Source organism: Pelecanus crispus, chromosome 6 (assembly GCF_030463565.1).
Source record: "Pelecanus crispus isolate bPelCri1 chromosome 6, bPelCri1.pri, whole genome shotgun sequence".
NCBI classification, from domain to species: domain Eukaryota; kingdom Metazoa; phylum Chordata; class Aves; order Pelecaniformes; family Pelecanidae; genus Pelecanus; species Pelecanus crispus.
Window position 1 is genome coordinate 30,423,068 of NC_134648.1, and position 288,358 is coordinate 30,711,425.

At 43.3% G+C, this 288,358-nt stretch overlaps 5 protein-coding genes and 1 non-coding gene across 7 annotated transcripts; 3 read left to right on the top strand and 3 right to left on the bottom strand.

The window, feature by feature from the left end:
- Positions 1 to 14,316: 14,316 nt before the first annotated feature.
- CHST1 (carbohydrate sulfotransferase 1) lies at positions 14,317 to 15,576 on the top strand. Its single transcript, XM_009478928.2, has one exon. It carries the CDS (start codon positions 14,317 to 14,319, stop codon positions 15,574 to 15,576), a length of 1,260 nt encoding a protein of 419 aa, XP_009477203.2.
- Positions 15,577 to 23,501: 7,925 nt separating this feature from the next.
- Positions 23,502 to 211,110, bottom strand: LOC142593811 (transmembrane protein 263-like). Its single transcript, XM_075713013.1, has 3 exons — positions 211,087 to 211,110; positions 210,660 to 210,750; positions 23,502 to 23,788 (listed from the first exon to the last, which is right to left on the bottom strand). Exons 1-3 carry the CDS (start codon positions 211,108 to 211,110, stop codon positions 23,502 to 23,504), a joined length of 402 nt encoding a protein of 133 aa, XP_075569128.1.
- On the bottom strand, positions 119,300 to 119,373 carry TRNAI-AAU (transfer RNA isoleucine (anticodon AAU)). The gene has a single exon. It is a non-coding gene; the product is annotated as a tRNA-Ile (tRNA).
- Positions 211,111 to 246,105: 34,995 nt separating the features above from the next.
- Positions 246,106 to 258,066, top strand: LOC104033782 (embryonic protein UVS.2-like). The gene is made up of 11 exons (XM_009486546.2): positions 246,106 to 246,174; positions 246,343 to 246,367; positions 247,293 to 247,430; positions 248,856 to 248,973; positions 249,520 to 249,698; positions 253,537 to 253,618; positions 254,524 to 254,651; positions 255,263 to 255,378; positions 255,814 to 256,039; positions 257,149 to 257,267; positions 257,836 to 258,066. The coding sequence occupies exons 1-11, from the start codon at positions 246,106 to 246,108 to the stop codon at positions 258,064 to 258,066; spliced, it is 1,431 nt and encodes a 476-aa protein (XP_009484821.2).
- Positions 258,067 to 263,618: 5,552 nt separating this feature from the next.
- On the top strand, positions 263,619 to 279,704 carry ZFYVE19 (zinc finger FYVE-type containing 19). 2 transcript variants are annotated; one of them, XR_012831128.1, is made up of 12 exons: positions 263,619 to 263,672; positions 264,227 to 264,348; positions 266,184 to 266,237; positions 266,769 to 266,929; positions 268,168 to 268,313; positions 269,212 to 269,326; positions 269,832 to 270,041; positions 270,472 to 270,551; positions 271,265 to 271,375; positions 272,794 to 272,936; positions 274,362 to 274,529; positions 279,669 to 279,704. XR_012831128.1 is itself a non-coding variant. In XM_075712442.1 (11 exons), the coding sequence occupies exons 1-11, from the start codon at positions 263,619 to 263,621 to the stop codon at positions 274,426 to 274,428; spliced, it is 1,263 nt and encodes a 420-aa protein (XP_075568557.1). In that variant the 3' UTR covers positions 274,429 to 274,893. The 2 variants fall into 2 exon arrangements, 1 of the variants encoding a protein (XP_075568557.1); XM_075712442.1 differs by lacking the exon at positions 279,669 to 279,704 and having other exon boundaries at positions 274,362 to 274,893.
- A 206-nt stretch (positions 279,705 to 279,910) lies between these two features.
- PPP1R14D (protein phosphatase 1 regulatory inhibitor subunit 14D) lies at positions 279,911 to 287,183 on the bottom strand. Its single transcript, XM_075712444.1, has 4 exons — positions 287,001 to 287,183; positions 282,462 to 282,557; positions 282,216 to 282,248; positions 279,911 to 280,085 (listed from the first exon to the last, which is right to left on the bottom strand). The coding sequence occupies exons 1-4, from the start codon at positions 287,181 to 287,183 to the stop codon at positions 280,017 to 280,019; spliced, it is 381 nt and encodes a 126-aa protein (XP_075568559.1). The 3' UTR covers positions 279,911 to 280,016.
- Positions 287,184 to 288,358: the final 1,175 nt, after the last annotated feature.

Here is a 288,358-nt window from a genome sequence, read left to right on the forward strand (position 1 = left end):
CAGTGACCAGCATCCCTTGTCCCCTGGGTCATGGGAGAGAGATCCTGGAGATCCTTGGGGGACACGCATCTTGGTGTTTGCACATATGGGAGCATGAATGGGTAAAACCCACTTGCCTAGAGATTTTATACAATAAAGTCACCTTCCCCTTCCCTAAGATCTCACTTTGCTACACCATGATTTAAAAAAAAAAAAAACCCCACTCTTCAGCCACTTACAAAAGCTTTCAAGACACACAGGTGTATGAGTGCAGAGCACCTTACCCCAGCACGGCACGGCACGGAGGTGGCGCACAAGGCTGGCTCTGACAGCCCTGTCATTCATCATGGGATCAAAGCAACCACGTACCTGATGCCACCAACCAGCCCTGAGAAACAGTTTCCTGAGGGTTTTCCTACTTGCCTGAGCCAGCTGGGGTGGCTGGCTAGGACTGGCAGGGGAGGCAGTGGCACAGGACTTGTCAGGGGGGTTTGCCCTTTAATCTCTCTTTTTTTACTGACATTTTCACAAACCTCCCTTTTTTTCACTCCAGTGAAACATGGAGTCTTTAGTAAATAGCCACCGAACCCCTCTGTACATTCACAGTATGTGAATGATTTTTATTAAAAATACCAGAATCAGTGTTAAAGTTACTACTGCATTTTGAACTTCCAAGGAAATAGGACTGTGAAAGATAAAGGCCACATAAAAATGTTGACTTGGCTGCAGTGTGATTTATGGGGCATGTTTAACACCATGAAGCCTGATGTACACTTTTAGAGAAGAAAACAAAACTACAATGATATGTGAAAATCCAATACGACTTTTGATACTAACTTTGGATCTCCATCAGCAGGTGATTTCCCTGTTGACCTGAAAGGAGGTGGAAATGAGCCTGGGAGGGAAGAATGTGGCTGGGGGCTGAGCAGCAAGGCTGGAGGACAACTGCACTGCGTCTCATTTACGTTGTTTTCCATGCCAGGAGTAACACAGACCCCAGGAGCTTGTAAAGTTTGACCTTTTCCTGGGGGGTTTCTCAGGAGTAAGATGGGGTGCTAAGACAGTCATCAGCCCAGGCTGGTGACAAGGGTGTGGGGATCATGGTGGGCTAATTGCTCGTAGGTGTGCTGAGCCAGGGTACAATCTCCTGTGGGCAGTCCCGGGATGCTCTCTGACTTGTGGGGTCTGGGTTTCCAAACAGACGTTGGGTAGGCTGGAGGACCAGAAAAATGATGTAAGGCCCAGAACCCCCCACTTTGTTGTGAGAGAGAAAGAAGTTTAGTCTATTTAACTTCTCAGAGAGAAGGTTAAGAGGTGCCTTGATCATGATCTATTAATACCTACACTGGAGAAATAGTAGATAGCTCTTTAATCTAATAGGCAAAGGTATAATGCAATCCAGTGGCTGGAAGCCAAAACTCAACACCTCTAGACTAGAAATAAGGGGCAGGGTTCACCATCAGGCACATCAAGCTCTGGAATAACTCAGCCACAGCAGTGATGGCATCTCTCCCAAGATGAAGGTGTGCCAGCGCCCCTCTGACGGCTCTGATGCAGGAATTCTTGGGTACAGGGTGGTAGCCTGTTGCATACAGGGGCAAGGCTGAACAGTCGCAATGGCTATTTGGCCCTTAAAATCTGGGATTTTACAGATGGATAGTTGATTGGGTTTAGTTTTGTATAGAGGAGGACAATCTCCCTTCCTCCCCTCCCCCCCAATTTAAAACTGATCTGTAGCCGCAATGCTGTAAGTATATCAAAGTAACATAACATTGAGATGGTTACTTTTGCCCTCATTTCCTTTACGTTATGTGTTATATTGACTTGTTGTGGCTCTGTGGAAGGAAAACCCAAAGTGAGTGAAAGGCTGGGGTAAATAAACACATCCTTGGTCCTGCACGCAGGGAGTTTATAAGCTCCTCAAGAGAAGGGATTATAGAATGAGCTGTTTATCACTGCTTCTGAACTACAGAAGGATGTCAAGTCTGAAGTCTTTTGTTAAAGCGTCTACATGATGGCCAATGAGAGAGGACATTTTCTGAGAGTCAAGCGTCCCCAAAATATTTCAGACTCTGTCCCTTAAGATCAAGGTATCCAAAAATCACTCTGTGAGAAATCTTGGCTGGCACTCCGGTGGGCCTTAGGAACGATTTCGGTAACCCTGGTGGCCCCGCGCACCAGCCAGCTCCGGCAGACTTTAGACACTCCTCATGGGGAGGCTTGCACCCCACAGCCCTGCAAAGGAAGCCATGGGGCAGGGGAGAGGTGGTGGCAGGCCCCGCTTCGGCACAGCCCTCCGGCTGCTCCCACCCTGCTGCAATGCCCCTACCGCCGCCAAGCTGCTGCCGAGCAGCTGCCAGCGAGCGAAACAGCAGCTCTTTCTCTGCAACATACCTCGAGATCTTCTGTGCATACTTGGCTCGTGGGGCAGCCACAAAGTTTTTATCATCTCGGCCCTGAGCGGCACTTCCTTGCAGCACGGAAATTCTGGGCCGGGCAGGGAGGGGACCTCCATTGCCCCCCGGGAGCCAGCCGGAGCGGCACACCGGCACTGCAGCCCAGGGTGGGCCTCCTCTCCTCTGGCAGAAAAAACATAGCATGCAGGTGGGTTTACAAATGCTACAGTGCAATCTGGCACAGGCTCTCACAATGCTGTGCTTAAGCACACAAATAGTATTTTCTATTAGTCTGCCTTCAAATTTATGTGCTTTAATACATTGCTCTTTATGTTAACGGTGTTTCGCAAGATGTACGGGGCATGTAACGTGGCCAGATTACTGTGAGAATTGTAACTTTGCTCCCAACTGCATTTTGAGTGATTAGAACAGTAACCTTCATATCACCTTAACAGCCACATTGGTATTTTATTACATATATTCCCAAGCAGATTATGTTGTTAAGGTAGATTTTTTGAACCATAACTCAAGAGGAGAAAATACAAAGCCTTTGCAGAAATCTGTTGCTGGAGAGCATGGAAATTGGATGCTTTCAAACTGCATTTGGGCTCAGATGAAAATTTTAAAAGGTGAGCTTTTTTGACTCTCCAAGTCACCAGCAGCCTCTCTGCTCTCCCACCTAGAGCTATGCAGGGGAAAAACGATGCCTTTGAAACAGAGGCAAATTTTCTTGATGAGGGTGAGGTACAGCCACAGCAGTCCTTCCCTCTGAAGGCAAACTGACCACAAACACACACCATGGAGCCTAATTAATGTTTTAATACCCACCAGTCAGAGATACAGAGCTATAATATATAAACTTTCAAACCAACAGCATCTCTCTAGATTAATGTTTAAAATACCAGGGAGCATCAGAAAATGTGATCATGCCCAGCTGAAATTATCAGAAGCACCTCTTTGTCCTTCAACCCTGCTTTTATTCCTCATTTTTTGCATTGTTCTTTCAAATTTCTTTCCTTTGTACGAGACAGCCTCTACGGCCACGTTACCTTGACTGCCCCGGGTTCAATGTCACCATTTTAAGCCCAGGCGTTGTGTAGACACTCAGTGTGCATCGCTGGTGTTTGGAAGTTCTTCAGGCACCCGTGGCCAGTCCCACAGGTGGGGGGACAACCCCCAGCACGAGGAGGTATGTGTCCAAGTAGCTCTGGGATTGCCCCAAGTTGTGGGGCACCCTGGATTTTTGTAGATGGACTTTGGAGATGTCTCAGTGCCCAGACTGTTTCTGGGCTGGTGTCTCAGAGAGAAGCAAATCCTTACTCTTGGGAAAGACTGGGAAGCATGCAGGTGCCCGTCTGCTCTCCTGTTCTTACCGTGAGCCCCTTGATTTCCTCCTCGCACCAGTCCCTGGCCTGGTTTATGCCCCACTTGGCGAAACTCCTTGAAATCCTGTCATTCCTGCACTTCCAGCGCCTTGGCCCCCAGTGGGAGCGGAGCACAGCCGTGGCCGCAGGCCAGCTGGACGCCCGCTCCCAGCTCCTCCCCACTGCTTGCTGGAGGTGCTGAGCAAGTGCGAGCATACATCAGGCACACATCACCGGCACCCAGAGCTGCCAAAAGCCTGTGTGCCGCATGGGGGTGGCGCTCAGGGCTGTTGTGGAGGTACTATGGGTCCATAGGTACAAGGTAGGCTATGCCACGGCAGATGAATCAGCAGCTTGCGTCTGTGGAAGGGGATGGCCTGAGTGGGCGCCTCACTTGAGGAACACCGATGATGGAAAACCCAGGGCCACCGGCACGTTTCCAGCGGCAGCTGGCGGTACGGCTCTTCCCCAGCTCTGGGAAAAGAGTCAGGACAGGCAGGAGCCTCAGCCCTTGTCCTTCGCAAGGTGTAGGAAAACAGGCACCAGAGACAGTGACTTCAGGGCTTTCTCACTCAAAACAGGGATACACCAATGCAATAGCACTGTATAACGAATGCTAGGATGGGGAGCTGTTGCTATGGTGAGGGAAATAATATTTAAGTACCAACTGTTTGTAAATATATAATCCCTACAAAGTTTTCTAAAATTAGATTAAGGGGGCTAGGGCTGTCAGGATATTGTAAAAGACTTGAGAAATACTGGTATTTTTGGACACACAAGATCTGGGTACTCCTAAAGCAGCAAATGCAAGTCCAACATGCTAAACATCAAAAGTGACGACTCTGCTGTTGTGCTTCCCGAGATTTAAAGGCAACCTCATAGCCCTGAGCTCACTGTCGCAGCCTGGCAGGCCTCTGAGAGCGGAGGCGAGAGCAGTGTTCCCAGGGATTTATTTTCCTCTCGACACAATTGCAGCGCAGGGACCTGGGCTCCACTGTTTCTCGTAGCCCGCTCGCTGCGGAGAGAAGTTGTTCCGAGCTGCCGATGAACATGCCGGTACAGTAACCCCACAGTTACACTTTGTGAATCCTCGAGTCGGAGGTGAAGATTTGGAAATCCCTGAGCTGGGGAGGCAGCTCCTTGCAGAGCTCAAGGGGTTGTCAGGAGCTGAGTGTTGCTCACATGAATGTAAGAAGAAAACTGCTGTGATTCCTGATGATGCCCAGGCAGCACCAAACATGCACAAAGTAAAAGGGGGATATAAAAAATTAATATCCATTGTAGCATCTCCAGAATCATAAGCTGCCATTTCAGTGGAGGTGCAGTTAAAGCGCTAATAATGCAGCTTAGTTGGCAAGCGCCGGACAGAAAGGGAAACATTCAAAGTTGCCAAAAGTCAATGTCTGACCCGTTTCGGGGGGGTCGAACAGAAGCAGACCCCGGGAGGAACGCGGCCTTGGGACCGCAGCCGTCTCAACAGCCCTGACACTCTCCCGTGTTTCATTCCCTCTGCCCCATCCCGCCTTCCCAGGCGGTCAGGATGGCACCTTCACGCCTCATCCGTCAGTGTTCCCGCACCACCGAGGGCGGTTTTGGTCCCTGCCCGTGGCCGTGAGCCCTGGCTGTGGCAGCGCAGGGAGGATTCCTGGCGCTGGAGAACCAGTCCCCATGACAAATTTTCTTTTTTTTTTTTTTTTTTTTCTGACGAGCGAAGGCCACCGGAAAGCGAGCGAAGAAATGCACACCGCCATCGCCCCCAAACCCGCCCGGGCCCCGGGGAGGGGGCTGCTTGCGCCCCAGCACTGGGCCGTGGGGAGGGTGGGAGGCAGCCGCCGCCCCGCACCGTCTGCGGCGCGGCCTGAGCCGGTCCCCACGGATCCCCGCGCCCGCTGCCAACACCCAGCGTGGGGGGGACACCTCTCCCGGTCGTGGGGGCGGGGGGGGGGGGGCACCGGGGCCTCCCCCGCGACAGGAGGGGCTCTGCCGGCTCCGGCTGGGCCGCCCCGGGGAGGGAAAGAAAGGAAACGGAGAGTTTCCTGCTCGGCACAGCCGGGGAGCCCGGCGGCCGGGCTGGGGGGAGGCGGGCAGCGCGGGGCGGCGCGGAGGCTCTGCCGCTGCCGCTGCCGGTGCCGGTGCCGCTGCCGGTGCGCTGCGCCGCGCCGCGCCGTGCGTGCTGCCGGGCGGCCCGGAGGAGGGAGGGGAGCGGGCGCAGCCCCCTCCCCTGCCCGCCCGCCCCCCTCCCCTCGCCGGCGCGGCGCGGAGGGGCGTGGAGAGGCGGCCCCGCGCGGGCAGGGCGGGCAGGGCAGGGCAGGGCAGGCAGCGCGGCGGCGGCGGGCAGCGATGAGCCCCCGCGGCGCGGCCCGCTGAGCTCCGCCGCCAGCCGCCCCCGGGCCGGGCTCGGCGCCCCCCGCCCCAGGAGCCGCGGCGGGGCCCGCCGGGGGCGCGGGGGGGAGCCCGCCGGGGCGCTCCGCCAGGTAAGGGGCGCCGGGGTGCGGGGGGCGCGGATCGGCGGGGGTGGCCGGGGGCGGCGGGCCGGGGCTCTCCCGTAACCCTTTCCGCGCCACCAACTTTCCAGGGCAGCGAGGCATCACCCGCGGCGGCGGGAGGGACTTTTCCCCGCTGGCCCCCAGCGCCGGGACCCCGTCCCGGGCTGCGAGCGCCCGGCCAGCCCCGGCCCGGGGCTGCCTGAACGGGGGCGGGGGGGGGGCGGCAGCCCTGGCCCCCGAGACCCGGCGGGGGGTTGGGAACGAGCTGCGGCGAAACTTGGGCTGTTGTTGGGTGAGGAGCTGCCGCCTGGAACAAGTGAGTAGGTCCCCGGTGGCACAGGGGAGGCCAGATGCCCTGCCCGGTGCTGCGAGCTGCGCCAGCCGGCGGAGCAAATGCCCCAGCATTTGCTGTCAGACCTTGAAGTGGTCTGATAAACCCGCCGTGAGGACGCAGGCTGGCGAGGAGACCCCGCGGAGCAGGCTTGAAGCACGCCGTGGCATGGAGCAGTCCTACAGGAAAGCTGCACCGTTCAAGGTTCGGGCTCCGTAACGCGGCCGCGGGCTGGGCACGTTGCAAAGGGAGTCTTTCGAGGTGCTGAATGAGCGCGTTCATCCCAAAAGAGCCTTCCAGCTCCTGCCAGGGGAGCGCTCCAGGAGGGAGCGAGCACGCAAAAACAGCCTGGTGGATGGCTCAGGGTAAGGTGGAGAGCACAAAAAAATTCTACCGGGTTTACCCAGGCGTTCGCATCCTCGGGAAGGGACAGATGCAGTTCAGCAGATGAGGGCTAAACAGGCACAGGTGGATGTTGCTACAAGAAAACTCTGGGACTGGCTGCAGTTGGCATTACTTGATAGTGATTAATTAACTCAAAATGCGTATGCTGAGTTCCAGTAGGGAAAAACCGAAATCCCCGTTGAAAGCCCTGTGATGATTTAAGTGCTGGTCAAAGTGGGCAGTAATCTTCTGGTGGCAAAGGATCTCTGGGTTCCTCTGAAATGGAGAGGGGATGGGCAGAGATAGGGGAGCGGGGGGCATGCCAGGAGTGGCTTTGAGCACGGGAGTCCTGTGCCTTATCATTAGAAAAGTGCCCCAGGAGGCGGTGCACGCGAGAGCAGAGCCAGTCTGGGTCTTTCCGGGCACAGAGCACCTCCACTCGTCGTACCGCGCGGTGCTCACCCGAGGAAGGTGGCGGGCGTGAGTTCCCAGCTGGCATTCGAAGCTGTGACTGTAGGGAAGCTCTAGTGCTGTACGGCTGAAGAGGAGGTGAGGCTGAAGGCTCACTCCTACCCTGTCAGGATCTCATGTTGGTGGGCCTTGCTGGGGCGGAGATTTGGGGACTGAGACCAGCCCTGCTCGCGCGTCGGTTGCGGTACCCAAAATCAGGTAGCGCCTGAGGTGAGGGGGAAGGGGGGCTGCTCGGTGCCGCTTTTCTCAGCGGGCCCCCTTTCCCCTGGGGAGCGGCGAGGTGCTGCCTGCCCCTGCCCCGGGTGGCTGGGCCGCGGGCGTGCTCAGTGCCTGCCTGGATTCGCGGAGCCACCAGCATGACTAAGCCACTGCGACCGAGCGGGATGCTCGTCGTTAAACCCCGTCAGGAGCCCGTCTTCTCCACCTCAGTGGTCACAACATGTTGTTTTACGAGATAAACTCTTCACTCAGTGGGAGGATGCCGGGAAGTGGCAAGGCCCGTGCCAGGGTCCCTGGCCGAGAGTTGTTTTGGAACCCTGCGACTTAATTTCCGTGCCTGGGCGGTGAGGTGGGGGGGAGCGGGGCCGCAGGAGCCAGGCTGGCTGGGCAGGGAGGCACCGCAGGGCGCGGGCTGCAGCTCCCCCCTCCCTGACAGCCCTCCAACAAGCTGCTCTGCCCTGGGCAGGGCACCCAGGGGTGTTGCTTGCCGGGTAGGGGACAGGGGTGCGAGGCTGAGCGGCTGCTGAAGTTGGTGCTGCGAACTCTGTGGGGTGGCTGTGCACGCGTGGGTCTCCCTCCCGGGCGGGATGAAGGGTTGTCTGCGGTGAGGCATGTTTTGGGATGTGTCCCCTGGGAAGCGTGCTGCAGCGATGCCTTCCAAGTGCTGCAGTCGCTGGAGAAGGGTTTTGCCTTACGACTCCAGGCGTGGGCTTCGCCTCGCGCGGGGTGTGCCTGTGTGCCCGAATGCGCAGGCGGGCAGCCCTGCCCGGTCCCTACGCTCGTCCACCCTTCTTCCTTGCACTGAGACCCTGGCACCTTCCCGGGCGCTCACTGTTCACACTTGTGTTTTCCAGCTGGTCCCAAAGTCCTGAGTCACTCTGCCGTTTCCATGGAAACAGCCTTGCTGGCGGGAATCACTTTTGGGGGTAGAGGGTGCTGGTAGCTGGACCTGGACCGGGCAGGCCCCGGAGAGGGCTTGTGGGGCACAGGTGGTCCTCCGGCGCGTCGCCCTGGTGCCGGGGCTTGTGCCAGGGCCAGAGCAGGCACCTGTGTTGCACAGACCCTCGCACCATCTTCCCTTCCTCCCTGCCACGGGGAAATGCAGAAGAATTTCCCTAGCAGTGGTGAGGGAGCCCAGGATGAGCCCAGCCGAGCCAAGGGCACAACTTCTGGGGAGCTGTCGAGAGAGGGGGACAGCCTGGAAGGCAGCTGAAAAGAGCATGGTTTTTTGACTGCCCTGTGAGAGCGCCTTGGAAACACAGCAGTGACAGCAGCAGTTACTGCAAGGTCCCCTGCCTAAAGCTGCCATCACGCCCGAGTTGCCCAAACACGGCTGCCTCCAGGGAGCAGCAAGGGAACCTGCAAGGAAGGCTTGGGGCAGGAGGCAGGGCAGTCGCACTTACTGAAACGCTGTGGGAGCCCGCCACGAGAACAAGCTTTGGCAAGTCCAGGGCACTGCCCTGTGTAGCACCTGGCAGCTTTTGGAGGGGACAAGTGCGAGTCGCATGGATCCCTGCAGCAGCCCCGCCAAGTCCAGCCTGCCTGGTGCCTGAGCTCAGCTGCCAGCGCAGCCTCCGGTGCTGCGGTCCTGCTGCATGGCTCTAAAAGCAGGTCATTCCCATCAAACCTGGGAAGACTGTCCCTGAAGTAGGAGTCCACTGCTCAGCATCTCCTCCCGGGCTTGCGCTGTGCTGCGGCTGGCCGGCCACGCTCGCTGCTCCCCGTGCTGGTGACTCACGGATGCCATTCAGCTTAATTCATCGCCTCCGATCTCCCTGATGCTCCTGGGCTGTCTTGCTGGCTTCTCGCCTGCTCATCCTCCCTGGAGCAGCGCTGGGAGTCAGGGGAGGAAGAGGAAGGCAGGTGATTATGCACCCGCTGCCATTTCCCGGGTGTGTGGGGTGGGGGAGGCTGCACTGCCTGTGCCCATCCTCTCCCTTCCTCTGGGCTCAAGGCTGCGAGAAGCGGGGCAGGGGAGAGGAAAGGCTCGGCACCTTCCTTTTCTCACAGACAATGCTCCTGTCCCTGCGCCAGGCACCAGCCAGCCTCCTGCAGTGCTCGGAGCCGGTTGCCGGATGCCGTGCATCCCTCGTGGACAGCCTGCTCCTGGTGCGACTGCAGGCAGCCGGATGGAGATGCGGGCAAGGCAGTGGAGTGCTGTCTGGCATGCTGCGACCGGAGAGGGGCTAGGGTCAGGGAAGGGGCAGTGGCGATCCCAGCACTGCATGAAAAAGAGCCCACGTGCCTTCTCGCAGGCCCCTCGCAGTGCCAGCAGCGCTGGGGGCTGGATGGTACCAGTGATTTACCCCCACCCCAGCTCTCCATCTTATAGCCCCGGCTGCCTGGAGGGACCTACCAGACTCAGCTCCCGCGCTCGGGCTGCATTTTCTCCTAGTCTTTGGTGGAGCTGAGCCGGAGACAGAGCAGAGGAAGATTTCGGCTGCAAACACTTTATAGCATGGAAACAGCTGTGACGCCAGCATTTCGGATGACTCCCATGGTCACAGCATCCCACGGTCTAGGGCTGAGTGGCCAAAACAGTACATGCCTCACACAGGACTCTCACATACAGCCCCACATGGGCACGGCCCTCACTCCAGCTGCTGGTCTGGGACTGCTGGCCCCGGTATGGGTGCCTGAAGAGGAACAGGTCAATTTAAGAAGGTGCCCCGGGGAAGGGATGGGAGAGCAAGCAGCTATCCTGCTGTGCGTGTGTGTAGGAGGCATCCTCCGGCAGCGTGTCTGCTGCAGCCGCTGCTCAGCCTGCCCGCTCCGAGCCGTGCGGAGCCACGCGCAGCTCCTCCTCGGCAGGTGTTTCACACCAGCCCTGCTGCATCTGATAGATGAGCAAGGGGGAGCGTGAAAGCGATCCTCAGCCTTGCCGGCAAGCTCCCGGGTGCCATGGGCTTGCGCTGCCCCAGGAGCTGCCCAAAAGCACCCAGCTGCCAGTCGCTGCTGCCTCTCGAGCCCAGGGCTGGGCTGAGTGGGAACCGTGTCTCCTGGGGGACAGGCAGCAATGGGAGGAGGTGGGAGAGGCAGCGGGGGCTGAGAGGAGGCTCTGGCTGGCTTTAAAGGCTGCAGATGAGACATCAGGGAGGGAAGCCTTCTCCCAAAACCTGCCCCTCCCTGGCTGCGCCTCAGCAGATGGGCAGGGCACACATGAAGGGTGACGAGGGGCAGCCGAGGCCGAAGCTGGGGGCTGTGGTTTTGCACTTGCTCTGCCGAGGAGGTGAATCAACGCTCTGTTTCTTCCCCTCCGCAGCTTGGTGCATTGCAAAGGGGAGCAGGTCTGGGTGGGTGGAGAACTTGAAACGCTCACAACCAGCGATCCGGCAGGAATTGGGACCAAGGAGGCACCTGGGCTCTGGTTGCCTTTTGCAGGGGAGCTGGCAGCAGGTTTCTGCCACATCCTGGGACAATCCGTGTCACGCCTGCTCCAGCATTCATCAGCAGAGCAGCAAGGAGCAGAAGTTGAGGTTGTGTGTGAAGGATGCAGTGTGGCTGGCTATCACTAGAGAGCAGGAAAGCGTTCCCGCTGCAGCTTCCACCTAGACAGCATACCTGAGCCACCTGGGCCAGCACGTGCCGGCAGGGACCCTCCTGTCCTGCCCTGACTTAGCAGACCTGGAAGAACGCTTTATCCAAGGGGTAGAATATCCCGTGTGGACATGTCTCCCCTCTGCAGGGTAGGTAACCCCAGACCAGGAGCAGCAATAGCCAAGCATCCGCGACTTCTGTCCCCAGCCACATGCCTGGCAGGCAGCAGCCCAGGGAAAGCAACCTTTATTCAAAGCATCATTTTGTGTCTAAAGCACAGCTCTTAGTGCACAGACATGGTGATGGCTGGCGGGGGGTGGCCTGCAGCAGCAGTGCCGGAGCCCCTGTGCTGGGGTCCCGCTCTGAACTGTGGGGGTGCAGAAAACCCCACTCGTGGCAAGAGGTCTCTGGAGTTAGTAGCTCCTGCAGCCTCCTGCCTGCACCGAGCAGCTGGGGCAAGTGGTAAATAATAATAATAATGTTAAAAAGAAAGAAAGGAAGGAGGTTTTCAACTCACTTGCAGGTCTGAGCAGCCCTCCCAGCTCCCAGCATCACTCGCTGGGTGCCAGGGTCTCTCCGGGGAGCGGGGCATGTTGAAGAGATGTGAAGAACATGTTGTGCCAGCTGTCATGGGCTCTGCGGGGAGCGCCCACCAGGAGCATTGCACCATCCCAAGCCCGTCAGGGATTTCAGCAGCCTCTGGGCTTGAACAGGCCTCGCACGCTGACATCCATTGCTGGCCTGTCGGCCTCCCTCGGAGACCTCGGCCAAGCAGCCACAGCAGCGGCTCCGCCAGTCCCACCCACAGTGGCTGGTGTGCCGGGGTCAAGCAGGAGACCAGGAGCTTGCCACCGGCTTGAGGCTGGCTCGGTGCGCTCCCTGGAGACACGCAGGGAGCGCGAGAGGAGTGGGGAAGAGGAAGGAACAGTGGTGATGGTGCTGTGGGAAGGGCTCTGCTGGGTGGGGAGCAGAGATATTTGGGCCTGTCCCCTTGGTTCTGCCTGAGGAGGGTGGGCAGGTGGCTGCAGAGGCACGTGCACAGGTGACCATACCACAGTGGGGCATGGAAGGAAGATGGGCAAGGGAAAGTAGGTGCAGGGGAGCTTCAAAGCTGTTGCTAATACTGGAGTGTCTCCCCTGCACAAGGGTTTTGGCTTGTTTGGGGTTTCTGGGATGAGTCTGCTATCTCCTGCCCGCCCCCCCCCCCCCCCCCCCAGCCCTGCTGGCCTTGGGGAGCAATAGCACGTGGATGTGAAGCCCTGTGCTTTGGAGAGCAGCAGGGCAGTCTGTGTATGTTATTTGGTTACTGAATGGGGGCGGGGGGCAGATGTTGAAGCACCACCGTGGTTACATCCCCTCCCAGCAATGCAGCAGCTCCCCAGGCACAGCAGGGGTGCCTCTTACCTCGCTGTCCCTGAGCACCCCATCCGAGCATTCTGCGCAGCTTCCCCTACCCTCACCCACGTGCGGGCAGCAGAAAGGCAGGGGTTAGCATCACTAGACTAAAGTTGTGCAACTACAGCCCCGCTCTTCCCTGCGCCCATCTCTGCTGCCCAGGGTTCCTGCCACTGCACTGTTGCCAACAGGGGATGGAGGGGATGCAGTTTCTTGTGCCTCCTTCTTTGTAGTATTGCTACTGGTGCTCAGAATAGCAGGGGGGGGGGGGGGGGGGCCTGAATCCCAGAGCTGAGCAGGACCTGGCCAGCACCACAAGCTCAGTGCTGGGGACACACGGGGCTGGCAGCTAGGACACAGCTCTGGCTCCAGCCACAGAGCTCAGGCTGCTGCTCATGCCTGGAGGATGACTGGCTGAGCTGGCCTGGCTGGTGGACCTCTAAGCAAAGAGGTTTGCAGCTCCAGGAGAGCCATCGCTGCTCTCCCAGGCAGGAGGTTGTTGGCCTGGATGGGCCATTCCTTATCATAGAATCGTTTAGGTTGGAAAAGACCTTTAAGATCATCCAGTCCAACCATTAACCTACACTACCAAGTCCACTCTAAAACAATCAAGGGTAGACTAGACTAAACCATGTCCCCAAGTGCCACATCTACCCGTTTTTTGAACACTTCCAGGGATGGTGACTCCACCACCTCTCTGGGCAGCCTGTTCCAATTCTTGACCACCCTTTCCGTAAAGAAATTTTTCCTAATTTCCAACCTAAACCTCCCCTAGCGCAGCTTAAGCCCATTTCCTCTCGTCCTATCACTAACTACATGGGAGAAGAGACCAACACCCACCTCACTACAACCTCCTTTCAGGTAGTGGTAGAGAGCGATAAGGTCTCCCCTCAGCCTCCTCTTCTCTAGGCTAAACAATCCCAGTTCCCTCAGCCGCTCCTCATAAGGCCTGTGCTCCAGACCCTTCACCAGCCTTGTTGCCCTTCTCTGAACACGCTCCAGCACCTCAATGTCCTTCTTGTACTGAGGGTCCCAAAACTGGACACAGTATTCCAGGTGTGGCCTCACCAGCGCCGAGTATAGGGGAACAATCACCTCCCTGCTCCTGCTGGCCACACTATTCCTGATACAAGCCAGGATGCTGTTGGCCTTCTTAGCCACCTGGGCACACTGCTGGCTCATGTTCAGCCGGCTGTCTACCAGCCGGCCAGGAAGGATGGAGATGAGCCTCTCCAGGCAGTGCTTGGCACCAGCTCCTGCCCTTTCCCTGCACTGGGTGTCAAAGGCACTGGCTGATGGGGTGGCAAGTGACTGACAGGGCAGCTGGGGAGGAGGGTTCACAGCAGCTGGTTGGAGGCACATAGACAGTGCGGGCACTGGGCTCTAACACCCCCCTGCCTGGGCTGCAGGGCATGGGGTGAGCTGTGGGGCACAGGATTTGCATACCCCCCCCCCCCCCCCCCCCAGCCTGGAGGGAAGCAGTCCCTGGGGCTGAAGTCCTGGCTGGAAGTGTCTCTCCAGGCTTGCCAGCCTCTGGCTGGTCCTCCTCTCCTCTGAAATGGGGCTCTCCAGTGCATGACTGTGGTCCATGTGATTATGGCTGATGTATGTGCACTGTGGGAGAGCGTTTGCAGGTACACCCAGCAGTGGAATAATTGGGTCCTCCTTGGTAGTCCTTGCTCAACCCATGACTTCTCTGTTGGGTTGCAGACACCAAGACGACCTGTGAAGAAGCTCCATGAAGGTGACCAGCCATGCAATGTTCCTGGAAGGCTGTCCTCCTACTAGCCTTGGCATCCATTGCGATCCAGTACACAGCAATCCGGACCTTCACGGCCAAGTCTTTCCACAGCTGCCCCATTCCCAATCCCGTGAACTGCAGCCTGAGCCAGGACACGGATGCGGCCGACAGGCTGTGTGATGAGAGCCCCACTTTTGCGTACAACCTCTCCAGGAAGACACACGTCCTCATCCTCGCCACCACCCGCAGCGGCTCCTCGTTTGTCGGGCAGCTGTTTAACCAGCACTTCGATGTCTTCTATTTATTTGAGCCCCTCTACCATGTCCAGTACACCCTGATCCCAAAGCTGACCCAGAGCAAGAGTACGACGGACAGGCGGGTCATGCTGGGGGCCAGCCGAGACCTGCTGAGGAGCCTGTATGACTGCGACCTCTACTTCTTGGAGAACTACATCAAACCCCAGCCCATCAATCACACCACCGACCGCCTCTTCCGCAGGGGAGCCAGCAAGGCCCTGTGCTCGCCGCCTGTCTGCGAGTCCCTGGGAGCCGTCGATCTCCACCTGGAGGAGGGAGACTGCGTGAAGAAGTGCGGTACCTTGAACCTGACGCTGGCCACCGAGTCCTGCAGAGACCATGGGCACGTGGCCATCAAAACCGTGCGGGTGCCTGAGGTCAGCGACCTCCGGGCCCTGGTGGAGGACCCGCGGCTGAACTTGAAGGTCATCCAGCTGGTGAGGGACCCCCGGGGGATCCTGGCGTCCCGGAGCGAGACTTTCCGGGACACCTACCGGCTGTGGAGGATTTGGGACGGCACCGGCAGGAAGCCGTACAACCTGGATGTGACCCAGCTCACCACAGTGTGTGAGGACTTCTGGAACTCCGTGTCCACCGGCCTCAACCGGCCGCCGTGGCTCAAGGGCAAGTACATGCTGGTGCGGTACGAAGACCTGGCCAGGAACCCCATGAAAAAGACCGAGGAGATCTATGATTTCCTGGGCATCCCCATGGACAGCAACGTTGAGCGCTGGATACAGAACAACACCCGAGGAGACAGGTCCTCCTCCAAACACAAGTACGGGACGGTGCGCAACTCGGCGGCGACGGCGGAGAAGTGGCGGTTCCGGCTGTCCTACGAGATCGTGGCGTTCACCCAGCACGCCTGCCAGCAGGTGCTGGCGCAGCTCGGCTACAAAACCGCTGGCTCCGAGGAGGAGCTGAAGAACCTCTCCATCAGCTTGGTGGAGGAGAGAGACTTCCTGCCCTTCTCCTAAGGAAGCCCCAGGGGGGCCCGGTTTTGATACAGACTTTCTAACTGTTGCCTTATTTTATTTTCTTTCATTTTGTTTCCCTCCCCGCCCCCCCTTTCTCTCTCTTGTCTTTTTCTCTCCAAAATTTGCACTAAACCTTGAGCGGGAATCTCAACAGAGTCCAGGGGAAGCGATTGCTGCCCCTCAACATGTTTCGGACACGAGGAGTCGGGTCTCTCCAAGCAAGAGCTAGAACTGTGGATGGGTAACAATGTTTACAAAACACACAAAATGTATAAAGCAACCTTCAAGCTTTCCAAACCGAAGGGTACCTGGGGTACTGTACTTTTGCACTGTTTACTTTTACAATGTAAGAGGTAAATATAAATATAATTTATGAATGGTGTTGTCCCCTCCAGAATAACTCCCCTTACCCCGATGAGCAGGTTAGACTGGAAACTGAACGTGGAAGAACCTCCTCGGTTTTGATCTCGGTGCGACATGTCTGTCTGTTTAGGTCCCGTTATTGGGCTGGGTAGTTGGTCAGCTGCTCGTACACGGTTGTTTGGTAACACCTGTGATATTTCTTTGTGCCAAAAACCCACAAAAGAAAAAAAAAAAAAGGGATAAAAAAAAAAAAGTGATTGGGTGGTTTGGTAAAAGCCCAACACATTTAATGCTTTATTTCTGTGTTTTCTGTAAATAAAAGTGCAATAAAACTGACCTGGGGGTGAACTTCAACTGAAAGACCTCAGTGACTGAACTGGGGTGGATGCACCAAGAAGCAAAGAGCAGCGCTCCCGGTCTGCCCGGCTCCCAGGAGGCTGGGAGCGGGTTGGGGCGAGGCTGGGGGGAGCCGCACCACAGCCCCCCCAGGGCAGCAGGGAACTGCCGTCACCTCCTTTGGCATGTGCATGTTTGCAGCTGAAGTGTGTCAAAATGCAAGCAGTTAAGCCAAAAGCGAGAACCTGTGGTTATTTACAGACCTGAGATCTCGTTGGCCTGCATGGGGGCATGGGACTTGCCGAAGTGCCTGGCCGCAGAGCACTCACGGCACCAGCATGGTGACCCCGGCCCCGTCAGGCTGCCCCTCGTTGCCCCCCTACCATGTCCGATGCTGTTGATGCCGGCGTTGGTGTGCCCTGCCCTGGAGGACCAGAGAAAAGTTCTCGAGTTCAGGTCATAAAACTGCCAGAATGAAACCGAGCAGACAAGAAGATGGTCCTGGCAGTGCACGAGTTGTTCTTCACTAGCTGCCCGCTGCCTGCGGAGGCAGGGCCCTCGTGTGCAAGGCTCCGTGCAGGCAGCGAGCGAGCCCCTGCCACGCAGGGCCTGCGGGCTGAGCGGGGCAGCAAGCAGCTGGACGGGCAAGCCAGGCACACAGGGCGGGAGCAATACAGCGCCGCAGCAGAGCACCGAGAGCCCGGCACAAGGCGTTGCCTGTCTTGTTTGAACTCCGCTGGAACAGCCAACCGGCTCTTCCAACCCAGCTGGACAGAGCCCTCCAAACAGCCCAGCCCTCGAGGCACGTCCCACAGACCACAGGCAGCTGCAGATGGGAAGCCACTGGGACCAGTCCCCAGGGGACAGAGGACAGCAACGCCCCTGCAGTTTCCCGTCTCTGTTGCTCAGGATGGGGACCCACAGAGAGGTGTGACCACAGCTGGTCACATCCACCCATGGCTACATGCTCCCAGTGCTGGACCCTCCCCTAGCACAGGCATGCTTGAGCCACCCACAGCCCACCTACCTGGGCAGGCCTCCTTTCCGAATGTGTCTTCCAAGGTCTGCCACCCACCAGCTCCCAGCCCGAGCTCTTACTTGGGAGAGGGTGAGACTGGGTGATGCAGTCACACACAGGGAGCTAGGACATGCTGCTTGCACACCCGCTGCTTGCACACCCACTGCTTGGGTAAGGCAGGGAAAAGCTGTGATTATGTGTGATTTTCCAGCATCCTTTCCCCTCCTTTAAAGACTTCTGGAGGGGCAGCTCGTTAGTGGCATTTTGCAACCTGGCTTAACATGGAAAACCTGCTCCAGCTGAGCTGCAGAAAAGGTGACCAGGGGTGATGTATCTCATGGCCTTTCCTCAGGGCTTGCAGCTGGAGCACCTGCAATCCAGCTGTGCTATCTGCAAGGCGACACGGCCAGCTCCAGCCTCATTCCTTCAAATGGGGCAACAGCGTGCATGTGCTGTGGGGTGGGCACTTCATCTGCCTCCCCACAGCAGGCATGGGGGCAGCTCCTAGGAGAACCCCCTACCCCAGGCGCCTTCACTCAGGGGCAGAAGCAACGAGCATCTTCACCCTGTCCCCTCCACCGCCAAACCTGCTCCTGCCACTGGCTCGGTGCCTTCCAAGTCACGCTGCCCCGGCTGTGCCTGCGGGCAAGGACGGAGGAATGGGGCAGGTGACAAGAGGTGGCCTCAGCCAGCCTCATCAGCGCGCTGCTCGCTGCTCTTACTGAGCAGCTGGCAGCAAAACATCCACCAGATAAATGGCTTGATTGCCCCGTTATTAGTTACTAAATTAATCCTTTTGTCAGCACTTAACAAATGCTGAGCTGTTGGCTCTTGGCCTTGACCCAGTAAAAGGGATGCCCTGTCTGGGGCCTGATCCAGCACAGCCCAGCCATTGGGCTGCAGTCCTCCCTGCACGAGGGCTGTGCGTCCCCGGGAGCATGAGGCAGCTCTGCCCCCGGTAAGTGCCCGTGGAGCAGGTGAGGCGGCCAGGATGGCCAGCTGTGCCCTCCCCAGCACCTGCGCTGCCCGTGAGCTGGCGAGCAAAGGCAGAGGGTCCGGCCGCCCCGCGGGGCTCCCCCGCAGCGCTGGGGAGGGATGTCAAACCGCCTGCTCCTGCAGAAAGGGCAGGCTGCTGTGGGGGGAACGAGGCTTTTCCTCGCTTCCTCAGCTGGGACAAGTGGTTATGCAAACCTGCATGAAGGAACAGTGGTGTAGAGGCAAAATTTCCTGTCTTCGGCTGCCAAGATCCCACTTTTGGGGCTAAGCTAGCTGTCCCTGGCCCAAAAGTCCTCTTATGCACTGGTCTTCAAACCAACACAAGAAATGGAGTTTAGAAGTCTTATCTAAACTATTCTTACCATTCCAATCAGGAAACGTGCCTGCAGCAAAATGGCTTCTGGATTGTGGTTGAAAGCCATGTCCTAGTTTAAGCAGGGAAGGAGGTTCAGCCCTGCTTGGTGCCTCATGCAGAGCCCTTAGGGGAGAGATCTGATTTCCCAAGGAATCTCTAACATCTTCCTTCAACTGTGCTTCCTCTCGTCATTTCCCCCCACTGGAAACAAGAGCCAGCGTAACCAAGGTTTTTATCCTCAAATTTTACTGTAATTAAAATACAGAGATGCAGAATATTCCCAGAAACACACTGCAAAACAAACCAAGCAAACAAATTCAGTAGGAAACCAATTACAGACAATGAAATGATAAAGAACAAAAGTGTTCTCTGGAGCCCAGCACCGTGCACGGGACTGCGTGGCCGCAGTGATGGTTTTAGGTTGCCAAAGGGCTCCTCAGCTCCTAGAGCAGCAGAGTTGGGCCCTGGCATCTGTCCCAGCAGCTCTGCGGCTCTCTCTAGCCATCTCCATGTTCCCACTCACGCTGTTGTTTTTACAAGGATGACTTTGCAATGGAGACACAGAAATGACCCACCCACAGGGATGAGAGCCAATGAGAGAACCCAGAGGAAAGTAAGTGGGTTAAGATTTTCCACACACAAAACACAAGGGGACAGAGAGGGGTGGAAGACATGTACTTCTTTCCCAGCCAGGGGAGCTGTGGGGGCAGAGTCACCCTCTCCGCTCCCCCAGCCAACATGAGTGTGGATGTTTAATGAAGGTCTTGGTGAGAGCTTTGCAGAGCTGTATCCAGGGGCAAGACAAAAAGCTAAGGGAGGGATGCAAAAAAAAGCGAAGGATAATGAGATGAGCAAAGGGAAAAGGTAGGAGACGATATGCCTGTGGGCTCGTCTCGGCTGGGGCACACTCCTTGGGCATGGGGAATGCCCAGCTGTGGTGGGGCACAGGGCTGCGTTGTAGGGCCACATCCCACCTCCATCACGGGGACATCATGGTGAAAGCCTGGGGGAAATCTGGGAAGGCAGGGGGTAAGGAGGGAGCTGATCTGGCACTTGGACCGTCCGTTGGGCACATTGGTCTAGCTAAATGGAAACACCTAGCAATCATCACTACTATGGAAGCAGAACACCAGCCAGGTGTGGACCACCACCACACACCAAAACCCACATTTGCCCACTCCTCTTTCCACGCTTTTCCCTAGGACGAACTCCATCACGTTCATCCTCTGATTCAGAGCCTGTCCTAAGAAACAAATTCCCTTCATGCTTCCCCTCATATTGCTTCCCCACTCTTACTCTCCCCTCACCTCCTCCTGTCACCAGTCCCTCCTCATCTTCTTACTGTCACCTGAAAACCGGTGATTTTCCTTGTACTAGCTCACTTCATCCTTCCCTCGGTGGTGCCCACCCTTTTGTACCGAGCCCCCTGCCTAGTATCAATGGGATTTTTGCACCATGTAGTTTTTGCCCCTCTTACCACGAAGGGGCAGTGGGAGAAGGGCTGCACCAGTGGCCAAGGTGGACTCCGTGGTGGGGGAAGAGGAAAGATGGGGCATCTGTCAGGAGCCAACAGCTTCCCCATCCAATCCAGATCCCACCATTCTGCAACCAAAGCTGTCAGGAGGTGTCTTTGCTCTTAGACTGGGAACACCAACCCTGTTTTCCTTCTGCTCTGGCACTGACAGTGCCCAGTAAAGCAGCCTGGGACTGGGTCACCTGGATGAACCGAGCAGGCCTAGCACACTAACAGAGACATACTTTCCAGAGGCCTTTTGAGTCCTGCATAGTTAGGTATTCCTGAATGCCTGTTAAGTGGTGTGAGGCCCTGGTTTCAGAGTAGATTTAATCTTCTACCCATACCTGCTAGTTTGCACTCTTTTGCTATTTACAGTCCATAAGTTCTCCATTAGCTGGGCTCTAAAAACAGTGATTTAGGCTGTGAGTTCCCCTCACACCTCTTCTCCCCTTCTCCAGGCCATCCTGCAAGGAAATGGCAGTTCCAGACAAATGGAGCTTTAGTCCATTTACTGCAAGGACACCCAGAAGAGCAGAAATAAAAAGACGGGAAACCCTCAGGACCCGTATGGCCTTCCTTAACACACCTTTATCCCATTTTCCATGCCTGCTCTGCACACATGGTGCCTGCAGACAATGGCTTCGAAGGATGTCCTGCTTCCTCCAGCAAGAGCCTGTGTGGGATACTGGTTAGCCAAAAGCATGATGAGTTTCCCATCACTTGCCTGGGGGTGGCTGGTGAAGTAAAGCCCTTTAGACACTATCTTCTCCTGCCCAAGGCCTGGGAGAGGCAGTTAGGAAGAAGACTGTCTTCTGGCCCAGCTGGTAAGAAACTATCTTTCTAAGAGGGCAGGTGACAGCACAGCTAGTTATGCACAGGCAGCTTTTAGCTTTGGGGCTAGAGCTGGCTTCAGGAGCAGTCTGTGATCTAGAGTAAGAAATGAGATGCGCCCAGGGAGAGCGGCGAGCAGAGATCCACGCAGTGCAAACTGCCCTCCTGCTCTGCAGGGCATTTGAGAGGAAGAACAGACAAGATTTCTTCTGGCCTCGCCAACTGCCACGAGCATCCCAGCAAAGTGCAGCCACACATCAAGGCCTGATCTTTCTGTGAAGCCGCTGCCTTCAGAGACAAAACCAACACGTCTGGGTCAACTTGGCCTTCACCAGAACAAAAGAGACAAAGCGAGGAAATGCACACACACACATACCAAATGCTGTTTCCTCTTCAGAAACAAAGACGTAGGTTAAACCACTCTCGTGCTATCCAGACTAACACACCGTGGAGCTCAGCAACTTCTTGCCACTGCAAACAGCAGGGACTACCCAGCGAAGGGTATGGAGAGAGACTAACACCAGCGTGACTAGCACAGGGACACAGCGACTTAAGTCAGGCCCAAAACGTGGATTTAATAAAGGTCTGAATGAAAACTGTTTCAGAAGCCCAAGAACATTCAGCAAAAATGGTGGCGGGGGGGATGACTGTACTTAAATATTCCCTGATGTCTGATTCCTAAGCACAAGAGAGCAGCCAGGAAGCACAACAACCTCCAACGGGAAATGAAGATCAAGGAAGTTGGCTTCAGTGTCCAAAAGACAGGGCAGAAAGTAAACAAACCGCATAGATAGGAGAAAGGGGATTTTTCACATTCCTTTGGTTTCAATAAACAACGCTCTTAGGCAACAGAGGGGAAAACATCGTCTAAAACATTATTTTTATTTTGACCAGGATCCTATATAAAAACTATATGCTGGAAGTGCCGAAGATGACTACGTAAACTCTTCTGCAGCAGTGGCACAGTCTTGTTTACCTGGCTGAAGAGGTGCCTGTGGAGTGATACATACACACACACTAACATAGATGAATATTTATAAAATACAGCACAAGCACTGCTTCACTTGCCTATGCATCCAACACCTAACGACCTAGGCTAATCACCTGCCAAAGCCAGGAGCAGCAAGAGTGGTGCCTGGTAACGGTGGAGCCTGTGGCTTTCCTCATCCCGAGAATTACAGGGGACCTTGGAGTGAGTGAGCGTGCGTGTGTGCGTGCACGCGTGTGTGTGGGTGCGTGCAAGATGCCACACGGCCCCTTGAGCATCACGGGCCAGGCTGAGGATGGCTGTGGCTCCCAGATGAATGCAGGTGCCTGAGTGTGGGTGGGCTATTTAGTGCAACGCGGTCATTTAGAGGAGGCAGGCCGGAGCCCCAAGAGCAGCACGTGGAGGAGGAGTTGCTGGTGCTCCATGCAGGCTGGCTGCCGCTGGAGCACGCTCAGCCCCTCGGGGAAGCGTTCTCCAACACGGCGCAGCCCCCTCACAGCCAGGCCACAGCTCCTGGGGTCACAGGGAGAGCCTCCCCTCCCACCCAAGCAGAACTTGGGTGGCATTTGGGAACACGCTTGCTCATGGTTACTAATGACGTCTGTGGAGTGAGAGTGTAGCCTAGAGTCAAAATGCCCCTATGGAGGATGGGGATACTGCCAGAACTTCAGGGGTCAAACCCAAGGGCCCAGTCTCTGTAAGCATCACTACCTGTGCTTGCAGTATCACAGAGGCCTGGCAGATGCCACTGTCAGCTGGGAATGGGAACATACAGCAGCCTTCCTCCTCCTGCCTCTCACCAAGAAAATTTGTGCAGAAGTTGATGGCCCAGGACATATGATACTCTTGTGCGGCATCATTCCTGGAGCTGCTCTGCTGAGCTTGAGGGCTCCTTCTCTGAAGAGTGTAATTCAGCCAGGGAATAAGTGATTGGGAGCAGCTTATGGGATGGGCCCTGCGAAGAAAAGTTAAGAGGTGCAGGGCAGGAGGGAGGCTTCCCCCTCTTCACAGTATCTCTCCTTTGTGTCAATGGGACTTTCTTCTACGGTTCTCCCCCAGGCAGATCCCCCAAACACACCTCCCAGAGCCAAGGGAAGGGGTGTTTCAGAGGCTGTCTTCCCAGCTGAAGTTGAATTTGACTACATAACCCACACTTCAAGCAAGGCATAGTTCCTTCCCCTCCCCTCTTACACCCCCCACCTCCAGGCAGATGGAGCCTGACACCCTCTCCCACCCCTCTGTGCTTACAAGAACAAGAAGGGAGGAAGGAAACTGCAAGACAGAGACAGTGGCGCATTTAAAGCCCTCGGAGTAGAGATGGTTCCCAGCAGGTGATGGGAGTGAAAGGCATTGACAGAGGCTCTGTGAACTCTGAGCCAGGCAGGCGGTGCTGAGCAGGCTGCAGCCGGAGTCTGCTCGGGTGCTTGACCCTCCCTGAAGCAGCTGGTTCCAACTCAAAGAGGTGCTGTGTAAGGGGAGAGTATGGGCAGGTTGATCTTTTGGAAGGGAGCTGCGATGGGTATTAGTCAGCCTTGTCCTTCTTCTTTGCAGTGAAAGGGACTTTGCTGGCAACCGCACTGCCCACAGCTCCGACGCCGCCGGTCACTGCCGAGACGCTGCCCTTCACCAGTCCGACGCCAGCAGCAGGGACGCTGGTCACAGCTGTTTTGGTGAGCTCCAGGCTCTTGCTGCCCACCCAGGCAACTCCTCCCAACGTGGCCCCCACGGCTCCCCGGGTGATGCTGAACAGGCCGCCCGTCACTCTCCAGATCACCCCGGCCTGCTGCTGCGGATGGTCCTTGCTGGCATCTGTGGGGAGAGAGAGAAAGGGAAAGTCAGAAGTGTCCATGCCAAAGACCTTCTCCCTGGGCACCTCTTCCAGCCCAGGAGGGTTGTCCACCTCCTGGTGCACACTCCTGTACGTGCAGTGCCTTGCAGCCCCAGCCCTCTCATGCCTGAAGAAGGAATCAGGGCGATTCCAGGCCTACAGCATGGCAGGAGAGGACTTTCGGAGGGCAGGGAGTAGGAGCAGAATTGCCCATGTGACAAAGAAGGGAAGAAGGTGGCTCAGTTACAGCCCCAAACTCACAAGCCCCAGCGCTGCAATGCAAAGCAAATCCCACTAGCAAGAGATGTAATTGCCCTCCCCTGCGTGTTGGCTAACGCCAGTAAATCGCAAAGACTAATGCCAGCATAGAAGGCACAAGCTGCAGACAGTGACAGCTGACGTTTGCGTGGCCTGCAGGTCCTCAGAAGCATCTGCGTGGAGGCAGGTCTGCGCTAATGTCAGATGCGGCACTGAGGCACAGCACAGACCTATCTGCGAGAACTGTAATTGAGCTAGCACAGATCGCAAACTGCAGTAAAGATACAGTGACACGGACGTCATCTCAGGTTGTACAAGCCCTCTGGAGATCTCAGCTACGTATTTAATAGTGTTAAGACAGTGCTTAAGTTGCTACACTATGTCACTGCTGGTTTACCTGTGCCAGCTGGATCAAGGCCAGCATGATAATACCCACCCAAGCTGCCATCGCACCTGCCCACAACACCGCAGACGTAATGTTCACAGCTCGCCACTTCTCGGCAAAGGGCTGACTCTGAACTGCTACTCACGGGATTCAAACCTGACAGGTCTCCTGCCAGCCTCCACGCAATCCTCTCCCTTTGCGTCAGCTAACAATGCTGCGCACAGGCAACAAAGGAGGAGCTGCTCTTTTTGTGGGGCGAGGTATTTTGGATACTCTGACTTCTGATTCACTGCCAGTTCCGTACACAAGATGAGTTACTAATAATTGCAAAAATACAATGAAGCAATAAAGCAATCCTGGCAGGAAAAAAAGCAGGTGCCAGCTGGGAATACAGGATCCCTGGAGAAGCGGCAGCCCTTCTAACCCATTACCTACTCAGAAGAGAGGTTGCACAGCGCTGATGCAGCAGGAGGGCTTTAGACCCCTGCTAAATGCTCACCCTGCTTCCCGAGAAGCAGGGAAATGACAGGGATAGAAGTGGCTTTCTGAAAGCCTGCAGAAAAACATGGTACAGTCACGCATCTGCAGAGGGCCCAGGACAGGGGCCGTGTCAGCACCAGCCACCGCCTCAGAGCAGAACACTGCAGAGGCTCCACCAGCACCCCGAGAAAGGAGCCAGTCCGCACTGCACAGCCCTGTGCACACCCGTCCCCCCGGCACGGGTGCAGGGACAGGCCTGGCATCTGTCCCTGGGACCAAAGAGGGAGACACCCCGGCTGCGACATCCCAGCTCAGCTGCCCACCCAGACTGGGCTGCACAAATGCACCCACCGCTAACCTCAGCAGGTGGACAAACTTAATACAGCTAATGGCAGGTAGGCGAGAGCTGCTGGCTGAATGCACTTTCTCTTTTGAGATCCCAGCCCTTCCACCGCACACTCCGACACTCTCAGCTCCCCCCACCCCCTTTCTCTAAAGCTCCCCGCTCCCCAAGAAGAAAGCCCCCTTGTTTATCCAGCCAGGCAGCGGCTTCTTTCCTCGACTGTTAACAATATTCCAGGCAGCAGAAAACTCCACCTGGAAACCCCCCTTTGATGTCTCCACCCACTTTCATTTCCAGGCAGATCAGAGCCAACATTGACGCAGGCAGTGGAATTCCTTTGCCAGCAAGCGAAGACCTTGGGAGTGCCGGGAGGCTGGCCCAACCACTCATCAAGCTGCAGGGCCTTCGCACGCTGCACGCCCTGGTTGATGGAGATGTCAGACCTAGTCAGTCTAAGCAAACATCTTCCCTTTACTGCTACTAACTTGTCTCATGCCGTGTCTTCACCACATCTGCTATTCAGTGTACTTCTGCCAAGCTATCCTGTGAATCCTTCGGAGCAGAGACCATCTTCCAGTTGTCCGTGTGTCACGCAACACAGTAGGGCCTCTACGCGCTGCTTGAAAACAAGCTTTTTTCTTTTCTTTTTTTCTTTTTTTTTAAACAAACCAACCAGAAGTCTGACAGAAAACACTCAGCAGCAGGGCACGGATTTTACCCTTGGAAGCACCAGCTGCCCCGGCGTGCTGGATGCACACAGGTGAAGGGACAACCTGACCTTGCCAAACGGATCAGAGCTGCTGCCTGTGCTACAAGCACTCGGGTGGGCAGGAGGCCACTCAGTCACACTGGGGACTCTCAGATTGCACCATGTCATCTGTGGGCAAGGGGGATTTTCCAGGCTTCTTACAAAACAAGTTAAGATATCTTCAGATTCAAACTGCTAACTTTTAGGCACTTAACATAGGAGTTTAAGTTAGGAGATTTGATTCCTCTGGCTCCATTTCTAGCCAGGGAAGAGGAAGGGGCTTCTTCAGAGGAGGCTGCATACAGAAGCCTAACCTAGACTAGGCACGATTCTGAGTTAGGCAGTATGATGATCCTTTCCTAGTTATTTTTGTGCTGGATTCTTCTAAAATTCTGCAGATTTTGGAGTCTTATTGGAGTTGCAGGTTTTTCCCTGAGCTTGACTCAGGCTGCACAGAGCCCTCCCTTGGGCAGGTCTCAGGACAGTGCCTGTGAGGCGTCTGGTGTTCACCAGCTCTGATGCCTTGGAATAAGCCTTAGGTTACACACCTGTCTGATAATCTGGGCAGCAAAACAGAGTTTGAGAGGGGCCAGTACAGTTTCTGGTGTAGCCTAAGCAGCTACAGTTCTGCCTGGTATATGACATACTGCTTGCCTATTCCACAACAGTTTCTCTATGTGGGGTTCCCCCACCCCCCCACCCCCCGCCTCAATGCTACTGAGACACTTTGGCTCCATTTCCAGTTCAGTTGCCAGCCTCCCAGCTGCTGCACACAGCTTATCCCCTACAGCCATTTGTGTGTTTTGTCTTCAGACGGAGGGTGGGAAGAACAGAGGAATCCAGAAATTCATGAGATTTTAAAGCAGGACTCTACTCAGCAAAAATCAGGTCCTCCAAATGAACACCATCCTCACAGCATGGCAGGTCTTGTGTTCCCACTCCCCTGTCCAGGGAAGCAGGATCCTTTGCGTCCCATCAGAGGACTGCAATGCAGAAGCTCTGGGCATTCAACACCTACCGGCATGCTCAGCTGCAGAACCAAGAGCTGTATCAATGCAGCAATAACCTTCCTGGCTCTCCCCAGGTAAACCTACACCTGAGGCTACCTGGAACCTCTCTGTAGGAAGATTTAGGCCTCTGCCCACATTTCAATTGACCTGAGGCCACTGGAGCTGCCCAGCTAACTGAACAACATTAGTGTGAAAATCTCTTAGATGATAGCTGGATGCAGGTGGATAGCCCAGGGACCAGAGGGAAGGAGGCAACTGCAGATGAGATTGGGAGGGAATGTTACTCTGCCAGCAAAGAGCTAAAATATATTGGAGAAAGTGTCAGGAAATACTAATGAAGAAAGACAAGGACAAAAGTTCTTTCTGATTAAGCTATGCAGAGACAATGAAGCTGCAGCACACCAGAGCACCAGTGCTCGCATGCTGCCTGCACCTGGTCTGCAGCCACTCTCATGGCCCTTAAAACTCCACAGGTAGCATGGAGGAGGGATGGAGGACCTGGCCCCAGGAGGGTGGGAGGCTGTTGCAGAAGCATGCCAACAGCTCCAACACAGAACAGAAGCTGTACCATAAAAAACCCCAAACAAACTCAGGTTTGAATAGATCTGAAAAGAGAAAGAAATCCCTTGTGACCCCAACCACAAGAGGCCACGTCCTAACCTGGCAGCAAGCTGAAATAGGTCATATTCGTTCTATACTCCAGATGATGCGTCGAAAGCTTTCTAGCCATCCTCAGTTAGTTTGTCTTCAGGACTGCAATAAACCCCACAGTAAGCTGTCATGTAAGATAAGCATCAGATTTACAGTGCAAATTAGTCTCTCAGACAATGGAGTGAGCTAAGCATTTTGTTGGCACAGAGGAGCCCAGATTAAGGGCGAGACAGTCAGCAGAGATGAAATACACAAAATAATCAGAGAGACAGACACACAGCCTGAGTAGGGGAACAATTCTGATCCCTGGAGCCCACTGCAGCCCATGCTGCTCATGAAAGCTCTTCACCATCTGCCAAGCCCTTTTTTCCTTTCCGTCAATGACCTGGCCTTTTCAAGGGTCCCTTCAGCTTCGCTTCACCCCACGTCAGCTTAGAACAGAAGAAGAAGGAGAAAAAGAGATGAATAAAACACACTCCTGTATGAACGCCGGCTCTCTGGGCTGGGGTTGGCACCCCAAACAACAGGCTCTCCTCCTCGGCCACAGCCCTCTGCAGTCCCCACTGGCTTCTCTCCAGAGCAGGGGTCCTGCTGCTGGGGCTCCAGACAAAACCAGGTTTTCTCCTCTGATCCTGACAGCATCTATGACTCAGGGCAGAAGTCAGATCAGTTTGTTGGTAATAACAGATACAACTTTCAAAGCTGCCATGACGACTCCTCAGAGCTTTGTATTGCATTTATTTGGTGAGAGAAAATGATAGCCTGTGCTGGTGCCCACTACAAAAGGTGTTATTCTTCCCCTTGGCCCCTGCCGGCAGGTGATACAACAGGCAGGGGAACTAATTTAAGGAGGACTTGTACAAGTTGCTCTTTCCTACTAACTTATAGAAACAGCCCCAAGCCAGGAAAGCTTTGTCAGGGAGTGGCATGTATGGCTTTGCATCTTCAGGACACTTCCATCCCTGCCGGGCCCCAGGTGAAGGAGCTGGGCTGGCTCAGAGACCAAAACATATACAGTCAATGCCATCAGTCTGTCCCTCAGCAGACATGAGAGGAAGGGATGAGGTCACTAGTTCAAGCCTGAATTATGCCTCTGGCAGCTATTAAGTGACCACTGGTGGATTTAGGCAGGCTCCCCTATGTAGAAAAATGTTTGGTCTGGAGGAACAAGCAAGGGGTGGAGGGTCAGCTACTCACAGAGTCTAGTCCCAGCTTTGCCCAGCTGATTTTTAAGCAAGACTGAGCAAATCGCTCTGACCTTTACTGCCTCTGCACCACAGTGATTGAGAATGTGTGATTTTCTAAAAGCCTTGGTTGTTGAGTCACAAAAAAGCGTGTATGGAAGAGAAGTTTCCAGTCCTGATGTTTCTTGGAGAAAAACCTGAAAGTTTGATTCAAGTGCACTCTTAAGGCTCTGAGAACCCCAAATGGATTATTGTTATTTTTAACCCTGTGATTCTTTCAATTTGAAACGCATGGGGCTGGCACTGCTGCTTCTCTTCCCCATCTGTAAAGCAAAGCTGAAGTTAATGATCCCTATTTCCTTGTAGTGTGCAGTCATGAAGGTTAATTAGGTACAGTTGGTGCAGTGCTTTAAATGGGGAAATTGTGTTTGTATCATCATGACTGGTGCTGACAGGTTCCTGTTGACATTCTCAGAGACACCAATGACAACTTCCAATTTATCTCTTGAGAGGTTTCCAGACAAGTCACAAAGGCAAGAGAAAAGCTTGCCCCCTCCCCATGCACACCAGTCTGCTGTTGTGGAGCCACACAAGTTTATCCTGTAGCCGAGACTTTCCGTTTGGGCAATATACTCTTCTAGCACAAGCAGCTGAACCAGGTAGAGACCACTCTGACTGCTGGGCACAAATGACATCTTGCTGTACACCTTCTAGCAGGGCCCTTCTCTAGGGAACGGCCAACACCGCCTTCTTCCAAGCCTCCTGCATGCAGCTGGACAAGGCTTAGCTGACTCTTGTGGGGCACAGCTGTAGCGAGCATTTATGCCTGAGATGAAGGAACTCCCATTCATGTCCTTTCTGTCATTTTAGGATCAAAGATCTAGATCCTGCAGTGTCACAGGCAAAATGTTAAAGGGAGCACTGCAAAGCATTTGATCTTTAAATACTTGTGCTTCACTCCTGCCAGCAGTCCCATGCTGCAGCTGGTTGGAAATGGCTTCCCAGGCTCAGCAGCTGTACTCTCCCCAGCCCTGCTCTGCCCAGGCGCTGAATGCTACAAACCAAGACGGTTGCCACCAGCAAAAAGCCTAGAAATGCCACATTGAGTTTAGCCCTTGAGTTTTGAACTTCAACTCTGCAATCAGCAAGACATACTCGCCTCTCTGCAACAGGGTCGTTTGCGAAGCTGCTGCACACAGCAAAACAAGGGCAGCTGTCTCTACAGCCTGGCTCACCCCAGGGCTCTTCACTGGCACAAGGAGTTTTAATTGTTCCTTGCACATGCCCCAGGAGCAGTATTAACTGCTGAAGCATCTACCTTGAAGCACTGAGAGACAGGGTTCAGGAGGGTAAACGAACAGTGATATGCAGTGGCTTGTTTTCCTTGGCTGAGCCTTCAGGGAGAAGCAGCCGAAGCTCTGACTCTGGAAGTGTGAGGCTTAGAGGTTGTTGGGAGTTTTCTAGCTCTCTTTGTTGGGAAGCATCACATCACTGAAACAGAAATTGTTTGTAAAGACATGGTGGCATCGTTGAAACTTCCACTGAAAAGAGGATTCAGGGAGATCGGCCTCAGAGCAGCTTACAACCCAGTGGCTAAAACATTTGACCAGCCTTGAGTCAGCCCAAGGATGCTCCCCAGCCCCAGCCTCACACACAGCCACTAAATGGCCCAAGCAGCAGCTGAAACCCATTTTCACTCTTTTTGTTGAATTGTTTCACTTTGTATGAGATATTAATAGGAGGAGGAATATAAACTTGTCATTTCAGTTTCCCAAAGGCTTTCAATATGAGAGCCAAGATCTATCCTGAGACGGGTCTCTTATTCTTGAAAAAACTTAGCAGTTTCTGTGCTTTGCTCTCCTGCAGATGACGACTGTTTTCTTGCTCCAGAAATAGCTGTTTTATATACCTGTAATGGCCTGCAAGGCATGGCCAAAGTCCCCTTCAACCAGGATTGCCTGGGATCCTTTTGATTCTTAATTCCTTATTTCCCCTCTAGTTTTACAAGACTTCAGCTACTCTGGTGGCATAGACATGGTCTCTAACGATGCTGAAGACCAGGATGGCCCACAGCCCAGAGGTAATGCTCCTTTTGCTCTAGAAAAATGCAAGTGAGTTGCAGGACAGGCAGCACTGTCTACTAGAAAGGACAAGGATCAGGTAGGAGCCTGGAGACCCAGCTCTGTTCTCAGCATTATTGCTGACCTGTTGGGTAACGACTCCATCTCCTCTGCTTCCCCTCCACCCCAATGGCCTGTTTCGGCCACGGGTGCTGTGACTGCCCAGACAGCATGCTGGGGATCCCGCGCAGCCTGCAGCAGAGCGGGCCGCCGCAGGCTGGGAGGCAGGAGCAAGTCCCAGCTCTGCCGAGCCCAGCAAGCTGATAAGGGCAGGAGTCCACCCTTTGCAGAGGGGAAACTAATGAGCACTAACTGATTGGCATCATGATGCTTCTTAGAGACAATTTCCCAGCTCCCACTGGCATACTTAACCTTTCGTCTCAGGGAGAAAAAAGTGCACACTAGGACAAACCCCTTGAAAGGTTGCCATCCTCTGATATAGATCATAAGTGCTTAAGGATGAGGACTTGCCCTTTTTATAGGCTTGCACAACAGCTGGCTTAAGGAGACCCTTGTCTCATTCAAAGGAAATATCATCTCCCACTGCAGTGTATAGGTTGTAAGAAAGATGAGCCCACAGGAGAGTCCTAGAGCAAAGCTACAAGTGGCATTGCCTGCTTGGGAAGAAAGAAATCTGGGCATACCACTTCTATCTCTGTCACAACATCTCTTTTTCTCAATGGGGAATACATGCAGAAGATCAGGCTTTTGCTACTGGCCAGACAGGTCGCTTAAAGATCTATAGGATGTCTCAAGGCCACTGACAGAGTGCACAGATGATCCCAAAAGGCATGAGATTTCAGCTTGCCCCAGAGAACTGTGTGCAGTGGCTGCTTCCTCTCCACCCTCGCCAACATCTGGGTCCCGCATGAGAAACCGCAATGGTGCATTATGGCAGGTATGAAGAGCAAGGCACAGCTGTAAGCTGGGCTATACCTTCCCTCTCACTTGTGTTAAAAGCATCAAAAGTGGCCATCAGACTTAGTTTGTTCGAACTTTACGTCCCTGTCTGCCTTCAATTTCCACTCTCTGCTCCACCTACAAGCTCTTCAATCAGTCAAGAGGCTTGCTTAAAAGCCTGGCAAGAAAGAACATATAAAGCTGCACCGATGGCTCCTTTTCCTATTGGAGTCTCACCACCGTGACACTGAGATTTTGGATCACAAGGACTGGAATCACCTCTTGCTGCGAATATGGGCTCTTGATCTCACTTGGGGATCTGTGGGTGAAACTGGAATAATCCAGCAGACTCCACGATTTTCAGTAGCCTCAAGCTTTAACGATCTGAGGAGGAGAGCTTTCAGACATAAAATTTTATTCCTTACAAACAACCCTTCCTAGCGTTTGTACCCAAGCTGAAGAGACCATCTTTTTAAGCCTGCTCTTTGACCCATGCTAGCTCAGCTCTTGTCAGGGCACATCACCTACTCTGTCAATTCTGTAACAGTGGCTGCACATCCTTCACTGAGCTGTTTTCAGCTGCTTGTGATAGTACCTGGCACTAAAAGACCCCAAATGAATCAGAGGTTCTTGTTAAACAGCCTTGTTAATTCAGCTCTGATAAAGACACAGGAGAAAAAAAAATAATCAATATTTGTAAAATGAAAAAGGACAAAATCCATAGAGAAATAAAGGTCATTTTCACGGTTCTATGAGGCCCTTACAAACAATGGAGAGTAAATAACATAATCCAAGCTTATGTAAGAAACGACTTTTCTTCCATGCTCTAGTGCTACCCAGTGGATTTTAAACAAAGGCAGACTCAGCTAAGGCTCCTCTGTCCAGTGAGGCTACAAGTCCTTCTCATGACAATATTGCTAACTCACAATTTATCAAAAAGTGCCTGAAGTTTGGCCCCAGCAGCAGTTTGGGAAGGGGCACGGGAGTGAAAGACAGGCATGTCTAACCAGCAGGAAGGTGCTCCAAGCTGCCAAGATCAGACATCAAAAGTCTGCTCTGCTCATTCATCAACTGTCGTGAATATTTTGTGTACTCTGCCACTTTATTATTAAAGGCTTAATCTCTCTACCTTACGGAAACACAATTGTCACTCAAGCATTTTACAGCTGAGATATCTGAGAATTTGTCCAAAAGTACTCCCAGTAAAGTTGGGAACATATCCTGCCTTGCTAATAGGGGAGGACCCAGGTTCAGGCACGTCCTCTTCCCACTCCTGGAGCAGCTGAGCAATGGATGCTGATGCTTCCCAGCAGGATGGCTGGCACCAGTGAGAAACCCAGAAATTCCCCATTTATTCTGATTACGTGCTCCCCACCCCTCTCCAAGGCACATGGAGGAACTGAAGAAAAAAATGCATGGCAGCTCAAAAAGCAAAGCCACAAATTTTAACTGACCTAAGGTCTGAGTGAAGATTTTTTGACTCAAGAGAAATGACCCATTCATCCCAGAGGCTATCCAGGAGTCTTTCTGCCCATCCAAAGGATAACAAGGCGGTTAAGCTAAAAGCTGTGTGCTACAGAAGCAGCTGAGCTGGGGATTTACTGGGGAGGCACGAATATGCTTGCCTGCTCACGCTTCAGCATGCCAGCAACGGGCACGATAGGGGCTTTGTTATTCTGCTGGTGCTAGGTGTTCAACGGCATAGTCTCAAAAACTCGTTTTCCATCTCAGCTGTCAAGTGGAGAGCACTGCAGTCACGAGTGGGCAGGTGTGCTGCCCCTGGGAGCAGATGAACAGGCAGAGCATCCCTCCCCCACAACCAGGCTGACCAGGGGAGGACAGGACCCATTGGTGCCTCAGATGATTAGATCTATTCCAGCATAAAAATCACACCCCAGCTTTACGCCCAAACTTCTTGCATGTCCCCTTGCCTCGGTCACTTTGAAGTGAGCCAGCCAGTCCTACCTGTTGTGTTCCCAGTGAGCCTGCCACCTGGAAATCTCAGCCCTGACTGCATAAATTAGAGGTAGCACTAACACTGCCCAAAGAGACATCAAACCTCCTCCTCTGTGCTGCACAAAGAGCTGCTGCTTAGGAACGAACGTGAAGCTGCGAGTGTGACAGTTCCCTTCACTTCCTTCCATATTCATGTTCTTGCTCTTTCCAGGGCAGATTTCAATACGACACAGCGGGGATCCCAATGCGCACTCGGCTTCTTGGTGGTTACTGAAGAGCTCTGCCTAGTGCTGCAGGTAAATTGGATTTCTTCTTTGACGCTGTGGCAGGACTGCCACGGAGCCAGGGTCTAGTTCGGCTCTCAGAGATGCTGGGATATCTAGGTCTCCCTTTGAGATTAGTGCTTCATATAGTTGGAGGGATATCTTGAATAAGAGAGCCTCCCGCCCACCCCCTCGGCGCAGCCACCAGCTCAGCCCTATACTCTCAGCCTCTCTTGGGAGGTCTGTCTAAGCTTGCTTTCCCCCACTGCCAAGCAGTGATAAACAGGCTCCGCTTTATCTGAAAGGGAAGAGCCCCTGTCACCTCTTGGCTTTCTCCTGAGTCAGTCTTGACTCTAGCTCAGGGTATCCCCTGTTACTGCCTGGAGAAGACCGGTTGACCATCAAGTACCAGAATCATAGTGCGTGCAGGCAGAGAGCCTGATTCCCTCCCTGCTCTGTTTCTAGTTCTCCTGAGGAGTTTCAGCAGGACCTTCCTTAACTCAAAGAACTGGTGAACCCCATTCCCAGCAGGGATTTCATGCGAGACCAGTATCAGAAATATTACCAATACTTCTGCTCTCATTCGTTTTACCAGCTGCTGAAAATCCTCCCATATGCCTGACTGGGACAGCGATGTGCTGGGGAAGGCTGAAAGCCTGGAGAACCTGAGACCCTTCTGGGATCACTGCCCTTCTCTGGTACCTACCCATTTTGAATCAAAGCCAAGCAAAGCCAGACGTTGCTGTCAGAGCAAAGGGCTCAGTGGAAAAATTCAGCTGCACACCTACAGCAGCCTTTCAGGTTTCCACGTTAAGACAACATTTACTGTCTTGATTCTGTAATGTAGCTCAGACCACATGGCAATGTGGTCATGCTTTTGCTATTGCGAAATGAAGGGCAACATTACTCTCCTCCACAGATTCCCCTTAAATTTTCTTCTGCAGTTCCGTACACATGGGAAGCAACAGGGCAGAACGACTGATTCCTTTAAAAATGAGGGAGTACCCAAGGATGCTTTCAAGTACCACAATACAGAGCTGCGGGATCTGTGTGTCAGGTACCTTCCCAGCTTTCACATCAGGGTGCCCAGCTCAGCTTGTGGTCCACATGCATGCATGTGCTACCCTCATTCTCAACAGGATAAAACCTCCAGAAACTCCAGATCCCAACATGCCACACTCCGGCTTGGCTAATGCAATCATTATAGAAACTCATTTGCACCTTTATTTTCCTCTCTGTTTCCAATCAGATGCATACAGGGAATGACTGGAGTGACATGAATCTAATCAGAGGCTGATGCCACATCAGAAATCCCATCAAGCTGTCTTCTAGTCCCAACAGGCCCTCCACTGAAAGAGAACATCTTGTCATGGCCTGGAGAACCCCTGTGCACACTGTGTCCCCAGCAGGGATTCTTAATGGGCTCAGTAGTCAGAAACTGGGTTTTATTTTAGAAAGTACAAACAAAAATCCTTTCTATTTAAATACCCTCCTAGCTCTTAATGGTGCTTTTCTGGACTTTTTCCTAGCAATAAACCAACTCTGTATTAAGGAATTCCAGGGAGAGAAATCTTAATTCTCCAACAACACTATAGCAGAGCCCAAATGGCCTAGGAGACCCCGCACACACATTTCACGCCTGCTGCACACAAGCACACATCTGCTCAAGCAAAAGCTGTGGCAGCAGGACATTTGCAGTCCTGTTCACCATTCAGCCAGAACAACCTAAGGGGGCCACTTCAACCCTCAGATGCCTTCAACTTGGAAAATCCAGCTGACACCACCAACCCTAGCCCAGGCTGCAGAACTTAGCATTCCTAAATGCCGAGCCCTGTTTCTGAAATGGACTAAAAGACACATGGCCTCCGATCCACACCTTCCAGATTTCTGTTTAAGAAGTTTTATCAAGTCTCCTGTGGGCGCATTCAAGCACCCTTCTGACTAGGGGCCATCCTGAGCACAGATAGATGCTGTCTGCTGAGCACTAAAGGCCTCTCTTTCCCTACAGCAACTTGGCTGTCTGAACTCTAGCTGGCTGATGGCAGCACCTGGATGCCATCCAAAGGCAGTAAGTTTCTTGCAGCTGAATATGTTTAGTCCCTCTCCTAAGGCACAGTCTCCATTACACAGCTATTGTTTATGACCCCAATTATCTCCCAGAAACTGGTCCTTGCCTGCAGTTAATAACCAAGGCTAAGTGATCAACCATTAGGACTCCAACAAACTGGTTGTTAACTTCTCTGTCGACCAAGTTCAGAGTCTTTTACTGCTATTAGAAACTCAGATTAATGATGCATAACAGAAATGAACTCTCCTGTGACACAGCCAGGTGAGGGGGAAAAGAATCACTCTTTCTTCCTGGAGGTATCAGCTGAGCAGGGAGGAGATGAGCCTTCCTTTAACTCACTTCTCAGCCTCCCCTGATGTCTGGGAGATGACAAAGAACATCTTTGCAGAGTACTTTAAACTCTTCTTGGGACCTGGATCATGTGGGCAGATCTATATGTAAAATGGGCTTACTCTCTGGAAACTGCTTTCAGGGTTCTTCTCCAAACTGTAATTCCTACCCTAGTATTTCAGATTTCCAGCAGTTAACAAGAGCAGACCAATACTCCAAACCCCTGTGGGGCAGGAAAATGAGACCTCACTTCAGAAAGAAAGGCTATATAGACCCAGCGTGCAGTGTGTTTCAGGTTTCAAGGGGACATTTATGTCCAATAACAGACATATTGTCAGCCTTTCCCAGCCTGCTCCTCACAGGCTCATTTGTAAAGCAGCCCTCTAACAACTCACCAGAAAAGAGTAGTTTCAATTCAGAAAAAGCTAATGCTGCTTCCCTTTCACAGCTCGCTCTTGTCTTCTGAACGCTAATGGGAGACCATCAGTCTTGCGTTCACAGGCTCACAAGGGCCACTAGGTATCTTAGAGGACGGAATTTTCTCAAGAGATTCACCAACCCCCACTCCATAAAGCATGGAAGTCTGATTTTAGGGAATTACCACCATGGTCTTGGGCAGCCAGTCTGTCCCAATCTGTGCAGAGACACTCTGAGAGCACCAGTATAATACACCCAGGCAGTGCAGCTGTGCAACTGTGGGGCTCTGGGACAAACAGACAATGACATGGGAAGGGGAAGAGTGGCTAGAGCAAGCGTTAAGGATTCCTCGTTGGCTATGCACAATGTTAGGCATTAGTGCCTACAAATGACTTTGGGTGCAATGAGCTCACTGCCTGAATCTTGGAGCATGACTGTCTCCTCCTGCCGCCACAGATACGCAGGGAACAGGGGAAGGAACAGGGCACTGCTTGCTGAAAAGGTCTTCTGCAGCCAACCTCTCCTGCTCAGATGCCTGCCCCTCCAGCTCCCTTCTGACATCTGAGGAGCCAGCTGACATTCAGGACCCCCTCCTCAAAATCTGCCATATGCTGTCCAAAAGACATTTATTCTCCTACCACTCCACACATCAGCTAGGAAAAGGCCAACAAGGAAGAAAACCATTGGGAACAAAAGAGGGCACCTTTCCCCACCTGATCAACTGCTGGATGACAGAAGACCGCAAATGTCTTACCATGGGCAAATGTCTTACCATGGGCAAGAGCCGGGTGAGGATGCATGCGTCACTGCTCTCAGTAGATGGTGAAGGAAGAGCCAGTGATAGTCAGAGGATGTAACAGATTTTCTGGTGGTGTGAAGAGGAGGCAACAACCATCCTGCACTGATGAAACAGCACTCAAAGAGGGGAACATTTCCTGCAAGTTTGCTAGTGCTTTTTCTGGCCTGCCCAGTCCATTCCCAGCCACAACCCCCATAACCATGCAAACATGGTGACACTTTCTAATGGAAGTGGAGCGCTAGTTATTGTGTGTGTGGCTGCCATCAACAGAGAGGCTCTATCAGCAGACACCCCAGCACCCAGCTGCCCCACAGAGGCCCCTATAGCACAACTGCAACAAGCACAAACAAATGGTTGTGGTGTGAGGCCATGCCTGTAAGTCAATGGCCACCAGCTAGTGACCACATAGCAACCCACAGGGAGCCAGTGGGCCTGCACGGTCCGGAGCGGAGCTGAGCGGCTGCCAAATCCTCAGCTGCCATCCTCCACCAGGGCTCGGCAAAAGCAACGTGGCCACCACTCCCAGAGACTGCTCAGGCAGCTTTAAAAACACACTCTTTCATCCTTCTGCATGGATTTACTTATTCATGTATTCTCAACAGAAGCACTAACGGCCATAATTGGATCCATTACTGGCCTTATTAGAGCTCTCAGTCACTGCCTCTGCAGCCTCGTGTGGTGCTGGGGAAAGGCACAGGAAGAACAAACAGGGCAGAGGCATGGCCAGCGGCAGGGGCTTTAAAAATTTGTTGTTGCTGTGGCAACTAAAACAAAATTTCTGGCAGGGACTGCAATGTGTGGGGAACTGTAAACTTCTCCATTTCTGGAAAACATTGGTCATGTCTCTGGAAGGGAGGTGGAGGAAAGACAGAAAGAAGGGCTCTTTTCAGAGACTGCTACAGCAAGAGCCAAAAATGGTCTGCTTGCAAATTTATCCTTACGGCAAGCCCTGATGACGGTTGGATTCTGCATACCAGAGCTTCCCAGGAGCCAGTGCACCGAGACAGAGCTGGCGTGTATGGAAGAGCACTTCTAGGTATTCAGTCCAGCTGGTCTTGACTGCCAGGAAAGCAACTGAACTTCTGCACAGACACAGGCATCACCAGAGCCCACTCACTTCTACCTTCACCTGCCTCCTCTGCCCTACAACCTACCGCGGGTCTCCATGGAAAATGAAGCTTGTCTGGGAATTAACTTCCATTGAGATGATAGATTCTGGAACACCAAACTTTCCATCCATAAACAGCAGGAAATGGAAAAGCAGTGGTTAGGTCTGGGAATACTAAAATTTGGCTAGAAAGACTGAACCTGATCTCAGAAAACACCGTAAGTTTTCAAGATACTCGGTTCTCTCTGAGCAGTCAGGATGGCAGTAACCACCTGGATGAAATGTCACATATCCTGACAAACTTCAGAAGGTATCCACTACTTTAACGTCTCAACATGGGTTGCAAACTTTCAGGTTCAGCATCTTAAGTTCATGTTTAATTACAATGCAGGACCTGCAAAAGCAGAATCAGCGTTGATTTAATGTTGATTGATTTAATGTTTATTTAGGCTAAACAAGCTGTGTTGTGCCACCTATTTAATTTTCTGGGAGATCCCCCAGTTCATGTCGGAACCTGCTTAGCTAGCAAAGTCCAACACCTCCTGCCCCCTACCTTTCCTGCTCAAGGATCATGGTTGATCAGTTTGTTACTTATGAAGTAATTAATTTAGTTTGGAAACTCAGAATGACACAGATGCCTGATGCGAGACTCCAAATTCTCTCAAGTTTAGTGTATAGGTTGCAGCTACCAGATGGGCAGTTTGCAAAAAGATTCAAGAGTGACAACGGATGCTGCCAGCAGAAAATGTGCCTACTGAGAGATATCGTATAGGCAAAATGATTGATGAGGATTTCAGTTTTTCTCTGGAGTCAGCAGCTTAACTATGAAGACTTTATTGCAAGTTAGACTCGCTTGGTGGGACTGATTTCCACTGTGAAAGGAGGAGCAGAGGGAAGGGGAGGACAAAGATATGGGACTGGTGTCGGGTCAGCACGGGGGAGCGGCATCCAAGCAGCCCCACTGTAATGCCGCCGGTCTCCTCTCCTCTGTCCCCTGGTGCCATGGAGGCTCACGGCTTCCTGACCCCAGCCCTCATGGCTCACACGACTTCACTGCATTAATGACCTCAGTGAGAATTTTTTAAGCTGACTGACAGCAACCTGGAAAAAAAAAAAACACCCAGGAGCTATGAAATTGCACCACTGCCAAAGGGGAACTTAATGCACGGCAGGAGAAGAGGCACTGGCTAAATGCACAGGAGGTCTTTAAATAGACACCCTGGGTCTGCTCTGCACAGCATTAAGGATTGTGGTGAGTCTCTGAGGTCAAGGTAAGAAATGAGTACTTGCAAAGCTCAGTGAAGCTTATGCTTACAATACAGCTCTAATTATCCTGTTAATCAAAGCAAAAATCCTTCAGTTTTGCAAATCCAGCCAGCAAAAGGCTGCAAATTCATAGCTCAGTCACTTAACCCCCAACTGCCCTACACACTAGAAAGCCAAGGAACAGGAAGTTTTGAAAGGCTTCGAAATTTTATTCCGCTCCACCTCCTTACAACCTTCTACCTTCATTCCTAGCCTACAACACTTGGATAAGGACTTGTTAACAAGGAGTTTTAGAGAAAAATTTAAGGCAATATCTGTCTGCAGCTGTTAAAATCTTAAACCTGTAGTATATGACTGTTGTTTGTGTAGACAAAAATCTTTTGTTGGCATAAACATCATCTCAATCCATACTTCTGTCATCCACTGAAGTGTACGGCATATATCAAAACCTTACGTATTTTATTCTGGTCAACAGAGTTCACGGTGTGGTTAGTTCTAGTGAACAACAGAATTTTCTTCACTGCAAACTACTTCTTTTAAAGTAGCTTGCTGCTTTGAGACACACAGACTTCGGTTTAAATGCTACAGTAAGGGAGAAAAAAAATCAGTCTATCAAACAAGAGAAAGGTAGACCACACACAGATCACTTCTCAATTTCCAGAGTCACTGATGCGGTGAAGATATATGCTGCTTGAGAGCAGGCTTGTCACTGGCTTTGGGTGGTGAAACATCAGCAGCAGTTAAGGTTGGCTGGGAAGTTTTCACCGTGCACACTTGACAATTTTAGTCTTGACGTTATAGCTGTTAACACCTGCATCTGATCATTTCCGAACTTTTAAGCAGTCCTAGGCCTTGAGAAAACAGCCTGCTCTCATAAATTGGGACCCTATCATAGTTGATTAGGTAAATATAAGTTTTACTTTAAGTTCATCATTTTTGAGGGGCTGGCCATTTACTTAGGAACTCTTTTTAATTATGAAGAATTAAGTAGCAGAAATTATTGCAAAGCACACAGGCTACACATATGATGTCTCTGACTCTGGAGATATTAAATATGGAGACTGCTTTTTTTCAGGCTGATCTTCCCCTATATATGAACATAAAACCACAGGATAATCATATTCAGTCCTCCACTGACAGGTAAGGTGGTGCCACAGCTTACCACAGCTAAGCACATTATTTAATTCTCATATAAGTAACCAAATCCCATCTTAGAAACAGTTAGGTTGGATATCTAAAATCTTACTGGTCTTTTGCTTCGAAACTTAATTTGCAGCCTAAATTTATTCATGGGCCATTTATACCCTTTTCCTCTTGTGCCAGTGTTGTCTTTTAGTTTAAATTGCTCTTCTCCCTCCCTGGTGTTTACTCCTCTGATGTATTTATAGAGAGCATTCGTATCTCCACTCAGCTTCTGTTTTGCTAGATTAAACAAGCCACACACTTCTAGTCCTCATCTATACAATGGATTCTCCATTGCCCGCACCATCCCACAAGCCCTTCTCTCTACCTATATGCCAGTCTCATTTCAGGTTTTTTTGCACATGGGTGTTTGGTAGCATGCAGAGAACTGACAAAGCCATGTATACTACCTTCTCCCCAAAGGGACTGCTTGCCTTATACACCCTAGAATTGCATTTGGTTTTCAGTATACTGATAGGGTACAGTAAGTTCTTTCATTAACTAACATAGTCTAACCCTTCTCTTCCCTCAACCCCCTAATGAGCTCAGCTTACACCAGACATTCTGATTACCAGTCCTCCTTAGGTGTATAGTCTTTTTTTTGGTACTGTTGAAAATTGTTACATTTCTATCATTTTGGTCATCGGTCATCAGTTTTTGCTGTACGAAACCCAAGCATTGCTATCAGTAATAGTAATATGCTAACTGCTTTGTATCATGCCTTTTTGCACATCCACACCCAACAGAAAATCTACGCTGGAATCTATAAACTGCTCAAGTCATCCCAGGAAAGTATCTGTTCCAGACTAGGAAGAGGAGTGGTTCCCCTTCAGCTCCAGCCTCCACCAACTGAGAAAACCACCACTTCATCTGCATTTGATCTCCTCCTGGTAGGCGGCACAAATCATGTTCTGCTATTGCCTGAGACTCCAAACCCTCTTGCAAGCATGCTGAATCCTGGCTGCGTGACCGGAGACCTTGGGAAGAAGCCAATTGCCCAGGAGATGCTTTTGTATCGGTTTGGTTGCGAGGACAGAAGAGGGGATTGTCCTGTGCAACAGTGTTTTCTGTGTACCAGCCTACCTTCCTGTTCTAACTCAGGTGGACAGGAGAGAACCACCCAAAGAAGATCAAGCGTAACTTTCTCTGTCCTCAAGGGTCTTGCAGCTTTTCATTTTGTGAACCCATTGAGGACTAGGCTTTTCACAATCTCCTATCACATCTCTTGCACGCTTTTGGATGGTAGGAAGTGAAGGACTACTTTCTTCTCCAGCTACCACAGCTGAGGCATTTGCAGCCTTTCCTCCCCTAATTACCTCTCATTTCTCCACTTCTAATTTACTTGTTTTGTTGAGTCGAAATTCTCGAGGGCAGCATGGCATTGTGACTACAGCACTCATCAGAGACCGCAGAATGCAGCTATAAAATACAACAACATTAGTAATACCTCTCTCAGATCGCTCACTGCCTCGCTACCATGACAAAAGACATTTGGAAATGCTTATCAATAACATTGATTACAGCCCAGATGCTTAGGCTAGGTAAGTATTCTCTAGTGCTCATGAAAGCTGCCTGTAAGTGAGAGTCTTGCTCTAGCAGGACTCAAGTTGTTTTAGATGACTTTGGGCCAAAAGCAAATTGGTTTAATTAACACCCTACCCATATGGGGCTCTAAGCCGAAGAGCAGAACGAAGCTCTTGCAGGAAGGGAAGAGAACAGAAAAGCCTGGTCCTGAGCCGGCTGTTTCCAAACCTGTTTACTTAACTATTAGCGAGGGTGGCTTCTCCTTAATTTATTTACATGGAATGTTTCTGTAACCATCTGCTCTTAAGCTAAACGAAAAATTATCATCTTTCTCCTGCCGCTGCAGAGACTCCCTTGGATGTTCTTAATAATACAAAAAAATCTATCATTTTAATGCAGACAGCTTGGCTAATAAAAATGATCTGTACCATTAGTAATTATGCCACAAATACAATGCAAACAAGCAGCCTTTCCCTGAAGAGGCCAAGCATAAAACACGTCTCTCACCAACCAGGGGCCAGAGACAACAGCACAGCAGTGGGACTTGGCTTCTCTTCTCCACCAAAGAGCAGAAAAACAAAGAGGGGGACAGTTTAATTAAGCTACCATTACTCACTTCTTTAAGAAGCTTTAGGTACTTCAGTCAAACCTGCCCAGGCCCCATTTTCCTAGGGAGCTTTTCTCCAGACTATTAATACAAAGCCACATACATAGCCTGAAGAGGGCTACCTTGGTTTACCAGCTTCTACAGTTCTCACAATGTCAGAACCCTTTAAGGCTCTGATGTATCCCCCTTTGCTGTGAAATGAGCTGATGCGGCTAGCCCAGTTAACAGATGGGAAACTGAGGCAGAAAGCAACTAAAAGTAACAGCAAAGATGACGAAAGAAAGCAGCGAAGCAAGAAAATTAATTCAAGCCATGAGACCATTACCGAGAAATTGAAAACATCACTTTAGGTAGGGCCTACTCAAAAAAAGCTCCACCACAGGCAGTTTGCTAACAAACGGAAGGACAGCACTACTGGCCCATGTGTTGCCTGATACCATTTCATTGTGGCCAGCATCCGACTAACAGGTGTGATACCTCGATGTCATTTCTCATTGACTGCTGCTCCCTTCTATGAATGGCAGCAAATCACTTAACCTCCACAACCCACTTTCCTCCCACAAAAAAAGCAATAAAATGCTTAGAGGTTCAGGGATGAATGAAAGGAAAACAAACCAAAGCAACACCGAAGGAAATGTTGTTTTCTTTAGACAAGTGCTAAGGGAAAAGGAGTAAGATTGCGCCTCCAATTATATCAATAAAATATGAACATACCTCTTTACTAAATAATTCAATTGATAAAGAAATGTGTGTAAAGAAAGATAATCAATGTCTTGGGGATTTTCAAACACTTCTGTAGAGAGATGAGCATTCTAAGAAATGAAATGCGAACAAATTGGAAGGCCAGTACATGCCATGAATTCCTGTAGCCCAGAGGTCTGGCAACTTGCATGCGCTGCATGAAGAAACAGGAGTGCCTGCCCTGGCAGTGGTGTCTGGGCAGGGGGGTGCCGAAGGGCCATTCATGGGAGCACACTTATAGAAGCAGAAGATTTAATCCCAACTTGGCCAACTTGCCTGTTGACGTTAATTTCTTTTGTTTCTGTTTCTCAGTCCATAAAATGGGGCTAAGCACAGGTCTGTTGTGGGATGCTGGGATGGTTCATGTTTGCATATCATTTCAAAAGCTAATGATGCACAAAGGAGGGCAATTCTTTGCTAGGCAGGTATGAAGAGCAAACTACAGTGGATGATAACAAACACGCATGAATTGACTCCTCTGTGAAAGTACCGCAGGAAAGTACCAAGGCGGTGCATCATAGGACACATCGTGCAAAACATGACCAGCAATTTCCTGAGCTACACCAGAGGAAGCGATCCATGAGGAGGGAGCCGGAGCCATGGCCGCGAGCCAGTCCCAGAACCGCAGGGAAATATAGGAGCTTCACCGGCTGATGTTTTATACTGAGGTTAAAGATGAATATAGATCATTGACATGGATGATATCTCACCCATGAAGGGGATTATTAAGGATAAATCAAGCTACTTTTAAAAACAACTCTTTGGATAGTTCGAGAGCTGATCTTGGCTTGCACCTGGGCAGGGCTGCTAGGGAAGACTGACGACTGGTCCACAGGGATCAGATACTTCAGTTACACTTGTACCTACACAGAGGCTGCGAGCTGCAGAGCTGAATTCTGGTTCAGGGAAGCTATCAGATTCCCGAGCTGCATCCCTGAATCTGTCAGGGTTTGCGAGTGACAGGCTGCAGGCAGATGGTGGGGGAAGCAAGGGGAAAGCGAGGCCGTTGTGCTACACCAGATAGCAGTTGCTTACCCCCCACCTCATCGCCATTTTCGCCTTGTATTGTTTCATGGCCTATTAATATTCATAAGAGCCTTTCTATTGTGTTTGCACTTTTCTGTCATGCTCACAGGCTTGATCCCTACTTGCCTTAATAGGATGCAAACCTCATGAAATCAGATCTTATTAGCAAAACTCCATCAGACGCCCTCAGCAATGCAGTACCTCAGTCCCCACTCCTGCTAAAGTGACAGGGAAGCCTTTCACACTGTTGATGTATATAAGGTTCTTAATCTAATAGGACATTTCAATCTTAAGAGCAGAAACGAATAGGAGTAAAACACAGGGCAGGGAACGCCACTGAATGCTGCTGAGTCAAGTCCCACAGCATCACAGCCAAGAGATGCGAAGACTTTGAAAAAAAGTTTCTAATCCCGGCTTGCAATAAACCTGACCGAACAAAGGTGCTGGTTCATTAACACCTCTATCTCACTGATGGAAGACTGCTGACTTACCCCCAAATGAGTTCCTCCAAACTCTCAGTCCTAAAGTACAGATCTCATGGCTTTCTCCCATGTGACAGTGATGCTGTCTTGGCACACAAACTCACCCCTGGGGGCTTTGCACAGACAAAACTGAGCAGAATTAGCAAGAAAAGGCAGTGTTGCGCAGTGGTGACCTTATCTACCATCTCTGCTCCCTGCCCCTCCTCACTTTTTTAGACTACTGACTTGACCAATGTGCATGAATTTTCAAACTCTTGGTCTTGCAGAGCCGAGAGAGAAGAATGAGATGGAGTCTGGAGTGCAGCACAAATGAGGATGCTTTGCACTTCTAGAACACGTGCATTGAGTCCTGCCTTATGTCTGCTCCATGCATCATCACTGTTGATAAAGACGCCATAGATTGATTCTTCCAGATCCCAGGTGAAGTCTGTGCCTCTGGCAGAAAGAAAAATCATTGCTGGAGTTGGAAAGTGAACAGATTTTAGTTTGTAAGTCAGTGAGTGAAAATAAATACAAAATGTACAGTGTCACGTTCCTACTCAGTCATTTTCCTAAGTAGAACAGTACATTAACCATTAACACATTAATTTTAGAAGAATTTCCAGCTGCAATAGCCTACAAGGACATTGATAGCAGGCTCTTACTCACTGAATAAGAGCTGCTCAAGTCTTGACCCTGAACTGCCCAAATCCTTTCTGCTTAATTAATGACCTTCATTCTGTATCAACAATAACTGATAGCAATTTGATGGAAAATTGCTGACCTAATACCCAGGACACTGTGCCAGTCAGGTTTGATACAGAATGGTTCTGTGGTGTATATCTCCTGCTCTCAATACACAGGAGCACGAACTCTTGCCAAAGATCACATCTTATTCTTGGCAGATGGTTGCGAAAATGAGACTAGGCCCATATGGATCCAAATTGCTGAAAGCAGAGTTGGGATTTAATCATAGCCTTTCTCATTGCGGAGAGGTGAAAAGCTCTCTCAAACCACCCACTCTACCAAAAGGTCCTGAGTGCAAGGACTCAGGAGTATCTTAGTTATTTCTAATTACAGGGCTTTAAAACTGTCCCTTTTTTTGTTTTTTTAACTTGTTGTGCAAACATCAAAGGAAAGGAGAAATCTGTTGATATTATCATCTATTCATACTTACAGCAAGGAAATTCAGCCGTATCACAACTACAAGCCGTATCTCTGACTACAAGGATTCTTCCAAGTGCACTTGACAGGATTAAGGGGAACTGGCACTGGGACCAAAGGATAGCTGCAAAGTTTCAAAAGAATACTCACACACTCAGATTTTCAAACTACTGTACAAGGTGCATGCTGTAATTTACAGGCAGTTGAAACTGCTAAAGTTAGCCAGACGAGAGTGGATTATCGTATCGAGTAAGGCTTTGTACAAGGGTAGCACCCCAATTCAGTATCCCAGTTTATAAGGTCAGGAGGGACAATGAATTCTGATGTATAAGAAGGTTTTAGGAATACTGTTCTTCTCTCAGCTTAATTGCCACTTTCTCCGAATCAAGGTATCTCTGATTAATTTGCAGACCTCACAAGAGGTCTCTCCAAAACACGGGAATAGGTTCTCCACCTCTGGAGCAGAATTACAGGATACTGCAGTGGCTGCTACCTCAAGGTTGTATGGGCAGCACACTGGAATCATCATCCCAGCAGAGTATGATAAAGAATGCCCTCTAGATCCCAAATATCTTAAACAAATGCAAGCTTTCCTAAGCCTTTCAATTAGTGTCACAGATACATAAAACCACCCCTTGATACCATGCGGTGGTGATTACTTGTGTAGTGCCTGGAGAAAAAGATGCATTGTGCTTTCCCTACTGCATTCAACTAAAACTTTAAGAAACTTCGTTCCTCAAGCTGTGTCAACATCATTTAGGTTGTTGGCGCGCAAACAAGGAGGTAAACAACAACAACCACAAAAAAATCATGTTAATTTCAAGCTCCATTAGAAATGCAGAGTTTGGCATCAAGAAAAATCAATGTTTGTCCAGCGGAAAAAAATAAACAACCAGCACTGATAGGGACAAAAGGGCTGTTTTCTAGTTTCTAAGAATATGTAAAAATCTTGGTACTCAATATCCTCTGAACTGGGGGAAAATTATTTTCTTATCACAGAGACTATTTGATTCTGACACAGGGAGTATTTTGATGCGAATTATCCAGCCCCAGATACTGTCTGGCAATGCTTTCCTTCTTTGTACATCTGATCAGCTCTGACACTAGGACCAATTGATTTCCTTTTCTCTTTTTTTCCTCCCTAAAGATGTCGTCAATTCTGGTTTGTTCTGATGAACTCCACAAACGCTACACTGGATACATACAGATACATACAGACCTGCCAGGACTGACTTCCAGTTTAGCCGTGCTGGATAACAAGCAGAAAAACCATCATTCTTAGGTGTTACTAGTTGTCTGGGATAAGACTTATTCACTGTGACAAGAAAAAAAAATCTAAAAAAAGGATTGGAGGGCTGACCTTTCAGCAGTGTCTGAATTGAGGCCAGTTTGAGTAAGAAAAATCCTCCCTGGCTTCATTTAGGGAAGCAGCGTTGTGAAATTTCTGAGAAATAGCAGGTCCCCATTAGACCCACAGTTTGTTCATCTTTAGGAAAAATCACAGTCATTTGCTACCATGACTATGTTAATTTGTTTAAATGCAGCAAATCTCTAAAGCTCTAGGCCCTCCCAGAGCACCAGTGCGCATTAGGCTAAACTGCCATCTACCTCATCTACAAATCCACCAAACATCGGGGCTGCTGCCTGACGGGAAAATCCCAAGATCTGCATTCCCCAGCAGCCTGCTTGTATGCTGCAGGCCAAACCCTGCCCCTGGCTATGCAAACTCACGAGGCCCCTCTCCCTGCTAATGGGCTCTGCATGACCAGGAGCCTGCCCCTACGGCAGAATTCAGCTACAAGGGTTGCTTGGAGCATGGTGACGGATCCACCCCCTGCAGCTGCCATCTTGAGCACTTATTTTTCCTTATAGAAACACTAAAATAGTCTCCTGCCTGGGAAAAAAAAAAAAGACAGGCAAGCCAGAAAGCCTAAACTACTCCGTTTAAAATAAAAAAGGTGTCATCATTTTTGTACCCTTTGCTGGACATTATTAGTCCCCTGCTGGCACAGTCCAGCACAGACCAAGAGACAACTATATATTACATGAGGAAGGGAAAATATAGAAGCTGCAGCTAGAGAAGGTCTATGACATTAGCTCCTCTCCTGTCAATGGCTGGACGTTAAACCCTCCTTGCCTGCAAGGTATTGCTACAGGAGTGTGAAGACAGGAGTTCAGCTAGAGATGAAATCTAGCTGTTCTGCACAGCAGTCCTAAACCGAAGAGAGGCCTCCCTTCCAAAAAGTGAGAAATAATTCCCCTTTGTTCCCAACAGATTAAATCTGTTTTCACTGTCAAGAATGAAAAATATCCCAGAGAAGATCAGAGAATCCATTTAGCAGAGACTACACATTAAAGGACTCATACCAGAGAGGGCTAACATCGTCCTCTGGCAAGCACTCCCTAATTTTCTATCACACGAAGTATCACATCGTGTGTCAGCTCTTAAACAACTGAAAGATCTCAAAGTAAAGTGGAACTTTTGGAAATCAGAGAGCCAAGATCAAAATGAAATGCACCAACGCTTGGAGTTAAAGCCCGTCTCTAAGTGCTGGAGGGTTTCTCAGCTTGCATCTCTCAGCTAAGAGGAGGAATGCTGCTGCTACCGAAAAGGGCAACACCTGACAGTGAAATGCGTAAGCCAAGTCAGAATGGCTCACTTCCAGATTTAAGGTACGGCACTGGGATGTGTAAGCTTCCCCCTCCACTTACAAAGCTAACTAGTTGTTTTGCAGCTTGACTCCCTGCACGTTTTCAAATGAGCTATAGCAGAAGTGAAGATGCTCAGTCTCCAACGTAGACAAATCCAACTGGGATATCAAGGAGAAAGCATACGCTAACACGTGCAAGGGAACTGGTGAAGTCTCAGATTATATTGATAGGTAAACAGACAAACAGCTTTGCAAGTCTTACCAGCAGATAAGAATGATGTACACTTCAACAGTGTTGATGATACAGCATCTATCATGCACGATCAATTAAAGAAAAGACCAGGCAGTTCTGATGAGGGAGGGTAAGGTCAGTAGCTGTAGAGATTCAGCAGCTCTTGCTTCAGAGAACAAGCACAGCCATGTGTCAATTCATTCACGAATTCAGACACACCAATTTAGGCTAAGTCTGTCTTTAATTTATAACTTTTTGCATTTTGACAGCCCTCCGGGACTGTTAATTCATTTGTTTCTTCCCTAGATTTCATGGTGTCTGTAGAATATGTATTAAGGATGGAAAAACAGCCCAAATATATTAGCCAGGCAGCAAAGGGGGGAGAAGGTGCCTTTGGTAGGAAGCCTTTTTTTTTCCCCCCCAATGAAAAGACTTATTTTTCTTTAATCTAAAATAGCTAGATGTAAGGTTCAAAGGTGATTTTTCATTATAAAGCTCTATTTCCAGGACCTAACAATTCGTCAAAATATTAACCTCTCATATTCAAATTCCGTAGGCCCGCACTCTCTTCAAAGACACTCGTTTCTTGGGACATTTGATGAAATTGCTTCTGACCTTTTCTAGTATGCTGAGAGACAGTGAGGGAGAAGGATGGTAGGTGAGGGATATGGAGAGCAGGAAAAATTCTCATAGAAGAAGAATTCTTGTGGCCTATTCTTGAACAGCTCCACAGTCAAAAGGTTTTGAAGTCGAAATTGGCACGGAAATATTTCTGCCTGAAGGATTTCAAAGAATAATCCCGGAAGGGTTCCTTGGGCATGGCCTGACTCCAATGGGAATTAGTTTTCATTTGACCCAATTATACATGTTTAAAAAGCACATGCTGAGTATGCCTGTGGGGTTTTCTGGTAAGCTCATTAAGGAGCTGATTTTGTCCTGCACTGAGTGCTCTACCACAGTCCTGAAAAATGCTTCATAAAACCATGAGACTCATAAAAGTCCATGGGACACTGCATATTCCCTAAAATTAAGCAGGTGTCTATGTGCTTTGCTGGATCGGATTTGAGTTGTGGTTTTTGATTAATTTAATCTGTGGTCGCAGAATGGCTTTCTAACAGAGATCCTGATCTCTCAGAAATTTTGCAGATTTAGTATAGTTTTCTTAATCAACTTTGCAGACCCATTCAAAGTAATCTAGAGCCTCCCAACTGTTCTGGCATCACAGACTGAAAAGCACTGGGCCAGGACATGTGATAGAACTGGTCCCAAGCTATTCAATAAAATTATTATTATTATTTAATTATTATAATAATAATAGCACCACCCCAAGTGTGTTGAAATGGATATTTTATGAAAAAATATTAAACTGAGAGAGAGATCTGCTTCAAATCAAGTTCAATTTAAAATTCTTCAGCACAGAAAAGAAGCAACCGGAAACCATTGCTTTGCCTAACAGGAAACATTCTATTTTATCCAGAGTAAGACATGCCCTTTATAGTGCTTGTTAGAAGGAAAAAACAGTTATGAAAATGAATGGTTGGATTCACAAAACTGGTGGTGCATTTAGTTTTTATGTAATAGCTCAGAGGCGAGAGCATTCACCAAGGATAGAAGAAAACTAGGCTTAATAGCCCTAAAGATTCTAATTTTTATCTCCAAATTGCTTGCAGAGTACTATAGACTTAGGCTATTCTGTATTTTGGGATGGACTTCTTTTAGTGTTTCTTTGCAAAAATAATTAACCATGCAGTGGAGCGAGAAGTGGAATTAAAGCACCCTCCCTGCCAGCTCAGCATTCTCACCATCAGGCTCAGGATTTCCATCAGGACCTTCACAAGACTGTGAGAAGCACAACTAAGGACACTGGCCTCAAAACACTCTCTAGCTTGTTGGAAAAGGAGCTTTCTTAAGGGATGGAAAGCCTTCTGACCTGAAAAGATGGACTTGCATTTGTTTCTCCTATTTTCTCCATGAGTGCTTAAGCTAAAGTCTTAGATAGGTAGGATGTGCTCAAGATGATAATTTCTTTTGATATCTTCCCCCCTCGCCTCCCACCCCCACCGCTTCCTCACTGGATGTTACTAGAAAATGTGGGTTTAAATGAGCAAATGGTGAAGTAATTACCTCCCACCCCTCTCCCCAAACATACTTACATTATAAAAAATATTGCCAAGCTCAACTACGTATGAGAAGTAACTGCAGTTAAAGAACATCATTTAAATTTTAGTCTAAGCAGACTGACCTTAACAGACCACAGACTGACTTTATTTCCCTGGAGGAAGAGAGAAAGTTGAATCACACATAGGGTTAATGCAAGATTGCAGATAATTTAGATCCCTATTTATTTACCTTAGTCCCAAAATTACAGCTATGGAGTACTGCATTCGGCCTATGTACAAATGGTCAAATCAGGTTCATCATTAGCTGCCTCAGATTCAGGAAAGAACATGTCTAACAAGGTTACTTGCAAAATTATTGGTGTAAATTATTTACTGAGAATGTCTGTAAGAGGTCTAATTCAGACACACAGTGATAATGACAACACGGAAACCTAGAGCAAGAAAATTAAAATCCTACAAATGTTTCTAAACTTGCATACAAATGATCATATTCCATTACAGTGTATTATTCAAGAACTATTTTCATAGTATTATTACATATAATATTGTAATGCAAATGCAGCAAAAAGCAGAGATAGGATTTCTCTGAGAAAACCGATGATATGCATTTTCTTATTTTTGCACGCTTTCCCTTGCATCCTTAACGTTCTCCTAGAGGATACTTGCTCTTTGACTGTGTGCAGTCCTGTACTCTCTATTGATCCATGGTAGGACACAGCCTGTTAAGTTCAAGTTCAATATAAACTGCTCACACCAGAAGCCTACAACTCTTTGAAAACACAGCAAATAAAGGAACTGGTGCTAGACCCCAGACTGCTGCAATACCAAGAGCTTCCAAGCCAGCTGCTGAGATGGCTATTTTCTTCTTTGGTTGCCCAAAGAAGTTGTGGATGCCCCATCCCTGGAAGTGTTCAAGGCCAGGTTGGATGGGGCTTTGAGCAACCTGGTCTAGTGGAAGGGGTCCCTGCCGATGGCAGGGGGGGTGGAACTAGATGATATTTAAGGTCCCTTCTAACCAAAACCATTCTATGATTCTATGGTTCCTAATGCATTTTGATCCCAGGGGAGGAAAAGCCATGGCTAGATGAATGAAACACTAGTGCCCACGCTCAAACCACTTGTCTGCTGGCAACAACTGTCAATAAAGGAGAAGCTGGAGGAAGAGCAAACCCATTGGGCAAATCCACTTGCTGCAAGCATCAAACGGTCCAAATCCTCTGTGGACCATGAAACAGACAAATGCATATTTGATAGAAATATAATTTGAGAAAATAAAAGCCCCACTCAGCTTAGCAAGGAAATATACTGGTTATTTGACCTGTCAGAGGAATAAATCTGCAGGATGCACCAATTACATCCAGACTGTGATGTGAAAAAACTCCCAAACCAGTTCCTGAGGAAGCAATATAAACCTTTAACGTGAAAAAATTTACTGTACGTCAGGACATTGCATTTCAGGGGCCACTGTTGTAGTTTAATTGCTTGCCCTGTAAGTACTGCCCAGACATTGTGTTACACTGATGTACTGTTCTACTCCATGAGCTGAGGTCCTGCCGGGCTTAGAGCAATCTTTTAGAAGAAGCCAGCCATTAGATTTCGTCCTCAGGATGTCTTTGAAAGGAATGATGTAAGACCAAACACAAAAATTGAGCATTAAGGAGTGGGAGCACTATGAAAAATGCACTACAACATGAAGCAACTCATAGAGGATTTTGCACAGACTTCGGTAAAAAATGGGATTTTGTCTGGTTATTTCTTTGTAAAGGAGTAGCAGAAAGGGCAAGAAACATGAAATGTAAAAGAAAAATGAAGGTTCTTTAATGACATTTGGAAATCAGTGAACAGCAGGCAAACGATTCCACCTCTCCCATCACTTACATGGCCGTCAAGGTCTACAAGGTCCTACCCTTGCTCTCTAGCCACGTGACTTCAGGGAAGCGACAGAGACCTGGTAAGCAAGAGCTAGCTGAACAAACCCATGTGCTGAAGACTTGCTAATGCCATTACTATCCTCAGATTTTTCCAGGGTTTACTCTGAAGATTTTCTCTCCCTTTGCTCTACCTCCTGCTTCATTTCACCTGCCCCCACTCCATGACAGCTCTCCATGAAGACCTGCTCCCACGGGTACTGTGAGCAAATCCTGCCCAATACACCACCATCTAAAAAGAGGCAAACAATGAGCCCTCTAGCCAGTGAAACCATGGAAATCATCACCTTGCACAGCATCTCTCTTCCTCTGGCCTTCTGTAAACTTTCTGGAGCAGAGATCTTCATTTATTTGTTATGTCTAGTATTGAGAGAGAGAAAGAGAAGATCTAAAGAGGCGACTTCCACCTAGTTTCCTGACAGTCGCAGAAATAATGAACAGTACTAAAGCTGATTCATGGCAGGAGATGCAGAGCAGAAGGCTCATACAATTATTGTGTAAGCCCAGGTCTGAAGACAAGAATGCAGAACTGTGTGTGGAAAGCACAGGAGGAGCCCTGAGACGAAACCTGTTCACTGGTTTGAAACATGTCCACAGAGGTATTGTCTTGCTCTCAGAAGTTACAAAGGAGAAGGGAGCAAGGAAGAAACGAAAAAGAAGCCACATAAAGAAAATCCAGAAAGGGGAAAAAATTTCCCCATAGACATTTCCTCAGGATTTATGCAGCTACTGTCTGGTTTGAAATGGAGGGTTTAATTCCATAATTTGACAAGTACGACACATTTTATAAGTAGGAACAGGAAGGGAAGATAGTTTGTCATCATGGGAAGAATTGAGGCGAGTACGCTGTTAGCCTGTGAGCCAGACACAGAATTAACATCTCATGAGTGACTCATGCTGTACAGATTGACAATCTGACAAACCTAACCTGAGCTACACCAAGAAATCAAGTTTTTAGAGCTACCTAGTCCTTCATCTTAATCAGTGCCTGTGTCAGACACCTCTTCTTCCCTGACGCAGTTTGTTTACACAGTTACGGTCTTGGGGCCTGCAATGGCGAAGAACAGGTGATAGTAATTTTGAAACAAGACAAGCAAAAATCCTGCGGCATGGGCTGTCTGAACACATTTGGTTGGTGTCTGTGTCAAAGATCGTTGTGTGACATGTCAATGCAGGCTTCTCAACACTTCTGCATTAGGCTCCATATGTGTTCTGATAGGAAAGATCTAAAAAAGCATGGAGGCAAGGGAAAGAGGAGCATCTGAATAAAGAGACAGACCCAGACAGATGAGCAAAGTCCTTATGTTACCATTTGTCCCCGCATTGGTCTAGCCTGAAAAGAATAGTCGTGTACTAGGGATTAGATCCACTAGAAATAAGAACCATTACAGTTCGTGCATTAAAGGGATCAGGCAGCACCTGCGACCAAAACTCGGAGCATATAAATTCTGCATTTCCACGCTCATGGCCAGAGAAAAAACAACATTATGGCTACAACCGAATCATACTGTTTTGATGATTCACTTGCAACAACCTTAGGGCACAATAAAATATTGTGGCTTCCACGGTCTGTTGTCTCTCATAAGGGCTGAAATTTCAGACAGGCACGACTCAAGAGTTCAGATGCGTCGCTAATGCATCACTTGTGCATTGCTGTCAGCATGGGGAGGGGAAGAGGAAGAAAGTAAGTGCAAAGAGTTACGCATTTAGGCTTTGAGAGGTGAAGAAGGTGGAGATATTCTAACACATGCATCACAGAGCTATACTGTACAACAGCACGTACAGGTCCTTGGGTCAAAACACTTTCCCAAACACCTGGAAAAATGTTGCTCTAAGAACCTCAGCACAGGTGAGAGCTCAGAGGGGAAGAGAAACGATAGTATAACCACAGTATTCAAAGTGACAAAAAGTTCAGGTGTCTCTTTACACAGCCAGCCAGGTTTTCTTTCAAGTGACATTACACCACCAGGGACTAAAAACATCCTGCAGACCCACTGTCATGATCCCTGGCCAAGCATCGTGTCTTTGCACTGGGTGACAGCAAATCTCAAGCAGACCTATGCAAAGAACTTCCTGCCCATAATCTGATACATCTGGTTTTCCTCCTTTTTCGTCCAAGCACAAGTTGTCAGGAGGCTGGCTGCAAAAATCTTGATCTACTTTAAAGTAGTTGTGAATGCTTTCCACAGACTGTTCTTGTTCTACATGTAAGTACTGTGCCAGCGTGGTGGGTTTCCAACTGTATCCCTGCAGAGGGATGGGTCATTTGTCTTGTGACTGCGCATCTCCAGAGTCACTGGCAGCAGAAGGGGAATGCAGTGAAGAGAGGGGGCTGGTTTGGGAACAGGGATGGAGAAACGGAACTGGCACAAAAAGGGCTGTGGGAGGAAGGCAGGTAGCACAGAGAAGAGAAAAAGGAACTTGTGGCTTCCAGGAGTGGCAGAACTGAGCCACAACTTTCTGCAAGAGCTCCAGGACAAGACTCAATCATAGTAATAATTGTCCAAGATACAGCACCTTGCCTTTGCTCTTCTGGGAAGCTTTACTTTCTGTTTTCTGAGTTCACCTTTCTGTTAGCTGGAGTTTTCTCAGACAGCTGCAGCTGTGCGGTCCTTGAGCTGCCCCTGACAGAGCCACCTCCTCCCACGCACATCTCCTGCTGTGCTTCTACAGCAGGTTCCCAACAATGTCTTCTTGAGCAGACATTCCCCAAGATCATGTTTTCCCAAGTTGAGGACAGTGGCACAAGTGATTATCAAACAGTTCAGTAGGACATGGAGTTTGGGGTGGGGGAGGAAGTGACAGATGAAAGAAAAGGTTTTGGATGTGGATGCAATTTCCAATATGAAAACAAGCAACATTCTGAACTTAGCAATTCAACGATTCAAAACTCATGGTCCTTGAACATTCAACTCAAACATTACCTTTTGTGGGTAGGAGGGCTGGCAAAGCTTGAGTGCTCTGAAACCCTCCAAATGCCAATGGGACTGACAAAATCACTCTTGAATTAGAATGTGCACTCATGCAATGTGGCTTATCCCACAAAATAACTCAGGAATATAATTTTTCTCATACTCCCTGTTTGATACTTCTTAAAAAGGGAGGAAAGTGGTCTTTACTCAGGAGATGGGGGTTTCCATAAATTCATATGATAAAGCAAATCCTAGACACTTGGCCTTCTATCTTAGAGCAACTTGGTATTATTAAGCAGTAATTCTTTGAAAGTACAGCATCCTAAGTGAAAACAAACAGCTCAGAAATGCAAGGCATCCAGGAGTTAATTTCTGTAAGTAACGGAGAAGCAGAATCCACCTACATTTCTGACATCTTCCATTAGTAAGTTTTCTAGATGAGCAATTCATGACACTGAAGAAACGAGAGCATTAGAATGTGAAATGAGGGGTGATGGATGGAGACCGTAGCAAAGAAAATGATAAATCATGATTTGAGCTATAGATCTGCAATTCTGGGGAACACGGCTTCTTCTGACTCCACCAGATTGTGTTAGACCACAGCTTTCCAATTACATCCCTCTGTATTCTTCTGCTGTGAAATTAAACCAGGGATGCAGCTATCATGATGGAACTATGATCAAGAAGGAATTAAGAAGTCCTAAATATGCGACTGTATAAATCAATGGAGAATGCACATCTAGAATACTATGCACAATTATGGTTTTTCCACCTTGAAAAGGACATAATAGAACTAGAGAAAACGACAATAATGTTGCAATGCTGTTGGTTGAGAGGTATAAAGCAGCTTCCAACTGAGAAAGAAATAAATAGTTTAGATCTCTGCAGCTTGGAAAAGATATGACTGAGGATGAATATGATAAAAAGCTTTAAAACCATGAATGGCATACAGAATTTGAATAGGGGATGATTATTCATTATTTTTTATACCACACGAATGAGGAGGCAGCCAGTAAAATGATCAAGCAGCAGGTTTAAAACAAATGAAAGAAACGATTTTTCAGACAACACACACTTGAGTTGTGGAATTAAACTGCCATGGATTTCTGTGGAGGTCAAAAGTATAAATGGCTCCAAATGTGATTAGATAAATTCATGGAGGACAGGTCTATCAGTGGCTATCAAACATGATGGTTCAGATGGAGTCTTTGGCTCAGGAAATGCTTAAAATGCAGATTGCTAGAAGCTAGAGAGATATACTGGGGAAGAATCACCCCAAACCTCCTCTAGCAGTGGAGTGGGGAACACACACTAACACTTAAAAGCTTCAAAAATGTCTCACTCCAAAGGCAAGTCTGACCACTACCTCAGGCAGATTCACCGTGGCCTGTGGAATGGTATGCCTAGTATCACAGATCACCTTGAGAGTGCCAACTAAAAGAGATTTAAGGAGAGGATAAATCAATTTTACTGTATTACAGAACAAAGGCAATTATTTGGATTATACAACTGAGAAGAAAAACAGTGCAGTATTTCTGAAGGAGCTCTGCTGTAGACTTTCATTGCCTCCTTGAATCTTGGGAGTGTCTGTTTTGTGTGATGACTCTCAGTCTTTTGGGGAAATGAGGAAAATAACAAAATGAATTAGTATCTTCTTGAAACTTAATTTTGAGTTTCTGTTCTGGATTCCATTCAATGCTTCCTCTCATATTAAGGTATAGAGGACAAGTCTAGTAACACTTCACTATTGAGTATTATTTTGGAGAACTAAGTCGGAGATGCTTCCTAGGCATCGGGGCAGGGGGCTTGAATTCACAATGCAATACGGTGTCCCATGTATTCAAATCATGACTTTAAAGCACAGTCTCACTGAACGCCTAGAATTGGTCTTCTCTCAGGGCAAGAACACCTGATGATATCAAAGACATCTGAGATTGCCTTCCCTATCCCTCACACCCTCTTAAAAACAGGTAAATACACTACCCTGCAGGCAGAGTTAAGTGACATACAGGAGGAAGGCAAAGGAAACAACCCTAAATTCATCTGGGGACAAGTTCACCTTTGGTTGTTGGAGAGTTTTTAGATGCAGTGATTTCTTATGACTTACTACATGCTTGGATTATCACAGATTTGGTTGCTTCCCTAGACAACAAAAGCCTCTTTTTGATTTCATGGCATCGAGAAAGTCACATAGCACAAAACATATACATCCTGTAACAACTTTCTGATAATCTTACGACCTCTAACAAGGTTCAAGATGCAACTAGATGCTAGACATCACATTAATATTGCTGATGACTCACTTGACAACAGAGGGTTTATACACAATCACCTTTTTCCTGCAATACAAGTGAAACATCCCATGCTCATCTGGAAGTTTTTCTCAGCTGTTCAAAGCATTTTGGGGTTGACTATGTTACATTTAAGTGTTTCACCACTACCCTCATAGATTCAGAGAAAAGTTCACATCACATCTTACCACACTTCTGATTTTCAGCTCATCTCTGGCAGCACACAGAGACCAAACATGATACACAGACAAGACAAAAGACAATTTAAGAAATGGGGTGTCTGTCCCATGCAGAACCTGTCTGAGCCCTGCTTGTCCAACGGAGGGGCAACCCCATAAAAAGTCACCGTGTAAAGCATCAGAGTAACAGCTCAATTATTTGAGCAAAGCAAAGAAACTGGGTCTTACCTACTACATTTTTACTTAAGGTACAACATGTGCATCATTTCCTGCCACAACTTGCCATTGAGATATCCTTATTTTTCTCATGTCACTTCCTACATTCAAAATGTCACCAGCTATCACTTCCTGATAGTCATGTCACACTGAAAAAGGCTAATGACTCCCAGACACTATTTTTTTTCCCGGCACATTAGGTACATATAAAATCCTTTCAGACCCAGTGTCTATGAAGACAATGTTGTTCAGGTCTCCATGGCTTCCCTGAAAGGCCCCTAGGACTGTCTGTGCCATGTCATGGTTCTCAGTCTCTGCAAGGCAGGGTCATTGCCGTCTAGAACCTCATCTCCTCCAGGCCAGTGTCTCTTTCCTACACTTCAGTCTTCTGCACTCTGACTTCTTACGGTATTTGTAAATTCTTGATTTTATATCCGCAACCCAAGCTCCAGAGTGACTGGGATCCAGCACAGTCTCACCGGGGGGGCAGGCAGTTCAGCAGCCATAAGCCCGAAGAGCCAGTGCCAGGAAATCTTTGAATATTGATATGGGTCAGAATTTGTTTGGTGCTTTTGTCCACTACTTCACCCTAAACTTGGGTAAACAACGATTAGGATCCCAACCTATGATCTTTATTCTCTCACCCACTATCTTCCTTACCGCATTCTCACTGAATATGTTTCCCTTCTGCTTGGACTGCAAGCTGTACTGGGACAGAAACAACAGCTCTTATATTCTGGGGAAAATCTAATACATTTTGTCAACAACAATAGGTTTCGGTGAAAATTCTGCACATGCAAGAGCTGCAGAATTATGTAAAATCTTACAATATTTGGTGATAAGAGCTGCGGCATCTTTCAGAAAGATCTGGTTTGGAACAGTTACCGGCAAAGCAAAGAGACAGCGCTCACGCAGTGTGAACCCACGGACTCGCATCTGCCTTGGCTCACAAGCTTTTTGCAGTCATCAGGAAAACGTCAAAACAGGTCAGGTGTTTTCACACCAAGATCTCTTGCCAGGGAATCCATACTGTGGGTGGCATGGAGAATGCTGGGTGTAAGACAGCGAGAGAAACAGCTCGAGAGAGACGGGCTGCAGAACAGCGAAAGGGGACACTACCAGAGCAAACACAAATGTGAAGCAAAGGGTCAGCTCCCTTCCTTCCTGAACTGCTCAGCTTTGTGTTTTGCCAGTCAAGAAGTCAAGGTGTACTCTAAAAAGCAAACAGCTAGTGCTTATAAAAAACTGTTACGTTTCAAACATGTTCATTTGCAAGCATCTCCCATGTGAACAATTTCTGCTACTTAAATTTTTCTTTTAAATGTAATGAAAATAAAACTGCTGTGCATTAAAACAAAAGAAGATGCCATGTTCTCTTATTATTTTCTTCATTGTTGTCCCTGGAGTACAAGCCTCACCATAAACAATCCTTTTGTCCTCCAGGTGTACCACAAACACAAATATCCTCAGACAAAACCATTTTCAGTTCCTTTTCAGGAGTGAATGTTCTTTGCACCCTGTAGTGCATTATCTCTAAAACGTCTTCCAAAGATCAAATCCATCCCATGGTTCCTATAAAAGGTCACGTTTTGCAATGTAGCCTACAGAACAATGACATTTCAAGGATCAAAGAAAAGGTTAAAATATTCCTATAAATCTATTCTTGGGACTTTTAAGTATTTTCTACGCAGAGGGAAATGTCATTTTTCTTCAGAAGCAACTGAGGGTTCTGTGATGGGTAATGGGTGTGTTAGGTTTTATACGGTGAAAGAAAGATGCACTTCACTCCCCAACTCATGCAAATGAAACCTAATTTAATTTTAAACCTCATTTATTTATTTAGATTTAATCTAAAACTCCCACATCAAAGCAAACAGAAAAACAACAAATACTATTGGGGCCTTAATAAAAAGAAATTGCGGCAAGCCAAAATAAAACTCGGAGGAGCAGCTTCTGCATAATGTTATAAATTATGGCCTTGTAGAGCACCCCAGCCCGTGAAATCCTTTACTCAGTCAGGCTGACGCCAAGTGAATGCTGAGGATTTAATTCAGCCTCTTAATGCTCCGTAAATCTGAGCTGGCGTGGAATTTTGAGATCTGGAGCTTGGTGGTTAGAATTACAGCAGTGGGGTGGAGAAGCTTTTGTGGCAAGAAAGCAGCCGGTACCCTCTCTGGGCTCCCAGGAGGCCATTTCCAGGTTCTAAATGAAATGAGCTTATGGCTCCCACTCACTTCTTAATTAGCAGTAAATTACGCTCACACAGACGGCAGACACTGTACACAGGGGAAAGAAGGTGGCAGCCTAGAAAAGATTGGGGGAGAATGGGAAGCAACACTTTCGGTTCCCCCTTTTTGAAGCGGCACAGCCGTCTCACCTCTGCAGACCCTTGCTGTGTGGGTCCCTCTGGCTCACTGTACCTTTCTAACTTAACAGGTTCTCTATTTGAAATGATGTGTAAAGGGAAACTGAATGGCTCAGGAAAACAGAAGGAAGATATAAAACTTCACAGCTTTAGCTGGAATTGGCTTTATTCAGACCAGCTCCTAGTTAGGCAAGACTCTCCACAATAAAAATCTAAATACTGCACATGCTAATTGGGTGCCTCGTTCTTGGCAGTCTCACCAGAGACACATGGAGGACAGAATGATCATCTCAGTCTTTGATTCCTGCACAACAAGGATAAAACCCACTGGCAGGAAAAGCACTCTGTGCATTTTAGACTGGTTCGTTTGATGAACAATGCACTTGTTCACAGTTACAAAGCAAAACAGTTACAAAGCAGAACTGTTTAACTTTACAAAGCTGGCATGAAAGTCTTCAGGAGTAAGGTATTGAAAGTCTTCAGGAGTAAGGTATTGAGGGCACGAACCTGATAATGGCCAGAACAGAAGCGTACCTCATACCTGACCGATGGGAATTCTTCAGAAAGGAAAAGAATGTTCCTCCAGTTTCCTTCAGGGGTCTGAAATCCCCATCTTTCATATTTGTGGCTACAGCTTAGGTAACTGGCCTCTGTCCCTTCTGCTCCTTCTTGTAAACGTCAATGTTGGGCTGGCATCGGTGTCAATAGTGGCTTTGTGGGGCATTCTAGCAGAGTCAGGCTAAAAACAGGGCACCAGGAACTAAATTTTACAACATTTGGATCACCCACAGCACTAGGCAGAGCTATTTGGAGGCATCCAGCACACAAGCCACAGGTACTCCTGCTCAGCCCAGATGCAACCTCCACCTCATTCTGCAGATGCTTTTGTGTCACACAGACTGTTTTTGTGAACTCCAGATGCTGCAAAAAGCGAGACTCAGAATAGCTGAGACCTCTATGACCATGTACTAATCTTAGTACACCCCATTTTCAAACTCAGTTTCTGGTTACATCAGAGATTTCATTAAATCCTCATTCTAGATGGAGAATCCTCATCCCAGGCATCCGAGTCTGTCATCATGCTCTTTTGCATGGCCATACAGTTTTCCTAATTTATTTAATTTATTTACTGTTTGTTTGCTGGTTTATTTTTTATTTCCTTTCTTTCTCTGGATCTTCCTTGTTTATTAATCACCAGTCACTGAATCATGCCAGAAGTCTTCCCAGACTGAAATGCTGAAAGGTTTATTTTTGTACTGCTTACTCTTTTCTCGTGTTCATAATTCCCCATTTACCATACTAATTGTGTAAATTCTGGAGATCTTCATTGTTGCACCAGGCTTCCTATTTGTGCCTTTTCCAAATTTTGAAGCATCCAGATTCTGCTCTGTGTTCTCCTTACACCAACAGTTTACATCCACTTTAGAATCCAGACAGAACCCCCTCAATTCTTAAAACTCTTGGTCCCATCTCAGATCTTAGCAATCATATTCTACAAACAGGACTTAACTGAGCTGTGACTGGGAGCCAAATGATTTTTAGCCCTAAAGGCTTCTTTGATATACACAAATAGAGTTGTACAATAGATAATGCACTTCTGCAAAAGAAATCACTGGACCCATAAGGACCTGTTACTTCAAAGCTCACTTGCCTTTTGTGCTGATTAGTGCTTATAAGACATGAGGACACGAACGAAAGATTGCAACCTTCAGCGTAGTCCTAACAAAGACTTCCAGCTATGATGAAGACAAAAAAAGGAAACAGGAAAAAAAAAGTAAAGTTAAAACCAACTGTGTTATTTCAGAATTGCCTTCATTACTTCTGCTAGATGACTTTGCTCTGTAACACACCAATGTATTCTGTCCCACTTTCTTAAAATAAACAACTGGTCTATGGCTTGTCAACAAAGCTCCATTTTCAGTCACTAGGCAAAACACATCTTGCAGTGTCCCTATTGCTATAAGAAGGGTTTGGGGGCACTTCAAGCTGAGAATTTCTTCTGCTTTGCCTTAGAGTGATTTGCTGCCTAAGATATGACAGATTTGCATTGACAGCTGGACCTAAGAGTTTAAGGAAATCCTAAAGCAGGAAGGGGATATTTATTGACAAGCTTGTGTCTTGCTGTGGATTCAAAATTCTCTTTGTTCCAGACAAGAGCAACCATTAAAACAATGAAAACTGAAGATGATAACACAGTAGCTAACAGGAGAGTGGAGGGTGTAAGGGCAGATCATCTTGGACAACTTAATTCAGGATACTACATCTCTGTCACAGAAAGAGTGACACTAGTTTGCTGCTTTCAATAGCACTTGTGGCATTTACTTTTCATATTGAGGGTTATAGCTTTACCTTCTGCAGAGTCAGGCTGAGCAGAGAAAAAAAGCATCAACTAGGATTTCAGCAAAGAAAAAACTACCAGGGATGCAATGAAAAAAAAATCAATCTTTCCCTTCTACTAACGAATAAGCCATAATCCTACCTGTACATAATGTAAAACATCTTCGAACCTTACAGTGCTGCCAGGATTAAAGGAGATTAATTTTTAAGAAATGGGAAAGATATTAAGATTCTTCAACATGTATAAGGCATCAGCAGCAGCTGAGCTATGTAGTTTGAGCTGAGAAGCAATTTGCATTATGTGTGTGAGGGAAGAAGGTGGTTGCTCACCTGGGCTGCCTCACGATCTTTATAATCAACAGACATATAAAAGATACACTGATGAGGGCAAAAATTTGCAGGGGAATTCAGAAGACAGGCTGCCCTGTCCCCTTCTTTTTGAAAAATCCAAGAATAAATCAAAGAAGGGATGAAGAGAGAACAAGTGCACAGAGCTGTCAGCACGCTGTGGTTTTTGGCTGTTCAGCTTCCACACCAGGGAATCAGGGATCGGTTTCATGTGCTGACCTGACCAAGGAAAATGACAGTGAAGGACAAGGACACGTAGGAGGGCTGCTAGCTGCAGAGTTAGTGGTAGCAAAGGTCTCAGAACTGGTCTGAATAAATCAGCACAATTAGACCCCAATTACAGCCTTTATGTGCTACCACAATATAAATATTTAATAAGAAGCATGGTGGCTAGAAGATCATTATTAATCTGCAGTTAAGCAGTATCAGTGAAAGCATAGCTTCTGCAGAAGACGAGCTGTTCCAAGAAACTTCCTAGGAACACAAGATCCTAAATTTAGAACAAAGACACCTGGCAAATTTGGTCCTGTAACTGCACTTGCTTTGGAGGTAGTGATTCCAGCTAAGAGGCAGAAGAAACCCAGACAAGATGAAGAACAAGCCCCCAGCTGCAAGCATCTTCTCCTTTTTGCTCAGACTCCAAAGGGACCAGGGCACAGGGTGTGTGGCAGGAGCTCCCTGGAGAGCCCAGGCAAGAGGGGAGGTCCAGACCTGCGGGTATGAGTAAAGGGGCTGTGAAGGTGCTCAGAAAAGAGACCTAAGTGGAACCTGGAAACCCTGCAAATACTTTTCGTTCAAAGAGTTGTAGGGAAGATGTAGACTTTTGCAGGACTAGTATTTTTGGTTCAAGTGCCAAATACAGCCCTTACAAAGAGCCAGCATAAGCAATACTAGGCTTTAAAAGATTTTTAAAAGGCTTTACAGAGTAAGGTAGATTCTAGCTAAAGCAATGTCCTTAAAGTGGTTAATGAAATTCTTTAAAATTATGAGACATGAGATAAAAGACACAGGAGGACGTTGGAAACCGGAAGTTAAATTACAGAACTTCCTCAAAGCAGAGGGCATCAGAGGAAATTGTCCTCTGTAGAGCAAGAGATAAAAAGCATACAGAGACTAAAATAGAGGCTTAAAAAAGCCTTTTAAGTTCCAGTCAGTATGCTTTCAGCAAGGTACATCTTTCTCACGTTTTTTTACTGTATGTTTGTATATAAATAACATCCCTTAATAAAAAAGGCTCACTAGAAAACATGAACTTAGAGATTAATTTAGTAGCAAAAGAGCTTGTAAGAAATTCTGGGCCTTTAGAAATGTCAATGGCATGGCAAAAGACCAACCCCAACAGCCAGATGAGGGTGGCAATGTTTCCCACATAGCAGATAACGTTCCAGTCTGACAAGAAGAGAGTCAAGACAGAAGGCACCTTGCGTGACGGGACAGCAGGAATTGAACAAACCACCAAGCACAGAAGACAGCACGAGCTGCTGAACACAAGCACAGTGCTGCCTGCCTCCGGGGCACGCAGACGCGAGAGCACCGGCGGACACAGTACACTGGTAGGGTGCACAGATGGTACACACAAAACGTCTGGTAAAGGGATTACAAATATATGGGGGAATGTGAATGAAGGCACCCTTTGCTTTTATTTACAAAACTGGGGAAGCAGGCTGTCAGGTGGTATGTTGTACCTTGGCTGTCATACAGCACCTGCTTTTGTGGGACTGCACCTCAGCCTTGGGCAGGACACCACAGGAAACCTACTGGGCCTTCAGGGAGGCGGGAGAGGAGATAGCTCAGATTCCCAATCTGAACCAGGCTCACCACCTGGCACCCACGAGTTCCTGAAGATGCACAAGTCGTCAAGGAAGGGCACGGTTTGTCTGGAGATTAAAGACAAATCGTCACAAAGCTTTAAGAAGAAAAAGAATCTATTTATTTCCTCACTCACCTCCTCCTTCCCTCCAAATTTTGATACTCTCTCCATTGTGGCAGAGACAACGAGACACCGTGCCTCCCTTTGGGAATTATAACCAGACATGGAGAAGCAAGCATAGCCGCACTGTCCCTCTCACCAGAGCTCTGGCTGCCACATTGATGACCGGGGAGGCCAGACAGACTCAAAACCTGTCCGTGGAGAGAGTGGGCACCTGAAAAGCCACCCTGATTGACATGGCACTGTTGCAGCACCCAGAGCTCTTCTCAGCTGTTGGAAGAGGTCCTTCCTGAAAAGCTTATTTCATAAGGGAAGACATGCAGGCTCTGTTTGTCACAGGAGGACAGAGAAACCAGAAAGGTGAAGAAATGCATTACTGAAAAACAAGCAATTCTGTTATTATGATAACACCTGAACAGAAACACCTCCCTTTGACACTGAGACTGTTGCCAGAACCACAAATTTAAGGGCTTATATTCCCGATTCTGTCACTGCAGCTTAATGAGACACCAATGCCATCCACAGCAGCTTTAACTGCAACAAACACAGAATAACCCATCTTCACCGCGGGCTGAAGTAAGTTGGACCTCTGTGCATGCTACCAACTGAGCTTGAGTTTTGGTGCTTCCACGATACAAGCACTTTTAGAGAAACGCTAACTCTCCTTGGGTCTGTCTCTCATGCAGGCAGGCTGGGCTGTTCTGAAGTACTCTGCAAAACATTTCATATATGTCTCTAGATGTACAAATTTACTAGAAAAGCTGTGACCCAAGACAAATTCAGTCTGAAAAAGGTATTATCTATGACCCCACGGGCACTAATCTCTTTACAGTTGTATTACAGTACTGGGGAGACACCAGGATGTGCCATGAGACCCTGCCCAAGTTGTGTAACCTGCCTCTATAGCTCAAGTTACACAGATGTAGGACTGGATACAAAGCAGAGACCCTATTAAAACCAGATGCTAAAGATGAATGGAACTTTTCCAAAGAAAGATATTATACAAGATGAGGATTTGTTCACTGGGTAAACTTGTCCTGAAGCTAAAAGTAGGGATGCCTGACCCATTATAGGAAGTTAAGGGTCAATAACAAATTAATGGGATCAGTGGCCCCATTAATCTTCCCATAATGAACACCAGCTCAAATAAACCCTTCTTCCCGAAATACCTGAAGACATTTTATATTGGCAACAAATTTACCTTATTGAACCTAAAATCATATAAAAGTGATTTAAATGTACTGAACTCAAGATATTCCTTGAAATGCAGAAGGTATTTTGAAACAGTATCACAGCAGAAGGCAGATTGATACCATTAACTAGTGCACTAACCTTCAACCCCTGGGGAGCTGAGCGAGGTCACCAGGGTAATAAATTTTGGTGTCGCCCACACAGCCTTTGGTAGGTATTTGCCTGTTGCAAAAGTTACACAGTATGGCAACATGCTGCAAATGGCATCATCCGCTCAGAAATAGCACACAGCTGGGACAGATGGGGATATCACAAGCAAAGCTATTCTGAGTTTGCAGCCTTGGAGAAAAGGATGGATAAACAGAAATAGAATATGAAGTTTACAACAATGGAGGACTAAGATGCACTGGCAAATTATGGGACACGACATGCCCATTTCCTGCTCCGACTTCCTTTTCTGGTTCTTAGTTACGATTCCAGCTTTTTTTCTGATCTCTTTTACACAAAAGTCTGTGCAAGCAGTAATGAAACCAGGCTTAGCTGTTAGTATTGCCAAATTGAGATGGTGCTTTCATCAAGTCCAGAGAGCTAAAAAGACTGGCTAACACAAATTACCAGCTGCATTCCTGCCTCTCCTGATTTCAGTGATTTCTGCAGTAAGACATGAAATGAGATGTCTGAACAGCAATCTCGGAAGTATGTTTTGCCTGCTCATCAAGCACAGACTGGAGCCAGATTTTCAAAATATTTTATTTCCCATGGAGGAACTAAAGAGAAATAGCCAGATTCTCAGTGGGAGCTGGACATTGCCCGTGCGTTAACAACTTTTGAAAAAAACACCTGGCCAAAAAGACCAACTTCAGGCCAGATGTGATTTTTCTGGAAGTCAGGTTCTCATTATCAAGAGGTGAACATTGTCCAGGATGACAAAACATCCCAAGCACACTTAAGAGCAATGAGGATATATTCTCAATCTCAGAAAGACTCATCTCTGTGAAGACCTAGGGCTTCCTATGTCTTGGTAAGAAAAGGACGCATGAACTATAGCCAGATTGTTGCTTAGGGACTGCTTTAAACTAAACCTATGTTCTCCAGAAATCAAGCACTGAGGGAATAACAATAAACCCAAGTAGTATTTTCTCACTTATTACTGATTTATTCCCTTGTGCTGCAGGTGGGGAAAGAAACAGAAAGAAGGGAGGGAAAGTAAAAAATCCTGGTAAGCAAATATACCTCCATGGCTCACATGCACTTCTCACATCTGCATCACAGACAATGCTGGCAGCGCAGCATGCTTGCCACAGCTGTGGTCAAGCAGTTTTAAGTACAAAGGGAAAGGATGCAGATTACCTGGAAATTTGAGATCGTGTAAGAAAAGCCTCTTTGTACCACTCAATCTCCTACCAAAGCACATTCCTCCAGTGGGAACATACCGCATTTTATAGCAGAAGAGCCAATTTATTTCATTGCACATGTGCTCACACATATACTGCTGTCAGGTCTTGAAAATGTTTTCCCTGGACAGCACTCGAATTCTGTGCACATCCTGGCCCAGGCAAAGCCACAGAAAGCAATGCAACCAGTCTTCCCCCTCTACCAAAAATGACACCGACTGTGGCACTGTTGTGTTGGATTTCCAGAAAATAACAGATTTTAAACTACCTACAACATAGCACGTTGCTCATTAGCTCTGGCTAACAGGCTAGAGCTCACCTGGCAGCCAGGTTTGCCTTGATGTTCTCAATTCTGAGTATTCACACCATGAATTTACTTCCATTATCAAATCAGGAACTTGGGTGCTGAATGTAAAACTAAACCCAATGTTCTTCCACAGAGCAACTTGAAGGAGACTGTTGAAAGATGCTGCTACAGAAAGGGCTAGGATTATACACAGACTCATGTCCCACAGAGGACTATACACTAACTCAAATGAGATTTTAACAAGTTTTTACTGAGAATTTCCATTTTCCATTTAAACACATTGTGAATCTATGTGCTTTGCCAGTGAAATTGCTTAAAATGGCATGACATTAGATGCCCCCCCCAACCAAATGCCACCTGACAAGACTGATAAAGCAAATGCTGATATTGAGACTAGACAAGATTAAATTCTACTATTTAGAGTGTTACAGTTTGTAATTAGGGCAGCAATGGTCTTTGCTGGAAATGTAAAATGGTTTTGTACCGAATGCATTAGAAGGATCATCAAATTCTATCACGATTTCGTAGCTTCGAATAAAGATTTTATCATATACTAGGGAAGTCTCTTTAATAAACACTTTACCTGATAAAATAAACCTATTAATATTGAATAGCTCCCTACTCATCTGCAGATGCCATACAATAGCAAATCCAAGATGTTGAAAAGGACAAAACTATTCAATGAAAGCTTCTGCTCAAATACAACCATTTGTTGCTAAGAAATTGCATTAAAGACACTGGACACCAGTGGAGCTCTCTAACCGGCTATCAAAGATGCCGCTTGTGCATTTGCTGTGTGTACCACACACAGCACACAAACAAATGACACTATATTGCTATTTGCTTTGTAATTCGCATTTCACAATGGCAACAGGACAGGCCAAACAAAGCATTTCCTGAATAACAATTATTTACTCCCAGACAATTAAATCACTTTGTTTTAGGTCATATTTATATACAGGGTGGGAAGCAATATACTGTAACTGTTCAAGAACACAGCGCCTTACAGGGTTGTTTCTGCTTTACAATAAAATAGAAACCTCTTTAACTAATACCTGTTCAAGTAATTAATCTATTACAAAGAAAAAAAAGGCCAATGCACCAAGGTTACGCATCTAGAAGAACTCTACTGTGTTTCTTTCATTTAAATTTCAAAGTCGATGTCAATGTTGTTTCATATCTACAAAGACAATTATTTCATGCACTGTCAGGTTACTTGCAAATCATCACAAATACACCAGGGTCTACCAGGATACCGATTTCTAAGTGCATTGACATTCCACAGTCTTCTCTCTCTGTAGTAACTGGATGGATTGGATTCCCTAGTCTAGCTCTCCGTTATTAAACTTTTCCTTCTTTCAGATGAAGAGAATGAATACATGATGCAGACATTTTATGTGATCCTTGGCTTTTTAAGGTTTGATCTCTAGAAATGCAAACTGTCTCTAAACTGTGTTGCTCATTTTCATGTGGACTGACTTTTGCAGTCTCACAGCTCTCAATGAAGAGAGAAGCTCCCGCACAGGACTGGCACACTATGGTAATGTGTATGGTCTTAAGAACAGCAAATTTTTATGCACCCTTACTGTTCTCCTCTTTTCATACTGTGTTGCTTCAGGCCACTGTCAGGTAACTGAAGATACACGTTCCCAGGTTCACGTCAACCTTCATGCCACTACAAACAATATTGCTTAAAATTCTGACTTTTTCAAGTTGCGTACTGAGTTTCAGTATGAGTTTGCTGTTTAGCTCCTTCTGATTCTTTTGAAAATAATTAGCCACAATAAGAACCTTGGGGTGCTCAAGAGATGTCCTTTGGCGCTTGGATGTCTGGAAATTGAAGTTGCTTCACAACTCAATTTCAAGAACTATATACATCTTATAAGGGTTAAACACACCTCTTGTGTTATGCAGTGTTGTTCCATACATTGAGACTACTTTCTGTTTTGTACAAAGAAAGTGATAGAGGCTCCTTCTATTCAGAGTGAAGATTTTATATATCCCTATCACAAAGAATTCTGATACTTGATCCTTTCCTTAAACTGAATCCCTGTTAGATCACCCTAATCAATTATCCCTCTTCCTATTACTTTCAAGCTCTAAATACAGTTACAGCATGTCTTACAAATTGCTTTGTAGTCAAGTTACACCTATTTAGCTTTTCAACGTCTATTCTCCTAAGTCACTCCCACACCCTCTTTAATCATCATTGCTGCTTCTCTGCACGGGGTTTTCACTATGAACCCATAAACAGATACAGATACCAAAGACATTTTGTATTGTCTTGTAATGTGCAACAATTGAGCTCACTTACTGGGACCCAATATTGAAAAAGACCCATCCAGATTATTTACAAGCCATGTGACTGGACCACTATGGGTAGCTCTGGTATACAAGAATAAGCATCTGATGCTGGTGAGCGGGAGTGCGCTGACAGCCAAACTCTGAAATAAGGGATTCCAGGAAAGCCATAGGCCTGAATGAACATCATGGTTTTGGTAAAGAGTTATGATTCTGGCCATTTTTCTATTCCCCAGGCAACAGTGCTGTCTTCAACAACTGCTGTCTTCAAAAAGGAATGTACTTATTGCATAAGCAATTGCTGTATTTGTTCCCTACTCTCTTAGTGATCACCTTTAAAGACAAGTTTTCTATCTCAAATACCACAGCAGGCTACTGTTACAGGCAAGAGCTCGACACATGCACATAAAACCGGCTGCAAAACGTTGTGCCATACCTTCCTGAACCAACAACACAGCACACACTTCTCCCCTCTGATGCACATGAGTTTCGTTCACAAAGATACCTCACAGACAGAATGACATTCAGAGACTGACTTGGGCTTACGGTTGCCGCAGATCAGATCCTACTGGGCAACCTTTAGAAATGTGAGCAAAAGGGAGCTCTCCCTGGAGCCTTGCATACAATCCCACACACCAACAGCTGCCCCTTGCTGCAAGCCCATGGAGTGGGAGTGTGCACATCACAAGGGACTGCAAAGCAAAATTCTGGTATCTGATGATCCCTTCCCACGCAACCTTTCTCGCTTCCAGAAAGCCAGAACAAACAGCAAAGAAGCTTCCAGACAGTTCACACTGAGCCCCTCTTCAGTCTAGAGAGAGCCCTTTCTCCAGCGCTGCTTTCTCTTAACAGGTGGACAACTCCCAAAATTTAACAGTAGGAAACACTTTACCTTTAACAAGCTCCAGCCACTCTAACCAGATTGTCAATAAACAGAGCATATTGCACAGATGGACTAATAACGCAACCCTAATTCAATTGCCTACAACCATCTTCTGTGCACACTCTATTAAAAGCAGCCACTCGGCTTGCAGCAGCTTAGAAACGAGGACAGGGTCCCCTTCTGAAGGAGAGAAGGGAAGAGCATTGACTTTGATTAGCTAGCCGCTGTGAGCAAGGTGCCTCAGCAGCACACCTACAAGTTGCCTGCAACCTTATGCCTGTGTGCGGTGGCTTGCAGCCACCTCAGTGGTGAAAGCAGCTTGCTCTTATCCTTGGCTAACCTTTCAGCCACGCGGCTTTTAAGTGACTCACCTACCTGAACCAGAAGTCCGACGGCCTCAGCCGCTGTCCTGCACCAATATTTGTATCTGAAGAGAACAATTCAACAGCAAACACTCAAACCCTGTTAACCTACATTCCTCTCCTTGCCCTGGTGTCCATGTAGCCCATACAGAAGAATAAGGGCTCCCAAAGGAGGGGGAGTCCTGGAATTATGGTCAGGCCATGGTGTGAATGTTTGATTTTAGCTTACGTTCAACTTCTAGATTGATTTCCATATGCTTTGTTTCTCTCAACACTAACTAGGCAGCGGTATGAGCAAGGTTTGGGTATGGGAAAGAGGGATAGGAACAAAAATCCGCTGGTATTATTTTCAAAGTTTGCTCTACCTCTTTTAAAGTCAGACTGCCAGAAGCCATGGGCTGATGCATAGCTAGGGATTATCTTTTGCAGGCAGTACCTTTGAAGTGCACAAGATTCAAATCAGTTGCAAATAGGGGACCTGAGGGCCATGAACAGCCATGCTGCTCGGGGCCAGGAAAGTCCAAAGAGCTGGCTCATGCTTCCATGTGCACTCCAGACCGAAGGGATGTAAAGCAGCCCACGCAGAGCCTGGCTCACTTTCCATATGCCATTTCCCTGTCTGCCCTGGTTTCAAGGTGGGAGCTACACAGTATCTGACACAAAGCACTGGGATCATAGCACATGTGCACCGTGAGGACTGATTAGAAAACAGAATTTTAGAAGAGCTTTTCATGTCATTTGCTGTTCATGTTTCCTGCCTTGCTGTGAGAGCGCCCTGGAGTCTCCACGCTCCTTCATGGAGGAATGTATTTATGCACAACCATGACAATTCCTACTTCTCCCTTAATCTCCTTACACTAACTGTCAAGTAGGCAACCCAGTCTGCCCCCTTTGAGCGTCCTTCCCTCCTCTCTCTGCTCCTGGATGGTATTAGTATGCCTGAGAGAACCCATAGCTGCTTAGAACCCCTTTGAAGTTAATGTGACCGGACGGCCCATTGTGGCCAGCTGTGATCGATTCACTCTCTGCTCATGGCCAAAAGCTCCCTCTAGCCCATGGCTTAGTGGGATTAGCTACCTCTTTGCTACTTTCCCTACCTCATTTTTAGTATATAATTTACTTCAGCATTACCCTGGGGCAAAACTTACGGGACGTTGCCATGGATGTCATCTGGGGTAAGGGCTTGGATTTTTGCCGCAGCTGTCTTCTCCTCTGACATCTCGACAAGCTGCTGGACAGAACTACTTGAGAACTTGCAGCAGTGTCTGCACTTCCAAGAGCTCTTTTACATCAGCCACCCACGGGAGAAAAGGCCAGTGGATGAGTAACTAAGCAAGAAGAGATTTTTATGTTAATACAGCCGTGTCCATGTGCTTCTTAAGCAGTATGTTCAGAAAAAGAGGCTGTGCATTTATAACCAGCTCTTTTGAGAAAGCAGCTGCAATAGCAATGGAAAACTCAATTTAGTCAAAGAACACATTGTGATGAATAATAAAAAATTAGTTGAATCCAGCGCCTGTGATACTGACGAGCTCAACACGCTTAGCCAGAACTAAGCATAACGTACACAGTGAGGCTGCCTTAAGTCCTGCCGGTCCCTTCCGAAGGGGGGACTGAATACTAAATACCTTGTTTTAAAGGATTAGGGCTCTCTAGATACCACCTCACTGCTGACCTGGCCTGAATTCCTGCTCCCCTTTTTAGCATAGAAAACAGGGAAAAGTATAATTTCAAAACAGGTAGCATGCAAGGAGAAAGCATTTAGCATGTTCTAGGCAGAGTTTTCCCAACTCATTTCACCTGTGACCCATGTAAAATCTGAGATCCAGTGCAGTAATTCATTGCAGTACTTATGGACCTCAAACTGGTTAAAAATGAGCCAAGATAAAGATGTCTGATAGACAGGAATTTAGCTGTCTGATCTTGCATGCAGATAATGAGGTAAGAAAAAAAATATTGTTGCAAAAAAGAAAAATGTCTATCAAAGTCCAAGTATGCTAATTATCAAGAATTTAATGGAAACTCACTTCCTGACAAATTGTATGTTAAGAAATGAGACAGACAGCTGAATATTTTAATACCAGATCTCCCTGGGGGGAAAAAAATAAAAGGAAAAAAAAAGGAAAAGATTGTTTTCTTCATCAAAAAATAAAAAGTCTTATTGGAAAAGTTAGCTCCTGTTACATGAGCTCTTGGGAAATAAGGCAATGTAGCTGTTCATCTCGAGAATGGGTGGTGATGCTTCTAACACAGACCTGCAGCCAGGTCCATCCTCCTATAATATCCTAATTAAAGAGTTGTCATTCATGCAAGGGAGACAGAATGGTCGAAGAGACACAACAGATAACATGACAAGCTAGCTAGGCCAGCTGACAAGTACTCCAATGAGTCAAGTCTAAGCAAAAAGTGGAAGCCTGAACACTAGCGAAGTGATTAGAGAGAGCTAACTTCTCCTTGCTCCATGATGTGTGTTGACAGTGCAGGCTACTCTGACTTAACTGAATGCCAGAGAACATGCCGAGACTAGCTTTCCTTTTATTCATTTTTTCTATTGCTATGCAAAGCGCTAAATAAAGGGCATTTGGTTCTGTCCAGACAGCCCTGGATGGGTTCTTCGGAAAGTGTGACTGATCAGGCTTCTGCACTCACAGCTATGGATCACCTTGGAGCTCTGCAAGAAGAGCAAGCAGCCAGATGAAAATCACATTGCTCAGGGAATTAGCTGTCATCATAACAATACTTCTGAGTACAGTAACAGTCGGCTAAGTCTGCAAAGCTTTTCAAAGCTACAGTCAGAAAAGGCTCACTAAGTTTTAAACAGAGGTTAACTTAGGAAAAAATCATCCTAATTTGCTAAATTATCGTTTGATCATTGCAGTTTCAAGATTCGTAAGCATATGGTATTACAGACTCACAGGTTTTTGTGATATTATTTTGTGATATTACAGGTACTGTGGTTTGGGCAGCTATTCAGTTACTATTGAATTCTTCTTTGTGGGTGGTGGTTATCAGTGGGAAAAGCAAAGTAAGGTAACACAAATCCAGTAATCCTCTTTCACTAGAAAGTGAAATTAATCAAATTACCTCATGTTGGATAAGAATACACATACAAGAAGCTATTCCAGTTTGGTGGACACAGACGAACTTGATCATGATCGGTTTGAATCTAATGTTGCTCCCTGGATACTCGCCTTCGCTCACCTGTACCTGGCCTGCAGCTGTGACAAGAAGCAGGAACAATGCTCCAGCAGCAGAAAAAAGCGTAATTTGCATTAAATGAAGAAACCCAAACACTAGTAGCTCTCCCCATCCTACCACTGGCCAAAGGCTTTCCTAAAAGATCGATGAGACTACCAATGCAGGAAAAGGGCAGATCCCAGAACAGCAATTGTATCAGAAGCCTTGTGTGGAACAGCAAGCTTTACAAGAAGCATCAGGCAACATCTAGAAATCTTCAGACTAACAAACAACTCTCATCCCTGTTACACCCCCCCCCCCCCCCCCCAAAACCCCCAATTTGCTAGAAGGAACAGTAACCCTCTAACAACCAGCATTAACTTTCTGTTCAGTTGGGCAGTTTTAAATTAGCTCTTAACTGTTGACTTCCATATTAAGGATGAGACCACGCTGGGCTTGATGATTATTTAGACAACTAAATGGAGTTCGCAGTCTGAGATCAAAGAGAAGGGCTGAACAAGAAGGCCATGAATGTGGGGGCATCAGGAAGTGCTAACATCCTCAAAAGCAGCTGTCCTAGGATATAAGGCACCAGAGAGAGGGAAACACCAACAGCAACTAAGATAGACACATTAAGATGAGTACATCTGAAGTCTTAGTCACAAACATCTCCAGCTGGCTTCCAGAATTAAATGGAGGATTTAATTGGCACTACAGAAGCAACTACATTAATTCTTATTTTCAAGGACAGTGATAAACCTTTGATTGGCCAAATAGTAAGGATATTAAACAGAATATCTCACTGTCTTTAAATGGGAGCCAGGACTGTGACTGCAGAATGACTGAAGTCCCATAGCTGCTAAGAAAACAAGAAAACTCCTGGTTTAGAACTGCTCACTCCTTCCTCCAAGCTCAGGCAGGTTCCATTTTCTCGCTGCTTATCAATTACCTTTAGCCTGTACTCACATAATCCGCTCCTCCTCTTCTAATCCTGCCCTGCTATGCCGGCTGCCAGCAATCCTTTTTGCAGGAGGTCAGTGTTGGGGCTGACCTAGGATCACACTGTGGGGTGCCAACAGTTTGCACTGCAGCTGCACTGCTGAGACACGTATGGTGGGATGGCACAAAACGGGGTTGTTTTTCTCTTCCTAAGGCTGCAGCAAATCTTTAGGACATCAATACTTTCTGTGACTTATGCTAACAGTACTGGAGTAACTAAGAACTTAATATGAAAAAAAAACCCCTCCACAAATGTAATGGCCTTCTAAAGACATTCAAATGACAAAATCTGAACAGTGCTGAATGCAGTCAGTACTTGGAAAAAAAAAGCAATTTACAAGCTCTGAATTCCAGTGGTCTTTGATGTGTGCGGGAACAGACATAACACCATTACACAAACATTTAAGAAAGTAAGCAAAGATGAGAGAATCCAGCTGAAACTGCAGAGAGATGCATGCTGTCAGAACCACATGCGCTGAAATCCAACCAGAGTGCCAGGTTTTGACAGCTCAGCTTTTTTGAAGAGAGACCTGAATGTCTGAGAGGACCTCAGGATCCAACCAGATTTAGGATGGTGGTTTGGATGGAGAGGCACAAGGAATCCCGAATAGTAACACTGGAGTTCTGGCAATATCCTTAAATCTGAAAGCCATGGTTATATATCCCTCTCCAGTACCAAAGCTCCTGGTGGTAAAAAGAATGCTGAAAAGCTAAAACTGTATCTACTACATTTAGGTGCTTTGCAACATCAATGTGGCACTAATGGTATTTCAGTCCTTTCCACCACAGCCCAGCCTTAATGTATTTAAACATGGAGGGACACAAGTTTTCTTACAATTACTGAAAATATAAACAAGGTGGGGCGTGGGGGGGAAAAAGGGGGAACAGAAAGAGAGAGGGAGCATGGCCATTTTATTTCTTAACAAGTTCTTCATCAACTTCTTCATCAAGCTCTTGCTCAGGGCGGCAGGGATGGTAACACATGTGAAGGGACACACAAATCTCATTTTGGATCAGAGGTGAAGACGACTCCCCACTCAAAATCTTGTTAATTTGCAAAATTGCTGGGAAGACCAGTATTTCAAGAGACTGCAGTTCCCCTTCCAGTTCCCAGCATTACCCTCAGACAGCTAAAAGAGCCTGTCAGTTCTTCTGTGCGCCCTCACACGGAATGCCAACATCGGCCTGCTCCCACAGCCCCTCCTCTTCTTCAAGTGATTTTGAAGGAATCTCTGCCTTGGAAACGAGACTCTGGAAAGAAAGAGCTGGCTCTAAATGTTGCATGCAGTACAAAAGCAGGGACAGGCTCATGTGTGCCTGCCTTCCCAGGAAAGGCTTTAGCTAGAGGGCAGGACAGCCTTGCGGTCAGTGGAGATTTGCAGGAGTATGAAACACAGATCCCTGTGTCCTTATCTACAGATCAAGTTGATGTGTTGCCTGGTAATATTGTGCTGGACTGGGTCACAGATGCATTCAAGTAGCAGAGTGGAGGCTTAGGTAAACAAGATGATAGGTGCTCTTTCAGTAAGTAAACCTCCCAGAGCCCACAAGAAGGTAGGCTACGCTCTAGCCAGAGAAACAGATGGCTTCTCTCCACCCAAATATTCTCATCTTCATCCCCAGTGTGATCTCTGTGTCTCCACAGGCCGTGCACATGTCAGAATGAACCTTCTGCCTTTTTAGTAGCCAGGAAAGATGGTTTTGCTTTCATCTTCCAGCATGAATTCCAAAGGGAGACAGGCAAAAGGGAGGTGTGGGGAGAGACAACATTTTGACAGTGTGCAATAATAAAAAAATGACAGAAGCCACAGACAGAAGAGCAAAGAGCCTCCCTGCTTCCCATGCACAATGATAGGTAAAAGGGAATGACAGATGAGGCAGCAGGCAGGCTGCATGCAGAACAGACAGCACGCAGCCTCGCTCCACTGGGACCACCCAATTTTGATGAGTATGCATGCAGTTGCTACATCAGTCCTGTGCTTTTCCTGAATCCTTAGCTAGCACGGATGAGGACAGTTGCACTTATTCTGATGTTACTGCAAAGGGTAGTAGTCCAGCTTTACACTGGTTAGGTCCACACCTATGCCGTGACCATTACTTTATTTAGGCCAGCTGACTGATGTTCTGGAGGAAGCAATCCCACTGCCTCCCTCACAAAGTGGGTCATTAATTAAGGATCTTCCACTCTCCAGATAGTACCTGCAAAGTGGACAAGTGATTTTGCTGCAGGGCAATATTCAGCACAGTGACCCACTAAACCTACTTAGCCAGAACAGGCTAAGTAGCAGTTAGAACTTAAAAATGGAGCAAGACCTCCAAGGACTTTGGGGGTGGCAGAGGAAAATCCTAGTGTCTGTCAGCTGAGACCCACTGCTCCATTTATGTTTCACAGCTGCCCAGTAACTTCTATGAAATAGCACAGAAAATATGAAGTAGCAGTTGAGTGATCCAGTCCAGTTCTCAGGAGATGGCACCCACATCTCATTACTCTTTACCTCATGTGGTCATTCAACACTCTCCTACCTATAACTGACATTTCAGCAGAAAAGCCAAGGATGAAACTGGCCTACTCTTCCTCGCACTTAAGGAAACTCATCACTACGCTGGAAAGGCAGAAGAGCGTGGGGCTGGCAGAAGTACGTGCACTTGCTAGGTGCACTGCTGCTATTGGTGCTGTACCACTACATTTTTGGCAGGTCGGTTCCTTCTCCCTCAAAACACCCTTGTGCCACTTTGGAAAGACAAGATGGAAAGAAGCTTTTAGGACTGGCAAGGGATCATGTGAGGGTTACTTATCCCACCAGGGATTGCTCGTTCATTCTTAACCCAGTTAACCAGCAGCTCTTTGGAAGCATCTCTCAACTGCCCAACTCATCCTTCCTCCCAAACGTGCTGTCCCTTGAAGCCCTTCCCCTTTTCTTGCCTCCCACTCTACTTCTGTGAGCATTATCACTATTCTTCTCTCCAGTGCTTGTGACCTTAAACTTGGCTAACTTTTCTCCTCCTCTTCTTCCACTCCATATTCATACTCTTACCAGCCCTTTCTCCTGATGGAAACAGCATCCCGGCCAGAGCCTCCTGTCACAATAAAGGCTGTTTTCTGAAGCCCCGTGGGAAAGATGGGATCATTACATGCCAGGACACGTGCTCAGTCCATCATTATGCAAGTCCGTGCTGGAGCCATTTTGTTTCAATTTGCTTCTCTTCAGGGCCCAAGGATCTGCTCACTCATTATACTAAATGAGGTGGTTTCCCAGCTTGGAAGTGCATTTTTAAAAATCTTACTCTGCTTAATGATTCTTTTTGTTAATTTTAAATAGATTTTTAGAATCATTCTTTCTGCTGGTAAAGGACCCACAGCAGTGGAAACTGTGTTTGGAGCTTCTGCTCCATGTAATGCATTCTTAATGACTCGAATATTTATCTGGAGGAATGTCTCTATAGGTGAGATATATTTTTTGTGCTCCTGATTAACACAGAACTTTGCTTGGCACAGGAACAGTGCAAACTTTTCCTTACAGGGAGCAATGAATTAGAGATGTTCTGTAGAGCACTGAACGCCTGAAATTCAAACTCATACTGACACAGCTTTGCAACAGGTATCGCAGGTGACAGGCCTATTGCTCAGGATCTGGCTGTGAGGGAAATACCACCTCAGAGATCACTTCTTGAAGGTCGCCAGCTGTGAGTCTGTTCAGTCTGCTGATGTGTACTGATAGGGCAGAGGTGTCCAGGGAGCATCAGGCTGGCCAACGCAGGCCAAACGCCTCCTCCACACTTGACGCCTTCCAGAGAAAGGTCATACATATCTGCCAGCCCGTGTCTTTCCTTAGAGTTGCCTTCAGCAACGGCAGGGATTGTTCTGCGCTGGTGGGGGCTGTTTCAATAGATCCTCCTGCTGTTCAGCCACCCCTCGCAAAGGCCGTGGGCCAGGGAGATGTGCTGGCACAACCACAACTCAGCACATGAGAGCCCACATGGCCTCAAAGGAGCCGCTTCCTCAGACCTGCTTTCTAGGATGAAGCTAGGTTAAGATGAAAGCTAATAAATTGCAGGAGCAATGGAGCTTTCTTCATGTTACCTGACGTTACTTAGCTCTCCTCAGAAGAGCTTGTGCTGTACGCTCCATTCTAGAGGGACAAGCTACAGACTGCAGGACACTAATTGCTGTGACGCTAATTGTTGCACATAGAAGGCGGCACTGGAGACACTCTCCCCTTTGCTAACAGGGCTGAATGTTATTAATAGTTTAGTCATATAAAAAATAGATTTTGAACTGGCGAAAGATGCAGGAAGACAATCCACATATTGAGGTGCTTCTGTCACAATTATCTTCATTTTTCTCCTCTGCTTCCTTGTTGCATTCACTTGATGGGCTGAATCTTAGAACACAGACAAGCTCTTTGGACCAGAAACTGTGTCTTGTCACAAGTGTGCAAAGCACGCACCACAACAGGCTCCTGAATGTCTTGGAGCCTCCAGGTTCTACCCGATACAAGCAATAAAATCACAAAAATTGGACAAATCTGAAATAGTATCACACCCAGTCAGTATCTAGTATACATCCAGAACAAAAAGACCTCAGCACCAAGATATTCCCCTTTTCCACCACAGTCAAACATCTGTAGGCTCCCCGGGGGGATGAAAAGTTGGGAACTCCGTTGGAATGAATACATGACAAATGCTTAAGAGTCCACAAAATGCTGAAATCAAAGTGAAGTAGTGAGTATAAGAGAGGGGACTACTGAGTGATGGTCAAATTGCATGCTACAGCACAATATTCAATTAATATGCAATATTGTTTAAATAGCAGATTCAGTGATTATTTGTAACCTCTGAATAACCATATGTTCAAATGAAACAGTAAAAAATATTTGTACCCCTTCAGATTTCAATGGGAGGTTCGCAGGGCGATAATTCTCCCTTGGCGAGCTAATTTAATCCTTGGACTAAAAAGTGTTTAGCTCACTTTTCAAGGTCTGTATTTCCTACGAGCACTGCCTGTTCTACATATGAAACTGGAGTAATAGTTCAACTTATTTACTCTGCTTTTCAAAGGGGACTGCATTTTAAAAAGGGCTGAAGTACATGAGTACACTAAAGAGCACTGCGACAAGCTACCTTGTTGAAACTGCACGGCTCACAATATTCCTGAGAAGCTGTTCTCCACTTCAGAGAAAAAACTGCAATTTCTACCCCAAAACCATACCATATAAGGCTGGATTTCCTATTGATTGCTTCTGATAGCAATGCTAAGCACAGGAGCTAAGCTGCAATAGTTGGTTAATTTTATTAAGCTTGGGTACTGAAAAGCCCTGAAGACATCTAAAGTGGACTTTAATATTTTTGTTCAACAATTTGCATCCCTTACTGTCTCTCTTAATGTGTTTGCGCCTGTTTAATCTTCTGTAAACTCTTATCTCTGTCCTTCTGATGTATACAAAGTACATTTGAGGAGGGCAGCAAACAGAAATGGGAATTCTTGGTAAACAAAATTCGACACATCCCTTGAAGGAAACACGTTTATTGCCCATGCTGTGCTCCGGGAGCAACACACTATATTGTGCAAGCGGGTGTTCACAGTGCAGACACCAAGCCAGACTACAGCAAAAGCCCCACATTCAAGTCTGCCTCAGGCAACCATTTATTATTGCATGATACACCTCTGAAAAATATTGATGCAAAAGATGTTATCAGTTTTGCCACACGTTTGGTTTTTCAAAGTCAATTCCATTGTCTAAGCAAAACTGGGCACATTTCTGGCTGTTGTCATGTGAATTTTCACTTCATAGAGTAAGGGGAAAGAAAATAATTTTGTTACTTTGATGAAGACGCCTTGTACGTTTTGACAAACTCAAGTCCCTCCAGGGTGCTTACTGGCCATGAAGTTCTTTCATATCTCATTCATTATCGGAGAGAGACAGGAAAATACTTCCTCGTTTCTCTTGCGTATGAGTAAATTAGTGAAAACCACAGAGACTCAGTTTCATTAAAAGTGATGGAGTGAGACTGGCTGCAGCCGCTGCACAGTGGGGACCAGGCTGAGCTGACTTAGTGCAGTCTACCCAGCAAATGCAGGAAAAAAGATTAGCTGGAAATTTCTCTATTGAAGCACTAACTGCTTACTGCAGCCAAATTCCAAGGCAGCTTGATGCTGTAAAACCTAAACTCCAAGCCCTCAACTCAAAAGCTAGTTGAACATCTCGTGTTCCTCAGATCCATCACTCCATAGATTTTAGATGTCCATATGCTAGACCTGCGTTTCCCTGCTAGTTTCAAACCAACGCTATTACCATCACCAACTGTTATAGTTTCTACCAAGTGACAGCCAATGGGTAATATTTCTGTAGAATCTTTCCTCACAGGTTTGCCAGGGGAAGAAAAAGCCCTCAAAGCCCCAAACCCTGGGATTAACTTCAAGCCCAGCTGTCTCATACTACAAAGCAAGGAAACTCTTGAGATGCAAGGGAAGTGGGACAAGCCATCTGAACACCAGCTGAGTCAAACCTGTATCATTCCACTGAAAACTTGCCTAAAAACCTGTTTTTCCCAAGATTTTCATCATTGCTCTGTAGCCCCATGATCAACAGCATTACAAGAAACAAGAGTGAAGATGCTGATGGCAGATGACCTTCCTGCCTGTGCTGCCTGGGCTTGCCTGAACGGAGTGGCAGGAATGCCACTGCCTGCTGAGGTTTTGTGCAGATCATAGACCAACTGGTGATTTTCACTGGTGATACTCACAAGAGCGAGATAATGCAGGTGGCTGGCATGAGATAAAACCTTATGTTACAATTATACATGAATGCCCTGAAATCCACACAGAGAAGAATCAGACTGAATTGTGGATTAGAGCAGCAGCCTTTAATATCAGAAGCGGGGCAGCAAGGGAGGAGGAGTAATTGGGATCACTCTACTCTACACCATAATGTCTTCATGCCAGCAGACAGCATGATGCATACCAGCCTCATCACAACATTCAGCCCTCAAGTCAGGCTCTAAGCTCTCTGCCGGCATTAACTGATTATCTGGCAGTATGTTCAAGAGAAGCCTAGAACTGGCAATAGAGGGACTGCTGCGGTGTGAGACTTAAGCACACCCTGATTTCTAAATGTGGCATGCTACCTACCTATGTAATGTTTGACTCAATGGACTGCTCCAAGTCCCTCCATTTTATACCTTTTTCTTCCTAGCCCCTGCTGACCTCAAAGATGACAAAAGAAACACCTTTAATCAAAACCAAGCCATTGGCAAGTTATTTATTAAAGTGTAAGTCCTGATTCTTGCGACGAGTTAAAAAAATCCATGTGGCTCAGCTTGTCATAAGATCCCCAACCAGGCGGCATCACCCTATTTGGATGACTTAGCACAACTGATTTCTAGCTCTACTTAGCTCAAATTTCCAGAAAATCTGTGTTCCTACTGAGCGTGATAATATACTGCACATGCTCCTTTTCCAATGTTTTCTCTGAGAGAAAGCTCTCATCCTTTTGTAAGCTATTCTCTGGTGAACACTATCACCCTGTAAAGCTCACATCTCACAGACTCAGGAGTCATGGGCATTTCATAAATTACCAGATCAGCTATGTGAAAATGTGAGATTTTGGGACATCCAGCATACAACCCACCCATCTAGGTCCTGTTACCAGGGTATCCAGACACCTGGGTCATACATATTATTCTGCTGGGCTCACATCTGCGGGAAGCAGGAAATAACATGCATGCTGAGCTGCGTGCAAATTCAATCCTTAGAAGAACGCAAGGAAGGGAAATACAGTCAGAGGAGAACAATGCAGGTACATGGTGATCACCTTGTCTTTTTACACAACTCGGAAATCAGACAGCTAGCCTCTGAGGTGGAAGGGTAAGAAAATATAACCTGAAGTGTCTTGCTGCTGCTGGACATCACAGGGAGAAGGCAGTACCTTTTTCCATCTATGAGGGAATTAGGAACATTTTTCTCACTGAAAACTCTAGCATGCACAACACTCCTCGTGAAAATAATTCAAACCACCCCTTCTCCAAGATGACTGATAAGACAACAGTACACTGCAGTTGACATGCAAGTGGGCTGGGATAGGATGGGGAGGGGAGAGAAGAACAGCTGCTCTCTGACAAGATGCCTGATGCAGGCTGCCAACAAAACAACGCCAACTGCAGATAAGTCATCTCAAACTATCAGATACTCAAAGCCACGAAGGCTAAAAAAGCTTATTTGCAGGTGGGAAGACAGAACAGTGCACTATGTGTAAGGCAGGATGCTGCCCACAATGTGTCCATGAATATACCTTTGGTCCACGCAATGCTGTGCAACTCCCAGAGACACTACGCATCCTACTATGAAGTATGTTACTTTGAGCTGCACAACCCCAAAACTGCCTTTGTTTCACGGCCCGTTGCCAGTGTTCTTCAGTGCAGAAAGTTAGTCCATGTGAGTTATTCTCTTATCAGCACCCAGGAGATATATAGGCTGCACTTACATTTCATGTTTGGGAAGAAATACTAACACTACGCCAAAACGCAACCCTTCACCATTAGCAAAAGTAGTTTTGTCGAATAGTGTTGTCATAAAACAGCTGCTGTGTTCCTCTTGAGAGGCAGCTACACTTCAGCAGTGGGAAACTCAGCTCCCACATAGCCAGCAAGACTGTGGCCTTGCTCCAAAGTATGGTGGTGTCCTTCTGAGGCAGGTCTAGGGCAACGTGAAGCTGTTGTGGTGATTCAGGGCAAGGTCCCCAAGAGAAAAAGCATGTATTTCTGGCAGAAGTGTGACTAATACCTTCCTCTCTGAGCCTGCTGGCAGACAGAAATGGGCATGCAGAGCTGGGGCCACAGCTTTCCCCTTGCTCAAGCAGCTCACCTCTGCACTACAGAAAGATACCAGTATTTTAGGGGGGGGGAAGCAATGGGTCTGACTGACCCTGTCTCTCTGCAAATCAAATATAAAGCAGGGAGAGAGAGGAAAGAGGGGAAAATGAGAGGAACGTTTGAAACTCTCACCCAGTTCTTCTTTCCATGAAAGAGTTGGTAAAAGATGGGGTTTTCCCCTTTTTGCTCCTGTTACAAAGAAAAAAAACCCAAACCTATTTTGAGGCAGTTGGATTCAGTGACTGTACCCCACCTCCAGTATAATCCACCAAGAGTATGGTGATGGTGAAGGGCTCTGATCCACTATTGGAAAGCTACTATTTAACCACCTAACAAGGACTCAGCTTTTCATTTCCTTGCTTTTGCAGGCCTGTATTAGATGCGTGTGTAGCATCATTCTGCTTCTCAAGTAAGGTCTGTACTTGAAACTTCTGTTTTATTTACTTATTTGAAGTGCTTAGCCTCTGAGAAAGCCTTCATACACTATACAGACCAAACATTTCATCTTTCTTTGTTATAGCAGAACATTTAACAGAGAAGCATAGTGTGTGAAGAAGGAAATCTTGCGTTTGCCAATTCATACAATTGACCCATTCAATCTTGTCTGGTTCCAACCCTCCAGCACTTAGGCTTATATACAATGTGCACAAACAAAAGATGATCCTAAATCCAGCATGGAAAAAAAAAAAAAAAAGCACACCGTGGCCAATTTACTCAAGATGCACTTCTGAGGGATCCTCACAGACGTGGACAATGTATCTTTTAAAATTCTCTGGTCAATAATGAAAACCAGGACTGCCGAGAAATATATAATTCAGTCTTAACCCAAACTCAGTGAATTCATATTAAACTTTTATAAAGAAAAAAGCCAAACAACAATTACAGAGGAACATTTGAGAACACAAAAACTAAATCTATGTGTAATCTGTCCCTGGCTAGTCACCTTCTTTCAGAAGGGAAAAAAGACACCCCAATTAAAACTCCTTTCAGCATACAACTGTAACCATGGCACTGCTACCACAAGGCATCTGGTTTCAGCAAGCTTCTCAGCTGCTGGCTTGTTCTGCATCAACTGGGGTACAGGGAGTTTCCCCTCCATCACTTGTATTGGATCACATGCTGGCAGGGTCAGGGTTAAATCAAAAGATTTTTCTCATTCCAGCTATTTGTTTTCACCACAGCTTCAATACTTTCACTCTAAGAACTGAAAATATAAATTCAGTTCTAGGAAGAGCACAAGCAGAGAGTATCTGCAATGCAGACTCAGGCAGACTTCAGATGGGGGTAGATGACCACAAGGGATGCAAAGTCTCCGATTTAACAACCCAAGTCATTTCACTGTGAGCAGTGAAGGCAGAACAAAGTGGTCACTGTATGACCAAGACTATACAAGATTGCTTTATTCCTGTTTGTGTTGATGTAGTCACTTGTTTAAAACCACTGCCTCAAATATTTAAAAAGCCCAGTGACCTCACCTAGCCAGTTGGAGTCATTCACAACTCTCCTGACAGTCCTCCAAACATGAATCAGGCTGGGATGAAGAAAGGGAACACTGATCCTTCCTCCCCCTTTTCTGCACCTGATTCTGCTCCCCGTTATTTCATATCAATACCTTTTCAATCTCAGTCACTCCTCCTCTGCAAGAATCCTTGTGCTGATGCAGAAAGCGTAACAAAAGCCAAGTCAGAAGTACCGCAGTAAAGCCACTAACTTCCCATCTGCAGGATCCAGACAGTATCAGCTACTGTCTACCTGTTTGTTCACTGGCTTCCTTGCGGTGGCTTGTTTACAATCCCTCCTCAAGTGCCAGTGAGCCAAAGAAAACATCTTTAATGTAGTTCTGCTGTGGCTGACACAATTCTTACGATCACAGTTACTTTTCTGTTACAGCTGAGATGAAGCATGGTATTGTCATCAGAGCTCAAAGACCCACAAACTCACCCTGAGAGGCTTTCACATGAGCCTTACCCAGTGTCTTGGGACTATAAACAAACTTGCACTGAAGTAAAAGTTGCAAGAATTAAAACTGGTTATTTCTGTTCAAGCTCATACAGACATTTTCCAATCAAAACACCTAAAACCAACATGTACTTGTCTAGTGAAGGCCTTATCTAATGTTCTAAGGGGTGAAAAACCCTCTCTAGACATTCTTATTTCAGCATAAGAGTCATTTTTTTATTTGACCTAAATTAAGTAAGTATTAAAATGTGCCTTCATGTATGAATAAAAAGGAAGAAAGCTGAGGGATAAAGAATTAACCATGTGCAAGAAGCTGGGGAGGAGACCAACGGGGACAACCAATTTGGACAACACAGTCAACACGCTGAGATAATACCTCCCATTGTTCTGCAGGAATGCCCCCGGCTATGCTAGGAACAGCGATGCAGAAATATGCACATATGTATATGCTCTCCTCAGCTGGGAGAGCATAAAGAGTTGAGAATAAAGCAGCAGAAAACCCGGAAAGCTCAGTCCTGGTTCAGATGATTCTTTGAGAGAAAGAGACTAGGGCACAAACAGTTATGCCCAGTAGTTAGGATCAATGTCTGCAACTGGATGCAGAACAAGGAAAGGAACTGAACTAGAAAGCGAGGTTAGAAGTCAGAACATAAGCAGAGGGACAGGAGAAGGTTCAGAACAATAGCCAGAAGCTCAGCTGTTAAGCTGAGGTGGCACTGTAAATTCAGCCTTCATTAATCATGGAAACCAATCACCCAAGGTGCCCATCCACAGCTACCACTGTTCAACTAAAAGGCTAGCTTATCTTGTAACTGCTTCAAGTCTCAGCTGAGGGACAAGTAGTTTTAAGGCCAGTGACCCCCGTCATTGTTCAAAAGGCAAAAATAATTCACTTATTGTGAGAAGAAGGAAGGGGAGTGGTTTTGATGGGCATGTTACACTTGGCTTTATAAGAAACTCATTGCAGTTGTTTGATCCTTTTCATTTTTCTGTTAGGTGATGGCTACAGATGCCAATTTTCCAATCCTCTAGAGAGCGGGTGCAGCTAGGAAAGAACAACATGTTACTTGATTTACCAGTGCACTCTATGTGGGCAATTAATGGGTAACTCTGAGTTTAGAAAACATTAACAGGGAAGAATATAACAGATTTAGTTTAATTTTTTAAATTTTTTTTAAAGAGGGAGGTGGAGGGGGCGGTAATGGATTTGGAAGACACACATGGTCTTCGGGGAAGCATGAAGACTCAGTTGTCAACAGGCACGAATTCAGGGGGTTGCATGCAGAAAATGGGTGCGCCCACAATCTTGAAGGCACGTGAATGGAGGCGGCTAACTCGGCAGCTGTGCAAGTGTCTTCCACAGCTACAACAAAAATTCTCATTCTTGGAGTGAGACACGTTCTTCTGGTGCAGTAGCTCTCTGAAAACCCAATTACACCAGCCCCTGGACTGATCCATATTAGGTATGCCTCAGCGACAGACCAGCTTGGCAATAACTCTATCTGCAAGAACTCTCATCGGAAGAGTGAACCCCCAGCAGCAAAAACAACCAAAAAGCAAGCAGGAGCAAGGCTAATCCATTTAAGCGAGACTAAAACAGCCTTTATTATTATTAATAATAAAAAATAGGCTTAACTAGCGATGCTAGAAATTATCTGTGTCGGTCAAGCAAAGCACAGACCATGCAGCTACTAAGTGTAACCAGATCTGTGAGGAAGGAGGGAAGAAAAAGGAGAATGGGGACTGAGGAGACTTGGAAAAAGGCAATACGCTATCGGCTCTCTGAGTCTCTCACAGCTTTTCATTGGCTTCACCCCATCAACTCAGAAATCAAAGAGCTTCAAGCATCAGACATTTGCGTCTGCTCCATCTTCATCACTGCCAGACACAGCCTTGCGATTAAAAGAATGGAGAAATAAGGAGCTTACAGATTCACTTTCCCCAGTTGACATGGTGACTCACTGCACCGAGGTATCGATCCACAGGTCTGGCCTCTGCCGATAACTACACGCCACAGGGGTTAATTTAACTCCCCACCACCTGGCACTGCCTCAGACACTTTGCAGAGAACAGTTATAAATTATATAGTCCTCCAAAGGCGGAAAGCAGGAGAACATTTTTTCAGCACATTTCCTCCTGCAACCGGACCTGTTTTGCTGCTTCCAAGTCTCATTTGTCTTCTTCCTGAAATTATATTGCAGTCATCTACTCAAGCACAAACAGCCCACAGGACACTGTGAATTAGAGTTACAGAAAGGAAAAAGGGTAAAGAAGAGTACCCTTCCAAAGCAGCCAGTTATTTTACATAATATACCAGCGTGCAGACATGCATACACGTGCACGCATACACAGACCAGGGAAAGCAATTTCTGCAAGGAAACTTTAAGTAAACACACAACTAATCTTCATCTTACAGAAATGCTGGTGATTTCAGAAATAGCAGTACCTTGAAACAGTGTAACAGTGATAATTGGAAGGATACGCACACAGTTTTTGATAGTGATAGGTCCTCCACCTCAATATGGAGATGGTGCACAACAACGAGGCAATTTGGAAAAAAAAAGATGGAAGTCTCCTCATTTTAAAACTTCCTTTGTCCAGTCCTAACCTGTATGTGGTTTAGCAATAACAAACCCTTTAAGGTGTTACAGACAGACAAAATTTAGTACTGATCAATCCTTGCAAGTTTGTTGATTGTATCAAATAGATGTCCAAGTTTTACAGATGCTCACCATGGTATCTCTAAGCAAAATTTCTGGTGAATATAATCCCATGGGTGAACTAAATTGAAAATCTGACTACCTATTAAACTCTATGCTCTTAAAACATTAACCACCAGATTTACACCCCTAACCCCTCCTAAAATCCCATCTCTTCCATTCAGCCTACGTACAAGCTACTGCACAAACCCCACCGATAGCCCAATATGTTTCTGAATCTAGGAAACTTTTCTCCTGGATATTACGCAGCAGAGCAACTGTTATCACCTCCTTTCAGCTGTGGCAAGGTATGAGCTGTTAAGTTGATACAGGGACAAGAAAGCTTTCCTCTTGTGGAGGGTGGGGGGGTATCCAAACCTTAATTACTTTCCAGGGAAACAGAACTTTGTGTTTGGTTGCTTTTTTGGTTTTTTTAAAACTCAGCCCATGTGTTTTCCCTTTACTGGTAGTGATCACCAAATCCCTAAACCAAGTCATTGTGCCTTCAGGTATTTCTGCAGTTTAGGACATCCTCCTCTTCCCACTTCCTTGGCACCCAGGTAAGAGCTCCAGCTTAACAACTGAGACTTAAAATAGAATTGTCAGATACCACTATTTCAAATGAGTATTTTTGGCTGTTGAAATGTTTGGGTTAGAATTATTAGAAAATGAAATTCTGTTTTATGCACTGGCTGAAAGAGATGCTGTTAGCCCTGCCTGCAGGCCTGCCACAGAGGCTTAGCTCAGAGTATGGAAATTCCTGTGTTCCTGAATCAGCAGGAGATTGTCTAGCCTTCTCTTCCATCTCTGACAGCAGCAGAAAGTTTAAATGAAGGTGCAAAACCACACTGGAGCAGACTATTACAGAATAATCTGCACACAGAATAAATTCTCCCTTTCCCTTTAACTCCTTTAATTACAAGTGGTGCAGTTTTCTTACAGAGATTAAATTCTTTCTTTACAATCAGAGACGATTATTTCATGAGCACAGGTAACTAACCATGCCTGCCTAAAAGGGAGAACAGGACTTTTATCTGATGAAGAGTGACTACTGTTCTCCAGACTCTGCTGAGCTAATTGCATATGGCTTGTTTCACTTAGGGTATATCTGCAATTAAGGGAAACTTAGGCAAGTTAAGCCAAATTAAGTACAGGTGTAAGTTTAAGGTGCATTAACTAAGGAATCCCTGTACAGATGTTTTCAGTCAGAAGTAAAAGGGATCTGAGCAAGCTAATGAAAACTCAGAGCAATTTATTTCTCGAGGACAGTGTTGAAGGGGTTTACTGAGCTCTAATATATCTGAAATTAAACTCTTCCATTAACTTGGTTTCACTTAACCGAGTATTCCTGTGTAGACAGGCCTGTAAAATCTGTACGTGACAGTCCTCACTGAAGCTCCACAAGCCACTCAGGCCCTTGTGATTCTCCTGGACATGGCTCATGAAGAAATGGAGGAAAAGCCTAATTAATCTTTGCATCTAATTTTGTCACATCTTACACAGACACTTGCTTGTTCAGGGTCAAGTATTTGTCAGCAGCAGACAGAGAGAGGAGATATATACCTCAGCTTGAGATTTTGGCAATCTTCTGCATATAAGCATGTGTAAGATGCAGCATAACAGCCCTTTCATTTCATCTCATTCTTTTCCATGATGCTTTTAGAAACCAAAGTAGAACATTTGTGCATTCCATGATTATAATTTTATTGACAGAAGAAGATATAATAGTTACATCTAATGTATCCCTAAGGGTTGATAATTGGATGTAGATAGTATTCTGGGATGGGAAATCTGACATAAATGCATCTAAATCTCTGAAATAGACTGGAATGTGATGGGCCGGAAGGTAGAGGCGGGAGAATGATGCATCAGGTATGAAGATAATATGCACTTTCATTTCCATCATTTCCAGCAAAATTTAATGGTTACGTTCATCCACTGTCCCACTACAGTCTCCACTCAAAAGTGTACAGCAAGCAAACAAAAAGAGGGGACGACTGCAAAAACAAATGAGCAGTGTTGGGGTCTGTATTTTCTACCAGTAGACAACAAGTATTAGCTTATGAACTCAGCCTCATTCACAACCACCACTTTCTGAGCCTGGACTACAAACCAAAATATTATTCCTCTAGCTTTGAAGCATTTCATTAGGCAACAGCAGCGACTGGAAATATCATGGGTCAGACATGCTGCTGCTTTTTCCTGGTCAGTGGAAAGCTGCAGAGTGCGTACATGCATAATGGCTAGAGAGAAACATCTACCACCCGATGGTTTGATTCATGGACTAATGCTAAAGGGCTTTTGCATGAACACATCGAACTCCTGGGAAACCAAGTACTTTTTTAATTGACTGCAGGAGGAAGTTAGGATGTGTAACACTGGGGGTGAAAGAAAGGAGCAGTATGAGACGTAAAGGGATAGTAAAGTATCACTGGGGACTCAAGAAAAGACCCAGCTCCTTGGAATGGGAAGCACTACCCCCTCAGCTGAACAAGAATGATTTGATTTAATTTCTCAGTACCCTAACTGGTACTATGCAGAGATGACAGCAAAACTAGCTTTAACCAGTTATTCTGCATATTAAAAGCTGTGCAGCTGCATTTAACACCAAGGTCCTTATGGGGAAATTCGCCTATGCACCGTGCAGACCAAGCATATGCTTTCCTGCCAGTATACCGAAGGAAAGTCTACAGAGGTCAACAGATGTCCATTTGGCAACAGGTGTCATGTCTACAGGTGAGTGGCAACGGCTTATTCCTCCCATGCCACTCCAGGATTTCATACAGTCTCCTGTTCCCTCCCCAAATGAAACCAAGAAGCTTTTCAGACTTTGCTCCAAGAGAGACCAAGCAAGAAAGCCCCCATCTAAGAGCTGCCAAGTCATTGGCCAGGACTCTACCTCACACGGGAAAAATGAAGTTCAAGCCCTGGTCTTAATTGAGGGACAGGAAGAAGCTGAAGTCTGATCTCTTACATCTCAAGTGACAATACTGAACATGGAAGGGAGCTTCTACAGTTTTACTTGAAATTCCTTCCTGGGAACAGGATACTCTTTCCATGAAAGTTTCCATACTGCAAACCATCCTCTTTCGACAAACCATCATTTCGTAAGTATTTAGTTTTCTCAAAATGCCTGCAGGTAGCTTCAGGTATGAGACTTCTGAATTGTCCTGCTGCAGACCCTGTTTCATTATCAGTGTCACACTGCTCAGGGAATCCTGCCCACCAGACTGAGAAGCAGCCTACAGCAAGCATAAGAAAAATTACGTGTGAGGACAAGTGCAAAGTTTTGATCTAGCAAATAAACCTGGAAGTTAATTTGGTTTTCAAGTCAAGGGATTTAAGAGAGATGCATGCTGCTTCTGTTTCAGCAGAGCATCTATCACCACATTTGCCACAACTCTCAGACCAATGTATTACAGCACAGTTAAGAGAAGTGCTTGTGCTTCACTGCCCAGAATGTTCCTATTTATAGCATTAATACTGACAGATTTAACAGTGAATCCTAGTGCACATATTTGTTTTTCTTTACAGTATATTACTCAGTGTTTTTCAGCCTTTTGCAATTTACAGACCCCTGAAGGCTTCTTCCAGGGAGGGTGCAGAACCTTACAGGCAAGCCTAACTCCACAGACAATTGATTTTTCTCAGTTGCTTTTAACAGAACCCCCCCACCTCCTGAAGTAGCACATGGATCCCCAAGGGACTGCCAATTACAGCTTGGAGGCTGCTGTTCTGCCATAGCAAGGCAGTTCCAGGGATGATTACAGGGAACACAACACTAGTATGATGCTGGTATAGGAAGCTATACATCTCTACCAAGTTTAGGAAAACCTGTGAGAGCACAGCAGATAAGGCAGCCAGAAATCAGGCCCAGTCAGAAATTTTCTTAAACATTGTAGTTCTGGAAATAGGTATAAGTTACAGATTAATAAAAATCAAGGACTGTGACAATTAGAGCACATCCTGTTCTGCAGATGGAAAATTCTCAGAGTAGTAACGACTTGTCAAGCTAGCCTAGGTTTTTTCTTATGAAAGCTTAAGCTAACAAAGAAGAATAGGAGCTGAGGTCTGAATGAAGCATCACCTCCACTTTAGAGAAACTGAACAACATGCACACGTAATAACAGCATTAGAAAGCTGCTGCCACCTATAGTTAACCATCAGCTTTATTCACCCAGATTCCCGTTACAACACCACGGAGGCAACTGCCTAATTGGCTCACACAATAAGTGAAGGTGAGCCAAAGCATTTTCCCAGTTAATACACACCCACTCCTTATTATCAAAGCAGCTTGTCAACACGCCTACAAAACAATGTCATAGGAAGAGAACAGAGGTTAATCTGTAAAAGGTGCACGACAACCAATGAAGACCCACAGTTGCTGTCTCTGCCAGCCAGTCCATACAAAGCAGGTCAGCAGCTCCACTAGCAGGACTACACTCAGGCTGGCTGAGGGACAATAAAATAGACTCTCCTCTCTCAAAATCGCTGTAATCAACTCTGGCTAAGGAAAAAGCAACTCTAGGGCTGCTCAGGCATTCAAGAACAGTAAGAACACACCAGGACAAGAAAAGAGTAGGAGCAGGCAGCATACAAAGCATGCCTAGAGTCTGAGCTGGGTGTCTCAATCAATGCCTCCGAAGACAAAGTAATAAAAAATAAAAGCCACCAAAAAGCCCAATCACTTTAATTTGCTCTTAAGGGCTGCAATCGTCAAAAAAAGGAAATCCAGGTGAAGTAAAAAAATGACCAAACTCCAAAACACTGTACTGTATTGGGGAGGGAGGGGATGTTTCAGAGGGAAGCTGGTAGGAGAAACACAATTGGAAGAGAACCGCTCAGGCGAGAAGTGCTTACTCTGCTTCCAAGCAGCTTCTGGCAGAATGTCTACCTAGTCCCAACTCCTTTGGCATTTTATTGTGAGACATGGAAGAAGAAAAGGCAATTCTTAACTATCATACAGTAAGAGATTACTTTAAAAGAAGAAAAGATCAAGAAGAGGGAAAGCGAGAGGGGTTCAGGAGAGCCCAGCGCTGCTGAAGAATCACCTGCTTGCTCACCCTTCTTCACCTTTGATCTTCTCTCATTAAGCCTCCCTGGACAGATCGTTTGCTGCAGGTACCAGGTACCCAGCACATCAGCTACAGACAAAAGCAGAAGTGTGAGGAGCTACATTTGAAGAGGAACAAACCACAAGGAAGGCTGCCCAAAACCTTCAGCTGCAACAGACTGATGTTTTCCTTTCCAGCACCTACCTGAACCCAGTGCTTTCCAGTGCCAATGGAAGAAAGATCGAGTGATCTTCTGCACGCACCATTTGCCTACTCGATTGTTACTGCTCGTTCAAGCTTTGTCTTTCACCCTACACTACCCCATATTTCACCTGTCAGAATGGGGGAGGAATCCGATTAGCTTCTAGATGCAGTTTAAGCAATAAGGACATGGTAGACTGAATTTCTGGGCAGCAAAATACCTTAAGTACTATGACAAGGTATTCACTGATAGTGTAGATTAAGGAGGAACCTGGCTCTTTTGGCTCCTCAGTGTGTATGCAGCTCCCATTAGCATTAATGCAAGCTGCGTATGGGCACTGAGTGTCTGCCAAACAAGTGACAAACAGCAGCTTTTCATTCAGCATACATGAGCAAAAAAGGAGCACAAGACACTCAACCATCTATTGCAAGCACCTGACAACTATTTAAGCATTGAGTCAAATCCAGGAGTTTTATATAACAAAACGACATAGAAAACATTCACTGAGAAAGCCACAGAATACGGTACACACTCTACAGCTTTGCAGCATGTTTCTGCACGGAGGGGATAGTTCCAAAAACATGATAACTATGCATGACAATATACATAAATAATAAAAAAACCCAAACGACGGGGGCAGGGGGGGAGAGAGAGACACTGCCCAGGGCATAAATCCTCAGAAGCCCAAACAGGCTTAAGCTAAGCCAAGTTCTCATGCAACTAATAAAAATGTTCCATTTTCTCCTCCAAGCACGGAATATTCAATTTTTTAGCCTATATATTAGGTATAAATCTGGAATAAAAGCTTCAACCATTGCCAAAAGAATCCAACAAAAACCAAAGCAAAGGTTATGGAATGACTCCCCATCTTTGACCTGCCATTGACACACAAATTATAAAACTAAACATGAATTCTTCAGTTTGTAAGATGAGGAAACAGCTTAAGACTACTGTATTTCCAAAAGCAGCCTTTCATAGGAAATACCACTCCTCTACTAGAAGGTTTGAGCATCCACAGCACAACCTGACATCAGCGGAAATTTGCAGGGGCCATCAGCCAGATGATTGAGTACTATCGTCTGGAACCCCAAAACCAGAAACAGCCAAAACAACATTTTGTCCATTTTGTGCCTTGGGGGTGCCTAGGCTATGCTTAATGATTTTTTGTGTAATTTCCACCCCTGTCCCCTGGCCTGGGGCTGAGAGAGAATGTTAGCAATTAAAGGAGCAAAATCGCGGTGGTTCTATGCTGTAAAAAGAGACATTACTACTAACATCTACAGTTTTATGCTGCACAGAAAAATATCTCCTCAAATTATAATAATAGTAGTAACAATAATAACATGGTGCTGTGTAAGTTTATTGAAAACAATGCATTCTACAAAGCCCCAGAGAGCTTGTTAAATATTTACCAAACAAGAATATTTAGTATTTAATAAGACACTAAAGATTAATGGAAATAAAAAGCAATAGGCATTTTTCTGATGCTTCCAAACGTTAATTCCAGTCACATGATGCCCTTCTATCTGAGATACCAGAAATGTTGCTCAGTACTGGGACATCCAAGATGTTCAAATTTGTTGCAAGGCAAGCACTGTTAATTTTTTCAGCAATTCACAGTTATTTTAACAGTGGTTATAGTTAATTGAAACAAGTTCTTAATAAACAGTAATAGATTTACCTTCCCACCCTCAGGGGCTGTTGGGAGGATTAGTCGATATTTGCTCACAGCTTTCAAGTTGGAAATGCTGTATGAACATAATTATAATATTCTTACAGAACCATTCTTTAGCAGCTTACTCTTGTCCGTAATTAGATGCGGTGATCAGATTATATTTTATATTACACTGCCATTTTCCTCTATCAACATACAGCAAGTGGCTCCAGAGGGCACCTATGGCCCTTTAATGACTACTGTTTTTCAGCTAATGACCATCAAATAGACTAATCATACCCAAAAAAGAAAATGAAGTAACCTGCAGGTATACACACAGCAAAAAGCATGATGCTTCCTTTCTTCCACTGACTGGGCTTTGAGAAATTAGCTAATGATAATGGTTTAATAATGAAACAGATGCTCAACGTCGCTTGGCTGCTTTATGCACGAACAGCCCCATAGGAAACCTCCCACCCTCGTTCACTCCAAAAGCGCACACAAGTGAACTTGGTGGCAGATTGCAGAGCAACCTGCCCTTTTATTTCTCACCTCCTGGAAGTGACAGGCTGCATCTCACAAGTTCTTGCCGTGCATTTTCTCTACACAGTCCTCCCTCAAATGGAATTCGGAGGATTATTTCTGATGGAGACTGGCAATCACCTATCAATACTATAATAATGGGAAGGAAACAAGTAGAAAAAAAAGACACTCGGACTGCTACTGCAGGATACAGTGTCAGAAATCATATTCTCACTGCCTGTCCTATATCCTTGACTGAAACAATCTAAGCAGGAGAGGAAAGGTTCACGAGAAAGACAGCAGCAGCAAAATGCATAAGGCTTCTGCCTTTGGAGAAGATGGGTTCAGTGCCGATTGCTCATGTGGGATGAAGCCAGTATAGCTGCTCTTGTATTAGCTCCTCGGGGTCATTTACTTCCACCTGCAAAATCGCTGCCCACGGATACAGTACGACGCAGAATCTCTCGCCGTGGAGAGGCCAGCAAGAGTTTGAAATGGCATTCCATCACTAGCCTGTATGCAGCTGAACTGTCCTTGCATAGCCTACATTGCTGAGTGTCCAGCTGTATCTGGATGTAGAGCCTTTAACCAACACACACAAAATATACCAGGGGAAGATAAAAAGGATGCACCTCTCCCCCTTTTTTTTTTTTTTTTCCTTCCTTCCCCTCTCCTCCCTCCCAGGCTCCAAAATACATATACTCCCTGCATCACAAGGTAAGGAGGCCAATCTGTGATATGCAAAAATGAGAAGGAGTTTCATATTCTGTTGTATGTAAATCCCTGAAGATCATGTGGGTGGGATTCAAATAAAACCTCTCCACTTGTGTCATCTTTAACAAAATCCAACTGCCAATGCTTTAACACAACAGCAAAAAACGTAAACATTTCTGAGACAGCTAAAATAATAGCCTTGCAGGCTGAATGTGATAGATCTTCTATTCTGATTCTACACCTCTCCTCTCTTGGTCACACTAGGAATGCAAGAGGGAGGCTGCAGGGTATTCGTTTCCAGCCATCAATAAATAAGTGAAGCCTGCTTCAATTCCTCTAAAACAATCAGCTACAAAAGATTAAAAATAGTAACCATTTGATGCTACCATGACAGGTCCGAGAGAGGAACTGAACACAGCTCAAATAAAGTATTTATCTTTCCAGAAGACTTTCAACTGATGCAGGGAGTCAATGTCACCAGCATCCGCAAGCACAATGGTCCAGGGCAGAGCTAGGTCTTAGTCCATACCAGCCACGTTTCTCTAGTTTTAAGACTACAGACTCTCAGGAAAGCCAGCCGGCACTACTAATTTCCACATTTCCTGCTAATCCAACCAACTAAGACTAGAAGAACATTCTGCACCATCGGTGTTGCAACCTAATGCACGGTTTGAAATGGGTCACTTTTGCAGACATTTCAGTCCCAGGCCAAATGGTGTGGTCACAATTTACATTCATTCTCCCTAATGCGGAGCTCTAAACAGGGTTCTTCTAGCCTTAAATCAGTGTCAGCCCATCACTAAGGCAGCATATAGCAGTTGGGAAGTTAATGGATTTAAAGGGCGGAGGTATTGATGGCTGTGAAGTGGAAACTATTTATCCTGTAAATACTGTAACTGCTAAGACAGCTCATCTCATTACAATTTATTTGTTTCAAACACTAGTGTAGGGAAGGGCTGGCAGCTGCAGGTTCTGTTACTGGAAGAGATGGGGGACAGAATTGCCGCAGGGGTCTGCTGCTGCAGGCATGGCTGTTTGGGGTGAGCTACAGCCGGCAATCTGTACTTGCACCTTTTGTCCCCAATAACCAGACCTTCTCCGAATAACTCACACACATAAATATGTCTTCAGGTCTGCTCTCCAAGCTGTGCTGTCTGGCTTTCTGCATGCACTGTCACCTACTCTGATAGACAACCGACTCAGAGCTACTGCATGGGCTGGCCTACACTACAGGATTCCCATCCCAGGACAATATGCAGATTGCCAGCAAGCCCCCGTTCACCTGGGAAGCACCACATGGAAACACGTAGTATAAATTGCAAGTCGCCATAGAAATTTTCAATACATCCTGCCAGGTTGAGATCTGAGAAGTTGGGACGCTTACTTACCCTCCTGCCCTTCCCAAGCCTCAGAAAACGACCTTGAGAAAAAATTTTAAAAAGTAGAAAAGATGGATTTTTCAGCCAATTAGTAGCACATCCAATAAATATCGAACTGTTCTGTCCGGATATGAGCCTGCAAGCATCTTAAAGCCTCTAGCTTAGTGATTCCCAGTCTCCAAACCATTCAGTTCTGTATAACCTCTCAACTGAATTATCTGAGAAAAAAATGGGAGATAATCCCAACGATTTCCACATAAAACCCTGCTAGGCCCTGTGAGCATTAGAAGACTGGAGTGAGAAAGAATGGGAGGGAGGGAGGGAGGGAGAAAGACAGTAAATACTCTGCACTTTATTTTCCTTCAAGGAGAAGAGAATTTACAGTTTGGGTTTTAGGGCTTTTTTTTTTTTTTTTTTTTTTAAGACTTGTTTACTTTGCTTTGGTATCAACCCAACTAGAATGCAAACCTATCTCCTGTCTGTACAGAAACACATCTGCAGGCCAACAGCAGACCTGCTGTTTCTCATTCCCTACAAGGGATGCTGCAAGTCAGCAATCTCTGTTAGATCCTCTTTCAGCAATAATCCCAGCACTGACTTTCCCTGCAGCTACAGTTCTATGCCTGTTGACCACAGAAACACTTTGTTTTCACATGTAACTGTTTAGTAATTATCTAGTGATCAATACTTACAAGCCTAGGCAAATGCCTTACTTCTCAGGAAGAACAGGACTCTAAATTTGAGCACCCTGTATGTGGCATCCAGACCTTGTGTCCAAGGTCTACCTTCTCTCTTGGCCATCAGTGCCCCTGAAGCCACTCAGACTCTCTCTGATTGCAAGACATGTGCATAAGGTTAAAATCTAGAATTAGAGGCATGTGTGGCCATACTCTGATGCTTGGACCAGTTTAAAGCACATCAAGACCGGGCTGTGGGAATGTCCAAAACCCATCAACGCTAGCTCTCTTTTTGTCAATAGCACACATGAAGTTGTATTAGAAAGAACTTCATACAAAAATACAGGGGTGTTCTGAAGTTGCTATGGGAGGAACCAAGACTTTACTTCTCAGATGTTAAAACCAAAAAGAATCCCTTTCACTTCTCTGCTCCTGGCTGTTAACTTTCATTTGTTTAGATGCCAGCACACTACACTTCATAAAAATTAACACTTTTTTTTTTTCTTTAAACACTTACAAGCTTATTTTCCTTTCGCCTGTACCAGCTGTTTATCTCCTGACTTGATGATTCTCTTTGGAAATGTGAGTTGACATCTGGGTATGAGCGGATGCTGTAAATTGCCAGCATTTCTGTCTACTTATGCAAGCAAAGATTAGTTCCTCCAACTACAGCAGCATCTCTCCAAAGGATGCTAATGTTGTGATGCATAACAACCCCCTTCTTTCACTACTATTACCCCTTTCTTTTCATTCAAGTACCTTTTTCTTTCGCTGAAGGCAAAGCAATGCATTAAGGCACTACGCAATACAAATAAATGTCACTTACAGAGAAAGCATCCTAGAAAGTTCACATTATCCCTTACAATAGGTAGCAAGGAGTAGGTGAGAATGAAGTACAGATCCTGGAACAGGTCAGAGGACACGAAGGGAATCCATGGGCTCTGCCTAACTGAGCTTGAGCACAGCAGCTGAAGGAACCTGCCGTCTGGCTCCAACCCTTTCCCAGGAAAGTGAAAATAGGAAAGGGAGAGGCAGCTGCATAAAGCATCACATACTTCACCATGACCTCGACTTGTTTGTTTGACCTGCCAGAGGAAAAGATTCCATACTTGTTTCCCTTCATCATCAATTTTAGTAATTTTTCACAGCTTTTATGATTTTGCCTATCTCATGCTTGTATAACATCAGACGACACGTACGCAGAACACCTACAGCCGTAGTCCACACATTCCCACAGAGCTCTGCAGAATAAGGGACTTTTCCCCCTTGTGCCCTACCCCAGCCAATGCTACCACACCCAACACACAGGAGAATCCATCGTTCATCTTAAAGGATGACACATTTAGACACTGGCAAGACAACACATAAAAGGTATCACAGAGCCAAAGGCCTCAAGTTAAACTGTTCCTCCTTAAACCAACTGGCTGTTAGCAGGATGGGAAATCAGCAGATGCACCTGAGCTATACCACACACCATTCATCCTATTTCAAGCTTTGAAGGTCAAAGCCAACACCTTAAATTACAGGAGGAATGCAAGGCAGGCATGGGAAGGAAGTGTCACACACTCCCTTGAGAGAAATGTATCTCAGACAAGGAACAACACAGTCAAAAGCAGTTTCACACATAATCCTTGCAGACAGAAAATCAACACTGTTTGAGGTTTGTCCCATGGCTCTTGGGTTTGGGAGAATCAATGTGTAACACAGTGGTCTCCCAAAAACAAAATAGTAACTGTTTTTCATAAACCGAGAGGGGGTTTTTTGTGTACAAAAGGAAAATTGTCAAAACTTTTTTAAAGCTTCCATGCCCAAAGCAGGGAAAACCCTGGCATTCTTTGCACTTGGAAGAACTTTCTGCTCTCCGAGTTTTAACTCATAAATAATAATCCTGAAAAAAACCCCCACCATGATGAGCAGAAACTGCGCGGTTGTGGTTTCCAGTTAAGTTGTTATTTATCTACCATTGGATATAGAGAATAGTGAGGAATAGAAATGAAGGAAAGGGGAAGGAGGAAAGCGAGTTGGGTTTCTGCCCAGAGGAGGAGGATGCTATTTGGTTGAACAAGATCAGCTCCACAGAAATGCTGACAGACGGTGGGGAAATAATGTGCTGTTATGAAGGGGGAAAAAAATACCATACATGAGTTTTATAGATATTTGTATCTGAACAATCCCTTAGCCTCTGATTAAAGGCAGTCTACCATTGTGGTGTTAACGCTTGGGAGGAAGATACTTGATGCAACTAGGCCTTCTACCCACAGTGAGTTGTCATTGCCATTTGGTAACTTTAGAGCGGCAGTAGCTCTAGCTGATCCCTTTGCTAGAGAAAGGACTGCTCCAAATGCTCACAGCTCGGGCCATCACATTTCAGACTCTCCTTGCAGCCTTGTTCTTTACTTCAGGAGAGGAGCCAAGTCCTACATAGACATCTGGAGACACTATGGGAAACAAAAATCACAACCACCTACGATTAAATGTATGCAGGTTACTTTACAACATAATAGAATAAAACAGTTTTGAGGCAAGGAAAAGGAAAGCAAGAGGCACACTCTACTATTAAATTACATAAACACTGCTTTTGATTGTGCTGAGACTCCCCTATCAACAGACCACTTGCTTGCTCTCTTATCCCCTCCTGCTTCACACCGTTCCCCCACTTACCCTCTCTTCCAAAACAGCCTCCCTTACTCATTTAGCTTCTTCAACCATAAGGGAAAATGTTTCTGAAAATAAAACAGTTCTGACATTATTCTCATAACTTAAGGTTCTTGCTTTCCCCAACAGCCCAAGCCACTGCTCTGTCCAAAGGAGAGTATTCAAATCTGTAAGGCAGATTTGTTTGCATGATGTGTGGTTTGCAGAAGGGCCAATTTATTTGTGATTCCCAAAGCCCAGGGGACAGACACAAGCTCTTCATGGAGACTCTTTCACATATTATGCTTACCCATTGCAAACTTGATGGTCATATTTACATTCTTCCATTTTGTTTTTGCAGCACCTAGCTAGAGATGAGTATGGCTCCAAGTAGAGGATCAAGAAAGGAAACAGCAGACAAGTTTCCAAGAATGCACATAGAGCAGGAAGGATCAAGAATTTTAGTGCTTTCCACTGCTTGTTCAGTGTCCTTCTCACCTTGCTTGTACTTACACTTTCTGACAGCAGCAGTTTTCAGTAGAAGTAGTGTGATAGGGCTTGATGCAACATAGACCTGGGATTTGCTAATGCATTGAACCACCTGGAGAAGTGAGCGGCAGAAATCCTTTCTGAGCACAGGCAGCTCCGGCTCTCTCCTCACAGGAGATACAACAAAATGGACAGTGAAGGAGACCGGGTGAAAAGGAAAAAGATTTCAAGAAAACAAGCAGCAATACCATTGACAGTCACCTGACCTGTCTGCTTATTCCAACTGAAGAAAGATGGAAGAACATTCCCGTTCCAAGAACTTTCCCAACTGTCATAAAGTTGTTAAAAAAAAGAGCAGGGGTCCACATACACCTGTGAAAATGGTCCAGCAACTAATTGCCAAACAGACAAGTTATGGATCTTCCTGAAGAAAACAAACACATCCAAAATAGGTATTGCCCATCTTTTGGTCATCACTTGGAAAGCAAAAGTCACATTGAATCTCTTAGTAAAGTTCGATGTGGCAAGTGTTAAATTGGCCATTCTAGAATTCATTAAATGACAAATCCCAGAGATCTGGAATATTGTACCTCTACAGACGTTGCTCACACAGGAGGCAAAAGACGTACTGCTCACTAGGAGATGGGTGGCTGAACTTCCCTTCTCATTTCTTTTTAGACTTTCACATGACTTGCAGTACTTGCTATTCTCAGGAAAGAACAACTCCTCGTCCTCCCACGGAACACGTACACAAAACAGATGAAAACTCCTTGCTGAATACACAAGTTGCAGTCTTCTCTAGTTTTTCACTACAGGTGAAGGTGCCTCTTCCGTGCCTGCGTAGCCCCCACCACAACAGGATATCGATCCTAATTAGGCTTGAGGCTCCGCTATTTGCTGACAAACTTCAGCTCGTCAGAGCCCCATCAAAGGACAGCTTCAGGAGAGCAAACTGCCCGTTCACCCCAAGGAGCTCGGCAGGATGCTGCCCCGCAGGACAGGAGTGCTGCTCAGCCCAACGTGCCGGCTGACCTCAGGGAGGCTCCATCTTCCCTCCTGGAGACAGCTGCTGCCTGGCAAGCAAAGCAGCTTCCACAGCACCACAAGTCTGCAGACAGACCTTCTGTAGGCGGCTTCTGCCACAGCCGGCCCCTACAGCAAGCTCATCTAAGAACAGCGCTTGGGGCCCACGTTGGTTTCCATTGCCTCAGCCAGTAAGGTGACTACCAAACACCTGGAGCCTGCTCCTCTGCCAAAACACACCCCCATTCCTTGCAGGATTGCAAAGCACTTGGTATGTCAGAGTACTAAAATTAAAAAGTATAAGCATCACTGCACCCTGTCTAGTGAGTATTTGGGTTGAGAGGCAACAAAGAAGTTCTCCATTACTAATAAGAAAAATAATTAAAACCCTTGACAAGGCCTGACAGCTCACCAACACAGGGCAAAGCACTGCAGGAACAACTGTCCCCATGGGAACTGGCAAGTACAGAGCACAGGAAAATGAGAACTGTTTGAATTAACAGGGAACATTTGCTCTAAATAAAAGCTATTTTGAGGAATTAAAGCAAACAAATGTCAGCTCCATGCAGCGGCATGTTGGGATGTGATGTGCTGTAATGTGTTGTGACACTTCATAAATTAAAGCTTTTTCTTCTCCCCCGGGGGAAGAGAATTCAAGTGCAGTCAAACACTTGAACTTGGAAGGTCTGCAGCCTTGACACTTACCAGTCCGTGACTCCACTGATCCCCTGAGTCGAGACACCTCTGTGCCTGCCCTGTGGGCTGCTCTGTCCTCCCTTGGCCTCCAGGACACTGCCGCACAAGAAGCTTGGAACTCACACACAGACAGCGCTGCCATCACCTCACCTCGGCTGCCAAGCTCCAGATAACACTCATCAATCCACAAGGTGAACTCAAGAGATGCCACAGCCAAAACTCTCAGTCTGAGCTTACACTTATTTTATTTTACATCCTACTTATTCAGCCAAACACACAGCATTAATTCAAGCTGTTTACTGTATATGAAGCCACCAGCCTCACAAGACTAACTGTGGTATGAAAAGCCCAAACCTACCCACTTACACCACCATCCTGCTTTAACTGACACGATTCAGAGATGAAATGAGAGTGGGGCTCAGGTAAGCGTCATTGATCAATTCTCTGGCGCTGGGAGTCGAACTGCACAATGGTAACCCAATTCCTAAGCTAAAATGGCTCAACACAAGAGCTCTGTGAGGAAAGAACACAGTTCTGCTTGCTCAATGCCCAGTGCAGAGGAAGCACCCATGCTCACCACGTTTCTTTGTCACATGCTCCTCTTTGAGAAGACCTTCAAAAATAAAGAAGGAAAGAAACAAAAGAATGAGGGAAAGATGTAAGAAGGAAGACAATCTAGATGACCTTGCTTGTAAAAAAAACCCCAAAACACCCAACCACTACCACTTTCTTCAGAATATCTTACAGTCATCATTTGGAAGGTGCCAATAGTGAGCTCAGAGCTGTACAACCTACAGAGATGCCAAGGGAGTTAATAAATTAGATGTGAAACCCAGAAAGCCAAAAGACACCATGAAATTACACAAGTAGACAACTATAGCTCTTCTATCCCTTCTTCTTTTCTGCGTACAAAGTCCAGAGGACAAAGTCTTTAGGACTAATTTGATTATTAACTCAAGCCTGGAGCACAAGACGATGTTTGTGACTGGGACCTGCAAGACAAGAGGTATAGGCAACAGCAAGATGTCACAAAGCTGAGGGAGACTTAATTACAAATTACTTTTTAAAGATCCCTGATGTATAGACACCATTTCACAGCTGCAGAAACTGAGGCATGGCTTCAGCTGCAGCATAGTGATATTCCAGTATACAATTACATCTCTTACTGATGTGCTGAATATCTAAGGGTAAGTGTAATGTGTGCAAGCTAGTTCCAAGTGTGCAGTTGTGTCCTTACAGTGCAGCCATGGCACATAACGCCTGTGTGAACAGAGCTAAGGTTTCTTCCTTGTGTGATGTGCACAGCAGGGGCACAGTCGGCTGCCAGAAGCCAAGAGCTGGTGGGATAAGATTCTCAGAAAGCAGCCTCTGCACTGCAGCATGGCCACGGCAGAGCTTTGCCAGCCGTGGGGAGGCAACCGCATTCTGGCATGGGCAGACAGCTTTAGAGACAGCACAGTCCCAACAGACCACAGGCCCTGGGAAGAAGACTTTTAGTCCTTGCCACCTCCCACATGCCCCTCACGCTGCTGCCACCACCGCAACCAAAGTGTAGCACTGCCCATGGTGCTAAGTCATATAGGAGCAAGCTAAGGAAGCTAAGCCCAATGGACACACCAATGACCTCTTACGTTTCCTCCTTCCCCTCTTAAATCCCAGCCCGTGCAGTGCAATGCAATATGGAAATACCAGCATAAGTCCTGACAGGAGCACAGCCACATCACTGAGGGAGTGTGCCTGAGCTCATCAGCCTTGTGTCTCACCCACTCTATCCCACTGTAGCCTGATCACTTCCAGTTTTGGAGCAAACCCACCCACAGCTACCTCACAAGTTTTCATATCATAAGGTGCGGATGTGCTCTTTGAAATAGTCAGGAGAGCCTTACTCTACAGACTACCTCTGAGGCAAAGTAAAAGCCCAGATCTGCAGAGCTCCAGAACATCACTTCTGCTTCTGTAGTTAGGCCACTAGGACAATGAGAAAAAGCTTTCTGCCAAAAGCTACCAGAGGTTTGTCTTATGCTAGTGAAGTGTTTTGCTAGCTTAGGACTCAGTGTTGCTTCTAAAGACATGAACAGCAGTACTCTGCCTAAGTTTGGCAGCAGCAAGACTATCCTTTTCAGCTGGAACTCTGCAACTACCCATGCAGACGGGCTCATCCAAGAAAGATAGCTGCTTAAACCTCAAGTCTTTGATCTATCGTCTAAACTCTCAAGTAATAAGGGACACTTTGCTCCCACTTGTAAGCTCAGACCACTACAAGGCTCAGACAGATGCACTTTGAGAGTTCTCAAGGGAACATTTCAAAGTTTTAATGGTGGTGGCAGCTGCTCTTTATAAGCTGAAGGCAACGACACTTCATTTTTTAAATGGAGGCAGATTCTGATTTATAAATATGAAAATTGAATGTATGCAAAAGCACAACCCTGCTTCTCTTTGCGCATACACAATTCAGACAACTGAACTGATCAGTCACCAAACTGAGTTGAAAGTCATTATGCCGAAGAAAAGACCTTGCTTGCCTAACCTCAATCCAGAATGAATCTAAACCTCTACTTTCCAACCCTCTGAATATGAATAGGGACAGCATGAATACGCTGACAGGTCTTTTATTATAGCTAGAGGGTGTAGCAATAATTAAAAACCAAATCTTTTATGTATGCAGCTATGACACTTTCCTGAAGAAATACTCTGACTTTGTCTTTTTACAAGATTAGGTTGTCAAAATGATATTTTTTAAGTCAGTAAGAGTGCACAACACCTGGGGTTTCCCAGTAAAAGAAGCTTAAAGAAACTGCAAAAGGGTTGAAAGACTAGTGAAGTTCTCCAACCTTCCCTCTACTAGTCTGTGCACGTCATTGTGTAAAAAACACAACAGCATAATGTTGCAGCCAAGATGTAGTACACAGAGATAAGGAATTTCCAGTTCATGGTTTCTTCAGCAATAACTCATTTCTACATAGTCAGGATCCATGCTTACTGGAGAAATCAGCCAGCAATAAACTTAGCATTGGTGTTTTGGCCAGTCTGCTGTAGGAGCCCTAACACCTGTAGGTTTAGTACTTCAATTAGCAGGTGTCCTGGTTTCGGCTGGGATAGAGTTAATTTTCTTCCTAGTAGCTGGCATAGTGCTGTGTTTTGGATTTAGTAGGAGAAGAATGTTGATAACATGCTGATGTTTTTAGTTGTTGCTGAGTACTGCTTATGCTAGTCAAGGACTTTTTCAGCTTCCCATGCTCTGCCAGGTGCACAAGAAACTGGGAGGGGGCACAGCCAGAATAGTTGATCCAAACTGACCAAAGGGCTATTCCATACCATATGACGTCATGCTCAGTATATAAACTGGGGGGGGTTGGCCGGGGAGCAGCGACCGCTGCTCAGGAACTGTCTGGGTATCGGTCGTCGGGTGGTGAGCAATTGCATTGTGCATCACTTGCTTTGTATATTATTATTATTATTATTATATTGTTATTATTATTATTTTACTTTATTTTATTTCAATTATTAAACTGTTCTTATCTCAACCCAGGAGTGTTTCTCACTCTTACTCCTCCGATTCTCTCCCCCATCCCATCAGGGTAGGGGGAGTGAGCGAGCGGCTGCGTGGTGCTGAGTTGCTGGCTGGGACTAAACCACGACAGCAGGTGAAACATAACCCTCCACCTACTTAATTTTAACTAATTCCTCAGTTGATCTTTCAAGCTCTGCAAAGAGCACATTTCTCACTGAGCACCACGGGTAGCTCAAGCAAGTGTGTGAAGTCAAAAGGGATATGAATTATTAAGAAGTCTGAACAATTGAGGTTGAAGGGGGGAAAAAAACAGGGAAGAAAAGCTCTTTTTTTGACTAAGGAATGACAACATGGTTACTTTAAAACATTCAAAAAAGTCTTTTCAAGGTTGAAACAAACGGTGAAATAGAAAGCCTAAACATTGAGGGGTCTGGCAGACTTCAGATACGGAGTAAAACCCCAAGGGCACATGGAGATCATAGAAGATCTTAGCATCAGGATGGGGCTCATCTCCTATGTCCAGAGAAAGAGGCTTTTCCCATGAACTCCACAAATTTGCTTCTGTCTGGTCACAAATGTGGAGTGAGAATGACAAGGCAAAGCAAACATGTCGTACTATTTCAACTCCAAGTGTGAACATTAAGCGTGAGCCATACAGACTCATGTCTCAGACAGTGCTTCAGACAAGGTCAGCTGTTTCCAAGGACCCTGTTAGGCAAACCTAGTTTTAAATGACTGTAGGCCCATCGTGCTTGGGAGCTATTTTTGCATGTGTCACCCTAGAAGACTTCACAGCTTTGTCTACAAACTACTTTCAACATATTTCTACCCAATAATAACTTTTTTTGGCATAATAGCTTGCTCAACAATTTAGAAATGCTAGTATCCTAATGCCCAGTCCTGGTGCTGTAGTATCTCAGGACTGTGCCTCAGACGTTATTAGCACAGATACCTGCATTCATCAGGTCATTCTGCTCTGGCCTAGTAGGTCACAAAGTAAGGATTTGCCACATTGCTACAGATCCCATCACCTACATCTCACTTTCAAACCACAACCTTGTATCTGCCCCTGAATGCATTACATTTTAAGATAATCACTGTTTCTCCCATCTTAACATCAACCTCGCCCTTTTGTCAGGCTCCTGAGGGCTTCCAGGCAGCTGCTTAATGCTTCCCTTCTCCAGGGATTTATATTTTCCCATATGCTACTCAGCTGCAAGTTGAACTGTTGTATCATGCAGTCATCATCACTACCTCACATGCCTGGCAGAAGAAAGAAACGTGATGGAAACTTGAATTATTGGCTCTCAGTCTTTAGGATATGTAATAGTTTTTCCTCATTTTCAGAATACTCTTTTTTTTTTTTACATTTGTCCTGCTCATTCTTCTTAGAAGTTGGAGCACCATAAAAATACCGTTGCCCGAGTCAAGAGAGGAGAGAAGGGAAGACAACCTACATTAGGTCAAGCAAATTGCAGCAGTGGGCAGCCCAGCTGGGGTCCTCATCACAGAAGAGCAGTTGTGCGCTGCAGGCAGCTTTACCTGGGATTGCAGAGTGCCCCTGCTAGGCTTCTATCAAGGCACAGAGGACAATGAAGTATCTCTAATAAGCTCCATTTTCCTGAATTGCTGAGGAGGAGGAGATAGAAAATCATTCCTGTAACACCTCTGGAAAACTTGAAGAGGTTATTGCTATGGAAACTGCTCCAGCAAAGCAGGTGTGGAAAAGAGGAGCAGCAGAGAGGCATGTGGTGCACGGAACAGGAATTCTTAACACCTGAAATTAAACCTGCACACCTACAGCAACGCAATCTATTTTGGATAACATCAACAATTTGCCCTTGGTTTTATATCAACAAAACCACAGGTAAGGGACAATGAAATGAAAACCTGAGGCTGCACAGGAGAGTGCTAGCTGCAGAACCATACTAAAATAAAACAATACACGCCAGTATATATAGCAGTAGAGAAAATCTGGTATAGAATAGGACTAGGTGTTTTTTCCTCCAACTGAACTAATGCTAACTTTACAGTGGAGCTTGTCTAAAATAAGCAGGAAAGCAACAGAGTTTCTTTTCAGCAGCCTTTGAGGGTAAAATAAAGCCAGGCTGGAGGAAGCCTTTAGCAGAAGAATGGAACAGAGGAGCTCTGATTGTAATGGCTGTGCCACAGAAAGAAAAAACCCTACTGAAATGGGGACTGAAAAAGGAATAGTTCAGCGAAGAAAGAAAAATCGGTTATAACATAAGGTGACAAAGAAAAAGGTCTTTCAAAGTGACTTTACCCTACAAATAAACTATGAGCCCACATCAGTGATGCTCGGTCAGTTTTAATACTAGATACAAAATCTCTTCCTTTAAGCATACATGCATGTGTGTATACTTACATATTTTTCTCCATACAAAGAGTGTGGCCCCAAGTGTAAAGCACTTTGACAAATGTTCAATCAGCATTAGAAGGGGTTCGGTATGTGTTTAAGTGTTCTGCTACATCAAGGCTTGTGCCTGTACAAACACATCCGCAGCAAACTGGAGGTTTTACATGAAAAGATGGAGTCTTTTCCACTGCAACCATGTCATTTTGGTGAGCTGAAGATTTTTAGACAAACACTTTCCTAATGGAGGATAGATTACCAAGAACAGGGGGGAGTGATGAACTATGACACTGCAAAGTCTTTTGAGCTCTTCATATCTTCAGGAAAATAAAAGCCAGGCCCCTGGGATGGAATTTAACATTGTCCCTTTAAACTTGGCTTGTTTCCTTTTTGGCTGCATGAACATCTGTAATCCCCAAATTCCTGTCGATATTCTCACCAGCTGGTGAAACTGAAACCCATCCAGCAGAGGAAGTCTGATCCCCGCCAGCACAATGAAAAATACAACACCGTTGGGCATGACACAGCTCCACCACAACATAAGAACAGTGCAGTGCACGTGTAAATTTAAACAAATACTAAACAAATACGAACCATTTCAGAGACAGAACTGTGAGACACTGCTGAGATGAATTGTTTGCCTTCCCTGGCCAGAGAAATCCTGCAGAGATAACAGTAAAGGTCTCCCTAGGAAGGCACAGGTGATGAAAACTACTCTGGGCTGCTAAGGGTTAACCTCAGCACTGGCAGCGTATTTTCATTCAAGTGTCTAAGCTTCTGCTGGAGGGGAATTTTACAAATAAACTTGCAGGCTTTGCAGATCAATTTTCTACTTAGTTTTATCACTCTTTTCTCTCAAACAGACCCATTACGTCTCAGTTTCTTTTTCAGACACATTTTAAAGTTTTAGTGCCATTTTTGAAACAATACAGGCCCCTCCAATCCCCCTTTTCCCAGTACGTGAAGCCACATATGGAGCTTTGGTGGCATTTGTATTTCCATCAAGAGTATTTAGGAATAAACAGCTATGAAAAACATTACCCTAGGGCTCCAGCACTGCAGAGCATGCAGTACAGACCTTCACTGTCTGAATACTCAGCAAGCATTTAAATGATAATATTACATTAGAGTGGCGGCTGTAGCCACGTAAATAATTGTGCATTGTCCCTGCTCATTGATTTATTTTCATACGTGCACACATACGCGTCTGAAAAACCGCTTAAAAAAATTCAAAACCCAGACAGCAATAATCTAATAAACTCTAAAGTGAATCAATAGACTACTTAACAGCAGACAGATAAACTGCATTTAATAAGAGTTAGAAGGGATGAAGAGAAGGCTGTGCAAGATTCAGCCAGCAATACCAGCACAGAGGCAGAGAGCAAGAGAGACAGAAGCCTGAACTGGATGGAGAGACCGACCAGGTAGCACAGGGAGCAGAGCACTTCTAAAAAAAACCCTCCAGTTTTGAAAATGCTGGTTACAGAGCAATAGGAGTCAGGAGATTTCTTGACAGACATAAAACGTAACAGAACCCAGTGAATATTTAGGACAGGATGACCTCCAAAGGAGCACTCAGCAGTTGTTAAATTTAGTTTCTGCTAATGCAGGGGCTTTCATACAGATGTGTAGCAGTCATATAAAAACTGGGTCTCGTACAGCTGTGACCTGCAATTTCCCTCGTGAGAAAGCAGTAAACATTTTTATTACAAAGTTGTTTCCAGGGACTGGTGGCATTTAAAGATATTGAAACTGAGCCACAAAAATTAAGTGATGTGCCAAATACAAAGACTCAGTAGCAGAGCTGGAAGTGGCATTAGTTCACTTGAGTAGAAGTCCTGTGTTCCATTCACTAGCCATGTTTTCTGGTTGCACTGTGCCCCATAATCTTTAAGATAAAGAATTGACTGAAGGAGATTACAGGTTCTTGCATGCAATGCAGGCAGCACACTAAAAGAGAAAGTAATGTATGGCAGGACCACCTCCTCTGTACGTATCAGGACATTATAACATAACCTCCTCATAGTGTGTCTTTGACTTCCAATTTATGAAGCTTAAACAGCAATTCACAACTACCCTCCTCTTAGCAGTGTCAGCGAAAAGACCAAAATTGGAATAGACATGGGATCAAACTGTTTCATTCCCTCTTCCCAGGTCAAGTCTAAAGTACCTCAAGCAAATATGGAGAAGTCTGGAGGATGCCAAAAAATTGTCTCCTTGGTTTATTTCTTCTTACAAATGAACATCTATGCACATCTAGAACAAAGACAACGCTATAGCATTTAAGGAATTCTGATACATTACATTTATTTTTTATTATTAACCAAACCCTTGCAAGGCATTTGTTATCCTGATTCTGTGTCACAACTAGCTCTCCCCGATGGATTTTGCTGACAGCAAGAGCCTGAGAGAAACTTTAAAAAGTTTAGAGAACAACCAAGTGGATCCATCTCTGAAACTACTTCCTTGTCAGTCAGCAGAAGAAACAGATGAGATGCCACCTGAACCGCCCTGTTTCTCTCATGTAACAAAACCCTCCAGAACTAATGCCTAGCACTTGTGCTACGATTTTCCACTCAGCTGCACAGACGGTCTCTAAAAATTATTACTAGAGAAACACACTTCATAGATCTTATCAAGAACCTGTGGTTTGAGTCTCAGACTTTCTGGTTGCACCCAGTGCCAGACTCATTCTCACTCTCAGTCTCACATGTATTTATTTTCCCCAGCCCACACAACTCCAACCACACCACCTTGACAGGACGAATCTTCACGGCCAATATCCACACTCGAGGCCCATTATCTATGGTTGTAGTACCATGGTGGTCTCACCCTGCAGTGAAGGTATGCAAAACACACACAGAAGCTTTAACCAAGCTTTCTGTAAACTCTTAAACAGGTATAACATAACATACTTTAAGAACAAACTTTCTGAATGCTACACCCCTCGTTGTAGCTTATCCTTTTCTTCCAAACCTTAGCAGAAGGAAGGAAGAAGGGGGAGATGTCTTACCTGTATTAAGGAAAGTGAGACTCTCCACTACCTCAGCAGCCTACTGCAGGAGTTCCTATAATCTCAGACTAGTGAAAGTTCAGTGAAATAAAGTATCTTCTTGTGTCTTATAACCTTCTGGGGATTTCCTGGGACTGAAAAGAAAGTATCACATGGTACCAACCACACTGAAATGGTAGATCAACTCTCTTCAGTAAAGGAGTTTTCTTAAGTTCTAGTCAACCTCAAAACAGCAAAGTAAAAGTGTTAAATAATCTCCAGTACCCAGTGAAGATCCTGTCTGACTACACAGATACATTGTTTAATGCTGCATTTCTACTGATTCACAAAGTTGTGGTACTCTCCTTTACCTTTTATCGCTCCCTTCCAAGTAACATTTTCCATTTTCTTACTCTCTTTCCAGTGATTATTCTAGTCTGCTCATCAAAGAAGCAGATGAATGTCATCCTCATTGACACAATATATGCTACTGAAACTGGATGCACCTCATAGCAACATGGCGATGAGCTGGCAAGGAGAACCAAATACCACACCAGGCAGCACAGTCTCTCTGGTTTCACACAAAGCTTCCTCCTCTATCTTCAAGTCACATTTCCTGCAGTTGTATCTGGATAATGAGCAGCTGCACTGACACTTACATCCATGGACAGGCCACAGACCATGCTGGCCTTCTCCACAGGGTGTTCTGCTTAGGCTACGCCCAAGTACAGAGGAAACAGGCCAACAGCCAGCCCTTCTCTCAACAGACCTACCACTCCGTCCCAGTAGCACTGAGTGTCCACAGCTGATTTTATTAACACTACAGATGATGACTTAATCAAAGACAGGTTTTGATACAATGTAGAAGAAGTAGGAAGGGGAGGAGCAGGACAGGCCATCAATCTGCTGACATTGCCAGTGTTTGGCTTTATTTTGCAAATCCTCGGTTTTCCTCCTTTTAGTCCTAGTTGTAGGTATTGCACGCTAGAAGTGGCATTTTGGAGGTACAGCTAGTTACTGTAAGATCAAGAAATAAAAGGCTGAAGTATATGAAAACCAAGTACAAAAAAAAAAAGGACGGAAGGAAGTAACAAAGTTTTAGGTTAGTTCCTCTGGTTTTAGATTGATGAACACCAATTGGAAGGAACTTTTGTTTTCATGAAGAGAGGAAAAAACCACCACAAACAAACCAGCATGGATTTGCAACCGTGTTTTTCTCAGCTGTCTCAATAGGCAATCCAAAGTCGCAGCTACTTCTTTTCTCACTGAGTCATATCTGAAGCATGCTACCAAAAAATGTAAGTGAAGATTCACCTATCCTAGGGACTACCAGATTAAAATCTCCGAAACCAACACTATCATCAGATCCTTTCCTTAACAGAGTATTCAAACCAAGATGAATAGTATCATTTTATTGCTGGAAAGGTCTACGGCTTCCCTTCCCTTCCCTCCATTCTCTTCTCCTTTCTTTTGGGGAAGAGCACAGTTGGTGGGAGAACAGAAGAGTGTTTGTTGTTAGGTTTACAGCCCTGCTGCTTTTTTCAGTACACTAAAACTTAATTTAATGTCGTGTATACTGAACTGAAACTGAAAATCAGGATTGCTTCAAAGCAACACAGGACCTAGCATCTTGTCTCAGGGATTTGGTTGCACAGAATTCTCTCTTGAGAAAGTAAAGCGAATAGGCTAGCCTACCTGTTGTGCCATGGATTGAAAAAAAAGGGGGGTGGGGTGGAGAAGCAGGCTGAGATACACAGCTTTTTGGCACAGTAAAAAACAACATTTGAGTGCAGTGATTCAGTTTAAAGAGCAGCTCAGTTTTACGCAGGTAATTACAGCATCCAAGCACTAACACAACCCTACCGCACACTGAATCTATTCTGTATCCCAACACACCCAGACAGGAGAAGAAAAAAAATCAGAGACAGGAGAGACATTTTGTAGCCTGTCAGCCAGCAAATCCACAGAAAGGAAATAAAACTACTCAGTTAATACAAAGCAAAGTAAGGAACTATACTGACATGTTACAAAGCAGATTCCTTCAGTCTGGTGATGATGATTGTACCAGCTGAGCATAAAGACCCTTTCTAAAAGTTAGCACATAGTCTGTTTGCAAGGAATAGTACAGACTATTTAATAAGGTGCTAGCCAAGTCTCTCTAAGCCATGGAAAACTAAGCAACACACATACTTACAACTCCAGTCAACACAGGCTAATAATAAGCACACTTGAAAGAAAAGCAAAGGAATTCGTAAGCAAAGACGAGGAGAGGCAGAGGATGCCCAGATGATAGAAGAAATGCATATGAGATGCTATACAGGAAAAAATTAGGGAAGAGGATTGAAAATGACAGGCAAGTAATGATAAAAAAAAGCACAGGGACAAGCTAATCACTTGCCACTGGAGCAACCCTCACCCTCCCAAATTCAGCTAAAGCAGAGAAAGCAAAAGAAAAGATAAGGCAATGTAGTATTTTTCTCTTCTACCAGCTGCTAAGAATTTTAAAGGTACAGTCTAGAAAACTGAGAATTAATTGAACTCAAATTATTTTTGTTCTGTGCACTGAAACTAAAGATTACCTCAACTCCAGATGCTTAAAAAAATCAGGTTCATTAGTTCCATATATTTTCTCCACAAGTCTGTCTTCAATTCCAATGAAAGTCATTCAATAAAATTAACTACATTTGTAATTTGATTAATGAAGATACACATTTTGTTAAAGCAACCATATAAGAAAAGCCCGGATCCAGACTGATTGCTCTCTAGCTGGTTGCGTTATTTCCTGTGACAATGGGGAAGGTTTTCAAAACCATTCACAGTGAAGAAGAGTAAGGGCAGGTCAGCACAGTCCTAGAGTCAGTCACTGCCACCTCTCCGTGGATTTTGCTTCAGGTTCCCCTGGTAGCACTGAAGTTCCAGTCCAGTTTATTTCCTCACATCAAACTAAGTTAATACCATGAAGAGCTGTTGTGAAGGCACTGGTCGTCATCTATGGCTGCTACCTGTTTCTCCTATACTCACTATTTCTGGTGACCGTGTTCATGACTGTATTGACAGCTCACACTGAACGAAGTTAATCTGGCTTTCTAAGGCTTTCCTCAGTTCAAAAGCACTGAACAAGCAAATGCTCCGTGTTATATTGGTGGGCAGCATTAGAGGGCATCTAGATTTGCTGCAGAAAAAGGGCAGATGACAATGAAATGACACACTTATTTCTGCTTAAAAACTTATCTCATTTATTGGCCCTGAAGGTCACTGCCAGTCTATAAGAAGGATCTGTTTTCTAGCTAACACAGACTAAGATGAAGCAATGAAATGCAGGAGAGAAGCTTTTCTCTACAGTGAGTCGTCGTATTAATTAGCTTAGTTGATAGGAAATACAAAAACATTTGATCATACATCATTCAAGGGGACTTTTTACTTAATAAAAATGCAAAGTAAGTTTTTGGAAGGATTTACAGCTCTTTTCTGTTCACTAATCAGCCATTTACTGGCCTTTACAAACCAGAAAACTCCCTGATGTTCCGAGAGGGCACAACACACTTGAAAGAAGGCAAGATGGTCACTGCTCATTTGCAGCTCTGCTATGTTCCTTATCACTTACTTCCAGCTGCAATCCAACATCTTTACAAGTAAAGCGGAAAGAGTTCTCTCTCTGTCATTTCATGTACATTTTATCCTCTTGAACATAATCATTACCCTTGTAACAAGCAATTGCCAGGACACAGCTCCTCAGTTCCTCCCAGACTGGTTACCTGACAGCTGACTAGTGAATCTGGAGACTCTCCCCAAGCAAACGGCTCGATATTCTTCACCCAGCGACTGAATCACAGCTGTGTCATGCCCATGGATGACACAATTCAAGGCAGAACTAAGGAGCCTGAAATGAGCTAAGTTTATAATCTCTTGGTGTTGAAGCAGGCTCACACACACACCGAAGGCAAACACACAGAGGACAATTTAAAAGGTCAAACATGCACTTAATCCATCCAGGGTATTATCAAGTAGAAACTGGTTCCTTGGATTTAGATAAGTTTTCTTATCCAACACATACCGCATCAAGTCTCTACTGGTTTGCAAAACTCGATTTCAGAAAATGACTGGTGCTTCCTTTCTGAAAACTCCCAGAGCCTCCGGCTGCAGTATCACTAACAGGTAAAGCTGCCATAAGCTGACATTGCTGCCGAAAGCAGTCCTGCCCTCCCCACCCCAGCCTCTTCTTATCACCTTTGGGCTGCCCCAGCCAAAAAACCCATGTCAGCTCCCCAGTCTGATTTACCTTAAAGCTGCACAAATGTTTACACTGACAACTAGATGAGCGAGGGAATGAATGGTTAGTTGGGGGCAGAAATGACTTGTGTCAGAGGCAAAGCTGACTGGAGACGTTATCTCACTGGAGTCAAATCACAGCTGAAATACTCAGTGAAGTTCAGGAATTGCTTTACTACAGAAAGCAGAAATTCTTTGGGCTCCTTCTGAAAGCAGCTGCATCAGCAAATCTTTCCTCATAGGAGAACTGTTCTGGTTACAAACAGCTATTTCTGGAGCACAGGCCTTATGAGGAGTGGCTGAGGGAACTGGGATTGTTTAGTCTGGAGAAGAGGAGGCTGAGGGGAGACCTTATCACTCTCTACAACTACCTGAAAGGAGGTTGTAGTGAGGTGGGGGTTGGTCTCTTCTCCCAAGTAGCTAGCGATAGGACAAGAGGAAATGGCCTCAAGCTGCACCAGGGGAGGTTTAGGTTGGATATTAGGAAAACTTTCTTCACGGAAAGGGTAGTCAAGCATTGGAACAGGCTGCCCAGAGAGGCGGTGGAGTCACCATCCCTGGAAGTGTTCAAAAAACGGGTAGATGTGGCACTTCAGGACATAGAATCATAGAATGCTTTGGGTTGGAAGGGACCTTGAGAGATCACCGAGCCCAACCCCCCCTGCAGTGAGCAGGGATTGAACCTGTGACCTTGGCGTTATTAGCACCACGCTCTAACCAACTGAGCTAACCCCGCTATGGTTTAGTCTAGTCTACCCTTGATTGGTTTAGTGTGGACTTGGTAGTGTAGGTTAATGGTTGGACTGCATGATCTTAAAGGTCTTTTCCAACCTAAACGGTTCTATGATTCTATGCACATACGTAACCGTATACATATAATTACATACCTACATGGTAGACCTAACCAGGACGGTTCTAGTACAGCCCACAGCTGAGCTTCACCTCCTGAAAACAGGCAATCTGCTTCACATTTGTCAGTGTATTTAACATAAAAGCCGAGAACAGACGGCAGTATAGCTGTCCTTAATAAGAAAACGCTGTAAACCCAGTTTGCCGTCTGTAAGACGTGCTTACTTAAAACAAACAAAGCCACAAACAAAAATGCTAAAGCCTCAAACCCAGCAACAACAAATAAAACCTGTTCCATTTCATATAAACTAAATCATCTCCTGAATTTGTGACAAGGTACTGCAGCATCTACTGATAGAACAGCGATCTTATGTACATTGAGAAGTTTACACACAGTAGTATGAATTTACTTTCAACCAAAAGCATTCTCAGGAATTGGCTTCTTTTCCACATTATAATCGGTGCTTTTGAGAACAATTATATTTCATCACAACATGGAAACCCAAGACTTTCAGAAAATTTCTTTCAAACAAACGAACAAAAAGCACCACAAAATTTATGCAAGAGCAAAGCTAGTGTTGGCCTGAAGAACTGTTACAACTGTAACTTCCAAACCCAGAAATAATCATCATAAAGCATATGAAGTCTCAGGCGAAGGAGAACTTTTGCACAAAAGACAAATTGACATCATTTTGGAAATGGCCACTGCCTTGAAAACTAAATTCATGCTAAGAAACAAAATACCTCGTGACTTATTTCATAAAGAGAGTGTTTCCAAATGACTCCAGCTGGTGCCCCCAGACAGCACAAGCAAGTTAACGCTGCGGGCAAAGTTGCTGACTGCAAAGAGAGGCAAGGCGGGAGCTGCACTGGCAGCCCGCAACATGGAACGACAGAACCAGAGAATCGTTCAGCTTGGAAGGGACCTCTGGAGAGTAACGCTTCAGCCCGCTCCTCGAAGTACAATTAATCAAAGTAGAAGCCAACTATATACATAAATGAGATGAATGATCTTCTGCAGAATCTCAGGATTAGGAAAAAAAATGCATAGGCCTTATGAACATAAAGACAGCCTAAAAGCAGCAAACCAGTCTAACCGTCCCATGTCCAACCTTCTGCAGAGGCAAACTAGTATTCCTGAGAACTCCGTGTGGCCCCATAGGCTCTTTAACTGTCAACCACTTAATAAAAAGACCACCTAATTTAGCAATTCTTTTGTGGAAAGTGTTGTTTTGCTCCATCAAAAGTACCGTGTCTTCTTCTGCAGTTTCTGCCGGAACCTGTTTGCTTGCCCCCTTTCCCCTTGGTTCCCACTGCATTCCCCCTGTGCTGCGCCATGCAGGTGGGCAGCACAAAAAGGGTGAGGGAGCTGGAATACAAGTGAGTTGTACAGCTGCTGATACAGCAGAAAGATAAATGGCTAAAAGAGCTCTTCCGTTTCCTGGGACTCCTAGAACACAAAGGCTCTGAGGAAAGTGGCCTTAAATGGCCCTGTGAGCTGAGACCTTGGAATACGGGCCAGGCCACACAGACAAGGGAAATTAAGGCCATTTGCAAATACAATTTTGTCACATGAAAAAATGATGAGTGTTTTATCAGCGATTATTTTCAGCAGTGACTCTACCTGCATCTGCTTGCATAGAGTGGTAAATCATACATAACAACAGACTAAATTAATGCCGTTGCATCTTTCAGAAGGTTGAGAAGATCTCTTCAGCCCCACTGTGCCTTCCAGTACATGTGACCCTGCTACAGATTCATTGTCAGGGGAATCTCACGTTTCTATCATTGTCTTTTTTAAACAAGCTATTATGCTGCTGACTCTGGCTGCTCATATAAAGGCAGAACAGACAACCTTCAATGGGAATCAATAAGCATTCCTAGTATTGAATTAAATCAGTTATTTGGTCACCGGTCTTCTGAGGCTGACATTCTGCCCCAATGGTGGCAAGTCCAGAATACGTCTGTGCATTTGGTTTTCCTGCCTTCAGGAGGCATGGTGATGGGTAGCAGGGAACTGAACCACCACTGCTGAAGGTACAGCATCAGCCAGAGCGGCACGATGACTGTACTCAGTATTATCTTCCCTGTGCCCTTAAAAGTTAAGAGAATTATCTATTGCTGAGAAGCTCCTTTTGCTTTTTGGTATTGTGTATAACAAAAAATAAACCAAATTTCACAAAAAATGCTTTGTGAAATACCTCCAACAATAGTAACCTGTACTGATCCCATGAAAAAGACCACAGAGTTTCAGTCCTACGGTCCCCATACAGAAAATGCATGTCCAATACAGACAACATGAAGCAGAAAATCATTAAAACAACTTCAAGAACTTTTTAGTTCAATGACAAAGAGATTACACACTTGTGAATGTCTGTGTGGAAGAGTAAGAACATCAGTTGAAAGACAGACAGGCATCATGAAACTCCAGTGGCTTCTAAGAAGAGGGTGACATAATGTCTTTTGTGAGCATTCATTCAAGTTTGACACGGACTTGGTCAATAGGGCAGCATGCCATTAAATAACATAATAAAGGGAGCTGGCCAGCTCAGCATATTAGCAATGGAAATTTTAATTTCTAGTTTACCAATCTGAATACAATTTGGACTGGAATCCAGCCAAACATTCATAAGTCTACGTGGAGTCAGGGCTCTAGACCCACTTCCTAGACAGAATTGCTGAATTATCACCAAAGCTAGCCAACCTGACTGAATTTTCAGGATTGAAAAGGTCATTATTACCTTTCTCTTTCACCTATTTTAGATTTTGAGGGATCAAGACAGGTGGTTTAGAAAGGGAAATTTCCCTCATTTTTGCCAAACCTTTATCTCTTCCGGGAATAATCAACCTTTGTGTGGTTTAAACTCAAAATCTCTCACAAGATCTGAACATACTAAATCCCTTTATAAATCCACCTTGACCATTTAATCTACTAACAGACCAGCTACAGACACACAGAAAACTGCTTCTGGGATCTCTGCAGCTTATTAGCATGAAAGCTGTACAGGAAGGAGGGATGACTGCAAGAGCCTCTCACAAAATGTTCCTCTCTCCATTTAGCTAGAAAGTGAAAACACCATGAGCACAGGTCATAGAGTAAAAAAAAATTCCTTGTTAAGAAAACCTTAATAAAAAGTGGCTCCTTTTATGGATTTCTTTCTTCTCCTCAGTGTACTGGCAAGTGTTTAGTAGTGTTGGGTATTTATTTTCTTTATTTTCATTTCTTTCCTCAGCTCTGATGCCCAGGCACTTACCAGATATATGTCAAGGCTCCACATTGCAAATAGACACCTTTGTTAAGCAGTATTTTATGGGCCTTGTTTCCAGAGACAGACAATGCTCTGACCTCTTGAATCATGGCTGGTTTAGCAAGATGGATTTTCCCACCTATCAATGACAACCTGATAATACCGGCGAGAACCCTGGAATCAGGCACTGAAAACCATAATGCTATTTATGAGTGAGCAAAATAAGGGAAAGATTAAAGAACACTTTGAACTTTGAAATTAACAATGAGCTTGCCATTTAAGTCTGACAGAACTCAGGGTTGTGCTAAATGATAAATACAACAGTAATGAAAAACTCCCGCCTGTGCCATTCTACATGCTGTTTGCTCTCAGTTCATTTTCATACACCTCCTTCAAAAAACCAGAACAACAAAAGATTACTTGAAAGCCACCACAGGTCTTGCAAATTCATTGCGTTTATAATCTGAAGCAACTTAATCTTCCACCCATAACATTGCCAATATTTTGGATTTTGTCACAAAGCTTGCAATATTAGCATTATGTATAAAGCTTAAGCTCCCAGAGTTATGTGATGAGAGGAGAATCTCATCTGGAGTATAAATAAAAAAAACAGCTTGAGTGTGTGATCATTAAAAACAAAAGCATAAATTATATGCATTCTTATTTTTTTAATACATATGTAAGATTTGCAATTGTATCATCTCATTATTATGGCAACCTCAGAATTTGGGTGTAAAGGCTACAAATAGATTTCATTCTCACCCATGTCTGGGGTCTGACATTCCTGAATCTCATTTCTTTTCATGGTAAGACTCTGTCCTGTCCACAGACCACAAGTGAAGGTCTCAAATGTGCAACTGCAATTCTTTTAGGTGTATATATATTTTAATTACTATTACAAAACTGACATCTTTTGCCTCAAGCCTTCAGTCTTACTTCAGGATCAAGAAGCGCGCATCAGCAGCCAACTGAAGTGCAAAATTTATTCTTCAGTCAGAAGTCTATGTCAAAGCGTGCAACACAGACACTGGGTATTATGACATGGGATGAGATTATAAACGTATTATTTCATTTCTCCATGTCTGTACTCTAATATTCTGAGTTTTTATATTCTGCTTGACAAGCGTAGGGGAACATGGCACAAGAAAAACTAAAAGTCCCAGCTTAAGCTATATCATGATTTGGAAAATCTGCCAATGTACAGACAAAGAATCATCCACAGTACTGAAGATCATCTCCATATATGTGTCAGGCTAAAACCTCTATTTTTGAATGTACGACTTGTTTGCTCTCTGTTTCAGGTGGCACTTCTCCTGTTTGGTTTTCCCCTATGAGCATCCCTTACTAGGCGATCTCTTTAGATGTGTAGACCAGTTGTTCTGGATGGTAATGTAGCTCTCTACCTAATGTGCATTTCTGCAAACAGAAGATTATTGAAATTTAAAAACCTCTCATTAATTGGTCATTGACAAACGTAAGGACACCCACTCCAGGATGACAGGCAGACTCCCTCCCTGATTCAGAAGAGAAACTGTAAGTGGAAGATGATCCTGGACACCCCCACTGAAATGCTTGCTAAGGGAGGCAAGGCAGTTAAAACATCTGAGTGTCTAGGTAATCAGTATTACTTGCAAGGCCAAGCAGCTGGGTTGTCACATCTCAGTTCTCTGATAAATGGCAGATCTGCACCTCAAGCAGTGTCTAAATGCAAAGAAAGAGCAGGTACTTGAACCGCCCTTTGACTTGAAAAGATTAAAATTATACAGGTAGAATAAAAAGGTTCTTAAAAGAAAAAAAAATATTTTCCAAGTTTGTAAGTTACAAAAGAATCAAATTACAGTTTTAAAATTCTGAAAGTAAAAGAAAAAAAAATATGAATTAAAAATAACATGGATCTGAATGTGTCAAAACACAAACTGTGTTGCGAGTTTCTTGGCGGGGGAACAGTGTTTCTCAATGAAGGGAAGAAAATTATTTGCGGAACTACCGACTCCATGGCTGTTACTTTACTGTTGTTAGATCACGACAGAAACTACATAAAGAAAGAAACTGAAAGGTCAGAGCTCTTTTAATGATCGTTTTACAGCTGGACAGGAGCAGGGTACACTCTGTGACACACAGTTTATCTCTCAGGTCACAAACAAGTGCACTGCTTTGCAAGATGGATGGTGCCAGCAAAGCCATCGCACAGGCAGACCAGGAGACAGACATCTTCTTGCCCCTGCATTTTTCATTTAACGGCAAAATGCTATCTTTCCAATGTTCAGCCGCAGAGTCAAGCAAGACAGTAGAATAATTTATCAGACAACCCCTTTAAGCATCTCTCAGACATCAGTAAATATGAATGTCTCAGTGGAGCACAAACAATTTTAGGTCCCTGCCTCCTTCCCAAATCTAAGTTCCCCCAGAGAACTATGTGCTCTCTATTGGGCACAGATGTTAAATGTCAATGATCAGCATCTTCTTAATAGGAAACAGACTTGTCTGGAGGAAATCTGCAGACCTTTGCCACCTGCAAGGCAGTAAATAACTACTGATTTTTTTTTTTTTTTTAGAATCCTTCAGAATAATGCAGAGATTAGACCACTACTGACCCAACCACAAGCCTCTCGCAAAATACACAGAAGCCCGAAGTCCTTTCAGAATCCAAGTAATAATTGTACATTTTATCTTAAAAAGATATCTGAAAGATTTGGTCATTGAATTGCTCCTTCTGCTTGTCTGGCATCAATTTTCTCTACTGTGCAGAGGCATCTCCCCTTGTGGCCCCTGCCGTGCGCAACATCTTTTCTAAGTATGTTCTCCATTAGGCTAACCAGTAAACATTTTCCCTCTGTTGTTTACCTCTGTCTTCTTAACCTCTCACCTTCTGCATTTCATTATTCTGACTAAATAAAAGAGAGTTGTATTTTTTAAATGTGTTTGTAAGGGAAGAAAAAGGACCTGTGCACTCCTTTGGTACAGATGAATGTTCTTTGCTCTCCTGGGTCACCAACTAGCAGAGATCTATCCACATGGCTTAAACCACACACTTAAAGAAAAACCTCTCTTTGTTGAAACAGCAGCAGAATGAAACACAGAGCCTTTATCTCAGCTAGTCTGTGAAGTTAATCCATTAACTCTCCTTCTCCTTCTGCCTCTTTTCTTTGAGTTTCTAGGTCAAGCTATCAGGTTTCATTCTGCTAACCAAAAGAGGGGGTTTAGCACAGCTTCCAAGCAATCATGTGCTATGAATCAACTACAGCTTTTACAAACTTACCATATCGAAAGCCATGTTCAAAAGATGGCTGCAAGGGAGAGACGCAGAAGGCTGCAAGTGAAGCACAGCAAGATGGTAAGCTAAGTCATCCAGGAGCTTCAAGGCAGCAGAGGTCAGATGGCCAGGATCTCACGGGAGGACAAAACCTGCCCAGCTGCTGGCCAAATTCTCAGCAGGCACCAGGACCCAGTGTGGAAGTGCCTGCAGAGAGCTACAAACATCACAGCATGTGTGATAGTGCTCACAGATCCACCGCAACAGTGCTGGGAAAGGTCTGCCAGGGGTGTTGATAAAAGGCTTTCTGTAGCCTGTTTTCATTAAGATCTTTATTGAGACTACACTCATTTGAGGCTATCAGCCAGTCTGCAGACGGTATACCCATGGCTTTACCCTTTATTTATTTTTTACAATATACGGCAAGGCACAGGATGGGTGCATTTCCAGCATTTGCTGGTAGCTCGCTCTGCCAGCATTTTACGATCTCTCCAACCCTGTCTTCTGGCCACCACTGACTCTTCCCTTTCCTCTGTATTTCTTCCCCTCTTTACTTCAAAGACTGTCAGGAGCCTAAAAGGTGGTAGGATCCTCATTACCATTCTAGACACAAAGCTGTCTTTTATGTCACCACCTAGACAACATTATCTTTATTTCAACACCTCTGAATACTCTCATTAGGCTGTTTTCTCTCTGGTCTGTGATCTGTTTTCTGCTGTAGCTAAATGTCATAAAAAACCAGCATTACCAGGTAGACAATCTTTCCCAGCCACCCCTCCAGTCGTCTTTGATGTAGCACACTGGGTTTCTATGAAATTCGCTAGAAACAGATAGGCACTTGGTAGACACACATCCTTCTGGTGTATTCCTTTAAAAAAATCCCAAACCAGCTGCCAGCCTTTCTCTCCCCATGCAAATTCCCACTCTGAATGACAATTAGGCTTCCCCTGCTATCTGCATGAAGTGCAAGGGCATGTGTACCAATAAGGTTATCAGTTACCCTTAAAAATTTCTGCATTTTAATCCAATTTGCCACCCTTCACACCCGCTTATTTTAGTTAACATATGAGCAGCCATGTTTGCTAATCTGATCCATTATATTAGACTAAAATGCTGGGACTTCAAGATTTGCAGGAAAAGTTGCCTTTATATCTCTGTCTTTTCAGGATAACATGCACAGTAAATATCAGTTTTTCACATGAACCCTCTGTTCTTGAGATAACTGGTCTTACTGAGGTAAGCAGGCCCTTTAGGTTCATCTTCTCCAGCTGACTAAAGCATCCACACAACACCACTTGAGTTAAAGGGAACAAAACCAGATGTGGCCTTAGCAGTCTCACACATCCTTTTCTAACCTTCCACAGGACACTTCTACTGGTGCACCTCTACTACACAGACTGCCCCAGCAGAAATGCTCTACAAGTGATGTTGAGCTATTCAATTATGTAAAAGCCTAGTGACTTGTCCCTTTCACATGCTCATATTCTAATTTAAAATCTCACTGCTATTGGAAATTAGTTTAGTGCCTGAATTATGAGATGCAAAACCAACTGGACTGTTGGAGCTTTGCTAACAGAAGAGCCGTAACCTCCCACCTGCACACCTGCATACATTTACTGATGGAAAAGAGAGGTTCCTGGGTGAAACCAACATTTCTCTCACTGCAACTGAGCCTATTAGACAATGGCCAATGTGTCAGCTAAAACCTGCCACCTTCCACCTCCCCTACATTCTCTACTGAAAAGAGGAGTGAAAAATCGCAGGAGGAAATGATAGCTTTATTTTTTAAATTCGTTGAATTTTAGGTTGTGTGTGGCACTGGCATGGCTTTCCTTCACCATCAATATTAAACATAATTTGAACTGTTTTCAGATGTTCCCTTCTTCACAAACAAAATATATGAACTCATCATCAGGGCTTACCCTTCGCTGAAGGGACTGAGAAGTTTTAGCTATTGCGGTACACATCAGTTAGAGCTGCCTATCAAATAGCTGACTGTTCTCCTGTCAATGTCACACTACTCCAAAATGGCACTATGTCACCATTGCTTGCATTATCCCAACTCAAGCATTACTTCTGTGCAACTAAAGTGAATAATCCATGAGACAATCCCTGAAGGTAGGTATCTCATTAGGATGCAATGTCTCTGAAAGATTTTCCTCTCAAAGAGCACAACTCTCAAGAATAGGAGTCCTAACTGCCCAGCTGCCACTCCTCTGCCTTCAGTGAATGCAGAAGACATTTAACTAGTTGTACAGTGAAGCCCTGGGTGTAATTACAGAATGGGTTGGGTTGGAAGGGACCTTCAAAGATCATCTAGTCTACCCCTCCTGCAACAGGCAGAGACATCTTTCACTAGATCAGGTTGATCAAAGCCCTGTGCAATTTGACCTTGAACACTTCCAGGGAAGGGGCATCCACAACGTCTCTGGGCAACCTGTTTCAGTGTCTCACGACCCTCATTCTAAAGGATTTCTTCCTTATATCTAATCTAAATCTACCCTCCCTCAGTTTGAAACCGTTGCCCCTTGTCCTGTCACTACAAGCCTTGGTAAAAAGTCTCTCTCCATCTTTCTTATAAGCCCCTGTTAATCTATTGAAACGCTGCAATAAGGTCTCCCCAGAGCCTTCTCTTCTCCAGGCTGAACAACCCCAACTCTCTCAGCCTCTCTTCACAGGAGAGGTGTCCATCCCTCGGATCATTTTCATGGCCCTCCTCTGGACCTGCTCTAACAGGTCCATGCCTTTCTTGTGCTGGGGACACCAGAGCTGGACACAGTGCTCCATGTGCGGTCTCATGAGAGCAGAGTAGAGGGGCAGAATCACCTCCTTCAACCTCCTGGCCACGCTTCTTTCTATGCAGCCCAGGATATGATTGGCTTTCTGGGCTGCAAGCACACGTTGCCAGCTCAAATTTAATTTTTCATCTACCAATATCCCCAAGTCCTCCTCTGCAGGGCTGCTCTCAACCCATTCATCACCCACAATCTCTCTTTACTATCCAGTGCTTGCATTCAAGCTAGGAATTTCTAAAGGTTTTGAACCAAACAAATACAAGGTAGCATGGTGTGATGAAAAGACTTGAATAGGTAGCAAACAAATTATACTGGTCATCTCAAACAGAATGGAAATAAAATTTTTATACCATCCACCATGCTGCTCTATTTTAGGCTATTTTAAAGAGTTCTGAGGTATTTTATTGGTGCTATTTTCCATATGGCCTATAAAACCAGGTCACCTTAATACTCCAAGTCCAACTGTGCATGCCCTGGAAGCAAAGGGAAATTGTAACTGCTATATTTTAAAACCTGTAACATCCCTAAAATAGTTCTTAAACATATAAAAATGGTGTTTTATTAAAATTCCAGATATGTTGGCACTTCCCAGGATTAGAAGCAAATGTGTGTATTCTGGAAACATGATTTTTCCAATAAAAGTGCTTTTTTGTAGCCCTTGTAATTCTGGAAATTACCTAATGCAAGCAAGATTGTTATTTGAAAAAGAAGCATGCAACTCGTGCTTGTGATCTGCAGCCCCAACCCTACACAGTTGGAACTACTTGGGCAAATACTTGTGCCTCTGAAGAATCACATTCACTTAATTACTACTCTCTACATATCACCTTTTCTGCATATAATGAATTTGATGCCAAGATCAGTCACAGACAAAAAAAAAATCTATAAAGATTCTAAACCATAACAATAGTGAGAGGAGCAGAAAATAGAAAAGATTAAAGGAGTGTAAAAGGTACTACCCAAGGGATCTAAGGCTTGTACAAAAATGCTCATGTGTCTGAGAGGCACTATGCAACAATGCAATTAGATTATAGTATGCACAAACACACTCACATAAAGAAAAAGAAATAAGGCTGTGTATGTAGCACTAGTGCCCTTATTGCCTGAATTTTGAGAATTAAAATATGTGGGGAACAGCATTCTCAGACTTTTTTCCACATTGCATGCTCAGACCATAGAAAGAAGTGCTAGAAAGAAAACTCCATATATAACACCATGGTCCAGAGGGCCCTTTTTCTACTGAACTATAAAGACTACAAATCAAAAGTATTTGTCTTGCAGTTTTTTCAGAGCTGGACACCTTTTGTTGCAGAGGTCTTACAATACATCGGGTAAAAGGTCTTCAAGGAGTCATATTGTAAGCACCAAGCCAGTCTTCATTGGAGGATGCATAATCACTTCTTGTCATGGAAGTGCTTCCATGATAAATTTCAGCGTCTTACTTGTGCAAGCCTACTGATACTACATAGCTCTGAAAAACCCTACACTGTCTTCAGATATTTTATTTACCCCTCTTGTACTCAGAGAAGTCCCCTTGAGATTTCTCAGAAATATTTACCTTTGGCAGACAGGAAGCCCAAGAATTTAATGCTGAGGCCGACAATGTAAGTAAAATTAATCCTTGCAATTAGTTGAAGGAGGCAGGCAGAGTTGCACTCCCATCGCCCCTGCAGTTTTTGGAAGTAACCAAGCCCCTTGAAAATTCCTGGCTAAATATTAATCTGTTTAAGTAGGGACAAACTTCTTTCTCTCAGTTTCAGAAGATCTTAACCACAACTGCCAAAACTTGGTGCCGAAAGCTGAACTCCAAGCTACATACATTTGGACACCTAAGTGACCCATTCCTCATAAGCACAGAATAGACCCTCCTAAAACCAGTATGAAAAACAGGTGTCTCGTGGTTCTGAAAACATCAGGTGAGATACCAGTGGAGCAACAATAACTTAAAACCAATTATCAGAGGAGGAATAAGGCTACTGTGCTTTCTGTGGAAAATAATCAGAAAGGCACAGTTTTATGTGCAAAATACATGCTATAATTTAAAAATAGCATTACTGCTGCATAAGATGACTACTGCCAATAAAAGCCTCATTTTTCTGAACAGCAGCATAAAACCAGACAAGCCGCAAGAAGGCCCAGTTGTGATGGATAGTGAAGGGATGTTAACAAAACTGTTTCAGTCTTTATACTTACTCTGTCAGTGCTTTAATTCCACCTGCTTTGAAAGACTCTTCTATCATTTGTCTTGTATACAATTATCATCTCTCAGAAGGTGGGTGCACTTAGTCTATCTTTCCTCACTCTTCTGGCTAGGGGTTTATATGGGTCTGTCAATGGCCAAACAAAATGAATTGCTATAAATGGCAGCTGTACTCCGAGTGATCAAAAAAAGTCAGTAATTCAAGTCTCAGAGGTGTATAAGGACAAAATTTCTCTAACAATTTCAGGATTGCACAAATCACCTAAGTGGAGATTTTAAAAGGAAAATAAGAGTCAAGTACTCAAATACTATCACAAGTCAATGCAGGTGGAAGCTAGCATCTTTAGAGCCTCCTGAAAATTTAAGCCTTGAGGGAACAGCAAACTCTGTTTTCCCTCAATGCACTAAATATCACTACCAAAGCTGATATATTGCCTCTCATTCAGTTCCACGCAATGCATCTCAAGTTATTTTGCAGGGCAAGAAGATCACTAGGAACAGGCAACTAACATCAGCAAATTTCTGCAGGAACGGCAGGCCTATTGTGCAATAATGGAGGTGAAGCCCTTTTTTAAACAACTTGGTATTTACATATCTTCATTAATAGTAAAATGCATTAATGAGCAAGAGCTGGTGCAGCAGGGAACCTCTCAGAGGCTCTCAGGGGATCAATTAAGATAGACTTATTTGAAATAAAGCTGTTTAAAAGGACATATGCAATGTAATCCAGGGCAAGGGAAATTCCCTGCTTAAAGAAATGGTTGTTTCTCAAACCAAGTTCTGATGAGCTTTCTATACTTGTTTTAGAAGTAAGTTATAACTATAATTCTAAAAGAAATGGAAGGCCTGAACTGCAGTTTTTACACTTGTTGCTTATTGCCACATATAATGATGAAATACATCAACCTGAGAAGGTGACTTTGCATCATTCAGCAAAATATTAAGTTTCACATGGGAAGTGGTGACAATCGTTTTGTTATCCAGTGATGGTTTGCCCAAAATCTGCCTCCCACAAGGTCCACGTTTACCTCAGAACAGAGACCGTCTTTGCTGAACACAAGCATTACTGGATAAATGGCAGACGCTACCAGCAATGAAATCTGGAAACTGCAGTGAATCAGGACACAGTGAAAACGTAATGGCTTAGCCTAAATACTCATCTTGGAAAGGTTTACTTGAGGGTCATCCCCAAAGATCCTAAATAAGGTATGTTCTCCTGCCAACAAGTGTTGTGCAAACAGTCTAAGTAGGAGATGTTCTCTGCTGCCAGAGGCAAGGCTGCTTCACAACTTGGTATTTCTGCCAAATCACTGTAAAGGAGACATGTCCCAATCTTTGTTAAGATGCCTACTACAGTTTCTCTTGTTGAAATGCTAGACATTCTTCTCCACAGTCCCCTCTAGGTAGTATTTGAGTTAATCTTCTAATTAATCCACATGGCAGTATCATTAATCAAAGGTGGATTCTACCCTCCTTATTACAAGACCCCTTACATTTCCACTCCCCTCACTAGATTTAATTAACACTGTAGTTGGTTTAAGCTCCTTCCTCTTCTATCCTACAAAGACTGATGTTACTTTTGCTGTGAACAGCTATAACAACTATGCTTCAACCAACTAGGACACATTCACTCACATTTCACAAGATGGTAGGTGAGGAAGTGAGAGCTCTCAAGTTAGAGAGATCTCACACAAGTTAGTATGGAAGCCAAGCTGGAAGAAGAATAAAGAAAAAGATGCTCTTTGGTGGCACATAGCTGTCCTGCTTGAAATTTAAAATTAGTTTCCCATAATGCCTCCTTTTTATAGCATCATTATCACAGAATAATTTACAATCAGCCTCACCAGTTGGATTAACAATCTCTTGCAAGTTTATACAAAGAACATTGTAGCAAGAAATGTCAACTAAAAACACGTTAAAACAGATGCACTGAGACGGCAGTGCTACAAGAGACAGCCAGGTTCCAGTCCCAACCTGCAGAAGAAACAAAGGTGGCACATGCAGCCTCCACAACTTTTTCAGCACCCTTCAGGGCTGAGTAAATCCCAAAGGACTCCAGAGAGAGCTTCTTTCCGGGTTGAAAGACGACCTCTAGAATGCAAGGAGAACAGAGGAAGATCATTAAAAGAAGACAGTAAATTGTCTTGAGGATACAAAAAAGCAGTAGACATCTCAGCTACTGGAGACTGCAAGATCGTACAAATTTCTTTGGTTAGGTACAGTTACTTCATCATTACATGAAGGCTGAGATCAGAAACCTCTTTCTGAGCTGAGAAAGTATACTAACAGCTACACACATCCTTCAGATTATTGTAAATGGCAAAAAAGAAATCCACCAATACTATGCTATTTTGCACAAAATTAATTCATGTAAATACAACCAAGGCAGGACTGGGATTGCGAGTTGGAGAGTTCAGGCTAACCTCCTTTCACTGTGCTTGAATAAAGCAGGGATCCGAAGACAGCAAGACAGGGGTCGCAAATTGTTTGTAGTAACATTTAACCTCAAGTGGATTTTATTCTCAGAGCAAGAAAGCAAAAGGAGAGTGGAGAAAGGGCTTATGCTGACAGTGCTGACGGTCCATTAACTACAGCAGTTCTGCTGCCCGAATGATCAAACTCAGGTTTAACAGCAGTACCATCTTCTCACTTTACAAGGAAGGAACAGAAGTGGCTTGATCCAGCTTAGAAATTTTGAGCTTTTAGTCTAACTGACAACAAAAAACTCATTAATGGAGACCTAAGATCTGAAAGAATTAGTAGTATTACTGACTTACCACATCACCCAAATATAACCTCCAGGTTCCCTAATTGCTCTTATGTTTCTCTTCACACCACTTGTGCAAGACAATCAGGGATATTAAGACCACTTTCACGCACTTGATGAAAAGAATACAAACTACATAAGCTGAAAGCCTTTAAAAGCCCTATAGGCTTATGGAAAAAAAGTGAGGTCATTATGCTCTGGTATTCTTCTCAGATGCCCTCAGTGGGTATCAGTCATCATTACAGCACTCTGAATCATAATGGACTCCAACAGTTTAATAATGATTGCAACACCCTTCCTAATGAGGTTGGTGCTGCCCTCTGATGTGAATATTCATAAAACTGGGCTGGTAATGGGTTCTGTCTTGATTAGCAGGCTGTGGTTCTGTATCAAGTTTGAGAGACATCTTTTGATGCAAAAAAAAAAATCAAATTAAATCCTTGTTTCAAGCAGAGTAAATGAATTTGACTTTAGGTGATCAAGAGGGGAAAAACTTCTAATTAGAGACGCAAGCAATCATCTTGTTCAGTGTTCTTTCAAAGAAGGGCTATAGGGACACAGAATCCTAATAAACCTTCCCTCAATCACCTTTTAGATAAATGTTAAGGATTAAAATTAAATGTAATTAAAGTTTGTTAATCTGATGTGGTTTCCACTGATAGACCTTCATTTTTTTTTCTTTACCCTGTTATCCTTTGCTTATTCCTGAGTCCCTCTCCTCTCTTCCTACTGGTGTCATCTCATCCAGCAGGGAAGGCAGAAAGGCAAGCTGCTGCTTGGGATATCAGACGCCAGCTGTGATTAAATCGATGGATGGGCACTTGCTCACGCCACACTACCCCACACTGCATACGGCAGTCACTGCTGCATCTGCTTTTGAACACGGGTGTTTTCACAGCTTCCATCACTGCAGAATAGGAAGTACCTCCCAAGTAATTAAAATACCAACGCTTCTGTTTCCTTTTTTTGAAGGGAGAGGTGGGCACCTAGTCCTCTCTTTGCAACTGTTGACAATTTCACCTCATTACTAGAAAAGTAAATGGAATCCACCTCTAAATATTAGGATTTAAGCTTCTGTCCATTAAGTGAATAGAAAGACTTCCATTTCTTCCTAGGTCCAGAATGAGGCCATTACACCCTCCAGGATGTCCTTGAAGCCAGCTGACCCACAGAGCTGGAATTCATGGGATTACCCTTATAAGTAAGAAGTTTCCTGCCTAATAAAACAAAAATTGCCGCTATCCTGCTGTTAATCTAGCCAGGCAGAAAGAGACTGATTTGAGCTAAGCTTTCACGCACTTTTGGAAAGAAAAGAAACCAAACATTTGTCCCTCTCTGTTCACACAAGATGCTCACTGCACAACAGGAAAAAGAGGAAAAAAACAGCCTATTTGTTCACCAATAAGAACTGGACTAGACTGGGGCTTTAATAATAATGAATAATAATAGTAATAGTGATGATGAAGCTTTTGGGCTCCAATGTCAGAGTCATAGCAGAAAGGAGCCTGCAATAAGGAAGAGATTTCTAGCCAAATGATGGGGCAAGAGGAAAAACAAAAGGAAGAACTGGAAGTGGCTCTAGGGCTAAGCAGGTCTCTCAATCACAGTATAGAGCCTGATACAGATGCACAGTACTTTTAAATCTCTAATAAGGTGTTAATTTGAGCTATCTATCCCACTGCAAATACAGCTTCACGTATTGCTGATCTGTATGACGGGGACAAGGCTGCCAAAACCACAGAACAACATCTAAGAGGCAGGTTTTTCCCTGCCCTCCTCCATTTATAATCAGCTAGAATTAACTTAGGCAAAACATGCCTTCCCTTCCCTGCCCGGATGCTCAAAAAGCATGATGAAATCATGAATTCATTACCGAATTCAGCCCTCTCTGCCCTCCCACCCCGACTTTCCCTCATTAGTGCAGACCGTTCCCCTCCCTTTACTCTCCAGTGCTTTGGAGAGACAGAAAATGCTGTTTATGGGAGCGCTGTTTGCTCCTCCTGGCCAGTGACATTTTAAAACCCCCAGCACGTAGGTGCTCAATTGCAAGAGCGCTCGGTATCTCAGCGAGCAGCTGCTGTGTCACTGCCAGGCCTCTCCTGCAGCAGACCTGTCACTGGCCTCCGCAGCTCCGTGCCAAGCCCACAGACCACCGGGGGCCAGCAAGCAGATGGCTTATCTCAAAGTCTAATTATTGGTGCTGAGTGAAAAGCCTGCAGCCGAGACCAGCGTGGGGCAGGACTTTGCTGGGTTACTGGTTAGGGGAAATGGTGGCAAAATATGATGGGATAAGGATGGATGACTGAGACTTTCCTGCCAGGCTCCTAGTGCACCACAAGGTTTGGGGAAAGTAGGGCTGAGTTTTGGTCTGGGTTCTGCTGGCATCCGGCTTGTTGCGAACATCACCCTGGGAAACATGAAATGTCTTTTACAAAAACAGAAACAAAATCAAAATCCTCCCAGCATTCTCTTCAGGTTTCATAGAAAATGGTGCAGCAAGAATTAACAATACTTCCCTCTCTTTTGTCTGTGGTAAACACTGCATGCTGCACTGAGCTGCACAGACCACACTCGATCTGAGCTGACAGCTCAGAACAGTTTCCAGCCATACCTTTTTTTTTTTTCCCCTGAGCTTGCAATGAAAAGAACAATCCCAAGTAAGTGAGCTAGCAACTCAATTTTAACCACACCTGTTTTGTTCACTTTCAGAAAAGAAGAGCAATAAAGATAGCCATATTAAAATGAAAAATCAGCCAAGCAGTTCTGGTTTGTTTGGTTTGGTTTTTTTTTTTTAAATCCAGGCAAATTTAGAGCTAAATCTGAGCTCAAATTAAGAAGGTAGTAAGACTGACCCAAGGTGAATACAGCCCAGCATGCCCCAACACCCCTCTGTACTTGCTAAACAACCACCTCAGTATCCTTGGGCTGGCTTGGGCCATCCATGCTGCTCTCCACTGGTCCTTGTTTGCAACACTATCTGCTCTCCAGTAGCAGTAGGTACTCAGTGTTGTCCTAGATGCCCTGATCTCATATCTCCTCCTCTGTCTGCAAAAACTCTATGTTTCATCACCTAGCAGAGTACCCCGTGTGGATCAGGCTAAGACTCAACCAACTCATTTCAGTTTTCAAAAAACAAACTCTCCTTTCCCTTTCCAGACAAACGACGAGATGAATACCATCTTACCAAATGTTCTGTCCTCCAACTTGTGGTGAAAAGCATCAGTTTCCTTTCAGTTGTGTCCGTTACCCTTCTGTATCTGAAAATACTAATAGCTGCATTATTCATATTTAGTTACTCTGACAGTAAGAAATTGTCCTGTGACAGAACAAAAGTCTCATTGTGGCAACTTCTACAAAGGGATGAAAAGTCACAAAAGCAAGGAGAACTACATTATCAGGAATGGCCTTAGTGAGACAGATAGAAACTACTTCAATGAAAAAGTGAGGAAAGGGGTACATGTCTGAAACTCAAGCGAAAAATTGTCCACCTCTGCAAATTAACTGTAGTTCTAATCAAGAAGATAAAAAGGGCCATGTGTTGTTACATGACAACCACATGGCTAACGGCATCCCAAGGCTTCTTTAAAGAGGAGAGCATTCATATGAACATTGTGAATTAACATTTGTATGTGTTGCCTTCTACAGCCTTGAAGCAACCAACATTTGTTCAGTAACTCAGTACGTCACCAACTCTGCGTACCTCCCACTAACCTGCCTTTTTGCACTCATGTGTGCAAAACAGTCTGTGACAGGTGCTTAGATACTCTATTCCACGCAGCCAGACGCTAGGGAGTGGAGGAGAACTACAGCAGGAGATTGCTTACCCTGTCTTAAACAAGGTTAAGGAGGCAGCAGGGGAAGGCAGAAGAACCTCCTTTAGCTGAGCATCTCGTAATGAGGAGTGAAGATCTGAACTTCTGTAGTCAACATAAGGCATTAAGTAACACTACACAGCATTTGTAGCTCTAGATTTCAATTTTACATTAAAGGTGTCAGTAAATAAAAGGTAGAGGAATTTAAACAGTCAGTAGAGTACTCCTAATTACCACATTGCCAGTGTCTCTAAGCATCTGTATGATTTCAAAGTTCACAGTACTCTTTTAATAATTCCATCATCTCCCACAATTGCACTGAACCCTATAGCTATGAAAGTGTTCTATATTAAAAAAAGAAACTTATACTGCAATGCATAGGCAGAGTGAGATACAATACACTGGCTGAAACCGACAACAGGTATGATTCAGCATGACTACTTACCACAGCCATTGTCAGACGTTCTACAGGCAGATTCTGAAAAGCACACACAGGAATTAACTAGCCTGAAGGAAACATCAATTATGTCCTAAAGCAAGAACCTTGGATTTTTGTTTTTTTAAAGTGAGAATGACTGAAAACTGGATCAGACCAAAACCCCACCTTGCCCAGTATCTGTCTCTCTTGGTAACAACACCTGGGCACAAACAAAGGGAAGAACAAGGCAAGTTTATAATGAATGATGCTTCCTCTGTATGCTCTCCTAGTTTCTAGCTATTTACATCTACAGCTTTTGAACTCAGCTACACTGATAACCTTGTTTTTAAAAGGTCCTGATGGATTTTAATTCCTCAAATTCTCCTCCTCACTTTTTAAACCCATGTAAACTTTTGCATCAAAACAACCTGTGGCACTAAGATCCCTGTTTACAGATGCTGTCAAAAGAAATACTGCCTGTCATTTGTTTTGAGCCTACCAGCTAATAACTTCATTAATGACCTCCAGTTCTTGTCCAAGGAGAAATAGTGAACAACTATTCCCTATTTTGATACTCATGATTTAAGAAGCCTGTATCCCAGATTTCCTCCATGTGGTTTCTTTCCCACAGTGCAGAGACTCAGTCTACAGTCATTCCTCAATATGGAAATTGTTGTACTGGAATTATATTTGCCACGTTTCTCTGCATCTTTTCTAGTCCTTCTATCTTTTTTTTTTTTTTTTCCTGAGGTGGAGGGAGTGATGGTAGGATGGACAAAGGAACCCAAAACACACAAAGAACTGGAGATGTGGATGCTCCATGAATTTATTCAGTGCTATAATGATGTTTTCAGTTTTATTCTCTGTTCTTCTCCTAACAGTCACTAACATTCCTCACACGAAGTTTGGTTTTTGAAGCCTATTTAGTGGCAATTTTGAATGCCATTTATGCTATTTATATTCATAAAAAATAGAAAGCCTTGTCTCAAATCTTATTACAATGCCCCGAGTCTCAGCAAACTTCTTTCTGCCCATTTCTTCCTAAGGTCAATTTTGATGGCTGTTAAGTTCAGCCAGGATTTTCTTCACTTCACCAGTGAGTCTAACTATTTATCCTTTTTCTACCTCAAAAAATCTTGTCCTAAAGTTCCTTGGGGGAGGATGGGAGAACCTGGATCAATCTGCCTGCCCATATTCTCTTCAACGCCTGACATACATTCTAGGTGTGACACCCGGGCTGTCAAATGATGCTAATTAGTCACTTGACAGAAGTGAGCACTTCCACAAATTACACAGGCTACTGGTGTCCTTTGGAGACACATCCAAAAAGGAAGGGACAGCTCTGCTCCAAAATTGTCTACATTGATTAGGCTGTGTCCTAAGTCCTGCTGATGAACTAGCTAGTGTTGCACTGCCAGGATACCTTAGGCTCACTCCGGTAAAACCTTGGCACTTTGTACAGCATGTCTTCATAAGAAGTCCTTAGTAGCAGAGCTACTAGAGAGTTCAGCTCATGCGTTCAGTAACCACTATTCTCACCACCGTCAGCAGCAGACACTGGTTTACAGGTCTTCAGTTTATCCGACACTTCTTCATAGTGGTCCCAGCTATCTATCCACCTCCACAGAGCTCCAATGGAAGCAATATTGTCAAGTGTTTAATCTCATTTAATTTTTCCACCCCAGTACTTTCAGGTTGAGACTGTGTGCCAACATAACACCTGCCATTAAGCATTCCTTGCTATTTCACTTAAGTACTTCACCTACTTTTACAGCTGGAAAGAATGAGCATTTCTCATGTTGCTCTGACTCACAACACAGCAGTAAAGAATCATGCTCTGAACTCTCACCTTATTGATCCTTCGATTTCTACCTGTGAAAAACTCAAATATTTGGAGTTCTAGCCCATATAAGTCTCCATTTTTTTTTAGTCTCTTTCATAGGTCTCTAGGTTTGCAGAGATAGACCTGAAATCTTGTGAATGCAGATTTTTTTCACAAGAGTAGCATTAACATTGCTGCAACAAAGCCAGCTTATTAAATTGAGGTACACAAGACTTCTTGTGGACACATCTATGTGTCATTCCAGAATCTCTTGATATAAAAGTACAGCTAAAAATCTTGACAGAGAAACTTGGAGGAAAGACAAACATTCATCCCTCCTTCCCTCACGCTACTGTTCTGTGCAGACTTAAAGCAGCATCGCCTGCACCCAAATACTCCGAGAGTAACATTGTACAACATGCTACATCCCAACATGTACCTGTGCTTAAAGTTGTCTAATAAAAATATTTCATGGTACATTCTCGACTGTCTCACACTTGGCCTGCTGTCTAACATAGCAGATGGGTGAAATTAATATTGGAGTATATAGTTCCGAGTCAGTAAAGCAGAATATCCACATTCTACTTGCTTACATGAATATAAATTAATATAATCAATAAATTAATATAAATTAAAACATATTTTTGCAGTAGCATCAAGCATGGATGTCTACTGCCTGTCCCTTCTCGCAAAGAGAAATTAAGATTTAAAAAAATCCATTAGTAAAGTGAGACTATTATGTCTACATTTTTACTGTTAATAGAGGTATTTTTCCTAGCTTAGTCCTTCACTTCCTCTCACTTTTGGCTTCTCCTGCTAGAAGCCAGTAATTTCAGAAGAATCAGCAACTTTAATCACTGGATGGGCCATTAGTCAATATAAATCTGTTACTCTCTTTTTCCCGTGACAGAAAATGGTGTTACTCTAGGAGAGACTGACCTGCACAGAAGACAGTGTGAAATACTCAACCAAGAAGATACCCCTTACACATCAGAAATAGATAATTACAGGGCAAAATACCTTCATGTTTAAAATTTATTTAGAGAGTGCTGCACTGACTTAGTTCGAATGCGCCTGTTGCTTTGAATATTGGCTAAACCATACAATTCCCCAAGCACGCTACCCATTACTAACAATTTCTAAGTATTTCAAGCAGATATGAAATACAATAATGTATTTAGACTTCTCTCTACATCCATATCCTTCTCTGCATCCATAATACAATGGAAACCGTACCTTGCTGACTAAAATTTTTGCCTGTCATAGGAAGCTGGATGCTTTGTTCAGTAACAATTACTGTGCACTCCTCCCAACAACGATAAAGCAGTCTGTTGTTTCGTCACTATTCATTGCAGCCCAGAGATGTTCTACAGCTTTAGGAGGGTATCCCAGTTTTTAGACATGTGGGAATGAAACCTGGCTCTCACGAAAGCCAGTGCGTTTGGGAACATTTTTAAGTCATGTGTTAAATTGGAATTCAGTCATTACTGGCAGGTGCAGGAGCAGCTGGGACAAGGGTGCAAGCATCAGTTCCTTCACTGACGTCTCAGAAACAATAAAATTGCTTGACTACTCACATAATGTGTTAATAATAGCCAGTCTTTGCAAGGTGATAAGCACACTTTTTTTTTTTTAGAGTAAGCAAAGGCTACAGTGCTGCCCTGTCTGCTGTGCCAGTGCCCTGGAATTTGTGTACTGGAACTCTGGACAGGTGAGGTAGTGAGGAAAAGATGTGGGGTGGGTCTGGGTCCAGAGTCTCTCAGGGAGGGCTAAGACTTTCAAAATTAAATTCCTTTTAATTAAGGAGTTACTCTGTGCAACTGAATTTGGATGAAAATGTATGTGTCAAAATTAAATGGAATCATGCCTAACTTAAGAATTAAATTCTTGCACTGCAGAGACAATGCGTACAATGCCTGTATAAGTAATGCACGTTCGCCATGGGAAACCAATCACAATTGTTGCCAAGTTAATTAATTGCTTGGTCTTAACAGATGTTTCATATCTGAGCTGCAGTTTTCAAAATTCCTGTTCTTGTGCTGTTGAGCCATTTGGACAAAGCGAGCAAGACTACTGGAGCAAAGTGTTATACTCAACAATGGTTTCACTGATCATCACATTATTGTACCTGCTCATTGGCTTTCATATACTGATCTTTTTGGGTATCGAACTTCTGGGAGTTCTTGAGACAAAGACCTAATCCTAACAAAAATACAGTGAAAAACCTTGTGTTCTATGACCCATGACCACTTCTATGCAATGATAATACTCTGGGGGACTTCAGGCTGTAGGGTAGATACAGAAACTAAGAAATGAATCAAAAATTTAGTTAACTATTTTTTTTCCTGTTTTCTCCAAGATGTTTCCCTAGGCAAGTGTCTTCCTTTCTTTTTAGCATGGACTGAAAAATGTCAGTAGAGAAAACTATAAACATGCCTTTTTTATTCTGTCTCAAGTTTTGAGTAAAGCTATGGATCCTGTTCTTTACTGCAGATTTTCAAAGCTGTTGTGAGGATTTTGTTGTTGTTTTTTTTTAAATGATGCTACCCAACTGTGAAAGGAATAAAAGAGAAAAATCAAGTCACAGCTATGGGTAGGCAGTGGCGTAAGCCAAGCTGGTCCTCGACACGGTGAGCAAGAAAATCCAGTGGGGTCCTCTTCCTCACCTCACCTGATTTATTAAACCCCAGAGACAACAGGCTTCACTCAGTCAAGGATACATAGAGGGTGGGAGGGAACACTGAAGTGCAAAGCAGATGAGTTTTTGGTTTTGCTAGGACAGGTTGTTGGGAGAGGGTAGATTAGGAGGGCTACCCAAGTGCAGGATGATTCACAAGCTAATTGATCCAATTCCCCAGGGATAAACAAACTTCTCTCTGATGAAATCAGAGTGTGCAGCAAATTTCACATGACTGATGAACAGGTAACACAAGAATATTCTACTCATCTGTCTTCTAAATAGGCGACTGCAGTCTGTAAACCAAGACAACTTATCTTTATATGTATCCCTTACATTAAAAAAATCCTGAAGCTTTCAATTTTTTAAGTCTGTAACATGAAGTATGACTATTAAAAACATATTTCAGTCAATGAGTTCCTCAAAAATTATTCTAATAATCATTGCTGCTGAACTTTAACGTTGTGATTCATCATCACCTTAATTCCAAAGACCTTCTCTGTTCCCTGACTAGGACTCCTAACCATCCCACTGAAAATGCACAAAAGGCGTTCTGCAACTGCTTCCTCCAACTACACTTCAGCAAATGATGCAGATACCTCCAATACTTCACCGGTCTTAAATAAATGACAAAATCCAGGACAGACTCTCCAAAATAAATTTGCTTACTCTACCAGCTGCTCAAGTACTTTGATTCAAGGTCAGGTTGGATGGGGCTCTGAGCAACCTGATCTAGTTAAAGCTGTCCCTGCTCACGGCAGGGGGGTTGGGCTAGGGGACCTCTAAAGGTCCCTTCCAACCCAAAGCATTCTAAGATTCTATGATTTCCCTGGTTGTGAAGGACTACATTTTAACACCATGTTAAAGCAAAGTAAAAACTGGAGCAAAACTCAGAAAACTAATCTTTTCTGATTCGTAATACAAGCAATGGCAGCCCAGGAGGAGCTCCTGGCATTAAAGTTTACCCAAACCTAGCTTGCTGTCTAGGCTTTTGCCACTACTTTCTGACTGCAGTAAACTCAAGTGAACAGAAGATGGCAAGGACAATAAAAATACTTTTAAATTTTAAAAAGTAAATCCAAACACCTTATAAAAACAGTTGCCCAATAAAGCATGATACAAAAAACTAGGTATCTTTGGGTATTTCAGCAGGTCTACTGCAACAATCTCCATCTTAAGCAAAGAGAAGCAACAGTGATCATCTAACCTTTGTGCTTCGCGAGGCCATTGGCTCTGCTTAAGGAAAACTCACAGTGGAGAACTACCCAAGTCTCATGGTATGCATCCACCTTACAAGACTGACCACCATAAAATGAAGCCAAATTCTCCCTCTCTTAAGATACAGTTAAGGAAAAGCAAGAATACTGTAGCTCATAAAAGCAAATTTTAGTGGCAAGTAAATACAATATACCGGGGAAGAAGGGAAGAGACAATATGAGGTTCTCCGCAGTGGGAAAAGGAACCTGCATAGGCGGTAGTGCAATTCCACTGGGAAAATGAAATGGAAAGGGCATGTTAAGGGAAGAAACATGAGAAGCACACATGAAGGGAGAGAGAGTGTAAAGCAGAACAAAGGCTGCATTTAGGTGAGAACAGAACTGTGTAGCTGATTTCTTTTTACATGACGGGACACCAGATACCAGTTAGGTAGATCACTAGTGTTTTTCTAACAGAGTGTCTTAGGTTTCTAACATCATTCATTACTTTTTCATTAATGTGGCCTTTCCTTTATTGTTTTGGTTCATTGCAGCCAAGTTGTTCTGTGCCTATGAAGACTATGCCTCTGACCTCAACGCTGGAAGGGCAAGAGGTTTGTTCGCGGAGCATTCCATAATTATTACAGCGAATTCACTGTCCAGTGCCTGCCTACTCCCCATTACAACTATTTTTAACAGCTATCAAATCCTTTAGAATACAACAGCTCTTTGGATGCATGGATATTTTCTATACAGAAGGAACACGGCAGACCTCAGTGCAGTGCATAGATACTTAGCTACATGACCAACATTAATGATATCTTAGCAAAATCCTATTACCCAACATGTATTTATATTTGTGTTATACAATGTACTACAGTTAACTAATACGTTTATCAGAATTGTACAGGAGTAAATGACACTACAAACCACTTCCCCATATCAAAGCCTCTTTTTTGTCTCAAGCAGGCCAATAAGTCATTAATCTAGACTATTTTTTTAAAAGTAAACAGTTGTATGATCTGAACTTTAAATTAAACCCAAATGTTTGAGGCTGTATAAAGCAACATTTCTTCAAAAAGATAACCAGTCATTGAAATTGTACGTTACGTGATGCTACTGGATCACATTACTGTATACCCATACTTTCATTGTTTATTTTTCCAAAGAAATATTAGTTCTTAAAGTCCTAATATGGTCTACAAATACATCTCTAGTCTACTATACTGGATAATCTTCCTTGATTGCCATTTTGGAATATCTCTATCTGAGCTATGCATCCATCCAGTTACTTTTGCGGGTTCATTTTAATTTTTAAATAAGTTTTGCACACAAAAAATGTCCAAAAAGGTTAATTTAAAGAAACTGTTATGTTTTTGTTTCTTTTTACATGTTAGCACATTTAGATGCTGAATGGTATGCATTATAAGATGACTGAAAACAGGAAGTGCATAAGGGTTTGACATTTCTTCTTCATCTCTTATGTAGGTTCCACTACGGGAACAAAAAGGAATAAATATTAAAAAACTCACAAAACTAAAACAAAGCTAATGCTGGGAGGTAACACAGAAGAGCAAAGAAATTAAAAATCTTGTACCTACCGTATCTAGATGCTTTTCATATATATATATGGAATATACACATGCATATATATTTTACAGATGCTACATCACAAAACGTGAATGGAGGAGTTACAAGTAAATTCTTAAATTAGAAAATCTCTTCTTTCAGGGGAAAAAGTGAGCCATTAGATGAATACACTTACAGTTGTTTTCACTTCTAAAATCAGGTAAGGTTTTTGCTTCAGGGAACTAATGCACAGGAACTTCCTTGAAGTAACCTTCAGTATTCTTGCTTTCCCTTAACTGTATCTTAAGAGAGGGAGAATTTGGCTTCATTTTATGGTGGTCAGTCTTGTAAGTACCCTTCCTTGAAGGGTACTCGGCCCCCTGAGCTGGAAGACAGGGATGGGGAGCAGAATGAAGCCCTCATAGTCCAAGAGGAAGCAGTTAATGACCTGCTACGCCACCTGGATGCTCACAAGTCTATGGAGCCTGATGGGATCCACCTGAGAGTACTGAGGGAGCTGGCAGAGGAGCTTTCCAAGCCACTTTCCATCATCTGTCAGCAGTCCTGGTTAACAGGGGAGGTCCCTGATGACTGGAGGCTTGCCAATGTGATACCCATCTACAAGAAGGGCTGGAAGGAGGATCCAGGGAACTACAGGCCTGTCAGCCTGACCTCAGTGCCAGGAATGATTATGGAGCAGTTCATACTGAGTGCGCTCAACAGGCATGTGCAAATCAACCGGGGGATCAGGCCCAGCCAGCATGGGTTCATGAAAGGCAGGTCCTGCTTGACCAACCTGATCTCCTTTTATGACCTGGTGACCCGCCTGGTGGATGAAGGAAAGGCTGTGGACGTCATCTACCTGGACTTTAGCAAAGTCTTTGACACAGTCTCCCATAGCATTCTCCTTGGGAAGCTGGCAGCTCATGGCTTGGATGGGTGTACTCTTCGCTGGGTAAAAAACTGGTTGGGTGGCCGAGCCCAGAGAGTAGTGGTGAATGGAGTTAAGTCCAGCTGGCGACTGGTCACGAGTGGTGTTCCCCAGGGCTCTGTTTTGGGGCCAGTCTTGTTTAATATCTTTATCAATTATCTAGATGAGGGGATTGAGTGCACCCTCAGTAAGTTTGCAGATGACACCAAACTGGGTGGGAGTGTCGATCTGCTCGAGGGTAGGATGGCCCTGCAGAGGGACCTGGACAGGCTGGATCGATGGGCCGCGGCCAACTGTATGAGATTCAACAAGGCCTAGTGTCGGGTCCTGCACTTTGGTCACAACAACCCCATGCAACGCTACAGGCTTGGGGAAGAGTGGCTGGAAAGCTGTCTGGCTGAAAAGGACCTGGGGGTGCTGGTAGACAGCCAGCTGAACATGAGCCAGCAGTGTGCCCAGGTGGCCAAGAAGGCCAACAGCATCCTGGCTTGTATCAGGAATAGTATGGCCAGCAGGAGCAGGGAGGTGATAGTCCCCCTGTACTCGGCACAGGTGAGGCCGCACCTGGAATACTGTGTCCAGTTTTGGACACAGTACAAAGTACCGTGTACACAGTGTGTACAGTGTGTACACACAGTACAATACAAGAAAGACATTGAGGTGCTGGAGCGTGTTCAGAGAAGGGCAACAAGGCTGGTGAAGGGTCTGGAGCACAGGCCTTATGAGGAGCGGCTGAGGGAACTGGGGTTGTTTAGCTTAGAGAAGAGGAGGCTGAGGGGAGACCTTATCGCTCTCTACAACTACCTGAAAGGAGGTTGTAGTGAGGTGGGGGTTGGTCTCTTCTCCCAAGTAGCTAGCAATAGGATGAGAGGAAATGGGCTTAAGCTGCGCCAGGGGAGGTTTAGGTTGGATATTAGGAAAAATTTCTTTACGGAAAGGGTGGTCAAGAATTGGAACAGGCTGCCCAGAGAGGTGGTGGAGTCACCATCCCTGGAAGTGTTCAAAAAATGGGTAGATGTGGCACTTGGGGACATGGTTTAGTCTAGTCTACCCTTGACTGGTTTAGTGTGGACTTGGTAATGTTAGGTTAATGGTTGGACTGGACGATCTTAAAGGTCTTTTCCAAACTAAACGATTCTATGATTCTGTGATTCTATGATTCTAAAACAGTGAATGCAGGCACAAGATAAACTGGGCAGGCTCAACCTCAGAAACAAATTAAAGTGCTGACCTGACCTAAATTCCTTTGTGGCAAGATGGATTTTTTTTTTTTCTTCCTGGTTACGTCGAGGTAACTCAGTTTCACTAAAATAAATTGGACTTTTTTTGTTCACTTAAATATACATATATATATATAAAAATAAATATCAGACATCAACACCAATATCATGTTGTTTTGTGATACTGTCTACACATAATCGCCCTGCCCCGGAGCAAATTAGTGTCCTCTTACTAGAATCTCTCATGAAGATTTGCAAGTTTCCCCACCTGCTTGCTATCTCTGGCTCCTCAAGAATTCCTTCTTCCCTTCTTTCTCTTTTAAGTAAGAAGAAACCTAAGAAACTCAGATACAGTCACTGAAACCTTCCTCCTTCCTTTTCCATTCTTATTTTCCCTTCTGACAATCACTCATGATTCTTCTGCTATCCCTTCTTCTAATCCATCCAGGTAACAATAGCTTCACGCAACCCATTCCCCTTGTTTCTAGCCTTCACTACACAACCTCAGGCTCCATCTCCTTCGTTGCTGCCTACAAAGATGTTTCACTATTCCCTTGTTTGCCCTCTTACTTTCAACCCTCAGCTGCTTGTCAGCTTACACTTTTAGCTTCTATGTCTTCAACTCCACCTTTGCCTGATGGCATTTACGGGACATCCATTTCACTGAAAATATATTAAAACTTCGCTAGTCTACAGCTAGCTCCTAGAGCCTAATTGCTATATTCCCAGCTATTGGTTACATCAGTCAAAATGCACCTAAAAGATAACTGAATAGGTCTATAGTTTTCTTTAATTATAGTATCATTCACAGGAACATATGCAGGTGAAAGAGAAAAGTAATGCAATGCCAGATCATTATTGGCCAGAGAAGGCCTCAAGAAGCTTACAGGTAGCCACACTGCATTCATCAACACCATATTCTATTCAGGAGATCTTTTTGCAAAAATATCTAGCTTTGTGGATATTCTCCTCTGGTTCATATGGGCCTGGCTGGGCATATACCGTCTAGGCAGATTAAAGGCATCTGAAAGCAATTGGGTAAACGTGAATTCAAATAAAATCATAGGATGAGATACTAACAGTAGTAAGTTTTTTATTTGCCTTAGACACATAAATATGTTTGACCTAGTTGTGGATGGACACGTTATGCCCTTGTAGGAAAAATAATCTGATTAATTTTAATTTTACTCTGACTACATATTTCTGGTTTCTTCCAGTCTCATGTTGTAATGGTAATGTTCTGTAAATTGCACAGAGAAGATATTGACTCCCTGTTCAGGGAGGATAACTCTTGAGAAGAAATATATTAGAAAACATACTCATTTTATAGGAGGCAGACATATGGAGCTTGCTTCTCTATGAAGAGTATTATTTAAAACTGAAGTTCTTAAAAGTATGGCTATTCCTACAAGGCAAAGGAAAAGCTGGATAGATTGTAGCTGAGCTCTTAATGATTGCTTCTCTTTCATTAGCTGTGGGTAGGAAGAGTAAGTAAAGGACTGCAAACATGTATTCATGATTCTCATTAGCAAAAATGGCACTGTGCAAATCAATTTCCATGGATCCTGCTAGGATGGGCTTTCTAATTAGTCCATCATTAGACAGCTAACTTCTCACCACTTCTCAGACATCAAATAGTCCATCACCCCAACACATCACCCGCGCTAACAAGGAGAATTTTAATGAAAGCAAGTCAAATTGGCTGCTACCACAGGAAGCACACAATAGGCTTTGTTATTAATCTTTCCCTACCCTCATTTCTAGTCGGTATTTTAGTTTCTTTTCTTATAAACCTTTAGGTTTGCACCAATAATTTTTTTTAACCTCCTGTTACTAAAGAATAGAGCAGCTGCAACATGGAGGGGGGGAAAAAAAAGCTCAGATAAAACCCAAATAAGGTACAAGCTGAGATTGCTACTGGGTAGTTCAGAGCTTTCCATCTTATGATGCTGAAGAGAAATGTCAGCTTGCTGCTTGTGGTTTTAAATGGAAGCAGTCCGTGAAAAGCATTTGGCTGATTGGCTCAGCAGTGTGGTTTAGATGAGCTTCCAGCATGGTCATCCTGCTTTACACAGGGCAGATGCTCCATTCCAAATGGTGGGGTTTGGTCTTGAAAAACCTACCAGCAGGCACAAAAAGGGAAACTCCCTTAAGATTAAAAGTGACTTGACAAACACATACACAAAGGAATAAAAGAATGCTTGACAAAGATGAAAAATCCCTCCCTGAACTGAGTAGTCATTTCAGTATTTAAGTAGCAACATCAGTATTTATATTTTTTTTAACTGAGGGAGAAATATTTAAAAGAATAAATTCTACATGGACATGTCCCTAATTTAAAATAGCTGCTCCCGCCTGAAGGAAAATCTGCTGCCCTACTGTTCAGGCACAAGTCTGCTCATACCAATTTTCTGTTTCTCTGTATTTCGCCTCCCTTTCTTCTTTATTACCAGGGACATTTACATGAAACAGCATTTTTGCTTTTAAGAGTTCATCTGTTCCTGCTGCTTATCCCCCCACCTGAAGTCATAATCCTCCGTTTGTGACGACATAATAATTTCCACTGCAACCAATTGTGATGCCACAAACAGAGGATTATGACTTTAGGTGGGAAATAAACAGCAGGAACAGATGAACACTTAAGAAACAAAGATCCTGTTTTCATGCAAATGTCTTTTGTCATCAAGAACAAGGTTAGAGAAATGCAGAAAATATACGATAAGAGCAAGCAAGCAGAATGGGTACTAAAGAGAAACTCTCAGCATTTTCCAGGAGGCATTCAGCTGCTCTTCCAAATTAACTTCCTACATAACTAGGAATTTTAAATGTTTCTGAAACATAGGTAACTTTGTATTTGATTGAATTGCCAGCATAATGTGATCTGAATTATTGACGTCTTCTCACCAGCAGGGCTAGTGCAATTTGCCATGGGGGTTCATGAGTGCATTTAAAAAAAAAAAATCAGAAATAGGATCGAGAGAGGTTTCTGATGTCAAAGCTCAGCTGGGCTAGTTTTCTCCCTCTTCTTCAAAACCGAAAAATTCTCCAATTTCAGAAGTATCACTAGCTCAATTAATATTCAGGTGATCCGAACAGTGGGAGCAACAGCAGCAATTTGGTTTTTAATTTAGTTTGGATCAATTTCATGGCTGTTGCAGTTATAATTAGAGGGCTGCAACGAATGGTGAAGCTCCCTCTAAATTTAGTCCAGACACAGCCTGTAAGATGCAGTCCAAAAGGACCCACCTAACAAAGCAGGGCAAATATTTTTGCTGTGGTTAAAGAATTAATAGAAAAAAAAAAATCAGTAAAGAAGAAAAACATCTGAAATGATCTCTCCTTTTGGAACAGAACCAACTCCTAAGCAAAACAATTTAAAAAAATAATTATCAAAATTTTCACTATGGACTTTTTGCTTTAAAATGGCATGTGTTCTAAAAATAAATATTCAAAATACTGGCTCAAAAACATTTTCTGTGTCAAGGAAATGGTTTAGGTAAACTCTATCTGTTTTCAGCTCAGTCGCTGAATTTAATATGTGGACAGTCCTAGTGTCTATATTAAGGAGTTCAGTGAACTTAACGAGGCACACATCATAGAGTTTTAGGGATACTGTATTTGGTCCGAACCAACTCTGCCAACGTGGTGCAAAATTGATGGGCTTGTAACACACCACAGTGGTGATCAGAACCATTCTCCTGCTCCAAGAGTAGGAGAACAGTTCTCTCCCCAGTAAAATTCCAGAAACACAGTGTGTGTGTGGGGGGGGGTGTATTTATTTATTTATTTATAGTAAGGCTTACTGTGAATCGATTTCCCAGCTGGGACTTTTGACCACACAAACCATTTTAGGTTCCCATGTGCAAACTCGTATGCCCGTCTAAAGCCTGGAACATGGCCATGACACACACACCCCAAGAGTGCAAGCAAAATGGGACAGGGGTCTCAGCACACTGGTAACTCATATTTAAAAGGTCATCTCATGTCCTGAAAGACATTTAACAGACCAAAGCAGCTAATACTAATATGATTTCTCATTTGTTCTTTAATTTTTACTTTTCAAAGATGCAGAGACGTTGGCTCAGACCCATCCAGCCTAGTTTTAAGCAGCTGAGCGAAGCCCTGAATGAAAGGCCCAATTTTCCTAATCTTCCTACACAAACAAGACCTCCAGAAGACAATTCACCCCAGGTTCTCAATCACCCTCGTGAAGTGCCTCACTGACTGCGGCAGGAACAGTGATGTACGTTTAAAGGAGAGCAATGTCTACAGGTACACGCCACTCAGCTCTCCAGTTTCCTTTCTCTTCCCCCAGGCAACCTAATTCCATCCCACAAAACTTCTTGCCCATTCAGCTGTACAACAGGTGATCTGTGATCTTCCAGTGCTAGCAGCAAACTTTTCAGCCTGACACTCGCAGTGCTATGTTCAGACAACCATTCAATGTAGTCTCTGCTGAGAAGCAGGAAAAAAATTGTCCTGCTATTATATTGTCAGATTTCCTAACCACTTTAAGGTCTCATTTCTGAGACTATTTTAAATTAATTTTAGACAAACTACACCTTTATCTTCTGTTCCTCATTGCATAAGTTAGGCTGTTTTTTGGTTTTTTAAAGCAGTGTTTTACTGATCTAATTGAAATTCAGAAAGAAAAGGATCTCAGAAAAAGGGGGAAAAAGAAAGGAAAACCAAATGTGTATTTTTTAAATTATGTCTTCTTGAAAATGTGTTTTTCTATGCAGCTGTTCCTTTAAGCCAGCAACAGTGCTGGATGAAGCACAGAAATCAACTCTCCAAAAACTCGTCTTTAATAATTGAGTTACATAAATTCAACATAATTAAGTTATACCAGTTGGGCATGTGCTATGTGTATTTGAATGATGAGGTCGGTAGTAAAAAGCAATACAGACTAGATGTTAAGGTAATTTCTATACAATTTTCCACTTATATTAAATGTGCCAAGATAATTCAGATTGTAAAATGGTCTTAAGTAAGTGCAAGAAGCTAGTTTGTATTTAAAATTCATTTAATTGGTCAAATTAAAAAATGAATTATGAAAAACTAAAACATCTCTCCACTATTGTCAGTCTGATAAAATGGAAAGGAAGAGGGACAATGAAACAATTTCACTCTCAAATTTGCTTGCAGTTTTTGATGTGACCCCAAGTCATAATTCCCAAATCATCACAGAGGAAAATTACCCATTCTTGATAGTCTCTAAAAGTTGGTATTCTTTATAAGGGTATTTTTGCTACTAGAACTTGTACAGAATTGTAAAGAGAAATTTGGAACCAGCAGGATAATTTGTGCTAGTTTACATACTTGAAAAGACATATATTGTTTACAAAATGTCTCATTCTTAAAAGCACTTGAGACAGATTGGCAGTCCAATATAAATCACGGAAAGAAAGAAAAAAAAAAAAAAACCACAAGGGCTGCAAGGGATCTTAAAAAGCTATCTAGTTCACCCATTGTCCACAGAAGAATCAAGGGCTATGGTTTTCCTGAAAAAAAACCCAACAACAAGCGAGAAAGACATCCAACGATCAAGACTCCACAGTATCCCAACCTATTCCACTACTTGACAGAGTTCTTCCTGTTAGAAGTACTTTCCCAACTTGAATCTACCTTACTAGAGCAGTTGAGAGCTCTTTACCACTTCTTCTAGCCACTATGTGTACAGAGTTCATGTTCCTCTTCTTTCTTCAGGAGCCTTTTAAATATTTGAAGCTGCTTCTTAAGATCCCCTCTCCCATCTTCTCTTTAGATTAACCAGCCCAGATCTTTCAGTTCTCCTTCAAACACCAAGTTATCCAAGGCTGATCATCCTCATTGCTGTCCTCGGTATTCTCTTCTACTGCTTCACCTCCTCCCTGGAGTATGCCCAGAACCAAACAGCACGCTCCAGTTGAGGTCTTAGGGATTATTTCACAAGTCTTCTTGTATACACCCTCTGACATCCTTTTTTGCAAGTCTAATGCTTTGACTTAGGTGGATGACAGACTAAATGCTGATGTCAGATCTTTCTTCTACAAAACTACTCACTAGCCAGTTATTCTCTACTATTTTTTTCATGCATTTTATGCACTTTATTATTCTGAAGCCTAGGAAACTACACATTTCCTTACATGGTGTCATTCCACCTTCCTCCCAAAGCACTTCTCCCACCCATCAAGATTATACTCAATTCTCACTGTGTCCTTCAACACATTTGCAATCCCTCCCAAATTCTTATCATTTGCAAACTTAGTAATTCTAATCCAGATGAGAGAATGAGAGCACTAAAGAAAGTGCTGAGTATTACTCGTCCAGAACTGACCTTGCAGATGGCTATCTCCCCGCATCTGAGAGTGAATCAACGGGTACAGCGAGCGGACTGCTTTGGCACTCTTCATACTGGAGACTCGGCTCTTTTCCAGATATAAATACTATGACAGGAATCTTCTACTTTATTTCCCAAAACAGATCTATAACAGACACTCAAACTGCTCCCAAAATAATACCCAGATACTATTAAACACATTATTGAAATTTATACTGGCAGAGACAAACGGAGCAATCTACCAACTCCTCACCAGAGGACCTCGTCTCAAGCTTTATCTGACGATGTATGTTTATATATGAGCAGATGTATCCTCACATGCAAGGCAGTTAAAATGAACATGCTATTAACAAATGCAAGTGTTGAAAACTTTGACAGGCACCAAAAATTCCAGTGCTTTAATCTTTCTATAATGTCCAAAACCAGGGATTATGAATACAATTCCACTATATTCATTGTACATTAACTTTTCTATTCCTTGAGAAAGATGAGGACAGGCTTGGCTTTGGTTTCTCTATACCTCAAGTGAATCCAGGCATTTGATTATGTCCATTGAAATGAAGTATTTTGACAGCCTTCATCAAGGAGATGCAAACAAATATATATGCATATATCATTACTACAGCTCTTGTTTTGATATTATCTGACCCCGGAGAAACTGAGAAAAAGGCGTCACTTCTTCAGAAGAAGATGAAGTATATTAACTAATGATAGTGCTTTAGTGAGACAATTCCTTAGTAAAGTCTGCTAAGTAGATGGTTTGGTAACTGCCTATGGCAGAATCAAACACAGAACTTGGGAAACCAAGTGCTGTTAAAGTTAAGACTTTAGATCACATTGTTATGAAGGAAAAAAATAATTTTATTTGTCCTGGCGTTCTAAAACTTACCACTCTTTTTTTTTTTTTTTTTAAACTCAGGAACGCATCTAGCTCATTAGAATTACGAACCCCATATATTTTTCAGTATGGTGACAGACAGGGAAAGAAAAGACATCAGCTAAAATAGAATGGCAATAAAAATGTTAGATGGACACCTATCTGTCTTCCTTAGAAACCCAATACAATATTGCTGTAATTCACGCTCAATAACTGACCATCAATTAATCTTTTTACAAGAGAGGTTTATGGCCATAAGCTACTATTGATTTTAAAGTTCAGAATAAAACTGGAAAATAGCCACATGCAGAACACCTTCCAAAAGTGTATCACAAGTAAGACTTTTTGCTTTCCAGCTCGATCTCTGCAAATTTATGTACTGAGTAAAGCCAAAAGAAAGTCCTTGCTAAATTCACAACACTGTAAGCATTGCAGTAAACTGCAGTAACTGCAGCAAAAACTGGCCCTACTGATGCACTGGGAGCCTTTGCCTTAAAGAGGATTTCACACATTCTAAGCTTCTTGAATCGAAGAGGAAATCAATGTTTACCACCCAGAGCAACACAGGGAATTAGTTCCCATCCAGCCTCTGAAAAGTCATTTATTTTCTATCCTTGAAAGAGTTTTACATCTCAGGAAGTTAGAATACATTGAGTAAGGTCTCCAAATAATCTTTAATCCTCCATGTCAAAGCCTTCTGCCTACCTCCACAAGCTACATTTGGGTGAATAATAACTTTTCTAAAGGAGAAGTGTATATTGTAAACACTTGTTTTTAACTGACTAAAAAAACTGGAACCATTAAGGAAGGGGCCTTTGCTTTCAGGGGCCAATACATTGGAAATACAACTTCCCCCTGTAACACTCACTAGAAATTAATTATTTCATCATTTATAATCAAAATACTTAATCATATAGAAGTCACAAGCTACATTTCCTGTCAGTGAGAATCGAAAAGAGATGCAATATAAGCTACCACAAATGTAACAGAGAAGCTTACATGTTAATAAAGCTGACGTTGCAAAATCCCTTTGCATTTAGGTTTCTACCCCATGTTATGTTGCTGTTATCATTTATGAACTTGTGATGCGTTACAAATTTACAGCAAGTCAACACAGCATGCCAGCTGAACTTAGATACAAATGACACAGGAGATCACAAACATGTGATCTGACCTTTCTGTCAGAGGGCAGGGTCAGGAGGAGGGAGAAGGATTATACCTTTCCTTTTTAACTGCTTGTCATAAAAGCAGAGATTAGAAAACAAACTGCTTTGGTGTTTACCCAACTAATAAAATACTCAAATTCTGCAAGACTCTTTCCAGTACCACTGTTAAACACTCCAGGGGTAAGCAGACATCAGGATCTCATACACCTGAGTCGTCACTGAAAGCTATTCTCTCTCCATTACCAACACATCCCTTGCTCCTCTGTTTACACACAATACACATGAAATACACATATGAAGGACTATGTTTTGGAACCGTATAAATTTGAAGTCAATTATTCACAAGCAAAACGTTACCAATACTAACACACCATCTGACAAACCACATGCAAGGTTCCAGACTGGCTGGCTAGACAGGTTTGATAAGAAACTCACCTGGAGTCCTGCGAGATCACCCCCATCTCATCAACCGCTCATTACCATAAGCAAGGCAAGGAACATATGAGCCAACAGCCTGAGAGCCACAGCTGTGCCAAGAGCTCAAAGCTTCATTTCTTCAGCATAATTTTCATGTAAAACCTTGAAATAATTATTTACATTTAAAATCTCTTCTGCGGAATGTTCTTAAATTTTTAGCCTACTTCTGAAAATTCAGATGGAACTTCCACAGCTTGATAAGATTTAAGTTCTTCGCCTCTTGAATGGAGAGTTCTAGATACAGAAAGAAAAAAATACTCAAAAAAACTCTTTAATAGACTAGGCCACAGCTCGTGTTAAAACTACTGATGCTCAGTTTAGTATGATCAGATTTATTTTTTAAAATATAGAGATTTATGTTTTCATTTCCACATCATCTTTAGAGGGAACAGAATAGGATGGCAGCATTATTGGGGAATGCTGCATTATTAAAACTATAAATCCCTCCAAAACAAAAATAAGTTGTCTTTTTTTTCTTCCCCCCAGTGTTGACAAGGGTAAAAACCATATCCCAAAAGTTCAGTAGACAATTTAATACCTTATTCAACCAAAGTAAGTGTTTTAATACCTTATTCAACTGAAGTGTTTTGGTTTTAATACCTTATTCAACTAAAGTAAGTGTTTTGTTGCCTTTGTTGCTTCTCTGAGGAATAACGGGTACTCTAAAGACATATGAGTTTGGAAAGCCCAGGCTCAACTCTTGTTCAGCAAAGCAGCCAAATTCATGTCTTACAACCAACACGTGCCCAAGGTACCCCAACTTTAACTGGATTTAAATGCTGTCTGAAGCATCCAGTTAGCAGGTCTGCTTTCCTGCTTTCACTGAAGTGACCCAACAATTAAAAGGTGCTTATATACTGCACCATAAGATGACATTAGAATTTAAAGAATATTGCTAAATTAAGAATTAAATTGTCCACAAATTAATGAGCATTAAGGGCATTTTTCTGTTTGGGGTTTTGTTTGTTTTGTTAACTGCACTAAAGAAAAACTGTTTCTACTACTGAGTTCATTTAGGGCAAAATTTTCAGAGACATGCATCCACAGCATGTGCGTGTTACTGTGCCTAATTAGGAAAAAGAAGAAGAAAAAAAAACCCACCCTATCAACTGCTGCTCTTGCTCAGAAAAGTTAGAGCAAAATTCTTAGTCTAATTTCCAGCAGGGAAAAAAAAAAAGTACATTATGACTGCCCTTCCTCCACCCCCCCTAGTTCTTTCAAGGTCTTTCATATTTCTCTTCCTCCAGCTGCACATGAGGATAACTCCTTCTCTCTCTCTCTTTAAAAGATGACTTATGACTTTAAAAAAATTTTTATATATATATATATTAAAAAAAAAAAGTCTTACCACTTGTTATTTATTTCTCTGACATACTCAGGCTTTACCATGAGTTTCATTTAAATTCCACAGCCTGGAAAGAGCATGTGTATTAGCAAGATATCCAACCATTTGTTTCAGTCATGCCTGAGAACTCGAGCTGGGGGACCAGATGTAAGGCAGCACTCCTGCCCAGCTGCCATTGGTACCTAGTGCTGAGAAATCCCATTGCAGATGGAGGCACCAGCAAGCAGGTCACACGCAGCGCAGCCTTATAGAAGTCATGGCAAATGCCACCATCCCACCGAACAGAAAAGAACAAAATATTTACATGTTAGCTCTCTGTCTTGGAAGATATTTATTGTACACACACATTGTTTTCTATGCAGTAAATGGAGACCAATTTGAAATCTGTATGCTTTAGGGAAATACTTCAGCGTGTGCCAAGGTTAAACTTGTCTCTGTCGTGTGACCACTTCAACATGATTTGCAAGCTCGCCTGTGCCTCCATGATAAGCTCCAAACATATCCTAACCTTTCTTCCAGCACTGCTTCAGCATTTACGCTCCCACTGCTTTGACTGCTGCTCCAGACCCCCACGCCTAACCTCTGCCAGGTGCCTTTTCCTTTTCCTTTACAATGCGTCCTTTTTCTTCCTGCTGGTTCTGATGGTCTTCCTTCCTCAGGCTTCCCATCTCTGAAAGCAGCCTGCCCCTTTGTTTTCTCCTAACCTCCCTATCCTTCCAGCAGCAGAATGAGAAAGCAAAGAAATGGAAGCAATGATGTATCATAATTTAGCAATGGTGCGGCTGGTGTATAGGCTCAAGAACCCCTATCTGTCACACTTCTAAGGCAGAGATGAAGAAAATACCTTTTCTTGTCACTTTCTCATCCAGTAGTGAAAAATACCAATTCAGAAAAGGTTCAAAAGCAAGGAGAAAACAAAGACCAATTTCAAAAGGCAGCAAATACCTGTAACTCTGCCCTGAGGACTGACGTAAGGGATTTTGCAGCATGAGGAAGAAACAAACACACATCTGAGAACTTGAAGTTCGAGAAGCTATGAAGCAGATTTGTTTCCATCTCATCTCCATATGATTTGGGTGCTCAGTAGGCATCCGTGTACGCTTCAGGACAGATTTGCAAATGAACAGTGTTTTAACCTTGGTAGCACCTATGCAGAGCCCAAACAAAAACTACTCCACATTTGCTCCACTCTGTGAGAGGACTTGATTTGCTGTCATCACAAGCCTCCCACTCCAGACTCTCATCCTCTCCTCGCCAGAGACTATACACTGATTGCTCAAGCAAGGAGATGAGAAGGTAAAGACACCAGCCTGTTTTCAGGACGGATATGCAGTACAAAATCAGCAAAAAGCTATGAGCAAATCAGTTAGGAAAGCTTACTCAAACAGCTGCAGAGAGAGATAGAGACTAGCAGGCTGTTAGAGCTCAGGAACAGTGGGAGCAGAGAGGACAGAGGACTCCAGTCTAACCTCGCTGATCCTTTCAAACCTGGGACTGAAGAAGGACCACTGCCAAACACTTTTCCAAATCTCCTCTCTCTTGTTTTTGAAAGCAAACCTGTTGTGAGTAAGATAAAATTCTGTTTCCCCTTCTGGCCTCCACTTTTCCTCCCAGGGAGTGGGAGGGCATGGGTTTTGAGCACATGCGTAGAGTAACGGTGCAGAAGGCAGATGAGGCTCCAAGACACCGGGGAAAGCGCCCTTACAGACTGGCCTCCCCGCAGGGAGAGGGCTTGGGCAAGTGCTCCAGGGGAACTGTCAGCTTCTCACTTCCCAGCTCTCAAATGCCTTATGTATTGCAGGCAATCATTTCTGAATATTGTTCTGGGCACCTGTAAAGCCTCATTTGAACTATTGTACCACCACTCTGGTCATCTACATTCAAATTAGAAGAGCTTACACTGGCAAAGTTGCAAAGAAAGGTTACAAGAATGATTAGAGAAATTAAGTCTCTTCAAAAAAAGAGAAATGACAAGAAATTACAATTAGTCTTTTCAAATATGGGAAGGGTAGACAGAGAGAGAAGCAGGCAGGAAGAAGAACTACAAACTATCTCAGTCAAAGGACAATGTTTCAGCTGGAGACCAAGTAGTTATAAAATGGTTGCATATAAGTGGTTGCATCAGACTGGAAGAAATTAATGTAGAATCCAGAATGAAGCTCTAGAATGGTTTTCCCATATTTAGGAGGTGGAGAGGGAGCAATAATCACTTGTGGTGTTTGAAGACATCCTGAAAAGCTGATGGAAGAAACAGTGTGACTGGCTCTCTGAAGAAGGCTTGACACAGGACTGGATCAGTTTGTTTCCCCTGTTTTTATTTTCTACAAACACCAGATTCAGATCTTCATGAGTCATTTGGAGAATTCAAAACAGAAGTCTTCCTCCTCCCCGTCCATGCTTTCTTCTCTTTCAAAGCCCTAGAGTGGCCACAGTTGGGCAGAAATTTGGGTAGGTTGTGTTGCTGTTCTTAGTGCAATTATATGGACAGCAGCCAAAGTGATGTGACCTGCTCATGTTTGATGTTAAATCATTCACAAAAATTTGAAGTGGAAGGAAACTCTATACTGTGCCACTGCCTCATATCCCAGTCAGAATACTAGGTTTTTTGCTTTGGTTTTTGCCATCCTCTATAATGATAAATACAGACTAATTCCTAGGTTAATCTACAAATTTTATCTAATAAATGCTATGCAAATGCATAGGCCTAAGACACTAGTGATATCCTCAAACGCTCCTGCTCTGCTTTATTGCACATTATAGTTGTACCATCTGATCTTTTATTACAGGTTATCAAGCCATACTACATTGTTAAGAAGCACAACATCACCCATAATATGTGGAGTTCATATTCTGTGACTACTTCTACGCTTAACACAGTTGTTGCTGTTATGGAGGAGCACACTCAATGACCCAACAGTTCCTCCTATCTGTATACTCATAAGAATATACAATAACAGTGATAATGCTGCATGACTTGAGAGTCCCTTTCTAACAGTTACTGTGAAGTCGTCTCTCCTTTTTTACAGCATGTGCTATGTAGAGGTGTTAAAGCAAAGCAATTTAAGTGCTACTATACATTTAATAAGGTAAAAACAAGCAGTGAACATTACCACTCTCGATGAATCACTGGAGTTCAAAGGCTTTTCATTACCCAGCATATTTCACTTATTTTTACCTAGATAGTTTTAGAAGTGCCTTTCAAATCACATCCTCCTCTATTAGAGATATTCAAAAGCAATCCTTCAGATTTCTTTTAAAGGCCATACAGCACGGAAACACATGGATGCAATCAGCTTGGTGATGGGCATGACTCCCAGAAAGCAACACTCCCAGGGCACTCACCAATTTTATTTCAAGTTCACACATGCCTATCTGGCTGTTCAGTGGGAACTTCCAGCCGCATCTGTGTACACTGCAGGGAGGGCTGGTGCTTCTGTTAGCAGATGGCAGCTGACCATTTCCCCGTGTTGTCCAAATGGGAACTGAATGTCCACAATGTCTGAAACTGGAACAATCTTACAGGAAGCATTGGAGAATTAAGTTAAGAAATAGCTACAGAAATGACATTTAATTTCCTATTCACTTCTCTTCCCAGCTTTCACTTAAACATGGTGTTTCCAACCAGTTTTTTATGACTTACACAACAGGGATGGCCTAGCTTTAACAGACCATGGGTCATTATGCTGCACAGCACGGCTTTGAGGAAGGCTTCTGGATCATTCCTCCTCTCTCCTCTTCTTCCAGCACTGCTTTACAGGAGCACTGCCTGAGAGGATCTTACACTCTTCCCCTGGGGACTGAACTATGTGGTTTGTACAGCTGTCTGGGAATCCCTCAGGACCTCTCCTTTCTGCAGGCTAGAAGACATCTCTGCCCTTCCACAGAACAGCAGGCAAAGTCTTTGGCTGAGATAACTCAAGATAATCTCTTGAGTAACTCAAGAGAAAGCCTGGGTTCCTTTACAAAAATCAGTACTCATGTAAGGAAAGCTTGCAAACACCCTCCACTAGAAGCTGCACTAGCCAGTGCTTCTTTTCAAATGCCTCAAAGAAACCTGACCTATTTAAATGGTCAAAGCCAATCCTTTGTCAGGAAAATGAAAGTGCATGCTGTGAAGTTACAATTAATAATGTACAGTGCTTTTCATGTTTGTTGCAATTTACTAATATTTATTAATGCATGGGAAAACTCTGTAATGTCTTGTGGGGATTAGGCAGCTGGGTGTCTTGGGTTTTTTTGGTGATGGTGGTTTTTTTGTTTGTTTTGGGATTTTTTAAATTAAAAGGTGGAACAGCGGAGATGAGAAATACACTTGGGCAAACTTGTCCAAAACCGAAGGACAGAGAAGGGTTTTGAGAACAAGTCCCCACCCTCACTCTGGTGCTCAAATCACAACCACCCCACTAGAGACATGAAAATTTCTATACTCTGCTCATGCTCTAGCACCAAATCCACAGTCTCTACAACATGCAATGTCTGTGCAATGAAAAGGAACAAGGGATCAGTACCAGCCACCTGCATGGCAATGCTTGGTTAGCATGAAGACTTTAAAAAAACAACAAACAAAAACCCACAGACTAACAAAATGTGTCTAAATTTCATCAGTCTATCTACTCAAAGTATAAATGATACCCCTGAGACCTCACCAGGTGGAAATCAATTTAGTTAGTCCAATAAAGGGGGGCAAGAGGGAGGAATCGGTGCTGCAGGCATACAGGCTCCCTAAATTGTTCCATTAATGCATTTGCTGGCTCAGTATGCCATGGTCTAAACAACCCTACCTGCAAAGTTGTGAGACTTCAGATAACAGGAAGCAAAATGGAAAGAGGCAGCCATGAATAACATAAAAAACACACAGAAACAGACACATGAAAACAGAAAAATATTTACAGTTTTGAAGGTAAAAGGTATTAGATGCCAAGATAATAGCCTGTCCATACCTTCAAAGTGTCTTTGGAGAGGCAGTAAAACACACTATTCAAGATGTTAGCAAGAACATAACTCTGGAGAGAACAGAGTCTTGCTACTATGAAAAGCTTCCACAGTTAGAAGAATGAGAATATGGCATGCTCTTCAAGGCGAGACTGCAAGCACCTACTCCTGGATAAATATTCAGAAATAAAATAGATAAACCTTCATAAATATTCAGAAGGGACAATCTTGCACACCACAGGGACTCAGGAGAGAGTAGATGACCAGCCACATCTTTACTACGTCTTGTATCTGGGATTAAATTAGGCTGGAAAAAATCTAACCAGCGCTGAAGTAGAGACATCTTTGGAATTATTCCAGCACCGATACAAAAGAAACTTCCCTGGAGCAGTAAGAGGTCGTTTTAGCTGATTTGCAGGCTGTGTGGCTCTAAAACACGTCCTCTGTTTATCTACAGAAGAGATGCAATATGGACAGGAGCTATGCAAATCTTAGATAGTGAACAAAGAACAGTACTTCAGGGCTAAAATTCAGCTTACTTTCTCATAAAGACCTGTTGCAGGTGGCACTGTTAACAAGCTGGATGACTAATACTGGGTGACTGGTAACTCGTAACTCGATCTGGGAAAGCATGGTTCAGAGGGTAAGTCACTCTCAGGAGCATGAAAAACTCTGGTGCAGACCTTGGTCTCCACATATTTCCCAAGAGACACTGGATGAGCCACATGTTGTTTCATCAATTTAAACAGCATTCAGTGTCCCACATTCTCAATTAATCTTATTATGAACTTTGTCCATTTGTTTAATGTTTAGGTTATGACCGAGCTTTTCTTTTATCCTACCATCAAGAGATTTTCACACCTTTCCTTTCATACTCATTCACACACCACCCCCACCCCTCCCAAGAGTCTGGGTATCACTTTGGAAATTCTGATCTAGCATTAACTTTGTTGTATTTCTGGATCAAAACAGAAACTACAGAAGCGACTGTCTGCAGCTAGAGTCTGTTCCTTGGCGGCATTGCCTTTCTTTTAGAGAGGATTATACATGCTATGTATAAGGAGCTTTGAGCTCTAATGAAGCACAGTAAAACTGAAAAGAAGAAAAACCAGTTTCTCAGAGATCCACCTTAGCTTTAAGCTGGCAAAGGTACATTTCACAAAGGATACCCAGAGGCTGCATGCACTGCTGAAGTCAGTGTTGTAAACAACTGGCTTCAGCTAGCATAGCTTTGTGCTGGTGGAGACAAGGCACCTTTAAGACACTGTGGTTACTTAGGGCAAAAGGGCTCCTAATGCATTTCACAATGTTATATACTGGTCCTGATCAGCTGACCTGAAGCTCTCTTATCAGTAGGGTTCAGCAGTGTACATGGGACTGTTCCAACTCAATACTTTTCAAGTCTGTTCTTGCCAATCTGGCTAGTTTTCCCTAAGACCTTGATTTCCCAGTTCAAGCAAAACCCCGGCTAGAAATCTAAAGCCTGGCAAGTAAACTCACACATCCTGTGCTCCAGCACACAACAGCTGCAGGTTTATAAGCTAACTCTCTTGTTAAAAGCATGCAAGATTGGCTCCATGCGTTTAGGACTCAGCCTTATGGATCACACCATAAAGACAACTACACAACTCCCAGCTGACTGTTCTTTGCTGGCTCCTACTGAACGGGAAGCGAGGATTGTCCAGGTCCCATTTGTTTATGCTGCCCTCATTTACTCTTGGACAGAGCACTTTGATGCCCAAGCTTCTTCTATGCTTGACCCCCACCTTTTTTTTTAAAGTTAGAATTATCTGCCTGCCTGCATCACTTGAGTACCCACTTTTTTTTTTTTAATAATCTCAAGTATTTGAAACTCCATTGGGAGCTAGTGACACAAGAGGGGTTAAACACAGAAAAAAGGGTGATCTTTTTATGTTTGCAGACATAGTATGGAATATCAGTTTAGCAGAAAAGATACTCTAGCACATCAGAATATAAAATCTAACTCCTTCCAACAATTTTATCCAAGATGGAAAGACAAAGCTTTTCCATTACTTCAAAGAAAAATTAATTTAACCTGAAGATAACTAAACAAAGCATTTCAGACATCCACATTACAATTGCTATTTATTATGTGCCACTGAAAATATCAATGCAATAACTCCCCTTGTAAAAGGAACAAAACCAAGAACAACCCTGGACTACACAGGAACAACCTTGTTACACATTATATTGGTCAACAGAAATGGGAAAGGAAACCCTGCAAAAGGGGTTTATCATTACCTCCATACAGTCTGCCACAGAACATCTGTTTTATGAAGAAATGGTTGCATATGCTCCTACAACCTCAGCTGGGCCTCTATAGGCTCAGAGATAGCCATAGCACTGTCATTGAGGCAGTCTCTGTATAGTTCCATAACAGAAGCACACTCGCAAAAAGGAAGAAATAAGTCCTACACATTACCAGAGAAGATGTTGAAAACTTCCGCAATTTGATTATCCAGTTGTTTTGTGACCTACTAGAACTAAAAGGAGGTTTTGGGTGGCAGGTGGAATTAGAAAATGAAGGTGAGAATGATTCACACAGAAATGTTTGGTCTGTTATCAATTAATTATCAAGGGCTGCCAACAGAAGAGTGACTTTACATCAAGATAGAATCAAAGGCCAACCACTACTCATTAACTTCTAAAGATTAGCAGTGAGCAGGAGGCAAAACATGTGACAACCACATAACACTTGTGAACTCCGATTTTCCCGCTCTAAGAAATCCAAAACACCATGGTTTTATTTGTTTACAAGCTTTTGAAGAAATCCATTTTGCACATCTTAGCAGGAAAGATGATCACAGCCTCCATCTCCACCTGCCTTGGCCACCTTGAGTAGAACTCTTCACAGCTGTACCACTAGGTTAAGTCAAGGCACTGAAGCAGGAGCAGGAAGAGGTCTGCTCCTACCCCACGTTTCTGCCAACACGAGAAAGCTGCCCAGCTACACGCTGTAATGCTGAACCCAAAGCACAACTGAATCAAAGATTCAGAACAGAGGAAGTGGCTAAAGGTTGTCTTAACTAAAGCATTTTTTTAGAACACAAGTGCATCACTTCATATTCTTTTAATGTAGTCTATGTATATGCAGTATTTATAACAAATACCAGTGGACAAAGTAATACCCATCTTAGAACATCACAATATTGGCTGGCATAGCTAAGTGCATGATGATTTTTTTTCTTTAAGTACTGTAGGAAAAGGAAAGAATGAGAAAAGGGAGAGGAGAAAGTTGAGAAGGTGGCATAGGTTCTACACAAACCAACCTCTCCACTCTTTGTACAGAGATTTTAGTAGACAAATATCTATAAAATGAGTATTTAAATAACTAGAGGATAAAACTGTGAGCAAAAAGCAGCACTGTGTTCACAAGGACTAAGTGTCAAAAAGCCTTGTCCACCTTATTTAGATAAAATTACTGTACTAAGTGAATGAAAGTGCTCCAATAGACGCCGTTTTCAACAGCTGCAGGTCAAATGCATGCAATACTCTCTATTAGCAACATCTGAAGTACATCTTTTTGTCCCTTAGCCTTAGCATTTCATTCTCACTTGCCTACTTTGTGTCAGGACACATCTTTTCAGCAATAAAAGCAGAGATCAACACTGAAAAACACATGAGAATATGGGTGCTGCACTCAACTGGCTGGCATTTAGACTTAGAGATATTTCTCCCCAGAGGAGCCTATCTAATTTCTGTCCTATGGAAAACTGGTGTCTTTCACATAGAAGCAATACTCTCAGAGGCAACACACAGCTGTTTCAGTAGTATTTAATTTACCTGAGAGATGAAGAGTATGAAAAATCTGAATCAGAGACAGTGCCAGGACTGCAAAATATGATAGATGCAAAATAAATTCAAGGCTGTGCACTAGAAGTTTTTCTTCTTGTGAGATGGATTATTAAGAATACAATGGGTCTGTCAGCAATTTATTCATCTAGGATGTGCCCTTTTTATAACTTTCTCTTCTCAGTGCTTTGCTCTTCCCTGTGTCTTCAGAGCATGCCCTTTCAAGCAAATCATCAGAGCTGACAAAGCTGACTTGCCATCTCCAAACAAACACAGCAAGAAGACTCCATATCCTTCTCACTTATTCTCTTAAGTAGGCTATAGAAAGCCTTTACACACAGTATACGATGGATATTTTTATACAGGCATATTTTAGCACTCATGAAAGCAAGCTCATATACTACAAGTCAAGCAGAGAGAAGGCAGATGCTGTTAAAACCTTCAGACAGAACTCTGATGGCACACCTCAGCTCTGACCTGAAGCCCAGACAGCTACTGCAGTTCTGACCCCATGGGTTAAATTTATCGCTGTACCAGTTTCTCTTATTCTTGGACTAGAAAAAGGTGTTGAAGGCCAATTCTAGTCCACTCCTCCACTACTTCTTTGACATTGCACATCACACCTAATCTGCAAGCTCCCCAATCCTGTTACTCCTCTCCTGAGACTCATTTCAGCAGACTGATGTGGTGCTGAGCTATGTACTACCTAGCAACACAGAGTATGTTGTGAACCAAAAGCAATTAAGATCTCATCTAAAATCACCAATCTCATTTCAGTTGCAAAAAAAAAAAAAAGCATTTCATATTGGATGCTGTCCTTCCAACACACTACTAAGGAAACGGCTACGAGAAAGTGAAAATTTGAGGGTGGGGGTGGAAGCATGCATAAACTGAACCTAAATTCATAGTTTGGGTTTTGCATTTCTGCTGTTACTAGAGGAACACAGTTTCAGGATAACTGCAAAGAAATACCACCGGTGTGAACTTTTCAGATCCACAGTATTCTTGTTGCCACTGTAAACTCATGGCCAACTGCACTGATCTTGCAGCTCAGTGTGAAATCTGTTGCCCTGCAACAGATCCTGCATAGTTTGGGTAAAGGATTCTTTCCATATCACTAGACCATTTTCTGCACCAAACAAGCTGAAATAAGACAATTAAATACAATGAGCTATTCCCACAGCTATTCTGCAGGATCGAATGTCAGACAATGAAGATTATCACTACTGGCTTCCACAGAACACTGATCTAGCTAGTCTCACACTAGCACATATTTCAACTATTTAAAGATTTTTAAATTATTATTATTAGCTAAAATACTCAGACACAGGAGTTTTTCTGCAAACAAATTTCAAATTACCATCTACTATCAGTGTGTCAGTATCCACAACTGTTAGCCTTTAAGCTTGGATATAGCCACTGAAAGTTTATGGGTATTTTAAAAGTGTCATGAATAGTCATTAATGCAGAGACCCTTTTCTTCTGACAGTCATTAGAAATTCAAATTCCAACAACTGCCAAGCTCACTGCAGTCTCATCTTAAGGGAAAGCAGAGACAGAACTGACTGTCCCCAAAGAGTTACCCAGACAGCTTGCCTTTATAAGGTGGTGACAAAAGTGACAGAGCCAGAATATTTTCTAATAAGAAAACAGAAGCTTGAAATCACAAAATATACTCAGTGTTTGGTGCAATTGTTACTGAGGAAAACAATAGGATTTTGATTGCTGTATAAATCCACTAGTCACGGAAGAAAAAGAGAGGGAGCATATGTAAACAAAACATACAATGTTTTAATTTTTAGCACCTAAGCCAAGGATTGCATTCGTCAAAAAGAGCCAGTCCTGAAGCTTGAGAAGAAAGTTGTGACTAATCTCTTTACAGTCTCAAGGACCCAAACTACTGACATGCTCTACTGCCCTTTTAGACATGGGGTTAAGAGATTGCTAACTGCAAGAAGAGGTACTTACTCCAAGGACCAATAATTTAACTAGCCTCAAGAGGCCCTCTCATCATTTTACGTAGAAGGTTATACGGCCCTGTCTGCTACAAACAAGGAACCAGACTTGCACATTATGATACAGGATGAAGACACAGGAAGAAAACTCATCCATATGCATTTTTAGGGAGAGCTAGAAGAAGCCAGGCTTCTTCTGAAGGCTGTTCACAGGTTTCAGATTGTAAAAATATTAAGTCATTGATCAATTTTATGATTTTACAATGGCAATATTACAGATGAGTTAAAACAAAGTGTCTGTATCAAACACTAGAACTATTGAAGTGAAAGTTCATAGTTATGGTAGGCCAGTGCCACTGTTTTCAACATTCTCTTTCCTGTTGCTTCCCCTAGGCAGAGAGAGAATTAATCTGGAAGGTGAAAGCCTAGATTTTCACCTTTGCAAGTTGTTGTTTTTTTTAAAAAAAAAAAAAGTCTCTTGAGCTCTGGACACTCATCAGTACTTGACACACTTCTGTGTGCTTGGTCAGAATCCTAAAATCCTGCCAAACTCATCTACGCACTGTGTTTGACAGTGCTTGTCAGCATTTAGCAACTAGTAGGTTCTGTGGCTGAACCTTTACCATCGGCTATTATAAATACTAGGCCGTGACTAAGTTGTAATATTTAAACTTCAGAAGAGAAAGCTAAAACTGTTTTTCAGAAGTTTGGACTCTAAAAAAGCTTTCCAGAGTCCTCAGAGTATGGGCTCTTTACAAAGCAGTCTGTTACCTACTTTTGACAGCTGAGGAGGCAATTTATGCAACTGAGGTGCACAAACGAGCCGATAAAGTTGATTCGGACGCAAAGAAATTAAAATGTAGAGACTTGAAGTCCTGATTGATACAGTGAATTGAAAACAGCAGCCAACTTAGCTGACTGTGCGAGACACTCTGCTTAAACAACATTTCAAGTCATTTTAATGAACATTTCAAGGCATCACCACCACCAGTGAGCAGCAGGAGCCTTGCAAGTGATATGGAATCCATTAAAACTCTGTTTATATCCTACCTGTAGAATGACAATATAATACATTCTTGCTTTGTATTGATGCTCATTACAGAGACAGCATTATGTGACCAAAGATCAGGTTGTCACTGGACACTTGCATGCAGTTGGAATCTTGGAAAAGGTAAAAAAGATTTGTTCCCCTCAAAAACCATTGCTTTTACTTTAAATTGGGTTTTTTAATCACTGCTTCTGCAAAAGCCCAGATAAGACTTAATTTTGATAGAAATGTACTACCACTGTCGGTAAGGTTAATTTTCAGATAAGGCACAACTTGAAGGAGTTTAGAATCTGAGTATACATATAACTGAACATCAAGAGACCCTATGCAATAGAGACTCACAGAACAGGGGAAAGGTGCACCCTAGAAAAGAAGATGGAAAAAAAGCTCTTAGGAACTTCAGTCTATAACAAAAGACTGAAACCTTACAAGTGTAGATTGTGGTCTTTGAGCAAAGGAAGACAATATCAAATCTAGTTCTGATGTTATCAAGATCATCACAAGTTAACCCTTAGTGAGACTATTTAGTTTAAAAGTGGTATCATTATGAAACCAACACTCCACAAGGTTACTAAATCAAACCACTTCTATGAACACTGGTTAAAAATACTGGGGACTGTTTATAATGCATGCCTGCAGGTCATGGATCTGCAGCTGTACAACATCACTATGTAGTCAACACAAGGAGATGAAGAATCTTCTAGGAGACAGTCCAGAACAGTTGTATCAGGCTCTTGTATTATTGTCTCCCTTGAGAAAACCTTCCTCTTTCCTTTCACTGATTTGTACAGAGTCAAGGGAAATAAGGTAGCACAAAGATGAGAAAACTGATTTGTTACTTAAGATGATAAACTTGTATCTTAAAATCTCTTCCTTGCCAAATACTAAAACATCAAGATAGGCATACATTGGTAGTATTTAGGAGAGACATGCACCTGTATAGCAACACATAAATTAAAGATGGCCACAGCTTGAGGAGTTGGGCAAAACAAAGACAAAAGAAGCCTTTGTTTTCCCATCTTTGATTAATTTGTTAGTTTTTACCTGCATCACATGTGCTCAGACAACATGGACTTTCCTTGGCAGGGATGATAAGCCTATATTTTGGCAACTAGAGACCATGCTGTCATGACAAGTCCCCAGAGAACAGCACAGCACAGGAGAGCATCTAGTGGCTGCAAAAAGTCAGTGCGTACTTGGCTCTGTTCTCAGGGTTCAGTGATTTGCTAGTTACACACAAGCTGTGACTTTCAGAATTAAAGTTTATCATTGCTTCTGCTATTTCTCCTACGGGAGGAGCTTGTAGTACCTCTTGGGTGAAAGGTCTTTCATATTTGACTGCGAAGATACTACCCCTTTTTGCGGTTTGGCTGCCAGGAGCAGTAACTTGAATCTGACTGGTGAACCAATGCTCGGTATCGTAATTGGCAGCTACCTATTTCTGGGGCTAATTTGAAAAATTAATGAGCAATTCTCTGCATAAAAGTCAGAATGAATATCATCAACTGACTGATTGTAATGTGTTTTCCTTCCCCCTGCTCACAGCTCTCCCAACACTACAGCATCTCTTTAAAATGGTAACATGATGTCTTTCAGTCCAGCTACTCCAAAAAAAAAAATCCAACGTTCAGATGAGTACACACTGTGGATAAGCAAAGGAGGATGCACTTCACAGTAGGATGAAAAGAGAGAAGTAGAATCATGAATGTTTTGCTAAAGCTCTTATCATATCAATAAGGGAAACAAGAACAATATGAAAGCAAGGAACAAATTACAGTTTATAAAAAAAAATAAATACGACAATGAACTTCTATTGTTGATTTCTAACAATGCAGTAAAGCAGATCTGTAAGCCTATATGCAACACAAAAGCCAGTGCCACCTATTGTGCTAGATATTGCTACAACCCTCCACTCTTCAAGACAACTGCAGGAAGTGTTGCTATAGGCACTCACATGCACATGATCTCATAAAACAGAACTATATAAAATAGAGTTTTTAATAGATCCCTGTCAGGTGGCTGCAGCCTTGCCCCTGCAGAGAGCTGGGGCACAGGAAGCTAATCTGCTCTAGTTCAGCTTACAGGAGGTTCTATGTCAAGGGAATTTTTAAAAGGGATGCAAATTAGAATTTATGTGTGCTCATCACTGAATCGTGCATCTGCCCCACTATGCACCAGAGACTTTGAGAGACCCAACAAGGCTGTTCAGCAAAAGCATCAAAATCACATATTTTTGACTTTGAGGAACAGCACTTATCTTTACAGAATTAGAAAGGAAAAAAAAAAGAAAAAAAAAAAAAAAAGGCTTGTTTGTGTTCAGTCTACTGACTAAAAAACTGCAACGCAACAAATGCAGTAGGTTTGGTTGCAGTGTGTTCCACAGGACCTAAGTATCACCTGAAGCGCTCCAGTACTTCATGGGCAAGCCAGAGCAATGGAGTGTGGTGCCACCTGTGTACTGCCTTTGCTTGTGGGTAAGCACTTCTGGAAACAGGTCTGAAGAGGAATGCTGCATCCAGTATATAGGGTTTTTAACGTGAGCTTCTACAGCTAGCAGCAACAATGGTCTGGTTGCCACATGAATGCAGATAATTCTACAAGACAAACAGAGCTACAGATTAGGGGAGAAGAAAAGATTGCAAACTTTCCTTTGAAAGCTGTCCTTAATTTGCTTGTTCAGGGAGGAAGAAAAATTAAAATGCAGCATGTGAAGTCAAAATCCTACAGGTTACTTTTCCAGTGCATTTTGAACTTGAAACAGTTATTGTTGGACAACTTGTTTTCTTTCTCCCTCTCCCCAGTCTTCACTAGTACCACCTCCGATTATACTGTCTCCTTTAACCTCTTTACTTCAGATCTCCTTCAGCTTTTGGTAATCTCCCTATTTAAATCATAGCAGCAAGCATGAGATGTAGGAGGCCATTATACAATTGCTCAAGTCACTGCAATCACCTGTCCCTACACAGACCTGGAAAATCACCGTTGGATCCCTTAGTCAGTATACACAAAGTTGTGCCCTGAAGTAACTAGGTCTTAAGAGCAGATGCATCCTGAGCGATGCTCAAGCATCAGAAGCCACAGGATCTTAGGTTAATGGAATCTCTATTTTCACACACACTGTGTCTTTATCACTTTCCTCCTTCATCTTCCTATTAGCATGCAATAGGAAACAGAGACCTATTGGAATTCATAAAGTAAGTCAATCTTCAAATTCTTGATTCATTTGTGTAGACTTCACAGGTTTCAACTGCTGTCTCTGCAAGGAACTAAAGACCTGCACTCAATTCTATATTATTAAACACAAATATGTAAATGCTGCCATTTGGTCTTAAAGTGATGATAGCATAGACTCAGTTATTTGTGTTGCTGCATAGCAAAGAGCTGTTTAACAGGTGGACACAAGAGGCTGAGTCAAAGACTCTGCAGAAGTCTAAATTCACCATTTCCTTCTTTTATCCATTTAAACATTTTAGAAAATGGTATGCTTCACGCTGTAATATATCTCTTTCTCCCAAATGAGAGATTTCAGTTTAGACAAGCAGGATGATTGCCTCAAGCATCTGCCAAGGTTTCTGTATACCCAAGCGTCCCACAGTTTTCCAAATATCCATGCCAAACAGCTGACTTCACAGTTGCTAGATTTTGACTAGGTCGTTAGACTAGGAAATACCTAGACAGACATACAGTGACCAATTGCTTACAGGAAGACATTTTTGGAAGAGCATTCAAACAAGGAAGAGGCCAACTACTGTCCAGAGGCAAGTGAGTAAGAACAACAGCCTGAGGAAATCACTGAGGCTAAGACGTGTCATGACGGCATATGCACTGAGAAGATAGAGGTAACTCACATGACATCCAAAGATCAAATCAAAATCCTATTTTCCCATTTTTGTATCTGCCAGAACTGAAACAGAAGAATACAGAGAAAGGGAAAAAGGGCAGAAACCAAAGCAAAAAACTTACCCATCCAATTTATGCAGATCATAAGTTTCCTTCCTTACTTAAACTATTACTAAACATACTCCAACAATCTTGCTGCACCCTACAAATACAGGAGCACTGACAGCAAAGGTTTTTGTTTCCCTGAGAGAAACTGGCATGAAACTGGCATAATTCTGTCAAGTTTAAACAAAAGAGTCCATCCTCAATGTGATAGGTTTCTTAGCATAAATGCAAAGTAATGTTTATCTTTATTTTGCCCAACTGAAGTATACACCCATGTATGCAACCCATTTAAAGAACTTTTGAAAGCAGATGCTGGGAAGCTCTAAAACACTGTACTTCCCACCTACAGTGCTACATAATTAGATCACTTGTTACAGAATCTTAACATAATTTATTATTTTATTAAGGCTACTTTTAGAAACCCCAATCAAGAGGTTGGCTTGTCTAGTCAAGAGCCGTACAAGTACATTTTAAAAAAATGAGACTTACCACCACCACCACCACACAGATCTCAGGCAACAATAACATGATCTCAGATGGAAGAAACACAACAAATAAACAACTCATCAACTGTTTTAAGGACTGTCATTCTTAAAACAGGCTGGAATCTGTGACACTAGACTCTTGTATTCCCAGATCTGCAACCATGACCTTCTGTACGCTACTCTGCTCTTTGCTTCTGTTTTCATATGTATAAAATTGATCTACTTATCCTTAGCATCAGCCACTGATTTGACAGAAGTGCTGCAAGTATTAATTTAATGTTTGGAAAGTGTTTAAACACTTTCAGTTGGAAAGTGCTGAAGGCAGAGAGGATTACATTACCCTCTCTGCAGCTCACCTGCTTTTAAGGGAATATTAGGGTGGGGATTGCTTCTAGGCAGAGAACTCATACATTTAGTTTCAGCCTGAAAGCACTTCAAACATCTGAGCTAGAGGATAAGCCACTCGCAGGGGAGATCTATAATGGAAAGGCTGAGCTGAAAGTACTACATAGCAGTCCTGCTGGTTGATACTACCATCTTCAGACAAAGTCTTCTATGAAGACTGTAAAGAGAAGACACAGTAAGTTACATTCAAGATGTACCTGTAACTATACAAGGCTCAGCTTTCTCACAAAAGCAACACATGGGAAGAGCCGCTTAGCTTGCAAGGATCATTACTAAAGTTTAGAGAAAAAGTACACCACCCACGGTAGAGTCCTAAGAGAAGAAGTACTTTCACCATAGCCAGAGTCACTTGAGAGCTTTAAATACCCTGCATCAATTTGCCACTTAATAAAGAGTTCTCTTTCATTAGACAGAAGAGCTACTCCTGTGTCCTTGCAGGAACAGAAAAAACATTAAAGAGCCCATTCCACGAGAACAATCTCCAAAACAAAACCTATTTTCAACAGTAAATCAGAACTCCTGTTTATTCTGAATAACAGTGGGAAAGTGCAGTTAAGAATACCTATGATAAACCTGAGAATACAAATCTCACCCCAACTGCACTGTGCTCCTTTCAAAGTGCTGATTACCCCACCATCCCAAGCCTTCTGCTTCAAACTTTCAATGCTACATAAAGGCTGCTCTCAGCAGGAGGCAGAGTGGTGCCACTCAACTTGAGCACCCAAGAGGACTCTGAGTGTGTACGGATGCACCACACAGCTAGCATGACAGTGCACTGGGAAATAAACAAGGTCATTAACAAAAATGGGCTACAACCCTTATTTAGTCTAACCTAGGGAGCTGGGTGAAGACATACTTCATGCAAGAGCAGAATGCATGCTTCTGGAACGTACCAGCCTGCATCACAATTTTAGGGTTATAAATGCTGCTGTGGCCAGTGAGAGAGTAAGCTGTCAGAGTAAAGGGGTAGAGCATTAGGGATTCCTTGCCTTCATCACTCTCTTGCTGTGTAGTTTTGGGCAACTCAATAAGCTTCTTTTTTATTTAGTCTCCTCACCCATGAAGTAGGATTAACTGCATTCCCCTTCTCGAAAGTCATGAGAATCAATACTCAGTGAAGACTTGCAACAATGCTTTAGCAAAGCACATGCAGAAATGGCCATATCTTTCTTCTTCTAAAGACTCTTACTCCTTCAGTTTGTGTGCTTCAGAATAAGAAAGGTGAGGTGGGACAAAGGGCTGTGACAGCATACCCTGCATAGCTCTGCTGCACACAGGAAGAAGCTAACACCTCAGCTTCTTTCCATCTGAAGTGTCAGCTTTACTACACACAGAGAGTTTCCAGAATTCTGCCTGGGAAGTTTATTACCAGGAGAGAGAATGAATTTAACTCTACCCTTAAGAGTTGGTAAATTATTAAAACCAAACAACTAATATGCAAATGCCAAGGCAACTTCCTTCCCAATCTGCTGCATCTGATAAAACAATCTACAGGGTACCCTGTCACTGACACAGGTCCATCTTTATACTGTAAACACTTCCTTTGTATCAAATCTCCACGCAGTCTGGTAAGTTCAGAGAGGATGCCAAAGGAAGGAAAATTAGCCAACTACATAAGAAGCAGTCAACTGACTTGTTCCTGTCTCCACTTATGTCACTAGAGACCTCGCTGTTCTAAACAGCTTTAGCCAAAACAAGGCAGCTTCTCTGCCTATATGCAACTCATTATCTACTACAGATCTCTACAGCTATATTAATTCTGGATATATGTCCAAATGTTACTTCAGAAAGATTAATAAATGAATAATCCAATATAATCCTGTAGTGACAATGACACAATCCATGGAGGTGACTGACATGCCAGAAATTAATTCTGGTTTGAAAAGGAGATAAAAGATGGGCTTTGAAGGGCATGCCCTTACTTAGGCAGCGTGTACTTGAAGAGATGAAGTTACTTGACGCAAGGAAGAATCACAATAGTTTTATCTGACGAAAGGATTTTACAAATTTTTCTCACCTCCAAAAGTTCATCCTCCATGTGAATAATCGCAAGTTATGAGCCTTACTTATAAAAGAAAAATATATAGCCATCTTTCACTGAGAAGGAAATGGTTTCATGAAGGAGAGAGGTAATAGAACAGTATAGCTACAAAAGAAAACAGTCTGCTAATCCTGATAAACAGTGCAATGCTTTAAGAGAATTTAACACAATTATGCCAGGTTGGCTGCCACTGTTCTGCCTGTGCCTATGCTGAAACCCATAATAAACATGAAGATGGGGGTGCGAACTCTATCATATAATATCAATGAGGTATGATGTACCCACAGTTATGCAGCAAATGGGTAAAATTAATACATTCCCCATATCCCTGTTTCGTCAGAACAGGCACACAGCTTTTTCTTCTGATGGCACAACCTTACACACTTCCCACTAGTTTTGCTGCTCTGTCATTGTGGATTGAGTGGTCATTCCTACTGTGAGCATGAACATAAGATTTGCCCTAGAGCACAAGTACTCAGGAAATTAATTTCTAGTGTGTGTGTGGTCTGAAGAACTGGAAACAAGCATCAACTCACTCACTAAACTTGCTGTATCGGACAAGCTGTGATTCAGTTTAAGACTGTGAGCTCAGATTGAGAAGTAAGGTTTAAAAAAAAAAAAAAGATAATTAATATACAAGACTTCTTTCAACTTCAGCTTCTGCTTTCTAGGCTATTTTAAGAAAGTCTTCCAAGGCCTGCCTTTATTTTCTCATAGCAGTAAAGTCATTCAATGCACAAATGCATAATCAGATTGTATGACAACTGGAAACTAAAGCAAAAGAGAAAAGCCTGCCTGTCTTTGGGCAAGGAACTCTCCCATTTTATTTCTGATAGTGGGTACACATACAACATGAACATAAACACACATTCATTTCAAGGAGGAAAAACATCCATCTGCGTATTCATCAAGCTTTAGGATTCAAATGAACGCATTTGTTCCACTCTGCAATGATGAGGTACCCACGGTAACACACTCCCATTTTTTCACTGAAAAGCCACTATTTAAATGTTATGCTCCTTATGCCTATGGCTCAAGGACCAGCAGCTCAAAGGAGACAGAGCATTAGCACAACACACTGAGGGAACTTGCTCTCTCATCTTGAGCTTTTTCCATCAATCTAACACACTGCGTAAAGCAGTAAGAGTGAATTTATTAAAGACATAAAAGTAGGTTCATGGGATAATGACACTGCTTTAGTGCTACAACTCAATAATGAAGACAACAGTCAGAAAGCAGATCAGATTTTCCACATGGCACTAACTAATTAATAGGAGAAGGGCAGGAGGGAAAAGAAAACCTACACACAAAATACAAAACCAAAAACATCTGAGACACTGCACCATCTCTGAAATGTTAATTCAGTCATGGCTTACTCTAACAAGGTCTATACAGCAGAAAGAGGTGTGGCAAAGGAGGAATTTTGCACAGAGTTCTCCCCAGATCCATTCCTGTTTGTACAGGGTATCAACAAACAGGGAAGCTCTCAACAGGGAGGAAGCAACCTCTCTACTAGTCAGCAGGCACATTTTTTTTTTCGCCTTTTCTTCCTGAAGAAGCACTCAAAAAGCCTCTAAAAGTCAACCAAAATAGACAGCCATGCTTCCTATCTCAAGGAACACAGAAAACATTTACAGATATGATACAACAAAAAAAGCAATAAAGACCCAGACAGAAAGACGACCGAGAGCAGCAGCAACAATAGTAGGGAAGTTTTCAGCAAAGGCTAATGTACAGAGTGCTAGAATACTTTTTTTCTCCTTACGAGATAAACTGAGTGAATAAACACCAACCCCAAAATTAAGTGGCTATGTTCTGGTAGCCATCCTGAAAGAGAATTATGAATAGCTCAGCTTCCCCACTTCTCTATTCATATGACTCCCCAAATCTACCATATCTGTCATAACAGATGCATTGCACTACCTGAACACAGCACATTGTGTGACAGGAAATGGTACAGATCAAATCACTTTGAACAAATCTGTAAATTCAAGGTTTCCTATGAGAAAAGGCCTGGCCCCACAGAAACTACTCATCTATTTCTATGCATTACACAGCCTTGTGCAGCATCTGCACACTGTTTCATCTCCCCCTTTTTCTCCCTCCCTTATACTTTACTGTGCACAGAAATGAGTCAGTATAATATTGCAGCCTATGGCTATGACAAACATCTTTGGACTATTTTCGTTCTTTGATGCTATGAAGTATCATGAACGTATTCGATATCCACAACCAAAGCTGTAATTGAATTTGACGGGGGAGGAAAAGGTCTATTTTCCTTGCCTGATGCAATGGTAGCTGAAACCAGCAATAATAATCTGCCAGCACAAAGCACAAGAATGAGGATCATATCTGACAATATTTTCCAAGCCAAGATGATGATAGGTGGATGAACAAATCAGTCTGGACAATCTCATGCTGCAGCATTAACGAATGCCACAAGGGTCTAATGCTTCATGACCCAAGCATCAACTGAGGGATGGACAGTATGACTTCTAGGTCTTTTCCACCTTTAACCCTCTTTTATTAAAGTTACAGAATCAAACAGTAGCCTTGGACTTGCAAACTAACCCTGTGAGGTTACCATTTGTATTAAATCTGAGAGATACATATTCCCTTAACACAGGGACTGTTTGCCTTACAAAGCAGATAGTCACAGAAAGAAACAATGTCACAGGATGAGGCGGCAAGGAAAACACATTGGTTATGCTTCACTATTAGATAACCAGATTTAAGAATTCCTTTCCCAATATTAAAATACAGTGAGCAGAACGCATCTGAATCATCCTGCTGCATCATCATGCTTCCCTGGTGCAACTCTGTTTAAGTCAAATTTGACCCCATCCTGAAATTCCTGAAGTGTCATGTCCGCCCCCCCGAAACAAAAGAACTTCTAACAAAGCAATATGGGAAATGCATCAATCCGAGAACAGGTCCAACCAGTCTTTATTGAAGAGACACTGGAACATTTTAAGATTCAGAAGTTAGGAAGGTTTGACTGGAAGGTGTGCAGTGAATTACCACCACACACTATGAAATCTTGTACTAGGGCCAGGATTTCACTCCATGCAAGATTGGAGTTGCATCATTTCAACTTTTTTCTTGATCAGAGACAGTCAACATACATATTGCTACTCTGAATACACACAACCAAACAATACCCAAAACATTAGGAATTAATACTAGTACGCTCTCACAATATTCATCTTTTCTGTGCTGCTTTGCAGGCTGCTGGACTTGCACCTTGTCCTCTGTGCAGCCTATCTACTCCAGCACCAGCTGGTGCCAAGTTCTTCCTCACCACATGTCAGATCAAAGCTGTTACTTGTTGAAGTTTTGGGTTGTAGGGTTTTTTTCTTGTTTTGGTGGTTGTGTTGGGGGTGGGGGTAGCAAGGGAAGGGGTGGTGGCAATGTCTGTTGATCCTGAAAACGTAAGAGAATCTCACCAATGTAATGGGTTTCTCTGCCTTGAGAAGGTAAGAGGAAGGGAGTGTCCCACCACCACTTCGTACTGCAGCTTCCAGCCTAGGGTAAAGTCCCTCAAAGAGAGTTTCAGGTTCCCGGACAGATCAAAATCTGTGGAGAGCAGGAAAATTAATAAAGGGAAAACGGAAAGAATTCCCTCCTCCCAACACTGCCTTCCTGCACTGGTAGTGTCCCAGAACTGGACCTTATGATAAATAGAATGAAGAAGAGTACAACCAGCCTCCATTACTGGTCAACCTTTTCCTCTCCCAGGATTATCTTCAGTTGTTCTCATATTAAGTATCCTACTTCACATGTTACTTTGAGCTCCTGTTTAAACTATACTAATCTTAATTATCGTATCTGTGCTACCAGGATATGTTTTAGGTTTCTTAAATACGTTACCTATTGTGTGGTCAATAGTATGCTTCGAGAGAGACATGGGGAACTGGTAAAAGTAGAAGAAAAATAACTCCTAAATTCTCCACCCACAGCTGTATAGCTGCCTGCAAGTGAATGGCTTAACGTCACAGACATACTGTTGCTGTATATAAAGAATTTGAGGAAGTCCCAAAATCTTCAATATTAGCATGAAAGAGTTCAGATATTAATTGGATCAATAACGAAAACAAAATAGGTAGCTTTCTACAATTATATGCTGCCTGTGGTATCTAACAACACAGCCTAGATGAAAGAAGAGTAGAGACTAGGGTTGTTTAGGGCTGTTGAACTCCAAGATATGGCATGGAGTGTGTTCAGAGAAAGGCAACAAAGCTGGTGAAGGGTCTGGAGCACAGGTCTTATGAGGAGCGGCTGAGGGAACTGGGGTTGTTTAGCTTAGAGAAGAGGAGGCTGAGGGGAGACCTTATCGTTCTCTACAACTACCTGAAAGGAGGTTGTAGTGAGGTGGGTGTTGGTCTCTTCTCCCAAGTAGTTAGCGATAGGATGAGAGGAAATGGGCTCAAGCTGCGCCAGGGGAGGTTTAGGTTGGATATTAGGAAAAATTTCTTCACAGAAAGAGTAGTCAAGCATTGGAACAGGCTGCCCAGAGAGGTGGTGGAGTCACCATCCCTGGAAGTGTTCAAAAAATGGGTAGACATGGCACTTTGGGACATGGTTTAGTCTACTCTTAATTGGTTTAATTGGTTTAGTGTGGACTTGGTAATGTTAGGTTAATGGTTGGACTGGATGATCTTAAAGGTCTTTTCCAACCTAAACGATTCTATGATATCCTGCAGACAGTCATACAGTTTCACTAGCATTACAAATGGTGCCTGGAATGAAGACCCAAACACACCCATGCTTTTTGCTGAAGTGAAAGCAATAGCAAAAGCTGCTAAGCCTTTGGAGGCTTTCCGTCTAGAAGTTCAGTTCACTCACATAGTGTACAGTACAGCACAATCTGCCTTTGTGCATGGTAGATATACAGTGTACCTATCTCATCAGCATTAAAGATAACCAAGAAGTGCAAAGAAAAACGTTGTCCTGACTCGGTATTTCTCAAAATTGGAGGGGGAATTGAGACTAGAGAAAGAAAAAGATTAGAATGTCAGCCTGCAAAGCAAGGAGCACAGATTCAGTACGTGCACTGCTGAATCAGCATGAGCTAGGATAAAGTACTCTATCAGACTGAAGATTTCAGCCTGGCTGCCTTGTAACACAGAAAAACAGTCAAAGCCACTGCTCTCACAGTGGGGCAAGATTTCATTATCCATAGGCTTCTGAGGAAAAGCAATAGAGTACAGTGAAAAGAGGCACTACTTCAGCCTAGATAAAGTCAAACAAAATGCAATATAGCAAAGTCTTACAGTGCCAGATTCAACTTAGGAAAACTTTAGAATAACAGAAACTGCCAAGTGACAGACATTAGGAAGAAAGTGGAAGACAAGAGCATCCAAGCTCTCACACTGCCTTACTACAGTGTCTCTTGTTTGCACTGGTTGGTTTTAAATACAGGGTCGGCAGGCCATGTTTATTTTCATGTTATTTGAAGTTAAAAAGTTAGTACAGCTGTCAAAGTAGCAGAGCCCTAGCAAGACAGCTGGCTGAGGACAAGCTACAAACAGAACTGAAGCAAGAGAATCTGACTATATAATGTATATAAATAAATATAATTTATAAGTTTGTTATCTTTTGCTTTCAAGAAAAACCTTATGGAGGAGGAGGGTGCCAAAATACAGTGCAATGTACAGCTCCATTACTACACTGTATGTTTTGAGGACTCCGAAAATGAACATTCTGTGGGTTTTCAGAACAACCCACATACACACACGTGTCAGCTTACTGAGGCCAAGTAGTCAATGAGCCTGCTTATCTACATAAATAGAAACCTTAACGCTAAAGAAAGAACATCATCTGAAAGCAGGTTTCAATCTAGGTTTCAAATGTGTTAACAAAACAGTGAAGAAAAGCAAGGTTTTTGATATACCACATTCCTTCAGCTATGCATCTTTGAGAGCATTATCTTGAGAACGTATCGGAGTGCCAACATCCTCCTGTCTTTAGGCTACTAAAACTGACCCTTGCACTCCATGACCCAAAGCCACACTACAAATGAGGTGACTTATGAAAGCAATGCTGTACCTTCAAAAAAAATCTCCAGGAAAACAGATGTGGGAATGTTACCACTTTCAGAGGTCACAACCTCCATTACAGAGCCAAGCCAGTGTGTGTGTGCTTGTACCTTAATTCACAATCCAGCTCAACCCCACCTTTTTCAGCAGTTTAAGATGGCAAAGTGGACTGGTCTGAAGCAGCTAAGCAAAGGATGCACCTCCCACTATTATCTAGTAGAGGGATAGTCACTTAGAGCAAAACAGATGGCTGTAGCTGGTAACACCTTAAGCTGTTGTTCCTAAATGCATCACATCCTAACCTTTACTTAAGGTTTACGCACGTTGCCTAAAATAGGCAGTTTAACAGCTGCCTATTTAGATTTTAAAGGCAGTTGCTCTATAAGCACCTCTGGGAAGTCTGATGGGAAGGGAGGAAATCAAAGTTAAATATTAAACTGTACTTTATACACACTAAACAAAATAACTCAAGATGATCTTCAGAAGAACAACATTAAAACATTCCCTGCCTCAGTTATTCTCCAACACATCTGAGCCATGGTGAAGTTGTACTTTTAAATTAAGAAGATGTGCCTTCTCACGTGTCCAAGGTACATATTAATGGTCTAGCAATGCTTGACCTGTTGCAACAGAATATTGTTTTACCATTTGGAAACTGGTATGTTAACACCAAACAGACATCGTGAGATGAATCCTCTTGTTATGTGGAGTGATCGAAGGAGCTATCAAACAAGCTCTCAGGGACGAAATTTCGTTTAGCCAACACCACAAGTGGGGGCAATATCTACCAACTTGGAACCATGTGGATTCACTTTTGGAACCTGGCATCAACATTCACAGAGTTAATCATACAAAAGAATCATTATTCTGGATCGCTATTGTGTGAGAAAAAGAAAAGGTTTTCCCTTCTCCTTTTTGCCAGCCACATGTATTACAGTTTTATGCAATGAAACAGATCACTTCCTTTTGCCTGTGCAGCGGTCATTACCCTTTATTTTTGTGTACATTCCGTGTAATTTGTTTGCTTATGAGATCATTTTTTTCTTCAGTCTAACAAAGCATTTCTTTCCACCACTCTGTATGTGCATTTTTTTAATATATGTATTTGTAGTTAGGAGTGCATACAGAGTGTTCTTGTACAAAGTCTACACAGTCATCCAGGACCAGTAAAGCGGAAAAGCAGTCCTCTACAGAGAATAGATTTATTCACAAATTACATTTATTTCCTGCTACTCCTCAATACCATCTTTCAGAACAAACAAATTCATAAAACTCAAGAAGGGATATCCACCATAGCGAAAGATCTTACAAGTTTGTTACATTTTTCTTGTAATTATCAATTCAGAGTCTCCCTGTCAGCGCCCAGCATCAGCAGTTTGGAGACCGTCTTTCTACTTGAAGAGATATGAATGCATTTTTTTTTTCGGTCATGACCCAAAATTCCACAGCTTTTTGGAACCACTAGTTAGTATACTCTAAGCATTAAACACCTCCCAGACAGTACCAGAATTCAGCTGCAAGGCAACACTCACTACCTTTGCTGTGGGTAGCATTTCATTTATCTTTGGCATTTTATTCACTAGGGAGTTTCTGCTTTGTTTTTTCCCTTCTACTGATTTTTGTAGATTTCAGCAAACAGGGAGTTAAGCAGCCTGCATACCATAAATTAGGAACCTGATGACCAGTTACTGATAATTTGTCTTGAACTTTGGTAGACACAGTCACTGGAGCCAGGCAGGCAAATACACCTGATAAACATGGATAAACAGAAGAGTTCTTCACCATCTTTTCCCATACAAAAGCAAAGGGCAAGGAACACCAGCAGATTCAAATCATACAAACGTTGTATGTTTTTTCACAAGTGTGTGCTGTTGAAAGCTCCACTGTTTAGATATCCCCTAGCTGCCAGTTTGTCCAAGCTCATTCTGACGAATTCAAAATCAAAACAGAAGTACAGATGTTCTGCATATTTATTTCCAGCAAGAGGATACTGGTTGTCTAAAACAGCCAGACGAACTCTGTGGCTCTCTCCAGGTACATAAAAAAATACCTAGAAGTGGGGAGTATTCCAGTGCTGTTTCTAAGTACCACCAGCATTTTAAAAGAGCTAGCAAAAAGAGCTAGAATGGTTGGCAGTGACAAGCAGATATCATCCCCTTTGCTGCAACACAGGGACTGGATTTTTTTTTTCCTCCAAAAAGTCCTTGGGAAGCTAAGGAGAAATGACAGACTTTGGCTCTGTGCTCTTGGGTTTGCTGCTCTTCATGCAGGGGAGGGTAAGGTGTTGAGTGATGAAGGCTTCGGAAAAAATCCCTGTTCCATATCAAGGGAAAGCAGATGAGCCCCATGCCAGAAAAGCCAGATTGTAAGAGACAGAGCTGCACTCTGGGACCACTTGCAAACAAAGCTGGTAGCAATTGTGATTCACGCTAGCACATATGCTTGTTTTGGTGCTGAAATCTCAGTCAAGGACTCAATAATCCTAAAGAAGGAACTCTAAAGAAAGAGTAAGACACAGAGTAAAATAAACATACCTTTTTCAGGTGTAAAAAGCTAAATATGGCATTTGTTAAAGGGATACATGCACAGACCTGATCTATGAGAATGGTGAGCCATCTAGCAGGAAACCTAGCTTCAAGTACCTGGTGCATCAAACTTGTGTAAAAACCTTAAAAGACCTGTCTCCCACATCCAGGCTGTTAGTTTCAAAGATGAAACCCTTACTCATGTTTCCAGAAAAAAGTTTAAGAGAACAAAGATTTTATTAAACAAAGATGGCATTTCATCCTGAGCTACCAGATGAAATTCTTCTCTAAGCATGTTTCATCAGATTTCTCATTGCAAAATAAATTAAGATTTGTTAATTAAAAAAATACTAGGAAATTCTCTACAACCTATGTTAAAAACAACAGGTCGCACATGATAAAAAACACAAGCAGAAAACAACTTTCTCCAAATGTTTCTGTTCCTTTATTTTTCACAATCTGTAATGTAACAAGGTGAATTAAGGACAAAGTAGCAGTTCCTCTGTTTCGCTCACAGGAAACATACCTTCAAAGCATCATTTTAAATGTAGTTTTCAAATATATATTATTTAATACAGCAGCAACACATTGCACCTTACAACAGCGCTGCTCTTATTAATGAACACTGTGGCACCTTAAGAAAAATGGGAAGAGAAGTGCTTTCAGCAGAATCATTACACATTAAAAATTAAGGAATCAAAAAGGAAGCACAGCTCAGCACCCTTGTGATAAACATATTTCTCATTTAAACAGATCCGAAACAGCATCCTACCGTTAAAGCTGGTAACAGATTGCTACAGTGTGTGAACAGCATCACTTGTCGGTATTGAGTCACCTCTTTTGCACTCATGATGTTCAAAAAAAGAGGGGGGGGGGGGGGGGGGGGGAGGAGGTAAGCACTAGCAATTTATAGATCAGACACAACTGATTTAATCCAAATGGCTTTTGAACAAAGATGGCATTAGAAAATCCAAAATTTCAAGTAAGTTAAAGGAAACGCCTTCCTTCCCTTTCCTAACAAACTACTGTCATCTCTTTACCTCTCTCCAGCTGGCTGCAGACCTCATGAGGAACCATAACAAATTAGTTCATGGCTGTGTAAGCTTCTGCTTCATTACACAGCATAATGATAATTCAGGGAAGACACTCCAACCCTGCTCTCTTTACATCCCCTCTAACTCCCTATAGAAAGCACTGTCTTCTGGTGATTTTGTTAAAAGGTAGCAAGTTTATCTGATGTTCAGTCTTTTATTAAAACTTTCTGATTAATTTTAATTTTTCAAATCAATTGAAAGAAAGATTGATGGCTAAAAGGATAAAACAACAAAGTCAGAGAAGAAAGTCTGTCTCATTCCAAAGGCAACATACACAATTAGAAATACTGCCTCAAAAAAAGCCTAGTACATTTGTGTGCGTTCAGCCGGGACACAGCCCCAGTGGTGGTGAGTGGAGCTCCTTACTTCTCAGCACAGACGAGTAGCCTAGATACTGAAAAAAACACAACAATTTTGTTGCAGAGTTAAGATTGCAAATCCAGCTTACACCTTAGCTATCTATTTCTCTGGTCTTTAAGAAATACCATGAGCATATCTCCCAGGCTCGCATAAGTGTATGCTACTGTCTTCCAGCACCAGTTGGTATCATTACCTGCTAGGCTGTAATTAAGTTCTGATCCAAACTTGTATTTTGAGAAAGGACAGATTTCAAACCACTGCCCCCTAAAATGCAACAAGGTGCAGGAGCAAGTTATCAGTAGTCAGGGGGCTACCGATGTCTCAAATGTTGCACCACCTTAGAAGCACCAGTCTGTAATGGCAAACTGCTTTGAGCAGGAGAGGCCAGCTAATGCACATGTACTTATTCAGAATTTTTCAATCAGTGATAAACATACACCATTCCCTTAGGAGTACTGCAAATGTATATAGCATATGGCACAACATCCGGAACAGGGATTTCGACTCTTTACTTGAGGAATATCAACAGTTTCACGGTCAGAATGAGATCCAACCATCTTGTACAGCTTCATCCTTGCTCTCTAAATAACAGCATGAGTTCTCAGCTGCTGTGGCAGGGAGCTGTTTCCCAAGCTTTCCTTTTCAATATCTCTACAGGGAAAAGAACTGCTTGAGAACTAGTATTTACATCAACTTCCTTATTTTTAAAGAACCACAGCCATCACTCTGCAAGCCTTTTGAGACTGTATGCAAGGCTGCCTTTCAGTGCATGCATTAGACCTTCTAAGTTGCTTTGGCCTTAGTTTCTTTCTCAACTGGAGAAAGAAAGGGACCTGCAGGCAACATGAACATCTCTAGGCTTCCTTGAAAATCTGCTATGGAACTGACCCAACATTTTCTAATATGTCTTTTTACTTCCTCATGCATATAATTGCGTTTACAGTTCTCAGTCCCACAAATGGGAAAACAATTTCAGTTGTTCATACACACAACAGAATGTACAAAACACTGCACACCTGACTTGAGTAAAACAAAATTCCCAGACCTCTCACAGATGTTTGCCTGGTCATGCCAGAAAATATTTTCTGATCTCCAAATCTGACCTAAAACTTCCTTTTTGCAATCTTCCGTATTCAACTGCTGTGGATGCCTCTTATCTTACGTCCCTTTGAGAAATATATCAAGGTGGTCAACTTTTTTGTGACTTTCAGACCATGTGATGTTGCAACAAGAAACAGCTTTAGAATGGGCACTGGTTTGGCTGCTTTACATTCACATGGTTATGCCACCAACCACATCTTTCTGCATTGTTTCTGCCAGGAAAGACAACAGGGAAGAGAGAGAAGCAGGATGGTAAGTGCCAGACATCTGACAGAAGTCTTCTGTCTAGTATTTTTTAAAAGTCCTGAACTTAAATAATAAATAATTCATAAATTAAATTTAATTTATTAAAGCAGTATTTATTTAAGTAATAATGGCTTAAAACCTCTCCAGATCTTTACTAGTACAATACTGTATTTTCCCGACATAGATGGAACTCGTGGAACTGCTTTTGGTGCAATGTATTTAAACATCACAGCTTCTGTTTATTTTCATTTTTAAACTACAGCAACCACATCTACTTTACTTTTCAACCAAGAAGTGGACAAATGAGCACAGCCACCTTACCTTATGAATTTCTGTGGCTAAACCTGAAACACAGGATCTTAAACTACTCTGATAAAAGCAGAAGAAATGACACAAACCAGTATTTCAGGAAAACCAAAGAGAGAGACACATCTTGTTTTCTTCGGTAAAACAATGTTCAGAGCCCCTCTGAATTCTCTGACACTTATTCATGCATAGAGACTTCATTCTTTCCCAGTAATTGCTCTTTGAGATTCAACGAAAGGTCCGTGAAGCCAGAGAAAAAGTGATAGGACACCAGTAAATGAAGCATGAGTCACTATCATCTGCCATCACTCAAGCACAGGAATGCGAATGCTGGCACAAACCTAGACATTAAATGCACTGATGACACTGACTCATAGGGTGCAGAAGTTAACCATCAATGTAGTCATCGTACTCTCTATACTTCAAGTGCACTCTGTAATAATGAGATTCTTCATGCTCTAGACAAATTCAGCAGTGAAAGGCCTGAGGCTTCACATCAATTCAGCCTGTGTCAATGGCTTAAAGAAAAAAAAAAAAAAAAGCAGACCTACCAAACTTCAAATCCTTTCAGTGAGAACCTCAAAAAGCTTGAAGTTTATTGTACCTTTTACCCTTCCAAACCCACTAAGGAAGTAGAGCCAAATAAAGCAAAGGGGGATGTTAAAAATGATCCTTCTCCTCTGGGGAAAAAAAAAAAAACAAACCCCAAACCAAAACAAACCACCAAAACTCCCAAACAAAAAACCAAAACAACCACCTCTTCCTGAGTATTATCATGAAATGAAATAGAAGAGAGATTCAATCCTAAAACATGTCAAGACAAGAAATAAAAGTGAGACTGTGGGAAACCAACATGGGTATATTGCTGCATGTATGTAATGCATGTACAGTAACGTCTTTCAAAAACATACTTTTGCTTGATGCAATAGCTAAAGGGAAAGTAACGCTTTTGTAAGACGGGAAAGAGGAAACGGAGTGTAGAATTCTGATGCTTTTCAAGTCAGCAGAAGTTTTGAAATCAACTTCAAATGGATCCACTGTTTAACCTGAAGAGAAGCTAAAATGAATATTTAAACTCATCAGCATAATAAACATTATAAGTGTTTCTTTGGAAAACTGTGGTAACAAATTCTGGCTCACTGAAGATTGCTACCATTTCCTCTATCACAACTCATTAAAGATCGAAGTGTCTGTAATTGAACCATGAATCTCCTTTGTTCTTAGAAAGATTGACTGAATAAAACAGAACAGTAGATATTTACAGTGATATACTTAGCGGTAGCAAAACAAAATATTATTTCAAAGTAAAATTATAATGATCTTTCATTAAAATCCATATCAGGAAAAAAATGGAAAGAAAGTATGAAGAACATAAAGACGAACAGCTCTAAAACTTGGGAGTCCTTGAGTCCGAGTCACAAGTTCTTAAGGATAACATTGATACAATTAATAATCAATGAATTAATAACCTTTGGGAAAGAGGGATTATAGTCTCTGGAAAGTACCCAAGACATTCTGAAAACTACTTTAATCTAAATTAACACAAGCTTCCTAAGAAACTCTCTCAAGATCATCGTCTAATTTTGAGTCACTGAGGTTACCCAGTGAAACAGAACTACAACGAGAAGACAGAAAGATGAGTTCTGCGAAACAATACACAGTAGTAATGGTGGGGTAGGCCCTGGGAGACCGTCTCTAACTAGAAATTGCATGGAGTTCCTGGTGAATCTTTGAAAATAATAATACAAAACTTCTCATCTCTTTCTACGCTTGGAATCAAGTATCCGACCTTTGACCTTGCAAAAGTAAGTGTAGATTACTCTTTGCCTTCTACTCTTTGCCTCTTGTCCAGTAACAAGTAAGAGGTTTCAAATCAATGACAGGCATATGGCACTGCATGCTCCAAAGAAGAGTTCATTCACACTGGCATGCAAGTTTCCTTCCATCTCACACTGCTAAGTTGTTGTGGGACCCACTTACTCTTACCCATGTGTGTCAGTTAGGGAAAGAGCAGTGTCAGACAACAGCCAGAAGACAAACCTTGCCAAGACAAATGCAATTCATTATGCTTTTCTCAAGACCATGCAAGTGGAGTACAGTGGGACACAGAAGTGCACAAGAGGATGGGGACTGTTGGGAAACAACAATTCTTTTGAGGATCTGCAAATTTATAACCCTTGCATACGATTAACTTCATAGCATCGAGCCACTGCATGAGACCAAGAAATGCCAACTAAAATCAAGCACTATAGCATTGTTATTTTTTGCTCTTTGCTTGAACAAACAGTATGCACAACAAGAAAATCCTTGATGCCGCTAATTATAATAAGGTCCTACTCACATAGGTTAGCTGGGCTAGGTAGAGCTGCTCTCAAGTAGCTCCATTTTTGCTTCTTTGATTAAACACAAAGCGTTGTTGTGCCAATTGCTTCTTTGCCCTGAAGCATCTCTTCTGAAGATATAAAAGGACCTCATTGCTCATTGTGGTTGAGGACTGTTGGGAAAGCTCATAAAGAGATGAGACTGTGGCGCTATCAGCATGCTGATGTCCTCCAGCTCTGTATTGCCACTTCCACAATGACTGAAATTAAGGAACAGTGTTGTCATATCTAGTGGGACATGGAATTTGGAGGACTAGCTAGTTGAAGCTAGCAGAGCTAGAGGAAGCTGTTAGCATGGTAGATGTAACACACCATTGATCAAAGGCTGATTGCTTTACATAAAATACATGAGCAAGTATTTTTTGGAAGTTAAGAGTTCTGAACAAAGGCAATCTTTATCGAACAAAACAAATACCCCAGCTTCACGTTTTATACACAAGGTTCCTCCCTCCAAAAGAATTAGTTCTGTGCTTTAGGTTTCAAACATTCTCGCCTCTGACATACGAGACAAAGATTTCACTTCTTGTATCCAACAACTCAAGACACAGAATGAAACAAATTAAAGGTGCAACTCAAGTAAGCTGGTACATGTCAATGGCACCAAACTTTACTGCAGCATCTGTGATAGGTAAAATATCGATTTCATCCTGTCAGCATAGATGGGCAAAAAGCCCTACCACAGATATTCCCTATTATTTCAGTAAAGACTATCCTTGCTCTCCTTATATTGAGAGGGTCATAGCCTCCCTGTGGAGATGCCTTCATGGCCTGTGTAAAATTAAAACAGGGAGCCTAATGGGTCTTGTTAAAGATTAAACAGGCACACTGGTACCTAGTTCAAATTGAACTTAACACCTCAGGTTGCTCATGTCAATTTTCTGAAACATGAGGAAAAAAGGTAATTGTCAATTAATGAGACCATCGACCTGGGGTTGGTGGAAATCAATAACATGAAACAATATGAAGCTATACAATCTTAATCAGTATTCTATAATGAAAAGGCTTTTAGACAGATACACAGAGTAATTGGCTGTTCCCTTGTGGCCCATACTCTAAGCCATACAATAGTCCAATTAAAATATAACGTCAGTAGCAATACAGTTGTTTGGTTTGCGGTTTGTTTTTTTTAATATGCACTAGGTTACATTTGCTAAATCAAAAGTTGCAGACACTGAAACAGCATGCACAGAATGGTAAAACATGGATCAAATCCAAGGGATCAAATTCAGGTCAGATACCACAGTCATGCCTCTTAGGCTTCTGATTCACTACCTTTCTAATTGTATGTACAAACTTGACCACAGAATTCACATCTCTTGGGTTCCACCAGAAAAACAACATTGCTCAAGTAGAAATTCCTCTTTCCAACATCAGTTGTAAAAATCCTCAGGACAATTTCACATCTTTCATAGGAGACATAAGACCTGTTTGAGATTAAACCTGCTTATTGCCACCAAAGAATAAGAATCCACACCATCTTCCAAAACCAAGAAGAAATACCAAGAGTTCTTGAAGAAGATCAGACAGGCTGGATGGGTACAGCACTAGAGAGCATATGCCCCAGAAAACTCTTCCAGCCACTTTCCCCTCCTCATGATTTATGATAAAATGAAAGGATTGTATCAAAATGGTCCTGTTAGGTTACAAGAGCAACAGAAGTTCATGAATGGAAGTTAAAGACATACTGCAGACAGCGTGCCCAGATGTATTAGAAGGTCCACGTTTCCTTACCTAGACCTACCCTTTTGAGTTCATTATTGAGTAATGCATTCTTACACTAGTTTTGCCTACTAGAAAATGTTGTAATACAAGGTAAGATACAAAATTTATGACATACTTGCACTGCATAATGGCTACTAAATAATTGAGCAAATTATAGGGGTTTTGGTTGGTTTTTAAATGATAAACTATCACATTGCTATCTTTAGGACTGGGCAGGCTGCCCATGTTAGAAGCTGCCCATGTTAGAAGTATGATCTTTTAGATCACAATCTACCCAAACATGCTCTTCTTTTAATCCTGACAGCTTGATGGGAACTAATGAGACATTTAAAACAAGAAAAAAACCCCAAATTATTTATTTGACAAGTTAAAAATTAAGCTAGATGATTCTTTTTTAGGAAAAGCCAGTTTGAGAATGTCAGGCCCAGTACCGTAAGGAGGTGGTCATTCAGACCCAGAGAAGTAGCCTGGTACTGGAAGAATGAATAGCAGAACTGGAAATTAATCTGTCTGTCCAGTGACACACACACCCCCCCACCAAAAACTGCAGCTGTGACCCAGCCCATTATATCCCAGTTAAAACTTCTGACTGATGAGCTGCAAGAAGGAAGCGTTCATTTCACTGAGGTTGCTCTTCAGCAATCGCGTAAGACATATAGGCATTACACAATAAAACGTATTTTGTGTTTCCTTAAATGTGGTAGGTAGGTTGGAGACTAATACTACGTAGACAAGCAGTTCTTACAAGGCTAAATTTTTAGCTAGTGTGACAGAGTGACCCACAAAACATTTAGGCTACCGAAGACAGCAGACTAAGCAGATTCACTTTAAGAGGAGAAGGAGGAGGAAAGGAAAAAAAAAAAAGAAAAATTCTTTTTCTTTTTAGTTGTCTCGGGGAGCTGGATCCCCCATGTACACTTAAGCAGTGCCACACCAGTGCTTAGGGCTTTTTTGGTAGAACCCCATAAATAGGATTTTCTTTTCTCATTAAAAGAGAAACACCACCAGGTTATTACTTTCAGGCATCTAGATCTCTGATGCAGCAATGCCAAAGAAATACTGTAGGGTTAGCAGAAAGAGGCAAACCAAAGACAAAATGCTGCGCTTAGTAAGGATTAAAATTCCCAAGGCGATTTCAAAAGATTATTTAAGCCCTCTGAGAAGAGCATGGAAGAGGTGTCAGATTTCCATTAACAATGCACTTATTATCCACCATCAGCTGGAAATACTACAGCACTTGGCATCTTGCTAATAGCAGAATCACTCATTTGATTACAAATAGATTTTCACCCTCTTGTGCTGGTTTTGGCAGGGATAGAGTTAATTTTCTTCATAGTAGCTGGTATGGGGCGATGTTTTGGATTTGTGCTGGAAACAGTCTTGATAATACAGGGATGTTTTAGTTACTCCTGAGCAGTGCTTACACAGATTCGAGGCCTTTTCTGCTTCTCACACCACCCCACCAACGAGTAGGCTGGGGGTGCACAAGAAGGTGGGAGGGGACACAGCTGGGACAGCTGACCCCAACTGTCCACAGGGATATTCCATACCATATGATGTCATGCTCAGCATATAAAGCTGGGGGAAGAAGGAGGAAGGGGAGGAACATTCAGAGTGAAGGCCTTTTGTCTTCCCAAGTAACCATGACACATGATGGAGCCCTGCTTTCTTGGTGATGGCTGACACCTGCCTGCCAAGGGGAAGAAGTGGATGAATTCCTTGTTTTGCTTTGCCTGCATGCACAGCTTTTGCTTTACTTATTAAACTGTCTTTATCTCAACCCACCAGTATTCTCACATTTACTCTTCTGATTCTCTCCCCCATCCCACCGGGGGGAGTGAGCGAGCAGCTGTGTGGTGCTTAGTTGCTGGATGGGGTTAAACCATGACACCCTCCAAACTGAAGTTTTGGGATCATCACAGCATGTTGGATATTGTCACACAGGCCATTATGGTTTTAATGCACAAGCTAAGCAGCAGCACTGCTACATTTCAGAGAGAGATTGGAAAGCTGCATTTGAATAGCAGCATGAGACTGTGTAATTAAGGACATTTTTTTAAAGAATTATTGAACTTATTAAATTTAATGTCAGGCTTGAAATTAAATACCCAAATGTATTGAACATTTAAAAAAAAAAAAAAAAGAGAGCGCGCTACTTTAGTGTCTCACAGTACATCTCAGCTTTATCATGAGTTCCATATAGACCAAGAAGGCGAAGGGATGGGGGAAAGCAATCAATGCAAACCAGATCAACAGTTCTGGTCTGGAGACTAAAGCTGGTGGAAATGATTCAGAGTGCCACAGTTGTTCTTCTAGTGCATGAAGCATATCAGCCATCACTTTATGGGGAAAAAGGGAAATGAGAAGTAGAACTGGTATTATAGAGAAACTCTATTAAAAAGGCAACAGCCCTTCAGGAAAGGACATTTCTGTAATGGCTACCATCTCTTTTGTCCCTTCAGAGCCATTGTTTTTGGGTTTTGCACAATTAAAAAAGCTTCACCAACACTGGAACATTTACCAGCTCTGTAGCTTTCTTAATTGTTAAAAAGTGTACAAACCCTATAACCTAGTGTAACATTTACAGGGCTTGTTAAAGGTCAGCAGCAAGCAGTCATGAAATCAAAGAGGCAGTGGTAGATTACCTTTTGAAAGTGAAAGAAGAAAAGAATCACTAAAGGGGGGGGAAAAAAAATGTCAGAATTCCACTAGCAGCAAGCGGTGCGAAGAAATTAACCATCCTATCCTGCCAAGCATCCTCACTCTTCTCCTGCAAATACCAAAGCTTTTATCATGCAACTGTCAAATACCAAGACATTGTTTATCACAGAATAGGCAAGTGCAAAATTCAGTGGTAGAATTTTCATATAATGGTATATTTATACAAATAAAGGGAAGCTCTCTTAAATACAAACTACCAAAAAAAAGAAAAATCACACAGGACCTCCATTAATTTTGATCTGAAGTCCAGGATATCTGATGTCATTCCCATATTCATTTCCTAGTATGCCAAAGTTTTCTATTTTTAATAACAGCACAGCAGACATTGACAGGGAGCAGCCAGTCTCAGAATATGCATTTGAGACTTGGGGGGTCCTGTGAAATTAACATAAACCCAGTTTTGATTTGGTGAGATAAACACAACAATAAGATGGGTCTTTTTCAAAGAGATTACTAGTTACATTTAAAATACACGTCCGTAGAGAAAAATCCCTAGACATCAGAAAGGCAACACACCAATTTTGTTTCGAGCTGTTTGATGACTTGATCAGTTTGCCCATACTGACTTATATTAAGTTATGATCACTGAGGTCTCCTCTGCAACCAACCAGGCCAGAGTCCTGTGAAGTCACCATTTGCCAGCTTGGAAAAGAGGAAAGGAAAAAAAAAAAAAAAACCCACCACACCCAACATATTATTTATTCATTTCAGCTTCTTAACCCACCATCAACACACCTCTACTTCCTACTACCTCAGCCTTCCAGAGAAAGCAGGCAAACTTTGGCAGTTACCACAGGTTTTGTGTAACAGGTTTACACCTGCCCGTTTTAAAGACTCCTGAATGAAGAAGCTGGGATATCAAGCAAATCCCAAATGCGCCAGCAACAGAACTCCAAACGTATCACTGAAGCTATGACTTGCTGCCCAGCTATGCAACCCTCTTAAAAACCCTTCAACTCCTGAAGCTTTGGGCTCTATGGTATCTGAATAACATCCCGGCTGGGCTCCTGAATCTCATAAAGCAAACAGGTATCACAGACTATACCATTTCATGTTTGCTTTGGTCTGCAGTGTACCAATAGCTAGTATCAATTAAAATGCCTAGCAGACCAAGATCTAGAAAGAGACATAGTAGTGGACTTCAAGATTTTACTAAATAAAGCCGGGGAAAAACAACACAAAGACGCACAGTCTACCTCAGCTGAGCTCCTAGTTCTCTGGAAAGCCCACAAGAATATTAATCCAGCAGAAGAAAACATGTTTTAGTAATTCTTTCCATTCACTGGGAATTGATTATATTGAACTTTGGAAGGATCCTCTAAAGGACCCTGTAGCACCTAACAGCAGCTACCCACCTCTACTTGGACTTCACCTACTAGCTGAAAGAAACGCTTGAACAGCAAGATTGCATTGGCAGAAATGGTTTGTGTGACAGTTTTCAAAGCAGTTGTGTGCTGGAACCGCAGTTCAGCATGCAAACTGGTAAGGTTAGAACAGAAAATTATGTTGTTCTACTGAGGCCAGTATCCTCACGCTTGTCTTTCTCACCCGTCTCTTCTTGGATGGATGCTCTGCCTTCACTATGATAGCTGACACATTATTTGGTTACTTCCCAAATACATTTTTTCAGTAGCAAAGAACTGCAGAATGGAAGCACTATCACTATCTGTCCTGACATGAAACCTGCCTATATGTTCCAACAGACAGCACAACTCATAATGGATGACCCTGGAATAGTCTGCTAATACAGTGACTGTTTAGTGACCAGAGCCAGTGTGAGTAGCTCATTTGTCCTTGGAAAAAACCCTAGGGTTTATAAACCCGCTTGTTACAATTTTTAACTACAGATGCTCTCCTCCTCTTACCTGCCATCACAATTCTACATTTTTGTGTTTTGGGGTTTTTTTAAATCTCTGATGTTCACTGACACAAGATTTCATTGTGTTTGCATATTTTGAAATACAAGCTGACAATGTTAATGTTACATTCTTTAGCATCAGTTCAACTACCTCATTCTTCCCTTCCTGTATTTCCCACTCTCGCCTGAAAGCCATCCTTGAGGAAAAAGCAGTTGTGAAAACTGATTTGTCTGCAATATTTTGAAACAAAGGCTGAATGTGACTCCCCCTTCTGAAGGACTAGCCGTTACTACTTCCAAGGACATCCATGTGACAAGACAGTCATACAACAATTCAGTATATAAGGATCATGACAGCTGAAGAAGCTACAGATAGAAGGAACGTATCTGCAAGCAAAAGATCCACAAAATTCTGTTACAGGAAAAAGAGCATGACTGGGATTGCGGGGGTGGAGTGGGGAATGTTCTTCACTGCTTTTTTTCCCCCTCTTTGAATTAGTTCAAGCAAAGCCACAGTTACTCCATTTCCTTGTGATATGAGAAAATTTCAGACACTAGAGGAAATTCATGACTCAAGTTTCATACAATTCAGTAACCCTCCCCCCATCCTACTGTTATACATACATCATACACACGTTAAGAGTGCAAGACTGAAAAGGAAAATATTTCTTCAGCTAACTCTGTGGCTGATGGCACTGTGCTCCTGTCAGTGTGGCAAATGGAGTCTACCACAGCGTACTCATCTGTATTGAGAGAGAAATTACTCCTGCCCGTCAGTCACAGAATGGATGAACTACAAAATCCATTCCCATGATGAATAAATCAGAGTTAAAAAAGGTCAGGATGTCTTCAGTGTCTGCTGGGGACAAACCTCATTTAAGGTTATTACATTCTTGTCAAAATCTTGACCAGAGTCCGTTTACCTACCTCTTTCTTCCCTTCCTGTATTTCCTCCCTCCTTTTCCTAAAGTCACTCAGCTTTGCATGTATTTACTGCTTTACTTTTTAACATCACACTGTTTTCTCTAGCAAAGTAGGGTATCTTGCCATGTTACAATGAAGACAGCTTTAAGCTCAAATAATGTCCATTCCAAACTTAGGAAATGGAAAAATACAGGGGGTGAGGCTCACCCCTCAAACCCACCTTTTAAAGAGTGTGAAACTCCTAGTTGTCCAACAAGAGATTGATTCCTACATCTAAAGGGCTGGATGTCTGAAAGGAAAACTCTGACTACATATTTTAGAAACAAGCGCTAAACCTGCAGTTAAAAGTTGTTGTGCAATTCAAAGACTATCCTTCCTCTGTTTATCAGTTGTAACAGCCCAAATATATCTTAGGTACCCCAAGTAGGGTTGAAGATTGTTTTCCTGTCAACTCATTACTCACAGATCCATTTTCCAGCGTGGCAGAGAGATGTAATTTAGCTCAAGTGACCATCTGAGAACAAGAGCTTGTTCAGGACAAAATAAGGGCAGGGGATGGTTGGCTACTCTGAACTAAAAGCTTTCTCATGATCTCACATCAAACTTATGACTACTAATAGACTCCAACTAGGTCTTTCTGAGAGGCTGTCAGAACAGTTTTTTCCAAGCTGTCCTCGCAGGACCCTCCTTATCTCCATCAGAAGTCCTGAATTTTTTTGTGCTGCAGGAAGAAGAGAAGTCAGGTGAAAAAACACTCAGTTCTTTTATTCTGAAAACACTTTTTAACCAGAAGCTACTATAAATTCACAGGCCATTTAAAAGAACTGCTTATATGTCATGGAGACTCCAACTATTTGGAAACACTCTTACTTGTTCCGTACTTTAAGTATCTTTACAGATTTCTCTTTCTGGCTGTAATTCATGACAGCAGCAGGAAAATGCTTGTATGTGTCTCCTCCCAGCAGTTCACTTCCTGCTGCTGCTGCTGTTTTCCCTCTACTCTAGTCACAGTCCATGATCTGCAAGCAAAAAATTTGTTCCCCTCAAAAAAAAAAAAAAATCATTCCAAACAAAGGGACTAAAATCTCAACTTGGGAATTAGCAGGTACATATAAAGATTCCCCCACCCCACCCTGGACCTGCCTCAAAGCACAAGAAGAACAAGACTGGTGTTCAAGAAGAACAAGACAGCTTTATACAAGGCCTGCTTATCCCCTCCCCAAAATACTTTCTAACAGATTCTCACAGAGTCAGTAATCAGTCAAGGAACTCCTCTGCTTCAGGAATAAATCAGCAGGCAAACTGGAAGAAAAGCATTCAGCTGTGGAGCTGACAAAATGAGAACAGCCCCATCACGGCCACAGGAGCTGTGTGCTGGAGCAACCACAGCTCACCTGGTCAGGGGGCTGAGGAGCGCCCACCGTCCCGCACCTCTCCCCATGGCTCTCCCTTCCAGGAGGAGCTAGCAGAGGCCCATCTGAGGCCACCCAGCTCCGGGCTATGCCACATGATGCTGATCAGCAGTTCCAGACAAGGGGTTTTGTGTGTTTTCACAACCATGGCACATCTGTCTGGGAACAGGTCAGAGGGCACATTTTGCTTTAAGTGGAATTCAAAGTACCCACTGAATTATCAGGTGGTTTCTCGTTACACTGTGAAGCACACTTCAGGTCTGAAAATAAAACTAAGGGTTACCAAGACTTCAGCGGCTATTGTGCATGCTACAGTTTTCACTCCTTTGGATATTTAGTGCCCATAAACCTAGTTCCCTGTCCGGGTAATGCTTCCTTTAAAGACACCCTGCTGCTGACTGGGAAATGTGGAATGGTTTCCACACCAGGGACCCCAACAAGAGAGGGAAGGTTAAAAACCTTACAGTAAAGAGAAGAATGAGAAGGGAACTGAAGGGAAAAGAAGCTTTGCTAACTCCTCAAGTTTTAGCTGTGAAATTAATTAGTTCATTATAAAATAAGAAAGTCCAGACACATTCTTGATGTCCTGGAATTTAAACTCACGGGAACAGCAAATGTAAGCTTGTGATACGCTAAAAAAGGGGGGGGGCTCTGTGACTCTAATGGTCTCTGCCACCACAGGCTGATGCGGGGCCGCGGCGCCTCTGGGCTGGCCCGTGGCAGCCCTCTCTGCCGGGCTGCCCGCAGCGGCCACCGCGCCCGGAAAGCGGGAGAGTGGAAAACCCCCCTTGCTGGAGGGCAGCATTCTCGTTGCGGGTGGCGGGAACACCAGGCCGCTGAGAGGTGCCGGTAACCCCCGAAAAACAGCAGCTCACACCACGGCAATCACCGCAGAGCGGTCTGCTTGAACAGCGCAACTCTGACTTGCCACTTAGCATTTCCAGATTTTGTCAGGAATGTTTTAACTGCGCGAGACAGCTGAAGCAAACGTTTAAAAATGAACAGTCGTGAACAGAGCACTGAACTCAAAAGTTGCCAACACCAGAGCTGTACAAAAGTCGGCGAGGCCTACCCTGGCTGAGTCCCTCAGGGCAGGCTGCTCAGGCTCCTCCCTGCGGTGCACTTGGCAGTCGGCTTCTCAATTTAGTTTTAAGTGTTTGTTTTTAATCGCACATGTCAGCATGCCGGGTGGTTAACTTACAATGTGTCACACAAAACAAGAACAAGCCTCCCAGTTAATCAAATACCAACAAAACATCTCATGTCATATTAATGATACTTGGATCGGAGCCAGGGGGAGTAAGTTTGAAAGCCAAGATCCCTCTGCTTTCCTCACTATCTTAATTACTGTGCTACACTGAAGTTCCTAGAAACACGGGCATCAAAACACGACCTCCTGGACGCTATCACAAAAGAGATTTTTAATGATGCCTGTGGTTGCACCTCTCTTCCTCGCTAAAATAACGAGGAAGCCAGGAGAGCCCCACAGCACATACTGGACCCAAATGCTGTCCTTAGGTTCCACACAAGCTCACAGGCATGCTACGGGCTCTACTCGGCCGCACAACCCACCCTTCAGCCTGTGCTCCGAGGGAATGACGTGAGCGTTAACTCACTCGGGTTACCCCCACACTTTCTCCAGAAAGAGGTGCTCGCTCTCTTCGGGTGCTGTGCTGCTTTTGTGCTAGGAACCAACCACACAGCCGTGCAGCGGGGCAAAACTGGCAACGTGCAACCAGGGCCGAGCGTAGGAGCATCTCTTTCAGCAGCTGTGTGCGAATATATTAAGCTTAAACCAATGACCAAGCTGTATTTTAATTACAGCTGGGTTCAGCTAATCACAACCAAAACACCTGCAGATCTCGGAGGAAACAGATTTCTTTCCATAATGTAAAGGAGATTTTTAGGCAATATTCAGACTTGGCAAATGTGGTTTTTCCTTTTTCAACATAAAGATACAAGATCCATAGACTGGAAGAACTTACCCACTTCCCTGATTAAGTAAGTCAAATATTTTGAGCAAAAAGCAGCCCTCAAGAAGCTAGGAAAAAAATACTGCAATAACGGTAACAATAACATTCTCAACCTATAAACACACTAAACCAAACTTGCAGCCTCAATTTGCATGTCCCAGAGTGAGACCTACCTTTAACATATTGTAATAACATTAAATCTTGGGGTTTTGTTCTTTGGCTTTTGGAGGGATGAGTGAGAGGTACTGGGCACTTTATACAATCACACTTTCAAGTACTGAACATACAAATGGCTGGCTTAACCAAAGAGGGTGACTTCACTTAATTAGCTAGAATTATTCCAATTTTGTATTCAAAAGATGTAAGAACCTTCTAGGGGAAAACAAACTAATAAAAAATAAAATCCAGAACACACCACCACCACACACAAATCTCTAGAGGAGTCGGGGGGAGGAGGGGGAAGGAGGAAACAAAGGAAACAAACAACAGTCTGGGACTTTGAACTTCTGCACAGGGCAGAACCTTTACTATTATTATACCTTCACAATAAAATTTAAGTTCCAGAAAGGTAGAAACAGTAGAAGTCAACAACATTACCAGTTTCTTTCTTAGACTCTTAAATGGATGAACAGGTATCTGCTGAATGGCTCGCACAGCTACACTGTAAACTGTTCCTCTCCTGCCTGCCTCTTGAACACCTCTCACTTATTCCAAAGATCAGGTCTCAGGTGCTAGAAAATAAAATCTGTTATAGTTCAAGACTATAAATCCGTTCTTTCTACTGTAAGAAGATTCCAAGACATTCTTTTAACAATCCCAGATCCTAAGACCCTCTCACAATTCACAGAAATACCATGGCCAATTTTTTAGCATTACTTGCAAACTGGATTTCATATCTTGTATGAAGAATATTTATGTTATTTCTTTTTGGATATGATCTGAAAAAGACACATTATTTTTTCATAATACAAGACGTAAAAATATAAAGCCACTTAAAATTTTTGTAGAAGATATATCCTACTGAATGTTACATACTTGTGGCAAAAACTGAAAGCAGTAGTACGTTAGTGGTACAGAGAGGGCATAACAAAGAAGACGGGATTAAACATTAAATTTAGCCTTAGCTAAACTCTTTCTCATCAAGGAAGTGTCAGCTGGACAGAAAGAGGACAGATCCCCAATAATATGCCAAAGAAGTATATTACAATGGCTTGAGAATCCTCCACATTAATAAGGAACATGCATTTGTCTTCACTGTGATCAGAAAATAAAATAAGAGACACAGAGAATTACACACACACATACACTAGTGCAAGACTGTTCTCCATAGAAATTACTCTAGAGTTCTACCCAATTTCAAAGTCGACGAAGATTCTCCTTTTTCTAGAATACTATCCCAGAGGGCAAGAAAATTGACACAAAACCCCTCACTTTTACAACTCATCCTTAAGTTTATAAACTGCTTTTAAAAGAAACCTACTCTTCAGAATAAGATTGGTTTTGTGATCCAAAACGTTGAAGTGCAGGAGAGGCCAGATTGGTGCAATTGTGCAATCATACTGGTAATCAAAGTAGTGGTTCAAATTGTTCACAAACAGCTGAAATCAAGACAGGCAGCCAGGTTGAGACTACAGATGTTTATGAAACGTTAACTGGGCATTTCACTCAGTTCTGAAGCAGAATTAACAGCCTCGTGTACCGACCTTATGATTTCATTGCCTGCTATAATACTCTGATAGTTTAGCAGTTTAAGATATCATCATTGTTAACACACTGATATACCGACTCAATTTCACTCCTGACCTGGATTTACTGCATTGCTCATTCTTATTTAGTACTTCAGACTGTAGCTATAAGTAAGTGAGACTTGCCTGCCTCTCTTTTTAGTCCATTAGGACCAAGTAAGAACTGCTTTCTTTTTCACCTTTAGAACAGGACTGATAACTACAAGTCCAAAAGATTTACTGAAAAACAACTGGCTGCATCTCTATGTTAGTATCTTTGCCCCTCAAAATGAAAAATACATTGTAAAAAAATATACTCCTGCATGCTTAATTTCTTAGGTCTATAATTAGTACACAAATGGTGACAGATGTCTGCCACTTCAGCCAGGTAATAAGATACATTGCTTTCACTCATGAAACAGATTTCTGTCACTCCTGTAGTTCGAAACCCTATTGGTAGAATAAAACACATTCACTAGTAATCGACAAAGATGTATCTTCTGACAGAGGCTTCCCACTGGCCCTTCACCCTGAAATGTCTTTACATTTGGATGATGCACATTACTTACTGTGCCAAGGCAAATGGTAAAATTATCGTTGCCCCATCCTACATGCAAGCACGCTCAGGGAAAACCAGATGGTTATTGACTCACTTCACAACGTTATTGTATTAACAAGATCCACTGATAAAAGGTAGCCCACACTTAAGTTACGAGAACCTTTCTTCTGGAATCCGCCGGGCACTTGGACGCTATTTATGCTGCCATTAACAGCATATGCTGTGCACACATACAACACTTAGTGACAGAATGATTTGCAGGGCATGAAGTAGGCTAGAGAAAAGGGATGCTGAGCTGTCAAAGTAACATCTCATTATATCATATGAAAATCGTGAAGAGGAAAAGAATAGGGCAGAGGAAGAAGTGGAATAAAACCAATTTAAATAGCTTTCATGCTGTTTCTAGGAGACCATGTAACATAGCCGCTGAATGGAAGATGCCCTTTGTCGGTAGCAGGCGTAGTAAGTCAGCAGTAATACAGAAGGGTTGGTGGGGTGAAAGGAAAAAAGAGGTGCACACAGACACTGGTTGAGTATTATTCCCATTTCAGACTGCTGACTTCCCCCAGAGAACAAAATTAAATAAAGCATGAGGAAGCCAATATAGCCACTGGAAAATTTAAACAAAGAAGAATCTCAGCTTTTACTAAAACAATGATGACACTAAATTAAACAGAAACACAGTATTAGAACTTGGATAGTTTGGAAGTTTTTTTACAACTCTACCAGAAATACTAAGGTAGACTTTGCACGGAAGACTGAGCTGACACTCCAGGTCATTTCTTTCTGCAGAAATAAGAACTGTTTTGGCCAACAGAAGAGTATGGTTGCACAGAATCTGTGCCTTAAAAGGAGACAGATGATACTGAAATGTTGCTCTTCAGCCTCAGGCCATTTACAGAAGTAGCTCAGGAAATGTTTTTATAGATGAGAGGACATGCCAGGTACATCAAGTCCCAGCTCCAAAGAACAGACAGCCTCACTGCTAATTTCTTTCTCTGCTTTTTAAGAAACCTGCCTATTTGAAGTTATCTGACAAGTCCAATCACCTCTTCAAAAAAAAAAAAAAAAAAGCCCAACAAGTTATATATCAGGCAAAGTTTTGTATTATTTATAGATTATGATCACATTTTCTGTTTCAATTTTCAAGTATCTTCCACCTCTAAAAGCTTAAAAAGTTACAATTTGCTTTTTCACCGTCTCATTTATAAGTAAGAACAGTCATTTCTGTTTCATACACAAAGAATACTATGGTTCAAGGAAGGCCAAACTACTTGACTAGCGCCACAGAGTAAGTCAACAGTAGAGCTAGGAATAGATTAGAGCTGTCCCAGTTCCCAGTCTTTTGCTTTAGTTGTAAGACCACAGAACTGCAGAGGTGAATCCAGGCTGAGAACGTTGCCAACTGGCCATTAGACAAAAAAAGCAGATCATTTAAAGAGCTTCTCTGTAGAAGGATTTGACTGTTGGACCTCACGAGGTAGCATACTGGAGAGAGTGATTTGACTTGGGAAAGCACAAGAGGGCTTAGCAGATAGCATAGTTTTGCACTGCCAGCTTCACAGAACTTCTTGAAGATACTAGTCTGGTAGACTACATACACACATACATATGTATGTGTGTAACAGATGACGCTAAGTGCTACAGGCAACTTAATAAAGTTACTTTATACCAGATACAGCAACAGTTTTCAGTACAGAGCTTAACACTGAAAGGAAATGGAGTTGCTATTAAATGCACCATTTTCCAAGGTGATTTCTTTGCGGTTACTTGAATATAGGCAGTTTGGAAACAAACATACTAAACATTACTTGCAACGAGAGGATGCAAAACACAGTGCATCTCAAGTCTGCAGCATCTACATCTTGGTATGGGGCTTACTGCAGCAAACGTTTGGCCCAACAATAAAACTTTGTCTCTGATGGGGATTGCTCCCTGTAAAGAATGTTTCAAGCAACTAACTGCAAATGTGCCATGCATTCATCAAAACTGTATCTGTTCATAGGAATGTACCTTTTCAAAGTACCTATACCATGGACTTAAACTCAATGTCTTGCATCTCAGATGAGTTGCCTAAACCGCCGTGTTCTTCTGGCATCTGCTGGCTTCAAGAAATTGCCATGTTCTCGTAAGAGAATACCCCAACATTACCCCAGTATGAAGTTAAAAGTCTAATTAATTTCAGAAATTTCAAATGCATGGTAGTACCTCAATTGAAACGCAACCGTACTTTTTTAAGTTAGATCTGTACAGATAATAAATACATCTAGGCAAAATACTTCGATCCAGAGACAATTCTGAATGACTGATCCACAAAACTCCCAGATACTTTGGATCAGAGATTCCCAAACTGTGGATAAGGAGTCCTAAAGCTTCCCACAGAAGTATGCAATATACTTTTATCTTGCAGAAGATATAAAACAGCAGAAAAGGCTATATGCCTCCATGGAGACAGATTATAAGGCTCACACAAGATACTATGTTCTAAACTGGTGCAAATCATCTGATTTACAGTAACTATCTGTGTGTGCTCTTTACCCACAGCAAGTGTAAAACAATTTGAATTAGGAATACCACAGTTATTTGGAAAGTAAATTTCTCAAGATTTGTTATATACTGCAGAGCTGCTAAGACCCATTGCTTTTAATAAAGCTTTAGTCCACAAGGCCCAATCTGTCTGTAACAAAGAAGGAACATCTCTGCTAGGTCTGAAAACTGCAGAAGAGATCGCAGACGGCTCAGATACAAGACTCACGTTCATTGCCAAATTGGTCTTAGTAGGTTGGCTGATAAAACTTTAATGCTTAACATTTAAAGATTATGGAACAAAGAACTGGTTTGTAAACTCCCAAGAGGGGCTAGTGCTGTTAACTAATGACATAGCTTTTCAGTCAGACCATACCACCTTGCATGAAGCTTTAGTATACTCAGTACTAGTTAGCAATGTAGGGCCAAAAGAAACGGCAGCCATACCTCAGTATCCACCAAGGATGTGTTCCTGAAATGCGTAACATTTAGCAGTTTGACAGAGTAAAGCTACTTCTCCTATAAAAATTAGTGTAATAGATGGGGGATATATGCAGGAACTTCAGAAAGACACTTTAAACACACAGAGATAGTACGTATGAGGTAGAGCATCACAGAATGGTTGAGGTTGGGAGGGACCTCTGCAGATCATCTGGTCCAACCCCCCTGCTCAAGCAAGGCCACTTAGAACAGGCTGCACAGAACCACGTCCAGACAGCTTTTTAATATCTGCAAGGTGGGAGACTCAACAACCTCTCTGGGCAACCCATTCCAGTGCTTGGTCAGCCTCACAGTGAAAAAGTGTTTCCTTATGTCCACTGCCTCCTGTCCTGTCACTGGGCATCACGGAAAAGAGCCTGGCTCTGTCTTCTTGATATCCTCCATTCAGGTATTTATACGCGTTGATAAGTTCCCCCCGATCCTTCTCCAGGCTGAACAGTCCCAGCTCTCTCAGCCTTTCCTCATAGGAGATATGCTCCAGTCCCTTAATCATCTTCACGGCCCTTTGCTGGGCTCCTTCCAGTATATCCATGTGTCTCTCATACTGTGGAGCCCAGAACTGGACACAGTACTCCTGGTGTAGCCTCATCAGTGCTGAATAAAAGGGAAGGATCACTTCCCTCAATCTCCTGGCAACAGGATGGAGAAGCAAGAATAAGGTCAGGATTCATCAAATAGAAGAGATCAAGATCTGAGTCGTCCAACAGAGGAGATGCTGCTGTTTCATAACTGACCATGTTACAGAAGATTTAATCACCATCAGATTTCATTGCCATCACCTTCCTTGGGTAATTTAATGGAAAAGGACAGAAAAGCAAGGCAACAATAACAATTAACAGTGCACTGTATTAAATGATCAGCGACAGAACCCTGAAACGGTGGATAAAGAAGCAACAGATATAGCAAGGTGTTGCCGACCTTGGGTAACTGAATCTAGTTCTGCCACTATGATCAGACTGCCATTTAAACAGCAAACATTCAAGATCACATAAAATCTACCTGAAAGTAGCTCAGTGCTCGAACGTGTGGCAACACAGATCAGCCGTGCTCAATCCTTGCCAAGAGGAAAGCATTTCATACCATTTAGAACAGACTCGCTCCTCTCCAGAGCTCGCTGCCCTTCACTGTTTGGTGACGGTAACTCTGCCCTACACGCAGCCTTCCCCGTAAAGTGTTAAGCACGCTAGCCTGAGCGGCGCTCCAAATGCTCATTACTACTGATCCCCCGCACTTGCCTTTTAACTGGGGGGGGGGGGGGGGGGGGGGGAAGTATGCTAACAAGATCGAAGCGAAAGGAAAGATGAAGGGGGAAGATAAAATAAAAATGTGAATTGAGCAGAAGGGTCACGAAGTCAAGAGGTAAAACATCATCGGGGATAAGCAGCCTTCCTGAGGGAGAAAGCGTGCAAAGCTACCCTTGTAATATCCCAAAGGAGCTTACGGGAAAGGAGCTGGCAGGCTCCCACGCCCCCTCTTGCCCACCGGACGCGCGCAGGACCCGTTCCGAACCCGGGCTCCGGGCAGCGCCATTGCCGGGCCTGCAGCGCCCCCCCGCGGCCGCAGCGCGCCCCGGCCCCCACCCGCCCGCCGGGCGCCATGCCGCGGGCGCGGAAAAACCCCCTCACCCACGGCCACAGCCTCGGCCTCACTGACCAGATTCTCCTTTCTCCACTTCGCTTCAAGACAGGGCACAGCTATCAACGCCACTGATAATAACACATCTTCATTATAAAAAGCCCTTTTGGATACCCCATGTCACTTACAGGACCTTGTGCCAGCTCTTATTTTTTTACTCATTTACTCCCCTGACTTACTTTAATAGCAAAAAAGCTAACTTTGGCAGAAGATGAAAAGAGGGATTCAGGTTACACACAAATACTAACCTCTGGCTGTTACCTTTCAGGGATTTCCTTGTTAATCTCTTCAAATCACGAAACCTCCTCTTGTCTCAAATACGGACGGGCTGCCACACAGCACCAGAAAGCGCCATTTGCTATGCTATCCTACTCCTTACCCACACATACGCTTATTCAAGAAACTTACGTACATCACAGACTTGTAAAATTGTCCCTTCATTTGTAGGAGGCCACACTGCAAAGCTGTTCAGAAACATGACAATCCCTGAAGGGTAACCTTTTATTTTACTGCAATAACTATATAGCACAGTGCCTCCAGTTCCCCTCTTTTCAGGAGGGGAGTAAATACGCAGTGCAAGCTAGAAAATGAAGTCACTATGATGCAATCTGGTGAAATAATGGATTGTGCTAGAAGGACACAGACTCTGGAGAGCTTTCCATCCCTTATGTGCTCGTTACCAGAAGGCAAACAGACACAGTCTCCAATTCATAGATCCTGGGAAACAAGAGTACAGCAGTCACGACAACACGGTTTATTTATTCACTGCAAAGCATTTCATTTAACTAGGAAAGCGCTATCAGAAGAAACCAGAAATCAGTAGAAAAGCAACAACAAGAAGATAGTACTTAATGGCATTTAATATTAAAAGAACTTCAGAGATCTGTTTCTTTCACGGGGTGTTTGTAATCACTCCTGCAACTACATGATCTTCATAGTAATTCTGGTTGGTCTGTGTTGGTAGGCTGCAGCTTCTAAGCAAGACTCCTGTTACTCAGCTCCACTAACACACAGAGCCAGCTATAATTTCAGCATAATCCTGATGGGTCTCTTTCAGGAGCAGTTTTTCCACCTCTTCTCCCGAGCAGTCTCTAGTTTCAGTTTTGTGCTCTCAATATGCCTCCTGTTGTGCTACTCTTAATGTCACTGTAAATTTAAAAAGTACATACTGAGCTCAGACTTAAAAAAACCTCACAATATCTACTGTAGCGCTGCTTAACCAGATCAGCTCAACTGATACAGTTCTTTTTCCTCACCCTAGCAAAGTGGGCATATCCAGAGCACATACTTCTCCCAGACCACCCAACAAGTCACAGAAGTGGAATACTAATACTGACATTTTTCATCATCATTCAAACCAGCAGGGTTGCAGGCAGAAGCAAACACTTTCAATTACAAAAACTTGGCTTGCAAAAACACTTAGCCACATTAAAAAACCCCTTCTGACTACACAATTCAAAGCCACAGTCCAAAATCTAAGACTATTCCTGATAAACTGATGAGACAAGATGATCTCCTGTGTTTTACATTTCAGGATATGGTCTCTAGGATCATGTAATCACCAGCTCAGGCTAGTGACCGGAATTCTTACTTCAACAATGCATTGTCATCATATGCTGACTTTGCATTACTTACAAAGAAGGGGGGGGGGGGGGGGGGAGGGGAGAACAAAACAGTATCAAGATTATATCCTCTGTGCATGTATATACAGTAATGACAACATCTTCCACATTTCCTTCTGGCTTTATAGGAGCTGCAAAAAGAAACCTGCCTTTCACTTACCTCTATATACTGTAATTGCCAAGATGGAGCATATGAAATGGCAGAACAAGAAATTAAACTTAATGAGAAAACTATGACAGAATGCTCAACAAGAAGGGATGGAGCAGCAAATTCCTAAAACCATCTACTTGGTTCATATTCCCTTTAGGAACAGCTGTCAGTATAAATGCTGTATCAGCATCTTGCTCTCTTAAACCAAAAATATAAAACACATTTATGTTTCCCAGAGACATGTCATGGTATTTTAACAGTAAGTTGCTAATAAGAATCTCAGCACTCTCTGGGTTAAGCCATCCACAATGATTATGAGCGATTGTGTTTTAAAAGTCACTGAAATGGAGACAAAGCTCAAAATGTATCATCACTTGCACCAATGTTAGCAGCTTCTATTCAAAAGAAAGCAACACCTATTTTGTTACATACATACAATGTCTGCAACATTCACCCAGTGGGAAAAATCCATTCCTTGTATAAATCCGGGGCATGTCATTGCAAACAAGGTTTTTAATTAAAATTGGCATTTTTGAGCCTCCTACTGACTGACGGTGTCTCACTGCCTCCTCCTCAGATGGCTAAACTGGCTTCCAAGAGAGATGGCAGAAAGAAACAAAATCGCTAGAATACCTAACTTTGACAAGTCTCTGCTGGGGACAATTTCAATAGCAGGATGCTGCAGAGAGAAGTAAGGAAAGAATAGATGACTACTTAGGAAGTGTTCCCTAACGAAGGCTCAAAACATCACAAACAAGACAGTAGAAGAGATATTTTATTCGTAAGCCTACATACAGGATGATCAAGCAGGACAATTTTAATCAGAAACTATATTGTTACAGGGAATGCAGAACAATGTCAGCACCTCAGTGGGTGCGGCTTTCTTTGAATGCAGAAGGCTAGACCTCTGGCTGGGAGGTTAGCTCAGCTGTCAGCACTGACAAAGCTTTATCCCTCTCAGAAAACAGGCAGGGGTAGGCTCTCAAGTCAGATAGATAGATAAATAAGACTTCCTTGGCCAGAACATTTTCCCCAATTTAATGCAAAGAGTTTATATTGACTGCTAATACCATACCTTCAGGAGGCTCTTCCCGTAAATGAGGCGGCAGTTCTTCACTTGTTGTCTCAGTTTCATCTTCCACCATCTGTGTTTCCAAGCTAGGTCCCTGCAGAACAGAACAGCAAGAGGAGGTAAATTGGAGAAAGTTCAGAAAGGAACCACAGAAATAATTACAGGATTAGATAATATACCAGACAGTAAGGACACAAAGAGCTCACTTTAGCTGATGAAAAAGCAAGCTGCTGGGAGATTTGTTTGCAGTCAAATTACTTAAAGGAAAGGGGGAAGAAAAAAAGAAAAAAAAAAAGGATGCTTCAAGCTAGCAAGCAAAGTTACAAGGGTCTGAGTAGACTAAAAACGAGGAACTGAACGGTGAAGCACAATTTCTAAATTACTATGTCTAAACCACACAATGTAATAATAAATTCAAATCCCCATTTACCGAGGGTGGCAGCAGATTCGCCATCACTTGGAATTTTCAGGAAAAAAATCCAATCTTTGATTTGTCTTACCAAGACTAGATTCTGAAATATCTGTGGCCTGTTCAATACAGAAGGAGATCAATACGGGTTACAGAAATGGTCCCACATCTCATTTTTCAAAGGAAGATATAGCAAACTTGTTTACAATTTTCTAGCCCATCCAGGCCCACTAAACATGTAGTTTTCCCCTATATGTCCCTACATGTACATTTGTGCCTGCATGTGTAATATGCTAGACTAACCACTCCTGAAAAAACTACCAGATTGCCCTCTGAAGTTTTGCATTTCCACTTTGCAGTCTTCAGGATCTTAGAAAGTGCCTGCAACATTGCTGATGGAAGGATGTCAGCAGAGTTACCAGATCTGTAGGCTTAGAAAGCATACACTTGTATTTAAGGCTGAATTCACTCTGCACACACAATATTTTCATGGCTTGTGGAGCTATAAAAGTGTAGTTGCTTTTTCAGTTTCAAACTACCAAAGAAAAAAACCCCACCCCCTGCTCCTTCCCCCCCTTTTTTTTTAAAAAGGGGTAACAACAGAGTAAACACTAGGCATAGCTACAGACCTCTTTAAAAAAAAACTAACCAATTTTCTTCTTTTGGAACACTAGTAGTCAAGAGTGAAATCAGAAACTTAGCAGTCATTAGGAAACGAGGCTTCTGTGCACTTTGAAAACATGAATGGGTTTGTAGTCTGAACTATCTGAAAATGTGTATTAATATGCAGCTGGAAGGTTACAGAAGCCAGCTTAAACACTGGTACATCAACAGCTTGCAAGACTTTATTATTTGAACTCAGGAAGAAAAAGGGCTTACAGCATTAAAGCTGCAGTATTTATTTTCATACTGTCCCAACCCTGTGACTGCAAGGTTACTGCCAACAGTATTGCATACTTTCTGTTTCCTCATTTTGTACATTATAAAGACTAATACACTTTTTAAATGTCTTCCTTTGCGCAAGTAGCTTACATTTTCATCCATTCCCCATTTTTTCAACAAAATGGACATGAAAAGAAAAATTACCACCACATTGTTTTCAAGAGTCTGATAGCAGGGAAAAACAGACCACCCAAGTGAAGTTATCCAAGTCTATTCTGTTTCTGCCACTGCTGCAACCTTGATTTCTGCCATCCATGACTACGCAAGCTTTACCTAAGCTATTTACCTACTTCTCCTCATTTAAAAATACCTGGTATCAATACCAACCAGCTTTGGTCAATGAACAGTTTAAACATTAAGTAATGCCTTGTAGTAGCTATCATGGAAAGGAGAAAAAAATATTTTTACCACAGGGTACAGATGAGAAAGTAGTAAATTACCTGACTTAGTCCAATTGAAAATCAAACCCATGAACACTAAGGTCTAACCATCTCCTCACTTCACCTAAATAATGTGATCTAGATTTTAAGAATGTGTAAGCAATTCTGGATAGGAGCAACAAATTGAATATAGAGTACTTATGTGAATAAGTTTCTACATCAACCACAGGCAATATATTTATATACATTTCTTTCCTACCCCTTAATGCTCCAGAGAGAGAAAGGAGAAGATGAGGCTATATTAGTACACCAAATCAGAACATTTCTTTTCATACAAAAGATGTAGATATGGAGGACATGAGGTACCAATATTTGCCTTGCAAACATGCTGAACCACAACTGTAAGAACTCCTAAACTAGAACTGGTCTCGAATTCTTTGCCTGTACTTTCCAGTTTGCAACACCAAAATTTAAAAAAAAAAAAAAAAAAAAAAAAGCACAACAGAACAATCTGCACAAAGCAAAGCTTAAGTCCTTACTAACTGTATGATGCCCAAGGAGACAATCCAACTTCCAGAAACCAGAGAAAAGCCAGTAAGAAAAACAGTCTCTTTCCTTCTTCAAAATAGTCAGCAGTCTCACTGTGCTACCATAAGACAAACCTGCTCAGTGGCTTCTCCCAACAACAGTCCATGATAGTAATGGTCCTTTGGGTTACAGTTGTTGTCATCTACATAAATACAAAGAGGATGCAAAACGCTATCAAAAGTGCGTGGTGGCATTATGGTTTTTTTCCCTTATGCATGAACTACTACTCAGCGTTCATTAGCAATACAACTCTCCAGTATGGTGGTTATCATTGACAATACTTACCCTGAAATAAAGGTTTATCTTAGCTGAAGGTCAATCTTCACCCTAAGCTAGTATTAACAAATCCAGCTGTGAGAAAAACAAAGCCCACTACAGACCACTATGAAATTCATGGCTGAGATGCTGTTTGCCATCACCTGCTTCCCTCCAATTCAAAACTTTAACATTGCTACTGGAATCCCCCAGAAGAAAAATACACAATCCAAGATTACTGCTTTTATAGAACATTCTTAAGGTATAACAGAAACGGCCAGAATTTTTGAAGATTTTTTTCACTAGTCAAAAACAATTAATCACAACACAGCATATTCTGAACTGTATTTGGTATGCATTTCCTGTATTTTGAGAATCTTCTCCAAAAAACACTGAAGCAAGAGATTTACATTTTTTTAAATTTCAAAATTCAATGTTAAAAATTTAAAACACAGTCTAGACTGAAACATGGCATGTCAAGTAACCACAAACTTAACTTTTCCAAGCATTGTGTTGCAAGAAACCTTGAAATCTTGAGATTTTCTAGTTCCTAAAATAATTAAATTAGAAACGTTTTCTATAGAATAACCCAAATTCTTATCTCATTGATATCACTATATATAACCACCTATAATATAGGAAGCCTCTAGGAGAAAGAGTCTTGTAAACATCTGTGTTTATCGGAGTTCAGCGTATCAGTTTAATCATTGAGACCAGTGAGTAAAGTGTGTACAGTGTTGGTACGGAATTTCACTAATTAATGAAAATGTAAAACAGTTAACAGTAGATCATAGAATCATAGAATCGTTTACGTTGGAAAAGACCTTTAAGATCATCCAGTCCAACCATTAACCTACACTACCAAGTCCACACTAAACCAGTCAAGGGTAGACTAGACTAAACCATGTCCCCAAGTGCCACATCTACCCGTTTTTTGAACGCTTCCAGGGATGGTGACTCCACCACCTCTCTGGGCAGCCTGTTCCAATGCTTGACTACCCTTTCCGTGAAGAAAGTTTTCCTAATATCCAACCTAAACCTCCCCTGGCGCAGCTTGAGCCCATTTCCTCTCATCCTATCACTAACTACGTGGGAGAAGGCTCAAACACTGATAGATGTTATTAACAAGATTACAAAGTCTCTTGACAATGACTTTGTATCTTAAGATTTGCACGTCCATCGCTTTTTTTTAGTTCTATCTGCTGAGTTCAATTCACCAGGTCTGCTGCAAGCTTGATAATCAATAGCTAAGATATCTGCAGTTCTGGCAGCACGGTAATCTACAGCCATCAAAAACTCCAGGAATTTGTCTTCTAAGAAGATTTATAACTAAGTTATAGTTAAAGTTGTTGGTCTTGACTTTTTTTAAACACTATTATTTCAAGAATGAGCCATCAGTTACATTTGTTTTTTCATTCTTAAGGATCCTTGACAGACGAATAGGGGAATAGGATGCACACAACTGTATAAAGCTAATGGCTTGCAGATAAGCAGCCATGCAGTGTCCAGCAATTCTATAACAATCCTCTTGAGCTGCAGCCACGGCAGAAATAATGCACACAGATGTTGCTTTTGCTTTGATGCTCCCTCTAGGAGCATCTAGGATACAAGAAGATGTATCAACAGTTCAGACACATCACTAGATTATAAACTGTACAATATTCTTTCAATTGTTTAGGGTTAATATAGCCTTTTAATTGAGAACGTGATTCCATTCCTCACTGAGCCATTGGAGAAGCACAGATTTAAACGGGTACTATTACAGGAATACGTAGGTTATGATGTGGAGCCTAGGAACGTATAACTAAGAAAAACCTCTTGGCTCTCCAGAGACGGTCCCCGCTCTCACAAGCAAGCACATCATAAAATTCCTTTCAGCAATTGACAAGTTTCTGACTATGAGTACTATTAAGAATTAGTGGCAATTTTTATATGTCATATTTTAAAACAAGATCTAAGCTGACCAGAAACAAGTCAACTCAAGCAGAGGCAATACCCACCGTTCCAAACTGAAGTTATGGATGTGCCAATTCCAAGGGAGCTCATTCTGCCCCTCCCAACAGCTTCAATGAACTACAAGGAAGCTGAAAAGCTTTGTGTAAACACAGCAAATGATAAAGATCAAGAGAAAAAACCTACAGGGATTCTCACAGAAACTGCCCGACGAATATATTATCCTATGTTCTGATCACATTGTATGACTCCTGACCTTACAGTTCAGTTTAACTCACGGGCTGCCGTGACCTGGTAGATTAGTGTTTGTTTGCTGTCTTATACTGTGTTTCATAGAAGGCTATGTATTTATGGATGGAGAGGACTTCCAGTACTGAACTAAACAAGTGTGACAAACCACCTACAAGCATTTCAGACTACGCCTCATGCTCTCCATGGGATACAACACTTTTGAGAATAATTCTGACCAGAACTTCAGTGATATGCTTGTATTTTCAGTGTATTTAAAGGCTGTGTATTTTACAAGCGCTGTGATAAACTCATGCATGACAGAAAGAAGGCTCCTATCCAGTGAGGGTCAGTATTTTCCAGAAGGTACTGAGTTATGTTTATGACACTGAAACTAAGAGCTGCATTTATCACCACATTTATATTAACATGATTTCAGCATGGTCAATCATAAAAACAGCCTATACTATTTCAGTCTCAGCAGAGTATTAAGTTCTTAAAAAACCCACATAGTTCAGGAGCAATCCCAACTACCAGGCAACCATTATCAGCCCATTTTGCGAGACTGTCACTGCAAATGCCCAAACCGGTAAGTCAACACTGGAAATAGCTCAGCTTTCTAAAAAGTTCCTACAGACCTTCTTGAAACAACAAAAAAACCCTACCCTCCACCACCACCACCACCACTGCTTTTAGACCTTTTAGACTCTAGTTTTGTACTTAGCATTACATTAATTACAGTATATAATCTTAAACCAAACTAGAGCCTGTCAATTGACTGTTCGCTGAGCCAGTATTAGGCTAATGTATAGCAAAAAATAAAACCCCAAAACAAAGGCCAATTGGGCACGCTGGGGGAGCAGAATCAAAGATGAAGAAGGAATCCATCCTGTGAAAAATTATTACTGAAATTGAATGAGTTTGGGGCAAATAACTTCAAGTTTCCTTCGGTTTATGGTTACTAATAGAAAGACACTTTACTGCTGTTCCCAACCAAGAAGCAGCACATCTCTTAGAATTCTGTTCCTTCTTGCCATTCCTACTCAACTCCTAGAAACACAGTATTTAAAAAAAAAAAAAACAAACAACCAAACAAAACACAAACCACATAAGCAAAACCAAAATAAAACCTACAACATGAATACTCTTCTCCATTATACTGAATTTTATTAGTAATACTTTCCCCCTTGCAGAACAGAAGCTGGAGGAACGAATGTAAAGCCTAGAGTCATGACTTGAGCAGCAGTTTAGTGTCTCAATTCCGAGACTATCTTTTGAAATTATTCTGAAATCTGCAGCTTTAGCTACTACTTTCCCTGTGCATTTTCAAGTGAAAATGGTATTTATTTCCTGACCTAGATATTCGTATTTCCATTCTTGCTCCTGAACACTTTACTCCAATTTTTCCTTTCTGACAATCATCTTCTCATTTTTTTCCATTCTGGACTTGAGCCTAGAATCTCACTTCTTTCACTGTTCAAAACAGCCTCATTCCTCATAAAGCCCTCCGTAAGAGCCCACAAGGTCAGACCTATTTCATTCTATGCAAACCTTCAACTGCCAGCCTAGATCACAAGTCCTCTTGTCCTGCCTAACACTGACTTTCAGACCTGGTATTCTACATAGGCACAATTCCAATAAAGCAATTTAGCAGAGGAAAATTAGTGGCAAGACAGGCTTCACCCCTCCACATCTGTGGTTTCTCTCATAAGCTCTCTCTGTACAGGTCCAATATATTTTTAATATAGCATCAAATACATCTCAACTGATAACTACAAAGGATACATGCACCCCTAAAGAATTACAAGACTCTGTGGGTCTGTGGAAAGAAACAAGTGAAGTAATCCCCAAGTATAGGACAGTTTGTTAAGTGCTTTGGGAAACTACAATGATTTTTTTTAAAGTATCTTAGCGAAAGCATTGACTATTTTTCCATTATCTTTAAAAAATGCTTATCGCATACCCACAAGACAAAAAGCCACACGGTTTCCTGTACATTTACATACTTCGCCCCTTCCTAAAACCACAAAACCCCCAGCTCTTTCCATCTCAGGTTCACTTCCTCCAAATGGGTGAGAGATGATACATATTATGACTGGACTGAATGTGGGCAGATGCCAAAGGGCTTCTCGGATCCAGGAATAATGAAGCTGACCTTCATCAGGCTTTCCTACAACGACATCATTAATGACAGTGTTAATTTGGGATCTCTCCTCTATCTAATAACTATCATGAAGTTCCTCAGAACTGAACTTTGATATTTCATGTTTAATCAAATTAAATTATTCCAGCTTCCATATTTGAAAGTGGCTTGTGGCTCAAAATGTCCTTTCTGCTTTGACACAATTACATAAAGCCTCCATTCCTACAGAAAACAAGGGCTTTGTTTGTTTAAAAAAAAAAAAAAGGATTTTAAACAAAAGACACTGCATAGGTAGTTCAACATGATGACTCACTTTTCCAGGGAGCTGAGGGTCTACAGGTACTTAACTTCAGCTGAAACACGTAACTGCCCAACCATCTTCTTACACACTACTGCTCAGATAATCACCCTCAGACAGTGGAAACAAGTTTGAAACTATCACTGTACCTTTGTTAGGCAGGTATCTGTTGCAGCTGCAGCTTTTAATTCAGCAATGAATTTTCAGCATATTGGGGAATTAAGACTTTCATTTAAAATTTTCTAAATGTAATAGGAACGTTTCACTGAATCTGCCAGCACTATTGATTGCACACCCACACCTTAGGGGTTTCCAAAGTTGGCTGGATTTTTCCTGCAGAGTAAAAAAAATTGATCTGCAACCATAAACATTTTTTTTTTTTTTGCTTTTCTGTAGGTTTAAGAAAACCTCTTGACAGATGCTTTGCTTTTAATTTTGCAAAACAAGGTTTGCTCATAATGAGAGCTTCTGTGCCAGGTTTCAGCCCAAGGGGAATTTTAGTTGCAGTTACAAATCCCCTAGAACACTAAAGGAAAGTACAGAAATAGCAACGCTGAGGATAACAGTAGTGTAAAATTATAACACTTTGTTCAAAGTATGCTGCAAGAAAGAACTAGAAAAGTTGCTTAGATTACTTGCTCTTCTCTGCATTTGGACAAACACATTAGGGAGGCTACAGTTTTAACAACACTTCATTTTGTCTTGACAACAGGACTGCAGGAGAGAGGCAGTAAGAGCAAGTTTTAATGTTGCAAATTCCAAATGAAGACTGCGTTCTATTGTTCTCAGCAGAAGAGTCAAATCCTATTTCTACAGCAATAAAACAACTTTGTATTGTGAGCAATCCTAATTAGGATTTACTTGGCATAAATAACTTTTCAACAGCACTAATGACACTACAATCTATTCTCCATTCAGCAAACCAGTAAATAGCATGGTTTACACTTTTTACATTCACACTTTATGTGGGGCAGATAACACCATTTATACAGCAAAAAGCCAATACAGTCTGTTCAGTGGTAGTTCAGACAGTTCTGAATTTTGAACTAATTATTGTATTATGTCTTGATCGACCATTTATTTTCCATCTGAATTTTACCTACAAATCAATGTTACCACAGAAACAAAGTAAGAGTGTTTTTCAAAAAACAAACCAAACAAACCCCACTTCATTTGATCATGTACTGACCTGGTGCAAAGAGAATACTCCTCACTCTGAGCAGGTTAACCAGTGTAATTATCAAAAGGATACCATGCAGCAGTGTAAAGGCTGAAAAGTTACCCTGAAAGAGGCTGCATAATTTGCTGTCAATGCTAGTTAAACTACTACCTCCACAAGGAAGGGTATGCCTTGTCCAGAACACTGTTTATATTCAAAAACTAACTGTACTGAATTGCATTTGTTTGGAAAAAAGAAGTAACATGAAGGCAAAGTGTCATTGCACAGTGTAACTCAAACATTAGCAATCATTAAAGTTGGGGGCAGGCTAATATGTATGAAAAACAGTCATTACAGAAATGCCTAACAGACTCTGAAACAGAGAGGAGTACAACACAGAATGATGCAGGACCAAAGCATGACCCTGCATCACAACAAACCAATCCGAAAGCAACTAAATAATGACCAATAGCGGTATCTCAAAAATATCAGTTAACTCATACTGATAACTGACCATTCACTGATTTAGGTAATTTCAGTGGAAAGAAGCCTTCATACATCCTGTCAGCCATTCACTGTCTGTCAACAAAAGACTTCAGGGAAAAAAAAAAATTCACTCAGACAGTTGAGCTGGTGAACCAAAAGCAAGCAACAATAAGACTTAATGACCTGCAGCTTTATTACACTTCTACATAACTACAATTAGCAAAACTAGTATAAATGTATTTTCTCCAGCCTGGTCCTTGACAGGTAGGTTTAATGATTAATGCCAGTTTTACTCAGACTAAAGAAATAAGATAATGCACACTGCAGAAAGAATATTTTCCAATTTCCTAGCGAGATGTGGAAATACCAGTCTAGAAAGCTGCAGACAGCATGAGAAATTTGTCTGAAATAAAAATGAGAAGTCCTTTGCTTAATAATGTAGGCCTATATGACAGAGGTCATTAAGATGATCTTAACCATGCTAGAGACTGTAAAAAAAAAATAGTACCCTTTCCATTATCCTCCATAAGGTCACAATTTAACAACAAAACAAAACACAAAACAAAAAGAAAACAAACAAACAAAAAAACCCCAAACAACCCCACAACACTGATGGAAGAAGGATGCACTAGAGCAGTATTCTGTAACAGTGGTTTCCTATGGCCAACTTGAATTACCTGACTTCCATGCATTTATTTCCTTAAAAGTGTGTAACTACTGTTTTAGCTTTACTGAGCTGAAATTTAAATAATTTTTTCAAGGGCTCTTACAGCTAGAACATAGTAAGTTCTACAATAAAACTTGAATTCAAAGTACATAAGCATGCACCCAACTTGAAAAATATGAGAACTACCCCCCCAAAAGAGAGTCACAAGAGGCACCACTGGAACAGTTTGAAACACAAGTCATCTTGCCAAAAATCTTAATTTCATTTTTAAAAATTAGACAAAAAAAAAAAATACTGCAAATCCATTTGAAGTTAAAAAGTTCTTCCAAAAGCACCAAGTTATTTTAAATGCTAGAAATTGAGGTTAAAAATAAAATATTCTATTCAATCCAGAACTTAACTCTGTTTCCTTATTTCATTAGGGATTTCAAAATGCATTTTCTGCAAAACTTCAAAAATTTCTGAATTAGCTGGGAGACTGTAATATGATGTATTTATCACATAAATTTTAAATTGATTTTGTTGATGGCTAGGTAGTTAAGTCTATTTCCTTCCTTAGAAATGAGTTCTGAACTCAAATCAGAGCTCTTTTGCTCAGTGTTGCTTGTTGTTCTATGCATTCATGCTGTGTTTTAAAGGCGTAACATTTCAGATAAAATATTTACTTACTCTACAGAACAAACACTACATCTTCTGGTATTATCAAGCTCTCCAATTTCACACCTAAGCCTGCATGCCTTAAACTTTAATGCTCCTTTTATTTCAGGCTTCACAGACATCTCATTTTCTTCCAAACTAACTGCAAGAAGTGTAAGTAAGATCACAACTTGCTGCATACAAGATTGCAAACAGTTACTTCACTCAGCAACTAAACAGCCATCGGATAGAGAAAACACTTGATTGTTATGAACGCAAGCAACACAAAAGTAAAAATTCACTCTGGCAGCAATAGCTTTTGGTAACGGCTGCCTTTTACTTTTGAAGATTCTGCAAGGTGCACAGGCTCGCTCTCCAAAATTATTTTTTAGATTGAAAGGAAGCCCAAGAATTGCACTAGACCTGAGGCAGCTCTGCAGAAGTCTTAAGATTGTGAGATTTGCTAAGACAAGCACAAACCACTTTTGTGACTACCAGTAAGTTCAATCAGCAAAAACATTTATTTTGAAAAAACTGCCTAAGAGCTCTACTACTGTAATGTAAGCATGTACCTTGCCCAGAACTTTGAAGCCATGTAAGCTCTTCCCATCTCTCTGAAATTCAGCTGAAACACGGGGAAAGGAAAAACACCAGAAAGTTTGTAAGGTAGTTCACCAATAAAGAAAACCACATGTGACCAGTCATAGGCAAGTATTTAAGTCAGAAGAATACACAGTTCATGTTCCCTTTTACTCTATCACTTACATTCACTCTCCTCTGGCTTCCTAGAACATATTTAGGACTACATGCCAGGAAAGAAAACATTACTATATACTCCACAGAAAGCCATCCTTTTGTCTCTTCTCCTTTTTAGAAGCTCTTCCTTTCCCAAGTACTTTTCATTTCAACTGTCAAGAGCCCTGCTAACCAGGATCAGACACAAGTGGAAAAAAAAAAAGTTACATATACATCAAGTTTTGACAGACAATCCATGACATCTTTCAGGAACAGAGCTGTCTGTAAATACAAGCAAGAGAAATATTTACTCAGGCTATCCATAACTTTTGATGTTTCATCTTCAAAATACCTTGTCTTTATCTGATCTCTACGATTCATATGCCAACATTAAATATCACAGGCAGTCAGGAAAACAGAACAACTATAGACAGTAAGTTCACATTCATTCTCTTAAATATAGCTGTAAGTTTCTCAAAGGAGAACGTCACATTTATGACACCTGCCTTATCCCAAAATACATAACTTAAATGTGAGCACACACCAAAGCACCACGAGCTCTCATTCTACTTTGGAGAATTACTTCAATAAAAAGGGGAGCAGCTACTTAACTGAAGCCACATCTTGAGCTTGCTTTCCCAAATAAGAACTTCAGTACGACCTGACACTCTCAATGCCTTTCATTCCTCCAACTTCAGATTTAAGTTAGAGCAGTGACAGGAGCAGCGTTAGACACAGTCACTGCAACAGCAACTGTACCAGGTAGCCATCAGGGACTATCCTAATGTCCCAGTTCATGCACTGGTTGAAGATAAGGCATGAAGAGGTTATTAGCAAGGACGCAAGCACATTCTCCAGCGCTGCCCAAGACCCGAGAAATCCAGTGCTTAGCCACAACAGGAGAATACTGGAAAGATACTGTATTGTGGGACAGTAACTGGTGGCTGACAGTGTGATGAACGGGTGGGGATTTGGTCATCTCCCCACAATTCTCCACTTCCCTAATGAATGAGACCGCCCTGCCCTCCCCACCTGACAGACCCAGGCTCCTAATACAGCCTGAAAAGGTGCATTTCCTTGCCATCAAGATGATCTGCCCCTGAAGGAAAGCAAACGCTCTTGGCGTATTCATCACCTATCACTTGAATATTCCTACACACAGGAACAGTCCGCTTTCAAGATGATTGCCTCTCAATTCCTGTCCTGTAGTGCAGGAAATAAGGGCTTCAACCAGTTTTGTATTTTGCATAGCCTGAAAGGACCCAGAGATACCATCTTTCAGCACTGCCATTGCTTGAAAGAGATGGGAACAGAAGCAAAGTACACAGAGACTTTCTTGAATCCAATCCAGCTTCAACACCGCAAGCTTTGCCACACTACTTTATTTCACTCCATGTTTTTAACACGATACTTACGTTATCCGATTTACTTAAAAATAAAAAACATCAAGCTTCCGTTTCCTCAGCAACAATCAGACATTAGTGATGGATCCTGAAAGGATCGCTTCCACAGCGGAACTCCCCTGATGTTACCACTTACTTCTCTTCACCTGCTTCTTCCGTCCTGTAAGCAGGCAGACCATCTTTCTACTCGGTTTAATTTGACAGCCCTGCCTTCTCAGCAACCTGCTAACCAGCATCAATAAGAAAGGCTCAAAACCAATACTGCTAAAAATACACAACCCCAAATGTATTTCCCAAGACATAACAACAATTAGGGGAGAAATAGGCCAGATAACTTTTCAAAAAGCTTGGTTCTGATGTATTCCCTGCAATGATCAACAACTTAAACTTTGATTTGTTTTGAAGTCACACTGAGCCATTTGTGAGCAGGTCCATAAAAGGGATTCAGATTCCATTCCCACACCACAGACAACCCCCACCCTGCTTCTCCTTTCCTCCTCCTTTTAAGGGGCAAAAAAAACTGTACACAAACACTTTGATGCATTCCACTTGTTAATTAAAAATGTAATTACCGCCCCCCCCCAGCTTAAGACTTTAAATCATGCATCTGCAATGACCTTACATAGAGGAAACTGAGGCAACTGCTACAGCAAAAGGTGGTACATATGGAAAGAAACACACACTGAAAGAAATTACCCACTCAGAGAGAAAACTGTGAACCCTTTTATACTGAAAAGCTCTATACAGTGCTTATACCTGATAAATGATTGGTTAAAAAAAACAAACCAAAAACACCTCTCCCCCCAAATACACCCACCTTCCTTACAATCAGAGCATGACCCCACTCACATCTTGCTGTATTTTGAGTGAGACCACTGAAAACAGCCACGAGCTTTCCCCATTCTAGCGGGGCAAAAGGGGAATTCAGCAGAAGTAATGGGCTTAGCTAAAGTAATCAGCTGTTTACTCTGCATGCAATAAAACAGAAGCTGAAGGAAATCTTTTCATTTTTGGCCTCAAGCTGGATGTACTGTTCAGCCAGCACTTTTGAGGTTTTTGTTTTGCAGTGTAAGTCAACAACTCACCCAGGGCCATAGCACTGTTTACCAATAACTGCCTTATACACATTTTTTTGTTATCCCACACTATTTGAACTAACAAGCATTCATAGAGAAAGAAATTACTATCAGGTTTTGAACAAAAGCAAAACAAATAACACTGCATAGAAGGAAACTTTCTTTTTGTATATATTTATTTCATGTACTTGGAAACTGCCCCTTTTCTTTCCTCTGTCAGCTGATAGTTGAGAGCCTCTTGTCACAGAGACAATCGCCAACCTGAGTGACCGACACAGGCGCATTGCCCAGAACCCAGACCCTGCACAAGCTGGGGAACTTCTAACACATTACTTGCCTCAGATGCTTGGAGGAAGGCCTGAGCCAAATTTCTCCATCAGGACAGGTACAGACCATAGCTACGTACAGTTTCTGCCTCAAAGAGCTTACAATCTAGCCGATGAATACATTTTTTTTTACTGCTAGACAAATTCAGGAGACGGGGAATCTGGTGCGCCTCACATTGCAGACCAATTAAGGAGAGAGGACCCTTTAAAAAGTCATACACCTGGCAAATTAAACAGATGCGACAGAACATAGTGGGGAAAAAACCCAATACCACAGAACTGCTGACTCCTAACCAACACAACCGAAGAGACAACCTCCCAACTGAGAGCTAGTGTATTACTACTTTCATAGCCCAGCCAGCCTCAGCGTCTGCCTCTACCACGGTGCCGAAGCTGCCAGACAGCTCGCGTCAGCCCGTTTCTACCCGAATAGTTTTCCACAGCGGACTAAGGAGAAAGGCGATGATCTCCTCCACGCTCTCAGAAGGGCCTGCGAGAGAAGCAGCACAGGTGAGCGCCGGAGCTACTGCCGGTGGCATCCCAAAAGCACGAAACCCCACGGCTGCTGGGGAAGTAAATCTGCCTGCAAGATGAGGAGCATGAGGGAAGAAGCCCGGGGGAAGCAGGGCGATTTCTCCGCAGAGACACAAGCCCAGAGCGGGCGCGGGCAGCCTGCCCCGGCTCCCTCGCTGCCCCCTTCCCGTCACGGCGCCGCAGGAAGCGATCCGGGTTTTAATGGAGAGACGGGGGGAAATCTTTCTCGGGAGACGTTTCCAAGAAGCGGCACCACATCCCCCACGAAGTTCGAAGCTTCTGGAAGTTGCACTTCGTTAAGAGAGCGAGAGGCCACCACCTCCCGCCGCTCCTTACCGCCTCGGGCCCGGCCCCGCTACACCTGCCCGGCCCCTACCCCTCACCCCGCCGCCAGCCACCGGGAGCCGCCGCGGCCCAGCCGGCCCCCGCCGGCGGCAACCCCCCGCCTCGCCCCGGTGACAGCCGCCAGCATCACCTTCATGCCGCGTCTCCCGGCGGGGATGGAGGACGGGCGGGCGGGCGGCTGTCGCCGTCGGCTGCGTCCCCGTCTCCCCCGGCGCTGGGGCTCCGGCTCCTCCTGCCCGATGTAAACACAGACCGGCGGGAGGGGGAGGGTGGGCCGAGGGGGGGCAGCGCCATGGCAACCCCGGCCGGAAGAGGAAGCGCGGGGGTCAGGGGCCGCCATCTTGGCGGGGGGCGCTGGCGGCGGGGGCAGCCGGTAGCTCTCCCCGCGGTAAATCCCGGTGCCGGGGCCTCGCCTTGCCGGGGGAGGCGGCCGCGGGAGCTTGCGTGGGGCTTTCAGTAATGCTGCGAGAGGTTCAGAGCCGAGGCGCTCCAAGGAAGCCAGGCCTTCGGGCGGCCTTTGCCGAGAAACCCCACCACAGTCAAAAACGCTTCCTGACGTTTTGATGTTAAAGCGCTTTACAAATTGTAACATACTCGCCACCTCGAATTTCCGCTGTATACCTGATGGGAACGCAGAAAAGGGAGATTAATTGACCCGGCCATAGTCGAACAAGGAAGAGGTGTGTGGCCAAGACGAGGAGCTGGTTCTCCAGGCCTTGGCCTCGCTCTATGCTTGGCGGCATCCAACCGCTTCCAGTCAAGTGCTGAGTTCCTAGGAGAGGTCGGGGCTCTCGCGTTATCCCCGGCCAACGCAGCGCATCTCCGGCTGCCAGGTGGGGCTTCGCCCACTGCTGCTGCTTCACCTGAGGGTGTACTGGTTGCTGGTGAAGATGAAACGGACTCTGGAAATAGTCTTCGGCCCGTAAAGTCTCGTTCTCACGTATTGCTTTAAAAATAGCATCGGGCACAATCACACACATGGATAGAAAGGTGTTAACTGCTAGCAAGTGGTTTAATGCAATGAGGAAAGACAGCAAAACAAAAAGAAGGTTGGTTTGAAGTAATGATTCCTGGAATTGGGAGATGAAACAACATTAAGCAAATGATGGTGATGAGAGTTCAATTTTGTCTGATTTAGTATTACTCCACAGGTAATGAGTTAATATGTTACACAGAGAGCATAATTACAACTTGACAAGTGGTTGAATCCAAAAGAGGAAAGATTGTTCCTGTTCCCTTTTTTACCCCTTGACTGAGAAAGTTTGCAATTTTTTTCTCTAAAGAACATGCCCTTGGCAGCCACGTATGTCTTCTAAATCATTCTTCAGTACAGTGGAGACCCTATTTAGTCAGAAACCGCAAGAGGAAAAATGTGATAGCCTAAAGGCTAGAAATACCTTCTCTCAGTGCACAGTGAAGGAAAAGCAGGTTTTTTTTTTTTGTTTCATACTGTCTTTTCTAATCTGCAGAACCTCCTTGTAGAATAGAGGTAGAGTGGTACCCTAAGACTAGTATTCATTTTTCAGTTAAACAGGAAACTCTTTAAAGACACCAAACAAAGTAATTACCTTGCCCCACATGGACTGACAACTACGGACACCTCTTTCCTTTGTTTCTCACAATGCAGCCATGCCTTAAATCATTTTCTGGATCACTTCTCAGAGGAAGCATCCTGCAACCCTATCCTGGCACAGATTCTCACAGCAGAATTTACAATTTCTTCTGCACATATACACATACTTCACTTCAAGCATGTGACTCTTCTCAGAAGACCACTAGTGGAAGCCAGTGAATTCAGGGAAGGTTTCACAGACCACACTAATTTCTACAGACATGCATATATATATATATTTGTGCATATATAAGCATACCTACTATGTGTGTGTGAGATATTGCCCTATGTATTATATATATAATACTAACTGTAATGACCAAAATATAAATCCTCTCCTTAACACACTATATAACAAAATTTATATCAAATAATCTTGTCAATAGTATGAGCAGAATTAGATTGTATTAGATTTTGAATTGCATAATAGAAATCCATATTTATGTTCTAGTCAGATGGTGGGTAGAAAGAAGTTCATATCATGTTTGTGTTGAGTTTAACATGTAAATTATAGCCCAATTCCTGATAAAATAATATTGCCTAAATTATAAAGGGTGAAAGAGTAAACTGTCTTTTCTCTCATCAAGGTAAAATGAGTCATTCTAGTGAAGTTCAAAATAATGCAGCTTTCTACATTTAAAATTCAAAGTTTCAGATGAACATAACATGATTTCTCAGGAAGTTCCTAAGCCCCTAAAATAAAATATGTGCAATCTTTTAAACAAGTTAACATTAGGTTGTCATGTTTGCAATGTCTGTAGAATGTGTCCAGCTGAAAAATCAGAATATTCTAGATGATAGACCAATTGGGGGGTAGGGGGAGAATGGGAAATAATAAGTTGTTTACTTTATGCTAGGCACAGAAAGTCCTTTATTCCTGAAACTATTTTAGCAGCTTCCAAAAATATTCCCTAACAAAAAATTAAACAACACAGGCTACATACACACTAGCTACGTACACACACACCCTGTGCAGCTCACAGGGTATGACTTTGTTCAGTGAAACAGTTAGTGCTAAGGATGCTGGGTCCTTATTATACATATTTCAGGGGGTGATTACTTTGAACAAGATCTAATACTTTAGACTGAATGCCCATTAATGACTGTAACAACTGTGCACCTGGAATAAGTTTTTCCAATTTGGTTTTATCCAAAATGATTTAATCCAGTTAATGCATTCCAAGTCTGCTCTGGTGAGATTCACCTCAAAAGTTTGTCTATCAAAGCAAAAAGGCTAGTGTAGATGTTTCCATAGTTAAACTCTCCTGTTTGTAAATTAAAAGTGATGTCTCCATAATGCAGAAATTCCCTTCCCAGCCTTCCTGAAGCAAGGATCACTCTAGGAGATTTACCTACCCAGAATTTTCAGTGAATGCCGAGGATCTCAGACATCTTAAATGACTAAACCATGGCTCACTTATAATTTCCTTCAAGGTGTTGAAACCAGTGGAAAAAATATTTTGACCTTCAGATTTGGTCACAGTACACTCCTAAACAACTTTTTACAAGAAAAAGAAATACAGTTTCATAGAAGTTATCATTCTTTGTGTAGGGGTGAGCATGTGCGAGTGTGGTATTTGGGAGTAGTTTTTGCTGTGTAGACTAGAAAGCGCACTCCTCAGATACAGCATAGCATAATGGCATCTCCCTGTCATGTGTGCTAACTTCAGGAGATGAGCCTTTTTGCTTATGCCGATGACCAGACACTGGCTTGGAGGTAAGAGTCTGATCAACAACTGAGATTCCAAATCTCACCCCTACAATGACAGATGTATTTTAACATATTGAGATAACTAATGATCATTGTAAAGCATTCAGGCAGACTGAAGCGTTAAAATAGAGATAACTGATAACAAATTAGACTGCTGCAAGGTTCTATTTCACCTTTTCATACTAGCCACCTGAGTGCAGGTGACTGGCATCACAAAGCAAAATTGCCCTGTCTTGTTACCCCTGTTTACCTCCATGCTCTTTTCAGCCCTAGTTTCCTATGTCACCTACTTGTCCTGTGTGACATTTGAACAACCTTCACATTGCCTGCTGTTAAAAAGGATAATGCAGCATAAAAGAAATGCAAGTACCATGTGATATAAGACGGGAAAACAATAAACAGTAATAATTCATTGTAACAGGTGGTCATAAAATGGTGACAGTAGGTGGCTCATGTCCTAAAGGGTCCTGGTAGAAGGGTAATTATTTCCAGACAGTGAAGCTGCTGATGGCATTTATAGCTCCTCCAGACCTCTCTGTTCTGGATCAAAAAATTCTCCTTTACCTTGAGAAAATAAATTGACCATTGGCCCCAGCAAGCATCCCAAGAAAACCCAGCAAACAAATTAGCCACAACTTTGGAAAAATGTAAGCAGTAGCCTTTCCTTATGCTTTGTCTTGGTGAAGGACTTGTGTATTAAGGTAACTACCCTGATTCTGTATATTTTATAGGCTTATATAGCTGTCAGTACAGCTGCATTTGATTCTCTCTTTCCTAACTTCACGCTTACAACATCCCTGAAAGGTAGGGAGGTACTTGCTGCATTGGGTAGCTGGATGTTGGAGAACACTCCAGCTCCAGCAGAGAATTCATAAAACTCTGTGAGAAGGAAGTTCAGATTTCTGAAGGCATAAAGGTGACTAAACCAAAGGCAGTTACATACTTACAGCAGTCAGTTGCCTAAACGCCACCATACATTGGAATCTGAATGACGTATCAGATGCAGAAAACATTTGTGGCAGAGCAAGGAGCATCACTTAGTCTCCTACATCCTGGACAGGTAACAGCCTAATTCAGGAGCTGACTCCTTTTAAATACTTGTCCCTATTCATTTTAAAACATCCATAAATCCTAATGGTATAACAAGAAAAGCATAGACAATCCTGAGATTTGGCTGTGTCATTGGAGGCCACGATTCATAGCTGTAGAAAGGAGCATTCAGAGGTCCACGGGTCTCTACCTGCCCTCTCCTGAGAGGAGCCTGTGGCACTCAAGCTGAAGAATTTGGAATGCCAAAAGCTCACACGCAATAGGGGCTTTTCCTCTGTGAGGATTTTGGTGTTTCACATGGCATTTTAGTGTTAGGTGCAAGGTGTACGGTTATGTTTCAAAGCAAAAGAATGGCTCAGTGTTGCATGAAATAAAGGTAAGCCACGGTTCCCCCTGGGCGGAGGGAAGTCTCTTTTATCAGGAAAGACGAGAGGTATCAAGAAGGGCAATAGAATCAAGTGTAGCCAAGTGACCAGCATATTCTTGAATGCCTGTTTAGGGGATGGTAACAATAGGAGATTTACTAATAGTTTCTGAAATCAGTTATGGCTGGATTTGATATATTATTGCCTAGGTTCGTGCATATGACTTGTGGCTCTTGCAGATGGAGAGGAAGAGATTTTAACATTTCTAAATACTCCGTTACACTCCTCATGTTTAAAGCAGATTGAGTGACCATATACTATTAAAAATGGATACTTACAACAGTACTGCTGCACAAATTAATGCAAACAACAGCAAGATTTGAGAGCATATGAAATCTAAAAATAATGACTTTTTTTTCTGCTGTTGTCGTTTCAATATCTATGCTATAGAACAGTTCTGTTTAATAAAATACTTCATAATAAGGGTAAGGGTAATGTTGTGCATTAAAACATACTCATGACTGAACACTGATGCTGCATCATTTGGTAATAATAGAGAGGATGGAGACTATACAGCCCAAACAATGTCCCTGGTATATCTGCATGTCTTAAGTCTTACTGAGAACAGAATGAAAAGTTGGGAGGGGGAACACAGATTTAACTAGCTGTTTCCACCATCTGAGCTGAAAGGCAAAACAGAAAGACCAAATACTGAGAGAGGTTCATTAAAATAGTAAACTTCTTTCCACCTTACAGATAACAACTGTTAAGAATAAATTATTCTCACTCTGAAAGATAGTCTCTTTATGGATATTGCACAGCTCAAGAGATCTGTCATTTTTGGTCTAGGGTTCATTGTTTCTCCAAGTTTTTTGCTTATAGTCACACCTCATGCATGCATGAAGAGACAGTGCGGCAGCTCCACTGTGAAGTACCAGGAAGGTTTAAAAGGCATTTGCAGAACAGTGTAGTAAGCCTTCAGAACTTGATAGACCCAATTCTCCTATTCTGCATCTCAGCTTTGGGTCACTGTGAGCTTCCCTATTGACGGGAGAGCAAAATAACAAAGCCATAGACAGATTTGTCTCTTGTAACTAATTTTTACTATTGATGACTGTAATACTACATCCTCCTGTCTTACCATAAGTGTTAAAAATAAGCTGGAAAACTACTTGTGATTGACCTTTGCTTTTATAATGTTTTTAATTCCCATTTTCCCCCTCATTCGGCATTGTTACATTACTAACAGGTTTGGGCATGTTAAATATAAAAGTATTATTTTTACAGGGGAGCCCTAAGCAAGACTATAAAGATGTGATTTAAACAATACTGAAAAATGGCAGTAATAGAAAGAAAAATATATCAGCCCTCTTACTAAGCTGAAATCATCTAGCTATCAAATAGATTTATGGAATGAACTTGGTACATATTGCTGCTTCGGCTTACAAATGGTACTTTGGCTTTAGTCTTCCCACCCCCTTATTAGGAAAGTTCTTATATAAAATCAATTTGAAATCTCTGTATTAAAGATCCTTCTGCCCAGGGATACAACACTTACCCATTACCTTCTAGAGCTGTACGGTAATCAGCCTGCCCACTTCTCCGAATGCAAATTTTTTTGCTCAATTGTGTAAAAACCTGAACTCCAAATATCAGCTTGGCTTATTGTATCATTATTTTTAGTTCTTTGTTGTGTTTCTTTATAGTTCTTGCAAAGAGCATTGTTAAATGAGGCTAGCTGTTTAATGCCTGCGACAGAGCCTTTCACAAACTGTTCCATGACAAGAAAATAAATATATCAAAGATGATATGAGGAGACACTGAACTATGACCATGGTCTGCTTGTTCTCAGAGCACCAAGAAAGAATGATTACACTATGGCAGGCAGTATTTCATAATGCTTAGATTATATGGCCAAGGCACTTCCACTAACAGATAATGGCATCTTCTAGAGAGATTTTTACAAAATGGGTTGTATAAAAGCAAGCATATTGTTGGCAACCAAGGATGCTTAGAGCCTGATTTTTCACCTGCCATGCATCTTACATCATGCACACCCCTGCAAACACAGTACACACTTAGTAGAAAATGCTACCACCTGGAAGGATGGCATAAATGATAAAGTAAGACTAGCCATAATAGTTGCATCTCCTGCTCATTAGGTAATAGTTTTATTCCCTGAATGGTCCTATAATCCTTTCATTCACTGAAGTCATACAGAATTCCCACTAATTTCCATAGGGTTAATATTTGGCTTCGGTTTGATAGCAATATACTAGATACCCCATGTGTTTAATTCTCAAACTGGTCAGGAACGGTCTTGTCCGAAGTTTTATTTTTGCTCTTTTTCATTAGAATTTGGCTTCTTTGGGAATGAAGAAGATACTATTTTAGTTTAATTTTTAAATTTAATAAAGGTAGTCAGTTTGTTCATATAATATGTGGTTAGCTTTGCGTCACTGAGAAATATAAACCAACAAAATTTGAAAGCACTTTATACCAAACAAACTGTGAAAGCATCTATGCCTCCAAAATTAAAACTCAGTTGAGATTAATTGAAAAATCTACAGAGATTCACCAGCCTTAAAAGCAACTGGAAGCTGCATTTCATAAAAAGCTGTGTATTTGGCAATGAAAGCAGGTTTTGATAATTTTAATGAGGAAAAAAAGTGAAAATAAGTGCGTTTGAACTTTTGGGTTCACTTAAACAAAGCTGCTGTGTTTCATATGCCTTCAGTTATTGAGCACGAAGGCAATTTATTTTTTTATGTAGGCTTCAAAGTCTTGCAATAGAAAACTGTCTCTGCCAAAATGCCAGGATACATAACTGGGTTCACATATGGGCTTCCCAGACTTCAGAAATTTTGAGATTCATTTTTACTTTGAACTCACGCCAAAGACTCTGAACTGTACAGACAGCAAAGCTCTGCTAGTAGTCAGCTTTGCTGACATTTGGAATCACCAGTGATTTGTTCTCAGGATGCCAGAACAAGGCTCTAGATAATATTTCAGCCCTATCATGAACAATAGAATTCATATGGGGGTGTCTCTCTTTTCAGGATACTTTTGACCTTTTTGTTTTAAGTTTGGGTTGGGTTTTTTTTCCACCTACACAGGCAGTAAATTCTTTTACAGGAAGGAGACATTGACATGATAATGCTTGCAAAGTTATGGTGTTTCCTTTAACCAGTGCTTCTGGCCAAAATCCTCTAATGAATTTGTCATCCATTTTGTGATCTCCCCTCCCGACAGTAAAGTTTCTTCTCAACATTGATAACAACAGGGATGAGAAGTCAACTAGCAGCCTCCAAGCTCAGGATCTGTGGTCCAGAAAGAATAGTAGTGGCACTGAACTGAGATAGATTTTTATTCCAGCATAAATTGTACCTTACAGTGTTAAGACTTAATAAAATATTGGCCTGGGTAACCTTCTGCTGAGTTTGAGGTGCTAATTGGAGTAGGTGGAATTTTCCCTTCCCCTATTCTTCCTGTGAAACACTGTTCTTTCTCCCACCTTGCCACCACTGCACACACATGCACATATGTATATCCCATTAAATTGTCCCACAGTTGCAGATGGGAAAAGGTTAGCAATCTGTCCCATAAGACAGAGAAGAGGAGGAAAAGAAGAGGCAAAAATCCTCTGTTTTCCAGCTGTTAAGACAGAGATAGTAGACACAGTAAAGGAGAACAAGGTCCTTCAACCCAGCCATTGGTAGGTTAAATGTAGGCAAGACATGAACTATTCAGTATTTTAGATCACTCATACCACCCTGCACGTGTCTATCACGAACTTTCGGAGACCTCCTAAAGACTACCTTCTCCAAGTTTATCTCCTGGCCATATACTGCAGTGGTAAATATGCGGAAAGGTGATTTTCTCCTTCATTTTTTGGCCTTCTCTACAAACACTGTTCTTGACATTCACTCCAGGAGTTCATCATGGCTGCTCTCACATGTAGCATTTGGACTCTGGAACCATCCCTACGGTGTAGTTTGAGCAGGCATTACTGCCCAACCAACATGCCTTCCTAACATACCCGCCTTTCTAGCAGTTAAGAAGTAAAGGATGGTACACTGACATTCCTCAGTCTCTCTCTGGTGCCCTTTCACTAGTAAGAGTTCCTCCCCTCAAATGCTGAGTCTCAGGCCCCTGCTTAGCTCATTGACTCTGTAGGGATACCTGTGCACAACTGAACAGCTAAAAAGTACTGGACATTTATAGATTAAATGGAGTGTCATTCCCTGTACTTGCTGTTAGTAATGGGAACCAGAGGGAAATAATACTATGAGGCACTGCAGCAGATAGACTCCGGATGTTAGCTGTGGCTTCCACATACTGTTGTTGGAGCTTTGCTGCTTCTGTAACCAGGTCTGTAGCTCCTTCTGCATCCAGGGTCTGGTGCCCTGAGATTCCAAAGGTTTTGTCTTACAGCCCAGTTCTGCTAGGTTTAATTGGATCCCAACAGAGAGCCTTACCTGCATAGGTGTCTACCACTATATTTAAGGTGCTTGTTAACATTTGCAAATGTTAACATCTTGATTAAGTGCAGTCACATGGCTTTAGGCAAATTGTGTTGCAAAAGTAGACTGATGTCCTAAAGTACCTGCTACCAAAAGAGGAGATTCATTTGGTGTTAGCAGTGCTCTCAGTGGATTCTTCTCACAGGTCATTAGGAAAAAGGCATTAGGCTTGGTGGGGCCATCCCACAGCATGACATCTTGACTTGCGTCTGTTTTTTAGACTGCACAACAGAAAAGGATTGTGTAAGTATTTCTCCTAATGACAGGTAGGTTCCAGTGCACTGATCTCATTACTCTTTGATCAATAAATTAGTTGTGTAAAAATTAGTACTCCTGGAGAGGAGAGATTAACAGCAGTGGCTTATTTCTCTGCTGGGCACTGTGTGAACTCTTCTAAGCCCTACTTGGGGCTGTAAACTAATTCTGGATCTGCTCATCCACTGCAGCTTTAGCCACGTGCCCCTGTCCTGACACAGTGCCCTCTTACTGCCTCTCCCAGGTCTTCTTTCCAACCTGACCACTGATCCACAAAGCATCCACTGCTCTGGATTACACCCATATTAGTGTTCCAGCACACCTTCTGGAATAGTGACTGTTGTTGAACTGCCTGGTGAAACAGGCAGAGCCCGACTACCTGGCTATCTACAGTGAAAAGAGAAATGTCAGTGTCACTGTGTTGGTAACAGTAACTGGCAGACATGCTTCACTTCTCACACAGGCACACTTTATGTAGCTTTAAATACTACCTACTTTCAACAGCTTCTGCTCAAAACAAGTTTCTGCTGAGAGCAGCTGACAATACACATTAATATTGATGGGAAAGTCCAATCATTAGGCAAAACTTTTCTAAAAAAACCCCAGAGAGCTTCCACAGAATCAGGTCTGTGTTCAAGCTGCCTACTATGTCAGGGTAGATGTCAGCACCGGGAATGGTGTCTAGTCCCAGAGGGTGTTGAACACTTCAAGCCAACTATTTGTAATCCCAGAACGACTAGTACGAAACAAGGAACAGGGATATGTGTTCCCTTACTTGGTGTAATAAGCAATCCACATGTAGCTTTTGCAGTTTATGGTCAACACAGATATTGCTAGCTGCCATAGGTGACTGACTGCCTTTTTATAGATTAAGTTTGGAGCCAGCTCCAGTCTTTGGTTGCTAAATGAACTCTAGAGGACCTCCTTTCATTCTCTAGGTGCTGGTCTCACTTAGTAAGAACAGAGTCTCCCAGATAATGACTTTGAGCAAAAGCTGCATGAAAGAGGGAATAATCCACCATGAATTAAACCGTACACTGGGGATGCTGCATGAACAGGAATGACAGGGGCACGCATATAAAAAAATGCCTGGCAGAACATCAGTCAAAGGATGTGCTGCCTTATATTTATGAATATTTAATTAAAGTTGCACACAAAGTGGGTGACAACAGTGCCTCAGAGCTGATGATATAATACAAAACCACCGTTTTGACAGGAATCCAGTTCCATCTCAGACCCAACTCACAGCAGCAGAGTGGCGGGGTGGGGAAAGGAGATTCCTACTTTATCCTCACCACACAAACATATTCTGCACAGACTGTTTAAATACCTGTTACAAGTCTTACTCTTCAAAATCCCTTGCAGAGCAAATATTTGAATGTTTGTATGCTTATGTGCTTGCAAGAGGCAGGGCCCATACGCAAAACTCTGCTTCTGCATTTATGCGTGCAGTTATGCTTTTATGCATGCATATGGGGATTAGCATGTACAATTAGTCCTTTTTCTAATCCTAGTGAAATGTGGTAGGACCATTACTGCCAAGAAAGGGAACTTTCATCTCCTTCATACCCTTCATGTTATTCTCCACTAATGGGCTGTGCCTGGGTAATTATAGCTCTAGAAGGAAAAAAGAGCTGGGCTTACCTGCTGTAGAGCTACCATGGAGTCAGGATATTAGCATTACCCTGGAGATAAAAGCATGGGCAAGTTATATGGATTCTAGTAACTGTTGAAAAATATATGAACTATTTAAAAAGCAAAATGCTTAAAGTTAAGGTCTCAGTTCTCCACTGCATTCAAGGAAAGTACTAACTTTGCATAGCAGAACTGCAAAAGGTGCTGCAGTAATCCCACTTCTGGCAGACAGCCTTCCTGAAGCACTGTCACCTTTTTCTCTTCCTCCCTTCCCTGCTTTAATTTGACTGTTCATGAGGTGTCCAGTACTTCAGCTGGTGGAGACAGCCATGTACCCTTATATAGCTGTTTCAGCCCCTTTTCAGTCTCCAGCTGAAAGGCAGTGACCAACTGAAATACTTTTTTTTATCCCCACCCCTGCAGAATGTTGCGATCTAAAATGCCTGACTGATATCAGCCAGCACTAAGATACCATAGTAGATTCTCAAGACTTGCCTTTTCAATTCCCCACCCCCCACACCACTTCATCTATTCCACGACAGAAAAGAGCTTAGAAATCAGCTGCTGTTCATAAACATCACAGAGGCAAAGCAGAGGAACTCTATGCACAGATAATACACTAGAAAGAACAACACCTCTCTGAGAATCCCACCAACCTCTTAGGAAATCAGGTAGCAGCAGATGTGCAGGCTGAATCCAGTATGACTCCAGAATGCAGTTGGAGATTATTTTCTCTAGGCTATAGGGCTGTTTGCATGGCCCCAGCATGGAAACAGCTCTTGAATGGCTCACCAGCAATATGCAGTTGAAAAACCACAGTTTGGAGATGTCTGAGATAATGCAACTCTAACCTTTGAATTGCTGCTAATATCAAATCCCAGCAGTGCAATAAGCCTAACTCAGTCAAACTGCTACAGGTCTAACTCTTGAGAGTCTCGAGGATTAAGGTTATAACATGCATATCACCTGCACATCGTGTAAGCTCATCAGGTTTCAAAAGCAAACAAAAACCTGGAAAATTCCTGTGTAAAAACATTTTTCAGATAGTCAAGATAAATAGAAGAAACTGTGCTGATTTCTAATTTACTGCTTTTTCTCCTGTGAATTATAACCAGCTGATACTCACAGCTTGGTGTTTGAAGTACTTTTTGGCTGGGAACTCCATGTTTCAGATGAGATATAAAATGAGGAACTCAAATATTTATTTTCCTGAAAGCTCTCCTAGCACATTTTTTAAACCTGTGATATCAGGTCTTAAGCTGTTGACTTAAGCATACATATCCCAAACCTGAGTAAGGATAATGTGGTTATACTAGTTCTCAAATTTCTCCTCTTTGCTTTTGCAAAGAACATCATTATTTTCCCATGGGGTGAATGAACTGTCTTCTGTCTCCATACTGCCCCATTTGTCCAGCACACCTGAAAATACCCATCCATCTTGTATAGATCTCTTTGCTCTTTGACCATTTATGCTTATTCTTCTCTGTCCTAGGCTTCTCCACTCCATTTAAGCGGCTTAATTTTTCCACGGGTGGTGGAAGATAAGAGTACTTAGACACCACAAAAACAGCCTTACAAACTGATTTTTTTTCTAACTGAAAAGCAAAAAATTTTGCCTAAGAAAGCCTGGGCTGCTCTCTTCAACATGATCTTTAGCAGCTCAGTACCCTCAACTTTTTTTTCTCACTTCAGAAAAAAACCACCTTAGACCTGGAGGATTGTAGAGTTGTATCCCCTCAGTAAACCAGTGCTCTAAAAGTCAGCAATAGTGACCAGAATACAGCTATTCTAGTAATGATATGCTACTCACCTAGCCCCAGGCTGAGCTTCCTGTTACAATCCATCTTCATCACAAATCTTTACATCAAAGGATAGTTTGGATTATTAGCAGTGTTTCCTTGGACTCCAACTTCTCCTGTGAACTCTCAACAAGCCATCATTAGTACCTGTATGATTCACAAAATCTACTTTCAGAACAGTACCCTAACAGCACATGTGAGATTGGGGAAAGGGAGCAAATTTTAAGTTTGAAAAAAGCTAACCTATGGCATTAATACCTGGACCAGCAGAAGTTGGAATAAGTAGCCTTGAAAGATCCTTGTAGTCTTTTACTCATGCACACTTACACCATCAGGCATCCACTGTGCTTGTTTTGTGCTGACAGATGTCGCTGCACATACTATATTCTGACTCAGAATTTTCAGTACTAAAGTGACAATTATTTAGTCACTTACAATGGTGGCACAACCCTCTCCGATCACATGGGAAAATCCTGTGCAAAAGACCCAGTCCCTGGTGTTAACTTCAGGTTATCCAGTACCACAGCAACTACTGCCTGCAGTCCTTGGGATCCAAGGCAAAGTACTTCAACAGTAAATATAAAGAGATTAACCACAGAAACACTGACTCTAACAAAGCTTCCCCTATGCAAAGCTAGATGACTCCTTCAATACAACTTTTTCAAAGGTAGATCCTTGAACTCTGTGAAAGCCGCAGGTATTAAGCGCTTCTGAGAACTAGCACACCTGTTTCAAATCCTAAATGTGGCTGAAGGTGCTTCTCTTTAGCAATTGGCTTTGAAAACTTGACCTTAATTGCTTGTCTAGAACAGAGGTAATAGCACCCGACTGCTTTGTAAGCACTAGCAAGAGAACACTTGAAGACTAGAGGCTTTGTTCCTTTGCCAAATATTACTTGTCAGGAAAGTGTAGCAGTCCCCATAGGGAGGGATGATACAGGACTCCTGGCTTCTAGTTCTTATTCTGCTACTGAGAGATCCTGGATAAGCTTTTTCATGAGTCCGCATCTGGATTTCTTTATTCATGAAACGCAGCTAATCCAATTTTTCACAGTATTTCACTATATTTTCAAAATACTTAGAATGAGACATGCTGAGAAAGTACTGAACATTATTACTTGCTTGTATATTTTTCATGTCATTTTTTAGCCTAGCAGTTTATATTCCCAAGACATGTGCTGTCCCTACAAACATGCAGAGAAATTGAACCTCTTCTATTTCTGAAGCTTCATCCTGACAGATTTATGAAAGAAATGTTTATTCCTGCCCAGTTGCCTGATGTTTATCTATTTAGAAATTTCATCTGAAAATAGTCTCTTGTGTGTGGAATCAGTTTTGTTTCTTAGCAAGGTTTCAGGTTTCTTTCCCTGAAAGCTGCTGTGGAAATGCATATTTGCATGTTTGTATAAAGTCAATGTTCTGGTTGCACAGAAAGAGCTGAATAATGCATGGTTGTAACATGACACTTTTAAAAAGTGTAATTCCTTAAAAGCAAAAAAATTAGATAAAAAGGATAAAAACTTGGAAAAGGCAAGAAAATAACTATCTGAGATAGAAATAAAACATATACTAGACATTGTAAAAAGACAACAATCATGCTTAGATGTGGGATACAATAGAACTAAAGAGTCAAGTCGTATCTGAATGGTGAAAATAAAGAGCAGTGTAAATTCTGACAAGTGGAAACATATCACAGGTAAAATGATAATAATTCTTTTTTTTAATTGGAAGTCTATGAAAGTTGGTGGAATCAGTAGATAAGATATAAAAGAGGCTCTCAGCAAAGATCAGGTTACTTCAGAAAAGCTGTGCATTCCTTAGGTTGACACACGCTACAGAGCAGGACAGGAAAGTTCCTGGTCAGATCATTCCTTACAGGGCTTGAATCTGAAGAAATCTCAGGTTCAGGAAGAATGTCTCAGAGAAAGTGTCATTGCTCGGAAGAAAGGATTTTAGCACAAATCAGTGCAATGAACAGTAACATCTTGCTAGGAGCAGATGACGCTCATCCAGGAGTTCAGAGGCAGCTCACGTATGAAACTGCTCAGCCGCTGAGTGAGCTTAATAAGTGCCGCTTAAATCACCACAGTGCTAGAGCTACAGGAAAGTGCAATCAAACTTTAAAAAGGATCCAGGATGAGTGATTGCATTTCTTCCATACCCAGGGTTAGAAGAAATACATAATAAAAATGTAAGTAGTAGATTCAGGGATAAATATCATATGTTGGGACTGAGTCAACATAGCTTTCACAGAGCCTGAAATACAATCTCCTAGAGGTCTCTGAAGAAAGCAGTGATGATCCGGTAGGTGATCAAGTGGATATAGTTATCTAAGCTGCAGTTGTGTTTGCTGGACAGCCCACACTGGGGTATAGGGAGCACAGTAGGCTGTTGCAACATGTTGTAGCTTTTAGGGATGGAGGTTGCCAACAGACCTTAAGGGCTCCTGACTGGCCTCACTTGGGGCCTCCACAGCCTCTGTCCATTGGCCCAGGGGCTCCATTTAAGCTCTGGCCTTAGCCTTTGCTCCTTGCTTGGGCTGTGTTGTAGGAGTATGTATCTCCAGTCTGGTCTTGGTCTCCTTGCTGGATCTCGTCTAGGATGAGAGGAAATGGGCTTAAGCTACGCCAGGGGAAGTTTAGGTTGGAAATTAGGAAAAATTTCTTTACGGAAAGGGTGGTCAAGCATTGGAACAGGCTGCCCAGAGAGGTGGTGCAGTCACCATCCCTGGAAGCGTTCAAAAAACAGGTAGACGTGGCACTTCAGGACATGGTTTAGTCTAGTCTACCCTTGATTGGCTTGGAGTAGACTTGGTAGTGTAGGCTAATGGTTGGACTGGATGATCTTAAAGGTCTTTTCCAACCTAAATGATTCTATGATTCTATGATTCTATCTTGGACCTACATTATATTGTTGTCTTTAGTCTTGTCTCTGCCTTCAGCTTCTGGATATGATTCAACACCTTGTCAACAGGCTGTGCTATCTGCCCACTCCTGCTGTGCTGAGGTACTGTGAGACTGCTGTAGTTACAGCTCCTAAGGAGCCCCTCTTATGGAGCAGCCCTTTTTTTGCTGCTCCCCTTTGGCCAATTTGTCTTGGCTCTCCTTCAAGGCAAACCAGGAAATGGGGCAATGACCTATGTTGTGAAGTCAAAGTGGAGTTAGGGTAGAACCAGAAGAGTATTTGGGTTCTGCAGTATAAGCTTTCCAAAAGCTTTAGGAGGACTTGTCAATAAAATAAAAATTAAGACCTAAAAGTCCTTTAGGGAAAATGGTGCAGGCAAATGGCTCATTTTCCTAACAGGCCATTTAAAGCACCTCAGAAATATACTGTGGCATCTGTATATATACTCTATAAGTATCTGGAGAAGGTGAATAGTGAAGTGACAGTCTGTGGATGCTAAAACAAAGTTTTGAGATAGTTTGGGCTATATCTGATTCATCACTTCTCAGCACAGATTACAGGACAGGCTCTTCATGCTTGCAAGCATTTTCTGCAAGAAGCAGCTACTCTTTGGTATTGTGCAGACAGGGATCAGAGGAATGAACAGGCTGTGAGTGGTGATGGAGCATTCCTGACTTTCTGGAAACATGTCCCACTTGCACAAACGGCAAACCACTAGAGAGCAGCATTAGATCAGGACTTCTGTTATGTGCCTGAACAACTTGTGAATAAGACAAAGCATTAGGGTGATGTTTGCAGTTGGACACTGGTTTTATCAGAACCAGGGAAGCTGGAGACCAGACAGTCCCATCTGGCTCAGCCCTTGGGTACTTAGATACTCAAATACTGAAACCAACCTTTGTAGCTTGTCTCCAGGAATCCAACTTTCCCCATGCATCAATTTCAAAAACTATAGTCAAGTTCTCTTCAGCTACTGCAAAACAGATAAAACCAAGTTAGCTGTAAAAATTTCAGCTGATTCTTGTCTCTAGGCATCATCTCACCGTTGAGGCTCACTGACACTGGTAGTTATCTCCAGTGCAAAGTCTTTGGACTTGCGTCTCTCCTTTCTAACATTAAGGTATCATTCTGATACTGGAAGGGTAAAAGATAAATGGTGGTAAAATAGCAGAGATCATGCTGCTGCAGGAGTGGTTTAGGAGGAATGCAGTCCATACACACACTGGTTTCAAACTAATTTCAACACATCTCAGTTAGTATTTACACTGGAGGTTTTTTCTTTTAAAGAATAAATCTTTCATTTAAATAAAAATGTTCCTAAAATGTGGAAATACATTGATATATGCTATGGCATAAAGTACTCTAACCTATGCTAAAATTGACTAATTATATTAAAACTAGCATTCAAGTGTTTATGTATCAAGCATATACTATGCTCGATAGTAACCTTTTCCATGAAAGGTTTGCTTTTGCTGGCTGGTAACTGGGACAAAGTAAGGACTAGGTACCAGGGACCAGATTTACAAAAATCTTAATTTCATGATTGTGGCCTTTTCTACAAAAGCCAAAACATTTTTATTGCACTTGATCAAGGTCGATGATTTAATTATTCTGAACTGATTAACTGACTGGCAACTGAAAAGCAGGAAAGCTCATTGTCTTCTCCCAATCAGTAAATAATGAGGCATGAATGCAAGCTTTCAGTAATCATAGAATCATAGAATCGTTTAGGTTGGAAAAGACCTTTAAGATCATCCAGTCCAACCATTAACCTACACTACCAAGTCCACTCTAAAACAATCAAGGGTAGACTAGACTAAACCATGTCCCCAAGTGCCACATCTACCCGTTTTTTGAACACTTCCAGGGATGGGGACTCCACCACCTCTCTGGGCAGCCTGTTCCAATTCTTGACCACCCTTTCCGTAAAGAAATTTTTCCTAATTTCCAACCTAAACTTCCCCTGGCACAGCTTAAGCCCATTTCCTCTCGTCCTATCACTAACTACTTGGGAGAAGAGTCCAACACCCACCTCACTACAACCTCCTTTCAGGTAGTGGTAGAGAGCGATAAGGTCTCCCCTCAGCCTCCTCTTCTCCAGACTAAACAACCCCAGTTCCCTCAGCCGCTCCTCATAAGGCCTGTGCTCCAGACCCTTCACCAGCCTTGTTGCCCTTCTCTGAACACGCTCCAGCACCTCAATGCCCTTCTTGTACTGAGGGGCCCAAAACTGGACTAAGCTAATCCTAGCATCCTGAAGGACACAATATCTGTAAACAGAAAACTGTTTAATAACATCATTTTAAACACAAAGGAAGTTTTGTGCATGTTTTTGTTATTTAACTATTTTCTGCCTGTTATAGTATAATAGTTTAATTTAATGCATACAAAGTTATTTAAAAATGCTCTTCAGCAGAATCGATTTCTGTCCAAGTGCAGCATCACACAAAACAGATTTAAAAAGAATTGTCATCTATTAAGGGCAATACTTTCTATGATTGTGACTTAAATAAAAAATTAGGACTCTTAATGTAGTATGAGCAATTGACCTGTTGAAACATACAGAGATACCGTGAAGCCTCCTGAAAAGTAATAAGCTTCCTAAGGAGAACACACAGTTTAGTTAAGCCAACTGCTTGTTCACCAGCAATTGTCTGCATAACCTTTGGTGCGAATAGCTAAGAAACTGAGCATTAGAGTGACATTCCACTGGGTCCGTAGACAACCACGTGGCCTTTCACTCTCCTGAATTTTGTTTCCCTTGAGAGTCATACGCTGTAATGCTTTCGCCAGGGGAAGTGCCCTCTGTGATTTCTCATTACGGAAAGATTTCTCATTATGGAAAGATCATTGGACTGTGCTTCTGATGACACCTATTACTGATACAGAGCTAGGGAAAAACCCATACTTAAGCACCAACAGGTGTTTGTTTTTTCTAACTTTGTCATTTAATATTATACCAAGAGGGACTTGTATTACATGGTGAAAGAAGTGTTCATTCTCTGCTGTGCAATGAAGGTGCAACTAAGTCAGCATCACTAAGAATGTGGTAAACATCGTATTAAAATTACTAACGCAGCAGTGATAAAATATCTGGCAGATCAAGGACAGTGTAGCTAAGAATGAGAAATGTGAAAAGACAGTGTAAGAAAAGGCATACAGGAGAAAGAATGCAAGTTACAGCTGTGTAATCAAATTATTTGGATAATGAGACTGAGACCTGAACATTATTCTGCTAGAATATCAAAGCAGACAATGTAGACAAGCAGCATCAAAAAGGAAATTTGCATCTACGAGACAACTTCTGATCATGTGTTATCAGGTGATATGAGACTTTAGTCTATTAATTAGCCTTGAAAAATACCCAATTCTTTCTGGCAGTCAGGAAAATGAGTTAAACCATGGGGTAAATCTCCTGACTCAAGGGTTACTCTGGTCTGTGGTCTGCAACTGGAGTCAGTAAGGTGTTGCAGCCTTCCACGGAATGGATATGCAAATCTGCATGGCAGAACTTCAGAGGGCCCTTATGTCCCTCCTTGCTGCATGCCTGGAGTGACCCAGCTCCAGGCTCTGCTCAGTGATCTGGTCTTGTTCTCTTGCCTTTATTGTCTAATAACTTCTGCTCTCTCCCCTCTAATTTTGTGATGTGTAGCAGCAGCAATGTGCTCCTGTGACTCCCTCTGTCTCTCTTTTGAACCTGATCTTAAATAGACATGGAGGTTACTCAGAACTGTACAGGAGGTCCTCTGGTTATCGGTGTAACAAACTAATGAGGACTTCTGAACTTCATCCTCTTATTCAGCCAAAGCAAAAGGGGTCCTTTATGTCTGCACCTCATTACTGCAGTATAATCTACATGGAAAATATAACTATAGGTGTATTGTGGGAGTCACAGAAACATGGAATATTTTAGAAAGTTTAGGAGCAAACTATTAGTAAAGTAAAATGAAAATATTAATAGCAAAGCTTTACGTAATATCAGCTAAAATTTTCCTAGCAAAGTACTCCTTAGAAACAAAGGACCAGCCCATACATCTATCTGGAAAGGCACTCTCTGCCATCTCGATTTGCTGTGAACCACATAAGATTCCTCTGAATTTTGCCTTTGCAGGCAATTCCAAAGGTTTTCTTGCTTGTTTCTTAAAGATCTGATGCAGCAATTCTTTAGGATTTTCTACAGCACCTAGGTATTTGTGCAGGGGCTGAAGCTGGGAGGAGAAAGCAACACCTGCCTGCCTACGGTAGTGTTCATGTGGCTTCAACATGAATATTCCCATTGTATGGCTTACTTTTACAGTGTGGGTTTTCTAGGATTCAGCCTGCCTTTCTAGGCTTGTTCCTATTCATGGACATCAAAGGAAGGAGGGCTTCCCAGAAGGTGGGAAGCCAAAACTCTGGGAGCTGGTGACTTTATTTATTTGTAGACTCCAGAAAGACATACAATCACTGCCAGTGATTATTATATTGCAAGATATGGTATTGGAAAAACAATTTCACCCAACAATCAGATTAATCTCTGGCTCCAACAGATTTCCAGTGCTCTGGCCAGCAAAACCACAGAGTGGGCAGGCTGACAGATGGGCTCTGAGGAGCGGGGTGGCTCCTGGCAGTAAAGTAAGGAGTTTCTAGGACAGGTAGTCAAGTGTGGATGGATCAAAGAGTTCCTTGACATTGTGTTTTGCTGTAAACAGACTGCTACTGGATATCCTGTCCCTTGGTCAGCAGTGAGGGGACCTGCAGCAGCTCATGGGTTCTTCTTAGAATTAAAGATGAGTCACTTTAAGGTTGCTGGATTTTCTTTCCTATTGCTCCATTTCCTCTGTTTTCTGAAGATAAATAAGAAATGAGAGCCTGGAAATTCTCTTGAGAGGTCCTGCGGCTTGTTTGTTTTGTGAAAATACTTCTTGTTATCTAGTTTTGTTACACTTGTTAACAACAGCAGGAGCTTTCCCATAAAACTTGCCCCAAGTAAACTAACCGCAGCTTTGAGAACTGAGCTGCAGAGCAGAGAAGATCATCTCAGAAACTTGAAGATGAAGTACTTTCTTCTGCCAACTCATTTAGCATTTCTCTATAGCTTTGCACTAAGTAAACCTGTCCAGGTGTGTCCCTGCTCTCAGCTGTTTAGAATTTACATTGCTGCTGCTGTGTTGCTCTGACTATCTTAAAATTAGTTACAAACTTCTGCTGCTGTGATTCTACATGATAGAAGTTTTTTGCCATAGAGATAACTATGTATTAAAAGATATGTCTTTTTTTTTTTTTTTCAGATAGCTACAAGAAACAATGACTTTGGTGAGTTTAATTGTAATTATTATATAAATAACTGTAGATTTTGGTGGGGCTGCTTCTCTATACCTCATTCTCATTATTTGGTATATTTTTCTCTTTAAAAATATATTCCAGCATCAGTGGAAAACAATTCACAGAATTCAGATGTGTTTTAAAGTCGCATTCTGTGTGATTATTTATGCTGTCATGATAAAGAAATTAAGAAGACTAACTGAGCAATTGCTACATGGAATGTTCTTTTCCATATGTAGCCTCAGCAAATAAGAATACTTTTCCTTTTATTTCTTTCCTATGTGATATAAGGCACTTCCTTGTCTGCTGTACCCAAGACTATTGTACATTTTTGGCATAATAACAAATAGCTCTTGTCTGTGAGAATACATTCCAAGTATTTTGGAGTCGGAACTGAGGAGTGTGTCACAATGTCTTATATCAAATTAACAGTTAACCTGGAAATTAATAGCTTGCATGCATCCCATGTGTATGATAAAAAGAGTAATTTCTTTTATATGATTCATCCCATTTTTACAGAGGTCAGTTATGATTTTTCTTTAATTCCATAAGCTTTAATGAAGAGAATAATGACTTATAATATTTAGCCTTCCACTCTGAAGGCTCCCAAAGCTTCTTAAGCTAAAATATATTTAGTCATGACTTTGATTACAGCTGCACTATGACATCTATATTAACATTAATCTTTTCTAACCAGGAAGCAAGGCAGACCTAACCAGTCTTAGCATATTGTGAATGCTAGATTCACTCAGTCTTAATTTACTAATCCTTTTTCAACATAATTGGGAAATGAACTACAGTGAAAGAAATTTCCAAAGGTACAAAAGCTTGGTGAGTGTATACCTCTCATCTCCCTTTTGCACATCTGTTTGCCTTCTCAGTACCTTGTATGTTCTTTATTTTCTTCATCTGCCAGGTAGTGAAATAGCTGTGTATGAAGGAGACATCCTCTTGAGAAGAGGACAACGCAGTGCAATTAACTGTGAGAGTTGTTTATGGCCAAAGTCACAAGATGGATTAGTCAAGGTTCCAATTAACATCTCCTCTGATTTCTGTGAGTATATGCAAATGGATGCTGTGAAGTTAGTATTGATCTTCTGGTCCCTATACCCTCTGTTATTTTATGGTTTTGTGGCATGCACCAAAAGCAATCTTTATCCAATGAGAATTTATTGACATGTCTCTTTTACTAATCTGTTAGCCCTATCGCAGTTTGGCTAAGACTCCAAACATTTCAATTGCAGACACTTAAATATGTGGTTACTTGGGCAGTAGTTGTTATATAAATACCAGCTAATTAATTTTAATTACAAATATTAGCTCATTCCTGCTAGCTATAATGTACTTTGATATTTAGCAAGTACAAAAGAAGAAATATAATTTGTTCACATTATGAATGTATTTTTGTCAAAATTACCACTAGGAGCGCTTTTTTGAACACTATCATTTTCTTTCAAATCTCTCATAGAAATATTCCTGCACTAGAAATCCTGTAGAGGCAAAAATGGAGGAAAAAAAATCCTTGGAGGTATTTTTTCCCTTATTATTTCCCTCTAGTCAATCAATAGCTCTCTCCTGTGCAAAAGGCTGCAGGACCAATTCCTTAATCTAGAAAATTTTGTTCCAGAAGACTTCATATGGGCTGTGCAGGTCTTCTATCTCTTCTGAGGATTCCCTGGTCTGAGACTTCCATACAGACCCTTCTTAAAAGATCTTACCTTGAGAGAAAAGTGAAATACAGCCTGTGCCTGATTCCCATTCCTGGGGAATGGGAATCTGTGTTATCATTTGAGCTGAGGAAAGCCTAGTCTTTGCATTATCTAGGCTGCTCCTCTGCTCATGTGCGTCCAGAACTGCAGCATATACTCTTGTGGTTAGGTGAGGGTTATTCCATCTACCTCCCTCTCTCCAAACTTTAAAGATGAGGAAACTGAGATACAAATTACTTGTAGATGATTCATAGCAGACGAAGCCAAATTAGGCCAAAATGTTCAGAAGTAGATAAACACTCCAATCTTTATTTGGTACCTGAATAGAAACACACTGATCTTCAGAGCCTCTGAGCACTGGCTGTCTCAAGGGGTGTGTGGCAGACATTTGTTATCTCTGATAAACAAAACAGGGTTTTGGTGCTTAGCTATGGTCAGGTGGCTCATTTGGGATACTTTAATCCAATTATTTGTATCTGAAACGGTTTCATTTTTTCTGTTCTATCTAATGGAAGAAACAATGCCAGTCTTGCTTTCCATCAGCTGTCTCCTGTAAAACATGCATGAGGGCCAGCTATAATTCTTGCATCTCCACTTAAAAGTCCAATCAACTTGAAGATCTCTGAAGGCTTTGTGCCCTTTTTTTATTATACTTGTAACATAAAAAGCTAACAAGTGCTGTGAAGTTTTTTTAAAGGAATGCACCTCATCAGTGCACCTTGTTTTTGATTAACCAAGGAATATTTCTCCTGGCCCCTTTCTCTTTCTAGCAGTGACAGAGAGGTCTTGGATTGATGATGCTCTGCAAGAGATCTCCACGCTGACCTGTGTGCAGTTTGTAAATCACACTACAGAAACAGACTATGTGTATGTTGAACGTGGGCAGAGGTAAGCTCCCTGTCTCTTGGGAGTGGAAGCACTCAAAAGGTCTTTCAGCTTCTTTTCTGTTTTGATCTGGATTTAAGTAATTGCCCTTTTTTATCCTAGGAGTCAAGATTCAGAGAGCAGGTGCAATTTTTCATTTTTCTTTAGATATACTGGTAGTTACATCAGTTAATAGGCTGCAGGAGTAAATGTGTGTGTGGACTTAAAGATAATGGGGTATAATTCAAAATGAGATATTTTCCTAAATTGTAAAAATTTAAAGAAGTATAATTGTTTCAGGTTCCTTGCTGAACTACTTAAACTGCTTCATCTTAGTTTGATATAGCCATTTTACTGTTTTAAAATTTGCCATACTCATCACAAAGGCTCTATTTCTCCCCTCTATGTAGTTTGGCAGCTTTTGGAAGCTTAGGTATCTCATGCCAGTGACTATTTGCATGTCCCCTTCTGTGGCTGCACATGTGCAGGCCCTTGGTGGCATAATCAATACATCTATTTCTTTGCATTTGCTGAATGTGATCATTTTGGTTATTGATTGCCTATTCTTAGCTGCTGGTCTTACTTTGGAAAAATTGGAGGACGTCAAGCAGTAGGCCTGGTGAAAAATGGTTGCATGGATAAAGGAGCAATTCAGCATGAAATGAACCACGCACTGGGTTTCATCCATGAACAGGCACGGAGTGATCGGGACAGGTTTGTCAAGATTATGTGGGAGCACATTGTGGCAGGTATGTCCACTAAATCTTAAGAGAAAACATATACTTTCAGATAAAGGAGAATGTTTCTTCTGTGAACAGCAATGCAGGTAAGAATCATGATTAATGCTGGCTGAATTGCAGCAGCAGTGCATTCAGCGTGATGGAATTTCTTATTCGGTGTTTGTACTAGGGGAATTTCTGTGGCTACACCTACATTAGTGTGGTCCTCCAAGGCAGATGCAACCTCAAAGTAGCTCTACATTCTTATTTCAATTGCTATCTTGAGCCCAGATTCACCTTATATCTAAAATACCAAGATTGTTGTAGCAAAGACTTGGCTAGGAGGCAAGACTATGGGACTTTTAGCTGAGGCAGGGAGAAACATCATATTCAGAGATCATGGAGGGGAATCATGCAGCAACTCTATCTCAGGGAAAGCCGTGGAAATAGGGAAGGCAGTAGGTAGGCATCTTGGCACTGGAAGTGAGTGAAATGCACATAGCCTAAAATGTAGATGAACAAGGGACTCAATGCGGAGACAATGGAAGCACAAGCAAACACCAGCATGTGCACAATTCTGGGACCTGGCACGATGTGAGGGGAAGGACTGCAATTATTTCCTCTTTGAGGAGAGAACAATATACAATGCTATGAAAAGTAGGAGCAATGGGGAGCAATCAGGACTGGTAAATCTGTAGGGGGAAAACAAGTGAATGTTATTTAGGGAAAGGAATGCAGGATGAATAGTTTGGGCATGTGCCCTTGATCTGTGTGCTAGGAACATGGGAGCATATATAGAGCTCCAGGCTGTGGGGAGGGGAGGGTAGAGAGAATGGTAGGAGGTCCCAGGGAAAGCAAGAAAGTGGTACATAGAAGGAAAGTAGGGGAAGAAAGGATGCAAGGAATGATTTGTCTGACAGCTATGAGAGAGCTGGACAGCCCTCAGCAATTGTAAAAAGATAATAGTGTACTTAGTTCATTATAGAAAATAATAGTAAATGAGGCAGAACAATTGAATACCAAATTCTAGTCTCTTCAACAAATGAGATATTCAACTCTTCAATGTCATGCACAGCTGAAAATATATCTATCTTTCTCCAGATGGAACTTGATTGTTTTTATTGCAAATTCCTAACACACTGTTCTCCAAACTTTTTTCAGCTATTCCCATGATACCCTAAGTAAATTCCATTTGTGCTCTTCTTTATTGAGGTTTCAGCTCTAGTGTTAAGGTGTAATTTTTCTATGAACTGTTTGCCATTGTACAACAAGTGTGTGCCATGTTTGAAATGCTAGCAAAGGATGTGCTAGGAAAGCAGAGTTGAAAACATGAAGTTATACCAAGGATACTAGGCACACATAAAATCTTACACTAGTTTTGCAGGGGGAAGTCCATAGGTCCAGATGTCATGGTTCCTAAAGGATACAGATGTAACCAAGCTCTGATTCAGGCACAGTATCATGAAAGGATAAAAGAGGGGGAAGAGGTGAAGAAGACAAGACTATGCAAAAGGAGATGGGGGATATTGTCAGTGTTTTAACAGCATTCACCAGGAGTGGAGGCTGAGAAGATTGCCATGACAAGGGAGTTAGAGTGCAGGGTGTGTGCAGCGCAAGCACTGTAGGGAAAAAATGCAAAGATCTGCAGGGAAAAGGAAATGAAGAAACACAGCTACGTTCATGAGGACTGTTAGTGTACATCTCCTGTAAAAACATGCTGCTGTTAACAGCGCTGATGGCAGAGCTCCCCCTGACCTCAATGGTGCAGAACTAGGCCTCAAGACCTTTTGCAGCTTCCCAGCTCCCACACAAGCTGTTTTTCTTTTGCCAGGACTGCAGTACTGTGGATGTTTGCTGGGTTTTGTTTTTACCCAGCAATTCACCTTGGAAGCCATCCTACTTCTTTGTTTTGACAAAATGCAGCCTGATCGGTTGCTGTCCACTTAGCTACTTGAAACTCAGCTTGTTTTTCCCAAACTGTTTTGAGGAAAAAAAAACTCTATTCAGAGTCTTCAGCCAAAGCTTCCTTTTCAGCTCTTCTGAGTCATTACACTTAGATTCTGGCAGAGATAGATTTTTTTTGGGGGTGGTGGTGTTTGTTTGTCTTTTTTTTTTTTAATGGAAAAGATGGGTTAAGTCCCCACTTGTGTGCAGGTCTAGACAGCCAAATCTCTCTGGCATGTGATGAGGCAGATGCTAGTTTTCTGGCAGTGCCTCTGTCCAGCCAGGCTGCTGTTACTCTTTCTTTTTTAGCAAACCAATTCAGCAAAGCACTTATGTGCCAAACAGTAGCCATATGCTTAAATGTTTCACTGCATTTGAACTGTGTTCTCTGTTCATCACCTCAAAAGAAGCTGTGTACTTGCTGATAATTCTTTCTGAAGACAGTATAGCAGATAAGAGGAACCGAGATAAAAACCTAGATAATTCTTTCTGAAGACAGTATAGCAGATAAGAGGAACTGAGATAAAAACCTAACAGTCAGGAAAGCCAATGCTGTTGAGAACCAGTTTGAGCTTTAACTGAGTTTTTGAGCTATGAAAAGCTCCAAAGTCAGGTTTATCCCCAAACTTTCTGTAATTCAGGATTTTGAAGCTTCTCTTTGCATTTCCTAGCCCTCACTGGGACCAGTCCTGAAGGACGTTACTGGAAGAGATTGGCTCTGATTGCAAGCCTGCCAGCCAAGTTGTGCAGACTCTAGAGATTTTTCTGACAAGCATCCAATGCTGAACTCTTGTCCAGATGGTTTGTGGTTTACAAACCTCTAGTTACAATAATGAAGGTACAGATGTTGAACTGGAAAGGAGTGCTCAGTGGTTAGGGCATCAGCCTCAAGGCCAGGCTGACTGCATTCAGCTCCCTGCTCTGATATTGCTTGCTTGCCTGTCTTACCATGGACAACAGACCCAGGTGCAATTCACGTTCATGCTCTCCAGTCAATGGAGAGAAATAGGTGCCTTCAGATGAAACTCCTTCCAACTGTGTCTCTCTTTCTCTCTCTCTTTCCTCTCTGACTATCCCTCTATCCTGCAAGCCTTGATGAATAGCTTCAGTGCCTAACTTAGAGAAATAAAGCTAGGTGACATGAATTCCAGTCACTGTCTCTGGGCCCCAGTCCTATATCAGTGTAACACTTTCTTACTTCATATGGGCTTTTTAAGGCTAAAGAGATGAAAAGTGATGAGATGCTCAGCAGCTGCGATGAGAAGGGCTATATCAGCAGCTATATTCAGAGAGAATGTTTCTAGCTGATCTTACTGAGTGCCCTTGCTTCATGCGAGTGATATCACTTCACTGTAGTCACTGCTGATGGGTTTGACCAGAGACAAAGCCAGAACATGGCTGATAACATGTCCTTTGGTGCAAGTAACAGGCAAACTGCATCCCTTTCTTTTGTGGTCTTATAACCTTTTGGTGGAAGGACTCAGCAAGACAGGTTGGTGGTCACACCCACACATACCTCTGAATTTTTGATCTAGGTGGTCAGCCACATTTCCCTCTCAAGGTACAGATGCAGCTTTGGGGACATAGGTTGGATGCTTATAACGTTCAAGATAATGCACTGAAATATATTTGGAGACACCCTAATGAAGATGGACAAATGAATACCTTTACTTGAAGAATCAAACTGATTCATTGATTATATCAAAACTTTGACTTATTTGATTCAGTTTATATTCTGACACCTACTAGACTGAGTGAAAATGGTTTCCCATGGGCTTCAAAAGGCTCTGGTTTTGATAGATCCAAGATCTCATGAGAACAAGTATTTGTAGCCTAAGTTACTCTTAGGATTATGACAGCAGGCAGTGTACTGTTAGAGCAGCAATAATTGTTCTGACTGAAATGTTGCTTTCCTACCTTACAGGGGAACAAGGGAACTTTGGAAAAGTGAATTCCAAAAATCTGGGCCTTCCCTATGACTACTCTTCAGTGATGCACTATGGCGCGTAAGTTGTTTTCTGAGATGTCTTTTCAAAGGAGCAAACAGCTTTCAGATCTTCTGCTCAGATCTAGGAAGGAGGAATTGCTCTGTGCAGGGAATGATTTTTGCTGTTCACTTACAATTGAGTGAATGGACATAATTAAGAGTGAACATGCTCCCTTTGTTAGCAGGGTTCCTGGAAAACAGTCGATATGGATAGAAGAAAAAATTAGGACAACGTTTTCTTTCACTGTATTCCCGTCTCTTGCTAGAGGTCTTTGACATGGCTATGGTCCAAAGTCTAACTCTACTGAGTCACTGACCTAAAACAATTCTGAAGTCTAAATGATTTCATTAACATGATAACAGCTGATCATAGACAACAATTATTTAGGTACAGAGAGAAGAAAGGCAGAATTTTTTTATATCATTAAGATGTTGTGTGCTGCCTCATATTCATCTGGGAACACTGACTAAGGTTGCATTTTAGTCTATAGTGTACAAGCTTGTATCATGTACCTTATCCTTTATTTCCACTAGTGACTAACAACTTCTGAACAAAACCATGAAATAAAACTTGTCTAGCAGGAAATTGCAGATAGCAAATAAACAATTAGTAACTGAGACAGAACTACTCCTGCTCCTCTGCCTCTGGAACCATGAGGGATTCAGTTCATTTTGCCAGGACACTTGTGAAAGCTATCCTCGCTCAGGACAGTGCAGCTTTTTCTTGTTTCTTGCTTTCAGCTGCTACACACAAAATGGCTGCCATGCTGGTCCTCTTCAGGGAAGACTAACTGGTCTCTTAGAAGCTTCTTGCCCTTTTCCATTGAACTTCTGTGCATGTGGTACATGAATATGATTGTGCAGTTAGAGAACTTCACTGTTTAATAGAAGTGATCTAGAAATGTGATTTCCCTATTTCTACAGGTATGATTTCTCCAGCACTCCAGGGAAACCAACTATTGTACCAGTTCCTGACCCGTCTATACCCATTGGGCAGAGAGAAGGGCTGAGTAACTTGGATGTAGCTAAAATCAACAAGCTCTACAAGTGCAGTAAGTGCTGTAGATAGAAGGCACGGGACTCCTTATACAGCTGATGTCTGTAGGCACCGTCAGACATCCCCCAAAGGAACTCAGCCCACAGTCCTTTCAATAAATCTCTCCCTCACCCTACAAGAAGGCTGGTATGCGTGTGGAAACAGACCTGTCCCTGTGCCAAGCTGCTGCCTTCTTGGAAAGGACAATTTACTTTCAATAATTCACTGTCATCTGAGTTATCTTCACCTAGTCCCTGCTCTTTGACATAAGCAAAACCCATCAGAGAAATCATGGTTGCTACCTCTGTCAAATTCTCATTTCAGGAAAGCTCTGAAGGTTGCAAAGCATGTAAGCTATCCTCAGCCACGATTATAGCTTAGTCATGTGCGTCAGTAGTGCCAGCAGGTTTGTGATTTCTTTCAATTAGAAAATGACTGCAGGGCTGTAAGTATGGGTGTCATTTAGGCTGATCAGAACATCTCTTTGAGGGGATTCCCCCAGGCTTTTTGTACAGTTATCTACTTCCTTGCCCCATCCATTTCTTAACTCATCACTGTGGTATCTTAAGGTCTAAGGTTTTTGTGCAGTTTTCCTTCTCTTCAACACAGTTTTGTTCTTCCCTTCAGATTGCTGTAGCTCTGTGTTGCCTAAATCCAAAGGCTCGTTCTCCTCTGTCAATTACCCATCCTCATACCCGAACAATAGCAACTGCCTGTGGTTGATCCGCATCCGTCGAAGTAAGGTAATTTTTATTAGGAGAAAAAAGGTTTGAACCACAGTACCAAGGCTACATAGCATTATTTCGTTATTCTGACTACCCTCTGGGAGCCATTTCCATGAACCAAGACATTTACTTTGTTACACAGTGAATGAAAAGACAGTCTCAACAGTTTTCATAAGACTCAAGACTATCAGATGCATTATTTAACTTGATTTTTATCCAGTTAAGATTGGATGGCTTTTCAAAGACAAGGAATAGTCAAACATCAATCACTGGGCTCAGTAACAGGGTAGCTAGGTGAAATTTTACGGTCTTTTTATACAGAAAGTAAAATTTCAGTGATACACAGATAGTAAAATGAATACAAAGTCCTAGTTCACTTCATAACAATTAGATGGTTTGAATCTTTCCCTATGTGTAGCATTAAACCCAACATCTCTCTTTTTGTTTCTCAAGATTTTCCTGCAGTTTGAGGCTTTTGATCTCCAAGCCTCCTCAGACTGTTCTTCTGACTATATAAAAATTTATAACGGAAACAGCAAGAATTCTCCTATCTTGCTCGACAAATACTGTGGGAAGGGGCCACTGCCCTCCTTAGTGTCGTCGGGATCTACAATGCTGGTAGAATTTGCAAGTGATGACAGCATTACAGCCACAGGATTCAGAGCCTCCTACAACAGGGGTATGAACACTCCTTTACAGAGCTTGAACAGCATTAATAGTATTTGTATGGAAGAACTGAAAATTTTGAACGTGTACTCCAGAGTAGTTTTTTTCTGTGTTATTCTTTACACTTCCACAGCAATTGCTAATGCAGAAGGCTAGGCAATGATGGGGCTGAAGGTTAGCAGGAAACAGAAATGGGATGTTGCATGGGTCTCATGTTCGTAATCCTCAGAACCCACTCTCATTCTTCTGAGAGCCTCTGCTAGGCTTCTTCACATCTTTAGAACAATTTCTTTAAATAAAAACAATGCAATCACTGTAACTAATAGGAGCAGTGCAGCCAAAGATCACAAAGACTCCAGAACTCGACAAGAAATCTCAACCAATGAGATGTAAAGGCAATATCCGAGTGATATGTTATTCAAGATTTTATGGCATTTTATGCAACAGGAGAGGTACTAACCATGGGTTACTTATACTTTCTGAATTAAAGGCTTTTGTTATGTTACATGAAACACATTGCTTGCTGTAGTCACTTGAGTGTCTGTTTTATGAACATACAAATGCATTATGGACTGCTGGATAAAATTCTGTTGTGCTGCAATATATTTTCAGTTAGAAGGCAGTAGCCCAAATAAGTTGTTATTGCCTTATTTCAACTCAAAATGCAAACTTTTTTAAAAAGTATAAATTGAAGAAGTCTTAGAAACGTGTCACTTTTACTGGTTTTGCATCAGTCTTGATGGAGTCATTTCTAGATAGCATTAGATCTAGCTTGATAATGCAATCTTGAATACTGGAGCTAATTGTTTTCTGAAAGTGCAGTAAGTTAGTACCATTAGAATGCTACGCTAATATGGTAACACTCAATTGTAAAGACAGATATAGCTTTAGGTGCAGCTGTTTCCTGTCCTCCAAAGGTTATTTAGCAGCCATGTTTTTAGTTCCTTCAGTACAGCTGCTGAGACAAATACTAAGCAAAGAGATAAAATATTTCAGCAGTAGATTTTCCTGGTAGCACATTTTTTCTTGGCTTGAAGGAAGAATACAATAAGCAAGCTCACTTCTACTGCCAAAACACTCTTGTTAATATGCCTTTCTCTGTTTTTCTCCTTTACTCCTCAGTGAATTGTGGAGATACTTTCACAGACTCAGATGGAGTCATCACCTCTCCAAACTACCCCAATAAATACCCCAAAAACCAAGCATGCTTCTGGGTCATCACTTCTCCAGTAGGATACAAGGTAAGGCACAGATTAATTCATTTGTGGGTTTCATCAGTGTTCACTAATGGGATCTTTGTTTGCCTTGGAGAATAACAGCTGTAATGTTACTTTTTGAGCAGGCATTCTCAAGAGTAAAAATCTGAACACAAAAATCCAGTTTAAGAACTTATGCTGGATCTTGGTATCTGAGGTGTTCAGCAAGGGAAAACCTTTACACATGCATGTGAACTCTTATGAATTTAGCTTGTACCAGTAGGCTTTGTTCAGAATAATCCCTAGGTAAGAGCTCCCACTAGAAAACTGAAACATTGCACAAGTGCTGTTTTTATATTTCTCCAGAGAAAAGAATTTAAAATGTACAAGATCACTTTTGTCCCTTGCTTCTCCTTCCAATCCAAAGGCTGATGAACTAAGCAAATAATTTGTTACTAATTTGCATTACAATACGGGATCAGGACGTGGTGCAGATGAATCAAAAACAGTGCCTGCACATAAAGAATTTAGACTATTAGTGCTTGGTACATACAAAGGGTAAGAGAAAAGGATATAACCTGGAAGCAAAGTGCTTTGGTTGTATTTTCTCCAGATATCTCTCAAAATGTTATCCTTTGAGCTGGAAGATAGTGACAGATGCATCTATGACTACTTGTTCATACATGATGGAAGCCGACCTACATCACCTGCAGTTGGCCCTTATTGTGGGACAGAGAAGGTTGCAGACTTTACTTCCACTGGGAACTTTGTGCTGGTTGAATTTCACAGTGATATAGTTTGGGAGTTGCCCGGATTCGTGATGAGTTATACATTTGGTAGGTAGTACTATACAGATGGGAGTTGGAAAACACAGAATGAAAGTAAGACACCAGCTAGCCACAGGTAAAAGCCAAGATGCTACCAATTTCAGCAAAAAATACAACTCCTTGATACCTTTAACAAGCTTGAAGCTTGATCCTCTTGGTCTTAGGTCTACAGTGGTATAATCTGCATGGTGAATTACGGACAAAAATGTTCCTACCTGTGGGATGCTTCTGAGACTGTAAGCTTTTTGTTATAGTATTCCCATTGCTGGTGTTGTATGGCGAAATGCAATAGCAGAATGGAAACTACGTAAGCAGATTTTCAAGAACTTCTAGTGTTAGAAACTGCCCATAAAAATTTCAGAATATGGCTATGTAGCGACTTCAACCTGTATTCTGACAAATGTTATTACCCAGCCCTAACGTGCACTCTAGTATGCATACAGAAAAACCTTCAGACACGTGTTTGTTTATGCTTTGAAGTTAAGCTTACTTATACAGTTCATATAGGCACCTTAGCTTAGCCTGGAAATCACCACTTTACACTAAAGGTGCAAACCAGGATGTTTGTACAGCATCTCAACTCAAAGAATTGCACCACTCCTCTGTGAGATGAACCAGGTCAGGGAACAGATTTAACTAAAGAAGCGATTAAGAGTGGCAGGAACAAGCAGTGAGGGAGAGGGAATGGAGTGAAGCACCTATTGTTGCCAGTTTGCTGTGGCCTGACTCGGGTATTGAAATTGTCCATGGGGTATTACCAAAATAATGAGACCTGAAAACCTAATGCAAAGTCCACTGAATGTAAATGGAGCCAGTAACTTTGGAGGACATATTAGGTGTGAAGTACCTTGTCTGTAGAGAGAAATCTTCTACCTCTAAAGAGAGGTCTGAAGAAGAGAAAGAAATCACTGTGGACAGCTAACACTTTGCCTTGACTTGGTATGTTCAGAACTAAATGCCAGTGCCAAACTGGAAGATTCCAAAATGTAATAAATAATAAAAGTTCTTGCTGCAATTATGCCTTTGTGAAGAGAAGCACGTAGAAAATGTCAATTTGCTTTCCTGGTGCTAGGAAGGCAGCCAAGAAAACTTTGAATTATGCTGACTTTCGGTTTTGGGGTTTTTTTAAGGATCTGTAATGTTTTCATTTTTAAGCACTAGTTAATTTTCACCCTCAGAAGAATGATAATTGATAAATTGTGGACATCAGGGTCTAGAGCTTGCTTGCGTCATGGTGGGAGAGTGCATGCAAATATTTGTAGTTCTTAAAAGCTCCTGTCTTCTAGCTATAAATATATTCCTTCATTTAATTTGGCTCACTATTTAGATTGGCACCTTTTTGGAGGATGTAACAATTTCAGCAGCATGAGAGAAAATTAAACTCTCTTTCTATTTTTAACCTCAACTTCAGACTGTACAAAAGCTAATTCTTCTCCTTGAGTCTGAGGACTTTCATGGAGGTGCAAAAGTAATAACCCCGTGACAACTGTTATTGTATACAAAATTGAATGGGCCCCTATTTTAAATATACTGTGCTGACCAGCTTTGTAACTTGAGTATTATTTTAGATTCCCTTCCCATGGCCTGATGTGGGGCTCTACGTAGGTCCAATGTTTTAAATGTTGGCCCACATTTGGTAAAGGAGCATGAACAGCATGTTGAAACAGCAATGTACCGCATATAGGAATATTAGTCTTGCAACTTGTCCCTAGAAATATGGTTTTAACTAGGAGTCTGAGACGTGGCAATGTGACTTGATCAGGGTGCTTTATTTGTAAGCAAGCCCCTCCTGCAGGCAAGTCATAGGCCCTAAGGGGACATAGCCTGGCTAAAGACTCTAATCTCATTTGATTTGAAAACATGAATTCAACAGTAATGATACAGAAATGCATTCCTGAATGTACAGACAGGCTGAAATATAATGTGATTAATAAGTTCTCTCTTTCATAGGAAAGGCTTTTCAGTCTGAGATCTAAAGGTTCCACTTTTCATGAGTTCTGTTAGGGTTCCTTGTTAACCCCTTTCCTTAAGGGATATGCATGTTAGGTGGAGCTTCCACACATGCTCCAAACCACCTCCTGACCCTCTGCAGATACCAAAACCTTCAGCTTTCCTCTAATTTTTGCTAAAATCTCTGGTTTCCTGCCAGCAGTCTCCACTTTAGTTATACATTACTCATCTATAAACCTGTGGCCCACCAAACAGGAAAATGCAAGATACGAAAACATCCTGATGAATGGCATCCTTCTTATAATGACTGCTGCTCATTTTCACCCACAGTTAGTTGCAAATCTTAAATGGAGAAGCTGTAGAATTCACAAACCCTGCTAAGAGCTTAGGTGTACTGAACCGTACAGTGTAAGGGGCCTTGCATCTAACAGACAATAATCCTCCCACAACAGGCATTGCCCATATAAAAAAATGATTTAGAAGCTTGCTGTTAACTTTCATATTCTGAGATATATGAATTAAGAGTGACCAGCCAGTAGACAAAATGAGCAGTATAGCCAAAAGTTTAGGATTCAAATACCACCGTAGGAGGATTTTGAGAGGTTCCAATAAAAGTTCAGCATCACTCAACACACCTTTGAAATCCAACATGTAAGGATTTAACTTTAAAAAACAGAGGCATCTAGCAGTGATGAATATGTATATATGTATTCCCATGTACATACATATCTCATGACACAAAAAGGTATTACCTTAATTGTGTACAAAACCAGATCTGTGCTAAGAGAGACCCACTTCCACAAGCCTGTGCATGTAGAAGAGACAAGAGTGTTTGTGTCCATGTATTGCAATTTTACCTGCTTTGGGACTGCTTAGGTTCCTGTCTGGGAGGCAAATCATCAGGGCCTTTGAGTGGTATGCTTTTATAATCTGTAAGAACCAAAACAGAGATCTGTCAATTACTGATGTAGGAGAAAAACAGCCTGGAATAAAGCACTACAGAAACTCACAAAAAATGTGCTACTCATAGGTCTTTTTTTGTGTTTAATTTAAAACACAGTAAATAACTGTGGCTGAGATGGCGCTTGCTTGCATGACTAGAACCCCAATGCCTGACAGAAAATAAGGGCAGCTTTTGGCATGCTGGTAGTACAGTTGGTTCCTTATCTAGAAGAAGAAAATGAGCCTACTGAAACAGCAAGAGAGTACTGAAACTCAGTTTTCAGTTTCACCGTGGTGATGATCTGCCCTTTTTATCACACTGAACTGCAAGGAGAAACATTACAGCCTGGGAGATTTAGTAGGCAGAGGGCTACATTTTGAATTAATTTGAACTTTTTCAGACCAAAAGTTTTACTTCTAGATGCATTCCATTATAGTAACCAAGCCCCAAGATTATCAAGGCCAAGTCTAATACACTGGGGCACAGTTTCACAGCAAGTTAGAGAAGAACACAGCATTTGCAGCTATAACTATGTAGGACAGAGAATGTACAACTTACTGTACAACAACCAAGTTCGGCAAGAAGACATATGAACCAAAGACCATTTAATCTTGCCTACACTTCAACCAGAAATTGAAAACCTTATGGGCTAAGTCATCACGTAGGATTTTAATAATGGGAGTTCCCTTTATGATGGGAAACATCTGCAAGAAGGAGAAGGAATAAAAGCAAAGCTGCTGCTGCTCAGCTTGCCAAATGGCCTTGTGGTGCAGGAGCTGGAAGAAGTGTGGGCGCCGGGCCCCCTCTGGTGGGCACCAGCAGGGGAACGTGGACGTGCCTCCATCCTCCTCTCCAGATGCGGGAGGGTGAGGTCTTCTCCTGCCCTGGTCACCACTCTCAGTTCCATCCAGCAAATTCAGCCGACACGTTTCTAAACAGGTAAGTTCAATTTCTCTAACAGTCTTGCTCCCTCCTGTGCACCTCCGTTGATGCTGCTCTCCGGATAGGAAGGTTCTTTGGGTCACCGCTCGTATTTTTGTGTTAGAGAGCGGCACTCCAAATTACACCTGTCCATCGGTAGGTTGCACTATAACATTCAGATTGAAATTTCCTCTTCCTCTTTTCCCATTGACCAGCTCAATAGCAAAGGCAACATCAAAGTCTTTTATTTGAGTCAGTTCTGTTTTGTATTTGTCTCGATTCCCTGTTTTATGCCTACAGTACCTGGAATTTTCACATGGTCTCTGATACAATTGGTGGACAGGTGCAAAGTTAAGCTTCTAAGGTTTATACAGTTGTATTTCTAATGTTCTTTACCATTAAAAAAACCTGAAAGCTTGAGAGGGGAAACCCCAATTTTTTTTCCTTTAAACTTAGCTTTGTTCAGGTATCTTCTTCCTTGAATAGATCAGTTTTCTGATTTAAGTATGTAGGTGTTTACAGTGTGGACTTACCTATTAAACTGGAAAGAATGCAAAATGTAATTGCAAACCCTCACAATTAGCAAGATGACTCATGGGAACCAATGGTACCTAGAACTACACTTGGTAACCTTTTTTTCACGAACACTGTAGGACATTCACTTCTGAAGGCATGCAAACCAACCGTGGCAGAAGTATTGGCTGGGGATAACTGGAGTGTTGCAGTTCAGCTGATTTCATGCTCTTCCGAACTAGGATCTCACCACAGGTTTAAGACAAAAAAACGGAATAACTTGAGCGCAACCCTGTCGGCATTAGAGAATACATTTTTTGTCTTATTAACACCCAGTGACAGCTAATGCAAGACCCTACTAACTCTATCTGCTGTACTGGGAGCACGGCACGCACTGGCGGATGAGGCCGCCATGCCATGCTGGAGCCGCTGAAAGCAATCGCTGAACGACATAACGGGAAACCAGCACCCAGCCTGCCGCTCCTCCCTCTCCCACCTCAAACGCGGCACCGCCTTTCGCTGCGTGGGAACAGCGAACACCGGCAGCGAGCCAGGCCGGGGCAAGGGGGCCCCTGAGGGGCGGGGAGGCTGAGGCGGCGCCCACCCCGCGGCGTCGGGCCGGCCGCCCTGTGTGCCCTCACGGCGAGGAGGGGGGCAGGGGAGAGGCGCTGCCGGACCCCCCTCCTCCCCGACCCGCCGCAGGGGGTACGGCGGCAGCTACCCCGGCGCCGCCGCCAGACGCTGACCGTCACCTCAGCCCCACCCCGCCGCCGGCGGCCTCCCCCGCCTGGCGCGCTGCCTGCCGGGAAATGGAGTCTTCCCGGGCCCCAACCGCTCCCTGCCGCGCCACTGGCAGGGCGGCACCAGACTACAGGTACCACAATGCATCGCGCGGCAGAACCGGATGTTTTCCGGTGCCGCGCGGCCCCGGGCAGTGTAGTTTGTCGGCGGAGAGCCGCCGGGCGGCGGGAGGCGAGGGGGGAGACTCCAAGGACTACAACTCCCGTCGGGCAGTGCGGCGCGGCGGGACGTGGTGTCGTGCCGTGCCGTGCGGCACCGGCTCGGTGTGTGAGGGGCGGTGTTTCGGCCTCCCCGTTACTGATAGCCCCGGCTCGCTGCCGCGCTTTGCGTCTGCGGCAGTTAAAGACAGATCCGGGGTGGGGGGCGGGGAAATATGGAGCTTGGCATAGCGGGGGCGCGGGGCGGCGCCTGAACGGCGGCGGTCGCGCCTCCGGTAGCGCCATGGATAGCCGGTGCTATGGGTGTGCGTCCAAGTTCTCTGTCTTCAAGAAAGAGGCAAGTCCGGCTGAGGGGGGTCGGGAGCGGCGGCGAGGCGGAGCCCGGCCGGGCCCGCGGGCGCCTCCCCTGCAGTGCGAGGGCCGGAGCGGGAAGCCTGGCTCCCTGGGCGCCGGGGCGCGCTTCCCGACCAGCATCCAGCGTTGTTGTCATCGCTTACTGAGCTCTCGTGGTGGCTATGTCTTTAAATACGTGTGATCACACTGGGGAAAAAAAAAAAGCGTCATTAGATGTCGTCCTTCTAATCCAATACTCGGGCATTGTCTCAGAATTCCCCACATACACGCTTTATATTATACTATGGGATGAAATGGTGTCTCTGCTTCTAGCAGGAGTTAGGTGCTGGCGTGCAAAGGCTCTCGAGAGCCTCCACGTCTTCAGCAGCAGCTAATGATACAGTTCTCTTAAAAAATCAGCATACCCCCAGCGGTATTTTTAGCGCACCTTGGCATGGGCGTTGTTCCTGCATACGGCCAGCCAGAGCAATGGGGTGTGTATGGTGACTAGGTGATGATGATGAAGCCCTGTCCTGCCCCTCTCTTGTATCTTCGCAGTGTGGATGCAAGAACTGCGGGCGGTCGTTCTGCTCAGGCTGCCTTAGCTTCAGTGCTGTTGTTCCCCGCTGTGGAAACGCTCAGCAGAAGGTGTGCAAGCAGTGTCACGGAAAACTAACTGGGTAAGATGGGAGTGTTTCTTCACTCGAAGACAGTGTCCCACTTTGTTTCTTCATTTTGCATCCCGGTGTTGTATTGCAGATTTCTGCGTGAGAGCTGTGCCTTGCACTTGTGCGTGCACACTGCCTGTGCCCTGGAGTTTCAAGCCAGGCTGTTACTGAACTGCTGTTGCATGAGCTGTGCAGTCCAAAGATGGGAATCGGGATTTGTGAGGCTGTTGTCTATGGTGACAGAGTGCTCTGAAAGAACCAGGTTTAAATCTTCATGGATGGACACTGAACACCTGTGGATATCTTAGGTAGACGAGACCAGGTTAAGCCCCACCATGTTACTGCCCAGAAATCTACACCCCTTTGAAAGCAAGGGCACTCTTTTCAGATGTGTAGCAGTTGAACAGCCTGACAGTAAGGTGTTCAAAGTGTTATTACTTCTGTGGGCAAACAGTGACACAAATCCTCATTGTTGAGGGGTTTCTGCTATGTGTAGTATGAAGGCTTAAAATTTTGTAGCATAAAATCAGTTTGCTTTTAAAAGAAAAAAAATATACAAACATAACCTGTAGATTGCCTGTTGAAAACCAAAAAAATGTAATTCAGTAGCAGTATGGGTTATACACATGAACAAGTAACACAAGAGCACGAGTGTACACCAGAACCCCTCTCAACAAATTCTTCTGCATACTCTTCCTTTTCTTGCATTTCTCTTACCTCTCTTCCTCACTTCTCTCCCATGGCAAGGAATTTTCACCAGTGAGTGCGGAATTTTCTGGCTCTGCAGGTGTCTAAAGGCGAAGAACCTTTCATTAGTAGAGGTCTTCATTTCGGAAGCACTGGCTCATGAAAACTGTGAGCTATTGATGGTGAAAATACAGTATTCACTCATTCAGTTTTGACATTTTCTGATTTCCCTTTACAACTTCAAAGCCATTAAGAACACAGGGCAGCCTTTCTCCATGTTTCTTTTGTGGTTCTCCCCCCCGCCCCCCCAGTTTGTTTAATATCAGCACTGTAGAGTTACAGCAGAAAAAAATCCTTCCTGACTGGATAGCAGGTAGATAATACACATAGGCTACAGCTCTGTAAGCTGCATGTATTGTTGTTCATGCAAACAGCTTTCAGAACTGAAACCTTAGAACTGTAAAGTGGTCCAACAATGTTGCATTCATTCGTTACTATACAAGCCTTAGCACAGTGCGGATGTGTTTGTAGCTGTGACTTCTAAGAATGAATAAAATATACTACCTACCTTACGTAAGTGTGTAGTTTAGCAGCTCAACCCGAATACAGTAAAGGAAGATAGTTACACAGGGTGTGTTTGTGCTGCGCAGTGTTCAAGTGTGCTAGAAGATGTCGTTATGATATTGGTAGTTATATAATAATTTTTGTAACGTTTTGTTTAGCTTGTGCATTATATAATTCTGTGTTTGTTGCATGCCACAGCTCCTTTCAGAGTGTTCTGCTGCATGGAAGCTAATTACGCTGGGAGTCTTACCTAACTACTCTCTGTCTGCTCTCTGAACTGGGAGGTGCAGGCTGTGAGAGGCCAGGGGTATTTCAGTCCCTCCTCCTTTGGATCACTTGTGACCATATTAAATCACAGTTTGCCCAGATGCAAACCAACTGGACCGAAGGACTAGAAATGAAGTCCCCTGCTGCCCCAGCCATCTATATTATCTTAATCCTTTTCATAAGCTGATCGCTCTCCATATTAATGAGGTTATGAAAGGGGCTGTACCCAGAGGTCGAGAAACATACAGTGATTCCTCTTGAGTTGAGAGACTAGATGATTGAAGCATTGCCAGTATCTTGAGTTCAGAGAAATTGTTTTTGTCTTCCAGAGAGGGATCTCAAAGCAGTTCAGCAAAATGGTCACCACCAGAAAACTACAAAAAGTGAGTTGCACTTGCCAATCAGACAGTTGTTTCTGCCGCAGAGTAGCCTTTCAGGCCCTCACTCCTCTTCCCCTATAGATACCAGCAAAAGTGGGCTGTGTGATGTGGGTATTTGCTTGTTCAGAATTAGATTAAGAATGGGGCTTTTGTTTTGTTGTTTGGGTTTTTCATTTGTTTGGTTTTGGGGGTGGGGTGTGTGCTCTTTTGAATAGACTCCTGAACAGCCACCTGCCTACATTTATTTGTGACTGATCGGGGTCGGCTTGGAAACAGGAACCTGGTGGTGAAATGTTCCTTGTCTCCTTGGAAATGGTGCCAGGTGTGCTGCTTCTGTGAGCTAAGGTTTTCCTTACTCTTGGGAGTACCTCGTTGTGCTGATATGGGAGAGTCTGGTACGGGAGGGAGTGGTTTCTGTCTGTTTTATGCTGATGTTCATCAAATAGCCTGTTGGGTTCACAGAGGATGTTTTCATATGTCAGGGTTTAAACCCCCATTCTCAATTGTCATGTCTTTTTTCCATCATTGTCACAGGCGTGTAGCAGCTTTTGAGGCTAAGCAAAACCGGCTGAAAGAACAACAGAAGGCAGCTGCAAAACCCCCAAGTCAAGCAGGCTCCAGATACCAGGGGCTCTCAAAAGAGGATAGAGCTATTGCAGAAAGACTGGAGAGGCTCAGGGAGGAAAGGAAACCAAGTGAGTTTTGGAGGATACTGGAGATACCTTGGGTGGGAACACTACTACTTGGAAACATGGAACCTGGAGGGAGAGGGAAGTACTGGGCTTTCAGAGCCTGCCTTTTTACAGAATTGAAGGGTTAAAATTGGACAGAGCATCCATGTCCTGCTGCCACAATGGCCAGAATCTGCAATGATTTTAGATGAATGTTCTGGTTTCTTTTTGCTTTTTGGGGTTTCCCTTGAAACCGCTTCTCAGTTTTGGGGCAGTATCTCACCTGTAAAATCACTTTCTCATTTTCCATTGTTTGGGATAAAAGCCTGTGTCAAGCCCAATAGGAGCAGAATGAAATGAGGGTCTTTAGCCAAACTATTTTTCAGGATGTTTCTTGTAGGTCATTGTCCTGGGCAACAGCAGTGCCAGTCTCTGTGGGATTATGTTCTGGCCAGCCTTGCCTCACAGAGGAGAAAAAGGACTCTTATCCCAGTCCATAGCTGTCAGGTTCTAGGACAGCCTTGTGGTGCTTGTGGGAGAATAAACTATTTAAAAAATGATACGTGATCTCTAAAAGGAAAAGAACACACTGCAGAGTGGTTACCTGATTATCATAGTAGCATAGGATCATTTAGGTTGGAAAAGACCTTTAAGACCATCAAGTCCAACTGTAAACCTAACACTGCCAAGTCCATCGCTAAACCATGTCCCTAAATACCACATCTACATGTCTTTTAAATACCTCCAAGGATGGCAACTCAACCACTTCCCTGCAGCCTGTTACAATGCTTTATAACACTTTCCTAATATCCAATCTAAACTTCCCCTGGCACAACTTGAGGCCATTTCCTCTCGTCCTGTTATGTGGCGGGGGAAGGTTTCAGGCTGATATGCCTAGGATTATATTAAGGGATGTGGGAGCAATGGACTGTACTGCCTAAATGACACTTATTTCTCTGCTTGTCCCTAGTATCCCGAGTCAACTGATTGCCAAATAGCATTACCCTAATACTCACCTTATGGCTAGGAGATAAACTGTGAAGGAGGCAAGGACTTGGAAGGAAAGGATAGCAGTTAGTGTTAGGGTAGTCTCCGAGTCACTGCAGTATGATGCCTCATTCACGTCAGGGGCTGAGGGAGGTTTTTGCTCAGGTGTTCAGTCTGATTCTGGAAAGAAATACAATTTTAAGGAAAAAAAAAAAATTGAAGCCTTTTGTTTTCAATAACAGTAATCTCCTCCCTTGGGTTATTGTGAATTGCAGAGTCCATCCCTACTCAGGCTGAGATCGAAGCTAGGCTGGCTGCCCTGAAGGAGGACTGCCGGGGACCCGTTCCATCCACACAGGAAATGGAGGACCGGTTGGCCATCCTGCAGGGGAGAGATCCTCCTTCCCAGGCTCCCAGACCTGTAAGCTCCCTCAGCTCTTTAGCCAGCAATGTGTTCTGAGGTGACACCGTAACTGGTGTCCCAGCATGTTAGCTATTCTTCCTTCTTCAGCTTTTTTGTGTCCAGGTGGTTCAGAAATCTCCATTTCCTGTTTTGTCATTGCTCCAGAAGCAAATGGCCAGCCTTTACCAGTTCACTGCTTTAGTTTGAATGCAGTATGTTCCTTTATATCAAACATAGTTCATGTGTTTATTTTCAACAATAGATGCTAAGTTTTTTTTTCCTCTCAACCCATTTGTATACCTAAGTGGTCTGACATTTTTTCCGAGCTGTTTGTCTGTGTTTGGGGCTTATCAGCCCTCCCTTCTAATTGTATCTTGTAGTTGTTACTGCATCCCAGCTGGGCAAAATCCTGTTAATTATTCCAGAAATGGAAGCATGGAGTGGTTAGTCTGAGATTGCAGAGGAATGAGTTGGATATATGCCTTCAAAGCCTATATGAATGATCTTGTCCCTGAGAAATTGTTTTCTCATGCTCCTTTTTCAGCAGTGCTGCGCACCCAGCTGTTACCAGGCCGCTGGCTGGCACTGTTGAGAATGAAATTTTATTGACATTGGAGGTAGTGGCAGAGCTGGGGTTGGGACCCAGCACCATGTAGTCCTATACATTCAGCACCACTTTGCCTTGTTTGGGTGACTGCTTTTAGAGTTGTGCTCATTCAGCACCTCTGGGAATGAAGCCCTGAAAGTCTTACACCAGATAAGCTGAGACTCAGATAAGCTGAGACTCTCAAGATCAGTGGATGCATCTTTTTATGCTGCTCGCACCTAGGGTGATCTTGGTTACCCAACTTTTCCTGTGATTGAGTATGCCACTTTCCTTTCCTTTGCCTTTTCCCATGCCCTCCTTGTTTCTTAGGTACACCAACCTCCTGATACCAGAAGTCTGGTCCAGCAGACAGATGACCTGTTAACTCAACTGTCTGAGGAAGTTGCCATTGATGAGCACTACAGACCAAGACTCCAGCCTCAAGGTATCTATTTTGGCTTCCAAAGACCTGTTTCTGTCTAATAATGTATGTGCTCTAGTGAGAAGGGAATATGTGCCTCCCTATGTAGCTTACAGGTGAGCTGGGTGTCCAGTTTCTCCTTATCTCACTGTCTTTGCTTGGAGATGGTTCCTTCTCAGGGTTGTATTATTCAGATTGCTCTTCTCTTTTTCTCTAAGGTGACCCTTCCCTGGGGAAGAGCTGTTGCTACTCCTAACACACATGTGCTCTGTTACAAACCATTAGAATCTGGGATACCATTATCTTCCTAGCTGCAGTGCTTTCTCTGTAATCTCACTGTAAAACGCAGATTCGCTCACTTTCTTCTCTTCATGGACAGTGCAGATCCTACTGTGGCATGCCTTCTCCCACTACTATCCAGATTAATGGAGAGCAGCAAGCGCTCTCATACCATTGCTTTAGTCATGTTGTCTGTGCCCAAGGAACATTGCTGCCTAGTCACCAGCATGTTCTGTGTGTCTGTTTGCAGCTGTTAGTAGCCAAAGTTTGAATGATCTCAATCGGGAAAGTGAAGATTATGTTTGCCCTGCAAATCTGGACCCAAAACAGCTAGAGGAAGAGAAGAATAAACTTCTGGCAGAAGCTGCTGCTGAGCTGCGGGAAGAGAACACTAGGCAGGAAAAGATCCTACAAGTTGCCAAGAGACTGGCAGCACTCAGAGGCGAGGACCCAGAGAAAGGTGGGTAGCAGGCGAGAACACAGTGCCAAGAGAGGAACCAGGTTCCCGTGACAGAGTGATTTCTTTTCCAAGAGGCATTTATCCATTTAATTCCTCTCTTCTGCAAGAAACAGACTGACATTTGGTTCTGTCTGTAAAGTTGTACAGGTTGGTTCATCATGAAATCAGTATGAAAGATCTTAGTTGAGGGTAAAGGCTGGAGCTGTAAGGTCAGACTGCCTTGTCTTGCACCCTTCTTTGTGATAATTCTAGCATGTTCTGGTGAGGTTAACAAAGCTTTTAAAAGCAAAGCTCTGTTTATGGTGGGGATTTTTTCCTTCCCTCTTCCAGTATTAAAAACAAACAGTAATGCCCTTTTTGAGGAGTCCCCATCTAAAAGGATCTGTCTGTGCCAGGTGTGGGTACAGTCTCCTGTCTCTTACCCCTGCAGTTACACTGGAAACCTATAAACTCCCTGACAGTGATGAGGAAGTGGCTGAAGAGGAAGCCATTCGCAGAGTGCTAAAACAGGTCAGAAGTGGCAGCTGTGGCATGTTTATCTTCCTCCCAGTGCGTATGTTACCTGGTGAGCGTGCAAAGGATGTGTTTCTGTTCCTGGGCAGAGTTTCATTCCTTCCCCTCCTAGTGCTTTTCCAATACTAGCTCCCAAAGGCCATTCAGCTACAGGCAATTGACAAAATTACTTCTAGTCTGTAATATTGTCTTCCTCATTCATGCTTAGTGTCTCTTGTGGTGTGTCTCTCCTCTCCAACCCCACTCTCCTGGTACTTCCTTACTTCTTGTTTTACCTTTTCCCCCACCCAGCTGGAACATGGATGATGAGGTGCATGCTGTTTAGCACAGCTTATGCCTAGATTTCTTTCTAAAATGTCTATGAATTGTCTTGCAGGCAGACATGAGCTTTCTGTGCTTAAGTTTCTGCCTGATTACAGTCCACATGCGCATGATTAGCATGATGTTGAGGGTCTGCTGATAGCTGCACTGCAAAGCAGAGTGTGCTAGCTGAAGGCCCCTGCTGCTACGCTGACTGTTCACAAATGTATGCACAGTGTTCAGATTGCAGACAGAGCAAGCTCACATCTGTCTGGATAACACCAGATGTATTCAGACTTGTCGTCTCCTGTTACTGCATGAGAGCAAGGAGAAGGGCAGGAGGTTTAGAGCCTAGAATGAGGCTCCCAACTGTTTGAAACAAGAGGCTTCTTGCTTTCTGTTGTTACCAGCTCGCAGAGGAAGCAGCCCTGGATGAAGCAAGTGGATTCAACATTCCTCCAGATCAGACCACCCAACCAGGACCCTTGCAACAGAACCTGCTTAAGAAAACAAAACAAAAGGTCAGTGAGCTGGTCAGGATCTCTTGAAATTACATGTTCCAGGGTCCCAGGAGAGTACAGTTCTGCAGCGGAAGTTTGCTGTATCCTACACTTGATGCAGGGAAAAACAAAAAAAACCAACCAGCTTCTCCAGAGCAGACAAGCTGAGTGACTTCTACAAGGCTGACCAGCCCTGAGCACAGCTGTGAGTCATCCTTGTACTTTTAAAAGGAATTGCTCCCTGGAATACAATTCTTTTCAGGCTGGCTTCTGAATGGGATGGTGGCCTCTAAACCCAGAGAAGTTAGCATAGACCTTGCAAGATGGATAGTAGAGAAGGAATTTTTAACTCACCAATACAATTACACCAAGGCGGCCATGGTCTAGTACCATATAGCCTGAACCAGGGTAAGTGGGAGGTTTGCCAGTGCTTTCAGCATGTGCAGAATAGAATCTCTAGATAGTAGTCGACTGTCTGTGTTCTCATATAATGTCAGAGGAAGGAATTAGTAACAAGATGTCCTATGCTTAGAATGGATTCCAGCCTATTATGGAAACACATACACCTTTTCTAATGTATATTACAAGAACTAAATGGACCTGTGACTCACAGACACCTGACAGGCCTGTCCCCAGTGGAAGAAATTATTTAATTGTAAGCATTATTTGAAGACATCCATTTCACAGGTATGCCACCTTGCACTTCTGGGATTACTGATGTAAAAGATAGTGCCATCTTACTGCTGTTGTGTTGGGAAGCTGCCTTTGCCAGTGTCCAGGCACTGTGTCCCAGTGTGTGTATGGCTGTTCAGTTCCACAAGAATTCTCTGTAATGCAGAGGGAGACAATAGATGGCATTATAGATAGATTTTAGATTATAATTTCAGAAGATCTTTTTGGCCCAACCTCAGGTACAAATCAATAGTAGGGCCCTTTTGGCAAATCCCTTCCTTTGTCCCCCAGTTTTCTTTCTATAACAGGGAGAAACCCTCCCCCCCGCCCCGCTGCTTTCTCTTCCTGCATAACTGCTTTCAGCAAAACTGCTTCATCGCTTGCCTTTGCAGCAAGGATTGTCAGTCACTTGGTATTGTTGTGGTGTCTGCCAGAAGATCTGGGCTTCATGCCCTTAACACAGTATGGACAATGTTGGTGTATATTGCTGTAGACACTAAATGAGGTTGAATACCTGTTTACCTTCTGAGCAACGTAGATTCATGAGCAAATGATAGGGAGTACCTCAGGGTTTTATTTAACAACCTAGATATATGTGGAGCCTATCCTCGGGCTCTGGGTAAGTTCACCTCACAGACTTAGGGTCAACAGAGAGTGAACTGCAGACCATGTGACATGTCATTGTGGCCATCATGCATTACAATGAAAGTCTTGTATTGTCTCCGCTGGGGTTTGAATTCTGTGTTTCTGTTTTCTTTGTGAATTAGAGCCAGACTCCAACCACCACAACTCTTGCCAGGGCAGATGACAGTGATGAGGATGAGTTACCCTGGTGCTGTATCTGCAACGAAGATGCCACTTTGCGCTGCCATGGCTGTGATGGGGACCTCTACTGCCAGCGCTGTTTTCGGTAAGTCTTGTGGTTCCTCTCGGTCTGAGAGGTGGGCCATGGGTAAGCTTGGCTGCTTTTGTTTGTTCTTCCTGTTGAGCAGAAAAGCAGGCAGTAGAAGGGAAGATTTGAGGAACCCAGATCTGAGCTGAATGCTAGTCATTACGGAAATACTTTGTGCAATCAGTAGTTATCCCAGGTTTCAGGGACTAAACTGGTCCTAGGCAGAAATGATCTGTCTGTACTGCTCCAGTGCATGTTTGGGCACATTGTCTGAGCGTTCTCTGGAGCAACTGATGTGCTGCATTGTGTGGGATGGGATAAGCGAGACCATTGTTCAGCGACTCCTATGGCTTGTTAATGACATTGATGGGCGATCTGGGCTGGATTCCCATAAGAGGGGAGATCAGATAGTATAAATTTCTGAGGCTTTTCTTAGGTTGAGACTCTGCAGTCTTAAACCATGTAAAAAAAATCTCTGAAATATGTATGGGCGAGCCTTTTTTCCTCAGTCAGGCCTTGCAGCAGCTATAATCTTGGTTCTTAAATATCTATCTGTAGCTTGATTTTTGACAAAAAGGTTGAGTGTCTCAAATTTGGAGGGTTAATTCCTTTGAATACAAAGCTGTTCCTTACAGCTTGTGTGGCTTCTCTTTTTCATGCCTCAAAAGTATTGGGTAGTTGGCTGGGTTCTCAGATTAGTGCTGGATGCTATTTAGACAGCAGGATGCTAAGAATCTTCTTGGGATAGTAAGAGATGCTTTTGTGTATATTCTCTCCTTTCTTGCAAATGTTTGTGTAGAGAGATGGAAATGGAGTGGGGGAGAACATATGAAAATGGTAAGAAAACATATGTCTGGCAATGTTAGATGATTAAAAACAAAACAAACAAACAAAAGTATCAGCAAACATCAGTAAAAGTCGAATCAGCAGTCTGGCAAGTGAGTTATCAGTTGCATGCTGCAGATGCAAGCCTGTGTCTTACTCAACACTGCACGCTTCTGAGCATGGTTAAGACAGCTGCCAGTACACTGCATTTTAGCCACAACAGTTATTTTTCAGAGCTGTGTGGAGCAGACTGTCACTTTGACTGTTGTTATAGTAGTTGCTAACGTGCCTGAGAATCACAGACATGGTGCTGAAAATGAGACACCAGTTACTCCCTCTTTCAGTCTCTCTAAGAGGGAAAGAGACAGAGGGACCTATTGTCATTTCCCATTCCAGCAGGCAAGGATGAGCAGACCTTTCCAGAAAGCACCTCAGAGGTTTCTGTTACAAGCAAATATCTTAAGTAGTCAGTCCACGTGGCTGCCAGTCAGGTCCTCACAGCTAACCCTTGGATAGGTTTCTAGTTAAGGGCTGCTGGGAGACACCTTGTGCAGTGGCTAAGGGTGAGTACCCTGCCTGGCTATTTACTTCTGACTGCACTTTATGTTTGCTTCTCAGGGAAGGCCATGATGAGTTTGACCTGAAGGACCACCGCACCTCCCGCTATCATCTTCCTTGCAAGTAGAAGTGATCACACTCTTCATGGGCAGAAAAAGAGATGGAGAACAGGAAAAGAGAGGAGTCGGCCAGATGGGAAGAGTCCTAATGGATTTGGAGCCAAAACGGGTGATGTTTTGGACAGTTAAAGGATGTGCTGTACTCTGAGAGAGGCTTGGAGGGCGTGTGACTTTGTCCTCACAAATGCAACCAGAGAAGTGCAGGTTTGCTGTGCATGCTTGGGGATAAATGAGGACTTGATATGAGGAGGTGGATACATGTCTGTAAATACAGACAGTAAGGCAATGCAGGTAGCAGTAAAGATGTGTGTTTCAGGCAGTACCGACTGGCTGATAAGTAACTTCCTGCTTTTGCTAACAGCTTATACACTGGTTCAACAGGCAGCAAAGCACGTCGCACTAAGAAAACTGTCTACGTCGTGATCATGTGTGTGATGAGAACTTCAAAAGCATAATAAAAACTATTTGCAGAGGCCTGTGGTTAAAGTCTCTCCTGGAAATGCCTGATAGCCCTCTACAAAGTGTTGCCCTCTTGTAATGGTATCTTAGTCCTAGTGTTAAGTGGCTTAGGGAAAGATGAAGGATCATGAAGTCATCAAAAATGTTTCTGTGGTGTGGCTGGAAAAGGTGCAGGGGCTATTCTGCCTTCACGGGCAGTGTTGCTCATGTACTTGAAATGAAGGATGCTTTGTAAAGGTAGTCTGCTACTGGTGCAGTGTTGCAATCTGCAGTGGCTGTGCCGAGGTTCCATGTGGTCTGTAAGAGCAACATGTTAGTCTGGAAGAGTTGTGTATTAGTCTGAAAGTGGGGTTTGGCTGTCTTTATTTGGTGCCCTGGTAGGATAAAGATGTTACCTGCGTGATGCTCTTTATCTGGCTATGAGAGAAGCTCAGTTTAATATGCTCATACCCCTCCCTGGAGACTTGCCAGCGACCAAAGCACCCAGAATTGCTTCAGACTTGCCCTAAATTGGCTCTAATATCCCATCAGGATGAGCTCTTCCCAGGAGTATAATGTGACGTTTGAGACAGCTCTCTAAGGTTGACGAGTTCCAATGGCAAAAAAATCAAGGATTTGCCTTTGACAGGGAGTTTCCGATGAATCTTGCCTGGCTGGTTTGACACTGCCACTCCCAGCTGTCTGCCCTGCCCCTGTGCTTAAGGTCACTGCCTCTGTAGGCAAGTAGGCGAGCTGATGAAACAGTGTTTGCCTGCACCTCAGCCATCCCTGGTCAGAGCACAGCAAATAAACTACTGCTGAAGATGGGTTTGTGTTAATATGCTGGACTGGATCAGGCCCCTCAACAGAAAACAGTATCGGGCAATATAGAATAGTAATACTGCAGGTTAACACACTAAAAATTGCAAGTGTATCCAGCAGTGCCATCAAAACCCTTTTGTTACGAAGGGGTGGCAAAATGTGACTTTTGTGGAGGATCTTCTTTCTCCTGGCAGTCCTTGCTTCACCAGTGCCTGCCTCTTTGTGACAGGTAGACAGGAGAACTACTTAGTTGTTCTGATGTGAGAGCTCACAGTGAGCCCTGCGTTACACAAAATTTATGTAGAGAGTTACTGCCCTGAGGAGCTTGCAGTCTTAAAAATAAAAAAATGCTGTTCTGGCTTTGTGTTACTGTAGGAATGACACTTTTTCATTGCTGTTTGATCCGGATAATTAGTCTGATAGCAAGACAGCCCAATTCTGTCTTAGGTTAAATCCTTTGTATTTTGCATGTACAGGAAAAGATGCAAATACCTGGTTTTATGTCTCTTCTAAGACTGATCCACTCCTTTGAGCTTTAGTCTGTGTCCTTTCCAAGCAGTTAGTAGACATTTTAATTCTTGCTTTACAGCTGCCTTTTTTTTTTTTTTTTTTTAAGTATCTTAGTGTGAGCTGGTGTGCTACTTCCGACATTTTGAATGCTTCATCAGCCACAACCAAACTTTGAGCTCCTTGTGCAGTTAGGCAGCCTGTGTCTTTAAGCCCTGCCCTGTTCACATCAGTAGTAAAGGAGTAGGTTACAGCTGGAAGCAGTTCATATAGTTTCCCAGACTGGTTTCTGTGGGGTCATCCCAAGGAATCCAGAAAGGCACCCAACCCAGTACCTGAAATAGAACTTAGTCATACATGGAAGAGTCTCTTCAGTCATACACACACGCTGATGCTTTCCCTGCACCACTAATGGACGTTTTTGTGGCTGCTGAGCTTTCTGCGTGTAATTGGCCATTTTAGTGGCAACCCAGTCACTTTCCCCTGAAAAGCCATTCCCACTGCAGCTGTTGCCTCAGTGACCTCCATGTAGGAGGGGTAGAAGGGGTATCTAGATCAGCTGTCTGTAGGAAGCAAACTTAGCTGAATCTGTCATTGTGAAAGGAATGCTGTGTGACCTTTAAGTGGGCAGTTCACATTTAGCTGTGTTGTTTCTTACTCCCTGTCCTTGTCTTTGAAAAGGTGCTAGTAAACAAGTAAAGATACTGGTAAACAATCAGTTCCTGACAGGCCAGATAACTTCAGTCATAGCCATTCAAGGACTGAAGAGAGCTTGGCATCTTCAAGAAAGAGAATTAGCTTCTTTGCTTCTCTTTGTAGCATGCAATGAGGGCACAAGATTTTCTTTCCGTCTTAAAATGTTTCATATGTGAACTATCAAATGTAAGTTCCACCCCAACAAGAATTCAAAATAATGATAACACAAATTCAACTTGGATTAGCTTCCAAAGAGAGGTCTCAGTTTAGTTCAACTGCATTAACTTTCATTTTGCTGTGGTTCACAAGCATGCATGTTGTCTCAAGTGCTGTAACATGGTCATGTGTCCAAATGTAGCAGCCAGAATATTTTTAAAGGCAATATAAGTGTTGATCATAACTAAGGGAAAATTGCTTTAAAGGTTAGTTTATACATCTTCATAAACCTTCAATTAAAAAAGCACATGAACTTTCATACACTCTTACTTATCTTGGTATAATCAAGAGGGCAAAGTTTCTTTTTCTTTTAAGAAACATTCTTACACAGTATCTCCATAGCAAACATTGCAGCCTTATGCTGATGGTGCTGAGAAACAGTTAACTGGAAGCTGTTTGGTTAAAAAAAAAAAAAAAAAAAAAAAAATTTAGTCTATCCTTATGGTCTAGGCTGAGAACAGCCAAAAAGTAAGTATGATTTACTAATTTTCAGAACTAAAGAAAAAGAAGTTGCTCTGATTGTCTTATGTTGCTTTTTTCTTTTGTACCAGTGAGACAAGAAATCATCTTGCTTTGCTCCCCGTGCTTACACTGTGCTCATTTGAAGCACTCTCATGTGGTAGTGATGTCCTTATGTATCAGAACCAACTGTACATCATAGGGGCTGCAGCTTACTCTTTTTCTGCTACTTGTAGAATAAGCACAAAGACAACTTCTGTCAAGTGGAGTTTCAAGAACCTGCTTTTTCCTGGGTTCTAACAATGTCTGCCTTAAAGCATAAACAAAAATTCTCTTTGCATCACTCCATATTGAGGGAATACAGAACAATGCCCAGGGTGGAGAAAATATCTTGGGCCAGAGGAGAGGCATCTCAGGTCTTCGTGCTGTCACAGCTCAGCAAGATAAAACAAAGCCTCCTGGTAGGGTACGTAATTAATCTGGACTCCTGTGCACTACTGTGCTGCAGCTAATTACAGCTCTAGTTTAGGACACTCAGCTCATGGCCTGTCCACCTACATCTTCCACCTGAACTTCTGTTTGAACCTAGTCTGTTTTTACAGTGCTCAGTGCTCTTTTGTCAGTGTGCTGCTCTCCTTTCTCAAGGGGTGTGATTACATGAGTCTTAGCCGGTGTCAGTCCATGAGCAATGCCAGATCTACAACCAGTGCAGCTCTGGATTTAATTTTGTTATTTTACTTACAAATTTGAGATTTCAGGAGGGCAGGCATGTCCTATTAGCCCCTCACTAAGCCAAAAATGGCATGTCCCTAGGGCTAGCATAGATATATATGGACCTGATAAAGAAAGACCATTTCTCCAACCCAGTGGGTGAGGCTTATTGCCTCTTGGAGCAGCTTTAGGACAAGGTATGAGCTGCATGGCTTGCAAACTTCCAGGAGGCTGTCACGTACAAGAACAGCATGTGAAGGGAAGCAAGCCCTTACATCACAGCTGTTACTGCAGCTTGGATTTTGTCCGCTCAGAGATGTGCACAGCCCACAGCTTGATCACTGGCACTTCTGCTGGAAAACAGGAGGGAAGCAAAAGGTAATAGTCATCACCCTGTTACTGATAAAGATGAAAAGACTAACGTATTTAAGATATTACTGGTCCAGCCCAAGCGTTCTCGTTTGTCTTTGTTAGGTAACCTGCATGTCCCTTTTGTTCCGGAGTTGGCCCCTTCTGTCCCTGTCTGACAAAACATGCACTCAAAAGCTAACCTTGGACATACTGGTACGTAGGAGCCCCTCTAGATGCGACTCAGCAACTCATGTCTTGTGTTTGAGTGGCAGGCATGAGAGCATAGGGGCAGGACATAATGTGAGAATCTGCTCTGCCTAAGCAATCAGCCTCCATTTGCTGTCTTATTTCCTAGCCACATGTGTCAAATTACTGACTTGCTGAGAGGCTGGATATAGTTTCCTGTCTATTTTTCCAGCCACACGTTAGTTGTAACCAGAAGAGTTTGTGTAGCCAGACAATGTGTCCTACTTCACCTCTCATTTGTGAGACCTACCTGTCTGCAAAAGACTTGCTCTGAGATGCTCCCTGCAGGGAGATTGGGAGCAGGTTATTTTTTCACTTCAGTTTTTCTTTAGTGTCTAAAAAGAGAGCAAAAGCAAGCAGTGCACAGCTCGTTTTCTCTGGTTTAATATACAAAATAAGCATTTTTCCAACATCTTTTTTAAATGATGAGAAAAATAATTCCCAGACCTTGCTCCTTTAGAAGACGCTTCTAAATCATTAAGTCCTAAATTCCACAAAAAGGAAAACCAATCTCTCCTCCATTTATCCTTAGCAGCTGTTTCACTAACTTCCCCTTAAGTAGACCAGGTGCACTTAAACATTTTCCTTCCATCCTACTGTGTATTTTCTGTCCAACCTTCATGAATAGCAGGGGCTTAATAAGACTTACAAAGTACATGCAATGCTGTAGAGTCAGGTACAGCAGTAACAGGCAGGAGATCACAGCTGGGTCCCAGCCAGACTGAAACAGGGTGCAGCTTAACAGTAACTGACTTTCCATGTTGATGAATAAGTGATAACCAATGCCTTGTTTTCCTTGCAGTGGACAGAAAGAAAGAAGTCTTGATGAGCTCCTGAGAATTGTATTCAATGCTTCTCAGCCAGCATGGAAATTCCTAGAAGAAACTAAAGGAAGGACATCTTGTGCTGTTCCCCAAGTTAACATGTCCTTTAAGAATCAGGAAAATGTACAATCTAGCTCCCTGCTGTATGCGTAGATCTGGAAGGAGCGGAGACTTCAAACCACTGGTAGAAAGTTCACAAACTTGGTGATGTTTCTCAACAACAGTATGTCCTAAACATATTCTGAAGTGGTGTTGCTGATCCTGGTTTTTGTGGGGAAGATACACGTTTCCTTGTGACCAAAGCTGGGTGTTCCATGTGGGCAAAGTCATTTCTTCTGACGATTGGTGATTCTCCGGAGACCTTTCAATCGACTAAGCAATTCCGTAATGAAGTCCTGCAATGAGAATTGGTTGAAGAAGGATGTCATGTTAATTCCAGTACTCGCCAGCCCAAAGAGTACTATGGTGCTTGCATTATTCCCACATTCGCCTTCATATGTTGAACAGAAACCAGAATTTTGACGTGTATTGAGCAAACCTATCTTTTAGCTTAGGAAAAGAGACCTTTTGATGGACGAGAAGGGTGTAAAAGCCCCTCTACTTCCCTTCCCTATCTCCCTCTGGAGCAGCCATGTTTACTTTCTCCCCAGGAGCCAGCCTGCCCCTCTTCATCTCAGATACCTGCTTCTTCCACCTTGAGATGACTTCACGATGTTGTTATCCCCTGTTAGGATCCACTGCTTCCTGTTGCCACCATAACCTCCTGCCCACTTCTGCTGCCCTCCCAATCTAGGGCAAAACAAGCTGTCCCTCTTGTTGAACCTGTAAAGCTCCATGTTGTGGATTGCAAACCATCTCGGAGCTGTGCCAATTCTACAAGGAAGTGGCTGGCAGAGAAGAGGTGGAGCAGAACACACACAGGACTAATGATAACCTGGAGCAGGGGTTGAGGACAGGCAGAGCAGATAGATGAGCAGTTAATGGAGATAAACCCCAACTACTTTGCTGACACAGCCAAGGACTATGAACTAAACTGGACCATCTGGTTATTACAAGCAGAAGTCAATGTGAGTAGTGCAAACTTTACCCTCTACATGACAAGTAACATCACCATAAAGGAGTGTGCAGCTTTTCTTCACCCAAAGAGGTAGCTACATGTCCTTGTAATTAGGCAAGGTCACTGGAAGTATCGCAGCTTGTTACCATTTGTGCGTTGCCATTTGGTAACTCAGCTTTGGAAGCTCAGTTTGGAAGCTCAGCTTTCTCACTTGGGTGATCACAGGTTGCCTGCCACAGCATGCTCTGGAAGTAAATGCCTAGTATCATACATACCTTTTCAGTCAGTCCCTTCAGAGGAAACCAGTTTGATTCCTCTGTCTGCTCTCTGGGAATAGGCTGCTGTGATCTTTTAAGGGGACTGGATTCAAGACCACCAGAGTGAAAGTACGTATTTTTGCCAATGGGGCAGTAGTATCTGTTTGTAGCTAGCAAGTACCATGCTGTCTGCAGGATACTTTCATGGCTCATGAATCAGTAGAGCAAACTTTTCAGTTCTTTCTCTGGGAATGTGGGGTTCTTGCCTAAGATCTGAAATTCAGACACTCTGAAAACTATTTCCCTATTGCCAGCCTTGTCTGCTGAACCCCTACTAGGAGACTATCTGTAATGATTGCTACAGCCAAGTTTAATTTCAATGACAGTCATGCATCCACCTCATTTTCTGTATGTTCATCACTGTACAGCTACATAGGCTCGATGAGACGTGGAGACTGATGAATGGTGTCCAAGCACAATGTTCACGTGCAATGCATGTGCCTGAAGCAGTGATGGGGGACCCTGTTTTGCACAGGTATGCAGTGCAGTGAAGGCAATTGCTGTGTGGTGCATGCACTACACTGCAAAGTATTGGGCTCCACTCCTTTGGACATTGTGACAGCTTGTGGGATTTCTAACTCTCTAACTCAAAACCAGTACTTGTAAAGTTCACGTGGGAAAAAAAAAACCACGTGTAAAACTAACTTACATGGCCACTGCTCAACAATTATCTGTCCAACCCAATCTGAGGGCCATCCTACATTCTTGTCACTCATAACACTAGAGTGGTTTAAGCTAAGAATGCATTTAGTCAACAGTGTGCAAGATAGTTACATGAGCTGTATCACTGCCTATGGCTTTTCTGCACTGAGGGCCAAATAACAACTCAGTCTGGTCAGCTTAGGATGTCCAAAACATGGAATGAACTTTCTTTGGTTGTAAAGCATATCTTGCTTGCTCCACTGCTCTGCCTTCAGCTCATCCATGTAGATTTACATGTATTTTTCTAACACAGCAGAATAAAGTGGCAAACACTTCCCACTGGGAATTAAACAAATCTGCAGTGTCATGTTAGGCACAGTAATATCTTGGCTATTCAGCCAAGCAGCAACAAAGACACACTCTTACAGCACAGTATAACACACACACACGCGCACGTATATATAGATAGGTAGATAGATAGATAGATAGATAGATGGTGCATCACTCACCTCCGTCGGACTGGAGCACTCATGGAGGATTTCCTAAAAACCAAGGAGGAGTAATTTTAGAATTTTATGAGTTGACCTATTCTCCCGTCCCTACAAAAAGGGTATATAATCTTACTACATTTGAGAGGCTAAGACACAGGGAAGCATCATGCAATGCTGTATACACATATGCTGTACCCCACACACCACTACTACTCTTTATGAAGGAAGTCCCTAACTTAAAGTCACCAAGTCCCTCTATCTGACCTGTAGTTTTAATTTCTGTTCTTCATTAGGGACGTCCAGGAGATCTTCAAGATCAATTTGTGGTTCAGGAGCTGCTGCCTCTGTTTCCTCTCTTAGCTAAAAAGAAAAGAAAAAAAAAAAATACACAGTTAATAAACCTTTAAACTTGTAAGAACTCTAGAGGCCATCTTTAAAGAACTGAGCAGCTGAGAAGGAACTAGTTACAATAAAACCATGCTGCAAAGTTGAAGTCAAGATATGAATCGTTTCAAAATCAGGAGGTTCTTATAAAGAGGGCATGGATTACTGCAGGGGGGTTGGGTTCGATGATCTGTCAAGGTCCCTTCCAACCTAAAGCATTCTATGATTCCGGCCCCCTCTGTGGTGTCTGCTACAGCCACACATCCTGATGTACACGTTCTTCATCTTTTCCCACCTGAACCCTTGATACCACTGCTCAGGGATTGTCATCCATCATGGGAAGACCCTTTCAAGAATATCCAAAGACAATTGCCAACTGCAATGCAATATAAGGCAGCCTGGGACAGCCCTCATCTATGAAGAGGTTGCACAAGTGTTCACCAAACAGAAATCCAGTAGGCTTAATCTTAGAGAGGCACAACTAAAATATAAGGAGATTTTAGGCTTTTAGGCTCAATACATTCACATAGTTAGTATTTATACTAAGGCTTTTTGCAGTAATGGAGAGAAAAACAATTACGCTTTTGAAAGGCCTAACAACATTTTGCCAGCTTTCTCTAACAGGATATAACGTATTTATATTTCATATATATATTTTATATATATCATATAGAAGAGGGATATAATAGTCTCCTTTAATGTAAGAGAGACCCCAAGCTTTGGTGATTGGAGTAATAATCTTGTAATGCATGGGGGTGGTAGTTGGAAACATTTGTAAACTTGCTCCCAGACACATTTTAGCTCCACATGTCTCTACAAGACTGTAAGGAAAGCAGGCTGTGGTTTCCAATGTATTTGCAAAATTAATCTTTGTCAACACAACACTAGTGATATTTTAACATAGTAATCAACAGAATAAGGACACTGAGTAAACAGCACAGTACCTGATTGCTGGGTAGCATTTATGGATGTGTGTGTAAAACATTAAACAATAAAGGCAATACTTACGGGAAAAAAGCAAACTTGTTCTGAGCAGTCTCTAATACCAAGCCAGAGAGGAAGTAGAAAACCTTTGTTCAGCTTTGTTACACAGCTGACTTGACAATAAGTAATAAAACAGTTAAATATATTGTACTGTGACCCACACAGCATTTCTTCTTAAAAGTAATAGTTTTCATGTGACTGTTTAGACAACACGTATTGATCCAGCTTGACTTTTTCTCTGGCTAAGAAACTAAATAGGCCAGGAGAGTGAGACAGGGTAGGAACCCCCTATGGCTTTTGTGTTCTGGCTTCCACATGCAGGGAATCATCTTGAAAATCAAAATTGTCTCCTGAGTCTTACTTTTGTTGCACAAAGCCTCCTGACAGTCAATAGCATAGCATTCAGATTATCTGTATCAGGAAGTGAGATCTGAACTAACCTTGCGGTCATTTGAATCTGCAATGCTGTTTATTCTGACTCTCATCACATGGTTTCTGGAAGACACTGAGGAACGCGGCACTGCCAAGGGCAGGTAGAGCAAAGGAAGAAGCTGACAAAGAGACAATGTAATGGAAGTCGATAGATCCAAGGAAGCCCAGACTAGCAGGGCTAACTAAATAGTCTTGCCACAATGCACAGAGGAGAGCAGGAAGACCTGCTGGACACCTGGGTGATTACAACTAATTTACTGTGGCACATATATTTATTTGAAAAGATGCTATGTAACCCCCTGTTGTACCCTATTAACAGTCTCTGACCTGGCACAGCATCACATCATGTAGTTCCTGGTAGCAAATGTCTTAGGTTGGCCCAAATACACCAGGAAGTTGGGAAACCTGTTGTGCTGGAGAGGTGCTAGCAAAGGCAATCCACAGGCAATCTGTTCCTGTAGGGGCATGACTGGATTTCTCACTTGTGCCTGCTGGGATTTTGTAGTAGGGAAAAAAATATCCCCTTTGGGCAGCTACTCTGATGACAGTAAACAGCTCCTAATTCTCCGAAAACCAGAAGTGATAATGTAACCTGACTTGTTTTTCTGAGACCTTTACAGGTGTACATCTGTAGACTTGGGCAAGTAAGAGTAGCACACAGGGAGCCTTATCTTGGGTCATGTTACTGGTGGTACCAAGTGCCTCTTGTCTATCTCAAAAAAACCCCCAAACCAACCCCAAAAAATCCCAAACAAACAAACAAAAAAAAACCCCAACCCCCAAACCTTCTCTTTAAAACTTCAATAATTCCCCAAAATTGTTTGGCAAGATGTTCTGTGACTCAAAGCAGCAGCCATTCTCCTTGCTTATCTCTGGCAAATCTCAACAGCCAGGCTAAGTGCTCTCTGAACCGAGCTAACAACCTCAGGGACAGTCCCTTAAATGCCAGTGCACGCATGGTTGGCAAGCAACACTGTCACTGCCGCTGTTCTTTCGAACAGCCTTCACTCACCGGGACCACCACTCCAGCACTTTGCAGACATGCTGAATTTTGCCTGTCTGACTAGATCTAGCGATAATGTCTGCTCCTATGTACACTATGTAATGTTTCATAATGCATTATCAAGAGGCCTAAGATACAGCTGAGAATTTATTACTATCGTTTTATAAACTATAGAAAACAACTGGAAATTCACAATTAAGTCTTGAAGATATTATGAGCCTTCATCCTTTGTAATTTTTACTAAACAAGCTATAAAATTGTTTGGGAAGTCTAAGAATGTTAATTAACAGAACAGTAATATACTCATTTCAGAGGAGCCAGGCATTTGCGACAGAAGGAAGGACCTTTTTCTCCATATTTGTTTTCTGCTGCAAGTTCTTGGCATAGCATAAATTAAAACAGAAATTAACTATTTTTCTCTCCCAACGTGGCATGAGAACCTGGTATGTTCCCACAAATATCAAATAGGAAACAGTCACACAGAAAATTATCATAATAATGATGATAATAATAAACAAAACCAGCAACAACAATAATAAAGACAGCCTCAGAGACAGTTCCTGAAGTTTGACTCTTCACCCGTGGAGCTGACATCATTCTCTGGCTCTCAAGTCCAGAAAATCAGCCTGGGCAGGCAAAAGCTTCTCTGTACCATCATGGCATGTAGCACAAAAATCGCCTTTCCTGGGCTGTTCTAACATGTCCACTTCCACTGCTGTTTGCAATTTGAAACCACTGATGCTCAGAGTGGAGGACTTTAAGCAATCATCAGCTCTTTTTCCTTGTATCTCAAAAATGTGCTTAATGCTGTGCTGGGGTGCAAATACAGAAAACAGGGCAGAAAGGGCTTGTCAGTTCATTTAGACCATCCCCATCCAGAACATGAATAAGCTGGTTTACGCAATTTGTTAAACCCATCTATGTCTTTCTGTTAAAGATGTACTAGGTTGTAAGTCAAGAAAGTTATGTTCTCTTACTGCATTAGCCATTGCCCTACAGATAAAAGCAAAACCCTTAGTCAAGCTATTTAAATGGGTTTAAGACCATGATGTACAATGTGGGAAATCCTTTCACCTTTTCCTGTACCACACTCCAAAGGAATTATCTCAAACACAGAAAAGCACTATCCCTTCTGAAAGTTCCCAGTGTAAGTGCTATCCATCTAAGCACAAAGTATGAATAGAAGCGATACTACCAGGTTAAAATTTCAGTGTACCCAGACAGTGCTGGAACTTGACTTAAATGTCACACCACCCTGAAGAAAAAATGTCATGTACCCTGCAACAGTTCAAGTAAAGACTGGTACCATTCAGGTGCCGGACCTAGGCACTCCTGGATCTTTCTTAGTGGAACAGCTCTCAGACAGGCAGGAATAATTTAGGAAGGACTGTTCCTGGCACAAAGGGAATCTCGGGCAAGGGAGGCAGCTCTGGGGATTTGTGAAGATGAAGGCATAAGATGTCTACATTTGAGCATAGGGTTTGTTTTTCCTTTTCTTTCTTCCCCTGCTGCCAGTAGCGTGTCCAGACTCTGCAGCCACAGATACAGCATTATCTGGAGTGCGTCATCCAAACAGCAGCTATAGCTATGCTGTTGTGATTAAAAGGAAAAAGGTCAGTAACTCTAACCCAGCTAGCTTAGATACTGCTTGCAACAAAGCCACTCACCACATGGAGCTCAGCAACAAGAGGCATCCCAGGTTTGTACATCTCTCTAGGTTCTGCTACTCATGCTGAGCAATAGCTACACTCCCCCCCTGACCCAGCAGCCACAAGACCAGGCAGTTTAAATTAGTTGGAATATATCGGTCCAAGATTCTCTGACTTGAGACACACCAGTCAGAGAGAGCACTGTAGCAGGTAGCAATAGGATACCTAACAATGACTGAGGATGAGAAGCTATTTCCAGCAAGACAGAGCAAGCAAACTTCTGTCCCAGCACGCAGGGCCTCTAGTCCCATTCACCTGCAAGTGAGGGGCTGATTTGCCCCAGCTACTCACCCGGCACTGGTACAACTCCTGCAGCTGGGCATCGATCCATTCCTCCAGGTCTAGCCAGCGCTGTAGGTCTTTGCGGTTGTACTTGATGGTTAACTTGCCCAGTTTCCTGTGCGATGATCCCTCCCCAGGTTTCTGTGGTGTCTGGAAAGTCACCCGGGGCAGTGCGCTGGAGTTGCTGGCCATCCTCACCGCTTCCTCCTCCTCTGACAGCAGTGGGCTCCGTCACTCCTTTCCTCCGTCTCCTTTACCCAAGGCCTCTCTGCAACTTGTGGCTCACCGCACAAGCTACTCGCAGGCGCCAAAGGCGGGCAGCATTGGTGATCCCACAAAGGTGGGGGAAACCACCCGGCCAGGGCAGCAGCCAGGCTCTGCAGGCAGAGTTACAGCAGCAGATCCTTGGGTTTCACCATCGGCTGTGCTGACAGGAACAGGGAGGCAGGCAGAAGAGTTGTTGTAATAACATCTGTTGTTAAAAGAAGCGAAGAGAACGAGGGAATTGATGAACCAAGTTTGTTAATATTTAACGCAAGTCAGCTCTGAGAGGTGGGGCAGAAGGAGGTTTTAAATGACTGTTTTCCTACAGGCATAACTTACGTGCGTGCATGTGCAATTCCAGAGGGCTGATCCATACAGAATGTGTTGAATCCTGCTGTGTTCAAGCTCCACAAGCCTCTGTAAACTACTTTGCCTGTAGCTACAGGGTTTAGCTCCCATTGAAATGGTGTATTTGACATTTTCTGGCTAAAGCACTGGACCCAGCACAGATGAGAAGTGGTCTGGAGTCAGGTGGCTACATCCACTATTTTACAAGAGTGGGAATACTAGGTCAGTGATACTGCAAGCCAAACTTGGTCTCAGCAGTCCTGTTTTACTTTGTTCTATAATCTGTAAATTTATTCCAGCTTTCTCAAAAATTTCTGTAGAAATCCCTGTGGCCTGAATTTGAGATCATTTGAGCAAGGTGCTTCTGAGATAAAACAAAATATCTGTGCACTTATTTAAAAAAAAAAAGTACAGTATTTGACATAATGACACTGAAGGGGGAGGCCTGTCTAGGGATGTAGCACTATCTCCTTTCCAGAGAAAAGTATTCATCGTAAACAGGTTCAACTGTTGAAGCATCATAAACTGCTATCGTACTACATATTATCATTGCGTGGTTTACAATCTCTTTCTTACTGGAAGACAGGTTAAAGGTCTGTAGCATTATTGCCCTATGCCATTTTATAAGGACACACGTGAGCAGTGCTGTTCAGACGAACAGAAATCAGGCTGGCTGTGTTTACGTGGTGCCAGGGCTCTGGGACACCCGCGTTCCCGTGAGATGCTGGATCACACCTCTTTATTCATCTGTTCCC

Coding starts and splice junctions, on each gene's coding strand:
- CHST1 (XM_009478928.2), top strand. CDS start 14,317: ATGCAATGTTCCTGGAAGGCTGTCCTCCTACTAGCCTTGGCATCCATT.
- LOC142593811 (XM_075713013.1), bottom strand. CDS start 211,110: ATGGCGAATCTGCTGCCACCCTCG. Junction 210,751..211,086: donor CGAATCTGCTGCCACCCTCG/GTAAATGGGGAT, acceptor TCTGTTCTGCAG/GGACCTAGCTTGGAAACACA. Junction 23,789..210,659: donor ACGGGAAGAGCCTCCTGAAG/GTATGGTATTAG, acceptor CTCTCCCCACAG/ATGCCAGCAAGGACCATCCG.
- LOC104033782 (XM_009486546.2), top strand. CDS start 246,106: ATGAAGTACTTTCTTCTGCCAACTCATTTAGCATTTCTCTATAGCTTT. Junction 246,175..246,342: donor CACTAAGTAAACCTGTCCAG/GTGTGTCCCTGC, acceptor TTTTTTTTTCAG/ATAGCTACAAGAAACAATGA. Junction 254,652..255,262: donor CAACAAGCTCTACAAGTGCA/GTAAGTGCTGTA, acceptor TCTTCCCTTCAG/ATTGCTGTAGCTCTGTGTTG.
- ZFYVE19 (XM_075712442.1), top strand. CDS start 263,619: ATGGATAGCCGGTGCTATGGGTGTGCGTCCAAGTTCTCTGTCTTCAAG. Junction 263,673..264,226: donor TCTCTGTCTTCAAGAAAGAG/GCAAGTCCGGCT, acceptor GTATCTTCGCAG/TGTGGATGCAAGAACTGCGG. Junction 266,930..268,167: donor CAGGGAGGAAAGGAAACCAA/GTGAGTTTTGGA, acceptor TGTGAATTGCAG/AGTCCATCCCTACTCAGGCT.
- PPP1R14D (XM_075712444.1), bottom strand. CDS start 287,183: ATGGCCAGCAACTCCAGCGCACTGCCCCGGGTGACTTTCCAGACACCA. Junction 282,558..287,000: donor AGGAGTTGTACCAGTGCCGG/GTGAGTAGCTGG, acceptor TTTTCTTTTTAG/CTAAGAGAGGAAACAGAGGC. Junction 282,249..282,461: donor AACAGAAATTAAAACTACAG/GTCAGATAGAGG, acceptor CTTGGTTTTTAG/GAAATCCTCCATGAGTGCTC.